Source organism: Oncorhynchus mykiss, chromosome 15 (assembly GCF_057628025.1).
Source record: "Oncorhynchus mykiss isolate SJ-2025 chromosome 15, ASM5762802v1, whole genome shotgun sequence".
In the NCBI taxonomy this organism is placed as follows: domain Eukaryota; kingdom Metazoa; phylum Chordata; class Actinopteri; order Salmoniformes; family Salmonidae; genus Oncorhynchus; species Oncorhynchus mykiss.
This window is the reverse complement of record NC_143036.1, coordinates 29,186,204-29,404,031: the sequence shown is the minus strand read 5'-3', so window position 1 is coordinate 29,404,031 and position 217,828 is coordinate 29,186,204. Positions and strand designations below refer to the sequence as shown.

The window sequence follows — 217,828 nt, the reverse complement described above, 5'->3', positions numbered from 1 at the left end:
TGCCACACCCTGCTGCACACAACAAGCTTCCATTCCCACTGTCAAAGAGGTGATTTAATGCCACTGTTACTATTTTTGGCACTTAATAAGCATTTACTATATTAATGTGTTTAAGTAACCTTCCGAGATGGAAAAACATGTTTAGGTGAAATGAATGTTTCTTTTACAACGTACACTTCTCAAAAGGCACCGGATTGGTGAAACGATACAGTAAGCACAGAAGACCAGATCCACAGGAAAACTCACCAAAAAAAACAGGCTTCTTGCCAACAGTTGTGGCAAATATTTGGCAAGCTCATATTTTCACATGCAAAGTAGTTGAGGCAAACTTCTCCAAATACATTATGAATATTCAACTTAGATCATGTTTTTTGTTACTTTGTGTATTAACAACATGTTGTATCTACATCGACCAAATCACATTTAACTTTAATGGTAGCGTGAAGCCAAGAGCAGAGAATGAACCAGACCAGGAATCAGCAGCTTGGAAAAAAACAGAAATAATTTAATTGGAAAACATAACAATACAGGAAAACTAAAAACAACAAACACTCAAACTCACGCAGGGGAATCATACAGGGAACATAATTAATGAAATAACAAAGGGAACAGACAACACACCTCGCTTAAAGGGGAAACAATGAAATGATAAGAAACACCTGAGTAACAGGTGGGATTCTCTGCCTCTAACCCTATTACAGGGGCTGAGTCACTGGCTTACTGGGGCTCTTTCATACCGTCCCTGGGAGGGGTGCGTCACCTGAGTGGGTTGAGTCACTGATGTGATCATCCTGTCTGGGTTGGCACCCATGCCCGCTCCTCGGGACCGTAGCTCTCCCAGTCCAACAGGTACTGCAGGGTCCTTAGGACGTGGTGAGCCTCCAACAAACGCCCGACAGTGTAGGCCGGGCGGCCATCCACAAGTCGAGGGGCGGAGGAGTAAGTGTGGGGGGAGAGATGGGACTGGTCCTTAACCACATGAGATGGGAGACATGGAAGGATGGACAGACCCTCATGAACCTGGAAAGCTGGAGACGATAGGTAACCGGGTTGATGAGACTCAGGATCTTAAAGGGTCCTAGGTAGCGAGGAGCGAGCTCCCGCAAATTCACCTTTAACAGGATACTCTGCCCAGACGAGGAACCTGCTCCAGTTGCTGGCCTGGGTGAAGACGAAGCAGCGGAGGAACTTCTCTAGCTCCTGGTTGGCCTTCTCAGTTTTCCCATTCGACTGTGGGTGGAACCCTGAGGAGAAACTCAACGATGCACCCAACAGGGAGCAGAAGGCCTTCCAATACCGATCAACGACCACCAGACCCTTGAGATGGAGGTAGCCTGGTGATAAAGTTTACCAACAGATGAGACCAGGGCCGACTTGGGATAGGCAGAGGTTGGAGCAGCCCGACCGGTCACTGACGGAAGACCTGCATTGGGCACAGATGGAACAGGCTGTAACCAAGGAAATCACATCCTCAATCATGCTGGACCACCATAATTTACACCTCAGGATCTCCAGTGTCCAATTAACTTCTGGATGCCCAGTTAATTTAGAGGAGTGTCCCCATTGTAGTACTCGGGACCGGGGTGATCGCGGAACATAAGGTCTGTTAGTGGGTCCCCCGCCGGGGTTCTCGGGTCTGTGCTTGTCAGACCATGGTCTCAATACTCCATATCACAGGGGCCACAATGCGTGAGCTGGGGATGATGGGCTAGGTGTTGGTGGGACAGGGCGTCTGCTTTCTTATGTTCTTATGGTCCGTCCAGATCACGAAAGGATGAGGTGCCACCTCCAACCAGTGTCTCCACCCATCACGGGCCCACTCAACTGCCAAGTGTTCCTGGATGCCTACATCATGGTTGCGTTCTGCTTGAGAGAACTGCTTGGAGAGAAAGACGCATGGGTGCAGTTTTTTGTCCTCCTCTGGTGGAATAACCGTTTATGTGCAGCACTCAGAATGGACGGACAAGCGCACAACTTTTCTGTTGCTGATGAAAATCGCAGAAATGTGGGAAAGAAACGTAAAGAATGGAAAGACAGGCAAAGGAAGATCTTACGGGATGTGGGAAAGCCCTATACAAATCGTAAGGGTCAAGAAAAAAAACTGGGAAAAGCTGTCCAAAAGCGGTATGTGGAACTAGCTAGCTATAGAGTACAGTAACTAACATGTATGTTCTGGGTTGTCTCATTTGTAACTATAGAGAAAACATATTTACCAAAGTTCATTGGCTACTAATTTATACATTATCGTTACAAATATTATTGCTAGATTATAGAAGAAATATAGATAGCTACTTTTTCTCCATCCACCGGATGATTCGACATGGCTACAGTAGCTAGCTAGTTATATGTAACGTTACACTGTATCCTGCAGGGATTGCACACCGAAGGTCCATTGAGGTTACAAGCTGCATGTTGAAGTGGGTAAAGACAAAATTCACACCACTCACGAAACCAGAGGTGCGCAAGTTGATCATCTTCAGTGACAGATGCTGTGGGCAGAATAACAACTGGTGGATGCTCAATCTGATGTCGATGCTCGTCTCTATGGGTTACTTTACCCAAGTTGAGCAGAAGTTCATGGTCTCTGGTCATTCTTTTCTTCCTTGTGATCGATCTTTTGCCACCATCGAGAAGAGGCGCAAGGTGTTAGTCCTTCATACACCTGATGATGTTTCATAGTTGATACTTGAAGCACAACCAGCAAAACCATTCAAGGTGATGAGCATGCAATGTGAACACTTCAGGCACCTCCTGGACTCTGTCCTCAAGCGACCAGCTCGACTACAGATCACATCAGTGAGGTGGTTAAAAGTCCCAGGTATTGCACAGAGAATAGTTTACTAACATCCCATCAACATGCAACATGTTGTTCTGTCACGATCGTCGTATTGAGGAGACCAAGGCGCAGCGTGATATGAATACATCTTCTATTTATTAATGAAGACCAACACTAAACAAACTATACAAAATAACAAGACGACCGTGACCACTATAGAAACTGAGTGCTAACATGCAACATCACATAGACAATAACCCTCGAACCACAATACAAAACAGGCTACCTAAATGTGGTTCCCAATCAGAGACAATGACAAACACCTGCCTCTGATTGAGAACCATATCAGGCCAAAACACATAGAAACAGACTAACTGGACATGCAACATAGATTGCCCACTCATATCACACCCTGACCAAACAAAACATAGAAACAAACAACTCAAATAATGGTCAGAGTGTGACATGTTCTAACAATAAAATATCCTAATGCTTGACTGTGGAAGTTGTTTATTGATGTCAGGAACTTAAAATGTTTCTGTTCTAATTTCAGTTGAGGATCCTTGGAATCTGTACGCCAAACAGAGCCACAGTCTATTTGAGGGATGGAAGTCGTGGCTGATCTCCAAACCAAAAGGAGGAGCTACACCTCAGCCTCCCTATTTTGCAAGCCACTACCCTAGAGCATATGAGAGTCCTCTGCCCATCAAAAAAAACAAGTACCAAGATCTGATGACCATGCTCAACTACTTGCCAGCTGCTGCACGCTCTTTTTATAAATCACTGCAGAGTGAATAATTTGTTGTTAAACCAAGCTACATAATTAACCATTTTTTCTGTGAGTTTATGATCCCCTGAACCTGTATAGTATGTTGAATCTGAATACATTTCAGAAGACATGTCACCCCTGTTGTAGGAAATTAAATGTATAGTAGGTGTTTTCTATGTGAATCAATTTGTGTATGATTTGAACCAGCACAATATATTGAATGAATGTCATTTTAAGATGTTGTTCCTAGTGTAGAAAATGTTATGTACAATGTGTTCTGTTGAGAATTATTTTGTGTGTGATCATTTGGACCTTTTTTAATCTGAATGAATTAAAAACAAATTAGTCATCACATACAGTATGTGAGTGTTCATTTGATCTTAATTCCCTTTTTTTTATTCATTACAATATACAGTATGTCTCTCTGTGACCACATTTAGCATGAACTCTAAGCAGTTAATACTTATTTACTGCTGTCACCTCAGTGCAGAAGGACATTTCTTGCCTTTAGCATGGGTTTAACGCAATTCAAAACTGAATTGCTTATCATAGTGTTAAACGCAAAGAGAATGGTTTTCTGAACGTTTTGTAATTATTGACCTTCGGGACCTGCATAATGGACATGCATATTGGCACATCACATTGATCCCTATTTGATATTTACAAGTTGTGCTTGTTTTGATTGAATTAATTTAATTGTATTCTATTTTGGTAGTTCTATGGTATGTTCACATTGAGGGCTTCATTTTAAATGAGACTAAGATTTCATGACTCAACTTTTAAGAAAAGTCATCAGTGCTAAAATTGATAGACCACCTTTAACTGAACCTCCATGCAAATGAGTTAACTACATATTGCATTTAAGTTATTTACATGAAGGGCATCTGTACTTGAAAGTACTTAAAACATCATATCAGGTGTTAAAAAAGGACATCTGACAAGAGTCATGCAAAATGTCACATATACTGTTCTTCCACAAACTGAAACCATCACTGGAGATATACTGTTCTTCCACAAACTGAAACCATCACTGGAGATATACTGTCCTTCCACAAACTGAAACCATCACTGGAGATATACTGTCCTTCCACAAACTGAAACCATCACTGGAGATATACTGTCCTTCCACAAACTGAAACCATCACTGGAGATATACTGTCCTTCCACAAACTGAAACCATCACTGGAGATATACTGTCCTTCCACAAACTGAAACCATCACTGGAGATATACTGTCCTTCCACAAACTGAAACCATCACTGGAGATATACTGTCCTTCCACAAACTGAAACCATCACTGGAGATATACTGTCCTTCCACAAACTGAAACCATCACTGGAGATATACTGTCCTTCCACATTTGGGCATGGTGATATGGGTATGGTGAATTATTTGTCAACCATGAAACACCTAATGTGGTACACACAATTAATAATATACAAATAACAGATTTTCTTAAAATGGAAACATTTTCACGTATATGGTTCTTCGTCTGTAGGATTCAATTACTGAAAACATTTTCTATTTTGACGTCTTGAAAGGTAGACTCGGGGTTGGTTTGGCTTTGGAAAAACAAGGTCTGCTGTTACAAAGTTGCCTTGATGTTGCTCTGCTTCTCACTTAAACAGGCATTCTACATATTTTTTTCAGAATTCTATATCATTTTTAGCATATAAAAACAATGCTGCTAGCAGAAACTTGGTCTTAGACCTACTAAATCCACCTTTAAATGTGTGGGCAACTGTTCCTAGAGAGCCACAGTATACAATATTTTTCTCCAGCCAAGCCTCAACACAATTGATTCAAAGCAATCAACAAATAAAAACACCAGACACCTGGAGACCGTGTCAGCGTGCATTGCGCCCTGCCCGCCACAGGAGTCGCTTGTGCACGATTGGACAAAAACATCCCTGTTGGCCAAACCCTCCCCTAACCCGGACGACGCTGGGCCAATTGTGCACCGACCCATCACGGCTGGCTGCAACAGAGCCTGGACTCGAATCAGGATCTCTAGTGACACAGCTAGCACGGCAATGCAGTGTCTTTAGACCAGTGCACCACTCTGGAGTCCTGAAACAAAGAATTCGTAACAAAGATGTTTTTTCTACTAACAATAGAAAATGAACAGCTGTACAGAAAGACTCATGTGAAGGCCAAATTACAGAGAAACATATTGATTCATTTAAAGCCTTTAAGTCTGGGAAAACTCCAGGGCTGGAATCCCAGTTGAGGTATACCAAACCTTTTTTGATGTACTTAGAAGACCGTTATTAGCATGTTTTAACCACTCCAAACCAAATCTATAATATTAGTAAGAATGTGTCACCTCATGGTCAAAATATATTATGGTTAGACTCAAATATACTAATTGATAAAAATAAAAAAAACATTTATATATAAAAAAATATAAAAAAACATTTTTTTTAAATATTTTTTTTTTAAAGAATCATAAATAGGACTGGTGCAGTTATGTCACACTTGCAGCTAACCCACACTAATTGCAGCATTACCGCAGAAATTGAAGAGGAAAGTGGAAGAGGGAGAAAGTAAGGAACTTGTCTGTCGGCCCTGCATTAAAGACCATAATTGGTTGAAGAAAGTTGTGATAAATAAAAAAGTATACCAGTTTCATTTAAGGACCAAAAATGTGTCAGCTGTGCCATATAGATTTTTGATGTTCCGATTCCATGGCACATGGTTAATGAACTGATGCACAAAACTACGCTGGATTCAAAACATCACAGCACTAAAATATATGGCATCTAGAAATCCAAACTGGATGATGTTCAGAGATCAATGGCAGGGGTTGAGTGGAGCTGAATTGAGGGACCAAAAAAAACAACATAACTAATGTAAAATATACTGTGTCGGTAAAATGTATATAGTATGTATAAGCTGGAAGTAGAAGCCTAAGTGTTGTTGCCCATTAGTTTACTCCAATTAGGGGAGGGGTGGTAGGGTTAGGGGACAATAATAAAGGAAAATAGATTTATAAACATATATATATTTACAAAAAAATATATATGGGGGATTGGAAATGATGCAGACAATTACAGGACATTGATGGAAGCCACAATCTATCTGCAATATTAAAGTTGATCTACCCTCTGTGTATCATAAAGCTGAATTCATCTACCCTCTGTATCATAAACACTGTGTATCATAAAGCTGAATTAATCTACCCTCTGTATCATAAACACTGTGTATCATAAAGCTGAATTCATCTACCCTCTGTATCATAAGCACTGTGTATCATAAAGCTGAATTCATCTACCCTCTGTATCATAAGCACTGTGTATCATAAAGCTGAATTAATCTACCCTCTGTATCATAAACACTGTGTATCATAAAGCTGAATGAATCTACCCTCTGTATCATAAACACTGTGTATCATAAAGCTGAATTCATCTACCCTCTGTATCATAAACACTGTGTATCATAAAGCTGAATTCATCTACCCTCTGTATCATAAACACTGTGTATCATAAAGCTGAATTAATCTACCCTCTGTATCATAAACACTGTGTATCATAAAGCTGAATTAATCTACCCTCTGTATCATAAACACTGTGTATCATAAAGCTGAATTCATCTACCCTCTGTATCATAAACACTGTGTATCATAAAACTGAATTAATCTACCCTCTGTATCATAAACACTGTGTATCATAAAGCTGAATTAATCTACCCTCTGTATCATAAGCACTGTGTATCATAAAGCTGAATTAATCTACCCTCTGTATCATAAACACTGTGTATCATAAAGCTGAATTAATCTACCCTCTGTATCATAAACACTGTGTATCATAAAGCTGAATTAATCTACCCTCTGTATCATAAACACTGTGTATCATAAAGCTGAATTAATCTACCCTCTGTATCATAAACACTGTGTATCATAAAGCTGAATTCATCTACCCTCTGTATCATAAACACTGTGTATCATAAAGCTGAATTCATCTACCCTCTGTATCATAAACACTGTGTATTATAAAGCTGAATTAATCTACCCTCTGTATCATAAGCACTGTGTATCATAAAGCTGAATTAATCTACCCTCTGTATCATAAACACTGTGTATCATAAAGCTGAATTAATCTACCCTCTGTATCATAAACACTGTGTATCATAAAGCTGAATTAATCTACCCTCTGTATCATAAACACTGTGTATCATAAAGCTGAATTAATCTACCCTCTGTATCATAAACACTGTGTATCATAAAGCTGAATTAATCTACCTTCTGTATCATAAACACTTTGTATCATAAAGCTGAATTCATCTACCCTCTGTATCATAAACACTGTGTATCATAAAGCTGAATTAATCTACCCTCTGTATCATAAACACTTTGTATCATAAAGCTGAATTCATCTACCCTCTGTATCATAAACACTTTGTATCATAAAGCTTACTTTTTGTTTCACACATGAAGTGTTCCAAAAACAAATATGATATTTGCTCAAAAACCACATTTTCAAAATGTGCAATATTATATGTGAAGTATCATGTGATTATCTACATGTGAAACTATGTAGCCGGTCTGTAAGAGCCCATTTGTACAGCATTTGCACTCACGGGGGCAACAATTGTTGCTGCTTACAAATCACGCCTCAAAATATGTTCATGAGCCAGAAACAACAATAGCATGAGACTAGTGGTCAAAAGGATTTTGGCGCTCCAAAGATACGGTACGGTATTCTGTGGGGTGGAATTCGAATTCGAATTCGAAATACTGCAATTCTTTCCCCGACCACAACATTTTCCCACAATGTACTATAATTGACAGCATGCTGCCCTAAAACAAGTATTTTATTGTTGATGATACCCCCAAAATTAATTTTTAAATGACAGTTTCCATTTAAGTGTACATCTCAAAACCATGTATGCAAGAAACCTTGACCTGGTGCACACATATTTCTCTTTCCTCAGTTTGATTGAAGGCCTCAATCTGTCTTTTTGCCTTGTGACTGATTCCTTCTAGAAAGAAAGAAAGAAGCCACGACACAGCTAGCTATTAGTTTAAAGCAATGAAAGATATAATTATTACAAAGGTTGAATGTATAGGCTACATTTATGAGAATAATACATGCAGCTTATCAAGCTCGAAGACGATACACTCATTTACCACTCAATAAATTGTTATGAGTGAGTGCACCACAAGTATCTTTTCAGGGTGTTGATGCACCCTCTTCCCAACGCAGCCTCTTCCAACACAACGGTCAGAGATGGGCAGTATTTCTGTTACATGTATTTGAAATATATACAGTGGGGCAAAAAACTATTTAGTCAGCCACCAATTGTGCAAGTTCTCCCACTTAAAAAGATGAGAGGCCTGTAATTTTCATCATAGGTACATTTCAACTATGACAGACACAATGAGAAAAAAAAATCCAGAAAATCACATTGTAGGATTTGTAATGCATCTATTTGCACATTATGGTGGAAAATAAGTATTTGGTCAATAACAAAAGTTTCTCAATACTTTGTTATATACCCTTTGTTGGCAATGACAGAGGTCAAACGTTTTCTGTAAGTCTTCACAAGGTTTTCACACACTTTTGCTGGTATTTTGGCCGATTCCTCCATCCAGATCTCCTCTAGAGCAGTGATGTTTTGGGGCTGTTATTGGGCAACACGAACTTTCAACTCTGGAGACTGGCTAGGCCACTCCAGGACCTTGAAATGCTTCTTACGAAGCCACTCCTTCGTTGCCCGGGCGGTGTGTTTGGGATCATTGTCATGCTGAAAGATCCAGCCACATTTCATCTTCAATGCCCTTGGTGATGGAAGGAGGTTTTCACTCAAAATCTCACGATACATGGCCCCATTCATTCTTTCCTTTACACGGATCAGTCGTCCTGGTCCCTTTGCAGAAAAACAGCCCCAAAGCATGATGTTTCTACCCCCATGCTTCACAGTAGGTATGGTGTTCTTTGGATGCAACTCAGCATTCTTTGTCCTCCAAACACGACGAGTTGAGTTTTTACCAAAAAGTTATATTTTGGTTTCATCTGACCATATGACATTCTCCCAAACTTCTTCTGGATCATCCAAATGCTCTCTAGCAAACTTCAGACGGGCCTGGACATGTACTGACTAAAGCAGGGGGACACGTCTGGCACTGCAGGATTTGAGTCCATGGCGGCGTAGTGTGTTACTGATGGTAGGCTTTGTTACTTTGGTCCCAGCTCTCTGCAGGTCATTCACTAGGTACCCCCGTGTGGTTCTGGGATTTTTGCTCACCGTTCTTGTGATCATTTTGACCCCACGGGGTGAGATCTTGCGTGGAGCCCCAGATCGAGGGAGATTATCAGTGGTCTTGTATGTCTTCCATTTCCAAATAATTGCTCCCACAGTTGATTTCTTCAAACCAAGCTGCTTACCTATTGCAGATTCAGTCTTCCCAGCCTGGTGCAGGTCTACAATTTTGTTTCTGGTGTCCTTTGACAGCTCTTTGGTCTTGGCCATAGTGGAGTTTGGAGTGTGACTGTTTGAGGTTGTGGACAGGTGTCTTTTATACTGATAACAAGTTCAAACAGGTGCCATTAATACAGGTAACAAGTGGAGGACAGAGTAGCCTCTCAAAGAAGAAGTTACAGGTCTGTGAGAGCCAGAAATCTTGCTTGTTTGTAGGTGACCAAATACTTATTTTCCATCATAATTTGCAAATTAATTAATTAAAAATCCTACAATGTGATTTTCTGGATTTTTTTTTCTTATCATTTTGTCTGTCATAGTTGAAGTGTACCTCTCTCATCTTTTTAAGTGGGAGAACTTGCACAATTGGTGGCTGACTAAATACTTTTTTGCACCACTTTATATTGTATTACACTGGGCTGAACTACACTCAATGTTTTTTGTAACAAGGCACTTTTGAGAGCTGTAATTTGCATTTTCACCATTTTGTGGCCCCCTTTCACCCTGCATTGGTATCAGAAGTCTGATGGCACTATGGTGTGATATGGGAGTCTGCTTAATTAACTAAATATAAATGTATATGTAAAAATTGGCATTTGCAAAACATGCTGAGTATTATTCTAATGAGCTCTGTCGCAAAACAAGGTTTTGTCTAGAAGGATAACACGTTTTTCTAAATTAGCAGGTTTAGGGAATATGGTGTAATTGCAGACTGATGTGGGTGTTCCTTGATATTAGGAAATGCCCATTGATACCTGCCATTGGTCAGTTCCGGTGTGATGAGACTGATGGTTTTTCGAGACAGAAAATGTGTTTTCCTAGCAGGTTAGGTAAATTCAAGTCAAATCAAATTGTATTTGTCACATGCGCCGAACACAACACCTTACAGTGAAATGCTTCCTTACAAGCCCTTAACCTACAATGCAGTTTTAAGAAAAGAAGTGTTAAGTAAAAAATTGATAAATAAAAAATTTAAGAAACACTAAAATAACAGTAGCGAGGCTATATACAGAGGGTACCGGTACAGAGTCAATGTGCGGGAGCACAGGTTAGTCAAGGTAATTGAGATAATATGTAGATGTAGGTAGAGTTAAAGTGACTATGCATAGATAATAAACAGAGTTGCAGCAGCGTAAAAGAGAGGGGGACAAAGCAAATAGTCTGGGAGGCCATTTGATTAGCTGTTCAGGAGTCTTATGGCTTGGGGGGTAGTAGCTGTTAAGAAGCCTGTTGGACCTAGACTTGACGCTCCGGTAGCACTTGCCGTGCGGTAGCAGAGAGAACAGTCTTTGACTAGTGTGGCTGGAGTCTGACACCGCCTGGTATAGAGGTCATGGATAGCAGGAAGCTTGGCCCCGGTGATGTACTGGGCCGTACTCACTACCCTCTGTAGTGCCTGGCGGTCGGAGGCCGAGCAGTTTCCATACCCGGCAGTGATGCAACCAGTCAGCTCTCGATGGTGCATCTGTAAAACATTTTGAGGATCTGAGAACCCATGCCAAAGATTTTTTGTCTTCTGAGGCGGAATAGCTTTTGTCTTGCCCGCTTCACTACTGTCTTGGTGTGCTTGGACCATGTTAGTTTGTTGGTGATGTGGACATCAAGGAACTTGAAACTCTCAACCTGCTCCACTACAGCCCCATCAATGAGAATGCGGGGGGGGGTCAGTCGTCCTTTTCCTGTAGTCCACAATCATGTCCTTTGTCTTGATCACGTTGAGGGAGAGGTTGTTGTCCTTGCACCACACGGTCAGGTCTCTGACCTCCTCCCTATAGGCTGTCTCATCGTTGTTGATGATCAGGCCTACCACTGTTGTGTCATCGGCAAATTTAATGATGGTGTTGGAGTCGTGCCTGGCCATGCAGTCATGAGTGAACAGGGAGTACAGGAGGGGACTGTGCCTAATAACCTTAGTGTTCTTGGGCACAGGGACTATGGTGGTCTCCTTGAAACATGTTGGTATTCCAGACTCAGTCTGGGACAGGTTGAAAATGTCAGTGAAGACACTTTCCAGTTGGTCAGCGCATGCTCGGGGTATATGTCCTGGTAATACGTCTGGCCCTGCGGCCTTGTGAATGTTGACCTGTTTAAAGGTCTTACTCACATCGGCTACGGAGAGTGTGATCACACAGTCGTCCAGAACCGCTGATGCTCTCATACATTCTTCAGTGTTGCTTGCCTTGAAGCGAGCATAGAAGTAATTTAGTTTGTCTGGTAGCCTTGTGTCACTGGGCAGCTCGCAGCTGTGCTTCCCTTTGTAGTCTGTAATAGTTTGCAAGCCCTGCCACATTCGGCGAGCGTCGGAGCCGGTGTAGTACGATTCAATCTTAGTCCTGTATTGACACGTTGCCTGTTTGATGGTTCGTCGGAGGGCATAGCGGGATACCTTATAAGCTTCCGGGTTAGAGTCCCGCTCCTTGAAAACGTCAGCTCTACCATCACATATCACAGTTATAGCAAGTAAAAGGTTTTTGTAACCGTTACTGAGAATGTTGTTGCTGTTCAGGCCGGCTACTTGCAAATGTATTTTAGTATTTTAAAATACAAGCATTGTGAAGTTTATATTGATAGAATGATATTTATTGTATTTTGTAATTCAATTTTGTAATTGTGTTTGGTCATTTTTGCCCATCCCATCCCTGTAAGGGAAGGGTCAAAGTGATGTTTTACTTTAATGTCAAGTCAGTTCATATTGTTGCTACCTTAGCTGTTGTGCTGGCTAACATGCTACTGAACAGTGACACTAGCATAATGACATGCATATTAATGATATTAGCTAAAATACAGAAATGTATTCACCAAAAAATATGTGCTTAGGCAAATCATTATCAATTGTGCAAAATATGATATCTAATGTTGGCTAGCTAAGTGCTAGCCACTAACTAACTGGCTTGCTAGCCAGTCAGTGCTGCTGACAGATTGAAACTAATCCATCAACAAAATGTTTTCCACTCTATTCCATAACACATGATATTGCTAAGCAGGCATCAATTATTCAACAAAATGTTTATTAGGATGTTAGACACTCACCGAACAACTTCAGTAGGTAGCTACATTGGTTGGTTTACATTTTCTAACCGATTTTTCTTCACCCCCTGACTAGTCGTCAATGGTTACTGGTCTTGGAACTCATGTGTTCACCAGAAACGGTAAACTGGTAAACTGTTTGCCACTAGTGGCAATACATGTTGTCGCCACAGATTCAAATAGAATCTTGAGAGAATTGTTTGCCAGAAAAAGTTTACTAGTGGCAATAAATATTATTGTCGTAGATTCACCACTAGAGGCAAGCATTTGCAAACTTCTGGCAACATTTTGTGGCACACTATTTAGTTTGCAGCAAATTTGCCATAGATTTGCGGGAAGTTTATGGCACAGGGGGTGACAGTTGGTCATGAAGATGTGTGTGTTTTCAGAGGACAATAATGAGCTGTGTGTCATATAAGGGAACATTTTCATCAGACAGGACATTTGAAAGATACAGTAGGAGGCAGTTTGCACCAAAAGTGTTTGGTGTGTGTTTTATCACACTGCCCACATCATACTCACTGTATGCCGAAAAAAGGCCCTTGAGGTAGATGATACGTGACGAGAGCAGACAAGAGAAATGTGTAAACAATGCCCAGAAGCTTGTATTTTTGGAATTGAAGTGATTTAGTGGCCAACTGTTTTGGGAAATTACACTGTAAAGATGTCAGATCAGCCAAGTGAATAAGGCCACGGTAGCCCCAAATGAAATAACTTTTGCTGACTTAGTGGCATGGAAGGGAGAAGGATGGGAGAGGGATGGGGGAGAAGGATGGGGGAGGGATGGGGGGAGAAATGGGCAGGCTCTTCTCCTCTACCACACAGACTGCTGATGTTGTGGATTGGTGGGACAATAACCACTCAGGAGGAATTGTGAGGGCACCGCGGGGATGGATGGTTCTCCAGAAAAGAGGGGACAGAAGAAGGGAGGATATCCTGCTTCCTGCCAGGGGAAGTGAGGGGAGGCCAGAGTGTGCAGACCCATTGTGGAAAGCCCAACGTGGAGCCCTGTCACCCTGCACCATCATAGGCTGAACGAGGCTGGGGAGGGCCTGAAAAAAAAACACAATCATGCACCATCATGTACTAACATACAGAGAAATACATGAACAGAATGTAAACACACATGTAAATGTAGTCATACACAGTCCATGCTCATGTGAAATCATGTCCTGAAACAGATTTCTTTCTCTTTTTCTTTATTATTTTTTACCCCCCAAAAAATGTGTTTCATTTGTACAAACTCACGCTTTGTTTTTGTGGATAATATCATAACCTAGCAAAGAAAATACATCTGGGATGTATAACAACATTGATGTATATTCTTACACATTCACTGCACTTAGTAATAGAATAGAAAAATCATATATTCTCTGTTATAAAATCTGTAAGAAGTGACATGACAGGTTTTTTACATTCTCAAAGTGCCATAGTTCAGGTTGGGGGCAAGGGGAATTGGAGGGTAAAACAATCCCACTTGGAACAAGGAGGAAATAAGATAACACTGAGACATCACATAGTCATCTGACAGTTAATGTCCTCCCTCCCCTTTACGGGAACACATTACCGAAGAGTTCCCTTTTAACTTGAAAAAAGCACCACAATGTCGTCCTGTCCCTCCTTTCATCAAAATCATCATTATGAAATGGATCCATCTGTCTTGGCTGTGGTGCACACAGTAATGCTCTCCAATTCTTCTCATGTTCTCCATAACATCCTATTGTCATCGCTGTGTGAGCCTGTTCTTGTTTTTGTCTTCCTTTGGTTTGGTGACTCATTTGTCTCTGTCATAAAGTCTATCACAGTCCATAGTTTTTTCTCATACGTGGCCGGCAGCTCACATCAGAACATCCTCTCGGTGTTGAAGACCCTCAGCTTGGTCATGAAGTTGAAGTAGATGAAGGCCAGACAAACAAGCAAGTTCTTCATCAGGTAGAGGAGTGGCGTTACAAAGCCGAAGAAGGCAATGAGGCCGATACGCACAAACAGGAAAGGCAGATCCTGCAGGGCCACGCCTAGCAACGACAGCAGGGGACTGTGGGGCATGACTACCAGCCGCAGGCACGACAGGTAGCTGAAGATGTAGATAGGGAACACCCAGCCCGAGTAGTAGACCGTCGGGTGCCCTGCCACCCTCACCATCTCCACCGTGTCCATCCAGAACAGAAAGCTGTCCACAAACACTTCGGCTCGGGCATCGCTGGCACACAAGAAGCGCAACGCGCCTGTGTAGGCATTTGGTGAGACGCTGTGGTCTGCGGACATGCTGGCCGAGCGTGCAGAGCATGCCGAGCGCGAGCTCAGGCCTGACATGCTGAACTGTCTGCCTTGTATCTGGTTACCTGGCATCCCCTGGAGTGTCCAATTGGCCTCTGTTTGAGACCCCACCCCGTTCTGGTCCTGCCCATTTGGACTACCAGGTTGCCCTGGTTGTGTAGGGTGCCTGGGCACACCTGGCATTACGGGTGCCGCAGGGTTTTCTGGGTTTACCGGTGTCACTGGGGTTACGTTCGTGAGGAGAGTGGAAGGGATCTCAGCATCTCGGGCCAATTCGTTAGCTGGATGGAAAGACAACAGCACATGGGTATGTTAGCCATGTCATAACAACCCAGATCAGAACATCTCATTATGGCACAGAACCATGGAGCACACCACGTCATTTCAACGTGGAGATTTGGGTAATATTTGGTTGAGACGTTGATAGATAAGATTACAACCTACATTCACTCCCTCAAGAAAACAGCCAAAAGTTTGTTGAATACCAAATGTGTTAACACTATGCTTTCAACCGTCTAAAAGCACAGGCAAATGTTTATGGAAAAACCGTGTCTGATTTTTGGTTAAGTTGTCACTGAAATGTTTTATCACTGCACTTTCAACCATTTTTTCAACAATGTTCAAATGGGAATACGTCAGATATTTTGTTTATTTATAAAAATAAAAAAAACATGAATGTGTTACCACTGCGCTTTATCTTATCGCACAACCAAATGACCTGGATTGCAGTACTTTAAAAGTACTTTAAACTATGCATAGTGCAAGTGATCAATGCTCTTTGAAATTCTTTATTGTAGCAATTGTGAAGATTTCCACAGAACTGCGACCTTTGCATGCTATCTTGATTATGCACCCTTTCTATGATTACATAGGAGGACATTATAGTTACAGTAACTTCAAAATGTGGCCGTGGATGTGTTACTCTTTAGGCCATTTACTGTATTAGAAAAGTAATTGTGTTTGGTTGACAATGCAACCAAATATCAACATTTAAAAGGAGATGTATCTACTTCTTGGATAGTTTCGTCTGAGCCACTGGCTTAATCCTCTTCTTTAACTTTCATTTTTTGGTAGAGTTGCAGACGTGAATCCAACATATAATTTGTTAACACGTAAACAGGCTATCGACTCTATTGCAAAAGTGATATTGAATTGTGTTTTGTTTGTCAACACAACCAAATGTCAACATTTGAAGGAGATGTGTCTTCTGCTTGGGTAGTTCTTTGCCACTGACTTAATAAATTATATGTTGGATTCGGTCTCCATCTCAACCAAAAATCTGAGTTAAAGAATAGGATAAAAATCCAATCACAACTTTGCTGAGAGAGATGGGTTTATTTGCAGAGCAATTTAGTTGAGAGATTCCTGTTGACATATCAGTGCAGCGTAATGTAAAGTGTGACCTAGGTTATTCAGACTTTTTTTCATGAAGACCACATATTCTCAACCATTTGAGAGCTTTTCACACAGCCTCATCATTATTAGACTCACAATCTAACACTTGATTTTCTCTCTCTATATATATATATTTATTTTTTTAAACTAATCTCACTTCTGATGAAGTCTCAGTCTCACTGTGATTAGTAGATTCCCAAATGACCTCACGATTGGCCAATTCCTTATTTCTTTCCTCTGAATTGGCATGATTGTGAAACAGGGACATCCTTTTTTCTAGTAATTATCTTTTGAGTAAGCAAAATTAGTCAGAAATGTTGTTGTAGCTTAGCTATGAATGTGTGCTTGAGAGAAATGCCTCCCTTCAGAGTGTTGTTCTGATACTCTCACTCTGAAAGTTTATACTTTATATTAATAGTGAAAATATGAAAATATATTTTGACTCAAACTTTTTTATACATAGAAAATTGCCTGCTATTTACTCTATTGCAAAAGTGATATAGTATTGTGTTTGATTGTCTATGCAACAACAGCTCAACATTAGAAGGTTATGTACACTACATTACCAAAAGTATGTGGACACCTACTCGTCGAACATCTCCTTCTGAAATCATGAGCATTAATATGGAGTTGTTCCCCCTTTTGCTGCCTAACAGCCTCCACTATTCTGGGAAGGCTTTCCACTAGATGTTGCAACACTGCTGGGATTTGCTTCCATTCAGCCATGAAAGCATTAGTGAGGTCGGGCACTGATGTTGGGCAATCAAGTCTGGCTTGCAGTCGGTGTTCCAATTAATCTCAAAGGTGTTTGATGGGGTTGAGGTCAGGGCTCTGTGCAGGTCAGTCAAGTTCTTCCACACTGATCTCAACAAACCATTTCTGTATGGACCTTGCTTTTTGCACAAATTTGTCATTATATGTTGTACTGTTAAGATTTCCCTTTACTAGAACTAAGGGACCTAAACCAAAACATTAAAACATTGAATTGGCACTATGCATTGGGGCATCCGCCAAACCCATCCGCCTGGGAGATTCATCACTCCAGAGAACGCATTTCCACTGCTCCAGAGTCCAATGGCGGTGAGCTTTACACCACTCCAGCCAACTCTTGGAATTGTGCATGGTGATCTTAGGCTTGTGTGTTGCTTGTTCATGGAACCCCATTTCATGAAACTCCCAACGAACAGTTATTGTGCTGACATTGCTTCCAGAGGCAGTTTGGAACTTGGTAGTGAATGTTGCAACCAAGGACAGGCGATTTTTACGTGCTACGCGCTTCAGCACTCGGAGGTCTCCGAGCCGCTGTTGCGCCTAAACATTTCCACTTTACACCTTTCAGCAATGGGTGTGGGTGAAATAGCCAAATCCACTCATTTGAAGGGGTGTTCACATACTTTTGTATATACTGTATAGTGTATGTTCTGTTTGGATAGATCCATCTGTGCCACTGAGTTAGACTGTCTTTAATTCCAATTTGTCTATAAATTAATCAGTTATATGTTGGATCTCAACCAAAAATCTGAAAGAATGTCACGCCCTGATCTGTTTCACCTGTTCCTGTGATTGTCTCCACCCCCTCCAGGTGTCGCTTATTTTCCCCAGTGTATTTATACCTGTGTTTCCTGTCTCTCTGTACCAGTTCACCTTGTCTGTTTCAAGTCAACCAGTGTGTTTTTACCCGTGCTTTTGATATTCCCTCTTTTGCTAGTCCTCCCGGTTTTGACCCTTGCCTGTTTTCTGGACTCTGTTCCCGCCTGCCGTGACCTCGAGCCTGCCTGCCACTCTGTACCTCCTGGACTCTGATCTGGTTTTGACCTTTTGCCTGTCCATGACTATTCTCTTGCCTACCCCTTTTGGAACTAATAAATATCAATCACTCAAACCATCTGGGTCTGGCCCTGAGCCCTTATAAAGAAATAATACGACTAAACAGTACTAAATCAAATCAAACTTTAAATGCACTTTAAATCATTTTTATTTGATTTAGTCCTATTCCTCACTTAAATTTGTTTGAGATGGAGATGTGAATCCAACATATTAATAACTCACGTGTAGATTACATTTGAAATCAACCAAAGCATGAAACTCTATATTTAGTTGAATCCTGGGTTGAATTGAAACGATACCTGTTCTATATAGGCCTAAACAGTATAATTCATGATATACAGTATGATTAATAATGTATGGTTTCCTTTAATTTCATGTCATCAAACTTACTCTTTGAAATCACTTCAATAGCAACAGTGAATCTATAAACATTTTAAGTGGAGAATTCTCAATAGTCATTCTCACGATAGCACATTTGTCGTAGCCAGTGTCAAATAGCTACGCTGGGCTTGGTTGAAACCCTGGATCGGAGACCAAAGGGTAGCTATAGATCAATTCTCCAGTAGGAGGTGCTGCCCAGCCTATTGCTTTTTTTCTGATTGTGGATATAAATAACATTGAAGATCTGACGTTGTTTCAAAAGGTACAAATTCAACGTTATTTTATTATACAAGATGTGTGTGTCTATGTTGAAAATTGGTTAGCATTACATAATCCTGGGGTTGAAATTTCAACTTCAAAAAAGTTGGACTTTTTGCAAATCCAATGTGCTTTAAAAACATAGATTCCACATCACAATACATTGACAAATGACATTAGAACAACGTTGATTTAACCAACAAAGTAGAACACAGCACAAATACAGGGATTTTCTGGGCTATGTAGGCACTATATTTGACCAATAGCTTTTCTGATCAGTGGAAAAGGACGAACGTTTTGGATCTGGCCCTTTCTTCAAATAAAGGGATTCCAAGAAAATGACAGCCACCCTTAGAACAACGTCATGGTTTTTGCCAATTCGGCACTGTTACCAATAATCAGTTGGTGGGTCATACATAGCATTTCCTGTTCATTTCCTGAGATAGAGAACATATCCCCTGATAGTGTGAGTATTGTTGTCGTCATGAAATTACACTACTGTTGGTCCCGCTGCATGTGCCAAGAGGTTGTGCTCAGTGAATCATGTATTGTTTGGTTGAGTAGATGCAACAGCTGCTCAGCCTGGCCTCAGATCCATACAAAGCATACTACACGTATTTGTGTACATCTACAAGACGTATGATATGTACTAATGGTCTAGTAACTTTAGACAGAAACGAAAGTAGGGAGGTTGGTCGGGAGGATGGACAAGCGTCTAGCAATCCAAAGGTTGCGTATTCCACTCACGTCAGGGACAACTGTAGCTTTTAGCTAATCCTTCTCCTAACCCTTTTCCTAAACTTAACCTAGTTCTCCTAAACTTTTACATAGAGTATCCTAACCTTTGTCATTAGTTCTCCTAACCACCAATGTAAATTCTCCCAGTAATTCTAATTTGTTGTTACAACGCAACAAGCAACATGGTCTCAGCGAAAGACGCATAATACTATGTCATCCAATTCATATGCTACTGTACAACCGAGCAAGAAGTATTATACTATACATCCTCTAATTTGTATGATGTTGTAAGACTGCTATTCTATTCACAAAGTAAAGTAATATACACTATATATACAAAGTATGTGGACGTCCCTTCAAATTAGTGGATTGGGCTATTTCAGCCACACACGGTTCTGATAGGTGTATAAAATCGAGCAAACAGCCATGCAATCTCCATAGACAATCATTGACAGTAGAATGGCCTTACTGAAGAGCTCAGTGACTTTCAACATCGCACCGTCATGCGACAAGTCAGTTCGTCAAATTTCTGCCATGCAAGAGATGCCTCGGTCAACTTCAAGTGCTGTTATTGTGAAGTGAAAATGTCTAGGAGCAACAACAACTCAGCCGTGAAGTGGTAGGCCACACAAGCTCACAAAACGGGACCGCAGAGTGCTGAAGCACTTAACTCGTAAAAAGGCATCTTTCCTCAGTTGCAACACTCACTAGCAAGTTTAAAACTGCCTCTGGGCCTCCCGAATGGCTCAGCAGTCTAAAGCACTGGATCGCAGTGCTAGCTGTGCCACTAGAGATTCTGGGTTCGAGTCCAGGCTCTGTCCTAGCTTGCCGCGACTGGGAGACCAGGAGGCGGCGCACAATTGGCCCAATGTCATCTGGGTTAGGGAAGGGTTTGGCCGGCAGGGATGTCCTTGTCCCATCGCGCACTAGCGACTCCTGTGACGGGCCGGGCACAGTGCACGCTGACACAATGTTTCCTCCTTGGTGCAGCTGGCTTCCGGGTTAAGTGGGCATTGCGGCTGGGTTGGGTTGTGTTTTGGAGGACGCACGACTCTCGACCTTCGCCTCTCCCGAGTCCGTACGGGAGTTGTAGCGATGGGACAAGACTGTAACTACCGATTGGATACCACAAAATTGGGGTGAAAAAGGGGTAAAAAAAACTAGCACAAGTACTGGAAATGCGTTCTCTGAAGTGATGAATCACCCTTCACCATCAGTCCAACAGACAAATCTGAGTTTGGCAGATGCCAGGTGAACCCTACCTTCCCCAATGCATAGTACCAACTGTAAAGTTTGGTGGAGGAGGAATAATGTTCTGCGGCTGTTTTTAGGCCCCTTAGTTCCGGTGAAGGGAATTCTCAATGCTATAGCATACAATTACATTCTAGACAATTATGTGCTTCAAACTTTGTGGCAACAGTTTGGGGAAAGCCCTTTCCTGTTTCAGCATGACAATGCCCCTGTGCACAAAGCGAGGTCCATTCAGAAAAGGTTTCTCGAGATCGGTGTGGAAGAACTTGACTGGCCTGCACAGAGCCCTGATCTCAAATCCATCAAACATATTTGGAATGAATTGGAATGCAGAGACATGCCTAATCGCCCAACATCAGTGCCGGATGTTCACTAATGCACTTGTGGCTGAATGAAAGCAAGTTCCCGCAGCAGTTTTCCAACATCTAGTGGAAAGCCTTCCCAGAAGAGTGGAGGCTGTTATAGCAGCAAAAGGAGGACTAACTTCATATTAATGCAGATGATTTTGGAATGAGATGTTCAAACGAGCAGGTGTCCATATACTTTTGGTCATGTAGTGTATCTTTCTAAATGGAGGGAACTCATTTACATACCAAATCCAACAAATTGCCCTTAGACCAGGTTGAGTAGCTAGCCAATGTTCAATTAAAGTGTGTGTTTAACACAGAGCGTTGTATTCTCACCGTGTCCAGTGAGTCGACTGTGGCGGATCCTCTCCACAATATCGATGCAGATGAGAGAGAAGAGCACCAACGACACGGGGAGCTCTGCAAACGTATCCTGTCTTATACTGTTATTGATCTGCACCTGAGAGAAAACAATGATCAAAACCAATCAGTGATTCAAATCAGACTACAATGCTAGCCCCGATTGTGATCTAATGAAACCGTCATGTGCCAGTCAGGTACCAGCTTGACGTCCCCTCCAAACCTTCTCCAAACACTACATACAACCCTATGAGTGCTGTACATTGAGTGTACAAAACATTAGGAACGCCTGCTCTTTCCAGGACATAGACTGACCAGGTGAAAACTATGATCCCTTATTACTGTCACCTGTTAAATCTACTTCAGTCAGTGTAGATGAAGGGGCTGAGGTTAAAGAACGATTTTTGAGCCTTGAGACGATTGAGGCATGGATTGTGTATGTGTGCCATTCAGAGGGTGAATGGGCAAGACAAAATATTTAAGTGCCTTTGAAGGGGGTATGGTAGTAGGTGCCAGGCGTACTGGTTTGAGTATGTCAAGAACTGCAATGCTGATTGGGTTTTTCACGCTCAACAGTTTCCCGTGTGTATCAACAACAGTCCACCACCCAAAGGACATCCAGCCAACATGACTCAATTATGGGAAGCATTGGAGTCAACATGGGCCAGCATCCCTGTGGAACGTGCCCTGATGAATTGAGGCTGTTCTGAGGTGGGGGGGGGGGGGGGGGGGAAGAGTGTGCAACTTAATATTAGGAAGGTGTTCCTAATGTTTTGTACACTCAGTGTATACCCTCTGTGACACTTGGTTAGTGAGCTAATCACTTAGCACTGGTATGTACTCTACAGGACACGGAACAAAAGAGACTGGGCTGAATTTATGGCTCCTCTTATGTAAAAGAGAGCAGATAAACCAAGGACCTGAGTCACCCATGGACCTTTTGTAACCTTTAAAAAGTGCTTAATAGACAGCTAATCGGAGGTGGGCACATCACAGACAGGAAGTGGGAAAGTGCCAGACAGACAGCCAATGTGACCAGGATGGCTGGGGCAGGATGAGGAACTCAGCTGCTTATCAGTTGCTCCTTGGTCATAGGTCTGTAGATTGCTCCCCTGAGAACCCAACTGTTCCTCTGCTCTCATTACCTTTACCCCCTCCTCTCTCATAAGACCCCCGCTATGACACTGCACTTCAAGGAACTTTCATAATGCTGTGGTGGTGCCATAATGGTAGAATAGGTAGACTACAGTCGGCATTCTGTGTAGTAGGGTTTGATGTGCATGGAACCATCTAGACAAGGGATGGGCAACTTTATGGGGGTGGGGGCCCACAAAAAAAACTGAATTCATCATGAGGGGCCGCAGTGGCTCTTCGGTCTGCCCAGTGGCTACTGGGCCCCCCTGTGAGCAAAACATTTTAGCGGCACATCTTAAAAAGTTAATTTCCTGCAATTATGCACATTTTGTCATGGGGCAGAGAGAAAATGTTGCCGTTTTAAAGCAAGTTTGCTGCAATTCTACACATTTTGCCATGGGGCGGAAAGAAGATTTTGCAATTTTATAACTAATTTCATGCAATTCTACACATTTTGCCAGAAGGTGGAAGCAAATGTTTGCCAATTTGAATATGATAACTGATGATCAATGGGCCCCATCCCGGTAGATAATTCAACCATGCTTTCTAAAAGTTTAGATAGCTAGCCACTAGACTAATTTACCAATAAATAAATAAAAATAGCTGACATGGGCTAATTGAGTGACTGCTGATGCACAACCAAATTTCGAAATTGCACGTTGTGTATTCTATTGTTCTAACTGGTCCGCGGGCCTACAAAATGGGGGTGGGGTGGGGGGGAGGGGGGGGGGGGGTGCCAGTTACCCATCCCTGATCTAAACATACAGTAGAATGACATAGAAGTGGAGTAGTACAATCCAGACATTGACGTCTACTTGTTTTCATCATTCCTCGACTCCAATCAGGGACGGATTTAGACCTGGTACATCAGGTGAGTGGACTCTCGGGCTGCTCGATGGCATTAATCTATTAATCAGCTACTGGGGGGAGGAGGAACTGAAAACTAGCAGTACTGCAGACCTCAAGGCCTGGGAGTGAATACCTCTGACTTAGAAGGTAACCAACAGGTCGAGTGTCAATGGTCAAACATAGACACACTGAGATGAGAATTGACAAATGATGGATACTACTGGGGTCACATGGTTTACCTCTGAGCTGGCGATGAGAAAGGCAAAGCAGGGTAATGTGGAAAGGATCATATAGACCAGGGCCACCGGCCTCCTGAGAGAGAGAGAGAGAGAGAGAGAGAGAGAGAGAGAGATAAAAGGAGATAGATAAGAGAGGGATAGTTTGAGTTATAGGCTAGAGGTTTTCAAAAATTAAAATATTGATGCATTTGGAAATGTACGTATACTGCAAAAACAATTGCAAGCCCGTCGAGAATCGGACACAGCACAGCTACCGGTCAGGTTCACGCCACAAAGACCCGACAGCCATTACTACACCCCAAGGCTCTGTTCCAGAAAACACTGTGCTGTTATAACACAGCTACAGCTCCTAGCTCCTAGCTTAGACAGTGGATTCCCAACTAGGCCACAGACCAGACAGGCCAGACAGACACTCACCACTTCTTCCTCCCGACAAGAAACTTCTTATTCGTGAACACCATGTACTTCATGGGCACCCAGACAAGCAGGGCAGCAGAGGTGACATAGGCGATGGAGGAGGCCACGGTGAGCCAGTAGGCGGTGCTTGCGTCGCCGGGTGGCTGCGCCATGCTCTTGACCCGCGCTACAATGAGGGCGAACCTCTGCATGACGATGAAGAGCGGCACGCACAGGCCTGCGAACTGCAGCACCTCGCACAGGGCGAACTTCAGCGTCCTCCCCGAGGCCATGCTGTGGCAGCCCCTGTGCTGGGGGCACTGAAAAAAAAGAGGGAGGGAGGGAGAGAGGGGGCTGTTGTCGCAGTGAAGCGACCCCTGTCCCTCTGAGGGCTGGTTAGGCCTTGGCCCGCTGCATTGTCTGTGTCCACTAGCATTTTCCACACGCTACAACCCCAGCTCACTGCTCTGCCGTTTGCTTACACTGCACTAGGCATTGTGTACCTATATCAGCGCCAGCGGGACGGTGTGATGCGGCTGCCCCTCTAACCTCTTTATGGAGGTTACAAAACAAATTGTCTCGCTCTCTCTGGCCCTTCAAGGATATTATTTTTCAGAAAGAGGCTGAAGCCTTGGAAGAGATGTGAAACCAAAAGGAAAAGGTCTATGGAGCAGAATCATGTGGAATAATATAATGATAACACCATACATGTCCAGTCCCATGTTAAATTAGCAGAGAGAAAGAGAGCTCTTCATGCTTTGGCTGTCCTGTGCTTTGCATGTTTATTCATGCCATGACTACACATTCCCATCTTGTGGTACTCTGCAGCACTCTGCCAGCAGTGTGACACAACATAGTGTTGGGCTGCAACCAAAAGCCATAAAAACATCAATCTCAAGAAGTGTGTTCTCTGATACTGTAAAAGAGATGTAGAGATGATGTATCCCCTTCCAGGCCAGACCGAAGTGAGTGTAGGGGAGACAGGAAGAGAACAAGCACAAGGGATGGAGGGAGTAATAGAGAGCGGGGAAGAAGAAAGAGGTGTAAGAGAGGAAAAGAGAGGTAGAGAGTCAACTTTGAAGACAAGCTCGATCAAGTGTTACTGAAGAGAAATGGAATTATGTTAGTCTTGAATTATTTGATCTTATTTGTACTGACATGTATGTGATCAGTTACACAGTACATACACACAAAAAGTAGGCCACACGGCGTTGTGCCGTGAGGTGTTGCTTTATATGTTTTTTTGAAACCAGGTTTTCTGTTCACTTACGCTATATAAGATGGAAGGGAGTTCCATGCACTCATTTGTTCTGGACCTGGGGACTGTGAATTCCGATTAGTAAATGACAAATAAAATCATAATAAAGAGTAACTCTATCTGACTGATATACAAGAAGCTATGAGAAAGATAATCCGACGGGCACTCTGTAGTCGTGAACCTAACCATGCAAGTTTACCTACAATAATGAGATGTATTTATGCGCACTGACTCCCTGCCTCCAGGGTCCTCCCCCACATATAGTCTGCTCTGGGCAGACGTTGGGATTACCGTCTAACACAAACATCGTGCTTGGATCAAATGACAAATATGACTAGGCTCCCAATTGCATCTACAAGCATCAGGTTACTCTCCAGTGACCCTTTACCGGTGGTGAGGTATTCGCTTGTTGTGTGACGACACACTGCTCGAAGCATGCCACAACATACCTCCTGCCAATTCAGTACTGCTAAAATACAAATACACTGTATAAATCAATAGTTAATAACCTCTCTGGTTGTATTCTGCTGAGCTTACATGCTGGCAATCAAGTTCTGATGTTAATGAGTCGTTCCACCAATTCGGTGCCTTTTGGGAAGTGTACTTGGTCCCTACAAAATGTGATTTCATCTCATTTTTACATTCTGTCATAAAGAACACATGTTCAAGTCCATAAAAATATATATTTTCCCACCTCAAGAGGGTAGCCCTTTCCTGCAATCAAATGACCTAGTGGCCTCATGGGTAGAATTTTATAAATATTTTGGATAATTTCATAATTAATAAACATTATTTATTTAAAAAACAATGAAAATCTTGTGTTTCTATGTCAAACAGTTTTGTTATATTTCAGTCTGTGATGTATATAAAGTGTACTATTGGGATGCGAACTCAAAATGTAAACTATACAGAGTATCTGACATGGTACAGGTGTCTTCTTTTATAAAGCCCATAACCCTGTGTGAGGTTTATACTTTTGTTTCAAAGTATATTTGTTTAATACTACCAAGAAACACTCTGTGTGACCCTGATTTAGCCCGCAGTAAAATGTTGAATAAAAACATGCAGTTTGGATTAAGATATAATTTAGATATAATGGAGGCTTTAAGTGAGAGGTTTAATGCCTTAATATTCATTAGTTTTTACCCTCCAAACTCATGTTCGCTATATAAATAAGCCTGTTTAACATTATCTGGTTTGCTATTTCAAAATAAACAATATGTTATTTTTTCACATTACTTTAAAAAAGATTCTCATGGAGCCGGTAGAGCCATTAACAGATAAGTAAACTGCGATATCACTAGGGAATAAATCAGAGTAATTTTTCCATAGATGGACAGGTAGATTTCTGAAGATTTTCCGTCCCTGTCCACGGTTTCAAGATCCTATTTATTTTGCTAAGTTTACTATGAAAGTTAATAGTTTCAAGAGCGTTAGTCTTTTCCGGGATGTGTACACCAAGCACATCAACTTCCCCATCCACCCATTTAATCAGGAGACCACATGGCAATTTAAAGTTTGTATCTTTTGCATACCCAATCTGTAATATATAGTACACTTATCATAGTTGGGTTTTAGTCCAGAGAAACTGGAAAAATTATCCAGGTCCTCAATAAGGCCCTTCAAGGTTGAATATTTAGGACTCAAGAGAAACTTATATCATCGGAGTATATTGATACTTTTGTCAACCATTCATTTTTATCCCCTCAATGTTGTCATTGGATCTGATTTTTACCTGTAACATTTCAATGGCCATAATAAATAGGTATGGTGACAGAGGGCAACCTTGTTTTACACCTCTATCTTTTGGTAACAGGGTTGACACGCAAGGTTTCCCACCAAAAAAACACCGGTACATTTCTGAAACAAGTAGACCCAGTTCACCTGCTTTTACACTATGATTTGACTATTAGTTCAATGTTTCTTTTGTAAAAAAATTATGTTTTTAAAAGGAATAGTTTCACCAAGGAAATGAGACCTTAAAATGAGGGACAGACGTAAATTAATCCCTAATCAGATTAAACAAATAACAATCTTCAGAAATGACTTTGTTAAAGCAACAAAATAACTAGGGCTTTTCAATGATGGTGAAAACTTGGAGAAATGTTGGGGTTAAGTGGGTTAAAATCTTCCTCGAAATCACAGAGGGTGCACTGAGGGACCTGTCAAAATGTAACATTTTGGCAATTTAGCAAGTTTTTATTCATACATAAAATATGATTTATTCAATTCTCCATATGGTCTACATAAAATGGCATTTAATTTAAGAATCCACCCCTTTTTTTTAAATGTTGCCTAAAATAACATACCCAAATCTAACTGTCTGTAACTCAGGACCTGAAGCAAGAATATGCATATTCTTGATACCATTTGAAATGAAACACTTTGAAATGTGTGGAAATGTGAAATGAATGTTGGAGAATATAACACATTAGTGTCACGATCGTCGTAAGAAGCGGACCAAAGCGCAGCGTGGTGTGAATGCATAATTTAATAGATGACAACAAAAAACACAAAGTAAACTGTATAAAACCAAATAAACAAATAACGACCGTGAAGCTATCCTAAGAACCTAAATATGGCTCCCAATCAGAGACAATGACTGACACCCGCCTCTGATTGAGAACCATATCAGGCCAAACACAGAAACAGACAAACTAGACATCCAACATAGAATGCCCACTCAGATCACACCCTGACCAAACAAAACGTATAAACATACAAAGCAAACTATGGTCAGGGTGTGACAATTAGATCATCTTTGAAACGCAAGAGAAAGGTGATAATGTATTATTCCAGCCCAGTTGCAATTTAGATTTTGGCCACTAGATGGCAGCAGTGTATGTGCAGCGTTTTAGACTGATCCAATGATCCATTGCATTTCGGTTCAAAATGTGGATCAAGACTGCCCAAATGTGCATAATTTGTTTATTAATAACTTTTCAAGTTCATAACTGTGCACTCTCCTCAAACAAGAGCATGGTATTATTTCACTGTAATAACTACTGTAAATTGGACAGTGCAGTTGGATTAACAAGAATTTAAACTTTCTGCCATTATCAGATATGGCTTTGTCCTGGGAAATGTTCTTGTCACTTACAACATCATGCTAATCGCATTAGCCTACGTTAGCTCAACCATCCCGCAGGGGACCCACCGATCCTGTAGAAGTTTTAAGCTGCAATAGGTAACTTTTTCGGACACTGGACCAAATACACATAAAAATGTCATACTCTAACTTCCACTATTCATGCAAGGCCCTCCCCCGCCCTCCTTTCGGCAAATCGGACCACGATTCCATTTTGCTCCTATAGGCAGAAACTCAAACAGGATGTACCCGTGACAAGTAGCCCCACAAGGGTGCGTGCCCAGCCCCCTCCTGTACTTCCTGTTCACCCATGACTGCGTGGCCATGCACGCCTCCAACTCAATCATCAAGTTGGCAGATGACACAACAGTAGTAGGCTTGATCACCACCAACGACGAGACAGTCTATAGGAAGGAGGTAAGGGCACTCAGAGTGTGGTGTCAGGAAAACAACCTCTCACTCAACATCAACAAAACAAAGGAGATGATCGTGGACTTCAGGAAACAGCAGAGGGAGCACCCCCCTATCTACATCGACGGGACAACAGTGGAGAAGGTGGAAAGCTTTAAGTTCCTAGGTGTACACATCACTGACAAACTGAAATGGTCCACCCACACAGACAGTGTTGTGAAGAAGGCGCAACAGTTCATAATTTTTATGAATATTTATTTGAATTGCGTGCCCTCCAGTTTCACCGGAAGTTGTCCCGCTAGCCTATCCCAGAGAGAAAAATCTTTAAAGATTCATACGGGCACAAAAGGCACTCTTTTTGTGGAACGACCCTGATGACTATCAGTTTCAGAGAGTTGATGATAGCCTACCCTCCTCATCTGGCCAGATACCTTCTTTAAGCATAAGGACATACTTGGCAAGAGAGTACTCCAACAATGGGAGGATGTCTGTGATTCAATCACTGAGTTGTGAATGATGCCCACGATCTCCATGTCATTCACACACAGAGAGTAGTAAAGAAAGGATAGTGATATGAACACACACACAAACTCATGAGCACACACACACACACACACTGTGTGTGTCATTGTTGAATCCAACATTGAGACAGAAATTTGAGCACTTGTTGCTGGATCAGGATTATGTGGCCTGCACTATATTTGCTGCCGTCTTTAGTTTACACAAATTTCTACTGGGCACTACGAGTGGAGCTAATTTTACATCCTGCAGTGATGCACTTTCTCAGGCTGTGTCTCCACTACTGAGTGCTCTAGTCCAACACTACTCCTTTAACCCAGTCCAACAGTACTCCTTTAACCCAGTCCAACACTGTCCCTTTAACCCATTCCAACACTGTCCCTTTAACCCAGTTCAACACTGTCCCTTTAACCCAGTTCAACACTGTCCCTTTAACCCATTCCAACACTGTCCCTTTAACCCAGTCCAACACTGCACCTTTAACCCAGGCCAACACTGAGTCTTTTACCCGTGACAACACTGCACCTTTTACTGCAGTGGGCTAAATCAGGATCACACAGAGTGTTTCTTGGTAGTTTTACACAAATCTACAAAAGTATACACCTCAAACACATGGTTATGGTCTTATAAAAAAGAAGACACCTGTAGATATAGAGTTGAAATGTATTCAATTTTGAGTTTGCATCCCAATATTACACTTTTTAGACATCACATATTACTGAAATATAAGAACACCACTAAAACACCAGATTTTCAGTTGTAATTTAAAAAAAACATGTTTATTCATTATGAAATTATGAAAAATATTCATAACATTCGACCCATGAAGCCACTAGAGGGCGATTTTGTCCTTTGACTGCAGGGAATTAACCCAAATACATTTAAAAACTCCACAGTTAAAGCTTTAGGGTTTTGAATGCAACCCTGATCATACCAAGAGAGAATCTCAATTCCAAAACCTTACATCCTCTCTCCTCGCCTCCTCAAAACCCATTGGATGAATAGGCCAGAGGTCATGCCCCTCGAACCTTCAACCTTCTCCTCCAATGGGTTTTGAGAAGGAGGCGAGGATAAAGGAGAGAGGACGTGAGGAGAATGCAATTGAGATTCTCCCCAAATCTACTTCTAGCCCCTGAAGGCAGAGGGCAGTACCCTACTGTAAATCTGAAAGAGATCAGAGATTGGGAAGAGATCTGAAAGAAAATTCAACATAAAGTGGAGATCATTTGGATTAGTGATGTTGAAGGACATTTTTTTTTTTTAAGTTCAACGCCCCAATTGCCTATCTATTTATCCACACTTAAAACAAGTTGGAGCTATTTAAATTGATTTGTATTTATAGATTTGAGAAGGACAAAATTAATGGCACAGAGGATTAGGATGACATCAAACTTCTTGTTATCAATGTAGGCCTAAACTGTTCATCAGGCTACAAAACGAGTTTTATTTTTAATAATAAATGTATGTAATTACCATTTCAAACGTGTAGTCAAGAACTAATCAACAGTTACAGTTACATTAAATTGTTCTAATGAAGGCCTACTGGTAGTGTCACTATGGGTCAAATGTTTGATTGAATGACTCATCGACAGTGGGACTTTCCTTAGGGACTTGCCACCACACGCACTTGTGAAGCAATAGTCCCGCGAGAGGGGTGTCGTGGATACATGGATGCATGACCCTGCTGCTCCCAGTCCCAGTCGCGCTTGCGCAGCGTTTCTGACTTTCCCACTCTGTCCCCCGTACCATGGCGTCCACGGAGGAGGACGGCTCGGTTGAAGAGAAGGAAAACAACAACAAGAAGAGGACGAAAAGTGCCATCGCTGTCGCATGGCTTACATTTTACAACATCGCCATGACGGCCGGGTATGTCAATTATTCTGCCCTATCGCTGATTATAAAGTAGCCACTCCCTTAAAACTTCGTTATGCACCAGAGCGCTGTGAGCAAGCGCGTATGGCTGTTTATAGGTCCGCGGTGTCTCTGACAGCGCAAGTGCCCATTCTGTTGCCGAATTTAGTGACAGACAGCGCCCATGAAGTTTGAACAGTGAGCAAAATAAATGTAAAGGACTTGATAGGGAGGGTGTCCAAGTAGACAATTCTCAAGTAATCAATATGTGGATCTTTTTTATGAAAATAACGGCGGTACAAGTGCGGCCCCCGGCGCGGGTTCAGCCTTTCCAAATACGGTCGATTACACTGTGTCAACGTCACGCCCAGCACTACCTCGACAGTTGCAGTGATAAGTATAGACAGCGCGCTGACACTGGAGCTTCGGTTTGGGCGAGTGAAATGCCCAATAAGCAGATTTTAATAACTGTAAGTTTATGCGCTACAGAGCGCGCTGTGTGCGATGACGCAATTATTTCACTGTGTTCGTATAGTCCTTGTAATGAACACACAAAACGAACTTAATTTAATAGTTGTCAAGTTTTCGATGATTTATTAAGCTGTTGATAGTGTCTTAAGTTCATTTTCATTGGTCTGGGTCACTTGAACTGAGAATGGCACTTTTTGGAGATATGCGTAAAATGCGCATTTATGGAGCTGTTGGAGCCATGTTTTCTCAACTTACACTCATTGTACTGTAGCTCCCATTCATCCATCCTCTGCTACTCACATAATGGGTATTTTAGTATTACATGAAGGTTTGAAAACTAGGTTCATTTACCTAGTTCAAGAGACATGCACATTGAGGTAGTTATAAGCCCCTGTATATGATAAGAGTAAACATATACCAATGCTGATTCAAACAGTCAAAGAGCTGTCAAAGAGCTGTTAAAATTGTGACTATTGGAATCAATGTACATTTGTCCCTTCTCTTGCACTAACCTACACCTATATTATCCAATCATCTTTATATGATAGTAACTGTTAGTAACAGAACCCTTATGCAAGTCCTAAACTATATCAATGTAATTAGCATCAAATAAACCCTAATTAATTATTGTGCTGAGACAGAGATCATATATTTGCAATACAATAGTAATGTACTCTCGGGTAATAACCTGAAGTGGTTGTATTCAGTAGGTCCTAAATTATGTTGATTTTTTCAAACAGATTGTGTCTTCAAACAGATAATACACTTGTTGCACAGCTTGAGCACCTGACCCATTGACCTAGCACCTGAGCACAAACACTGAACAGTAGCCACTAGGCTACAGCAGTAGCTACAAACGTATCAGATCAATCTGGTTTAACAGACGCACATCCCTTTTATAACAGGCGGTGGCAGTAGTGTATGTCTCACTAATCCCTGACAAAGTTTGATTTAACTTCAAGGTACACTCTGAAACGTCACATAAACGGTGGAGATTTACTTGACACCTCGTCGGATTTAGATGATGTCGTGTAATGTCCTAGGACTAAACCTATGAGCCCGTTTACTCATGAATACCGAATCAAGGTGTGATTGTAGAAAATTCCCACTCACTCTCCACCAATTACCAGTCACACACATTTACAGGTTCCTGCAGATACCCTCCTCTCACCTTGTGTTCTTACACAAGCTGTTTTTCAGTGATCTAAATAAGGGACGTCAAAATGTGACAAAAAATGGTAAATTCTTATGTCGTAAACGATTGTTGGACATCTTCACTCGTTCATTATGACGGTCTAGGTCTGCCGATTTAAGAACGACTACGTGCTTATTAGGCTGCGATAAAGTTCAGTCAGTGTCAGAATTAGTTTGTCTTTATCGTGTGACGTTAGTGTGACAGTGTTACAAGCCGATCTCGGTGACTGACCAATAGGAACACGGCCGGCATTGAGTATGCACACAATACGATTATTGTGAATAGTCAGATTAATATAATATTTTGATTTAAACATTTAGATGCCGTGAAAGAATAACGATTTCCCAAATAAACTTGTTTAGCCTACATGTCACATCTGAAATCAGGCTACTGATGGGATTTTTATAAATGCAAACAAAATAAACGTTCTACCACAGCGGCCATGTTATTTTGGGGAAGCTTATTTGCTTCCGAGTTCGGACATATAAAGTTTGTATGTGAAAACTATTTCTAAAATGCATATATTTTTCTGAACTCTTCTCGTGCAGATACTGAGGCTTGTGCTGCTGGTGCTGGCGCATGCGCAAGCCAATTCTTTATTATATATATATATATTTTTTTACCTTTTATTTAACTAGGCAAGTCAGTTAAGAACAAATTATTATTGCCAAACCCTAACATGCTGACCAGACCGGACACGTCGCGTGCGCTAGTGTCGCAAAATACATTTAGAAATCCATGTTATTCAATTATTGCACCCACACTGCTCACGCCAACGAGTGTCTGCGTTACCAAAGGCTAAAATAGAAGTCATTCCTATTTCTGACGCAGAAATAGCATGAAGTCCTGCCTCTCCCATCTCCTCATTGGTTTATAGAAGCACGTACCCACGTGCCATCTCCTCATTGGTTATACCCACGTGGGTGATTAAAAGACAAACTTTGTTGCCGGTTGTCATGGTAATACAATGAAAGTTTAGATGATAAACCATATAAATTCAAAGATGAAAAAGCCTGGAAGGAGGAGACATGACTAGAAATGATTCGGTTGGCCGTTTTATGTGTGGATTAATTGTCGGAGTAGAGGTCCTTGTGCATTTCAGGTAAAATAACAACTCAATGTTTATATCCCAGGACAAATTAGCTAGCAACAGCAAGCTAGCTAAATAGGACAAATTAGTTAGCAAGTGCAAGCTAACTAGCTAAATTGCCATACATGTTTAATGCATTTTGACCTATCCCCAAATTAATGTCATTGGTTCAGAGTTTGTTTTGATATTTTAACCTGTGTGTCGTGATCGCGTTTGGTTTAGGGGGACAAAATACATTTTTGCACGATAGCGCACGCGCGAAGCCGGTTTGGATTCCGTGTAACCTGGAATTGTAGAATGTCGCAGAATGTGACGACAGAAATTAAGCGAATTGTGCAATCTGGCCTGGTTGATATCAAGATTTTAATTTGGTAACCTCGCACAGTGTGACGGATAATCGTAAAAGACTGGATCCAACGTGCAGTCTGCAAAGACCTTTAGTGGAATAATGGATACAGTTGAGGAAGTGATGGAATTTGGCCTCCATCATTGCTAATACTGTGTGTTTGTGATCCTATAACATTTTTGTTGTTGTGAAGTTACCTATTTTAGAGGAAAAGAACAACTGTATGCCGAGACCCTTAGACACCTTCAGAAACATACCTTCAGAGAGATCCATCGCACAGCTGACCTAGTAGACTAGTGAATGTAAAGGGAGCACAGTCTGTTTCCTCTGTAGAGCTCAACAAGGGACTGTATTTATCAAGCGTCTCAGAGTAGGAGTGTTGATTTAGGATTAGTTTTGCCCTTTAGATCCCAATAATAAAGATTACATGGACAGGGAGGACCTGATCCTAGATCAGAACTCCTACTCTGAGACAAATGATACATACAGCCCCTGGTCTTCTGTGTAAGTTCTGTACAAGAACTCTCACACCTCTGTTTACCCTGATCGTTACCCATGACTAAAGCTATGGATAATTAGCTTTAAATGGTCCTCAAAATGGACCCGCAATTACATTGAACAAAAATATGAAATGCAACAATTTCAAAGATTTGACTGAATTACAGTTCATACTGTATAAGAAAAGCAGTCAATTGAAATACATTCATTGGGACCTAATCTATGAATTTCACATGAATGAAAATACAGATATGCACAGATACCTTCAAAAAAAGGTAGGAGGGTGGATCAGAAAACCAGTCAGTATCTAGTGTGACCACCATTTGTCTCATGCAGCGCTTCACATCTCCTTCGCATAGAGTTGATCAGGCTGTTGATTGTGGCCTGTGGAATGTTGTCCCACTCCTCTTCAATGGCTGTGCGAAGAGGCTGGATATTGGCGGGAACTGGAACACGCTGTCATACATGTCGATCCAAAGTATCCCAAACATGCTCAATGGGTGACATAACTGGCAAGTATGCATGCCATGGAAGAACTGGGACATTTTCAGTACAGATCCTTACAACATGGGGCCGTGCATTATCCTGCTGAAACATTAGGTGATGGCAGCGGATTAATGGCAGTACAATGGGCCTCAGGATCTCGTCGTCACGGTATCTCACAGCATTCAAATTGCCATCGATAAAATGCAATTGTGTTCGTTGTCCGTAGCTTATGCCTGCCCATACCATAACCCTACTGTCACAATTGACCACACAACGCCATACTGCCCAGTACAGTTGACACTGGGACTAATCCGCGAAGAGCACACTTTTCCAGCATGCCAGTGGCTATTTCAAAGGTGAGCATTTGTCCACTCAAGTCAGTTACGACGCCAAACTGCAGACAGGTCAGGACCCTGGTGAGCTTCCCTGAGACAGTTTCTGACAGTTTGTGCAGAAATTAATCGGTTGTGCAAACCCACAGTTTCATCTCAGACGATCCCGCAGGTGAAGAAGCCGGATGTGGAGGTCCTGGGCTGGCTTGGTTACATGTGGTCTGCGGTTGTGAGGCCAGTTGGACGTTCTGCCAAATTCTCTAAAACGACATTGCAGGCTGCTTATGGTAGAGAAATTAACATTTCATTCTCTGGCAACAGCTCTAGTGGATATTCCTGCAGTCAGCATGCCAATTGCATGCTCCCTCAACTTAAGACATCTGTGGCATTGTGTTGTGTGACAAAAATGCACATTTTAGACAGGCCTTTTATTGTTCGCAGCACAAGGTGCACCTGTGTAGTGATCAGCTAATTTTACATGCCACACCTGTTAGGTGGATGGATTATCTTGGCAAAACAAACAATATCACAAACAGGAATATAAACATATTTGTGCACAAAATTTGAGAGAAACAAGCTTTTTGTTTGTGTGGAACATTTTTGCAATCTTTCATTTCAGCTCAAGAAACATGGGACCAACACTTTACATGTTGCGTTTATATTTTTGCTCAGTATACAGTGGGGCAAAAAAGTATTTAGTCAGCCACCAATTGTGCAAGTTCTCCCACTTAAAAAGATGAGAGAGTCTGTAATTTTCATCATAGGTACACTTCAACTATGACAGACATAATGAGAAGGAAAAAAATCCAGAAAATCACATTGTAAGATTTTTAATGAATTTATTTGCAAATTATGGTGGAAAATATTTGGTCAATAACAAAAGTTTATCTCAATACTTTGTTATATACCCTTTGTTGGCAATGACAGAGGTCAAACGTTTTCTGTAAGTCTTCACAAGGTTTTCACACACTGTTGCTGGTATTTTGGCTCATTCCTCCATGCAGATCTCCTCTAGAGCAGTGATGTTTTGGGGCTGATGCTGGGCAACACGGACTTTCAACTCCCTCCAAAGATTTTCTATGGGGTTGAGATCTGGAGACTGGCTAGGCCACTCCAGGACCTTGAAATGCTTCTTACGAAGCCACTCCTTCGTTGCCCGGGGGTGTGTTTGGGATCATTGTCAAGCTGAAAGACCCAGCCAAGTTTCATCTTCAATGCCCTTGCTGATGGAAGGAGGTTTTCACTCAAAATCTCACGATACATGGCCCCATTCATTCTTTCCTTTACACGGATCAGTCGTCCTGGTCCCTTTGCAGAAAAACAGGCCCAAAGCATGATGTTTCCATCCCCATGCTTCACAGTAGGTATGGTGTTCTTTGGATGCAACTCAGCATTCTTTGTTCTCCAAACACGACGAGTTGAGTTTTTACCAAAAAGTTATATTTTGGTTTCATCTGACCATATGACATTCTCCCAAACTTCTTCTGGATCATCCAAATGCTCTCTAGCTAACTTCAGACGGGCCTGGACATGTACTGGCTTAAGCAGGGGGACACGTCTGGCACTGCAGGATTTGAGTCCGTGGCGACGTAGTGTGTTACTGATGGTAGGCTTTGGTCCCAGCTCTCTGCAGGTCATTCACTAGGTCCCCCCGTGTGGTTCTGTGATTTTTGCTCACCGTTCTTGTGATCATTTTGACCCCACGGGGTGAGATCTTGCGTGGAGCCCCAAATCGAGGGAGATTACCAGTGGTCTTGTATGTCTTCAATTTCCTAATAATTGCTCCCACAGTTGATTTCTTCAAACCAAGCTGCTTATTGCAGATTCAGTCTTCCCAGCCTGGTGCAGGTCTACAATTTAGTTTCTGGTGTCCTTTGACATCTCTTTGGTCTTGGCCATAGTGGAGTTTGGAGTGTGACTGTTTGAGGTTGTGGACAGGTCTTTTATACTGATAACAAGTTCAAAGAGGTGCCATTAATACAGGTAACGAGTGGAGGACAGAGGAGCCTCTTAAAGAAGACGTTACAGGTCTGTGAGAGACAGAAATCTTGCTTGTAGGTGACCAAATACTTATTTTCCACCATAATTTGCAAATAAAGTCATAAAAAATCCTACAATGTGATTTTCTGCATTTTTTTTCTCATTGTGTCTGTCATAGTTGAAGTGTACCTATGATGAAAATTACAGGCCTCTCTCATCTTTTTAAGTGGGAGAACTTGCACAATTGGTGGCTGACTAAATACTTTTTTGCCCCACTGTAAATACTAAAATATGTATTTTGATTCAAATATAATTTTACAGAAAGGTCACAAGGTTGGTCTTATTGGTCTTATTACTGTGACAGCAAAAACGTACATATTTGTGTTGTATCCTGATTGTAATAGACCAATAAAGATCGCATTGTATTTAGTATAGTGCTCTACATATTAAACATACTTTATTGTAGATATAAATGGTGTCTGCACCAGATTGTACAGTGATTTCCTTGAAAAATTTTCATTCATTATTCACATATACAGTACCAGCCAAAAGTTTGGACACACCATCTCATTCCAGGCTTTTTATTTATTTGTACTAATTTCTACATTGTAGAATAATAGTGAAGACATCAAAACTATGAAATAACACATATGGACTCATGTAGTAACCAACAAAGGTGTTTTTCCAATCTGTGTTTACATTCTGTCTGGCTTATAGCTGTGCTGTAATGACTGATGTACAGTATAAATAGATTATTGTGAAGTACCAGGCTAGAGATAAAGTCTTGTTCACATTGGCAATTTGAAGTGACTAAAATATATATATATATATATATATATAATATCCAATTAATCCAATTAATCCAATTAAAATCTGTTATTTTTCCTGCAGTCTGAACAGCCAAAAAACACATGCAATCAGATATTTCAAGCCACATTTCAAACCACCTTCGTGATTCCTGACCATGCGACTCGTCTAAACGGTCAAATCTGATTTATTTGCCCTCAAGTGGTTTGAAATGTTTGACAAGAACATGTGGTAGCTAACTAGCTAAATGTGCTCGAACGCGAAACAGCTACTAAGTGACTGCTGTGGCTAGCCAAAAAGGACTCATTTTTTAAAGCCTCAAAGGATATGATCCAACTTTCAAGTGTTCTTACACTATGATTTTTGAACATTCAAAGCAACTGGGACACGTCCATGGCAGGCATTGTTGTCACCTTAGCTTGCTACATAACTTCTGAGGGATAAAAAGTATGAGCACCACCACCAATCAGCCTACACCACTGTGCGCACACACCCATTGTTACTATGACAACTAGCATAGCCAGGATGACTGTTGTCTGAACACACACAAATCTGATTTGATCACTTGTAACTTGATGTTTGGACAGTCAGAATTTGAAAAACAATACTGATTTGAGTATTAAGGCCTGCAGTGTGTACAAGGCCTTAGATGTCGTGTAGAAGGGAGTTGGCCCTCGCTGTTTCCCCAACTGACGCTGTGTTTGCGTCCCAAATCGCACCTTATTCACTACATAGTGCATTACTTTTGACTAGAGCCCTGGTCAGAAGTAGTGGTCTATGTGAGGAATATGGTGCAATTTGGGATGAATCGTTGGTGATGAGGCATACAAGTTTTGCTGGTGTCAATGCTACTTCCTGACAATAGTACTGGAAAACTACATAGCTCAACACTCACACACAAGTAGGTTAGGTCATAAAAGTTGAGACCGAAAAAGCTAAAAACCCTAACCTTAACTATGGAAACAAAGTGATTGAACCAATAACTTTTGAGATCTAACTATAAAGTGGTACACTACATCAGTGAACATGTCATTCCAAAGTCATGGGCATTAATATGCTGTAACAGCCTCCACTCTTCTGGGAAGGCTTTCCACTAGATGTTGGAACGTTGCTGCCGGGACTTGTTTCCATTCTGCCACAAGAGCATTAGTGAGATCGAGCACGGATGTTGGGCGAGTAGGTCTGGCTCGCAGTCGGCATTCCAGGTCAGTCAAGTTCTTCCACACCGACCTTGACAAACAATTTCTGTATGGACCTCGCTTTGCGCATGGGGTCATTGTCATACTAAAACAGGAAATGGTATTTCCCCAAACTGTTGACGCAAAGTTGGAAGCACAGAATTGTCTAGAATGTCATTGTATGCTGTAGCATTAAGATTTCCCTTCACTACCATGAAAACAGCCCCAGACCATTATTCCTCCTCCACCAAGCTTTACAGTTGGCACTATGCATTAGGGCAGGTAGCGTTCTCCTGGCATCCGCCAAACCCAGATTCATCTGTCGGACTGCCAGATGGTAAAACATGATTCATCACTCCAGAGAGTGCATTTCCACAGCTTCAGAATCCAATGGTGGCGAACTTTACACCACTCCAACCAACGCTTGGCATTGCACATGGTGATCTTAGGCTTGTGTGAGGCTGCTCGGCCATATAAACCCATTTTATGAAGCTCCCGACGAACAGTTCTTGTGCTGACATTTCTTCCAGAGGCAGTTTGGACCGCGGTAGTGAGTGTTGCAACCGAGGACAGAATTTTTTTTTAGGCACTTCAGCTCTCACTGGTCCCGTTCTGTGAGCTTGTGTGGCCTACTACTTCACGGCTGAGCCGTTGTTTCTCCTAGACGTTTCCACTTCACAATAACAGCACTTACAGTTGACCGGGGCAGCTTTAGCAGGGAAGAAATGTGACAAACTGACTTGTTGAAAAGGTAACATCCTATGATGGTGCCACATTGAATGTCACTGAGCTCTTTAGTAAGGACATTCTACTACCAATGTTTGTCTATGGAGATTGCATGGCTGTGTGCTCGATTTTATATACCAACTTTTGTATATATGTAAAAGTATAACCTTAGTCCGTCCCCTCGCCCATACCCGGGCTCGAACCAGGGACCCTCTGCACACAGACAACAGTCACCCACGAAGCATCGTTACCCATCGCTACACAAAAGCCGCGGCCCTTGCAGAGCAAGGGGAACCACTACTTCAAGGTCTCAAAGCGAGTGACGTCACCGATTGAAACGCTATTAGCGTGCACCACCGCTAACTAGCTAGCCATTTCATATCCGTTACATATATAGTGTATCTATTAAGTAATCTTTGTCCTTCTCATGTACACTTACTACTTTAATGAATGAATAAATACAGTTTTTCAGATGTTGTAAATATTGTCTCTTTTCCAGGTGGCTGGTTTTGGCTATAGCAATGATGCGCTTCTACATCCAGAAAGGCACACACAAGGGTCTGTACAAAAGTATAGCAAGGACACTCAAGTTTTTCCAGACCATTGCGCTAGTTGAGGTGAGTTTCTGAAATGTCATCATAGTTCACTAGTAGCCACACTCACACAAACACACACTCGTCTCAAAGTATTCCATGAAAACAGATGATAAAGCAGTTAAACGTTGAAATCATTGGCAAGATCCTTCTAATGTGAGCTTGAAATACTCTGAAGCTGAGCTTTGATACTGAGATCCTTGGTTAATACTAAGAAGTGAGAAGAAAGAATTCACCTGATTCGGTTTTTAAAATTATTTTGTTTGGTAATGTGATAAAGAGTCATGGAGTTCTAAAAGTGCAGTGGGCCGGATTTGAATCCTTGCTGGCAGTGGTATATCATACATGTACTTCAGAGGCAGCGGCTTAGACCGCTAGACCACCCAAGGCCACGAGTCACTGATTCTTATTTGTTGTCTTTCAGGTGGTGCATTGTGCAATCGGTATGTATGGTCTTGAATAACAACCATACAATGTGAATATAACCGGATCTCCTACTTCTGACGTTAATGTTGATTTCCATGGTTCTCGTCGTATAGGAATCGTGAGGACCTCTGTAATTGTGACTGGGGTTCAAGTATGTTCACGAATCTTCATGGTGTGGTTCATCACCAACAGCATCAAACAGGTGACTATCTCATTTATCACCAAAGAGGTGTCTTACCATCTACAGTAAGGGGCCTTGGAGTTGGGGTGAGGTGAAGTTTCCCAGAGACTCTGATCTTGGATCAGTTTAGCATTGTCCCCAATAATGGTTAAGTTTAGGATTGGGGGACGGGAAGCTGATCCTAGATCTGCACCTAGGGGACCCCCCCCCGGTGGTCAACATGGACCCCCTTAAGTGTTAACTATCTTCTTCCTCCTTGTTTTGTCCCATTCTTTGTTGGAAGATCCAGAACGAAGAAAGTGTAATCCTCTTCTTGGCCGTTTGGACGTTTACAGAGATTACCAGATATTCCTTCTATACATTCAATCTGCTCAACCACCTGCCATACTTCATCAAATGGGCCAGGTGGAGATGGGGATGGGAGGGCTGGGTTTTGGGTAGCTCTGGTCCAGGGCGTTTATGTGCACCTTGCTGATGACGAGCGTTCTCAGCATCAGCAAGTCGCATGCAAACGCCCTGGACCAGCACTAGGGTTTCCGGTGCTGTCGCAGTTCTTGGAATGTTGGTCTGGTTTGATTGGTGTTTGCCGTGGCATGCTTCCCACTACAGACAGACTGGTTTCACATCAGTATTGTGATGTCACAGGGAATACAGTAGTAGCCTGGGGAAGGTATCTCCTGGCTCATAACCATACAGCATGTGATCAGCATGAGTGTGTTGTTTATTGATTAGCACCTTGTTAGCCATTCTCTATGGACGTTGGTTGACCTAATCGCTAATACTTAGTACTCTGGCATTATCACTTTGATTTATGCGCTAGGAGACGGTTATCGATGGATTACATGGGAGGTGATCAGGCATTGATAAGCATACAGATCAGAGATTGGAGAAAAAGTGGTCACACTATCAGTGCAGGGATTCAGATTTATTCCGGGGCCATATGTATCAACTATCAATCTATGCTCATTAAGGATCAGTTTTCACAATGCGTAAGATTTTTTTCTTTAAGCAATGGCTTTTTTCTGGCCACTCTTCCGTAAAGCCCAGCACTGTGGAGCGTATGGCTTAAAGTGGTCCTATGGACAGATACTACAATCTCCGCTGTGGAGCTTTGCAGCTCCTTCAAGGTTCTTTGGTCTCTTTGTTGCCTCTCTGATTAATGCCCTCCTTGCCTGGTCCATGAGTTTTGGTGGGCGGCCCTCTCTTGGCAGGTTTGTTGTGGTGCCATATTCTTTCCATATTATTATAATGGATTTAATGGTGCTCCGTGGGATGTTCAAAGTTTTGAATATTTTTTTATAACCCAACCCTGATCTGTAATTCTCCATAACTTTGTCCCTGACCTGTTTGGAGAGCTCCTTGGTCTTCATGGTGCCACTTGCTTGGTGGTACCCCTTGCTTAGTGGTGTTGCAGACTATGGGGCCTTTCAGAACAGGTGTGTGTATATATACGGAGATCATGTGACAGATCATCTGACACTTAGATTGCACACAGGTGGACTTTATTTATTTATTTAATTTTTTTGATTTTTTTTAAACAAGGTTTTCTTTTCATTTCACTTCACCAATTTGCACTATTTCATGTATGTCCCATTACATGAAATCCACATAAAAATCAATTTCAATTACAGGTTGTAATGCAACAAAATAGCAAAAACGCCAATGGGGATAAATACTTTTGCAAGGCACATGGACAGCGGGGAGCTGATCCTATATCAGCACTCCTACTCTGAGACGCTTGATACTTTGGGGTCCTGGTCAAGAGAAGAGTGACATTATCCTCAATATCATGAAGGGGCAGGGTGTAATGTATTTAAGTGATAATGCCCAAGAAGCTGGTGTTTGGAGGATATATTGGCACGGGTGTTGTTAGGCCCAAGATGAAGTCGAGTGCCGGCAAACTGTGCCAATATATCCTCCAAACACCGGCTTTGTGGGCATGATCACTTTTCATTAATTCATTATTTTCATTCAACTTTATTCGGATTAATTTATTTATACTATTTAATCCTTCCACAAAATAAAGTCCCAACTCAAATCTAGAGTTGCTACCCAAGCTGGCCGGCGTCTAGGTTGCCAGAGACGCGATCCAGACGTGCAGTCTTTTATTTCTATTTCTATGGATGCAACCCAGTCGTTCTTTCTAAATGTCCCATTGCCATGTTGGCTGACATCATTTTTATATCCCTTGCTTGTTAGCTAGCCAACTACGGCTAACAAAGTCACATCAACAGTGCAGCCAGAATAACAGCAAAGTAGCTGCATTTGTTTGTTTAAGCTGTTTTCTCTTGACATTTTATTTGGTTACATCCATGACAAAGGGCAATGATGTGCGATTTTGAATGGCATAGAATACTTGCCCTCGTCACTGTTCAGAGGAGTTAGGCAACTACACCGCTAACACAATCACTTCAAACTGAAGCTGGAACGATGGCAAACTAGCTGCGTTTCGTTTAATGTGACCTGTTTGTCTATTGACATTTCTTCATATATATCCATAAAAATTATGATTCATGATTTCGACTGGCTGAGAAAATATATCTCGTCCTGACCTGTTAATCCTCAATGGGACAGTGGAGATCGAATTTCAATATTGAAATGATGTTGCAAATGTCGGAGAGACAGACAGCCAGTGTTGCCAACTCCTCAGTAAGGAAAGTAGCTATTGGTTGTCCTAAAAGTTGATAAATGACGTCATTACCTAATTTGCATAATTGGACATGTGCATGTAATTGTGATGGACGCTGTAGGAGAGAGGAATAATGTCGTGGGAGAGACAAGAAGTGAGTGAAAAACACCCTAAATATGTTAAGAACTACAAAGGAACTTTATTCTGTTGATTCTTGTTTTTTTAATGTCACAACAGGTCTCTTGGGCTTGGGACTGGCAAAAGTGACCCAAAAGAGACACTCTGGCAGAGTTACTTAGTTTTTTATTTTATTCAATTTTTTCGTTTTTTAGTTTAGTTCTTAATTTGGTTTGGTTTTTAACCTTATGGTCCACTTAGGAGCCTACAATAAGTCACAGTAAAACAGGAACATTTTTAACCATAACATTTTTTACATTTTTTGGTATACAATCTTAATGGACCAAAAAGAGACCATAGAAAAACTGTCAATGTCAATGTGAGAAAATTATGGTAACTAGTCTGGCCCTAATTCAGGTAAAAAAAAATATTTGAATGTAAGCCAGGGCGGTATCAGCCAGCGGAGAGGAGAACATCTCCTGCTCTGACTGCAGCTGGGAGGGACTGCTGCGCGAGGACTGGACCGCCTGTGAGTGCTTTGGGACAGGGGTGGGGCCCACCGCAGCACCCGCTGCTCATTGAGAAGAACAATACGTGCTTTCACGTCAGAGTCTCCAAAAGTCTCCAACAACACCAGAAAAAGTCGCTAGATTTGTCGCTAGTCGCTGAATACTCGCTAAATACAGCGTCAAAGTCGCTAAGTTGGCAACACTGCAGGCAGCAAGGTTTATTCAAATCTCTGTTGTGGAAAACCAAATGTTAGAGGCAAGGGCAAGGGGAGATAATGTCTAGAGGCTTTTTTACAGTGGGAGATCAAGTTTCTAAATTGCCTTTCTGGGCTGATGAGACAGTGGATTGCTCAATGAGATGGAACAGTAAATACACATTTCAACGTCATAGCTTTAGCCGGTGGTAATTTGTGGAATAGACACCGGTTGGAATACGGTTTTAACCAATCGGCATCAAGGATTAGGCCCAACCAATGTATAACTCCTCATATTCAACTCCTCCAACTGTAAGTCAAAGTGTTATTGTCTTTCCAGGTGTGAATGACATAAGGATGTTGTAATCTTTTGTCTCATACTTTCAACATTAATTCACGCCTCTTTGATGTCGGCTCACAGCTTATGTGGCCAGTAGCACCACTAGTTTTGAGTCTCACATACACTTCACCAGACCTGGGTTCAAATGCTATGTCAAATAAATTAAAATACTTTATCTGTGATTTAGCTTGAGGTTTAAAAGCTTCATGTAAGCTTCATCAACTTGTGTAAAAACCCTGAAGAAGGCCAAAAACCGAAACGCTTTGGTTCTACTTTTAACACTAAAAAAGCTTTTTTATTTAATTCCATTGTCCTCCGAGAGTTGCTGAATCTTCTCTATACTTCAGTTTGCCCCTCAATTCATTCACCTTGGTTGGAAAGCGATAGTGATCCCTTACCACTTGATTAAGCTTGCTTGCCAGCACATCTGACTCTTGAAGCAGTCTAGCGAAAATGCTCCCATAATTTGAATGATTTCAAATATACTGAACAAAAAGCGCTCGCCCACACGACGCCATACACATGGTCTGCGGTTGTGAAGTTGGTTAGATGTACTGCCAAATTCTCTAAAACAATGTTTTATAGCAGCCGCTCTGGTGGACATTCCTGGAGTCAGCATGACAATTGCACGCTCCCTCAAAACATGAGACATCTGTGGCATTGTGTTATGTGTCAAAACGGCACATTTTAGAGTAGCCTTTTATTGTCCCCAGCACAAGGTGCACCTGTGTAATGACCATGCTGTTTATTCGGCTTTTTGATATGCCACACCTATCAGGTGGATGGATTATCTTGGCAAAGGAGAAATGCTCACTTACAGGGATGTAAAAAGAATTTTTGCACAGGGGTTGAGAGAAATAATATTTTTGTGCGGCTGGAACATTTCTGAGATCTTTTATTTCAGCTCATGAAACATGGGACCAACACTTTACATGTTGCGTTTATATTTTTGTTACGTGTAGTATTTGAACCCAGATCTGCGCTTCACAGTCTGACATACAGAAACAACTACACACAAAAAATGTTGGGTTATTTGGTAAGGGTGATGGTTCTATGTGGAACATAATGACGTAACGTAACCCTTTTAAGCCCTTCAAAGGTTCTTTACAGTGCACAAAAGGATTCTTTGCTCTTTTAGTGATAATTCAAATGTAGCGGAGGCAGCTCACAGCTCTTTTTGTGCTACCGTGAGTGAGAGTTTCATACCAGTTTTGATCTAATGTAATGTGTTGTGTTATGTAATTAAATATTATATATCACTATGGCTAGTGACAGAGTTTTGTGAACGACTCATGTATGGCCTTGTGTCAATTAAGAATGGTTGACTAAATCAGTCAGTGGATGTCAATTATTTTCTCATGGACCCCCCCCCACCGGCTGTTCCAAAGGTAGCTTTCTTGATTCAACTTGTCAGTTAACAAAATAATAACACATGGAATTTTAAGATTGAAAGGTTATTTTGTATGAACATTCTCCTACAAAGAGCCATTAAAAAAGGATTATATTGTATATAGCCCCAAAAAGGGTTGTTACCATAGTGGAACCCTTTTTTTTAGTTGCTATATAGAAGCTTTTTTCATGTTTCATGTTTATATAGAACCTTAGGGTTATTTATAGCACCTTACAGGTTCCATTTAAAACCTTATGAGTATTTATTGAATCTCCCCCCCCAAAAAAACATTTTTTGGATTTTTATATATATAGCACTAAAGACGATTCCGCAATGGAAGCCAAAAAAACCCAATCTGGTACTATTTTAATGTGTGTACTTTAACACATGGTACCAGCTGATGGTGACAGGGGGTCAGGTGTCTGTGTTAGACCCCAGTCCAACAGCTAAGCAGTGCTGTAGTAAAAATGCCAATTTCTCATGTCTGTCATTATACACAACACTCATAAAAACCTCTATTTACTGCCGCTGTCAGCAGACTGGTGACATAACGTGGGCCTATCAGGAGCAGTAGTGATGTGTAACTGTCAGCCTCGCATATCTGAGGGCCCTCATATGAAATGTGAGCACTGGTGAGGAATGCCGACTACACACGTGGGGAGCAATCCGACCGACCCATAGTTCTGGGATCCTATTGCTAAGAGCACGCTTCTTTCCGTTCAAAATATGAATGTCTAAAAATCCGACTCGAGACAGACACCGTTTATTGGCTGTGTAGTGGCTATGAATTGGGGGGACACTGAGACACCTGCTTTTTGAGTGACTTCAGCAAGTCAGGTCTTGTTCCTGTGACCGCAGTATGGTTCATTCGATATTTTTCATTTACATGTGCGACAGGTCTCTTGGGTTTGCAGGTTTGCTTCCCTTGTCTTGATCAGTTAGTATAGCCCCCGTTCTCCCCCTCTCTTGTCCTCCTCCCTTTCCCCATTCCCCTCCGAGTGTTCTAAGGGGTTCATTTACACAGGGAGGGGAGCAGCCAGGCCCACACAGGGAGGGGGGGGGGGGGGGGGGGCTCATATTCAGCTGCTCCTGTTTTTAAGACCATCTGTTTTGGGCATGGAATGCTCGCCCAACATTTCTCTCACATCCTCCGAAGACACTCCCCAGTGCCGCCGCCACGATCTTGAGTAAATTCAGGGTTCTTACGCACCGCCGTCTCCACATATATAGATCCCTCTCCATTGATAACCGACTGGTTTGTTTGCCCCTACATTTTTGTGCCCTTTGCCCCTACATTTTTGTGCCCTTTTGGAATTGAATACAGTGGTGTTATAAAAATAAATATTTCTGGGTTGATTATTAACCAATGCAGACGTTTTTATCTCAATATCATTCATTTCTGGGTAACAAGTACCGTACTGTGATGTGTTTTCAGTTAAAATGGTCAAAAATAGCTTCTTGGCAAAGAGTCATTTCACAAGCAACAATTTTGTTAGGACTGTCTGGGAGTGGCCTGGTGAGGAGGGGAAAACAGAACACTAGCTGTTATTGGCAGAGAGGTTTGGAACTCTCTTTCTTATTGGCCTAACTAATTTGCCGCCTGGTGACAATTCCATCCCTCCAAAACAAACAGAAATTTCAGGCAGTCTTTTCAAACAGCTCTTAGACCAAAATGTATTCACAGTATTATTCCAACCTCATGGTGTGGAAATCACGTTTTCAACTGCACTGGGACTTTAAACATCTCCATTGAAAGTGTTTTTAAGTCCGGGACTAGGCTTAATCTGTGTCCAGGAAACAGCGCCACAGTGTTTTAATACCGGTATTTTCTCATGATGTGCAGAATTTTTAAATAAGTGTTCATGATGTGCAGAAATACAATAATGTTAAAACAATTTGAAAATCATTAATGGAGCTGATCCTTTGGGGACATTCCAAATTACACACTATTCCTAGAGACATATATGGGCCCTGAGTAATGCACTATATAGGGAATAGGGAGCCATTTGGGACACCTCCATAGTAACTATGACATTGCATAAAGATACACTGTAACATATTGCTGTAAATTTACAGAAAAACTTTAACAATTAGCTACTATAATTCTATAGTACAGTACTGTAATGAGCAATACATTATGGGAGCTAAATAGCATTATACTACACTATTGTAAAATTACAACACAACTTTACAGTAAAGTACTGTATTATTATATTTACAGCAGCAAACTGTAAATTGTGGAAAAATGTTGTGGGCGGCAAAAATAATCTCCGGCTCATTAACATATTTTGAGGCGTGCATTGTTGCACTAATTATTAAGAATGCGGTACCCCACGGAATACAGTACCATACCATATTTTTGGGGTATTTGTCCTGTAAATCTACAGTAACTTACTGGCTATTGTGCTGCCAGTAATTTACTGTTATTCAGTATGAGAATACACTACCATACTGTATTTTTGAAATCTAAAAACCTTTGCCTGTAAATCTACAGTAATTACTGGCTACTGTGCTACCAGTAACTTACTGTAATTCACCCCCACATAACACAGTACAATACTGTAATTTTGGAGTGCTAAAAACCTTTAGTGAGTGCATGGTTTTGTTGTGGCTCATTAACACATTGAAGTGTGCCTTGTAAGAAGCCATACTTGTTGCACCCGTCAGTGAGAATGCTGTACCAATTTAAGTGGTATGTGGTAGTACTTCCCTAACAATTAATGTATATAGGGGACAGGTCAGAGTGAAAGTAAGTCTCAAACCTTTAATGGGTGAGTGTTTAGCCATATCCTTTTGACCTGTAGTCCCTACCAGTTTAGAAGCCTTTGTTAAATCAGGCCTTTGCAAGTGATATGAGACACCAAATATTTATTGGTATGCTGTAATATGTAATTACATATTCACTGTTAGCAATTGCTGTAATTGTCTTAAAATACAATTGTCTAATAAAAAGCATGAACTGGCACACTCCCAGAGAAAATAATTTAGTATAGAGGCTGACGAACGGTGATATATATATATATACTACCGTTCAAGTGTTTGGGGTCACTTAGAAATGTCCTTGTTTTTGAAAGAAAAGCACTTTTTTTGTCCATTTAAAATAACTTTAAATTGATCAGAAGACATTGTTAATGTTGTAAATGACTATTGTTGCTGGAAACTGCAGATTTTTTTGAATATCTACATAGGTGTACGTTATCAGCAACCATCACTCCTGTGTTCCAATGGCACGTTTTGTTAGCTAATCCAAGTTTATCATTTTAAAAGGTGAATTGATCATTAGAAAACCCTTTTGCAATTATGTTAGCACAGCTGAAAAATGTTGTCCTGATTAAAGAAGCAATAAAACTGTCCTTCTTTAGACTAGTTGAGTATCTGGAGCATCAGCATTTGTGGGTTCGATTACAGGCTCAAAATGGCCAGAAACAAAGACCTTTCTTCTGAAACTCGTCAGTCTACTCGAGTTCTGAGAAATGAAGGCTATTCCATGCAAGAAATTGCCAAGAAACTGAAGATCTCGTACAATGCTGTGTACTACTCCCTTCACAGAATAGCACAAACTGTCTCTAACCAGAATAGAAAGAGGAGTGGGAGGCCCCGGTGCACAACTGAGCAAGAGGACAAGTACATTAGAGTGTCTAGTTTGAGAAACAGATGCCTTACAAGTCCTCAACTGGCAGCTTCATTAAATAGTACCCGCAAAACACCAGTCTCAACGTCAACAGTGAAGAGGCGACTCCGGGATGCTGGCCTTGTTCAGAGGCAGAACGCACAGTTTTTATCTTGTCAGCCCGGGGATTCAATCTGAGCAACCTTTCGGTTACTGGCCCAACGCTCTTATCTACTAGGCTACCTGCCGCCCCCACTCTTATCCAGAGCGACTTACAGTCAGTGTATTAAACTAAGGTAAACAAGAATATACCACAGTCATAGTAAGTAAAAAATGTATATTACCATTACTGAGAATGTTGTAGTTAAACAGGCTACTTGCAAGTATATATATTTGTATTAGAAAATACAAAATACATGTATTCTAATGAAACTTTAACAAAATAGGCTGCATGAATTGTAGTTCAGGCCAGTGAATATTTATATTTTTTTACATACATACATTTTTTTTTAATACAAATTACAAAATGGGTATTGAAAGTATTGAAATACCTATATCAAATACATGTAACAGAAATACTGCCCGACATTGGCACAAGCTACCTGCACTGTACATTTGCAACAGTTGATTAACCACTGTGCTTCCATTAATGCACTGTAAATTCTAGAAATACAGCATGTTGCTGTAGTCAGGTGTTCCAGTAATATGCTGTAAATGTGGTTACAGTAAATGTAATGTAAGTCTATAGTAATTTACTGGCTTCTGTGCTACCAGTAATTTACTGTAAGTTTACAGTAACCTACTGGCTACTTTGCTGCCAGTCATTTATTGTAAAAAATTACAATAAATGTTTTATAGTGTAAGGTGACAAATAGCCTACAGCGAGTGAGACAGTACCGTGTCTAATGTTGTTCTGGTGTCGGTGTGTTAAGACAAGTGGTTCCCAACCAGGGATACTAGAACCCCTGGGGAGAAGACTTATGAAACTCATGAGAGCATAGGCCAAATGTACACGAGAGTGTACTTCAGGGGTACACCGAGCAGAGCAAAATTCAATTGGTGGTACAGTGACCCGAAAAAGGTTGGGAACCACTGTGTTTAGATAATAAAAACATGTCAGCTGTCACTTTGGTAATCAGCCAATTAGTGGCCTAATTCTTCATTTTGCAGTGCAGTAATCCAACAGTGTGAATTTCTGTTTTTTTAGTTGTTCTTTGCTGCACGGCCCCTGAGCTGAATAGTGTGCATGTGTGTGCATGCCTCTATGTTCGTTAATAATGACTCTCCTCTCCCTGTCAGATACAACATGTTTATCATCATGTACCCTCTCGGAGTGGCCGGAGAACTCCTGACCATTTACACTGCTCTGCCATATGTTCGCAAAACCGGAATGTTGTCCGTGAGGCTCCCCAACAAGTATAACGTCTCCTTTGACTACTACTACTTCCTCGTTATCGTCATGCTCTCCTATATCCCATGTAAGCAGCCTACGTACAACGTGTTTGTGTGTTCAGCCGATAGGTGGACGTCAGTTACTCATGGGTCTTCACTGTCTCTTGTTTTGACCAGCAGAATTGTTGTTCATTTGGAATTGTTTCGGGATGTTTTGAATAATTAGTAGGGCCTAGTGTTTGATCTAACAAAAATTAGGTTCAAGTGCATTTCTGTCTTTTATGGCTAGTTGCATACTAGATCTAGACCCAATACTCACCTCTATCCCAGCCCTGAGAACTTCCCTGAAGGCTCTTTGTTAAAATATTGATCTGGACTGGATAAGTGTTTAGATTGGTGGGTAAATAGCTCTCGCTCTCTTCTCTCCTCTCCCCTCGTCTCTCTCTCTCTCTCTCCTAGTGTTCCCACAGCTCTACTTCCACATGCTCCGTCAGAGGAGAAAGGTGCTTCTTGGGGAGATCATAGTAGAGAAGGATGAGTAGAACCGCCTCACAGTCCAGCAGCTGGCGTTCGTTTTGGGACAGCGAGTCAGCACAGCTCCCCTGCCGCCACATCCATTCACCTTTGGTACCGCGCTCCACCGCACTCCACATGCAACAAAATGGACCGGGAGAGTCGGACGAATACTAACATCGCCGGAATAGCCATGTTATAATCGCGGAAAAAGAATGAAACATCACAGTCACCACAATAACCCAACTGGACTAAATACAGTGCTGCAAGAGAAATCATAACCCAACAGGAATAACAGTCATCAGAATCGTCACTGAATCAGTCATCACCAAATTCATCAATCAACGAGAGGAATCATTACAGAACTGGAATAGTCATCATTGTGGAACGAATGAATAAATATCATCTCTAGCCCGGAATCATTATCATCGCAAAACTGGAACGTACTGCTGCCACTGTGTCTTCACTGTCCAGGTTTAGATATCTAGATCCCCAGAAAGAGAACGCACTGAATCCATCAGCCAGTGTGGCCACAGCATACTGCACTGAAACCTGATAGCATAATACTGCACTGATTACTTTCTACACCTGCTAAAAAAACAAAATACTGAAAGGCGCCTGCTGTCCATTGAGTCAACCACACAGCAGACACATACTGCACCCACCTTCAGTGCAAGATAGTAGAAGTTCAAGGGAACCAGGGAATGGTGATATGGAAGGCTGGAGGAGGAGAGATGATAGTTGAGTCCCCTGAGCAGTTTTTTTTTTTTCAATCGGCTATTTATTTTTGTAGAAATTTATAAGCGTTTTCCACCACAGTGATTTTATACGTAAATAGCGTGTGGCAACAATGACTAGACAGAAGCTTAAAAAAATAGAAACAATTATGCATAGACGTATTATACCTCGACAATAAACAGACATTTGGGCAATATGCTGCTTCCTTGGTTTATGTGTGTTGTACTTTATTTGTAAACAATGTGAAACAGCAACATTAGTAGGCTATTTTATGCACAGATCGGATCATTTGAAGAATGACTTAATTTATTCACATATCACCTGGTTGGCAATATTATATGGTTTGTAAGGCAGTAATACACTTGTATTGAATGTTATTAGTACGTTCGGTGTAGCTGAGACTGCTCAAACTTCTTAACTTGTTTTCCTAATGTTCTCTCCATGTTGCTTTAATGTTTACCAAGAGCTCAGTCAAATGTATTTACAAGTGTGCATCTTAAACAAAGGTTACAACTTTACAGAAAAGCTCTTTGTTTTTTAAAAGTTCAAGCCAACTTAGAAGACAGAAGATAAGAGAGGAATGATTTCTGAGCTCTCACAGTCTTCAGTTAGTCACTGTTTTGTTCTTTATGCTTAAAAATCTGTGTTCGGGATCCCATTGTCCTGGTTGGTATTGTACTGGTAGTTAGCGTTAGATTCCCTCTACTAAAAGGTGCTACTGTGTCAGATCGTTTCAAACTTCTGTGCAGCTGAAGGAGAAACTGGAATAGGGATGGAGGTAGGAACGGAAAAACAGAATGTGAAATGTTTTGGGGAAAAGATGTACCACTTGAAGTGTTTCTCTAATTATATGCACTGTGATATCGAGCCCCGTGCTACAGTGTACTGAATGAATTGACATAATGCTATGAATCAGGGTTAGACAAGAAAGAAAGAAAGAAACAATAAAACTCAATGTTCAAAAATCACTGGACAATTATTATTTTTTCCAGCCACAAATGTACAGTACATGTGAAGATGCAGTACAGTATCTTATAAGTACTGTAAGTACAAAAACGTGGATCCAAGGATGGAATCAACTTCCTAGCACCCTAAAGGCAAATGAGACCTCTGGCAAGATCTCCAGCAGGAGAGACGTGCTGTGTTCTCGCCTGACTATATTACACTGCCAGAACTCGCAGCACCTGGATAGGTGTTCAACCGCCACGTCATATGATATAGCTTTACAGATTCCGCGACATGTAGAAATGTAAAGGTAATTTCCAATTAAGCCGACGTATGCAGTGTTTACCGTGAATGCGGTCTCTGCTAATGCAGTTGCCTTTAAATTTCAATCATGCTGAAAAGCTGAACATCCGCGATGCGGTTTGAATAGAGCCCTAAGTATACTTAACAAAAATATAAACGCAACATGTAAAGTGTTGGTCCCATGTTTCATGAGCTGAAATAAAAGATCCCAGACATTTTTCATACACACAAAAAGCTTATTTCTCTCAAATTGTGTACACAAATATGTTTACATCCCTGTTAGTGAGCATTTCTCCAAGATAATCCATCCACCTGGCAAGTGTGGCATATCAAAAAGCTGATTGAACAGCATGATCATTACACAGGGGCACCTTATGCTGGGAACAATAAAAGACCACTTTAAAATGTGCAGTTTAGTCACACAAGACGATGCCACAGATGTCTCAAGTTTTGAGAGAGTGGGTAATTGGCATGCTGACTACAGGAATGTCCACCAGAGCTGCTGCCAGATAATATAATGTTAATTTCTCCACTATAAACTGCCTCCAATGTCGTTTTAGAGAATTTGTCAGTACGTCCAATCGGCCTCACAACCACAGACCATCCCAGGACCTCCACATGTGGCTTCTTCACCTGCGGGATCGTCGGGGACGGGACGACGGGGTGGGGACGACGTGGTGGGGAAGACGGGGTGGGGGTGGGTTGCTGAGGCATATTTCTGTCTGTAACAAAGGCCTTTTGTGGGGAAAAACTATGCCCTCCCAGGCCCACCCACCTCCCGCTTTGGGCTGGATGAATCAATGTGTAGTTCCTACATGTATAATCTATGATAAGAATTACTGTCTTGCCTCAATTAGCCACAAAATATCTAGTTTGAATGCAACTGTTTTTCTAGAAGCTGTTCTCCCTACATTTTCCCCCACATGGGCCAGCCCCCTAGCAATTTCAGTTCTATGAGCCAATGAACTTCAGTCCCTCGCCATTTGAGTGACAGCTAGCAAGATGCACACATAGTACAGCGAGTGAGAGCAATGATGTGGCGTTCATATCTGCAAGTGTGACATGGTACGCAATTTATTTGGCTCGGAATTGTTTTGGCTCATGAGCATTACTTTCAGAATTACTGGCTAAAAAGTGACTATCAAAACCAGGGAACATGAATTCCATTTGTGCAGAAAAATGTACTTTAAATTAGATATTGTTAGGTATGAGCAAGAGGCAGCGTTCCAGGCTGACTACATTGCCGATGCCACACAACGCCTGGAAAGGTGTTTATCAAAACAGCTGCCCACATCATATGGTATAGTAATCTGATGCCCGGCAGCACTGTCGATTATTAGTCCCTCGCTCCCTCCAGGATTCTGCGATTTCACATCTTTTTGAAACGTCAACAATTCCCCGCATACTTGCAAATTTGACAAATCACTGCACTATTTCCTCATAAAACAGTAAAATAATTGCAATATTATCACATAAAACTAAAACCGACCCATCATCGCAGCACATAAATTGGACTCAATTTCAACCAATCACCCACCGTACATTTACCGCACAAAATATGGTTCAATCAAGCCACATCTCAACAACCTTTTTCCCTCGTCCCCGCATTTTAGTGACACATTGGTCGGACAAACTCATTGCATATTGGCATGCAAAATGTCAGAATTGCCGCAGCAAAATCAAGCATTTTTGCCCGCAGATATCCCTGCGATATCCCAGAGGGACAGGATGATGTGGCGTGCAACCATTAGTTGATGCAATTCAATGTCTGCATTGATACCAGCCTGGAACATGACCATAGTCACTTGTTATATTGTGGAAAGTACAAACTCATACACCATACAGGCCCCATACGCAAATATACAGTACCATACATATAGAAATACTAACATGTAAACTTGTGCAGTCTTGACTTCATAACCAAGCAGACTTTCTGACTGTTATTATGTGTAAATACTTCATTTATTTAGCTGAATGTGTATAATAACATACTTATATATAGCTAGACAGTTCTTGATGTTTGAGAAGGGACATATCGGCGACATTTCTTTGGTTTATTTTGCGCATCATTTTGCACCTCACATAATTATGGAGGAACTAGACGATCAACTGTGAAAGACACTGTGGTGAGTCCCATTGGCGCCGTAAAATAATGGTCTACATTGAAAAACCGCAATATGAAAATATACATTCAGATAATCAGTTATAAATGGACTTAACGTCACACAAAAAACAGCATTTAAAAACAATTAAATGAGACAAATCTATATGAGTCAATTACTTTGGTGATTATTAAAAAAATAAAAAAAAACGATTGATCTTCCCCTCAACACTTGATTGTCATGTTGCTGGAATGCAAATTCTGGAAGTAGTGGTCTGGATTCACTTTGGAGGAGAGCTGAATCTGGCTATCAGTGGGGGAAATCTCAGTGAATGCAGCCACAGTCTCGATTCAGGCTTGTGAAGCTTGTCCCTCGTATCTCTCCACATAGCATGTCCATGCATAGGGTGTCAGATGGCTAGTGTCACTTGTGGGCGGGGCCTAATGATGCTCATCATACCGCCTCTGACTCAACCATGCCTCCTCTGTTTCTTCTCCTTCCACAGCGGGTGCTATAATCCTGGAGTTTTTGCTGCAGAAAACGACATTGCTTGTAGATTACCAAACGCATTTTTGCAAACAAAACATCTATGACTAGAAAAAGAACAACAAATATACATCTAGAAAACTTGACGGACAAGACAAACAGACACACAAAGAGACAGAGGGATACTGTAGATGGATACTCACGGATACTCGATGGCTTTCTCGCAGATGTAGCTGATGAGATCTTCACAGAAGAAATCATTCCACAATCCCTCGTGGATGAGGCCAGCGCAGTCCTCTCCTCTCTCGTGCCCATGGCTCCAGTTGTCTGGCTGTCCTGGCTTCCACTGCCTACAGTCACACAGCAGAGGGCACTCACACACTGAAACCTAACTTGAGACACATGCATGTAACTGCGTCTTCCCCTTTAGTCTTGCATTGATATAATGGGATTATCTCGGCTGTGAAAGACTAGCATCGGCCTTGACACTGAGGTACTATACATACGAGAAGGCAGGTTCGGTTCCATCCAGCCAGCGCCATGCATTCTCCTCCTCCCTGTCTGTCAGACCCATCCAGAAGTAGCCCTTTCCAGAGGTCTGCTTTTGCAGCCATTTCTGAGAGAAAACAAGGAAACATGATGTCAGAAATGTCACTCATTTTATGACTGTTTGAACAGTTGTGCTTTTGATTTTGAAAGGCCTCTATGAGGATGACTCTTCTTACCTGTTCATCGTTATCGTTAATGATCACCATTGACGCAGTCTGGGCATCACAGCTTTTCTTTGCATCGTCAAAGTTGTGCAGCTCTTTGGAGAAGTGATAGCATTTGTCTCTGAAGCCAACCCACTCTTGAGGACAACCTGCAGTGAACGGTTATTGTTATACTATCACAATGAACTAATGTCCTGTCTATCATAGATGGTGTTGACAGAGTGATACAGACATATCGATGGTGTATAAAAACAAATGTGTATCACCTGGGGCCGACACAGTAGGAGCGGGGGCCTCACTCTGCATCGAGAAAGGGACCAAAGGCACCGCTGCTGCTGCTGCAGATCGGGCAGTGAGTCCTGGCAGTCCAGGTGGCCCTGGGGCCCCTATGGGCCCCACTGGTCCCCTGGGTCCCTGTGCCCCAGCCGGCCCCACCTGTCCTCGGTCTCCCGACGGACCTTGTGGCCCCTGAGGACCGGCCTGTCCATCTCTCCCAGGGAGCCCAGCAGTGCCTGGCTCACCATTCGCCCCCGGGGGTCCTGCCCTGCCCCCTGACCCTCGGGAGCCCTTTGAACCTGGGTTCCCCCGTGAGCCTGGCTGACCTTTGAACCCTTGTATTCCTGGTGGTCCTGGAAATCCCTTCTCTCCACGGAGCCCCTGCACCCCAGGCCCACCCGTATCCCCTTTCTCCCCTTTCTGACCGGGCTGACCGGCTCCTCCCTGGGGTCCTTTGTCTCCACGCGGGCCTCTTGGACCAGGTGGACCTGAAACAAGAAACAATAAAAAAATATAGAAACCTGCGTCTGATCAACTGTTCAAAGTGTAGTAGAGGAGTGTGAGTGTCACTTTACCCTGCTTTCATGTACATACTGTATCTACCTCAAATCCTCGTACCTCTGCACATTGATCTAGTACTGGAACTCCCCGTATATAGCTCCATTCTGTGTCATTTATTTTACTCCTCTTGTGTTACTAAACTCAGCAAAAAAAGAAACGTCCCTTTTTCAGGACCCTGTCTTTCAAAGATAATTAAGTAAAAATCAAAATAACTTCACAGATCTTCATTGTAAAGGGTTTAAATACTGTTTCCCATGCTTGTTCAATGAACCATAAACAATTAATGAACATGCACCTGTGGAACGGTCGTTAAGACGCTAACAGCTTACAGACGGTAGGCAAGTAAGGTCACAGTTATGAAAACTTAGGACACTAAAGAGGCCTTTCTACTGACTCTGAAAAACACCAAAAGAAAGATGCCCAGGGTCCCTGCTCATCTGCGTCAACGTGCCTAAGGCATGCTGCAAGGAGGCATGAGGACTGCAGATGTGACCATGGCAATAAATTGCAATGTCCGTACTGTGAGACGCCTAAGAAAGCGCTACAGGGTGACAGGGCGGACAGCTGATCATCCTCGCAGTGGCAGACCACATGTAACAACACCTGCAAAGGATCGGTATATCTGAACATCACACCTGCGGGACAGGTACAGGATGGCAACTACAACATTTCCCAGAGTTACACCAGGAACGCACAATCCATCAGTGCTCAGACTGTTCGCAATAGGCTGAGAGAGGCTGGACTGAGGGCTTGTAGGCCTGTTGTAAGGCAGGACCTCACCAGACATCACCGGCAACAACGACGCCTATGGGCACAAACCCACCGTCTCTGGACCAGACAGGACTGGCAAAAAGTGCTCTTCACTGATGAGTTGCTGTTTTGTCTCACCAGGGGTGATAGTCGGATTTGTGTTTATCGTAAAAGGAATGAGCATTACACCGAGGCCTGTACTCTGGAGCGGGATCGATTTGGAGGTGGAGGGTCTGTCATGGTCTGGGACGGTGTGTCACAGCATCATCTGACTGAGCTTGTTGTCATTGCAGGCAATCTCAATGCTGTGGGTTACAGGGAAGACATCCTCCTCCCTCGTGGTACCCTTCCTGCAGGCTCATCCTGACATGACCCTCCAGCATGACAATGCCACCAGCCATACTGCTCGTTATGTGCGTGATTTCCTGCAAGACAGGAATGTCAGTGTTCTGCCATGGCCAGCGAAGAGCCCGGATCTCAATCCCATTTAGCATGTCTGGGACCTGTTGGATTGGAGGGTGAGGGCTAGGGCCATTCCCTCCAGAAATGTCCAGGAACTTGCAGGTGCCTTGGTGGAAGAGTGGGGTAATATCTCACAGCAAGAACTGGCAAATCTGGTGCAGTCCATGAGGAGGAGATGCACTGCAGTACTTAATGCAGCTGGTGGCCACACCAGATACTGACTGTTACTTTTGATTTTGACCTCTTTGTTCAGGGACACATTATTCAATTTCTGTTAGTCATACAGTGCCTTGCGAAAGTATTCGGCCCCCTTGAACTTTGCTACCTTTTGCCACATCAAATCAAATCAAATTTTATTTGTCACATACACATGGTTAGCAGATGTTAATGCGAGTGTAGCGAAATGCTTGTAATTTCAGGCTTCAAACATAAAGATATAAAACTGTATTTTTTTGTGAAGAATCAACAACAAGTGGGACACAATCATGAAGTGGAACGACATTTATTGGATATTTCAAACTTTTTTAACAAATCAAAAACTGAAAAATTGGGCGTGCAAAATTATTCAGCCCCCTTAAGTTAATACTTTGTAGCGCCACCTTTTGCTGCGATTACAGCCGTAAGTCGCTTGGGGTGTGTCTCTATCAGTTTTGCACATCGAGAGACTGACATTTTTTCCCATTCCTCCTTGCAAAACAGCTCGAGCTCAGTGAGGTTGGATGGAGAGCATTTGTGAACAGCAGTTTTCAGTTCTTTCCACAGATTCTCGATTGGATTCAGGTCTGGACTTTGACTTGGCCATTTTAACACCTGGATATGTTTATTTTTGAACCATTCCATTGTAGATTTTGCTTTATGTTTTGGATCATTGTCTTGTTGGAAGACAAATCTCCGTCCCAGTCTCAGGTCTTTTGCAGACTCCATCAGGTTTTCTTCCAGAATGGTCCTGTATTTGGCTCCATCCATCTTCCCATCAATTTTAACCATCTTCCCTGTCCCTGCTGAAGAAAAGCAGGCCCAAACCATGATGCTGCCACCACCATGTTTGACAGTGGGTATGGTGTGTTCAGGGTGATGAGCTGTGTTGCTTTTACGCCAAACATAACGTTTTGCATTGTTGCCAAAAAGTTCCATTTTGGTTTCATCTGACCAGAGCACCTTCTTCCACATGTTTGGTGTGTCTCCCAGGTGGCTTGTGGCAAACTTTAAACAACACTTTTTATGGATATCTTTAAGAAATGGCTTTCTTCTTGCCACTCTTCCATAAAGGCCAGATTTGTGCAATATACGACTGATTGTTGTCCTATGGACAGAGTCTCCCACCTCAGCTGTAGATCTCTGCAGTTCATCCAGAGTGATCATGGGCCTCTTGGCTGCATCTCTGATCAGTCTTCTCCTTGTATGAGCTGAACGTTTAGAGGGACGGCCAGGTCTTGGTAGATTTGCAGTGGTCTGATACTCCTTCCATTTCAATATTATCGCTTGCACAGTGCTCCTTGGGATGTTTAAAGCTTGGGAAATCTTTTTGTATCCAAATCCGGCTTTAAACTTCTTCACAACAGTATCTCGGACCTGCCTGGTGTGTTCCTTGTTCTTCATGATGCTCTCTGCGCTTTTGACGGACCTCTGAGACTATCACAGTGCAGGTGCATTTATACGGAGACTTGATTACACACAGGTGGATTGTATTTATCATCATTAGTCATTTAGGTCAACATTGGATCATTCAGAGATCCTCACTGAACTTCTGGAGAGAGTTTGCTGCACTGAAAGTAAAGGGGCTGAATAATTTTGCACGCCCAATTTTTCAGTTTTTGATTTGTTAAAAAACGTTTGAAATATCCAATAAATGTCGTTCCACTTCATGATTGTGTCCCACTTGTTGTTGATTCTTCACAAAAAAATACAGTTTTATATCTTTATGTTTGAAGCCTGAAATGTGGCAAAAGGTCGCAAAGTTCAAGGGGGCCGAATACTTTCGCAAGGCACTGTATGTCTGTGGAACTTGTTCAGTTTATGTCTCAGTTGTTAAATCTGGTTATGTTCATACAAATAAACGCAGTTGACAGTGAGAGGACGTTTCTTTTTTTGCTGAGTTTATTTTATTTTTAAAGGGCTACAAAGCAAGCATTGCACGGTAAAGTCTACACCAGTTGTATAAGACACATGTAAATGTGATTTCATTTGATTTACCCTGTAGGATGGTGAAGTTGGTGATGAGCTGTGAGTGTTTGCTGTCTACCAGCTTCATCTCCTCCATGATGATGGAGAGGCTGGTGACCTCCTTGTCCAGGCGGGCCACCAGGTCGTCCTGCTGCGACCTCAGTGTGGTGGCGTCCGACCTCACGTCCGACACAGTGGCATTCAAGTCGGACAGGTAGTCGGAGTGGCGCCCCACTGTCTCAGCGCAGGTGCGCAGCTCGTTGAGGTTCAGGTTGATGGCGCCCAGGAGTTGGGTAGTAAAGCTGATGTTGCCTGTCACACGGTCGATGCTCCCCTCTGACTCGTCCAGGCGTATCTCCAGCTGGTCGAACTTAGAGGAGGTGAGGTTGTCGTGGTCGCGCTGCTGGTCCATGATCTCCCTAAGAGTCTGGTCGTGGTTCTCTGCCAGGCTGGAGGTGTTCTGGAGCTGTCCAGACAGCGAGGCAAGCTGAGATCCCACGTCCTCCAGGCTGTCGTTGTTGGACTTGGCCAGGGCAGAGGCGTTGGAGGCCAGCACCTGGAGGTTCTGCACCTTCTCCTTCAGCCAATCAGCGTCCGACTTCGTCTGCCTGGCCGTCTGCTCCAGGCTCTGGAAGTCGTTTCGGATCTTCTGGATGGCCTGGCTGGTGTCGTCCACAGATCTCTGCAAAGCCGAGATCAGGCCCCTCTGTTGGGCCTGGGTGAGGTTAAGATTCCCGATGCTCAGCAGGGCCTGGCTCTGCTGCCGAACCTGCTCCTGGAGCTCAGTTTGCAGCCGAGCCGTGTCCTCCTGAAGACCCTCCATGGTGCCACCGTAGGCCCGCAGGGTGCCATTGACCGACCTCAGCGTGGCCGTGTTGGCCTCCAGCAGACCCTGTATGGAGCCCTGGCTGCCCTGCATGTCCAGGCCAGAATCCTGCAGACGACCCAGGGCCGCCCGGTTACTGCTGCTCCTCTCTGCCACCTCAGACAGCTGCCGCTGCAGAGCCCGGATGTTGTTCTTAAAGGCCTGGATCTCTGTGGTAGTGTTCTCTGACTTCTCCCCAGTCTGGTCATCTGGGGACATGGTGTGAAATAAATGATTACATAATGGTTGGTGTGGTTACTCTTCAATCAAAGATTAAACAGACTTAAATGAAAGACTTCAGTAAAAACAGTAACTCTTAACTGTTATTGTTCAACACAATGCACATGCTTAAGTTACAAAGGATTATGCATGGTCAACTTGCTATAGGTAGTGGGGAAACTCACCTAGCTTTTTCAAGTCTGTTTCCACAGCAATGATCTTCCCCCCATAGCTCTCGATACCTTCGGACACATTGTCAACCTTTTGCACGACTGCAACACAAACAACACAACACAGTTCAGGGTTAGCGCTTCAGCACAGTGGTGGGCTCCATACAATATTACGAGTCTGAGAAGGATGGGCAGAATACCCTGCAATCACAGACACCATGTATAAAAGGGATCAGAAAGAATGATTATGAAACCTCACTCAGACACAATATATAAGATGTCTATATGTCTGGTGGGTATGTAATAATGGTCGCCTCAGCAATCACAAGCTTTAGGATTAGGAAATGGTCATGTAATACACAATAATGTCTCAATGACTGGGTGTGTCCATGAAGACTGAGCATGAGACACTGAAGACACTGGCAGATGAGCGCAGAGTGGGTGGGTGGTCAGAGGGAGTAGGGTCTGGAGAGGAGGGGGGATAGGACAGAGACACTGGAGGGACCCTGGGGGACAGGAAGCAACCTGAGGGGGGTCCTCAGTAAACAGGGGGATCAAAGGGTACCCTAAGGAGACAGACGCTGTGTCAGGGAGGGTCTTTACTCCCCCACAGGCGGCAGGACCCTTCATTTCCTCTGGAATGTGTCTGAGATTCCATGGAATCACCCCACCACCACCACCACCACTTCCACAGGCTAGGGAGCCATCTCTAACCAGCTAACTGGAGACCACAGGGGTTACAACTAAGGGAGCACGATATATCGGTACGCATATCAGAATCGGCCGATATTAGCTAAAATGACAACATCGGCATCTAGTTTAATGCCAATGTGCAAAACTATTTCTAACTAGATCTATTTTGAAGTTTCAAAGGAAGATAACAAAAAGGCCATCTGCAACATTTGTGCTGCTATTATTTCCCGAGGAAGGAAGAGAGTGAAATCTTTCAATACCACAAACCTAATTACTCACTTGAAAGTGCATCACCCCCAGACGTTCAGCGACTACTTAAAACAAAATCTGAAAAAAACTAAGCGCACACAACTAAACAAGTTCAAGTCGAGCAGTCATATGAGAGTAAGAACATTTCAGCGAGACAACTCAAAGGCGAAATCCATTAACACCAATATAATGGAATTCATTGCTCTGGACAATTAATCCAATTAATCTCTCTCATGGATGATGCTGGCTTTCGTCCGACTGGTCGAGCACCTCAAGAACCGATAAACACTAACAAGTAGATGCTATTTTTCAGATGTTGCCCTACCGGAGTTACACAGTATTGTTGAAATGCACATCCATGAGCTACTTGCTATGGGCGTCAATGCTATTAGCTTCGCGACTGACATTTGGACCAGTGATGTCAGCCCCATGAGCATGCTGAGTCTGACAGCACAGTGGGTCGACGAAGATTTCATACTGAGGAAAGCCGTATTGCATGCTCAAGAATGTGCTGGTTCTCATACTGATTCTGCCATTTCAGAACATGTTTGAAACTTGGAAACATGAACACACTCCTAGCTCCATTGGAAACAACTGACTTGAGAAATAAGCTCATCAACTGCGTCTGCAGCAGACGTGATACCCTCTGTCAAGGCATTGAAACTCCTGCTCAACAAAACTGCTGACACAGACCGTATGGTTAAAACTTGCAAAAGTACTCTACTAGAGGCTGTGAACAAGCGATTCAGTGGCATTCTCTCTGAGCCTCTTTACTGTGTCGCCACCCTGCTCGATGCTAGGTACAAGGACCTAGGTACAAGGATCAAACTGAGGAATAGACAGATAAAGAGGAGGCAATCAATAAAGTGAGTCCAAGTGAGTCCAATGAAGCGCTGATGCGTGTAACAATGGTGACAGGTGTGCGTAATGATGAGCAGCCTGGCGCCCTCGAGCGCCAGAGAGGGGGAACGGGAGCAGGCATGACAGAGCTGAAACTTCACTGCTTGACATGTATGATGAAATCCTGGTTTAGAATGAAAAGACTGAACAAGTTATTAAAAGAGCACAGCAAGTAAGTGAAAGAAATAGGTTTTGATTTTGTTTTACTGTGTGTGTGTGTGTGTGTGTGTGTGTGTGTGTGTGTGTGTGTGTGTGTGTGTGTGTGTGTGTGTGTGTGTGTGTGTGTGTGTGTGTGTGTGTTTCAACGATTTAACTGTTCTAGAATACTTAAAAGGCCGCAAAATGTCATAATCGGTTATCGGTATCAGGTTTTTTGGCAATGAAAATATTGAATATCGGCCAAAAATGTCATATAGGTGCATCCATAGTTACAACCAGTGAAAACTATACCCTAGCTGTTATTTCTATCCTCCACTTAAGAAAACAGGTAAAGACCAACTAACTAATCAAGCTCAAAGACCCCACCGAGCTCAACCCTTAAATGGATATCATCATTCACTTTATTCTAGACCACCAAGGGTCGAATCATCATAAAGATCATAAAGACACAAGAGGAGAAGATGCACGAGCACCTCAATTCCTCCTTCTGACTGAGAGCACAGGAGGACATGGATAGATAGATCCCACTGTTCTGACTGAGTGTGTTTATCTGGGCAAGCTGTACAGATGTAGCATCTTCATTTGAGCCAGTTTGCTACAGCAGGAAATGAATCCAGCAGCAACAGGAAATGTGAATGATTATGTGGATTATAATTAATGGACATTTTTATAGGGGTTGATCAATTTTTCTTAAAGGAAAATCAAGTCTGAAATGTCAAAGTGTAAATTACAAACATCGGGAGACTTTTTAAACCTCAAATGCGCTCTTTGGAAATGGGGATGGATACAAAAGTGATGGAGTATGCACTGCAGGTAGGCATATGTGAATAGTGCAAAAGCATGTCAGCAAAAGCCTCATGAGTATACCATTTAGAAAACATTTGATGGATAGGTTGCTTGGCAAATGCGTGTCAGGATTAGAAAGAATCCGGACACATTGCTGTTGAACCAGCGTTCATTATAATAATGTAAGGGTAGGCTACAAGGGCTTGTTCTTTAATAAAAACTCAAATGGAAAACAGGCAATTGTTACAGGAAAATAACAAATGTTTCTAAATATGAAGATAACTCATATAAGACAGGTAAATTACTAATCATGGCGCTATGGTTTGAAAATAGAAGAGTACCGGCTTTAACAGGTCGAAATTGCAAACAAGTTTGTGTTTGACAATTGTGCTGGCTTAACACCAGCCCAAAATAGAGCCCTATAAATGTAACATTTCCTGCATGGCACTTTTCCAATCATAAGAGGTTACATTTTTTAAATGACTACAGTAAGTGCCTATTAAGTGCCAAATAAAGTAGCATGGTTGACCATAACAGGGTTGTCGATTTCATCTTAAATCGGCCATAAATCAGGGGAAATGGAAGCTTGTTTTTCAAACATTTCTAGCCTGTCGATCTATGGGTAACAGGGTTGACGCGTTACGCTCAACGCGCTCAGTTGTCCAACACAAAACACCACAAAATGGCCAAAAAGAGTAGAACCAGCTCACCTGCTTTTACACTATGGTTTGACTAATAGATGTTCAATGTTTCTTTTGCAAAAAAAAATATTTGAAAAGGAATAGTTCCACCATATTAAAACGACAGTTCAGTTGACAGAACAGCCCACTGGCCACAGACGTCAGTTCAACGTGTATTCCACATTGGTTCAACGTCATTTCATTGAGACAACATAGATTCAACCAGTGTGTGCCAAGTGGGAGGGTCGACCTTAAAATGAGGGACAGGTTTTTGTTTTACTTTAAAATGAATCACTAATCACATGAAGTAAATAATCCATGTTCAGAAATAACTAGGGCTTTACACGGAGGGTAAAAACTTTGAGAACTGTTGGGGTTAAGTGGGTTAAGATCTTCCTGGAAATCACAGAGGGTGCACAGAGGGGCATGTCAAAATGCTAATTTATTATATTTTCCACGTGGTTTATATTAAAGGGCACTTAATTGAATATAACCAGCTTTTAAAATTCTATATTAGTGCACAATTTCTACTTAAAATATCAAAGGGAAGCAAAAGGCACTCATTTCACGGAACATCCCAATTAAGGAAGAAGTAAAGTGATGATAGAACATCTAACTAACAACGACAGAGAGGATGGAAGGCAACAGCTTGGAAATGAGAGATGAGAGACAGAAAAACAACAATGTGTCATTCTTCAAACCCGCCAAGGATGAGTGTACTTTTCTCATTGTCAACAAATGCCTTGCGGAAATAGAAACCCAGAAGTTCATGCATGCTTTTAATGACTTGCATGTGTTCGTCTGTAATTGTGCTAAGCTAAAATGGGAGTAGACTGAATCAATTGATTCATGCCATATTCACATGCATGCATAACATGGAATTCAGCCCAAAAGTAGCCTATAATTACATTTTCCCATTTAGATGGAATTTATTTCAGGTGTGTCTTATCAAGAGTGCTGTGGTGTTAGAAGCACTCCTACCTGATAGTGTTGACTGGGGCCCATATTCACAAAGCGTCTCAGAGTAGGAGTGCTGATCTAGGATCAGGTCCCACCCCCTTCTTATTCATTAAGATTTAAGGCAAAGATCATCCTAGATCAGCACTCGTACTCTGAGTCTCTTTCTGGATATGGGTCTGGTATGGGTGGTGTCATAGACATGTAGTAGTGTTTGTGAAACTCAGAAGTAATTGCTTTCGCATGTTTCGGAAAGTGTTTACTACCTAAACTCTCTGAATGTATAATCCTCCCAGGATCCCACTCTTTCCATTGCAGGAAACAAGAGATCAAAACAACATTCCCAACCATTCCTAGAAATGTCTCCAGAATTGAAACATAGAAAAGTCATAAAATTATGATGGAAAATGGCTTCATACAGAGTAGACATCCTAATATTTTGGGAAAATCAAGTCGCCTGCATATGGAATATCAAATGCCACTCGGGATTTAGCCTTCTCAACCTGGTGGACGGATGTACACTACGGGTCAAAGGTTTGGACACACCTACTCATTCAAGGGTTTTTCTTTATTTTTACTATTTTCTAAATTGTAGAATTATAGTGAAGACATCAAAACTATGAAATAACACATATGAAATCATGTAGTAACCAAAAAAGTTGTAAAAGATGGCGCCGGAGAAGATGGCTGCTGTTTTACGGACTCCTAACCAATTGTGCTATTGTGTGTGTTTTTTTAACGTTATTTGTAACTTATTTTGTACATAATGTTTCTGCCACCGTCTCTTATGACCGAAAAAAGCTTCTGGATATCAGGACAGCGATTACTCACCTCGTACTGGACAAAGCCTTTTTCTTTGACGCGAAGGATTTACTTCAGACACCCAACAAGGCCCAAATCCCCATCATTCGCATGAAGAAGATACAGAAATATTGTGGACGTAGGTCTGGGTGCCTCGTAAGGATAATAAAAAAGTAAAAAGTAATCCCCCTTGGATAATAAAATGGATGAGATCTGATAAGATGATCCTACCATCGGGACATTAAAAACTGTAATATCTTATGTTTCACCGAGTCGTGACTGGACATGGATAACTTACAACATACGACATGGATAACATACAACTGTCTGGGTGTTTCGGTCCATCGGCAAGATAGAACAGCTGCCTCCAGTAAGACAAGGGGTGGCGGTCTGTGTCTATTTCTCTCAAGGTTTTGCTCACCTGAGGTAGAGTATCACATGATAAGCTATAGACCAAGAGAGTTTTCATCTATATTTTTCGTAGCTGTCTATTTACCACCACGAACCGGCGCTGGCACTAAGACAGCACTCAACGAGCTGTATAAAGCCATAAGCAAACAAGATAATGCTCATTCAGAGGCGGCGCTCCTAGTGGCAGGGGACTTTAATGCAGGGAAACTTAAATCCGTTTTACCTCATTTCTACCGGCATGTTACATGTGCAACCAGAGGGAAAAAAACTCTAGACCACCTTTACACTACACACAGAGACACTTACAAAGATCTTCCTCACCCTCCATTTGGCAAATCTGACTATAACTCAATCGTCCTGATTCCTGCTGACAAGCAAAAACGAAAGCACGAAGTACCAGTTACTCGCTTAATGAGGAAGTGGTCAGATGACGCAGATGTTAAGCTACAGGACTGTTCTGCTAGCATAGACTGGAATCTGTTCCGGGATTCTTACAATGGCATTGAGGAGTACACCACATCAGTCACTGGCTTCATCAAAAAGTGCATTGATGGCGTCGTCCCCACAGTGACCACACGTACATACTCCAACCAGAAGTCATGGATTACAGGCAACTTCAGCACTGAGCTAAAGGGTAGAGCTGCCGCTTTCAAGGAGTGGGACTCTAACCTGAACGCTTATAAGAAATCCCGCTATGCCCTCCGACGAACTATCAAACAGTCAAAGCGTCAATACAGGACTAAAATTGAATAGTACTACACCGGCTTCACGCTCATCGGATGTGGCAGGGCTGGCCAACTATTACGGACTACAAAGGGAAGCACAGCCGTGAGCTGCCCAGTGACACGAGCCTACCAGACGAGCTAAATAACTTATATGCTCGCTTCGAGGCAAGCAACACTGAAGCATGATTGAGAGCATCAGCTCTTCCAGAAGACTGTGTGATCACGCTCTCCATAGCCAATGTGAGTAAGACCTTTAAACAGGTCAACATTCACAAGGCCGCAGGGCCAAACAAATTACCAGGACGTGTACTCTGAGCATGCGCTGACACACTGGCAAGTATCTTCACTGACATTTTCAACCTGTCCCTGACCGAATCTGTAATACCAACATGTTTCAAGCAGACCACCATAGTCCCTGTGCCCAAGAACACCAATTTAACCTGCATATATTACTACTGACCCGTAGCACTCACGTCTGTAGCCATGAAGTGCTTTGAAAGGCTGGTCATGGCTCACATCAACACCATTATTCCAGAAACCCTAGACCCACTTCAATTTACATTCTGCCCCAACAAATCCACAAATGATGCAATCTCTATTGCACTCAAAACTGCCCTTTCCCACCTGGACAAAAGGAACACCTATGTGAGAATGCTATTCATTGACAACAGTTCAGCATTCAACACCATGGTGCCCTCAAAGTTCACCTCTGAGCTAAGGACCCTGGGACTAAACACCTCCCTTTTCAACTGGATCCTGGACTTCCTGATGGGCCGGCCCCAGATGGTAAGGGTAGGTAACAACACATCTGCCACGATGATCCTCAACATGGGGGCCCCTCAGGAGGGGGTGCTCAGTCCCCTCCTGTACTCCCTGTTCACCCATGACTGCATGGCCAAGTACGACTCCAACAGTATGACTCCAACACCATCATTAAGTTTGCCGACGACACAACAGCCTGATCACCGACAAAGAGACTGGCAGTGTGGTGCCAGGATAAGAACCTCTCCCTCAACGTGATCAAGACAAAATAGATGATGGTGGACTACAGGAAAAGGAGGGCCGAGCACACCCCCCTTCTCATCAACAAGGCTGTAGTGGAGCAGGTCGAGAGCTTCAAGTTCCTTGGTGTCCACATCACCAACAAACTATGTTCCAAACACACCAAGACAGTCGTGAAGAGGGCACAACAATGCCTATTCTCTATCAGGAGACTGAAAAGATTTAGAATCGGTCCTCAGATCCTCAAAAAGTTCTACAGCTGCACTGGTTGCATCACCGCCTGGTATGGCAACTGCTCGGCCTCCGACCGCAAGGCAGTACAGAAGGTTGTGCGTACGGCCCAGTACATCACTGGGGCCAAGCTTCTTGCCATTCAGGACCTCCATACCAGGCGGTGTCAGAGGAATTTTGTGGAATTTCTTTCCTTCTTAATGCGTTTGAGCCAATCAGTTGTGTTGTGACAAGGTAAGGGTGGTATACAGACGATAGCCCTATTTGTTAAAAGACCAGGTCCATATTATGGCAAGAACAGCTCAAATAAGCAAAGAGAAACGACAGTCCAACATTCCTTTAAGACATGAAGGTAAGTCAATTTGGAAAATTTCAAAAGCTTTGAATGTGCAGTCACAAAAACCATCAAGCACCTATGATGAAACATGAGGACCACCACAGGAAAGAAAGACCCAGAGTTTCCTTTGCTGCCGTGGATAAGTTCATCAGAGTTACCAGCCTCAGAAATTGCAGCCCAAATAAATACTTCACAGAGTTCAAGTAACAGACACCTTTTAACATCATCTGTTCAGAGAAGACTGCGTGAATCAGGCCTTCATGGTCGAATTGCTGCAAAGAAACAACTACTAATGGACACCAATAATATGAAGAGACTTGCTTGGGCCAAGAAACACAAGCAATTGACAATAGACTGGTGGACATTTGTCTTCTGGTCTGATGAGTCCAAATTTGAGATTTTTGGTTCCAACCGCCGTGTCTTTGTGAGACGCTGAGTAGGGGAACGGATGATCTCCGCATGTGTAGTTCCCAACGTGAAGTACGGAGGAGGTATGATGATGTGGGGGTCCGTTGCTGGTGACACAGTCTGTGATTTATTTAGAATTCAAGGCACCCTTAAACAACTTCTTTGGGATGGGTGTCCCGTCCACGGAAGGTTAAGCTAACGTAGGCTACTTCGATTAGCATGGAAAAGTTATTAAAAAACAAATTAGGCACATTTGAGCAGTCTTGATACCACATTTTGAACAGAAATGCAATGGTTCATTGGATCAGTCTAAACCTTTGCACATACACTGCTGCCATCTAGTGGGCATAATTGCATCTGGGCTGGAATAATACATTATGGCCTTTCTCTTGCATTTCAAAGATGATGGTACAACAAAATTTCAAAAGAACGGTTGTTTTTTTCTTTGTATTATTTTTTACCAGATCTATTGTGTTATATTTTCCTACATTCTTTCACATTTCCACAAACTTCAAAGAGTTCCCTTTCAAATGGTACCAAGAATACGCATATCCTTGCTTCAAAATTTAAAAAAAGGAGTGGATCCTTAAGAGGTTTTAATGGCTACCACAGTATTTTGCAGCGATACACCATCCCATCTTGTTTGTGCTGAGTGGGACTATCATTATTTTTTCATCAGGACAATGACCCAACACACCTTAAGGCTGTGTAAGGGCTATTTGACCAAGGAGAGTCATGGAGTACTGCATCAGATGACCTGGCCTCCACGATCACCCGACCTCAACCCAATTGAGATGGTTTGGGATAAGTTAGACCACAGAGTGAAGAAAAAGCAGCCAACAAGTACTCAGCATATGTGGGAACTCCTTCAAGACTATCGCAAAAGTATTTCAGGTGAAGCTGGTTGAGAGAATGCCAAGAGTGTGCAAACCTGTCATCAAGGCAAAGGCTAGCTACTTTGAAGAATCTCAAATCTCAAATATATTTTGATTTGTTTAACACTTTTTTGGTTACTACATGATTCCATATGTGTTATTTCATAGTGTTGATGTCTTCACTATTATTCTATAATGTAGAAAATAGTCAAATAAAGAAAATCCCTTGAATGAGTAGGTGTGTCCAAACTTTAGACTGGTACTGTATGTTTCACATTTTCGCCTTCATAGATGACTAACCACCCAAAATACTTTTGAAATACAAAAACAACTATGACAGTTTTGAGAAAGCCATATGATCTATAAAAACTCCCTGTCTATTGAAAGAGTAGTTTTACCTCAGATTGGATAGGTATGGCCAGTCTGAATGAAATGTTACATTGCAAACTAAATGAGACACATTTCCAGACACCATACACTACTGTACCACACAGAGCTCGAAAGACACACTCACATTAAACCATGCATTTACTGTACATTGTTTCTCTGCATAACACACACACACAAACACACACAGACACACACACACCAACACTCACATACACACACACACACACACACACACTGTATAATATCTGGTCAAGAGCTATGCCCTACTATGGCATGTGTAGTAGGCCAGCTGTGCTGCAGCTGTGGTTTCTGGGTGTCATCCCTTCCTCACACACAACACACACACACCCACACACTGAGCAGGCACTGAGTATGCACGCACAAAAGCATGCACACACACACACACACACGTGTGCATACACACATACACACAACCTGACAACTCCGCTTATTTTGGCTAAAGCTTTGATTATAGCCCAGAATGTAGTGGCAGATCCCATGCACACAGCCTGAGCACAGAGAGAAACAGAGGAAAAGAAAGAAAGGGAAAAATAAATGAATGCTGCAAGAGTGCTGAGTGAGGACAACGAGTGGGGAGACTCCCCCTACACCCTCTAATTCCCCTCTCTGTGTCCTCTCCTTCCTCATATTCATATTTTTCTGATCCCTACCTCATCCAAACTGGGTTGTGTCTCAAATGCCACCCTATTCCCTATATAGTGCACTACTTTTGACCAGAGCCCCCTGGTCAAAAGTAGTGGACTATATAGGGAATAGGCTGCCATTTGGGATGCAGCCCTAGTCTTGCCTGCAAGGAAAGCCTATATCATGGAGGTTCTATATCTCAGTGGAGACCACATACACACCATAAAGAGATAAAGAGACAAAGCGAGGACATTGCTATGGGTGAGAGTAGAGAGCACAGGGTGAGAGATATGCTGTATTCTACAGTACAGAATACAGATGTGAGGTGAATAGAGCATTGGGATCTCACTCCACATAACCATCTGGACCTGACTGCATGTTTAGGCTGTGGAGCTGTGGTTCCCTGGACAGCCCAGTACTACAGCTCCGCCAGTAAAAACCCAATTTCAGTGGGTTCTGCTAGAGTGGCACCGAGTTCACCGCTCATCTGGTCTAAATTAGGGATGCATTCAAATGTGCAGCGGGGAGCAAGGATGAGGATTGACTGCTGACTGACTGAACCCAATTGTGAGTGTAAAGGACATTACTTTTAATGCAGTTGAGAATCCCCCAATAACCACGAGAGATGTAAACCAGTGTCATTTTGAGATGTTGTAAATAGGGAGGAAAAAAAACATGTGTACACATATGGGAATGGTTTAGTGCAATTATCACAGGAACAGTCTTAAGTTTGGCCTTCGGACCGTTGCGGGACAGTTTTCCCAAAGCTGGAAAAATCAGAACGCAGGAAGTGGAGCTAAGCAAAGCCGCGGGTTGGTTCCCGGAGGTGTGATTGGGGGTGTTGGTTAAATAAACAGAGACAGGGTGAATGGGGGGACGTGTGCAGGGGTGCAGGAAGGGTGCAAGGGGGAGGACAGACAACTGCACTGAGGTTTCGTGGAAAAGCAAAAAAAAGGGGGCAGGCTGCGGGTGGCAGACTGTGTGTAAATGTTACTTTGGAGAGAAAAGGGCTTGTTTTAGTTTCAGAGAGTGTGATGATCTCGCAGAGTGGGATCTCTCAGAGTTTCCATGACTCTTCCACTTACCTTAATGAATAACAATGAAACATTGTCCGACAGCATCTATGTCATGTTTGGGCAGACCGAATGGGGTCACTGGGGGGGATGTTAGGCACACAAACACACAACACACACACAGCCTGGTCCCCCCCACACACACACTCTCCAATGTAATCTTATTTCCTGGCAGGATATGAACAAGGACCCCACGCACAGTTTGGACAATCACTTTCTCAACAAACCAAACGACTTCAGTGAAATATGTCAAGTAGCAACATGCAGGTTTGTTTGAACGATGCTAGCCACCACGGTTGGACAATGACATACACTTTCTATTCTATGTCTCAAAAGTAGCATGCCCTTTTGACAGACACACCAGCATGAAAATATGTCTCTCCCTACCTCTTTAAGGTTGACACCTTATTCCCTATGGGTCCTGGTCAAAAGTTGTGCACTACATAGGGAATATGGTGCCATTTGGGACGCAGACATGCATGCACTTTGACTGACAGATAGATGTGTGTCTCCGCTTACCTTTATACCCGAGGACAGCCACAGCGATGGTGAGTAGAGTGCACAGCACGTAGAGTAGTGCTATGGAGGTCTTTAACGCCCACTCATTCTTACACTTAGTGCACTGGGTCCCCTCCTGGATCCCTACACAAGGGAGAGAAATGCAGATTAATAAACAGTTGGGAAAATAGTTAGCATATATCCTTTCCTTCCTACATCAATATTCACAATGTAACCATACGAAGTGAAAGGATGTTATGGTTATCATACCAAAACATTTATTACATTGTATGAAGGACCTGGGTCTCTGTGCATTGCCTGTGGCAGGGTTATTCAACTCTTACCCTACGAGGTCCAGAGCCTGCTGGTTTTCTGTTCTACCTGATAATTAATTGCACCCACTTAAATCAGTCCCTGATTAGAGGGGAACAATGAAAAAACATAGTGAAACTGGTTTCGAAGTCCAGAGTTGAGTTTGAGGGGCCTAGGGGATAGGGTGCCATTGTCATAAGTAGTGGACTATATAGGTAACAGGATGCCATTTGGAACACATGTGATCAGGTGTCTATTGTGGCTCAGATGGCTGCCGAGTCAGGCTATGTGGAGACAGCAGCGAGCGAGGTCAGAGTGGGGCCTAGCTGGCCCTATGTGGGCTGGGAATCTGGGGTCTATCCAGGTTCTGGGTCTGAATCTCCAGATCAACACATCTGGACAAACAGCCTGGAGGCCACATTAAAGGGCCCACTGGTCCCCCGAGGGCCCGGTTGGTGAGGGGGTGAGGGACACCAAACAAACACATAAGATGAAGAGATATGATACCAACCTCCTCTGATTCAAACCATGGACCTTCAAGTGGGGAAAGTCACAGAGCCACGCAAGCATTCTCCTACATTCTCTTGGAATATTTCTTTCCAAGGATATCTTTCCTGACAGATGAGTGCCGAGATCCGCAGTGCTGACGGGAACACAGCTGTATTTCATTTGAATTCAGGAAGTGGGGGAAAATGAAAGGTCTGCTTTCCATGTACCTGAAATAAAACTCCTTTGCATGTTCAGCGCAAGGAAAGCCACTTCCAAGACATGGACATTTCCATGGTAACACAAAGGCAGCCTGTGCCAATGCAATCTTTGTGTTAACACTTCTTGGCCTATGCTTAATATATGCCTATTGAGCTTCCTGTTTTGTTTAAAGTGATTATGATAAAGAATTATATCCTAATAATTTCCATTAAAAGCATTGGTGTAGAAATTGTGATTTCCATTGTAGCCTAGTCTTAAAAATAAAGGTTCCAGTTGGAACTAAATAAGAACCTTAAATAGGATGGCTCTTTGAGGAAGAGCACACGCCCTATTATTTTATGCAAATAAGGTGTTTAGCCTTATTTACATATTTCCCAGGGTGTCTTTCAAGTGAATTTTTAGAGTACCACCCATGACTATGTTTTCTAGTAACAGAGACATGGTTGTTTCTTTCATTCATTTTTATCCGTGTCACATTTGCCAAGTGAGATCCTAATTGAATGACTCAATGTTTAAAGACAATTTATATTTCATAAGGCCTTATTTTGAGGGTCTAGTTAAACCCTAACAAGGTCACCTGAAACTCATGGTTTACAGGCCACAGCAGGCCTGTAAAGTAATGTGTTATTCTTATTAGAAACCAGACAGAGTAGGGATAACCAGCATTCTGAATTTGTTTTCACCTGCAACCTATATTCAGAATGACTGCTAGGGTTGGGAGGACTAAGATACTGTATGATACTACCTAAAGCAGAGGTATTCAACTCTTACCCTACAAGATCCAGAGCCTGCTGGTTTTCTGTTCTACCTGATAATTAATTGCACACAGCTGCTGTCCCAGGTCTAAATCAGTCCCTGATTAAAGGGGGACAGTAAAAATAATATTCATAATGCAGTGGAACTGGCTTCAAGGCCCAGAGTTGAGTTTGAAGGACCTAAAGCATCTAAACTGGAACAACTATTTCAGTAACGGGTGCAATAAGTCAAAGTAACAGATTTGATTAGTTTAGAAAAATGTATGTTATTTATATTTGAGTAGCATAAGATTAGTTAATCAATCAAAAACATAGGTATTGAAACAAACAATTCTAAAAATCAATGCATGCTGTGAACTATGATAATGATGGGGGTGGTTTTGCTTCACCTATGGTTATTAACACCAACAACCAACAACTAGAAATGTTACACTAGTTAACACTGCCCAATGTGCTCTGTGCTATGAAAGGGACACATCTGCAGCCTTCCATACATTTCAAGAACCTTTTAGAACTTTGAAGAACCATATATGCCATGCGAAGAACCCCACTCTTAACTAAAAAGGTTATTCTTTATCGGGCAAGAGTTCTCCAAGGAACCTTAAGAGCTGAGGAAGAACCATTTAAGAATCTTAATTTTCTTTAGTGCACTGGAACCATTTGGTGCCCGAGCACTTGAGTCACCATCCATACAGTTGAAAAGAGGTATAGCTAGCAAGGGATAGCTTTAGCCAATTAGAAAAAAAAACTGGAGTGATCAGGTCGTCATTGTAAATAAGAAATCCTTTTTTAATTGATTGTAAATAGTTTGTCAGGTTGCTCGGGTGCTATAGAGCCGCAGTGGGACTTGAAGATGCATTGTGTCCACACAGCCAAGTCAGAGTGAACATTTTCTTTACCTGAATGAGTGTTGAGGCACGGACAAAGCAAACGCAAACACAGTTCCACACTCCAAGCTTTCACTAGCTCCTAGCCAACCTTGAGTCATTCGTGTTGACTCAACTCCCTGGCGGTCCGAGCAAGCAGCAGTCCACTAACTTCACTTTAGCTCACCAAGGCTAATTATGCACTCCCCATCACCCCTAACAACCCCATGGAGCACTTCAGCAGTCGGCACACTGCTCGATGACACAACATGTTAAGACAACACAACTGGAGAGCTGTTCTTTTCATTACTGTTACTCTTTAACAGAAGTCACTACAGCGCATTCGGAAAGTGTTCAGGCCCCTTGTCTTTTTTCACATTTAGTTACCTTACAGCCTTATTCTAAACTGGATCTATTTTATTTTTCCTCATCAATCTACACACAATGACAAAGCAAAAATAGGGTTTTTAGACATTTTATGTTGTCCTTCTGGAAGATTCTCCCATCTCCACAGAGGAACTCCGGAGCTCCTTCAGAGTGACCATTGGGTTCTTGGTCACCTCCCCGACCTTTCTCCCCCAATTGCTCAGTTTGGCTGGGCGGCCAGCTCTAGGAAGAGTCTTGGTGCTTCCAGACTTCTTCCATTTAAGAATGATGGAGGCCACTGTGTTCTTGGGGACCTGCAGATATTTTTTGGAGTACTTCCCCAGAGCTGTGCCTCTACACAATCCTGTCTCGGCGCTCTACGGACAATTCCTTCAACCTTATGGCTTGGTTTTTTTTCTCTGACATGCACTGTCAACTGTAGGACCTTATATAGACAGGTGTGTGTTGTTCCAAATCATGTCCAATCAATTGAATTTACCACTGCTGGACTCCAATCAAGTTGTAGAAACATCTCAAGGATGATCAATGGAAACAGGAAGTACCTGAGCTCAATTTTGAGTCTCACAGCAAAGTGTCTGAATACTTGTAAAAAATAAGATATCTGTTTTTATTTTTAATAAATATGCTAAAATGTCTTTGTCATTATGGGGTATTGTGTGTAGATTGAGGAGGAAAAAGGTCCATTTCATCAATTTTAGAATACGGCTGTATCATAACAAATGTGGAAAAATGAAAAGGGTCTGAATGCTTTCTGAATGCACTGTAATTACGGTAATCAAGAGGAAGTCAAAGAAGGAGAGTAGAGATGGACAAAGAGCGATAGCAGTTGGGAAGCAGCAAGAAAGAAGAGAGAGGACAAAGACAGAGAGGGAAATAAAGAGAATGAGACAGAAATGAGAGAGAGAGAGAGAGAGAGCGAGAGAGAGAGAGAGAAAGAGAGAGAGAGAGAGAGAGATATGAATGATAGCACCTGTACACCTTGCTATCCTGACATCACATGTTTCCCTTTGGAGCTGAGGTACCTTGTCCAGCTCTCAGTGAGTCACGAATGGCACCCTCACATGGTTTATGATGCCCCCATCTATAACTGGCCCCTCGGTGGCCCCCTTAAAGTCTCTTAACAAGGACTAGCGCTTACCAAGAATATCTCTTACAATCACTGTGCAAGTTCTGTGTGTGCAGTCAGTTACACAGAATCACGTCAGACAGGTCCAATAGCAGCTGACAAATGTCTTGGTCAGTGACAAAGATCCGCTTCAATCTGTGGTTTGCCTCTATGCATAGATCGTTGTAGATCATAGCAATGGTCGTTGAGTATGTAGCCGCCAGGGCTAAACAAAATGGATATCAGAGCTTCCGAACATTTATAACGACTGACGTGTGTTTGGAGTACAAACCCAATGCCGGCTTCCACTGCTAAACAAGCACATGAGAACACCACTTCAAAGTCATCAAAAAGCCTAGCGCCAGAAACAGCAGTGCTATCTAAATATGTTGACAGAGTTCTTATACATCTATTGCTCTGAAAGTAAATCAAAACACTAGAAAATGAATTTCTACAATACACAGACAAGGCGTTCCAACTTTTTCGTCATTAGACAATGTGGACAGGATCAACCGAGCTGCCAGGATTAGCTGTCCAAGTATACAACATGGAGGACAGCTGTCAAAACACAAACATGGCCGCCACAACAACAAAGCAACCTGCAACCCCCTCCATTTTCCAGCTCATTCCATCCCTACTCTTTCCAATCGATGGTCAGGTTTAGAGAGAAGGGGGCTGGAGGTATCAGATGAAGCAGCTGTGTTCTGTTGGGCTCTTGTGTTTTTCTGCACCCCAGTGAGATCCCAGTGACAGTCTCAGTCCAAGGTCGTGATCCAAAGGTCATGGCTTGGTTGTTTGTCGCCCAGTGGGTGACTTCCTGGATGGGCCCTTCAGTCTGACAACAGACACAGGCTATGTCCTAAATGGCACCTTATTCCCTTTGGTCAAAAGTAGTGCACTCTATAGGGAATAAAGTGCCATTTGCCCTGGTCAAAATTAGTGCACTATATAGGGAATAGGATGCTTTTTGGGACACCGTATAGATGCTGGACTCCTGACTGAGTCACATCAAAGTTAGGTCAATAAACATTGTCACTCACTGGGAAAGCATCGTTATGTTCATGCCGTAGGCACCTGGGATAAAAGGCCCACAGATTCCCTTGTTGAATGTTAGAAGACTAGTAATCATCTGACAGATGTACAATGGACAATTCAAACAAAATGTGAAACATAAACTTTCTGTTCTCATATCAGATCACCAAACCAAATCCACAAAACAGACGGCAACATAGAGTAGAGAACCACTGATAGCTGATGCCATTTAAACATTGAGTTTTGAATTTACCAGAGATGAAGAGGCAAAGCGAGAGGTTTTACTCCGGCCGAAATCTGTCAACGAAAGATGAGCCCACGAAGTGACTGTAGGCTACAGTGACTATACACATTTTTTGAGGAAGGATCTGAGAGAAATTAGAGCAGACTCCAGAGAAATGGAGAAGAATGAATGCGGCGCTTCCTTCTTCACAGTTTAACAACAATGCGTTGTCTATCTGTGGAGTTTCATGGTTCCTTCAGACTGGCTGCTACTCATTGAATTGGACAGTGGGTCGTCATCACTTCCCACAGCTGCACGGTCAAACCTAGGTTAGCCTTGCCGACCACGACCACAAAACAACCAACATCCAGGATACTGAGACCATACTGAGACCACAGACTGACAAAAACACTTTTATTGCTCACAGCAAAACACAATGCTGCTCCAAACACTAAGAACGTTTTCCATAACAAGTAAAGAACACCAATCTCTTTTCCAAACTAAGTGCTGCTTGGGATGAACAGTGTAGGCTATTGTTCCTCTAATATTATTGAGTTCTGACATCCTGACAATGTCTACCTTGTTCACATCGGAGTATGCTGTCATGTCCCAGAGCTTTGCCTTTGACTAACGTTTGGTCAACGTATCCTCACCAAGCCTCATCAACTTGTTCTCTTCTACAAATCGACCATTAAAGGGTCACTCTGGGATTAGAAAAACATAAAACTGCTCGAGTGGCCAATGGCTTGTGTCATTCATTTCACAGTCCGAAAACGGATGTACCAATCCCGGATTGCCCTTTAAACTCTTGGCCAGAATGTCAAACGGGACATTAGAAGACAGGGTTCATTTACAGTAAATATGAGGAGAAAGCTATATTAACCGATGAGGAGCGGAGGTCAGTAAGAGGAGGTCAGGCTAAGAGGGATCTGGAACTGTGCCCTGCCTAACACACACTCAAACCCTTTCCAGAAATCAGCACAAAATCAGCTCCAGGAGGGCAATCATCGCATTGCTATGTGAAAGTGAACTTCTGGCATCACGGATGGTTGAGATGGTTGAGAAATAGACTAGTTAGATAGACTCCTGGTGAGAGCACATAAAGACAATGGACAGTCATGGAGAACCTTGTTGTGCCAAAAGACCAAAACGGTGTCTTTCGAAAAAGCAGGACAATACGGTTGGAATGGTACATTTGTTTTGTAAATCATGCTAAATTCTGGACTTTTCCTGCAGCCCATCTGTGGCTCTTTACTCCAAATAGAAATGAGAAGTTTAATAAGATCGTTTGATATACTGTAAACCAAGCCAAGAGCTCTTTTTACAATTTGGAGGGGGAGGAAGGCTCAATGACTGACTCATACGCAGCGCTGACTTCTTCAATGGCATAAAGTAGTACAAAGTACGAGACAAAGTGTGTGTGTGTGTGTGTGTGTGTGTGTGTGTGTGTGTGTGTGTGTGTGTGTGTGTGTGTGTGTGTGTGTGTACGTGTGTGCGTGTGTGCGTGTGTGCATGTGTGTGTGTGTGTGTGTGCGTGTACGTGTACGTGTGTGCGTGTGTGTGTGTGTGCTCATGCCTATGTCTCTGTGTGAATGAATATGCATGAATAAACACATTAGGAAAGTTGAGAAATACACCTAAGGCTGTGGCGGTCATAACATTTTGTCAGACGGTAATTGTCAAGCAAATAACTGCCTGTCTCACGGTAATTGTCACTTAATTAACATAAACACATTCAGCATCTCCTGGTTTCCACACAAGCCACTGATGCAGACCTTTGGAAAATCTTAATTTTAAAAAGTCTAATAAATCCATTTAATTAAAACATTTTTTTTTTACTTAACTTTTATTTAACTAGGCACGCCTGTTAAATAACAAATTCTTATTTACAATGATGGCCTTCCCCGGCCAAACCCGGACTACGCTGGGCGCCGTATTGTGCGCCGTAATATAGCCTACACCTTCACAATAAATCCATAATTTATTTTAGACAGGTCTGAAGAAACACAATATGAAGAAAATGTAGTCTATTTCAGATGAACAGAATAGCATACTCTGAGTTGTCCTTATGCTAGGCCCTGATCTGGGCTACACTATTTCATTTAGCAGACACAATTTGGATAGAATTCCGTGGCATTATTTTATATTATTTTATAGTATGAAGAATACAATTGAACATACTTTCTCCAAGCGATTTGAGGGAGTGCGCAAATGCGACTATTCGGTGTTGAGCAGTTAACAAAGAAACAGGTCCTCCTGTATACTTAATTTAGAGTTATTTATGCAACTTATTTGTGATACAAATGTTGGGATATATGTTTTGATTGTTAATACATTCTAAGGCTGTATGATGTGAATCTAATTATGATTTGAAAAAAGTCTCATGGCTGCACACACTTCATCAGTCTCTCATTCACAATTTGACAAGCACTTAATAATGACTCTGTCACACCAGCCTTCGCTTTGGCTCCCCATCCTGTCCAGCTCAGGTGTTCAGCGTCGCCGGCCTTCTAGCTGCTGCCGAACCTACTGCTGGCAAACGTCCTTCACTCATCAACTCCGGACTTGTCTCGTCATCATTACACACACCTGGTTCCAATCCCCACTCTATCACTGTATATATACTCCCTCTGACATTTGTCTTTGTCGGTCATTGAAAATGTTACTCTCTCAGATTCTAAATTATTATTAGCCAAAGCTTGTCACGTGATCGGGTCCTTCTCAAAGTCTACTAATGAAGACATACACATCGGGGACGCAACTGCAAGCGTCCTTTCAAATTCCAAGGCGCATATTGAAGATGTTGGAAGAACTGTCCACATTTACATTTTTTCATCCAACAAGATAGTCAGCCAACAAGATGAGTAGCCCTAACGAACAGCAAAAGCACCAGCCTGTCAATCTACTATCCCCCATAGTACAAAAGGTGGCCTATTCTATTCTGCGCAAGAAATTAATATTCCAAGCATAGTCAAGTGAAAGGTGAATATTGTCACCCATCAGACTATTCTTGATTTAATCTTGTCTTTACACATACTAAATAATATATGTGTGACATTTGTTTTGATTTAGAATGGACCAATATCATGCACCTGTTTCAAAACTTGGGAGGGGGAAAAAATACATGTCATCTATGCACTTAAATAGATAATGGAGGATGCTTTTCCCATGGTTCGTTTTCATGCCAGCCAGGTAGGCTATACTCCTGTTGTAAAGATAAGCAATGTGTTCGAAATTAGGAAAGTTGAGAAATAAATATAGTAGATCCTCATCTTTTTAAATATGGGATCCTCCTCTTTTTAATAGAGGCCATTTACACTAGATAATTCCCATTAAAACTCTTGTGTTCTCACGCAATTGCTCACGGGCTCTCATGAAGTGTTTGATTAGAATTTCGATGACATTTGCAATGATGTCAGAGTGATTAGAGGGACAATAGAGTGCACCAATGTTAAATCCTGTCATTAAATGACAATGCATAATGCCAATGTATTTGTGTGTGACTGACTAGGAGGTATCACTGTGGTTGGTACAGCAGAGATCCAGCTCTGCTTCCCATTACCAGGATTCTGCTCTGTGGGGAGGGGGAGGTCAGCCACCGTGGCTTAGGGCTTGGTTCAACTTTACGCACAGGCTCCAAACTGGGCCTCCAAGCTAAATAAGCTAAATGTGCTCAAACAACCATTCAGTCCAGCTCTGGTCCTGGCAGTACAGATTGCCTAATAACTGACTGTTTAACAGCTTGGATTGAATCGAATCCAAAAACATGTCCCCTGTGTTCACTTAGTTTGTACCTGTGAATGACGTAATACATAGCGAGTGGAGAAACCAAGCGGGCCAGAGGGCTCTAAGTTCATGCAATCGTTCTTGGGGGCCCCAGGAAACTGACACCATCTCTGCTGCATGTGTGGCCTGATTTAGACTCCATCTCTTGTATTACATGTGATGGAAACCATACGCCTCCACCACACGAGACAGGCGGGGGGGATGCGAGCGGTTATGAGTGAAGAGGGATGGAGGGAGGGTGGCAAGAGGAAAGGGGGATGCTGAGATTGAGATACAGAGGATGAGGGAGAGAAATGTGGAGAGGGGGGACAGAGAGGAACAGAGAGAGAGGGGGAGGATACAGAGAAACAGAGAGAGAAGAAGAGGACGAGAGAAACATGGACAGACATAGAGAAAGCAGAGCAGATGTAGTAGTGACAGTAGAGAACACAGACAGTAACTCCTGTCACGCTACAGTAAAGTGTGACAAGCCAGGCAGGAAGTGTTTGACACCATGACAGAGATCTTAGGAGAGTCTGAGACAGGGATCTGCCACGTCCCCATAGATGGAACCAGTGATCCTCCTACCAACCCACAAAGTCATTCTATCACATATCTACTGGTCTCAACTGGTCACCTACTGGTCTCTATACTCTTAGAAAAAAGGTTATTTGCAGAGGGATAGGGTTCTACCAAGAACAGTTTTGATCAGAGGAACCACTTTTAGATGATTTTTTATTTAACCAGGCAAGTCAGTTAAGAACAAATTCTTAATTACAATGACAGCCTACCCAGACAACGCTGGGCCAATTGTGCGCCACCCTATGGGACTCCCAATCACAGCCGGTTGTGATACAGCCTGGAATCAAACCAGGGTCTGTAGTGACACCTCTAGCACTAGAGATGCAGTGCCTTAGACCACTGCACCACTCAGGAGGATAAAGTGTTTTTGTAAGGCAAAGAGTTCTACCTAGAACCTTTAACATCCTAAGAACCGCTTTTCTTTTGCAGGCAAGAAAGATTCTTTGCAAAGCAAGAAGTGTTCAACATATACCAAATATCATATTTCCCAGCATGCTCTATTGCAGGATGTTTTTCAGAATTGTTTGTTCTAATATCTGTGTTTTTGATTGATTGATACATTTTATGCTGCGCAGAGATAAATAGCATACATTTTTCTAAACTAATCCAATTTGTTAGGAGTTGGACTTATGGCACCCGTTACTGAGATATTGTTCCAGTTTAGATAATTGAGTTTGTCTCAATATTCAATCTTCCCTGCCTTGGCAGTAATTCTGAATGTAGGTTGTGGGTGATTAAAAAAATATCCACTTGTTGGCTCGCTTAACTCTGGTTTGATTCCAATAGGAATTAAACACCACTTTGCAAGTCAACATAATGTGACTTGCAGGTCTGATGTGGCCTGTAAACCAGGAGTTTCCTAACAGCATTGTGTTTAGGTTTATACAATGGGTGGGTCTAATCCTGAATGCTGATTTTTTTTAAACTGCATTCCAGCCAGTGTCTATTCCACAAGTTATCACCGGCTAAATCTTTGATGTTCCATCTGACAGGTTAATCCACTGTCTCATCAGCCCAGCCAGGCAATTTATGAACTTGATCTCCACTATAAAAAGCATCTAGACATTACCTCACATTTCTTTTAGACTAGCATTTCATTTTCAACAGCAGAGATTTGTATAAACCATGCTGTCTTTCTCTCTGACATTTGCAACATTGTTTCAATATTCAAATTCGATCTCCAGCTGTTATCAACGGGTCGGGAGTCGGGACCAGACAGACAGGCAGGCAGCACTTCTCCTCTGAACAACAGCATCCTGACAAGAGAGCAAATTTTAACGAGGCAAAATTGCATCTCATTAGTTCATTGTTATGGATGTGTTCAAATAAATTTCACTAGAAAACAGCTTAAACAATTGCAAATATTGCTACTGTTGTTATTCTGGCTGCACTGTTTGACATGACACAAGTTAGCCATAGTTGGCTAGCTAGCAAGCAAGAGATAAGCCAGTATGGCAATGGAACATTTAGAATGAATGACCGAGTAGAGTCCATAGATACAGAACAAAAAGACTGAACGACTGCCCGAAACGATAGAACGAATGACCAGCCAGCTTGGATAGCAACCCTAGATTTGTGTCGGGACTATATCTAGTGGAAGGATGAAATAGTATGAATAAATTCATTAAAAAAAACGTTTTTAATGAAAATATGTAAATCATTATTTGAATATGTTGGTAACCAGCTGTATAAAAGTGATAATTTCCTCGATGCCGACTTTGTCTGGGGCCTAACAACACCCGTGCCAACATATCCTCCAAACACTGTCTTCTCTGGCATTATCACTTAAATAACTAGGCCCTCAAAGAAAGATATTTTGATATATGTAATGTATTGTCATAAATAATTACATTTTAAAGGCTAATAAGGCTGGTGGAATCATTCATAGAGGGTTCTAGGAAGAACCCTCCAAAGATACTGTTCTCTACTGGTGTCTAATACCTACTGGTCTCTACTGGTCTATAACTGGCCTTTACTGGTCACCTAAGAGAATCCTCAATAGTAGAACACTACCATGTAAAACACACTGCTCACAATCATTCAAATTCTTTCAAATTCCCATAATGCATGCTTATATTTCCCCATGGTATTTCCCTGGTTCTGTACTCATAAAGGGAGCCGGGTACATGTATTTTACATGGTGTAACAACCTCTCTAAATCTCCCAGACACCCCCTCTGATCTATTGAGTAATGTCAGACAGATAAAAGGAGTGTATTGCGCTTGAGATAAAGATAAATGGTGCCTCTACAGTGGATATGAAGGTGGCCAAATTCCTCACTCTTCTTCAGGTAAATAAATAAACACCTCCAGAATTGTTCTCAAATGAGTTGCGGTTCAACTTTAAGGCATGCAGGCAAAGAGGCGGACAGGCAGGCACGGATGCAGGCAGGGAGTCAGGCAGGGAGGCAGATAGGGAGGGAGGCAGGCAGGGAGTCAGGCAGGGAGGCAGATAGGGAGGGAGGCAGGCAGGGAGTCAGGCAGGGAGGCAGATAGGGAGGGAGGCAGGGAGGAAGGAAGGCAGGGAGGGAGGGAGACAGATAGGGAGGGAGGCAGGGAGGCAGATAGAGAGGGAGGCAGGGAAGAAGGAAGGCAGGGAGGGAGGTAGGCAGGGAGGCAGATAGGGAGGGAGGCAGGGAAGAAGGAAGGCAGGGAGGGAGGCAGGCAGGGAGGCAGATAGGTAGGGAGGCAGGGAAGAAGGAAGGCAGGGAGGGAGACAGGCAGGGAGGCAGATAGGGAGGGAGGCAGGGAGGCAGATAGGTAGGGAGGCAGGGAGGCAGATAGGGAGGGAGGCAGGGAGGCAGATAGGGAGGGAGGCAGGGAGGAAGGCAGCAGTATATGCTGTGTTCCTGCTTAGCCAACTAGCTCCCCACCCCAACCCCGATCAGAGGCCCTCCCTGTGTCTGTACAGACTCAGCTTTTTGCAGCAGTTCCACAAACAGGCCATCTTTCCAGAAAACTACATCAACAATGGTGTGGAGTGAGGGGGTGGAAAGGCCCCTTTTAGTGTGGTGATTTGAGGCCCAAGAAATGACTTGGGTTTTGGTTACAAAGCAAAACAAGGATTTTAAGCTGCAGCTAACCCCCCCCCCCCCCCCTTCAAGCAGTCTGTCAGTGTGTGTGTGTGTGTGTGTGTGTGTGTGTGTGTGTGTGTGTGTGTGTGTGTGTGTGTGTGTGTGTGTGTGTGTGTGTGTGTGTGTGTGTGTGTGTGTGTGTGTGTGTGTGTGTGTGTGTGTGTGTGTGTGTGTGTAGCCTATTTGCGTGTGGTCCAAAGGTTGCTGACCACCATCAGTGACAGGAGTTTAATATAATACTTTCCAAAAAAGGAAAATAAATAACAGTAACTGGAAGTGTTGATGTGTGAGTGTTGATGACTATAACAATACATAGCCAGATACAACATCAACTGAAGCACAGAACATGCATTTCAACAGAAAAGAAGTCAAGAAGCCCTTGGCTTAGCCTACAAAAAACTGTGGAGGTCTAAAAAATGTACAGTACCAGTCAAAAGTTTGGACACACCTACTCATTCAGGGTTTTTCTTTATTTGTACTATTTTGTACATTGTAGAATAATAGTGAAGACATCAAAACTATGAAATAACACATATGGAATCATGTAGAAACCAAAAAAGTGTTAAACAAATCAAAATATATTTTATATATGAGATTCTTCAAAGTAGACACCATTGCCTTGATGACAGCTTGGCACACTCTTGGCATTCTCTCAACCAGCTTCACCTGGAATGCTTTTCCATCAGTCTTGAAGGAGTTCCCACATATGCTGAGCACTGTTGGTTGCTTTTCCTTCACTCTGTGGTCCAACTCATCACAAACCACCTCAATTGGGTTGAGATCGGGTGATTGTGGAGGCCAGGTCATCTGATGCAGTACTACATCACTCTCCTTTCTGGTCAAATAGCCCTTACACAGCCTGGATGTGTGTTGGGTCATTGTCCTGTTGAAAAACAAATGATAGTCCAACTAAGCACAAACCAGATGGGATGGCATACTGCTGCAGAATGCTGTGTGCCTTGAACTCTAATTAATAATAATAATAATAAGTGTGCCTTGAATTCTAAATAATAAATAAATCACTGATAGTGTCAACGGCAAAGCACCCCCACACCATCACACCTCCTCCTCAATGCTTCACAGTGGGAACCACACATGCAGAGATCATCCGTTCTCCTACTCTGCGTCTCACAAAGACACAGCGGTTGGAACTAAAAATCTCAAATTTGGACTCCACCGGTCTAATGTTGATTGCTTGTGTTTCTTGGCCCAAAACAAGTATTTTCTTCTTATTGATGTCCTTTAATAGTGGTTAACTTTGCAGCAATTCCACCATCAAGGCCTGATTCACGCAGTCTCCTCTGAACAGTTGATGTTGAGATGTGTCTGTTACTTGAACTCTGTGAAGCATTTATTTAGGCTGCAATCTGAGGTGCAGTTAACTCTAATGAACTTATCCTCCGCAGCAGAGGTAACTCTGGGTCTTCCTTTCTTGTGGCGGTCCTCATCAGAGCCAGTGTCATCACAGCGCTTGATGGTTTTTGCGACTGCACTTGAAGAAACTTTCAAAGTTCTTGAAATGTTCCACATTGACTGACCTTCATGTCTTAAAGTAATGATGGACTGTCATTTCTGTTTGCTTATTTGAGCTGTTCTTGTCATAATATGGACTCGGTCTTTTACCAAATAGGGCTATCTTCTGTATACCACCCATACCTTTTCTTTTACCAAGTAGGGCTATCTTCTGTATACCAACCCTACCTTGTCACAACACAACTGATTGGCTCAAACGCATTAAGGAAAGAAATTCTACAAATGAACTTTTAACAAGACACACCTGTTAATTGAAATGCATTTCAGGTGACTACCTCATGAAGCTGGTTGAGAGAATGCCAAGAGTGTGCAAAGCTGTCATCAAGGAAAAGGGTGTCTACTTTGAAGAATCTCCAATATAAAATATATTTAGATTTTTTTAACACTTTTATGGTTAGTACATGATTCCATGTGTTATTTCATGGTTTTGATGTCTTCACTACTATTCTACAATGTAGAAAACAGTAAAAAATAAAATAAAAATAAAAACCTTGAATGAGTAGGTGTGTCCAAATGTTTGACTGGTACAGTATATTTTTAAATATAATATGTGCACACTCAACTCAAAAGGTCTAGAGAAAAAGCTCCATCAGAGAAAGTTAGAATCAGTTATTTACGAAAGGTCAGCATTTTCAACAGTAATGCAGTATTTTGGCAGAGATGTGTCTCTCTTTCCCCTTTCTTTCATAACCATCCCGCTGAGTTCCAGAACCTTCCATGCAATTTCTCTATGCTCTGCTTAGTGTTTTTGTAATGTTTGGATCTGGGCCTATGTAGCCGCCCCTTTAAAAATCGACTCATCTCATTGGTCTCCGTCCCCCTGGGTCTCATCTCCTACTGGATCATTCAGGTGGCAATCAAAATTAACCCAGATGCCACAAAGACCCCCAGTGACGATAGAGCCAAGGGAGAATGTCAAACAGAAACAAACAAGTTACATTTAACTATTTGGGGGAAAGGAAAGAAAACAAACAAGAGGTAATTTATCCTCTGATGCAAACAGCTGGAAAAATAAACCATGAGCTGGTATTTGAGGCATGACATTTTCTGACTGGTTCCTTTTGTTGCCATTGCTAGACCATCTGTAATGGCTACACTGGGAATAGCATCTTCCAGTGATTTCTTTCTTTCTTTCGCTCTCTCTCTCTGTCTCTCTCTATTAATCCCTTTCTCTTTCTCTCCCTCCTCCTCTCCTAACTTCCTAACCGGGGTAGTATCCAGAGCCCTTGTTAGCCTGAGCATTGCGCTCCGTGTCCAAAAGTTTGCGTTTAATTTCTAATACACCATAAACAAAATGCCGGTGGATGTGAAGCCTACTTTATTGACAGTGGTGGGAAAAGTACCCAATTGTTATATTTGAGTAAAGGTAAAAATACCTTAATAGAAAAGGACTCAAGTAAAAGTGAAAGTCATCCAGTAAAATCCTACTTGAGTAAAAGTCTAAAAACATTTGGTTTAAAATATACATAAGTTTCAAAAGTAAATGTAATTGCTAAAATGTACCTAAGTATCAAAAGTAAAAGTTTAAATCATTTCAAATTCCTCATATTAATTAAACCAGACGGCACAATTTTAAAGTTTTTATTTATTTACGGAGAGCCAGGGGCACACTCCAACACTCAGACATATTTACAAACGAAGCATTTATGTTTAGTGAGTTCACCAGAGTAGGGATGACCAGGGATGTTCTCTTGATAAGTGCGTTTTCCTGTCCTGCTAAGCATTCAAAATGTAATGGATTACTTTTCCATGTCAGGGAAAATGTATGGAGTAAAAAGGAATAGGAATGTAGTGAAGTAAAACAAAATAAATTATATAAATAATAAAGTACAGATATCCCAAAAAACGACTTAAGTAGTACTTTAAAGTATTTTTACTTAAGTACTTTACACCACTGTTTATTGAGCAGTGCAAATGAACTCCCCCCTGTGCAACATGACAACACTCGCATGTCCAGACTGAGTTCATTCCTCATAAAGAGGAGATGTATACTACTCTCTCCCCGCACACCTCATGTAGCCTAGCCCATAGGCCTATAAGTTTCAATAAGGTTTGTATCACAACAAAAGTGGCCAAATAACTTCTTAAAACGAAGCACATTAATCTGCTTCACAAGAGGTGTAGAGCCTAACTGGCATACATAAGCAGCGAGTGAGTTTCAAGTTTGGGGAAGATAATTTTCACCATAAAAATGCACCTTTATAATAAAAGCATTACATGCATAATTGCATTTGCGGTCACTTTTGATAATGGTGTTTTCCGCTAATGGAACATTGGCACTTATAGCCTACTGCCATGTGTGCATTGCTGCGCGTATAATGTGAAGAAATAGCCTAATAGTTAATCAACATTTGAAGTTAAATGTTCTGATCTGTTGCGTCAGCAAAATTGCATAAAAACATTTTTATGATTATATTCATCTGGGATCTATCGCATCCCACAACTGTCCCAGACTATGTTTGGAATATTTATTTCTCGCACAGCATAGGTCTACTTTTGTACTATTGTGGATAGTAGATTGACATAGGCTAGTGCTTTTGCTGTTCATTTTTTTTTTACCCCCAATTGTTAGTAGTTACAGTCTTGTCTCATTGCAACAACTCCCACACAGACTCAGGAGACGCGAAGATCGAGAGCCATGCGTCCTCTGAAACACAACCCAACCAAGCCGCACTGCTTCTTAACACAGCACACATCCAACCCAGAAGCCAGCCACACCAATGTGCCGGAGGAAACACCATACACCTAGCAACCTGGTCAGCGTGCACTGCGCCCAGCCCACTACAGGAGTCACTAGTGTGCAATGAGACAAGGATATCCCTGCCGGCCAAACCCTCCCTAACCCAGACGACACAAGGCCAATTGAGCCTGGGCTCAAACCCAGAGTCTCTGGTGGCACAGCTAGTACTGCGATGCAGTGTCTTAGGCCACTGCGCCACCAGGGAGGCCACTCTTTTGCTGTTTGTTAGCCCTACTCATATTGTTAGCTGATGACATGTAAATGTGAACAGTTCTTCCAATATCTTCAATATGCACCTCGGAATTTGATAAGGATGTGCGCAGTTGCGTCCCTGATGTGTCTGTCTTCACTTGTAGCCTGTGAGAAAGACCCAATCACGTGATGGCGCAAGCAGCATTCAGCGAGAAGGGCACACCGGCCACTGGCCGCAAAAGGCATGGATTTTTTTAGGGTGCATTACGGCCACACAAAGGGGATGCCGCCTTGAATTTTTTGGGCTTGTCAAATTGTGAATGTGTGACTGATGAAGTGTGTACAGCCTGCCCCAAAAAACTAAGCAAGCTAATGCCTTTAAGCTACTTTTTTCAAGTCATAATTTCAAATCATCTTTAGAGTCGCATCATGCAGGTTTACAATGTATTCAAAATCAAAACATATAGCCCAATGTTTGTAGAACAACTAAAGTTACATTAATACCTCGGCAGGTAGCCTAGTGGTTAGAGCGTTGGGCCAGTAACCGAAAGGTTGCTAGATTGAATCCCCGAGCTGACAAGGTAAAGATCTGTAGTTCTGCCCCTGAACAAGGCAGTTAACCTTGTTCAGGCTGTCATTGTAAATAAGAATTTGTTCTAAACTGACTTGCTTAGTAAAATGAAACTCTAAATTAAGCATAAAGGAATACATATTTCTTTGTTAACTGCTCAACACAGAATAGCTATTTTATTTATATTTTTCAATTGTATTCTTCATACTATAAAATAATGCCACGGAATGAATTCTAAGCAAATCTTGTCTGCTAAATTAACTAGTGTAGCCCACAACCATTCGGCATAGCCAGATTAGGACCTAACATAAGGACAACTCAGAGTATGCTATTCTGTTCTTCTGAAATAGACTACATTTTCTTCATATCATAATAAATAATGGATTTATTGTGAAGGTGTAGGCTATATTACATGGATTTATTAGACTTTTTAAAATGTAGCTGTTCCAAAGGTCAGCATCAGTGGCTTGTTGGCTATGTGTGGAAGCCAGAAGATACTAAATGTGTTTATGTTAATTAACGGTCAATTACAGTGAGACCGATAGTTATTTGTTGACAATCACCGGCTGACGAAATTTCGTGACCGCCACAGCCCTACCTGCAACCTAAAAAATATGTTCACATTTAAACGTTAAAAAAACCTTCTGTTTTACCGGTCAGGAAACGTGTGGCTTCGTTCCCACAACCAATGTGAAACCAAAAAAAGACGTTCCCACAACTTCCAAGGAACAACATGTGCTAGCTAGGTATCTATCATGGAGCAAGCTCAACTGTGTTCCACCATGGCTGCACCCTATTCCCTATTTAGTGTACTACTGTACTTTTGACCAGGACCATTTAGGACACATACCCGTGACAACTGATAACAGTATCTTACAGTGCCCCAGTCAAACCCAAGACCCATTACGTGTTTGGTTATGTTATAAGGTGATAAAGTGTGTGAGTGTTTGATTTTAAGACAGGTATGTGCGTGACCCATTGATTGCATGGTGTGTATAACTGAGTTTGTGTGCGTGAGTGTTAAACGCAGTGGTACAGAGAGATGGGTGGAGAATAAACTCCTAACACAGCTCCTCTGCCAGAAGTGATTTAACTTCAGAAGGAGCCATGAGGTTCTACTCAAATCACTCCAGTCACACACACGCACGTGTGCGCACGCACACAGTGAGTGACTACACTGTTGGGGCTAAAAGCTTGTTACACTCCGACCAAAACAGCTCCGACAATGTAATGTCATCATTTACAGGCACTGTGTACTGTACAGTTGATGTATTTGTTCTGTAAGACCAAAAACACAGCAGGTCTGCTTCAGTGTTGCAGATGTGGAGTCCAGATAAAACCATGAGGAACCATGAGGCCATAAAAGTGTTGAACAGATTCTTGGGCTAGTTCACAGGAAGCAGGTTGAGAGAGTCACAATGGGCCAACTCTTTTACTGCCTAGGCTAACACACATCAGCCAAACTCATCACTGTCTTGGTCACATCGCTCAGTAACGCTCAGAAACAGGACCATATGGAGAGCTGACCTAACATACCTCTTTCCCACATGAAAAAATACTACTATAATATACTACAGTACGTACTATACAATTCTGTAGAAAACTGTAGTATACTTTAGAATAGTATACTACACATTGTAATATCCCTTGATACTACGGTATACTATAGATCGCAAAAGCACTACAGTAAATACTAGAGTAATGTCTGCAAAAATACTACAGTAAATACTGAAGGGGTTAGGGTCCCAAAGACCCTCCCAGTTATTGATTAAGGGGACTATAAGATTTATATGTTTTGCTCCAGGCCTTATAATAGATACGGTTACTATGTGTCTAAAAACTCTCCCACTATACGTTGCACAAGCAATCTCTATTGGCCTTTGTGGTCAAGCCCTAGCTGTTACAAGAGTGTGCTTGCAGGCTAGGTCTGAGTCAGACCGAAACTAGATAAAAAGAAGAAACCACTGTCTGGTTTTGACATTTTGATCTTGTGTGACAGTGGACAATGCTAATGAATTCAGAGAAGCTACTGTACTAGGTTGCCTTATAAGGTAACCTCAGCATATTGCTGCATACATACATTGACGTAGGTGATCATACCACTAGGGAGTGACCACATGTATAAAATCAGCTGCGCCCTCGGGTGGGGTTGCAGAATTTACTCTGAGACATACATGCTGTGTTTCCATTGTCAACTTCTGTCTGCAATTGCATTAATAAAGGTTTGATTGATTTGCTTAAAGATATTGTCTGACTGCTGATTTCACCAATAAGCCAATGATGTCCGCAAAAACACTACAGTCAGCAAAAACACTGCTGTAATTACTATAGTACAGTATATACTACAGTATTTAATTTACATATACCCTGCCCATTCCCATCCCCCATATTCCAATTTGTGCCACTCGTAAGTGAGAAACCTACATGCCAAGTACAGACCATACATTGTATTCCTTTCATGTTATAGAAAAGAGCACAAGTGCTGAACTGCCTGTTCAGTCCTCAGTCCTCAGTCCTACCTACAGGTTATGGAAAATAGATAATAAAACACTATAGAAAATACTACAGTATACTACAGTCCGCAAAAACACTACAGTAAATACTATAGTACTCAGATATAGAGTATTCAGTCACTGTAGTCATGTCCTCACAGCTGAGCCAATTAGAGAAGACTTCCTGCTTCTGGAAGTCTCCCAAATGGCACCCTATTCCCTTTATAGTGCGCTACTTTCGACCAGGGGCTGAGCCTGGTCAAAAGTAGTGTATTATATAGGGAATAAGGTGCTATTTGAGACACAGGCAGAGGCATGCATGCCAATGGGACCCCATGTTCTGTTACGTTACTCTACCCCCTCACTCACCTCACTATGGTGTTGGTCGTGGTTTGGTTTTCATTGTTTCTGGTCAATCTGGAAGAAGCCACTCTCTGATTTGGGGGTTTTAGGTTAGGTTGTAATAAGTAACTCTGCCATTCAGAGGAATAATAGCTTTTACAGAGCCTTATGTTAAGATGGTTTGCATAGGATTGCCTAGTGAAACTAAAAACCAGTGTGGACTTGTTTTTGTTGGATCTATAGCTTCTCAAGTGGTTCATGTCATTCTTAGTAAAATGTCTCTTCGTGACTCACTTGAGGACTGGTGAGCATTTTAGGATGCGTAAGGACTGGGTTGGTCAAGTCTTCCACTCTAACTTTCATAGTAAATCAAGAGGTGCTGCCATTTTGGTTGATAAATCTACTCCCTTTGTAGCTTCTGAGGTTATTGCTGATCCTAAGGGACGATACGTCATAGTAACCGGTAAACTGTTTTCTACCCCTCTTGTTTTGGCTAGTGTTTATGCTCCCAATTGGGATGACACAAGTTTAATTTATTCCTTTTTGTCTGCTATACCCAATTTAGATTCTCATTTGTTGATTTTAGGGGGGGATTTCAACTGTAAAATGTCCCCAGTTCTTGTCTGGGGACAAAAGTCCTCACGAACAACTACAGGCCCATCTAAATGTGCCCTACTTATTCAATCCTTTCTTCAGAAATATGCTATGTGTGAGGCCTGGCGTTTCCTACATCCTACAGATAGACAGTATTCCTTTTATTCTCATGTTCATCAAACATACTCCCGGATTGATTACTTCTTTTTGGACAAAAAAACTTCTGCCTAATCGTCGGCGGTGTACTTACAAGAGTATTGTTATTTCTGACCATTCACCATTAGTGCTTGAACTAGAGTTTCCACAGCGACCTCCTATGTGTTATCAATGGCGCCTCAACCCCATTTTACTCTCAGATAAGGAGTTCTTCTGAAATCACCTTATTCCTAGAAACTAATTCAACACCAGGTACAGTATGTCCTGCTCTACCATATGGGAGTCTCTCAAAGCATACCTACGTGGCCAAATTATTTCTTATACAGCCAACCAAAACAGAGTTCGCTCTCAGCGACTTCGGGACCTGAGCGAGTCCATAGCCACATTGGATGAGAAGTATGCTACGGATCCTTCCTCTGATTTGCATAAAGAGCGCCAACTCCTCCAATCTGAATTTGATGAGCTTTCTACATGGCAAGCTGAACAGTTACTCTTGCGAGCTCGATGCAAAGTGTATGAACAAGGCGACAAGGCCAGTAAACTCCTTGCACATCAGATCCGTAAATCTGAGGCCTCACGTTTAATCCCACAGATAAGGACCCCCGTCTGGTGCCACCAGTTATACATAAAGAGCAATTCAAACAATTTTACTCTGCTCTATACACCTCTGAATCCCCTCAAGACCCTTTGCTGATTGATTCCTTCTTTAATGGCTTGAATATGCCTTCAATTGATACAGACTCCCATGACTGTCTAGAAGAAGAATTTACACCTGAGGAGATTGCAACAGCAGTGTCCGCAATGAAAAGTGGTAAATCACTGGGTCCGTTTACAGGACGTTTTCTGGTCTGCTTTGCCCATTCTTGTCTCAACTATTTGCAGAGTGCCTTAATACCTCAAAGCTACCGCCTAGTCTTTATCAGGCTTCAATTTCATTACTATTAAAGAAAAACAAAGACCCCCTGGAATGTGGATCCTATCACCCAATCTCGCTTTTAAACTGTGATTACAAAATCCTAGCCAAGCTTTTAGCCATCCGTATGGAAGGCTCGCTGCACCAAGTAATACACTCTGACCAGACTGGCTTTGTGATAAATAGGCATTTGTTTTTCAATATTAGGCGCCTTATGAATATACTGTACTCCCCAGCGTCGGAGGACCTGGAAGTGGTGGTCTCACTAGATGCGGAAAAAGCGTTTGACCGTGTTGAGTTTGATTACCTAACAGCTGCCCTTTATAGATTTGGCTTTGGCCCCAAATTCATTGCGTGGATAAAGATTCTTTATTTTTCCCCATGGCTTCGGTACGGACTAACAACTTGTCCTCTGACTATTTTCCCTTGCACCGCGGATCCAGACAGGCTTGTCCACTCTCCCCCTTGTTGTTTGCTTTGGCAATCGAGCCTCTCGCCATTACACTACGCTCTAATGATGCCATTCAAGGTATAATCAGGACGGGCTTAGAGCAGAAAGTCTCTCTATATGCTGACGACCTCCTTTTGTTTATCTCTAACCCTGATACCTCATTGCCACGTGCCTTATCTGTTCTTAAAAAGTTTGGATCAATCTCAGGGTACAAGCTGAATCTAGGCAAGAGTGAGCTTTTTCCTGTAAACAAGGCTGCCTCAAAGTGCTCTTTTACAAGTTCTCAGTTTAGGATTGTCCGGGATCAATTCACCTAATTGGGAGTTAAAGTGACAAGGAAATATTCAAATTTGTTTCAGGAAAACTTTGTTGCTCTAGCAGACAGTTTGAAACAATCTTTTACTTTTCGGAATTCACTACCTCTTTCTCTTATCAGAAGGATTAATGTCATTAAAATGAGTGTGTTGCCCAAATTTTTATATTTATTTCAATGTTTACCCAATTTTAGTCCAAAATCTTTTTTTATTTCACTGGATCAAACATTCATGCATTTTATTTGGGATGGAAAGGTACCACGGATTGGTAGAAAACATTTACAGAAGCCTAAGTCATTGGGGGGTTTAGCTTTACCAAATTTTCAGACATACTATTGGGCTGCAAATTTCAGAGCCCTTCTGTACTGGCTGCAGACTGATCCTACTGGCCCCTAGACCACTCTGGGTCCAGATGGAGTCTGAATCGTGTAAACCTGCTGCACTTTCCTCTGTGCTGTGCTTGTCTCTCCCAGTGTCCCTTGGCAAAAGGTGTGTCAACCCAATTGTAAAGCAGTCCCTTAAAATTTGGAATCAGTTCCGTTTAGCCTTCAGCCTCCGAGGCTTTTCTCTATCAGGCCCAATCAATCAGAACATTTTATTTCCTTTCAATGATGGGACTTTTGGCATCTGGCACTCACTAGGCCTCTCCTCACTAGCCCAATTATTATTTGACGATACATTTGCCTCTTTTGCTCAGCTGCAGGAAAAGTTCAACCTCCCCAATCCCACTTTTTCCGCTATCTCCAGACTAGGAACTTTGTCAGAGCTAACACACCTGCATTTCCCCATAGGCCTGCGAATACAGCTATAGAGAGCATCTTGGAGCTGAACAAGCTTCATAGGGGCGCAATTTCAGATGTATATGCAATCATTCATGACTTACAGAACCCTTCTTTTGTGCCTTTAAAGACTCGATGGGAAAAGGATTTGGGGGAGGAACTTGGGGAAGACACCTGGGAGTCTGTGCAGCACAGGGTACATTCTTCCTCTTTTAGCACTAGACACAGCCTCATTCAATTCAAGGTGGTTCACCGTATCCACTGGTCGTGGGCCAAACTTGGAAGAATATTCTCTGATTTTGATCCTACCTGTGTCAGATGTAAAGTAGAACCAGACACACCATTGCATATGTTTTGGTGCTGTCATAAACTGTCAGGTTTCTGGGAATTAATATTTAAATGTTTCTCTGATATATATGACACTGTTATAGATCCGTCTCCCCTTACAGCCCTTTTTGGAGTACTGCCCATAGGTACCCCCCTGTCAAGAATCCAGTCGGACACTGTTGCTTATACAACTCTTTTAGATAGACGGCTAATACTACAGAACTGGAAGATGGCAGCTCCCCCATCTTATAAATATTGGGTGAGAGATGTGTTGTGCTCTCTGAAACTAGAAAAAATTCAATTCAATTCACGGGGGAACCCCAAACTTTTTATTTTTGATCCAGTGGATGGTCGGTCTGTGGCCATGACTGTCTGTGAGTGGTTGCATTTCTCCACCCCTATCCCTTGACTGTTTACAGCAACAATGGTGAGGTGTTTGCACTGACCCTGTACTATAGATTGCCCTTTAACCTTTGTAGCCTTCTGCCTGGTGTGTTTAAATTGTCTAAAGTATGGTATCTTTGATTATTTATTATTTGTATTTTTTCTGTTGAGTATATTATTTATATTGCTTTGTCTTGTCTTGCATGTCTCTCTGTGTGTGTGTAAAACTTAATAAACAGAGTAAAAAAGAAAATTGTCTCTTCGTTACAGTCAGTACACAAAGCAGAGAGAAGTTGTGTGTCAGTCTCAAAGTTAAAGTAAGGAAGGAAGATTCACTCAATGGAACGTTAGTGGTATTAAACTGTTACTAAAGAGACAAAAAAACTATCCATTTGAAGGCCAGCTTTCAGTTGGACAAAAACTACAAGTGAAAGATAAAAAATAAAAAATAAAAGTGAGATTAGGATAACTTCTGTGAGTTGAAAGCAGGAGCACAATTCCACATGGACACATTTGAATGAGAGAAAACCACATGGACGATGATATTTAACCAAAATATATGTTTTCCTTCCAAAATCTTAGAAACGTCCAACATCAACAGATCAACATGCAAAAGAAAACAGGCGCAGCCATGAAAGTCATGGGCTGCATTCTGAGGGCTGTAACAATAGAAGCCATCTCCTGTCTGCGTTGGTGCATCGTGGGTGATGGAGTTTGATGGAGTTCTCTCTGGGTGGCCTACCACATCTATGGCTGGATGTGGGGGAGTGGCCTGTCAGTCGCCATGACAGTGAGCCATCGGCTGCAGCTAGTTGGACTGGAAGGGACACACGCCAGACTAGAGAGTGGCACGCTCTCCGCCGGAAAACCTTGGTTTAGCCTATTAGAGATGAGGGAACCAGTGCAGACATCTGACTGTCAGACATCTGGGCTTGCGATTCATGCCAAGTAAATACCACTTACTGGAACACACGCTAATCAACAACAGACAAAATTGTGTTCAAATTAGATCACTTACTATGGAGTAGTCTGGTAGTTTAGTATTCGTGAGGACAAGTTGAAGGATGAGCTGAAGAGAACACTCCTCACTCTAAACTCTCTGAACAAATATTTTCAGTGATAAAAACAATGTCCAAGCCTTATGTATACAGGTCAGGGCACTGACCTTTTAGGATAACATTTTTGGAGAAATAAGTAACAGAAGTGACCTCCCAAGTCTGTGAAGTTGAGAGCTCAACAAGGCGAGTTCAACAAGGCCTCTGTTTGCAGCGAACATGTTGCGCCAGAGTAACAATTTCAGTTGAGCGACTTTAATGAACATTCCAAAATGTTACGGTGAAACAGCAAACAGCTACTTTTTGTAACGTTTACTGTGGCTTTTTTAGAGAATAGTTCAACTGAAAACGATTTGGCTATTCCTACTAAATATAGAAAGTTTACATGGCCACTTGATTGTATTTAGCGGCAGTTTGGACACGCACATTCGCCACACACTATCTTCTCAGACTGTTAGCTAACGTTAGCGAACGGTCGTGGCTAACACAAAACAAATGGAACATGTTAGCTTTTCTTTTGTCAACATGATTATTTTACCTTTATTTAACTAGGCAAGTCAGTTAAGAACACATTCTTATTTACAACGTCGGCCTAACAGCTAACGCTAACAAACTATTTCCCTTGTTGAATGCACCTCTGTTCTACATGTATAAGTGGTATTTTTCAGCCAATGACAGAGCTGAAGAGGCCTGGCCGGATGTTTAGAGATCTTACTAAGATGAGGACACAATACTATAAAAGAAGTGATTTTGGAAAAATGCCAACTCACTAGGCAACTCACGTAAAAAAAAAAATTGGCTCATGCCGACTGTCATTCTGAAAATTGTGTTTCCTAGTGTCATTGTCGTAAACCCACCCCTTTGCATTTGCAGTGGCGGAATATGCAGAGCAAGCAAAAACAGGTATACTGGGTTTAGAAAAAGGAAATATAACTGCAAAATTCTCTCCGTCTCAGTCTTGGCCACGTCTGAGAATGTGATAGTCATTATGGGTTTGACTGGGATTTGGACCAGAATATACATCATCTTCTCCACTTCAGCTGTTTTTCTAAACCAGGAAGCAGTAAGTTGATCTTGGCATCTGGCTGAGTCAATTTCTTTCTTTCATTAATGTTTCAAACTTCCCAAAACAGATTTAGGATTTGTATTGGTAGTTTCTACTAAACCAGTAGAAATTACAATCCCCAAATTCATCATCGCGCACGCACACACACACACACACACACACGCACGCGCGCACCCGCACACACACACACACACACACACGCACGCACGCGCGCACCCGCACACACACACACACAGCATTACATAATTTTAAAGACAGAGTATGTAGGCTTCCAGTATAGTAGGCAGTAGTACAAAGGACTGCCTGCTTGCCAAGTGTAATAGGCTTCTATACTGAACAAAAACATGCAACAATTTCAAATATTTTACTGAGTTACAGTTCATATAAGGAAATCAGCCAACTGAAATTAATTCATTAGGACCTAATCTATGGATTTCACCTGACTGGGAATACAGATATGCATCTGTTGGTCAGAGATACCTTAAAAAATTAGGGGTATGGATCAGAAAACCAGTCAGTATCTGGTGTAACCACCATTTGCCTCATGCAGTGCAACACATCTCCTTCGCATACAGTCGACCAGGCTGTTGATTATCGCCTGTGGAATGTTGTCCCACTCCTCTTCAATGACTGTGCAAAGTTGCTGGATATGGGCGAGAACACGCTGTTGTACACATCAATACAGAGCATCCCAAACATGCTCAATGGGTGACATGTCTGGTGAGTATGCAGGCCATGGAAGGACATTTTCAGCTTCCAGGAATTGTGTACAGATCCTTGCGACATGGGGCCGTGCATTATCATGCTGAAACATGAGGTGATGGTGGCGGATAAATGGCACGACAGTGGGCCTCAGGAACTCGTCACGGTTTCTATGTGCATTCAAATTGCCATCGATAAAATGCAATTGTGTTCATTGTCCATAGCTTATGCCTGCCCATACCATAATCTCACCACCACCATGGGGCACTCTGTTCACAACATTGAGATCAACAAACCGCTCGCCCACACAATGCCATCCATGTGGTCTGCGGTTGTGAGGCCGGTTGGACGTACTGCCAAATTCTCTAAAATGATGTTCGAGGCGGCTTATGGTAGAGAAATTACCATTAAATTCTCTGGCAACAGCTCTGGTGGACATTCCTGCAGTCAGCATGCCAATTGCACGCTGCCTCAAAACTTGAGACATCTGTGGCATTGTGTTGTGTGTGGCCTTTTATTGTCCCTGGGATCTTTCATTTCAGCTCATGAAACATGGGACCAACACTTCACATGTTGCCTTTATATTTTTGTTGAGTGTACTTGTTATTTTAAAATACATTTTGGGATATACAGATCCCCTGCGTGGAAAACTTCTAAAATGGTTCTCAAAAGGAGGTAATATTGAACCTAATTCAAAAAGAAGAAAATTGATGTACATGGGTCAGTCCAAGGACACGATGGGGATATTATGGTGTGTGTTCTTGCATTTGTGCGTGTGTGTCTGTGTGCGTGCATGTGTGCATGTGCCTGTGTCTCCCTGTGTGTGTCTGTGTGCGTGTGTTCGTCAGTGCGTGCATGAATGTGTGTGTCTGTGTGTCTCTGTGTGTGTATTTGTGTATTTGTGTGTGTGTGTGTGTGTGCGTGTGTGCGTGTGTATGGGGAAGCTGCTTTTCCTCACAGACAGGTGAGCCAGAGTCACTGACACTCTGGATTACCAAATTCAATTTAAATCAGGTTTAAGCATCAGCTTAATGTGTTACTCTGGCAAAAACATCACTGTTCTCCCTGAATTTCAAATCTTTACTTCGACGCCTCAATTAACACCACCTACTCCTTAATTCTGCTGAAGGAGCAGAATCTTTTATAAGCTTATTCTAATGCTTTTGGTGGCCATTTTGGTTGTACAGGAGACAAAGAGTGCCAAATCTATGAAAACCTTTCAACCTTGTTTTTGCCAAAATTGATAGTCTCTGGACCCAAGAAATCTGTTTTTCTACTCACTGTTGTCTTCTACCTAAAATATTTTGATCGCTGTTTTGGTATGAAGGCTCTGTCCCAAGTGGCACACTATTCCGTGTGTAGTGCACGACTTTTGACCACGGCACATAGGGCTGTGGTCAAAAGAAGTGCACTATATAGGGAATAGGGAACCCTTTCAGATGCAGCCTCTGATTTGGTGATGAGCCCATGAGTGGAGGTCTCTCTGGAAAGAAAAGATTCATGTCCTTTATGATATTAGGCCATTTCTCACTTGGCACTCGTGCCTGGTTCTGATCGTTCTGGGAGATTCCAAATCGATAGGAGCAAGTTATGACTGTCTGGAGAGCATGTCTGTCTGAGGGAGAATGTGAACGCGTGAGAAAGAAAGCCAAAGTATGTCATGAAAAATAATAAAAAAGATGATAAAGACATTATAAACATAAGTCGCTTTAATGCTACTTCGCCATTGAAGGGAAATCGTCAGCACATCTCTGTCCATATCAATGTAGCTACACATCACAGCTTAAGCATTAGAAATGTAAGAACGGTGTATAAGAGTTTGCAACATGTGACTGGACAAATGATCTGCAGGTCATTGCTTCATATCAACATAAACACCATGTTCGGCTGAATTTCCCCAAGTAGGGAAGAACACTCACTCCTTCACACACATGCACACACACAAGTACACACACACAAATACACACACAAATACACACACGCACACACACACACACACACACACACACACACACACACACACACACACACACACACACACACACACACACACACACACACACACACACACACACACACACACACGCACACACACACACAGTGTAAGTGTGTAACTAGATATTGGACATTCTTATCTCCCCACAAAGAGCTCCCTTTTCCCTTCCTGCTCCTGTCTTTCATCAGCCCTGTTTTCCTTCAACTTGTCTTCACTCTTCATTTTCACTCCCTTCCTCTCTCCCGGGTTGAGCCCCCCACTCCCTCTCAACACCTCTTGTTCTTCTTGCTCATACTCCCCATCAATGTTATCTCTCTCCCCATCCCTCTGTCATTCCCCCCATGCTTCTTTCTCTCTCCCATCCCTCTGTCTCTCTACGGGTGTAGGATTCTCCTTTACCAGAGCAGATACGTCCTTGTATATATTCTGACAGTGGCTCCATGAGGGCCTCAGCCTCAGCTTCTTACTCGTATTGGTTTATTCTCTCAGTGTGACCAGTCTGTTCCCTGGACAGAGAAAGGAATACGTAGGACAACCTTGAATATTTTTGCACTGAGCCGGAGATGTGGAATTAAGAACTTGTCCTGTTCTCTTTAACGACTGGTTTTACATTTTATGCTTCAGTCTTTCAGCTAGAGATTTATGGTTTTCCACCCCCCTCCGCTAACTAAACATTCCCTCTGTTTCTCTTTCTCTCTCCTTCCTTCTCTCTTTCTTACTCATTCTTCATCCACTGGCACTCTCTCTCCTCTTTCTCTTTTTTTTCTCTCCTTCTTTCTTCTGTTCTCTCATTCTCTTCTCTCTGGCCTGCAGGAAGGTTTTACAAGGTTGAGCCTCAGGTTTGTAGCCGTGTCCCTGGGTGACTTCCATAAGTACTTTCCCTTCCCATCTCTCCCTGCTTTCACCACGACTTAGCAGGAGGTGCACCGGTGGATGACCGTACGTACACAGTCACGTGGTCACCCGGTCAGGTCAGGTTAAGTGTGTAGTTTTGGCCTCTCAGGTCAAACCTGTGTCTTAGTTTTCTGGTTTCAGAGACTCAGTCTGACTATGCAAAATGTATGCATTGTGAAGCGGTTGGTTCAAAACGTCTTTTAAGATGTGTGTAATTACTAGTAGGGTTTGACCACGAGCTAACCAATCGAAACATTGGCCTGGCTCTCGTTCATCTCTTTCGCTCTATTGGTTCTCGCTATGTCAAAGAGTTATCCTCATCATTGTTTTTACTTCATTCTAGAAGAGTATTGCCCCCCCCCCCCCCCCCCCCCGCCTCCATGCTGCTCCTACTCTCTGTTATTATCTATACATAGCCACTTTAATAACTCTACCTACATTTCCTCAACACCGGTCGCCCCGCACATTGACACATTGACTCTGTGCCGGTACCCCCTGTATATAGACCCGCTATTGTTATTTACTGCTGCTCTTTATTTGTTATTCTTATCTCTTACTTTTTTTGTTGTGGTATTTTCTTAAAACTGCATGGTTGGTTAGGGCTTGTAAGTAAGAATTTCACTGCCAGGTCTACTACACCTGTTGTATTCGACGCATGTGACAAATACAATTTGATTGGATTTGATTTGACATTCACTGAGAATTTAAAATATTCCTCATAGGAAAAGTGTCAATGAGGGCATAGCCATGGAATATTTCACTTAGGCAATGAGCGTAAATGTAATTAAGCCATCTCCAAACTGTCTGAACACAACCAAAGGACAATCAAAATGTATTATGGGCCAAAAGCATGCACATTAAAAGAGAGGGAAAAACAGAGACGAAGAGAGATGTGAACATGTTGAAAGAGTAACAACCTAAGAGTCTGGGGGACTCCCTCTGCCCCCTATGGCACAAATGAACCCCTTGAAGGCAGAGGGCGTGGCAAGAACATTTATGGCATTCCTTCAACAATAAAGGGTCATCAAAACCAACCATAGGCTTTCAACAGAGAGAGCAATATGGGGACAGGGGAGTTATACTGCAACGCCACAACTTCTGATGTGAAAAGGGCTTTAGAAATACATTTGATTGATTGATTGATTGAACTTCAGTAAGAGACGAAAACCACATAAAAGTGCATTCCACCCCTTCATAGTGCTGCCTAACACTGCATAGCACCGGCAGATTGATGACGCAGCTTAATCCATAGGGGTCAGTGGGAAAGATTCAGTGGCACGCTACGCCTCATTCCACGTCAATATCCTTCGCTATTGACTAACTCATTTTCCCACTACACCAAGCATTGGGCAGGGACACTCGTGAGATGGTGAGGATAGGAAGAGGGGGAGTCAGAGAAGGGGTGAGGTTGGGTAGGGGAGGGTTGCGTGTGGTGCGTCCCGTTGGAGTGAAACCACCAGTACGGCTGGTGTACTGCTGCTGCTGACACAGCTGGGCCCGGGCACTGACTCCAGCACCACCGCCGCACCGCACTCCTGGAATGTACCAGGCTGTGCCGACGGGGAGTGAAACCATAACAAGTGCAGGAAACTGATCAGCACACTCTGGATTTCACGCCGTCCGCAGGACGCCTGGCGAGGACTCCAGAAACCCAGATGTGTGGTAGAAGAAGAAGTCTTCATCCCAAATGGCACCCTATTTCCTTCACGGTGCACTAGGGGATAGGGTGACATTTGGGACTTGTTTCAAGAGAAACCCTCAAACCTAGACCTCAGACCTCAAGCCCCAGATCCCAGGAGTCCACCCACCGGGACAGCTGCTTACAATAATTACTTATCTCCGTGTTCTTCTCTGGCTGTTCCCAGCCTTTACTTTCCTGTACCTGGAAACTCACACATGAAAGCCCACCAATAAAAAGTCACACTGAGCTGACTCATCCACATCAGTAGCTGGCAGCAGAAGATCTGAAGGTATTGATGCCCAGGTTGGTGATTGAAGTCCAAGATGGCCCATGACAAATCCTCCTTTATCCACAGATTTAAAAGGAGATGTGGGGGTTCGGCCCGAAAAGCTAATGGCCTTCCTATGTCAACCACCCACAGAAAAATAAATATATCTGAAACCTTGAGGACTAGGGAGGCAATCTTGAGCTGGCTTCAATTTGGCAGAGGAGAGACTGATGGGAATACCATATGAATTCACTCAGCCCATGCGTGTGTGTGAGAGGGAGAAGTGGAAAAGACAGACGGCAAAAGGAGAAACAGTAAAAAATAATATCTGTTGAATATGTATCTTTGCATAAACCCAAGGTCATATCCGCTCAGCTTCTTCGAACACTCAGAGAAAAAAAGAGAAAGACAGTTCAATGGTTATCTGGGTGACTCCGCACATATGTCAGTACTTGTGTCAAGACTCCACCAAAAGCACATATACACATTTCAACATGTGGTCACAAAATGTTAGTGGGACATGTGTGTTGATATTACACCTTCTAGCTTTTTATATGACGATCCCAAGGTCTTTGTGCTGGAAAGAATGCCCGAGCTAAGCTTGAGTTCACTCCGCTCGCTCTCACTCTGAAATTCAGCCATCTTGTCCTGAGAGAGTTTGGATATGCTGAGAAAAGGTGGAAAAGGGTGGTTGGCTCAATGCTCTGCGAATACCTGTACCTGCCTTACGGATCAGCCTGCATTTCACGAGAACACTGGGACTACTACTGCCAGCTGTAGTCCCAAAATGACTGGAATTCCCCAAAAGAGGTTAAACGGAAGGACATACTCGAGGAGGAAGTCTGATAAACAACTTGAGAGAGACAAGGTAAACAAAAGGGACAAAAAAACTTTCACAATCATCCCTTTCACTTTCAGTGAGACATCGTATTGTAAAATCACCCCCGTCCCAGACTATACCATTTGAGGACAATGTCCTTAGTATAACACCAGGACAACACCAGTGCCACAGTGGAAGAGGTATTTTTGGGAGGCCAGGACATACCACACAATATATACAAAAGTAAGTGGGCACCCCTTCAAATTAGTGGATTTGGCTATTTCAGCTATGCCCGTTGCTGACAGGTGTATAAATTAGAGCACTCAGCCATAGACAAACATTGGCAGTAGAATGGCCTTACTGAAGAGTTCAGAGACTTTCAACGTGGCACTGTCATAGGATGTCACCTTTGTAAAGTGGAAACACCTAGGAGCAACAACGGCTCAGCCGCGAAGTGGTAGGCCACGCAAGCTTACAGAACGGGACCGCGAGTTCCATATAGAAATGGTTTGTCGAGATTGGGGTGGAAGAACTTGACTGGCCTGCACAGAGCCCTGACCTTAACCCCATCGAACATCTTTAGGATTAATTGGAACGCCAACTGCGAGCGAGGCCTAATCGTCCAACATCAGTGCCCGACCTCACTAATACTCTTGTGGCTGAAAGGAAGCAAGGCCCCGCAACAATGTTCCAACATCTACTGTAAACCCTTCCCAAAAGAGTGGAGGCTGGTATAGTAGCAAAGGGGGGACCAACTCCATATTTAAGGTAATGTTCGACGAGAACACATAGTTGGAATCACCAAAGTCTATGTCTTTAGGCCAAACTCCGGGGTAAAGTCATACAATGTTGGTTGAGAGTCTCCTCTATGCAGTTTAGAAGACACCCCTCTCCATCGAACCTGGTGACTTCAGGGGTTTAATACTCAAGCTAGGCATTGAGAAATATAAATGGTTCATTTACACTATAGTTTAAAAGTTACAAGCACTGCACTTAATGATCATCATGCAAATAGTTATTTTGTACAATAACAGCTTCAGAGTGAGGAGACGGGCCTATAAGAGCATGGTAGGCCAGGCCAACAGCTGCCATTGCCTGTGTCCCAAATAGAAACCCTATTCCCTATATAGTGCACTACTTTTAGCATAGTCCTCCCAGGGCCAAGAGCAGAATCCCCTCCCTGGTTGGGTTGCACAGAGTTCAGCAGCTACTCTCCTCAGCCTGGCTCTTCTCTGCTCCTACGAGGCCTTACACATGTCCAGAGTTCATTTAAATAAATGTAAAAGCGAAACTGGCCTTTGCTATTTGGCCTCGTTCCCTGAGAGCTCTTGTCTAGTCCGGATGCGTCCAAATTGGCACCCTTTAATCTTCCATAGGGCTCTGGCCAAGAGTAGTGCACTACATAGGGAATAGGGTGCCATTTTGGACATATCCAATGAGTGGAGGGCTGGCGTCTCTCGATGCAGCCCGCTCACACAAACACAAACAGGATGCTTCCTCTCAGGTGACACCATGATGAGAGAGATTGTGTTTTAGCACAGTTTGAGTTTGTCTCCACTGGTGCCGGGATAAACATGGGGGACCATTCCTCCCTCTATCGCTTCATCACTCCATCCTCCCTGATGGACCTGAGTCACACTATGTGTGGATGACTAATTCTGGACTGAAGCATCATCCTCCAGACTTTTTGGATCAACAGAACAATGGCAGAGTACTCTCTCTCTCGCTCTCTCTCTCTCTCTCTCTCTCTCTCTCTCTCTCTCTCTCTGTCCCTCAATTAAGTTCAATTCAAGGGGCTTTATTAGCATTGTAAACATATGTTTACATTGCCAAAGCAAGTGAAATAGATACTAAACAAAAGTGAAATAAACAATAAAACATTAACGGTAAACATTACAAACATTCCAAAAGAATAAAGACATTTCAAATGTCATACTATGTCTACATACAGTGTTGTAACAATATGCAAATAGTTAAAGTAAAAAAGGGAAAATAAATAAGCATAAATATGAGTTGTATTTACAATGGTGTTTGTTCTTCACTGGTTGACCTTTTCTTGTGGCAACAGGTCACAAATCTTGCTGCTGTGATTGCACACTGTGTCACGCCCTGATCTGTTTCACCTGTTCCTGTGATTGTCTCCACCCCCTCCAGGTGTCGCTTATTTTCCCCAGTGTATTTATCCCTGTGTTTCCTGGCTCTCTGTGCCAGTTTGTCTTGTATGTTAATCAAGTCAACCGGTGTGTCACTAAGTCTGTACATAGTCAAAGCTTTCCTAAAGTTTGGTTCAGGTACAGTGGTCAGGTATTCTGCCACTGTACTCTCTGTTAAACAGCTTGGAAAATTCCAGAAAATTATGTCATGGCTTTAGAAGCTTCTGATAGGCTAATTGACATAATTTGAGTCAACTGGAAGTGTACCTGTGGATGTATTTCAAGGCCTACATTCAAACTCAGTGCCTCTTTCCTTGACATCATGGGAAAGTCCAAAGAAATCAGCCAAGACTTCAGAAAAACAATTGTAGACCTCCACAAGTCTGGCTCATCCTTGGGATCAATTTCCAAATGCCTGAAGGTACCACGTTCATCTGTACAAACAATAGTACGCAAGCATAAACACTATAGGACCACGCAGCCGTCATACCGCTCAGGAAGGAGACATGTTCTATCTCCTAGAGATGAACGTACTTTGGTGTGAAAAGTGCAAATCAATCCCAGAACAACAGCAAAGGACCTTGTGAAGATGCTGGAGGAAACAGGTAAAAAGTATCTATATCCACAGTAAAATTAGTCCTATATCGACATAACCGTAAAGACCGCTCAACAACGAAGATTCCACTGCTCCATAACCACCATAAAAAAGCCAGACTAGGGTTTGTAACTGCACATAGGGACAAAGATCGTACTTTTTTGGAGAAGTCCTCTGGTCTGATGAAACAAAAATAGAACTATTTGGCCATAATGACCATTGTTATGTTTGGAGGGAAAGGGGAGGCTTGCAAGCCGAAGAACACCATCCCAACCGTGAAGCACGATGGTGGCAGCATCATGTTGTGGGGGTGCTTTGCTGCAGGAGGGACTGGTGCACTTCACAAAATAGATGGCATCATGAGCCAGGAAAAGTGTGGATATATCGAAGCAACGTCTCAAGACATCAGTCAGGAATTTAAAGCTTGGTCGCAAATGGGTCTTTCAAATGGACAATGACCCCAAGCAAACTTCCAAAGTTGTTGCAAAATGGCTTAAGGACAACAAAGTCAAGGTATTGGAGTGGCCATCACAAAGCCCTGACCTCAAACCCATAGAAAATTTGTTGGCAGAACTGAAACTGTGTGTGAACAAGGAGGCCTAGAAACCTGACTTAGTTACACCAGCTCTGTCAGGAGAAATGGGCCAAAATTCACCCAACTTATTGTGGGACGCTTGTGGAAGGCTACTAAGGTTTGACCCAAGTTAAACAATGTAATGGCAATGCTACCAAATACTAATTGAGTGTATATAAACTTCTGACCCACTGGGAATGTGATCAAAGAAATTAAAGCTGAAATAAATAATTATTTCTACTATTATTCTGACATTTCACATTAAAATAAAGTGGTGATCCTAACTGACCTAAGACAGGGAATTTTTACTTGGATTAAATGTCAGGAATTGTGAAAAACTGAGTTTAAATGTATTTGGCTAAGGCGTATGTAAACTTCTGACTTCAACTGTATATGTTGAAAAATGTGGGGCTTAAGCTGCATCCCTGTCTCACCACTGTGGAAAGAAATGTGTGTTTTTTGCCAATTTTAACCGCACACTTGTTTCTTTACATGGATTTTATAATGTTGTGTGTTTTTTCCCAACACCATTTTCCATCCATTTGTATAGTAGACTCTCATGCCAAATTTAATTTCTGAAATCAAAGCACGAGAAGACTTTGCCTTTGTTTTGGTTTGTTTGTTGGTCAATTAGGATGTGCATGGTGAATATGATAATTTGGTAAAAAGCCAATTTGACATTTGCTCAGTACATTGTTTTCAGTGAAGAAATGTACAAGTCTGCTGTTAATGATAATGCAGAGGATTTTCCCAAGGTTGCTGTTGACGCATATCAAACGGGAGTTACTGGAGTCAAACGTGTCTCCACTTTTGTGCATTGGGGTTATCAGTCCTTGGTTCTGAATATTGGGGAAGATGCCAGAGCTGAGGATGATGTTAAAGAGCTTAAGTATAGCCAATTGGAATTTGTGATCTGTATATTTTATCATTTCATGTAGGATACCACAGGCCTTTTTGGGTTGGAGGGTTTGTATTTTGTCCTGTAGTTCATTCAATGTAATTGGAGAATACAGTAGGTTCTAGTAGTCTTTAAAAGCTGATTCTAAGATTTGTAATTGATAATGTATATGTATGTTTTTGTTTTTTGTTCTTTGTTATAGAGCCAAAAAGATTGGAGAAGTGGTTTATCCACACATCTTTGTTTTGGATAGATAACTCTTCATGTTGTTTGTTTAGTGTGTTCCAATCTTCCCAGAAGTGGTTAGATTCTATGAACTCTTCAATTACATTGAGCTGATTTCTGACGTGCTGTTGCTTCTTTTTCCGTACTGTATTTCTGTATTGTTTTAGTGATTCACCATAGTGAAGGTGTAGACTCAGGTTTTCTGGGTATCTATGTTTTTGGTTAGAATGGTTTCTCAATTTCTTTCTTATATTTTTCATTCTTCATCAAACCATTTGTCATTGTTTTTCATTTTCTTAGATTGTCTACTTGATTTTTTTTTATTTGATAGGGAAGCTGAAAGGTCAAATATACTGTTTACACTTTCTAACGGCAAGTTTACATCTTCACTATTAGAGTGAAATATTTTGTCCAGGAAGTCAACTAAAAGGGATTGAATTTGTTTTTGGTAGATTTCTACACTACATTCCTTCCATCTATAGCATTTCCTCGATGTCTCATGATTGAGGATTGCTCTGTTCAGTTAGACTCTCTCTCCCTCGAGGGGTGTTTCTGTCTCCCTCTTCTCTCTTTTACTCTGTATGTATGTATGTTTGAGAGTGTGAGTGTGCACGGTGTGTGTCTATCAGTGACTGAGTGTATGTGTATTTATGAAGTTGTGACATCCTGACCCAAGCAGGCTGTGATTGCTGCTTTTGGACCAGTGGCGAGGTTGGATCGCACACGCTGTCAGCCAGAATGAGCTGTTGTGTTTAACCCTGCGCGGTCCAGACAGGAACGCATCACTGACCCCCTGACCCAAAGGCAGTGGGGAGACAGACTGCCTTGTGTCTGTCCCTATTCCCTATATGATGCATTCCTTTTCACCATAGCCCTATGGGTAGTGCACTTCATAGGGAATGAGTTGTCATGTGAGACGCATGCAAAGTATCACACGATGGTGATAAGGGAGATTGATATTTCTCTCAGTGGGGAATTGAGTAAAGACAGTAAGGAGAGTTGTGATCTACTCACCGAACCTCTTGTATCCAAAAGACTGTACTTCCTCCTCGTCTGCAAAATCGTCTGTGGGCATGACAACAGAGACATGTGTGTTACCATGAGGTCTGAGAGAGAAATCACACATGGCAACGAATGGACCGTGTAGCCTATACTCCATTGGTTCCAGAACAAAAACACCATATAGATCAAGAAGATGGTACAGTCACATCACACACTGAAATCAACTGTGTGGGGTGACTACATTTACCACAATGGAAATACGTTTTGACTTTTTTTGTGTCATCCTCAATGATTTTAAATGCGTTAGGATGTGGTTGTATTGTGTATTGAATGATCAACTAAATATATCTCTCTATAAACCTTCATATACACTGCATTATTGCATCCCAAATGGCACCCTACTTACTGTATAGGGTCCTATACAACTATAGTATATGGGCCCTGGTCAAAAAACATTTGACACTGAATATATCAACTCCCCAGAGGAATGTATACCCCACCCCACCTCAGCAAAGGTCAGGACAGAATGTTCTCCCCGGAATTGTTCTGTTACCATGGTTCTCTCTGGTTGAGAGACCTTGTGATATAACCTTAGCATTTTCAGCCTTAACTATCACAGCAAAAATGGCAAGATCCTGGAGGGACTGTGATATGTACACACGTTAGCACTCCACGTTTCACAGGAATCCAGTGTGTGATAAAAGTACAACTGACACAGACTGTTTATAATATGATACTTCCGGCATGTCTGAAGAATTATGCAGCACCGGGGATGTGTCCACAATGGCACCCTTTCCCCTGTCGTGCACTACTTTTAACCAGGGCTTACATGGCTGTAGTCAAATGTAGTGCACTATAAAGGGAATAGGGTGCCATTTGAGATGTAACCCTAGGTAACCAAATGGATGCAGGACACCAACAGGCATTTGCTGCAGCCCAGGACACTACACAAATGTCTTTCTCTCTGGGGGCGAATGTATAGGCCTTACTCAGCACATAGCTTTATCATCGTGGTATGTTATAGAGGCTATAACTCCCCATCAAGAGCCTCTTTCTATGTGGAAAGGAGACAGGAGGACTCAGGCCTGTAAAAAGCCACAAGCTGCGGTTTCTCTGGGTTGTTGACTTTAAACCCTAATTACACTTTGCCACACTACACTGCACTCCACTTACACTAGAAGCCAGCACAGGGAGGCTGCAGAAAGATAAGAACATCACTGACAATGGCTAGCAGATGTAGGAGAGGGAGAGATGCAGTTTTGACTGGGGGCAGTGTGAGGGGGAGGGGAGAAGGAGGTTGAGGAGGGCGGTAGTACACAACATAGAGAATAGGGCGCCATTTGGGATGCAACCTGTGTGACAGAGAGGTCCAAAATGGACATATGAGATGTTCTACACTAAGACATTTCCTGTATTTTGTTTTACAATAAATTACTGGCAGCACAGTAGCTAGTAGGTTACTGTAAATGTACAGTAAATTACTAGCAGCACAGAAACCAGTAAATTACTGTAGATTTATATGACCTTTACTGAAACACAAATTTACAGCATATTACTGGACCACCTGACTACAGCAACATGCTGTATTTCTCAAATTTACGGTGCATTACTGTTGCAGATTTACAGCCCAGGCAGCTAGTTCCAACGATCTGCAGTATTTCTGTTACATGTATTCAATATAGGTATTTCCATATTTTCAATACCTATATTGAATACTTGTATTTTCTAATACAAAAAAAAAACTTACAAGGTGCTCGCTTAACGACAACATTTTCGGTAATGGTAACATCATCTTTTTACTTGCCATGATTGTGATATGTTCTTGTTGATCTTCCTTAGTTCAATGCACTGACTGTAAGTCACTCTGGATAAGAGTGTCTGCTAAATGACGTTGATGAAATAAAAAACCTAGCACAATAATAGCAAGTAAAAAGTTACTGAGAATGTTGTTGTAGTTAAGGATACATTGGTCTTCATTTGTAACAAGGTACCTTTTGATGTATCTTTGCCCATCTCTGGCTAGTGCAAAGACTGTTACTGTAATATTCACAGTAACTTGAAGTTACTGTAATGTCCGAGCAACTGTAATATCCGAGCAACGATACAGTACAATACTTAAAAATGTACCTACTATTGTCACGCCCTGACCTTAGAGAGACTTTTTTATGCCTCTTTTTGGTTTGGTCAGGGTGTGATTTGGGTGGGCATTTTCTGCCCTTTATTTCTATGATTTGTGTTTCTATGTGTTGGCAGGGACAGCTGTCTATCGTCGTCTCTGATTGGGAATCATACTTAGGTAGCCCTTTTTCCCCCCTCCTTTCAGTGTGGGTAGTTAACTTTGTTTGTGGCACTTAGCCCTGTTAAGCTTCACGGTTGTTTCTTTCGTTTTTGTTGTTTTGTTGGCGACATTTTAAAATACAAATCACCACCACGCTGCACCTTGGTCTACTTCCAACGACACCCGTGACAACTATACTGTATGAAAGTAAATGCTACTGTAATCGTAATATTGGTATTTTACTGTAATTACACGGGACTGGTGCAAACAGGTTGACTGCTAGGCATTTGTATAGTACAGAATATTTATGAATATTTGGTGTTTTATATCGCTTGCAAAGACTTCCAAAGTGGCTGTGACTACAGCGCCAAGCAGACCAAAAGGACTTGGCAAAAAACTCAACCAGTAAAGGTTTAAGACTTGTTGCCACTCTGATCTGTCCCCTTTACACATGAAATGATTAGGGAACTTCAACCACATATCAGTTCAATTGCTACAGCATTCTCACTAACGGATGCACCAAATACCGTAGAGCCACTTACAAGTCACGCCAAAATATGTTGAGCTATCGATTCTTTCCCCTTCCACAACATTTATCCCAAAACGTTGCCATAATTTAAAGAATGCTGCAAAAAATATACAACAACACAACAATACAGTACTTTATGGTTAAAGCTGCAATATGTAACTTTTTTTGGGGTGACCTGACCGAATTCAAATAAAAATGTGAGTTATAGATATGTAATTTGCATTAAAAGCAAGTCTAAGAAGTGGTAGATCTGTTCTATGTGCACTATTTCTTTGCTTCCCGTTCTTAAGTTACTTTCGGTTTAATACCCCAGCTTCAAACAGCTGAAAATACAATATTTTTAGTTATTAAAAATATATCCCACAGCGGTTTAGATGGTACAACGATTCTCCACGCTATACTTGTTTTGTCACATAAATTGAAATTAACCAAATTTTAGCAACAAAGAAATGGCGGAGCAATTTTAGCATATTGCACAAATGTAGCCCCCATAATGCATTGCTCTTTACAGTACTGTACTGTAATATAGATTTACAGTAGGTCTATGTACATCTTTCGCTGGAAACTTACAGCAATTGTTACAGTGATATTGTTCCCTGATCACTTTTGAATTTGAGAGACACATCTATCTGAGTACTACCATCTATGGTGTTACGTTTTTATTTCGCACAGGTAAGATAACAAAACGGTGTTTCGCAGGGGAGTTAACATAACTATATAATGGAATACATCGATTTATAAGGAGAAAATGACAGATCCGTGTAAAACACAAAAAAATAATCAAATACGCAATACACTACCATGCATAAAATGTGGTTCAAATGTCACTTGAGTAATATTACTGCAGCCTAAACCAAAGATATCACTGCTATCATACATGTAGGGCATATCACCAACGACCAAATTATCAAACAAAGACAGCCACTCTCTCATTGTCCAACTATAGAGAATGATGCGACTGGCGGAGAAAGGCCAAGTCATTTCCCAACGCAGCTGAACTCCACACCACAGGCTCTTAATCTCATCCAGATGTGCAACACACAGCCCAACGCACAAATAAGCACGCACGCACACATATACAGAAAACCGTGAATTCATCGAAATCATAGTTTAGCTACGACTTCAAACTTCTCAAAACTCAATTTTAAGATGAACATAACTGTGCATAACACATACTGTACCTTTCATGGCGTTATATAAATCTGTTAGGAGTGTAGAAGAGATGAGAGTCTCTATGTCACTTTTAGCGCATCTCAAAGTTCCGTCCAACCGGGCAGAGTTGAATCAGTTGCTTTGAGAACAGAAAACTAAACGTGTACACAAAAAGTTCAGCTCCCCCAACTGCAAAATGTAATGATTGCGCACGAACCGCTCCGTTAGGCTATTTGTTCATCCCGAACATCCCGTTAGAATGTCATCGTTCCGTTATTTGCATACATAGTTGAATAAAATATGTAGCTTGCGTTGGAGAGAAATTTAAAAGTTCACGTATTCGTAATATTTTGTGTAGCTCTGTAAAATGCACCCGTGGCAATAGTGTTAGGTTGTTGATGTCTTCTTTCCAGTACGCTGCGCCTGCCACAATCACAAACCCACAAAAATGTCAAAGCCAAAGGAAGTCCCGCGTCTGGAGCCCCGTTCTAGCAGCAAACCACGTGTGTTCTACATCTGTCCGATTCCCCCCCACTCCTCGCACTTCTTAAAGGGGAAAAGGTGAGGATGCCTTTCAGCGCGAACTCTGGGACCCTTGTGGAGCTGCTAGCAGGAGATGAGATTAGATTACTGGCTTGATGGCGATCGCGTCCTCTGGGTGAAAAATCTGGTACTCATTAAAGACCATTTCAAAGGGGTTGCGGAGGGGGCTCAACCAACATCACTGGACCAACCTGGGACATTAGACAGTGCACTGCATTTTTTTGTGTGCATTCTTTCTCACTTCAAGTAGTATTTATAGGATATTAGACAAAACAGTTGGAATGTTCAATATCCATCCACTCTTTTATAAAGTTGTAAGTTTGCACTACCACCAATAACTATTATCACCCTTGAGAGAAGTTACTACTCTCACAGCTGGGAATGTTGCTAGGAATGCCAGACCATTTTATTCAGCCTAATGGGAACCCAAACACATACCTTACCCTCTTTGGTTTGTGGCCCCTGAAATGTCATTGCCCTGCAGATGCAGCTCGCTGATCAAATACACAGGGTCTTCTCAGGCTAATTAGGACATCAAGGCAATTAGTATATTTTATCTTATCTTAAAGCCACATGTTTTACTGAGTGTCAATGGGATACGAGTACACACGGCGTTTCTGTTTCGTCTAAAACGGCCCAAAGTAATATAGAGTCACCTACGTTTGGCGCTTATGTCCACATTGAACAAAGCATTAATTGTGTACGTGTGTGTGCGCGTGCTTATGTGCGTGTGTGTGTGGGGGGGTGTTTGTGTGCGGGTGCATGCATGTGTTTTGCGGCACACTCCCTTGGTGTTCGCACTCAAGCTGATCCTCTGGCACGCGTTCAGTCACAATCTGATTCTACAAACAGATCGATTTCAGGGAAAAACTGAAAATCCCCCAAGCTTTAAAGAGCAGCCACAGATCACCTCGTAAAGCTTCCGGTGCATTCCAAATGGCACAATATCCTGTTTGACAAGGGCCCATAGCGCATTATATAGGGAATATGGTGCCATTTGGGACTCAGTTTTCTTATTTATGGATAAGAGCCCATAACCAAGCCTAACCCAGGCTCAGTGTTAAGGGCTTGGGTTATGACACAGTCCGGAGGGTATCGGCTTCTAGACCAGTCTGAAATAATTTGAGGGGTCATCCAGTGTTTTCCATAGGGCTGCAAAACTGTTTTTTTAATTTATTTTTTTTACGTTTTTTTTTTTTTTTACTGTTGGCTATAATTGGAGCAGCAGGTTGGTATTAGTGCCCAGGTAGAGATCAGGGCTTGCTGATAGAAAGCAGTTGAGTGGCAGGTAGTCTATATACCAGACTCCTGCTGGGCCTCATTTAGAGGTTGGGACCTCATTTGCTGTGTCAGGGCTCTGTGCAGTACAGAGGGTTCATATTAACCAGGCAAGAAATACAGTGCCTTCAGTAAGTATTCACACCCCTTAACTTTTTCCACATTTTGTTGTCTTACAGCCTGAATTTAAAATGTATTCAAATTTGATTTTGTGTCACTGGCCAACACACAATATCCCATAATGTCAAAGTGGAATTATGTTTTTTGAAATGTTTCAGAATTAATTAAAATTGAAAACTTAAATGTCTTGAGTCAATAAGTATTCAACCCCTTTGTTATGGCAAGCCCTCATAAGTTCAGGAGTAAAAATGTGCTTAAGAAGTCACTAAAAAAGTTGCATGGACTCTGTCTACAATGATGTTTACATGATTTTGAATGACTACCTCATCTATGTATCCCACACATCTGTAAGGTCCCTCAGTTGAGCAGTGAATTTAAAAAACAGATTCAACCACAAAGACCAGGGAGGTTTTCAAATGCCTCGCAAAGAAGGGCACCTATTGGTAGATTGGTATAAAAAAAAAGCAGACATTGAATATCCCTTTGAGCATGGTGAAGTTATTAATTACACTTTGGATGGTGTATCAATACACCCAGTCACTACAAAGATACAATAATAATATTCCAAAATATGCATTCTGTTTGCTATTTGGCACTAAAGTAAAACTTTATGTCCGGAATACAAAGAATGATGTTTGGGGCAAATTCAACACAACACATCACTGATTGCCACTCTTCATACTTTCAAGCATGCTGGTGGCTGCATCATGTTATGGGTATGCTTGTCATCAACAAGGTCTAGGGTATTTTTTAGGATAAAAAGGAACGCAATAGAGCTAAGCACAGGCAAAATTCTTGAGGCAAACCTGGTTCAGTCTGCTTTCCAACAGACACTGAGACAAATTCACCTTTCAGCAAGACAATAACATAAAACATAAGGCCAAATATACACTGGAATTGCTTACCAACATGACATTGAATGTTCCTGAGTAGCCTAGTTACAGTTCTGACTTAAATCGTCTTGAAAATCTATGGCAAGACTTGAAAACGTACATACCCCAATCAGAAGCCATGGGTAGAGCTGCCGCTATCAAGGAGTGGGACTTTAACCCGGACGCTTATAAGAAATCCCGCTATGCCCTCCGACAAACCATCAAGCAGTCAAAGTGTCATTACAGCACTAAGATTGAATCTTACTACACCGGATCCGACGTTTGCCGGATGTGGCAGGGTTTACAAACTATTACGGACTACAAAGGGAAGCACAGCCGTGTGCTGCCCAGTGACACAAGCCTACCAAATGAGCTAAATAACTTCTATGATCGCTTCGAGGCAAGCAACACTGAAGCATGCATGAGAGTATCAGCTGTTCCAGACGAATGTGTGATCATGCTCTCCATAGCCAATGTGAGTAAGACCTTTAAACAGGTCAACATTCACAAGGCTGCAGGGCCAGATGGACCAGCAGGACGTGTACTCAGAGCATGCGCTGACCAACTGACAAATGTCTTCCCTGGCATTTACAAACTTTCCCTGCCCGAGTCTGTAATACCAACATGTTTCAAGCAGACCACCATAATCCACGTGCCCAAGAACACCAAGGTAACCTGCCTAAATGACTACCGACCCGTAGCACTCACATCTGTAGGCACAGATGACGCAATCTCTATTATACTCCACACTGCCCTTTCCCACCTGGACAAAAGGAACACCTACATGAGAATGCTATTCATTGACTACAACTTAGTGTTCAACACCATGTGGCCTCAAAGTCCATCACTAAGCTAAGGACCCTGGGACTAAACACCTCCCTCTGCAACTGGATCCTGGACTTCCTGACGGGCCGCCCCCAGGTGGTAAGGGTAGGTAACAACCCATCTGCCACGCTGATCTTTAACACAGGGGACTCTCAGGGGTGCGTGCTTAGTCCCCTCCTGTACTCCCTGTTCACCCATGACTGCATTGCGAAGCACGACTCCATCATTAAGTTTGCCGACGAAACAACAGTGGTAGGCCTGATCACCAACAATGATGAGACAGCCTATAGGGAGGAGGTCAGAGTCCTGGCAGTGTGGTCTCTCCCTCCCTCAACGTGATCAAGACTAAGGAGATGATTGTGGACTACAGGAAAAGGAGTACCGGGCATGCCCCCATTCTCATCGACGGGGCTGTAGTGGAGCAGGTTGAAAGCTTCAATTTCATTGGTGTCCACACCACCAACAAACTATCATGGTCCAAACACACCAAGACAGTTGTGAAGAGGGCTCAACAACACCTATTCCCCCTCAGGAGACTGAAAATATTTGGCATGTGTCCTCAGATCCTCAAAAAGTTTGACAGCTGCACCATCGAGAGCATTCTAACTGGTTGCATTACCGCCTGGTATGGCAACTGCTTGGCCCCAACTTGACACAGCTTGAAGAATTTTGTGCAAATATTGTACAATCCAGGTGTGCAAAGCTCTTAGATACTTACCCAGAGAGACTCACAGCTGTGATTGCTGCCAAAGGTGATTCTAACATGTATTGACTCAGGGGTGTGAATACTTATGTCAATGAGATAATTCTGTATTTAATTTACAATAAATTTGCCAAAAATTACCAAAACATGTTTTCACTTTGTCATTATGGAGTTTTGTGTGTATATGGGTGAATTTAATTCATTTTAAATTCAGGCTTTAACACAACAAAATGTGGAATATGTCAATACAAATGTGTTCCACATTTACCAACCTGCTACCATACAGTTTAGATATTGACTAGTCCTGGTCCAGGGCGTAAGTCACATTTCTACATTAAGTCAGTCAAGGAACGTGCACCAAGGCCCTGGACCAGAGCTCGATATTAATATAATCAGGATGACGTAAAAATGGTCAGAAAGTGAAAAGGAAACAACATTCCCACAGACCAATTCACACACACACACACACACACACATACACACACACACACACACACACACACACACACACACACACACACACACACACACACACACACACACACACACACACACACACACACACACAGAGAGAGCACAGTCATTTTTCAGTCATGCAAAAACGAAAGCGGTGTTGCATGCATGGTGGATATTACGGGGCCCAAGGGAAAGGAGGTCTTCGTGCCATGGGGTTCGGTTTAGAGTTTGGGTCTTTCTGGCATGGAGCCACAGTGAGGCCCTGGGTTGTGTATGTGTGATGGCCATGGCAAACAGATTCGATTCAGAGTAGAGCCAACACTCAAACTTCGGTGCCAATGTCCGCCATGGGTCGGCCTTCTCTCTCTGCCGTGTGAATATGGGCGATTCGTGGAAATAGTTTCACTGAGACACGTAGCCTGTGGAGAAAAGGCTCTGAAGTCCTATGGAAAAGATAAGCAGATTGTTGTTTTTTTTTGTTTTGTTATGTATGCACTGAAACGGTAATCTCCAGTCAGCTGTGCAGGTGAGGTGTGGATGACGGCAGGCTTAATGGTCGATATTGCAAATAGGCTAATTGGATCTAAGATGACTGCTGTCTACAGTCATATAAATAGAACAAAATCCTTGGGTTAATGCGAACACATCACGCTCGACCGCACGGCGCTACCAAGTCTGCTGCTTCTGTTTTCTCTCATCTCTCAAGGTAAACGTACGTTTGTGCCATTCATCCTATAGCATGCTCCCATCACGTGTTGTAGCTTTGCTTTCTGATTGGTTTCTGGTATGTATTGAGTAAGTAATTAGGCATGTATGTAGGCTACTATGGATGCTGGTATGCAGGATCTCTGTTCGTATTGGCAATAACTGATGACTGATATTCTGGTATGAGAAAGGTATGGTGTGTTTTGTGATGTGTTTGGCTGTTGCAGTCTTTTCTATGGATGATATTTTTATTATACTGAAATAGAGATTATTGTCAGTAGGAGGAAAACTCTTTTATGTAGTATTGAGTGGCTATCAGGGTTGGAGTCAATTCCAATTTAATTCCAGCCAATTTAGAAAGTAAACCAAATGTTCCTTGTTGAAAAGCATAGAAGAGAATTGGAATTTCAGCGTACTTCCTGAATTGATTGGAAGGGAAACAGAATTGACCCCAACCCTGGTTGCTATTCAGTTTACCATGTTGTTTTCCAGCCACTATTCAGTTACTTCATTTGCATTTCAGTGGAGAGAGACAGATGATTTATTTTGTAAAGTTGAACATACATATTTTAAGTATAACCCATCTCTAACATTTGAACAATAAGCATAAATAGTCTATTGAGCTATTGATTATTCCCATCCGTTGCCCTTCATGGCTTCGAAATCATTGGCATCTTTTCACCAATCCTTTGAATGCTTAAGATATTTGCACCCCCTGGTGGCAGACAACGGGATCCCTACGTCATGTCAGGTGTCTATTCAAATCCTCTTGTCTGTGAAGATCAGGCAAGATCCAGAACTGTCGATGAATCAATGACTTCCAGGAAGGTTCCGTGAGAAAAAGTCATCTCAAAGTCCACAGCCGGCAGAGCCACGATCATCCGGAGGCCCCATTGTGACATGCCTACGGGGCCAGTCAAGAGAGCACGTTTTTTCTGTATCGCTCTGACGTCAAGTCCTAATATTTAACCAATTGGTTGTGTTTCAGAGCTGCAGCCTGTGAGAGTACGCCAGTGAAGATGAGAGCACTGCTGATTCTCACCCTCTACATTTCATCTCTTGGGGTCCTGCACTGTGGCCCCGACCCCTCTCCCACAGAACTGAGTGAGGATGTTCTCCAGGGTGAGTTTCGAAATGTACTATACCACATGCAACGTTCTTCACCTTTATCTAACATGTGACGCTCAGCAAAGCCTTTTATCCAAATTGACTTACAGTAGTGCATGCAAACATTTTCATATTCCTTGAACCCACAACCCTGGCATTGGAAGGACCATACTTTACCAGGACTATCGGTGACACATAATGGCAATCAAAATCAAATCAAAATCAAATCAAATCAAATGTTATTTGTCACGTGCCGAATCCAACAGGGGTAAACCTTGAAATGCTTACTTACAAGCACTTAACCAACAATGCCGTTCAAAAAACAGAGTATTTAATCAAATAAACAAAAGTAAATATTAACACAATAAAATAACAATAACGAGGCTATATACAGGGGGTACCGGTACCGAGTCAATGTGCAGGTTAGTCGAGGTAATTTGTGCACGTAGGTAGGGGTAAAGTGACTATGCATAGATAATAAACAGTGAGTAGCAGCAGTGTAAAAACAAAGGGGGTGTCAATGTAAATAGTCTAGTGGCCATTTGATCAATTGTTCAGCAGTCTTATGGCTTGGGGGTAGAAGCTGTTAAGGAGCCTTTTGGACCTAGACTTGGCGCTCTGGTACCGCTTGCCGTGAGGTAGCAGGGAGAACAGTCTATGACTTGGGTGACTGGAGTTTGGGCCTTCTTCTGTCACCGACTAGTATATAGGTCCTGGATGTTAGGTATCTTGGACCTAGTGATGTACTGGGCTGTACGCACTACCCTCTGAAGCGCCTTATGGTCAGATACCGAGCAGTTGCTATACCAAGTGGTGATGCAACCGGTCAGGATGCTCTCGATGGTGCAGCTGTAGAACTTTTTAAGGATCTGGGGACCCATGCCAAATCTTTTCAGTCTGCTAAGGGGGAATAGGAGTTGTCGTGCCCTCTTCACAACTTTCTTGGTGTGTTTGGACCATGATAGTTTGTTGGTGATGTGGATACCAAGGAACTTGTATTTCTCGACCCGTTCCACTACAGCCCTGTCGATGTGAATGGGGGCTTGTTCGGCCCTCCTTTTCCTGTAGTCCACGATCATCTCCTTTGTGTTGCTCACGTTGAGAGAGAGGTTGTTGTCCTGGCACCATACTGCCAGGTCTCTGACCTCCTCCCTATAGGCTGTCTCATCGTTGTCGGTGATCAGGCCTACCACCATTGTGTCGTCAGCAAACTTAATGATGGTGTTGGAGTCGTGCTTGCCGCAGTCGTGGGTGAACAGGGAGTACAGGAGGGGACTAAGCACGCACCTCTGAGGGGCCTGTGAGTTGAGGATCAGCGTGGCAGATGTGTTGTGGTCTACCCTTACCACCTGGGGGGCGGCCTGACAGGAAGTTTTTGTCCAGGTGGGAAAGAGGCAGTGTGGAGTGCGATTGAGATTGCGTCGTCTGTGGATCTGTTGGGGCGTTATGCAAATTGGAGTGGGTCTAGGGTTTCTGGGATGATGGTGTTGGTGTGAGCCATGACCAGCCTTTCAAAGCACTTCATGGCTACCTACGTGAGTGTTACGGGGCTGTAGTCGTTTAGGCAGGTTACCTTCGCTTCCTTGGGCACAAGGATTATGGTGGTCTGCTTGAAACATGTAGGTATAAGAGACTCGGTCAGGGAGAGGTTGAAAATGTCCGTGAATACACTTGCCAGTTGGTCCGCGCATGCTCTGAGTAAATGTCCCGGTAATCTGTCTGGCCTATATCCAGATGTTTTCTCTGTTGGTTCTGGGTCCAGGGCTGTCGAGGGATGGTGAGCGTTATGTTGACGAGGAGATGAAGAGAGCCTTGTTTGGGGTGAAACGGATGAAGGAGGTGATGGAGAAGAACCAAGAGAAGCATGAACACCTCATGAAGACCCTCAAAGAAAGTAGCGACAAGAGGAAGGTAAGCCATTTCACAGACAAAGCCGTGCACATAAAATCATCATACAGTAACATATACAGTGCATTCGGAAAGTATTCATAGCCCTGGATCAAATTGGTTTTTCCCCCTTCATCATTCCGCACACAATACCCCCAAAATGACAAAGTAAAAATAGGTCTGTAGAACTTTTGTCATATCCAATTGGTAGTTACAGTCTTATCCCATCGCTGCAACTCCCGTGCGGACTCGGGAGAGGCGAAGATCGAGAGCCGTGCGTCCCTCGAAACAACCCCGTCAAGCCGCACTGTTCCTTGACACCACGCACGCTTAACCCGGAGGCCAGCCGCACCAATGGGTCAGAGGAAACAAAGATGAATGGAGCAAAGTACAGAGAGAATGGGTGAAACTCATTCTTGCATCGTTATACCCAAGAAGACTTGAGGCTGTTATCGCTGCCAAAGGTTCTTCAACAAAGTACTGAGTAAAGGGTCTGAATACTTATGTAAATGTGATATTTCAGGGCCTCCCGAGTGGCACAGTGGTCTAAAAGGCACTGCATCGCAGTGCTAACTGCGTTACTACAGATCCCGCTGAAGTTTTGGTACCCTTCCCCAGATCTGTGCCTCGACACAATTCTGTCTCGGAGTTCTAAGGACAATTTCCTCTACATCATGGCTTGGTTTTGGCTCTGACATGCACTGTCAACTGTGGGACCTTATATAGACAGGTGTGTGCCTTTCCAATGTCCAATCAAATGAATTTTCGACAGGTGGACTCCAATCAAGTTCCAAACTTCTTCCATTTAAGAATGATGGAGGCCACTGTGTTCTTGGGGACCTTAAATGCTGCAGATCTGACTTCCTCATACACAGAAACCCATCACACATTTTCTGCCTCATAAAAAAAGGGTCATACAGAGACCACAAAGCAGACACTGAGTTGTGGATGTGGACTTAAGGAGGGCGTAGAGTACAATAAAAAAAAAACTGTTTTTGCATTGTCATTATGGGGTATTGTGTGTAGATTGATGAAGGGAATTTAAAAAAAAATCCATTTTAGAAGAAGGCCCTAACTTTACAACATGTGGAAAAAGTCAAGGGGTCTGAATACTTTCCGAAGGCAATGTGCAAGGTACCATGATAATAACAAATCACAGATTATTATCTGCATATGATTTAGGCAGTGAAAGATAGCACTTGGTTGAACACACCACAGCATTTAAGGCACGAGACAATTTGCGTTGATGTAACTCTATTAAGCATATGTACAAATATGTAAGTTATGCTCTTCCCCGAGGATAAGAATGTCCTCCAAATGAATAAATAACGTCATATCTGATTATATCATCAATAAAATAAACCCCACTGTAAAAAATTCATCCACGGTGAGAGATTGGAGTCCAAAAAAGCATTCATCATCCTGAATCTAACGGGCTGTGTCCCAAATGGCACCCTATTCCCTATGTATTGCATAGGGTTTAGGGTTCCATTTGGGATGCAAACAGGCTCACCATCTTCTACATGCCGTACACTGACACCAACGCTCTGACTTCCCCACACACAGACACCCATCGCATAGTTCCTGCCTCATAAAAAAAAGCTCATACAAAGCAGACAGTGAGTTGTGGATGTGGACCTAAGGAGGGCGTAGAGTACAGCCCAGTCAGGATTAATGGGCTGACTGTAGATTTATGTCTGTGTTCTGCATTCGTTCAGAAGGGAGGGTACTGTGAGCCAGGGCCTAGGAGGACCGCTGAGCTGAAGGGGCCTCAGAACCACATCCTCCTCTTTCTCTCTTCATTGACCACACATTCACCCTACACACTGACAGAGATTAGTACAGAGGTAACCAGGAAGAAATTGAGAGGTTACAAGGACCATTAGGCATGGTTATATTAAAATGCAGCACAGTACTTTTTCATAGTTATGATCATTGAAATGTGCTTCCATTAAGTCAGTCCAGTTGATCTTGCCTGTTAATACCTCTAAAGAACACCCCAGTTTGCTATTGAATTTACAATTTTGGCTGCATTTTAGTTCCCAATATGGTCTATTCCATATTGGAGGGGGGAAATGCAAAACGAACCCAAGATCTGCATCTAAGGGCAACTACAACTTACTCTTTATTTTACTGAAGGGGGCAGTGCAACTGGCCACAGAGGCGGAGCTAAAGCTTCAGAAGGCGGAGGAGCAGTGCCATGATTCGCTAAAGACATCATTTATGGAGTGTCGACCCTGCCTGGAAGACACGTGCAAGACATTTTACACCTCCACCTGCCGGAGAGGCTTCTCCTCCTTCTCTTTCAAAGTAAGGCCTTTATATCTGCCTTCAAGGCCCCTTACACATCCACGGCTGCATTGACCCATGTCTTATCAAGTAGGCCCAAGATTGGTACAAATTCAGCTCCATTTAGGTATTTGGTTCTCTTCTGCTCACAGGTGGAAGAGTTCTTCAGGAAGTTATCCTCTCAACTGGAAACTCCAGACCAGGTTGTCAATCAGAACCAAGATAACCTGAACCAGACCCAGAACTCGGACGATCCAGATCTGGAGCTGGTGCGGCTGAATGCCTCCTTCAGTCAGATGCAAGGGAAAATGAGCTCCCTGCACAACCGGAGCACAGAGCTGGTCAACAACATGCACAAAGAGTTTGGCCATGGCTTCTGGGTGGCCTTCACCACTAAGCTGAAGCCCAAGCCCCTCTCCCCCACACAGGAGTCCCCTAGTGGGGTCTTCTTCATGGGCATGGGCCGCCTGGGCAGCATGGGCCTAGATGATGTGCTGGAGGAAGTATATGACTTTGGCCGGGCGGTAGTGGAAGACTTCAGCGATGCAATGACAGATGTCTTGGACGAGATGCAGGAGGCTGTAGATGAGGAGTCTTGGCAGCAGAGAGGTATCCAATGATAATAGCCATTCGATACACATTCAGACTACTGGCAAATTTGATCATTATCAGATTTGTCAGGAAATACAGTATCTATTTCATATACCATTATATAATGTAGAGATTTCAAGATCTAAGTACTATAGTCAACGATTGTATAGTATGAAGATGCCTAGAAACTGCTCCTCCAATATAAATCCCAGATTGCGCTTGTAGGCGATGTCATGGCAACGTTGGCTAGCTAAGCTCATGCGCATAAACACGTCATCGTGTCTAACTGTCATTCTCGCACCGAACTGCTCATGTGCAGGCCGTCAAATCAGAGGCATCCCTTTCATGAGGTTGGAGTAATAACATGTTCAGCTACGTAAGACATTGACTCGAATCTAGTTTGTGCCTTTAGATTTAGAGAAAAAATAACAACCAATACTTTCTCCCATTGACTTCCCAAACCCCAAACCCCTGATTGGTCTGTCGAGTCTGCTTCGCAAAGTGTTCCCAAAATAATTTCAATGTTGGGCCTCTGGGTTTAGAAACTCTGTGCTATAGTTATCACATTGTGGTGTCTCTCTAATTTGATACAGCTCTGATGATGTTTTCCTGTGTGCTGTACCCCTTTCCAAAAACACAGAGTCCTTCCCTAGCTGGAGCTGGGTCCCAGTTCCATTCCCAGACATGTATCTCTGTAGACAGCTCCGCAGGCAGGTAGCAGAGTGCTGGCAGCTGCAGAGACTGTGCGAGTCCTGTCAGGACACTTTGGTGAAAGGTAAATATTGATGATCATTATTGAACTCTCATTGAATTAAAAGGTTGCCTGTCCTATTGGAACACATGGTTTAAATTACACATTGCGCCCCTTGGGGATTCCCATGAAATGGTGTTCTACGGTCTAGCTTCTAGACTGTTAACTTAAGTGTTTGACCATGCCGTTGTGTAACAGAGTTGGTCTCAATTTGCAAATCACTAGCTTTTCTAGTGTAATTAGCTAAGACAGGGACAGGTAAGGAAGCTTTACTGTTACGCAAGCACAGTGTTATAGGGGGGAATGGGGTAAGTTGAGCAAAATTGGTAAATTGAACTACCCTTGTTTCTAGGAAACCATATGCAGTGGGGCAAAAAAGTATTTAGTCAGCCACCAATTGTGCAAGTTCTCCCACTTAAAAAGATGAGAGAGGCCTGTAATTTTCATCATAGGTACAATTCAACTATGACAGACAAAATGAGAAGAAAAAAATCCAGAAAATCACATTGTAGGATTTTTAATGCATTTATTTGCAAATTATGGTGGAAAATAAGCATTTGGTCAATAACAAAAGTTTCTCAATACTTTGTTATATACCCTTTGTTGGCAATGACAGAGGTCAAACGTTTTCTGTAAGTCTTCACAAGGTTTTCACACACTGTTGCTGGTATTTTGGCCCATTCCTCCATGCAGATCTCCTCTAGAGCAGTGATGTTTTGGGGCTGTTGCTGGGCAACACGGACTTTCAACTCCTTCCAAAGATTTTCTATGGGGTTGAGATCTGGAGACTGGCTAGGCCACTCCAGGACTTTGAAATGCTTCTTACGAAGCCACTCCTTCGTTGCCCGGGCGGTGTGTTTGGGATCATTGTCATACTGAAAGACCCAGCCACGTTTCATCTTCAATGCCCTTAATGATGGAAGGAGGTTTTCACTCAAAATCTCACGATACATGGCCCCATTCATTCTTTCCTTTACACAGATCAGTCGTCCTTGTCACTTTGCAGAAAAACAGCCAAAGCATGATGTTTCCACCCCCATGCTTCACAGTAGGTATGGTGTTATTTGGATGCAACTCAGTATTCTTTGTCCTCCAAACACGACGAGTTGAGTTTTTACCAAAAAGTTATATTTTGGTTTCATCTGACCATATGACATTCTCCCAATCTTATTCTGGATCATCCAAATGCTCTCTAGCAAACTTCAGATGGGCCTGGACATGTACTGGCTTAAGCAGGGGGACACGTCTGGCACTGCAGGATTTGAGTCCCTGGCGGCGTAGTGTGTTACTGATGGTAGGCTTTGTTACTTTGGTCCCAGCTCTCTGCAGGTCATTCACTAGGTCCCCCCGTGTGGTTCTGGGATTTTTGCTCACCGTCCTTTTGATCATTTTGACCCCACGGGGTGAGATCTTGCGTGGAGCCCCAGATCGAGGGAGATTGGTGAGATCAGTGGTCTTGTATGTCTTCCATTTCCTAATAATTGCACCCAAAGTTGATGTCTTCAAACCAAGCTGCTTACCTATTGCAGATTCACTCTTCCCAGCCTGGTGCAGGTCTACAATTTTGTTTCTGGTGTCCTTTGACAGCCCTTTGGTCTTGGCCATAGTGGAGTTTGGAGTGTGGCTGTTTGAGGTTGTGGACAGGTGTCTTTTATACTGATAACAAGTTCAAACAGGTGCCATTAATACAGGTAACGAGTGGAGGACAGAGGAGCCTCTTAAAGAAGAAGTTACAGGTCTGTGAGAGCCAGAAATCTTGCTTGTTTGTAGGTGACCAAATACTTATTTTCCACCATAATTTGCAAATAAATTCATAAAAAATCCTACAATGTGATTTTCTGGATTTTTTTCCCTAAGTTTGTCTGTCATAGTTGAAGTGTACCTATGATGACAATTACAGGCCTCTCTTATCTTTTTAAATGGGAGAACTTGCACAATTGGTGGCTGACTAAATACTTTTTTGCCCCACTGTACAAAATGTCTAATTTCACCAAATATTTAGGAAGAGGTTGTCAATTCATGGAATTTGTGAAGGAAGAAACCACATGGAAAAGGTTGTAACAAATTAGGTCCAAAAACCGATTTTCACCAAGTCAAATTAATATATTGTGTTAGAGGTTTCATGATGCTTGTATCTAAACCAAAGTAGATAATTTAAAGGTTGTTCTCTAGATCAGTTGTGGTCTCTATAAACTTAAATATGAGGTACCTAAACCTAGCATGAAATTGCTTCCTTGTAACTGTGTGGGCTAATATAGTCAAAATGTTTGCCTTACGGTAAATTGAGCCAATGGCAAGTTGAGCAAATTGAAGTGTTTTCTTCTCAGTTGTAATGCAAGGCATTATCGCTGGGATATGAGATAACAACAGGGCCTGGCCTATGTTAAAAGTGTTTTAAAAAAAAGTGAAATCTGTGTTAACAGCTGCTTAAAATGATTAACAGACAAAAACGTGATTGTGTTGAATTGTGTTTGGGAAAGAAAGATAGACATGGTTTTAAAAGGTAGTGGTAATATTACATTTAGTACAGAAACGTGTAGGCGGCTTAACTTACCCTGTCCAGCAGTAATGTTTACATACATTCTGATTATTTCCAGGGATACACAACATCCTGACATACATGTAGACATCTTCGTTATAAAGAATACTATATTTCCCTTGACAGAGTTGATGCTGAATGTAAGAAATTACTACATTTCTCCCCACTCTCCCCTTATCTGTATCATGTTCCCCCAGAGTGTCCCAGTGTTAGGGAACTCCACTCTGCGCTGGAGGAGACCTACCGGCTGCTCAACACGTCTCGTCTGCAGTATGAGGAGATGCTGCAGGTGGTCCAGAAACACACGGATGACACACGCACCTGGCTCAGCGCCATGGAGGCCAAATATGGCTGGGTGACGCAGCTCACCAATGGCACCCTGGGTCCTCAGTACGTCTTCGGTGTGAGCGCGGTAAGTTCACAGTACACACGTATAATGGTTGTCCCTTTGTACCTCTGATGGTGATGATGATGTTGTTGATGATGATTTCAGCCCTTTAGAAAAAAAAAAAAGAATATTATTTTCATGATTACTGTGTTGTAATATGTTTCCAGGTGGTTCTACAGGTGAGGGATAATGGGTTTAAAGGTGACACCAGAGTGGTGTTGAACATCCTGAACTCTCCTTCATTAACCCTCTCCGTCCCAGCAGAGCTAGAGGTGCAGGACTCTGCCTTCATTCAGTATGTGGCCCAAGAGGCCCTGGCCCACTACAAACAGTCAAAGGTAAGTATAAAGTCTGCAGCTAGGCAAAACTACATGCCATGATCACAGTACCCAGACAATTACTTATAATTTAAATGTATCATACAGTATGCTATAGGCCCAAGCTAGTTATACATGACAAAAGTAATGGGTTGTATCCTGCATTGTTTCTGATCCTTTCACAGATATGAAGTAATCTGAGGATTTTGCAAGCTGTGCTATTCATAAGCCTCAATTTACCATTGTGTGTCTACCAGTTCCTTGGAATGAAGCATTATGTTTAAGGTTGTATGCAACATTTGGTCGAGCTACGAGCTATACTCTATACACTAAGTGATGGAATAAAAAAATGTAAGAAACATGTGTTTGATCAACTTTTACATTTTACTGATGATTAAACTGTGACTGTGAACATTTCCATGGATATTTTTATTTATTTATGTTCATACATCACTCGTTTCTGATCACTCGTCTCTATATTCGCGGCATATAGAGAGGCGGGGATTACCTTTTGCGCCTTTTTTCCCCAATCTCCCATTGGTCCAGTTGTAAAACCAAGAATCACGCTTGCACTCGTCTTTTACTTGATTGGAGGAATATCTTCTATGTAGGTGTGTCTTCGAGGGAAAACCAAAATAAACCAGGAAATGTTCAATTTAACACAGGAGTAGAAGAAATCAACCACTGCTTCAACTGCATGAATTGTGTCAGTATTTTTTGTTGTTGTTAAACCAACCAACCAACAAAATGCCTGCTACTTCTGATATACACACAGCGGAACCTTGTAATAACGAAGAGCCTAAGAAGGCAGATAGTCAGGTGGGACAAAGTTCGTTCTCTCTCTTCTGTGATGAACGCGGGTATCTGAACCAATGTGAATACATTTTGCAACATGGACATCGAAAGGGAGACCGAACAGGAACGGGGGTCATCTCTGTTTTCGGTTCACAAACGAGATACAGTCTCCGGGGTAAGTCGATTTAACTAATGTTAAGTATGTGTGGGAAGTTGTGCGTAGACGGTTAATGCGCGATTAAAACATATGTAATTTTCCCGCCATGGCGGGAATTGCACAACCTAAGTTGAACGTTGCCTTCTTAACTAGCTTTGCATGGGACCTCTGTTCAAATGACTTGCTTTTTTTTTTTTTTCGTTTATCATTCCAGATCAGTTTCCTTTGCTGACGACGAAAAGGGTTTTCTGGAAAGGAATTCTCGAAGAACTACTGTGGTTTATCAAAGTAAGAAGGAAGCCATGTCCCCCGAAATAATGCATCAGTGACCACGTTTACATGCACACCAATATCCAGAAATTATTCGGAATACTCAAGTATTCTGTTTTTTGAGTTGGCTAATATTAACGTCATATCCCCTTAACAATGACCGGAATACAAGCTTTCCCGGGTTATGTAAAACTAGGAGAAAATGCCTAGGATATGGTGCTTTTTAGACGGGGAAACTCATGTAAACATCTTATTCGGTTTACTGTTTTACGCGGTCTGCGCAGGCTCCGGTTGCATAAATCGTGCCATCGTCACACAACACCCTAGACTGCGAACACCCGTGACTCAAACGTCATCGCACAACACCATAGACTGTTGGCAGTCTGGTGACGTTTCCATCTGATTGTCAAAACAAATCACTTCAAAAAGTAGGCTAGCTGTGCAGTTAGATCCACCATTAATAATGCAATTATTCCATACGGGACCTTAATGCATACTGGCTATTTTCACCCCAAATAATTAACTACATTTGTTAGGCCATTTGTTTGTCAACTATAGTTAAATACACGCAGCTTCTATTCTGTCGTAACTTGTTGCCTTGTAAGACCAGTCCTCACCAAAACAATGTCATGCATCGATGCATTAATCTAGTTGACACAGGTGAAGTTGTCTATTTCGTTTAGGAACCGGGAGAAAACACCAACAACTCAAACCGTGGAAAGATTGGACCTGTGTAAAATGTCCAATGCCGTCAGTTTGATCGGTTTTAAAGAAACACGTTTCTGATAAGACTTCAGTTCGTCTGGGACGCATGTTTTATGTGGTTGAAATACAGTCTGTGTGCATAAGTGTCGAAGATAACACTTGAGATGCTGAACAATATTATTTCTTCACTCCTGTTGCTGAGCAAATGATTATTTGTTGTATCCATTATTCTGCAAGAGTAAATATTATATTTCCCTACATGTGAAAGGTTATAGGCCTACAGCCAGTGTCCGTCCACACTTCAGTTTTCTGTTCCATTTTACCCATATGAAGTTCAATTAGGAATATTCTGTTTATTCACGGATACAGGGATACTCGTGAACGGGATATCACATGTGCATGTAAACAGATATTCCTGAATCAGATCTTAAGCGCGATATGAGCTGCTATCTGGAATACTGTATGCATGTAAACGTGGTCACTGTTATAATGCATTGAATTGAATGTTTCCACTAGATGGCGCGCCATACCAATACATCGGGCAGAGACCTTGACGGATCTTGTTCTGTGTGTTTGCTGTAGGGCTCAACAAATGCCAAGGAGCTCGCAGAGAAAGGGGTGAAGATCTGGGATGCAAATGGATCGAGACAGTTCCTGGACAAAATGGGGTTTACAGACCGGGAGGAGGGAGACTTGGGACCCGTGTACGGTTTCCAGTGGAGGCACTATGGTGCAGAATACAGCGACATGCACAAAGGTCCATCACCCTGACATGGTGTTGTAGGATTATGTTGTGTTTCAATCCAACCAATTTGAACTGTAGTGCTTAATTCTCTTGCCTAATACTTCACTTTGTAGATTACACAGGACAAGGTGTGGACCAACTACAGATGGTTATTGACACTATCAAGACTAATCCAGAAGACAGGAGAATCATAATGTGTGCATGGAACCCCAAGGGTATTTGACTAAAATATTCCATTCTGATTTTGCACAGACATTTGCAGTAATGATTTCAATGTGTATTCCACACTTAACAGTCAGTGTTGGTTTGTATCGCTCACACCCACTCCTGTGCTGTTCTCAGACCTGCCCCACATGGCGCTGCCCCCCTGCCATGCCCTGTGCCAGTTCTATGTCATTGACGGGGAGCTGTCGTGCCAGCTGTACCAGCGCTCGGGGGACATGGGCTTGGGAGTGCCCTTCAACATCGCCAGCTACGCCCTCCTCACCTACATGATCGCTCACATCACAGGACTCAAGGTGGGGCAGACACTGGTTTAAATATCCTACTCTCAACACCTCCCTTCCTTTGACTAAAAGCAAAGAGGATATTTTAATAAGGGGTGTAGTAAATTTAAGAGATTTCTTGCCTTTTTTTCCCCCTTTAGCCTGGGGACTTTGTGCACACTCTGGGAGATGCTCACATCTACAGCAACCACGTCGAACCCCTCAAAGTGCAGGTAGGTTCATGACCCGATACAGCAACACGGGCAACTTTGACATTGAGATATACACTGCAGTGACAGGTGTGTAATGCTACAGCCAATGAGATGTGTATGCATACAGTACCAGTTAAGTTTGGCCACACCTACTCATTCAAGGGTTCTTCTTTATTTTTTACAATGTAATAATATTGTCCATTTTGATGTTGTCCGTCAACGGATGACTCCCATTTTAAGAACCATTGTCTCGATCTATAGTTTTTGGACACAATGTCTGGCCGCAGCCTAAACGTGATGACCCTTCCCTTACAGCTCCAGAGAGAGATTCGGCCCTTCCCCAAGCTGAAGCTCCTCCGGACGGTTGAGAAAATAGATGACTTCCGTGCAGAAGACTTTGAGATTGTTGACTACAATCCCCACCCCACCATCAAAATGCAGATGGCAGTTTAAATGGGCTTCAATTAACTAATATATGGGGGGGTTGTCCTTTTTAATTGATTTAAATATTCAGGTACAGTCTACCTGTTGCCTTTTTTTTTTGTGTGTATTTTGTTTGTCATGTGATTTATTTTTTTTTGTAAATAAAGAATTTATACATTTAGTTGACTTGTTAGTTGGCACAGAGCTTGGAAACATGTTCTAATTATTAAACAACAATTTATTGAGACCGAACATTAGAGTACAGATCTAGGATCAGCTTACACTCCCCCAGTCATAACCTTAACAATTCGTGAGGGGAAATTAATAACAGACCAAAGATCCACTTCTAGGGCCACTTCACCCTACTCCACATTCCTCACGGGTCCAGGAGCTTCTTCCACATTTCTGAAGGGTATCAGTGTCTGCACTGATGAGTCCCAACATCTCACTGGAGTAGCCTGGATCCTGATGGAACAATGACCAACAGAAATGATGGTCATTATGATTAAAACATACCTTGGGAGGCATGTAGTGGGTGTTCTGAATCACATGACTTAAAGTGCTCATCCTGAGAAAGACTGGAACAGAATTAATTTCAGCTCCTGACCCCAGGTCAAATATTAGTTATAATCACATGGATTTAAAGTAATTATGGGGGTCATGGTTATATTGAATGTTTTGTCATTGTGGCTGGAATATTACCCTAAGTGACAAGAGTGAAAGGAAGCCTCTACATAATACAAATATTCCAAATTATGCATCGTGTTTGCAGTAAGGGACTAAAGTAAAACTGCAAAACATTTGGCAAATAAATTCACTTTGTCCTGAATACAAAGTATTATGTTTGGGGCAAATACAACACATCACTAAGTACCACTTCATATTTTCAATCATGGTGGTGGCTTCCTGTTATGGGTATGCTTGTCATCTGCAAGGACTAGGGAGTTTTTTTAGGATACAAATAAATGCCATAAGCACAGGAAAAATCCTAGAGGAATACCTGGTCTGCTTTCCAACAGACACTGGGAGACAAATTCACCTTTCAGCAGGACAATAACCTAGAACACAAGGCCAAATATACTCTGAAGTTGCTTACCAAGACGATATTGAATGTTACTGAGTGACCTAGTTACAAAATCTATGGCAAGACTTGAAAATGGCTGTCTAGCAACAACCAACTTGACAGAGCTTGAATTATGTTCAATAATTAATTGTACAATCTAGGTGTGCAAAGCTTAGACATACCCAGAAAGACTCACAGATGTAATCACTGCCAAAGGTTATTCTAACATGTACTGACTCAGGGTTGTAAATTAAATATTTGATTTTCAAAACCTTCACAAAAAAAATCTAAAAACATGTTTTCACTTTGTCATTACGGGGTATTGTGTGTAGATGGGTGAGAGAGAGAAATCGATTTAATCCATTTTGAATTCAGGCTGTAACAACAAAATGTGGAATAAGTCAAGGGGTGTGAATACTTTCTGAAGGCTCTGTATCTATGTCAGTCTGTGTCTCTCTGTGTATGTTCCTATAGTTGTGCACTGCATTGAGGTTTACTGCATCCAATGGCGTAACAGATTAGATTTACAAGTGTGTTGTTGGGTCCAATCATCTGCTGTATGAGACTTCACTGGCAAATGTCATTCTCTAGGTCAGCCCCCACAGTCTTGCACTAAATGATGGATGGACCAAGTTCAAAGTGATGGTGGGGGCTGACCTTGAGTCTCATACGGCAGATGATTGGACCCAACAACACACAGGTAAATTGAATCTGTTATGCCATTGGATGCAGTAAACATCATAATGCAGTTGATTGGACCAATTCATCCTGCAGCCAAGTGTCTTCTCTGTTTAAGACGATTGATGCCAACCAGAGTTTGGACGTAGGTGACCTGGGGGACCAGGCTGGCTGAGTACAAACCCATGTGGATCAAAGAGCCCACCTCCCCCGACAACATCCTGGGACATGCTGCCATCTCCAAGGTGGTAAGGGGAAGTGAGAAGGATCTGATGCCTGGGCTCTTTCTGAATGTGTCTTTCTGTGATTCCTCACATCCTATTTCCTCACTTCCTTCTCAACTATGTTGGAGAAGGTCCAAGGTATTTTCCCCCCGGACCTTCTTCAAAAACCTTTAAAAAAAAAAAGTTTTAATGTTTGCAAATATATTAAAAAACTAAAACAGAAATACCTTATTTACATAAGTATTCAAACCCTTTGCTATGAGACTTGAGGAACGACAATGGTGTTGATCCATCCTCAGTCTTTTCATATCACAACCATTAAACTCTGTTTTAAAGTCAAATCAAATCTTATTTGTCACGTGCCGAATACAACAGGTTACCATGCACCGAATACAACCTTACCGTATAACGTTTACTTATAAGCCCTCGGCCTCTTGGTGAAATCCGTGAGCACTTTCCTTCCTCTACGGCAACTGAGTTAGGAAGGACGTCTATATCGTTGTAGTGACTGGGTGTATTGATACACTATCCCAAGTGTAATTATTAACTTCACCATGCTCAAAAGGATATTCAATGTTATATTATATCAATGATATTCAATTAACCCATTTACCAATAGGTGCCTTCTTTGCAAGGCATTGGAAAACCTCCCTGGTCTTTGTGGTTGATTCTGTGTTTGAAATTCCCTGCTTGACTGATGGACCTCACAGATAATGTGTGGAGTACAGAGATGAGGTGATCATTCAATAGAGTGAGTCCATGCAACTTATGTGACATGTTAAGCACATGTTTTTCTCCTGAACTTATTTAGGCTTGCCATAACAAAGGCTTTGAATACTTATTGACTCAATACATTTCAGCTTTTCAATTATTCATTTGTAAACATTTCTAAAAACATAATTCCACTATGACATTATGGGGTGTGTGTAGGCCAGTCATGCAAAATCACAATTTAATGTATTTTAAATTACACAACCAAATTTTGGGAAAAGTGAATACTTTGTGTATTAAAGTAGTCAAAAGTTTAGAATTTGGTTCCATATTCCTAGCACGCAATGACAACATCAAGCTTCCGACTCTACATATCAGTTGGATGTTTTGCAGCTCTGATTCTACCGATAGCTACGCTATTGAGGAAAAATGTACTTTCTATGCCTGTGATATGTGGTTGTCCCACCTAAGCATTTTAAGAGGAATGCACTAACTAAGTCGCTCTGGATAACAGTGTCTGCTAAATTACTGAAATGTTAAAAATGTAACACTGCATTCAGGACCGCCGCTGTGGCCAACTGAATTAATCATTTCTCTCGTCCAATCCGGCACAAAATGGGGAAAAGTGCTGCACACACCTTTCAGTGAAGGGCGGCAGGTGACCTAGCGGAGAGAGCGTTGCGCCAGTAACTGAACGGTTGCTAGATCAAATCCCCAAGCTGACAAGGTAAAAATCTGTCGTTCTGCCCCTGAACAAGGCCGTTAACTCATCATTGTAAATAAGAATTTGTTCTTAACCGACTTGCCTAGTGGAGTGGCTGTGTGTAGGCCTGCTCACCCATCACATCTGCCCACTGCTGGCGAGAAGGTAAAATACACAGAAATAACTCAATCTCCTCTAGATTTCCCCACAACTAGGGTTGACAGGGTTTCCACAGCACACACCACCGCAGTTTGAAGGGACAAAAGTGAAAGTTAGTGATTCATTTGAAAACAGTAGATAGTATTATCCTCAGACTAGCAGGTAGGTTGACATTGGGACAACTAGCATTAAATCTGTGAAATAATATGGTCAGCTTGCATTTGTTCTAGTTGTGCCTATTAATACAAAGCCAGCCTGTATTGTCTTGACGCTGTGGATAACATGTATTTGTTGGTTACAGAAAGCCAACCAATTATAATACTCCAAATGTATTTAAATTGTGTAGTTTGTGGATCAAGAATCTGACCAATTTCTGTGCCCCTGCCCACAGTAAATCTCAACCCATATCCTCGCATTCCTTGATCAGTTTCGATGACAACATAGGCGACAGAGTAGTCCAGGTTGGTGATGAAAGAAGCAAATGTATTATTGCATTGTGTAATAGTTAGAACTACTGGTGGTACCTTATGTATAACATTTTACGTGAAGCAAGCGCAGCAGCAATTAACTTTTGTCTGCAACTTCTGCAAGAAATCAGTTATTACATTGATGCACGTACCATTGCGCCTGAACAATGATGCTCAAAATACGTTTGAAAATCTGACATCACTGACTGTCAATTTGATATTTGTAAAATTCAAATAAAAAAAAGCTAACAGGGAAGTAGCCCCTTCTGTACTATCGCAATTTCAACAGGGAGTCCCGCCCACTGCGACTGGTTGAAATGCCTCTGCACCTAGCAATAATGTTATTGTCACATGACTTCATGCATAGTGGCTGCAATGTAACTGACAAAAATCAATTCATGCCAAGAATATGAATCATTCTGACAGCTCGAGATTCATAAAATGTTGTGCCTGTTGTCCGTATTAAACTAATGAATCTCACGAATTCAATACAGAATAACATACAAATTAGAATCAGAAATGTTTTATTTTCCAACTGTACAAATTCCACAGATTAGTATCTAAACCATAATTATTTATCTTTCACCCAACGTCTTTGCTGTCCTTTTTATAAAATCAGGATTTTGTACAAAGCCCTTCTTTAAAACCCCAGTTGACCAATCTATGTTCTGCCCATCTGTGTAAGTATGCATAATCAAATGTAACACTTAACTGATGAGTTTAAAGAAAAGAGTCAAATGACCCCTGTGGATGCGACATGACGCATTAAAATGACCTTCCTCCATTTTGCGGTCTTAAAATATGACTAACCGTTCACTGGTTCTGACTAATGTATTAAAGGTAGACTCGGCGATATGATGTAGGTGCACAAAATAAACAGCATAGTGGGTCAAATTCCGCAACTACTAAGAGCTTTGAAGCGCGAGGCTAAACTCCCACACTGTTTTGGTCCCGTACCTTCCACGCTCTTACAGCGTGAAGGGAACCCTTGCGCAAGCACCGTCTGTGACTAAGGGAGCAAAGGCTTGCATCTCGCTCGTCGCAATATCTGCGGTGCTGCTCGTGGCAACGTCATTTCGCTGAGTCTACCTTTAAAAACAAAAATGTCTGAATAAAAACGTATCCTCTTTGTATCTAGGCTGAAACTGTTGACTGAATGAAATCCGTTCACACTATAAAATCACATGTAGTCAAAATAAAACAGTGTTCAGGTGCTTTGGCAATATTTTCCCATAAAGGTGAAATGGTTTCCTTTTCGAGCATCTTTAGGTCTGAAAATGGAACATGTGATGAGTCTAGTAAATGACTTAACCATGTAAGTGAAAGAAAAGGCCAAGTTCTTTTTAACATAATTGTGTACAAGTTATTGCTGGCATGTAACTGCCAAATCAGGTGGTTGCATCCATAAATTCTAATTCTGGTCCTAGAACACATTTAGTCTATACTAGCTCCATTCAATATTGCCTCCTGTTGCGTAGTGCTATGACATGTGCAGAGACAATCTGCAATGGCATGTAGCTTAGTGATCTACAGGGCTGTCGGCATTGCCAGGTGAGAGCTGAATATTCTCCTCTCTCACAGTGATACATTGCTCCGGGGTAAAGTTTCCCTTAGATAGAGATCTAGGATCAGCTTCCACTCCTGTAATCCTCACCTAAAGAATTATGTAGGGAAAATGCTAAACTGTCTCCAGATCAGAGTACAAGGGAAACAAGGTTTAGTCATATGCTGTAGTGATCTTTAAAGAGGTAATATAACTTGGCATGGCAACAGTTTGTCTTGGACACATAACAGGATGGACTTAGTGTTGTAGAAATGTCCTGTATGTTAATGAAGGACTTGAGGGCTTCACATGAACCTAGAACCATTTCCATGATATGAATAATTCTTAGTTTATATAGAATAAAATCAACTAATAGAAATAAAATAGAAAATGAGCAGACAAGACGGACCCGCGCAACTGTCCCTGATCCGTGCCACTCAAGTCGATCATTCAGAAAAACATGTAGAAAGAAAAGCATTTTCCAGTTGAACACAGAACTGAATTCTCATTTGAAATATTCCCACAGTACTTGCCTTCGAGTTTACACAGGCAGCCCAACTCTAATCTTATTTTCACTAATTGATTTTTTACCCAATCAGATCAGCTCTGAAAAATATTTAAAAAGATCTGAATCGATTGGTCAAAAGACAAATTAGTGGAAAAATGAGCAGAATTGGGCTGCCTATGTGTAAACGCAGCCTTACAGTACATCCTTCTCTCTTGTCCTCCATTTCAAAGAGCTATCATTCTGAGAGCCTCTACCTGATGGGCTTTCGTGCCATTTTCATGGTTCAACAAATTTGTTAAAACAACTACACAGTTGAATGATTGGTCACTTTGAAAATGAACATGATCATTGAGGACAAAATAAAGGATACAAAATAAAATAGTAAATTCATACAAACTAAGACTATATGTAGTACCTGAAATTAAAAATAAACAGAACGTAAAAAAAAAAAAAAAGTACTTTTTTTTTTTATCATCAGCGATAGCAGTGGTTTTGTGCAACTTGATAACCAAGCTTCCAGTTGGCTTTTCTGAAGCACATTATTCATAGAATTACATCTCCATGCGTCTGTATCCAAGTCTGCTCCTCCTGGGTGGAGAGATACATTGCACGGTGAAGTGGTCCAGGGCTGCGCTGCGGCCAGGCCTGACTATAGGTTATCCCCAGGCTGGTATTGTGGCTCCGTGGCTGTGAAGTAGTCCTCCAGGAAGGACTGGATGTACTCGAAGGTGGGCCTCTCGTCAGGGTCCTTCTTCCAGCACAGCTTCATCATCTCGTGGAGGGACTCTGGGCAGCCCTGGGGGCAGGGCATACGGTACCCCCGCTCCACCTGCTCCAGGACCTCCCTGTTCACCATGCCTGGGTGGAGAGAGAATAAGACAGCGAGAGAAAGAGAAACACAGAAGGAGGGGGAGGGGGGGTCAGTCTATTTAGTGCCCATTACATTAACAGTGCAGTAAACCATGTGAGTTAAGTCACAATAAAAATCAAGATTATCCACAACAAAACAAGGTCTGTGATCTATTTCCATTGTCACAGTCACGAGATGGCAGTGCATTGTGAAATCACCCAATAGCTCCATTCGACTATTACACCCCCCCCCCCCCCCCCCCCGAAAAGCATAAATAAAAAAGGGGTCTGAAGGTTAGTGTGTGTGTGTGTCAGCGTTTCACAGCACCCGTCAGCCTCTCTCTCTCCCCTGAGCCCGATCAGTCTGGGACAGATGGTTATAAACAAGAGTGGTGTTCAATCTCCAGATCAGACCCTACCAGATGGTTCTCTCTAACCTCAGTCAGTGTTTATCCCGTGGAGACAAAAACAGCCATCATGACAGTGTCACCCCCAGCCCACTTCCTAGGACAGTATTTTTTTTTTTTTTTTTTTTTTTTTTTTTTTTTTTTTTTACCTTTATTTAACCAGGCAAGTCAGTTAAGAACAAATTCTTATTTTCAATGACGGCCTGGGAACAGTGGGTTAACTGCCTGTTCAGGGGCAGAACGACAGATTTGTACCTTGTCAGCTCGGGGGTTTGAACTCGCAACCTTCCGGTTACTAGTCCAACACTCTAACCACTAGGCTACCCCACTAGTCTAGGCTACAAAGACTTCCTTGTTTACATTGTGCTGCCACGACTCCTCCTGGTTACACAAGACACCTACTTCCCTAGCGTTGGAGATCACACAATTGACTAATCCTAACCAGATAGACAGCCTCCAGACCGCCATTGTTGTTATGGGATTTGCATTCTAAAAGGCATTGTAATCCCTACATAGTGCTCACTCCATGTGAGCCCAAGTTAAAAGAAGTATATAGAACAGGGGTATTCAACTCTTACCCTACAAGGTCCGAAGCCTGCTCGTTTTCTGCAAAACCTGATAATTAATTGCACCCACCTGGTGTCCCGGGTCTATGTTAGTCCCTGATTGGAGGGGAACAATGAAAGAACACAGTGGAACTGGTTTGGAGGTCCAGAGTTGAGTTTGAGGGATATAGGGGGCCCATGTGGGACACAAACATTGTTTTGTCTGTTCTCACCTGGGTAGGGCACCCTGCCCTTGGTGACCAGTTCAGTGAGTAAGATGCCGAAGGACCAGCCGTCTGACTTGATGGTGAAGCGGCCGTACAGGGCAGCCTCAGGAGCCGTCCACTTGATGGGGAACTTGGCACCTACAAACCAGGAGCAGGAGGGGAAGAGATGGGCAGAGACAAAGAAGAGAGGGGAGAGAGAGGGAGAGAGAACATTAACTTCCACTAGGGGTCATTAGGGAGCCTAGAGTCATAATAGAACCACAGAATAGAACCACTGAGAATAGAACCAGAGAATTTACCCATATCAAAGTTCATGCTTCAGTCTGCCATGACAATTACACTATTGACCTCGAACAAAACAATTCAACATTTTTCTTTAACCTATCATACTTGCTTTTTAAAAATGGTTTAAGTCAGATCTAATTGCAAAGGAAACTGATTGAACTAAGATACAACATTGTCAATAAAGACAGATTCTTGTATGTGAACTGCAGGGTAAAAACAAAGTCACATTCCATAAAGTTTAAGACTCGTGTTGAGTGGGAAAAACAGTGGTATTGTCAGGGACGCCTGTTTCTCTGCTCAAACCATTGGTCTTAAATGGTTAAGCAGCAGGCAACTTGAGAATCAGAGTTTACTCACCGCAACTAATCAGAGTAAATATGAGCATCTGCTTTCCGCTATTAGCTTAACTTACCATGGTAGGAAACAACAGGGTTTAATCTACGCCAGTGACCTCACACTTCCACCCCCCCCATATACATCTCAAACGACTGTGACATTAAACCCTGTGTCCCCGTAATCTCTCCTTTTTCCTGAAGTGTGCACCCGTTGACTACTTCCCCTAAATGTAAAAGCATTGTAGTGGTGTAGGCATGGGGTAGAGGAAGGTTCCATACATTAATAATAACACAATAATATACAAGTCATTTCAAATCCATGACGGGAAGTGAACAAGTAAGGAACACTTCGGGAGAAAGGAGAGATTATTGGGACGCAACCAGAGAGTTCTAAGCCCTCTGTCTGTCTGTCTCGGGGCCTAGCGGTTAACAACGCTAGGCCAGTAACCAAAAGGTTGCTGGTTCGAATCCCCGAGCCGGCAAAGGTGGAAAAATCTGCTGTTCTGTCCTTGAGCAAGGCAGTTCACCCCAAACAACAACTGTTCCCCGGGGACCGATGACGTGGATGTCGATTGAGGCAGCACCCTGCACCCCTCTGATTCAGAGAGGGGTTGTGTTAAATGCGGAAGACACATTTCAGGTTGAATGCATTCAGTTGTGCAACTGGCTAGGTATCCTCTTTCCACCCATACACACCTGCAACAACTGGGATTCTAAGTCCCTCTGTCTCAGTGCTCTACTAACCTTGCCTAGCAGTGTACTCGTTGTCCTCGATCAGCCTAGCCAGACCGAAGTCGGCGATCTTGCACACCAGGTTGTCCCCGACCAGGATGTTAGCGGCGCGCAGGTCCCTGTGGATGTAGTTCATCCTCTCGATGAAAGCCATACCGTCAGCGATCTGAGAAAACAAGCAGATTAATTTAACACGCCGTTTGATCACAGAGGCTCGGGTTAATAATTGATGTGATCCACTCGGAGAGCAGAGCCGTCGGTCTTGTGTAAGTCCCAAATGGCACCCTATTCCCTATTTAGTCAACTCCCTTTGACCAGGGCTCTTTTGGGATACAGCCTTACAAACAGGAGGGAGAATGCTGGTGATGGATGCGAAAGAGTGCACTAAATTGGTTTTCTTGTACAGCAGTGTACTACGGGGATTAAAAACAGCTCAAACCTATCCTTAGGAGGAAACACAGAGGGGCGAGACACTTGGAAACATACATGGCAGCTACTAGCTACATATGCAGAAATGTCAATGTTTACTGAGAGGTTGACTTTGGACTTACCTGTGCTGCCATATCCACCAGCAAGGGAAGCTTGAGGAATTTACCGTCTCCCTCCTTTAGGAAGTCCAGCAAACTTCCTACAAAAACAACATCAGCAAAACATGACAGTTACAGTACCAGAGAGACTGCAGCTAAATGTTGCAACAGTGAAATACCACCATAGAAATAGTGAGACTGAAGACTTCTTAAAATACACCTTTAATATTCATAATCCTTCCCTTGGTATTGATGAAGCTAGCAGCTTGTGTCTATGTTCGGTACACGGCTCCTAATGACATCTAGTGCGTGCCCCAAATGGCACCCTATTCCCTATATAGTGCACTACTTTTGACCAGAGCCCTATGGGACCCTGGTGGAAAAAGTAGCAGACTATATAGGGAATAGGGTGCCATTTGGGGCGTAGGCGGCGCCATTTCCTCCGTGTGAGAGAGGGACATTGTTCTTTTAATTGACCCCTGAACCAAGATTAGAATCAAGGGGATACCAACGGAATAAACACACACGTTCCTCTGGTGCATTTATACATATATACACAGGGGTCACTGAGTCCATTTAAAAAGGGATGAGTCATCAGCGTTCAATCACTAATAAAAAAAGAAACAGGGTGACGCATTGCAGCTGAGAAAGATGAAAGCTTGCCACAAAACTGCTGCAGTTTTCAATTAAATATCTCTGCTTCGGGCCTTATAAAACCCCACATGGGATTCCCAAGGACTTTCAAACTGTAGGGTACGTTAATTAAAAACGGCCATACATTTTAAATGGGGTCCTTTAAGGAAATTGTCCGGGATACATGCCGATAGGACGACGTGTGTGTTGTGGCGTGATATCTAGAAGTTCGAATTTCGAAACATCTCATCAATTCGGCGCCTGAACAACCTTCGGCGTCGTGCAACAACTGACATCAAAATCTCTGGCATGTGGCCAACGTTCACTACGTTTAATAAAATACCAAGTTCTCCAACTCCATCACACACAAGTATAACAAGGTCCAGCTGAGCCAGCCAGCTAATCACCTCCCCCAGGCATGTGTGTGTATGGGACCCTTCTGGAGAGAAACTCCAGCTATAATGTTTTAATTACACATCTAATCAGCCGTGAGGAATCTATGTCAACATCACGCTGCCAGCCACATACGTCACCGCATCTGGACTGGAGAAGGAGAGGCTGTGTTTATCTGTGTCTGTAGAGGAAAGTATTCAGACCCCTTGACTTGTCCCACATTTTGTTACGTTACAGCCAATTTCTAAAATGTATTACATTTTGCCCCCCCATCAATCTACACACAATACACCCATTATGACAAAGCAAAAACTGTTTTTTTTATGTTTGCAAGCAAAAAGACAAAAAGAACTGAAACATCAAATTTACATAAGTATTCAGACCCTTTACTCAGTACTTTGTTGAAGCGCCTTTGGCAGCGATTACAGTCTTGAGTCTTCTTGGGCATGATGCTACAAGCTTGGTACACCTGTATTTGGGGAGTTTCGCCCCTTCTACTCTGCAATCCCTCTCAAGCTCTGTCAGGTTGGATGGGGAGCGTCGCCGCACAGCTATTTTCAGTTTTCTCCAGAGATGTTTTATCGGGTTCAAGTCCGGTCTCTGGCTGGGCCACTCAAAGACATTCAGAGACTTGTCCCGAAGCCACTCCTGCGTTGTCTTGGCTGTGCGCTTAGGGTCATTGTCCCGTTGGAAGGTGAATCTTTGCCCCAGTCTGAGGCCCTGAGCGCTCTGGAGCAGGTTTTCATCAAGGATCTCTCTTTACTGTGCTCCATTCATCTTTCCCTGGATCCTGACTAGACTTTTACTGAGGAGTGGCTTCTGTCTGGCCACTACCATAAATGCCTAATTGGTGGAGAGCTGCAGAGATGGTTGTCCTTCTGGAAGGTTCTCCCATCTCCACAGGGGAACTCTGGAGCTCTGTCAGGGTGACCTGACCAAGGCCCTTCTCCCCAGATTGCTCAGTTTGCCCGGGCGGCCAGCTCTAGGAAGAGGTTCCAATCTTCTTTCATTTAAAAATGATGTAAAGCCACTGTGTTCTTGGGGACCTTCAATGCTGCAGAAATGTTTTGGTACCCTTCCCCAGATCTGTGCCTCGACACAATCCTATCTTGGAGCTTTACGGACAATTCCTTTAACCTCATGGCTTGGTTTTTGCTCTGACATGCACTGTCAACTGTGGGACCTTATATAGACAGGCGTGTGCCTTTCCAAATCATGTCCAATCAATTGAATTTACCACATGTGGACTCCAATCAAGTTGTAGAAACATCTCAAGGATGATTAATGGAAACAGGATGCATCTGAGCTCAATTTTGAGTCTCATAGCAAAGGGTCTGAATACTTAATAAGGTTTCTGTTTTTTATTTGTAATATATTTGCAAAAAAATGTTTACAACTATTTTCGCTTTGTCAATCTACTACACACAATACCCCATAACGACAATGCAAAAACAGGTTTTTATATTTCTCTGATATTTCATTTTTCTAAATGTATTTTTTAAATACATTTCCCAACATTTAAAAAAAAACATGTTTTTGCTTTCTCATTATGGGGTATTGTGTGTAGATTGATAAGAAACACCCCCACTAATTTAAAACATTTTAGAATAAGCTGTAATGTAACAAAATGTGGAAAAAGTCAACGGGTCTGAATACTTTCCAAATGCACTGTATCCACACACACACACACACACACACACACACACACACACCTTTGGCCATGTACTCAGTGACGATGTAGATGGGTTCCTCAGACACCACGGCGTAGAGGGGCACCAACTTGTCGTGTCTCAGCTTCTTCATGATCTGGGCCTCCTGGAGGAAGGCCTCGGGGGACATGGTGCCTGGCTTCAGGGTCTTAATGGCCACCTTGGTGGTGCCGTTCCACGTGCCTGAATAGAATTACAGAATTAGAATGAGCCGGGTCATGCTGCTGCTTACTGAAGAAGCAAGACAATGGTGTAAAAACAGGAGTAAACAAATAGTAGTGTTCAGCACAGTACACATTCTGGCACCATATTCCCTATACAGCCCGGTCAAAAGTAGTGCACTACATAGAGAAGATGCAGCCCCCCCGACATAATACAGTACGGGTGTATTTGGGTACATGAACACATGTAGTTATGAGCTGTGGCTGGATGGACTTGTGTCTCGCTCTGAAAGAGAATGCTACTTCCTCCGGAGATAAAGATAAACGGAGGAAGCATCTGAAGGAAGTGAAAGATTCCCTGGCCTGGGATAAAAATAGTGTAATATATTTCCTGTCTGTTCAGACCATCCAGATTGTGTGTGTGTGTGGGCGCGCATATTTGTTCTTTGTGTGTGTGTGTGTGCGTCTGTCTGTGTCTAAACAGTATTTGGTCTTACCCATCCAGACCTCTCCGAAGCATCCCTGGCCCAGTTTGAGCTCCAGGCGTAGGGACTCCCGGGGGATCTCCCAGGCATCCTTGGCAAGTCCCTGGGTCTGGGGCTTCACCGTGGGGCACACCGTGGTCAGCCGGTAGCACAGACCGTCTGCATGCTCTGCGTGGGGGGCACAAGCAATCATGTAGGGATTCTTATGAATCCCAGCAGTAAAGTACGAGGGAAACCCAGCGAGGCTTAAAAAGGGGAAATTTCACACAACACTTCAAGTATGCCCGTCAGACATGCGATACGGCTGAATTTAGACATGCCTATAATAACAGAGCTAAATATGAATGAGAATCGGATGATTTAACACGACTGGGACCTCTTGCTTTTATAGTGCACCAGAGCAAGTTTCTCTTTGCCCCAAATGCCACCCTATTCCCTATTCCCTATATGGTGCAATGTTTTTTTTTTTATGTAGGGAGCAGGGTGCCATTTGTGACGGAGACGTAAAGTGGGCTCTCCCAGAGAGTTTTAACCGCTCTCCTTCTGCTGAAAGGAAGGCATTTTAGGGAAGGTCTTTATTAAATATTCAATCTGTGAGCCATTCATCTAGCTGGGGAAAATCACAGGGTCAATTACAGGTAAGCCTGCTACTACAGAAGCACAGATGTGAGAGAGAGACCGCAGTGAATGAGTGTGGCTTTATCATCAGAAACTGCACTTGGAGAAGGGGAGGAAGCTGTGAATAAGACAGTTACTGCGGAGCTACACTGGGGGTTGTTGGGAAAAACAGGTTTTAACTGCGACATTTTGCCAGCGCGAACAGAACGTGAGCCACTTTATCAAGTGTTCTCTTGCGTGAGCTACCCGTCAAACTCTTGAAAATAGAACCAGAGTGTCATTTTACGCTGAGCCGTGTTGCTTAGGCCCAGGTTTCATAGAAATGAAGAGGAGCATCTCACGCTCAGCAAGGTTACGTTTCCAGTGTAGCAGGCCTGTTAAAGAGTGAGTTTGAGAGAGAAAGTGAGTGTTGGAGAGTTCGAGAGACCATAAATAAAAGGAGGTAGAAGACATACCTGTGTAGTGTTTGACCAGTTTCTGCAGCGTGTCAAACTGGGCGCGCGTGGTGATGTAGTAACCCCCGTTGTCAAGTTTGCGGATCTTGTAGTGTTTCACATTGTCGCCTTTGGCATCATCCCAGTCTCGTATGGACAGGGAGTAAGCACCTGGAGACAATGACCAGATTCTTCGTCCATCCAACCAACAGTATTAAGACCTAGGCTTTATTCATGGAAATGTGAGTGTCACTGGCTATTTCTCAAATGACTCCATATTCCCCATTATAGTGCACGACTTTGTCTTAGGGTACCATATGACTTCAGGGCCAGTATTCACAAAGTGGGTCAGAGTGCTGACCTACGATCAGTTCCCACTTGTCCATGTAGTCTTATTCAGTGTGATCTCAAAGGCTAAACTGATCCTTAAAAATCAGCAGTCATACTCTGAGATGCTTGGAACATACCGGACCCCAGTCAACACAAAAGTAGTGCACTACATTGAGAAATGGCGTGTAACTAGAGACGCAGCCCGTGCACGTTCGCACGTCAATCGTCTTCACCTTTAGTAGTTTCACTCTCTCGCACAAGGAAGGTGCCTCGGTTGTTGCCTTGATTCAACAGCAGCCTCTCAGCATCTTTACGTCCCATTTTACCAAAGTACCACCTGAGGAAGGACACAGAAATAGAACGAGTAGAGCCTTTGTAAAATGTTGCAGTACAGCAGTTTCCCAAATCTGTCCTTGAGAATCCCCAGCCGCTCCAAGGATTTGAAGAGCATTTTATGTGTTCCAGAACTAGCACACCATTCTATTTCTATGGAAGGACCCACATTTACAGCAACACCAGCTTATGTTACTATGAACTTTACTTGAATCAATACTAGCAAACTTCAAATACACAACGAGAGGAAATAAAGCATTGACTCCATCAGGGTCAATCTAACAAACGGGATAACATTCAATTTCCTTGCTAAACGATCAACCTCTAGGCTCATATAGGAGATTGTGGCTGAAACCCCCTGTGGCCATATGTATGAAGTGCAGGGCTCTACACAGAGTACATGTGCTCCTAAATTGAAAAATGTAGGAACACAAAGAAATGTAAGAGCACAATGAAAGTATTTTAGGAAGAGTATTGATAAGAAATGATTAAAAATGTTGATAAATAAAAAAAGTATTAAAAAGCACAATGCCTCAAATATTTAGTTACTGAGGGTAGACAAATGTTCAGCTGCCCCTTTAACGGCAGGTTGGCGTGGTAACAGGGCACTCGCATGGCATGCAGGCTCGCATGTCTGTGAGGTCTCTTCACTAGCAGTTGAGCAAGTTCAAACTAAAAACAACCTAGCGTGTGAACAAAACGACGTAGCCTAAATAGCCAAGAAACACAAGGACAAGGTCGCACTTCAGTAGTCTCCGATGCCAGTGCGCACTCACAGTGCTCCGACTGGGAAAAATTGTTTTGAGATGTCACCCAACTTGGAATTCAAACTCGGAAACTCGGCTCTCTTTCTAGCGCTCCGACTTTCTGACCTGGAGATCGTTGACGTCATGAATTTACCTAGTATTTTTCCAAGTTCACAGTTGTCTTGAATGCATCATAAGTCAGTCGCGTGAACTACCCCTTGTTATAACATCTTTGGTCTGACAGACGAGACAACCAGAATGCATTGTATGATGTCAACAAACATGGCGCCACACATAGCCAGTAAATAGCTTAGCATTCGCTCATCACAACCAGTACAACATTCAAAAAAGTATTTTACACGCATCATATGTGTCCATTACAATCTATGCAAGAATCGGAATGCATGATTTGTCACCAGTACTTGAAAACGTGAATAAAATAGTAAATAGATTATGACACATACATACATACTAGGAGGTCGACCGATTAATCGGAATGGCCGATTTCAAGTTTTCATAACAATCGGAAATCGGTATTTTTGGACACAGATTTTTTAAAAAATATACACCTTTATTTAATCTTTATTTAACTAGGCAAGTCAGTTAAGAACACATTCTTATTTTCAATGACGGCATAGGAACGGTGGGCTAACTGCCTCGTGAACGACAGATTTTCACCTTGTCAGCTCGGGGGATCCAATCTTACAGTTAACTAGTCCAACACAATAACAACCTGCCTCTCTCTCGTTGCACTCCACAAGGAGACTTGCCTGTTACGCGAATGCAGTAGGCCAGGGTAAGTTGCTAGCTAGCATGAAACTTATCTTATAAAAAAAACAATCAATCATAATCACTTGTTAACTACACATGGTTGATGATATTATCTAGCGTGTCCTGCGTTGCATATAATCTGACTGAGCATACAAGTATCTAAGTATCTGACTGAGTGGTGGTAGGCAGAAGCAGGCGTGTAAACATTAATTCAAACAGCACTTTTGTGCGTTTTGCCAGCAGCTCTTCGTTGTGCGTCAAGCATTACGCTCATTATGACTTCAAGCCTATCAACTCCCGAGATGAGGCTGGTGTAACCGAAGTGAAATGGCTAGCTAGTTATCGCGCGCTAATAGCGTTTCCAACTTCACTCGCTCTGAGCCCTGGGGTGGTTGTTTCTCTTGCTCTGCATGGGTAACGCTGCTTCGATGGTGGCTGTTGTTGTTGTGTTGCTGGTTCGAGGCCAGGGAGGAGTGAGGAGAGGGACAGAAGCTAAACTGTTACACTGGCAATACTAAAGTGCCTATAAGAACCTATAAGAACATCCAATAGTCAAAGGTTCATGAAATACAAATGATAGAGGGAAATAGTCTTATAATTCCAATAATAACTACAACTTAAAACTTCAATATTGAAGACTCATGTTAAAAGGAACCACCAGCTATGTTCTCATGTTCTGAGCAAGAAACATTAGCTTTCTTACAAAGCACATATTGCACTTTTACTTTCTTCTCCAACACTTTGTTTTTGCATTATTTAAACCAAATTGAACATGTTTCATTATTTTTTTGAAGCTAAATTGAATTTGATGTTATATTAAGTTAAAATAAGTGTTCATTCAGTATTGTTGTAATTGTCATTATTACAAATAAATAAATAAATAAAATTGGTCGATTAATAGGTATCGGCTTTTTTGGTCGGTCGAACACACACACACACACACACACACAGTGGAGCAAAAAAGTATTTAGACAGCCACCAATTGTGCAAGTTCTCCAAAGTCCAATTTGTAAGGAAAAATAACCATGAAGGCAATGCAAACGCCAGACAGAAAATGTTTGTGCAAGGCCTGTTCTGACTAGTGATGCGCAATGTCTTCATACTTGATCTCGGGAAACACTAGGGAAGTGCTTGGGCACTAGTTGAAGAGAAGATTAGCCGGCTCAGTAAAGCTTCAAACATAAGTGATCCGCAACAGTGAAATGGGCTACTTCTTATGTGAATTAACGAGGCGGCGGAACACACCCCAATTAAAACAGTTTGAGAAAATAATTTGAAATTGACAAGTTGAAACATAGCCTATAGATAATTAGCAGGCAGCGTGCCTTGGTTTGAGGGCAGCGCGGATAACTGTTCTGTTGTGTAACAATCACATTTTGGAACAGTGAGAGCATAGACATCATGAGCAAAAAAACAAACAAAAAAAAAAACTCACGCAGGGGCGACGGTTAGAGATATTTGGAACTCACGCTTTAAAAAAGGTCAACACTCTTGAATACCACATGATTCCATGTGTGTTTTCATCGTTTTGATGTCTTCACTATTATTCTACAATGTAGAAAATAGTGAAAATAAAGAAAATGAATAGGTGTCCAAGCTTTAGACCGGGACTGTATATATTTGCAAATATCACTGTCATCTTTGAAAACACCAGTGACCGTGTAAATAAATCCAACACTAATTTGCACCTCTACCTGACAGCCTCCTGCTGAATTGCAGGAGTCCTTCTAGCAGTCCTTGTGACTGCTAGAAGGCTCCTATTTTACACTGAGACAGCGCAACGGAGATAGGTTGACGGCGAAATCTGTAGCACGTCACTTGACAAGCACTCAATGATCTAGGAATCTCTTTGTTTATTATGGTATAGCGTGATGTTGGCAGAATTCAATATAATTCCAACACAAGAAACCACCAAAAATGTAGCCCCTTCGCTGATTTCAACTGCCCCCTTAGTCACTTTATCCTGGCGCCAGATCTGACAGGATTTGTAGTTCTTTGAGTATTTAGCTACCATATATAGCTAGTTTTGATTCCAATTGACCTTTCACTAAGCCCCACCCCATAATTGTGGGCAACCAATCGCAGCGCTCCAACGGACACATTTTTAAGGCTGCCCCAGCACCTTTTGGTTGATTTAGCAACTTTCCTGTTTGTGTGCCCACTCTTGGATCACTATGGATGAGATAACCTGGACAGGTGGAACCTGATCTTAGATCAGCACTCCTACTCCCGAGACACTTGATACATATGGACCCAGGAGAACAGGAGAAGCTCTGAGATCTTCTAGTGAACGTGCCTCCAGCGAGAGCTGTGTGGTGTAATGGTCACGCTGCAGTTATTAGGCTAGCTCTATTTGCTGTTGTAGCCGTGGATAGTCTTAAAATAAGGTTATGAGTGACAAGGGTCTTACTCTTCAGCCTGGATCGAGTCAGCTGGTGCCACATAGTTACTGGGGATGTAACCCTTCTTCCCTGTGTTGATGGAGCGCGCCTCCCACCAGTCCCCTTCTCTGTAAGGGGGGACAGACAGAGAGAGATACAGACAGACAGAGAGAATTATAAAGAATCATCCAGATAGATATATCACTACTATGTCTGTACAACGATAGTCTGGTTATGAAAGGGACTTGTATGCTTGTTTTATCTGTGTCTTGGCAGTGAGCTTGTACATGCTGTCTTTTATGCATGGATTCTATTGCTATATTATTAAGGCATGCAGCAAAGTATTACATTTGAATTGAACAAAGTCAACCAAGGCTACATTTTAGAGCAGAAAGTTATATATGACCTATATGACCTCAAATGAAAGTCTCCAAAAAAACAGGATCGGGGGGGGGGGACAAATCTAACCCATTTAGGAAGAACACTGTACAGAACTGGTAGTGTTCTTAAAGATATTCTGTCATCGTTACACCACTACTCTACGGGAATAAGCCCCTGATCATGATGAATGATGTTCTCAGAGGGAGCATGCGTCCCAAATGGCATTCCATTCCCTATATAGTGTGCTACTTTTGACCAGGGCCCATGGGGACTCACGTGTTGTTGATGATCTGGAAGCGGTCCCCTTTTTTGAACGACAGGTCGTCTGAGGTTCTGGCTTCATAGTCGTACAAGGCCACAAAGAACGTAACCCCACCTGAATACAGACACAGAAAACATTAAATAAAACATTTAAGTTAAATGCACAAGTGAAATTCATGACAGTATGTCCATTTAAGAGGCTGAAATTGTTTTCGTTGACTAACTCGCAGAGATAAGGAGGAGAACCAGTTAGAATATGAAGGAATTCAGAGCTACTAATAGCCTATTAAAAGATACAAAGACTTCCTATAAATACCTGCTGACCTTTGTGCCAAGATTGACAGAAACAATGTTGCTGAATGTTCACAGTACCAAACTCTGCGGCAAAGCTGTGCAGGCCCATTGAAATGACAGGAGACCAAGGGACCAATGGAAGATGAGTCAGAGAATATAGACCTGTAGTGGCGGTTCTGTTTCCATAGCGGCCGTGACTGACTGGTGTCTGTGGTGTGAATGTTCGTGAGGGGAGAGTAGCATCTGTGTTCTCTAGCCTGCACACCCCCTAACAATTTTTCACTGTCGGTAATTCTACTCTATAGAAATTGCCAGTGTATAGATTAGAAATAAATGTAATGTTGGTCCGGTAACGGACCGGCCATAGGGCAGTTTGGGCGAATGCCAGATGGGTCGGTCTATCTTAAGCCCAGTGGGCTGGTCTTTGGTGTGTGATTGAAAAAAAATGATCATTATGGCTAATGATGGGGGCCTCAAGAGAGAGAAAAAAAAATAAAAATGGGGAGATGTGTTAGAAATGCCCAGGCCAATTTCTTCTCCTGGTCCATCCCTGTGTAGGGCTTACTAATGGCAGTGGGATGGGTACGGTTCTGACAGGGAGTCTAAATCAGTCGGGGAGCGGATTTAATGGTCCGGCATGGTAGTCGTTTGCTTAGAGTCGTAAAGGAAATGATTACGTCAGCTCGGTGCAAAGCGAACATCGTTACAAGACATGAATAATAACATATCACAGGTCAATCTCATCTCGCAGTTACGTAATGTCAATAAATACACTGTAAACCATTCTGCTTAGTGGGCAGAGAATAGACACGGCAGATTGTGTGGATAATAGGGCTGTGACCATTACAGTACCATGAAACAGAGCAGGCCAACTCTTTGGTCCTTTAAAAACCTACATACCTGCTGTATGTAAAAAAACATATATATATATTTTTTAAAGTGTGCTATAGCTTGGGAAATAAATACATGTGACTGGATGACAACATCATGATGTTGGTTTCCAACATTAGGGCAGTTTTCCTAAAGAAGTTAAATCCCTTCGTGTTTTGTTTCCTTGCCACGATTCTAACAAGTATCGCGATACTGCTATCATCCTGGCCCTGGCGGATAAATATCTATACGTTCGTCCCAAATGGCAGCCTATTACCTATATAGTGCCCTTAGGGCTCTGCTCAAAAGTAGTGCACTACATAGGGGCAGTGTTTCCCCAACTCCGGTCCTCAAGCACTCCCAACAGTACATATTTTTGTTGCGGCCCCAGACAAGCACACCTGCTTGAAATCAGGTGTTTTTGGGAAACACTGACATAGGATGTGTCCCAAATGGCACCCACTTCCCTGACACCCCTCAGGGGGAGCTCATATTCATCATACCCATTGCTGAACAACCAAGCTGCCAAAACCAATCCCATTATCTGGTCCAGGAACTCAATACCGTGCCCTGTAACTCCCCCCCCTACACACACGAGCAGATAATCCAACAAAGAGGGGGATTACAAACCTAATCCAACCCAAACAGGAGAGCTCAATCTCATCTCACTGCTCTTTGGGCCTTATCAGATTGATTAGTCTCCCTGCCACCTTTAAAAATCAATCGTTGTTGATTTGTTGCGAATGACACCTATGGACAACGTGATTGAAGGACATCTTAAGGCATCCGCGTGCTTCCGAGCCAAAACAGTGGAACGGTATTGAGTTCCTGGGCCAGATGATGGGATTGGTTTTGGCAGCTTGGTTGTTCAGCAGTGGGTACGATGAATATGAGCTCCCCATGGGGGGTGTCATAGGATGTGTCCCAAACGGCAGTTTGGTAGAGTTGGTGCATATATTATATGACGACATTTTGTGATGTTTTTGGTAATTTTTTAATTCAGTGAGGGTTTTGTCTGTTCAAGCACACAAATTCTTTCCTGGAGGCAAGCCGAAGTCTATGCCCCTTCATCAGTGATTGGTCAACAGTAGGGAATCTTCATTAAAGTCAAGAAGAACTCATTTTCATGCACATTTGTTCATTGAAAAATACTGCACCAAACAGCTTAGTTAGATGTAAAAGATCTTTGGCAAAAACATCAAAATGAATGACAGATTTCTTGAGTTATCGTAGAGTCATTCTGACTACTTTGAGGAAGTGTATACTGGCTATGGCATCTCAAAATGGACAAACAGCCAAACTGAAGCATGCTGACGCCTTAAGAAGGAAATGGTGAGAGACCACTGGATTTGAATAATCTGAAACGCAATGGCAGGTGGACTTTGGAGTGACTCCAGATATTGGAGTTGTCAGATCAGCAGCTATTCTGTTGTGGGGAATAAGCATATGGGTCCTTGTGAAGGAACTATAGAAGAAGTTTCAAATGGCAAACTTTAGAGTACTTATATAGTATCGATGTGGTAAAGAGGACAATGGGACTAGACCAAAACAATGGAAATGCCAAGAAAATTTACAGACATTTAGGCTATTGTTTATGTGTCTATTTCACACTATGTTGAGGTAAAAATCAGAGTATAATGCTTGTATGGATGTCAACCCCAATACAGATGTTGAATGTGTGCCAATCCGGAATCTTTCTTTTATCCCCCACCTTCTGCTTTATTGTAGTTACGCTAGAAAGGCATACAGGTGCGTAAGGAAATGCACACAAACGCATCGCACAAATCATCCATTGATGTCAACGTGTGATTTGCGCAAACATTTTTATGTAGGCTATGCTTGAAGATTTCAAGTTAGGATCGTGTGGATAATATAGGCAAGTCTCACCTGAGACGGCACCAGGGAACGTGCCGGGTAGAGCGCCGGAGAAGGAGGTGGAAGCCCCTCCGAAGGGGGTCATGATGGAGGAAGCTCCTCCGAAGGGGGTGATGGCGTGGGGATTGAAACCTGCAGCGGGCCCCGTGGAGGACGGTTGGTTCTGCTGCAGCTGGGTGGGGTCGGGCCCATAGTGGCCCACGTGGGGGCCGATGACATCTGAGACCGGAGCGTTATCCGGGCGGTACTTCATGGTAGGCCCCTTGTCCTCTTTACTCTTGATGCAGCCCATGGTCAAGTCTGGAGAGAAACAAAGTTAAGAGCTTAGTTTCAGGACAGGACTGAAACAAATCCACAGGACAGTACAGGACTGAATATTCACTCCTGTGTCAGACACCGTTGGCATAGATGTGATACACACACACACCCCCCCCCCCCAACTCCACACACTCAGTCTAAGCTTAAGATAACAACATACATACTGGTTAGAAGGATTCCATTAATGAGACGTCGACTACTACTGTAGCCACAACCTAGAGAATTGTACGTCTATAAACATTTACATTTGTAAAAATAATAATAATAATAAAAATAAATTGTTGTCAAACTATATGATGTACTTTTATTTTATGGCTAAAGCCATGAGTACATGTGCTGTATATCTTGGACAAAAATCCTAAATCTCTCAAAAATCCTAAATCTGATCTGAAATGATTTGGTTGTAGAGCGTCACTCGCAGTCATAATCAAAAAAAAAAGTGAGTGACCTGGCTCAATCATACACATGACAGAACTAGTCTAGGGTATCCTATGCAAAGTACATACATCATGTTATACTGATTGACGGTCTAAACATTTTATAAGTGGGTTTAGAGCTGTTGTGTTTATCTGTATGACTTTAGGAGATAACATGTTCATTACATGAATATCCAACTGACAGCAGATGAAAAGCCATGCTGATGCAAATAGTAAGAATTCTGGGAAACGCATGTTTTACATTTGCTGCTTTTTTTGTGGGTCAACCCTTCACAATAATGGTTGCAACACATGGTCAGCAGCCATTTAAAAACAAAGTACATTAGGCTATGTCCCAATTCTCCACACTTCTCCCGAAGTGTGCACTTGCACACTCCCCGTCATGGATTTAAAGGCATAGGATTGGTGCAAGCATTGGCAGGAGAGAGAGTTTCCACCTTGCCTCAACCCATGCAAGGAAGTGTGCAAGTAGACTACATACTTCGGGAGAAGTCTTAAAATCACCAACTCTTAGGTCAAACCATTGTCCCGAAAAAGCAAGACTTTTATACTGGCGTGTTCACCATCTGCATTGTTCTCATTCTTCCCTCTCAACAGAATTGGCCAGTGTTACCCGAGGTATTCCCTTTGTGAAGAGAAGGCCACGTAAATATGCTCCAGTCAGGGGATGTTTTGACTGATCTGGAAACAGCTGCCCTAGACTGAGAGGGTTACAGCCATGACTCGCAATCGTTTTCTTCACCAGGGGGGTGGGCTAGACCTACGAAATTGTGAACCTTCTTCGAAATCTCAAGCTCGGCTTGCTTGCAAACTACGAATGGCTGTCAAGGGAACTAGGGGCTGGCAAACAAGGTGTGATGAATTCATAACTTTGGAGGAGAATTTCAATTTACACTTGAGCTGACTAAAATCAGTTTGAACCGACCATCTGAGGGACCTGTCAGTTAGCAACGTCCCGGATACTTATACGGACACATTCCCCCCCCAAAATGTCCTGCTCATTCCCTCCTGACCACAGCAATATTCAAACTGAGCTTTCTGGAAAACCTGGGAATTTTGGGGAAAGTTAACAGAATGTTGCATCCCTATGACTGTGAAACACTGGTCTAGTAGACAGAAACAGAGAAAAGGGGAATGGCAGAAGTTCACTGAGTTTTCTCAGCTGCCGAGCTGCCAAGTAAAACAACAAAAAACGGGGGCAAACCGCAAGTGGACTTCACAAGAAATCAGGGCATTTTGCTCAAATAAAAATTGTACACGGAATACATTTCATGCTATGGTTCGAATGGCGTGTTGATAGATCTCTATAAAAGTGATTTAAGAGTGGTCAGTCGTAGGTAATAGGCCTACATTAAGTCAAAATGAGATTTAAAAAGAAATGAAAAGGAAGATACGGTTCATTTAAATCTAATCTCAGATGTTCAGATCGGAGGCCAAGACATTCTTGTCAGCCACATGAATATGGAACCAGCCCTCACTTTAAGGGAGTCTAACCCACTCTCCCCTTTAACTTGAGATGGTATGCTGGTCTCCTTGGAGGGTAAGAGAGGTTGGGTTGGTTGACTGCGGGGTTTGAAGTTCACCATCAGAATGAAGTGGCCCAGAGACTCAGGGTCAGCGCTCAACTTGCCACACCATAAAAACACAGTTCCAGGCCTACATCCTGGTCATATAGCTGCAGCCTGCATCCCAGCTTTTACGACATCTCAATAAAACACAGACCATCTGTTCTAGGATTTATTTGTCTCTCAACAAAACACAGTTAACCATTCGCCAACTCTGCCCTTACGTCACATTTGGTCATATAGTCATACACTGAGTATACAAAACATTAAGAACACCTGCTCTTTCCATGACATAGACTGAGCAGGTGAAAGCTATGATCCCTTATCGAGGTCACTTGTTAAATCTCCTTTCAAAATCAGTGTAGATGAAGGGGAGGAGATGGCTTAAAAATCCTTAATTAACCTTTGAGACAATTGAGACATGGATTGCGTACGTGTGCCATTCAGAGTGTGAACAGGGAAGACAAAATATTTAAGTGCCTCTGAACGGGGTATGGTTGTAGGCACCAGGCACACCGGTTTGTGTCAAGAACTGCAACGCTGCTGGGTTTTTCACGCTCAACAGTTTCCCGTGTGCATCAACAATAGTCCACCACCCAAAAGGTCATCCAGCCAAATTGACAACTGTGGGAAGCATTGGAGTCAACACGGGCCAGCATCTCTGTGGAACGCTTTGGACATCATGTGGAGTCCATGCCCTGGCTAACTGAAGCTGTTCAGAGGGCACAACTCAATATTAGGAAAGTAATCTACTCAGTGTATAATGACCTCTGTCTCTCCGAGGAAACAGACTGGATTGGTTTCGGGCTGGCAGTGACACAGATATGTAAAGTTGGAGAGGCAGTGTATATTCAGTAGCACCCGACTGTGTGTGTACACACACACACACACACACATACACGTTCCTCTGGTGCATTTATATAAACAGATAGCAGAGGAGGGAAACATGATCTTATGATCCAAGCATTCACACCAGTGCCGTTTTAAAAGCCCCTTCACTAACCCGCCATGGCCTAAGCATAACACTTATCCTATCCTAAGTAAATGGGGAGACTGAAGCAGGTTCATATTGCCATGAATAGGCCAAGTACAGTATTACAAGTGATTGTTTTTCATCTCGTGTCATTCTTTCACCCACACACTAATCCCTATAGCCCTGCCTCTTACACAAATGCCGATAAGCGAAGCAAAACTCCATTGCATGGCAAAGCGGGAGGGAGAGACATTTGCTATGAATGTAGAGATAAAATGACATTAGTATTTGTGTGTGTATCAAAGAGAGACAGGCTGGGAATGGGACATTGTGCCAAATCCTCTCACATGGGTGACTGTCAGCACAGAGAAGAGCAAGCTGAGAAAAGCCACACAGAGAGCGAGCGAGAGGAGCCAGAGAACGAGCGAGAGGAGCAAGGAGCCAGAGAACGAGCGGAGCCAGAGAGCGAGCATGCGAGAGAGGAGCCAGAGTGAGAGAAAAGCCAGAGCAAGAGCGTGAAGCCAGAGCGAGAGAGAAGCCAGAGCAAGAGCGCGAAGCCAGAGCGAGAGAGAAGCCAGAGCAAGAGAGCGTGAGAGAGGAGCCAGGGTGAGAGATCGTGAGAGAGCGAGAGAGAGAAGCCAGAGCGAGAGAGAGAAGCCAGAGCGAGAGAGAGAAGCCAGAGCGAGAAGCCAGAGCGAGAAGCCAGAGCGAGAGAGCGAAGCCAGAGCGAGAGAGAAGCCAGAGCAAAAGAGCAAATGCAGAGCGAGAGAGCGAAGCCAGAGCGAGAGAGAGCGAAGCCAGAGCGAGAGAGAGCGAAGCCAGAGCGAGAGAGAGCGAAGCCAGAGCGAGAGAGAGCGAAGCCAGAGCGAGAGAGAGCGAAGCCAGAGCGAGAGAGAGAGCGAAGCCAGAGCGAGAGAGAGCGAAGCCAGAGCGAGAGAGAGAGCGAAGCCAGAGCGAGAGAGAGCGAAGCCAGAGCGAGAGAGAGCGAAGCCAGAGCGAGAGAGAGCGAAGCCAGAGCGAGAGAGAGCGAAGCCAGAGCGAGAGAGAGCGAAGCCAGAGCGAGAGAGCGAAGCCAGAGCGAGAGAGCGAAGCCAGAGCGAGAGAGAGCGAAGCCAGAGCGAGAGAGAGCGAAGCCAGAGCCAGAGCGAGAGAGAGCGAAGCCAGAGCGCGAGAGAGCGAAGCCAGAGCGAGAGAGAGCGAAGCCAGAGCGAGAGAGAGCGAAGCCAGAGCGAGAGAGAGCGAAGCCAGAGCGAGAGAGAGCGAAGCCAGAGCGAGAGAGAGCGAAGCCAGGGCTCCTGGGTGGCGCAGTGGTTCAGGGCGCTGTACTGCAGCGCCAGCTGTGCCATCAGAGTCCCTGGGTTGGCGCCCAGGCTCTGTCGTAACCGGCCGCGACCGGGAGGTCCGTGGGGCGACGCACAATTGGCCTAGCGTCGTCCGAGTTAGGGAGGAATTGGTCGGTAGGGATCTCCTTGTCTCATCGCGCACCAGCGACTCCTGTGGCGGGCCGGGCGCAGTGCGCGCTAGCCAAGGTTGCCAGGTGCACGGTGTAGCCTTCGACACATTGATGCGGCTGGCTTCCGGGTTGGATGCGCGCTGTGTTAAGAAGCAGTACGGCTGGTTGGGTTGTGTATCGGAGGACGCATGACATTCAACCTTCGTCTCTCCCGAGCCCGTACGTGAGTTGTAGCAATGAGACAAGATAGTAGCTACAACAACAATTGGAAACCACGAAATTGGGGAGAAAAAGGGGTAAAATGTAAAAATTTAAAAAATGAGTGAGCGAAGCCAGAGCGAGAGAGCAAAGCCAGAGCGAGAGAGCGAAGCCAGAGCGAGAGAGCGAAGCCAGAGCGAGAGAGCGAAGCCAGAGCGAAGCCAGAGCGAAGCCAGCCAGAGCGAGAGAGCATGAGAGTGAAGCCAGAGCGAGAGTGAAGCCAGGGTGAGAGAGTGAAGCCAGAGCGAGAGCGTGAAGCCAGAGCGAGAGCGTGAAGCCAGAGCGAGAGCGTGAAGCCAGAGCGTGAAGCCAGAGCGTGAAGCCAGAGCGAGAGCATGAAGCCAGAGCGAGAGCGTGAAGCCAGAGCGAGAGCGTGAAGCCAGAGCGAGAGCGTGAAGCCAGAGCGAGAGCGTGAAGCCAGAGCGAGAGCGTGAAGCCAGAGCGAGAGAGAAGCCAGAGCAAGAGCATGAAGCCAGAGCAAGAGCATGAAGCCAGAGCAAGAGCATGAAGCCAGAGCGAGAGCGTGAAGCCAGAGCGAGAGCGTGAAGCCAGAGCATGAAGCCAGAGCGTGAAGCCAGAGCGAGAGAGTGAAGCCAGAGCGAGAGCATGAAGCCAGAGCGAGAGAGAAGACAGAGCGAGAGCGTGAAGCCAGAGCGAGAGCGTGAAGCCAGAGCGTGAAGCCAGAGCGTGAAGCCAGAGCGTGAAGCCAGAGCGAGAGCGTGAAGCCAGAGCGAGAGCGTGAAGCCAGAGCGAGAGCGTGAAGCCAGAGCGAGAGCGTGAAGCCAGAGCGAGAGCGTGAAGCCAGAGCGAGAGCGTGAAGCCAGAGCGAGAGCGTGAAGCCAGAGCGAGAGCGTGAAGCCAGAGCGAGAAGCCAGAGCGAGAGAGAAGCCAGAGCAAGAGCATGAAGCCAGAGCAAGAGCATGAAGCCAGAGCGAGAGCGTGAAGCCAGAGCGAGAGCGTGAAGCCAGAGCGAGAGCGTGAAGCCAGAGCGTGAAGCCAGAGCGAGAGCGTGAAGCCAGAGCATGAAGCCAGAGCGTGAAGCCAGAGCGAGAGAGTGAAGCCAGAGCGAGAGCATGAAGCCAGAGCGAGAGAGAAGACAGAGCGAGAGCGTGAAGCCAGAGCGAGAGCGCGTGAGAGGAGCCAGAGCGAGAGAGCGTGAGAGAGCGAGAGAAGCCAGAGCAAGAGAGCAAAGCCAGAGCAAGAGAGCAAAGCCAGAGCGAGAAAGCCAGAGCGAGAGAGCAAAGCCAGAGCGAGAGAGGGTGGAAATGCACACCATAGGTGTTGTCTTATTAGGGAGAAACTCAGACTTCTCAGGAGTTGTTTCATTACAGTCCGTTAGATGATGCTGAAATAGAAGTGTCCTTTCGAAACTAGGTCAAAGTTTGTGCATAGTTCCGTCTGTCTAAATCAAAAGCATTTGTGATTTGAGACAGCGAAAGAGTCAGGAATAAAAAGACAGCTAAAGACAGCTACGCTATGTAGCAGGCGGAGGAAAAACCTACACATTTTGTCCTCAAAAGTATAGACCTGCTTTGCATAGGGATCTTGTGGCACTGACTTTACCCTAGTATATTTGGAATGCTATAGCTGGTGTAGGGTGAAGTTGCCCCTATACACTGAACTTGGGTCAGTTTTTCATTTCCCCCCACTAAGGATTGGGGAGGGGAAGCTGATCCTAGATCTGTAGAGCTGCACTGTATGCCCTTCATACATTCCAGAGGGACATGAAGTTACACCTCCACCTGAGGCTCCTTGACCTCTGATCCTTGACCTCCACACCCCTGGTGTGCCCACCTTACCTAGGGCTCAGGCCTCACAGAACACATAAGATTAAAGGGCCCAAGTGGGACCCTTCAGTGTGATCCCAAAGGTCAGCCCAGATTGGTGGGTCAGGGCTGGAGAGGAGGTAACATAGCTAGGGGCGATTATTTAAAGCTGTATAGATTTAAATCAGTTGGTAGTCTGCACTGTGTTATTCAGTTCACTTTACTCCAGTTATCTTTGGATGCATACCAATAAAGATTATAGTCACGCAATGAAAGTTTCAATTGTAGAGGATTAAAAAAAAAAATTGCCACCCCAAATCCACATCAAAACAGGAGAATACGCTTCCATAGTCAGTTTGCACAAAGGGATTTGATGTGCTTTCTCTAAATCTGAGAATCTGAATATTTCTGTAGAGATAATGTCAAACAGTATCAAAAACTGCATTCAATCAGAATGAGATGTCTTCTCTTATTCTGCTGAACATGGCAAAACTGAACTATAGTAAACGGTTCTGTGTATTGTATCCTACACCCTGGCCCATTTCTCTCCTGACCGTTGGAGAGAACTGGGAATTCCACAGAAAGGCCCTGGGCTGAAACAGCCTGGATGGAGAGTGGAGTTCTGGCTTTGGGGGGACGTTTCCCCTAGGTACAGATCTAGGATCAGCTTCCCCTCCCCAAATCATAACCTTAACCATAGTGGGGAAAACTGACCCAAGATCAGCATCTAGGCAACTTCACCCTACTCTGGAGTCTGCATCAGACTTCCGCTCGACAAGTTGATCACATTGGGGTGAATCCTAACTTCCACGTCATCAATGCATGACTACAAAGTGAATATTTTACTTAGGATTCAGTCCATCATGCTGAAAATGGCATGATAGAGGTAGAGTAGAGCTGTTTGAGGACTGGCCTGATAAAACAGATCTGAGTCCAGATCTAGGACTGGGTTTTTGCCAACTCAATTGCTGTCATTGTTTGGCATGACAACTCAAGAGAGCAGAAACAGACTGGCACCCCGGCTAGAGCTCATAGCAAAGAGGGACATCAAATCCCCTGTACTGAAATGGAGGGAGTGCTGGGATGATCAGTGAGAAATTAACAGATCCCTCTGGCCCGGACGTCCTTCCGCCAGGCCTTTGTGTTCCAGACCACCTGCTGTAGCTTTCACTGAGAGGAATGCAGGCAGGCAGAAACACGCACACACAAAAAAAACGCAAGCACATATGATAGCCTACACACCAGCGCCCTTGCACACACACAAAGACATGTGCACGCTACGGAAACTCATCGATGAATACACACTCAGTACAGCCAAGAGACCTCTATTTGCTCCTCCTACGAGGGAGATAGACATGGAGACAAGGAGTGGGAAAGAAAACAGGCTAAAACTGGTTAGCTGATGGATATCAGTCAACCCTGTGGTTCTGGAACTGCTGAGACATGGTTTTTGTTACCAAACAGGGTAACTTAGACATAAAACTGATGCCTGACATAAATTAAAGCTGCAGGTGAAATAACATGCAGACGCGGCTAAATATCAGTTAGTAACAGAGACATCGATTGACACTTTGTTACGCAAGGAGAACTATCCCTACGTTTTGATGCTGGGAGTTTCCACAGCAACTAGGGGTCTGTGAGTAGCCCCACCCTCGACGTGGACAGCTGTTAGCAGCTGACACCAAGACTGCAGACAGGGAAGGCTTTACCATGCTTACAACTGCCAACAGATGCCATTGGAGGAAGACAAAGTAAGGGTTACACTGCCCATGGGAAAGTGCAGTTGTACAATATCAAAGAGTATATGCCTATTGCTACTGTAGTTTCAATAAATATTAAAAGGAAGGAAGTTGGAACATCACTTTGCTTTGATACCATAGTCTATCAGCATGAATACAGAATTAGGCCTAATGTAGTCTCTCACAAGTGTGGCATGTGAGACTAGGCCTTACATGAATTCTAAAGCAAGAAGCAGTATAAAATGTTGCTGTGATGATTAAGGATGTGTTACTCTGTTCAAACACCACCGAGCCTACTGTTGGCAAGACATCTCTCCACCTCTGGAGCTGTACCAGGCTGCCAGCCTCACAGAATACCTGGCTACGCGTCTGCCAACACATGGGTCAGCTGATGCTTACTCATAGCCATGTCTCAGGCTCGACAGTAGACACAGGACTCATTCTAAGGCTGGCCCTGGAGGACAACCTAAAGGCAGGAGTTCACACGAGTGTGTAGGAGCTATTTTAGTAGCGGGAGGTGACCACAGTAAGTCAGAGAGAGGCGGTTTAAACTATCAACGCCTACTTCTCACTCAGGGGTTGCCCTGAGTGCCAATGTGTGATGTGGTAACTTCAGTGACCTCACCATTACTAAGCATTCCTTCACACACTGTCTGCGCTCTGTCACACCAATGTACACAACTGTGGTACTGCAGTAGGGCTAATAAGATGAAGCTATATCCTATGCTACATACTTCAAAAATAGGCTCCCTGGTGTGAGTTCACTCAATTTCAATGGTTCCACACTTGAAAATGATCTCTCTGTTATGCTTAGACAAAACAGACAGACACTACCATGGAATCACCAAGGACAAGGGTCATATCTTTCAGTGTACACAGTAGCAAAACATAGTGGAATGAAAATGATGGCATCTTTTATTGAAGTTCAGGTAGTCCCTCCCAATTTCAGTCCGTTTCCCCACCCGCTGGTGCCTAGTACATACGGCCCAGTTCTGCCATTGCCCACCTTTTACCAACAGCTCACAGAAGGTCTTCCACATACTCCTCAACTCTTCAATATGCAGTATCTGTCCCAGATCCAAGTGAGATTCTGGCTTCAAGGCACAGGCGTAGGGCATGAATTGTCCACATTCCCACTGACTGTCTAGAGCCCTCAAACTCAACTCTGGACCTAGAAATCAGTTCCACTGCATTTTTTCATTGTTCCCCTCTAAATCAGGGACTGATTTAGACCTGGGACACCAGGTGGGTGCAATTATTTATCAGGTAGAACAGAAAAACAGCAGGCTCCGGACCTCATAGGGTAAGAAAGAGTTGAATACCCCTGGTCTAGAGAATGAGAGCCAGCCATGTATCTCCAGTCATGACCTACTGTATAAGAGGGAGACGTTCTCATTCTTCAATCACAGTGGCTTAGAATTTTTCTGAAGGCATATGTTATTATTGTGAGGTTACACTCCTGTTTCTTCGTAGCCTAAATACCTGGTCATTTCTATACCATTACATTAAGTGCAACCGATATCACATAGAGCAACACAAGTACCAACTCCAGTGAATACTAGTGGACATTAAGCTGACAAACTAATGTTGGTACAAAACATGACCCCACTCGGCTTAATGCATCCAAGATCAGCCATGGTTGGTTCATCGCTTTCTTTGTACATATTCCTTTTGTCCAGTGTGATGGTGTTGTCTGTAAACCGCCCCAACAGGTCACACTGCCCTATCCCATCTGGACAAAAGGAATACCAATGTAAGTATGCCTTTCATTGACTACAACTCAGCATTCAACACCATAGTACCCTCCAAGCTCATCATCAAGCTGGAGGTCCTTGGTCCCAACCCTGCCCTGTGCAATTGAGTCCTGGACTTTGACGGGCCGCCACCCCAAGGTGGTGAAGGTAGGAAACAACATCTCCACTTCGCTGACCCTCAACACTGGGACCCCACAAGAGTGCTTGCTCAGCCCCCTCCTGTGTGACCATGCACGCCTCCAATGCAATCATCAAGTTTGCAGACGACACAACAGTAGTGGGCTTGATTACCAACAACGGCGAGACAGCCTACAGGGAGGTGGTGAGGGCACTTGGAGTGTGGTGTCAGGAAAACAACCTCTCACTCAACATAAAAAAAAGGAGATGATTGTGGACTTCAGGAAACAGCAGAGGGAGCACCCCCACTATCCACATCAAAGGGACAACAGTGGACAAGGTGGAAAGTTAAGTTCCTAGGCGTATACATCACAGACAAACTGAAAGGGTCCACCCACACAGACATTTCTTCAACCTCAGGAGGATGAAGAAACGTGGCTTGTCATCTAAAACCCTCAAACTTTTACAGATGCACAATCGAGAGCATCCTGTCGGGCTGTATCGTAGCCTGGTACGGCAACTGCACCGCCCTCAACCGCAAGGCTCTCCATAGGGTGGTGCACAACGCATCACCGGGGGCAAACTACCGGCACAGTAAAAAAGTTGGTGTAAAAATTACAGTGTTGACTTATATTAACCCAGGATTAGTATTTTCAACATTATGAGGAGTCAATGAACTCGTGTCGGAATTAAATCGGAGTGTAAAATTATGCAGTCATTGCAGTGTTAATTCAACTCAATTCAGTGGAATGAAAATGTGACACTACCTGTAGAGTAACTTTAACACTATGTAGACTGGGAACAAATGTTTTCTAAAACAGTGTTGAATTCAACTCTATCAGAGTTAAACTAACAATTATTTTTACATTGTGCCCTCTATGACAGCTAGAGCAGCCGATGTCACAGGAAGGCCAAAAAGATCATCAAGGACATCAACCACCTGAGCCACTGCCTGTTCACACAGCTACCATCCAGAAGGCGAGGTCAGTACAGGTACATCAAAGCTGGGACCGAGAGACTGAAAAACAGCTTCTATCTCAAGGCCGTCAGACTGCTAAACAGCAATCACTAACTCAGAGGCTGCTGCCTACACTGGCCACTTTAATAAATGGATCACTAGTCACTTTATACAATGCCACTCAAAATAATGTCACTTTAATAATGTTTACATATCTTACATTACTCATATCATATCACATGAAAATACTGTATTTTATACCATCTGTTGCACCTTGTCTATGCCACTCAGCCATCGCTCATCTATATATTTATATGTACATTTTCTCATTCATCCCTTTAGATGTGTGTATTAGGTTGTTGCCGGGGAATTGTTAAGATTACTTGTTAGATATTACTGCACTGTTGGAACTAGAAGCACAAGCATTTCGCTACACTCGCATTAACATCTGCTAGCCATGTGTATGTGACAAATAAAATGTGATTTTGATTTATGTTCTAGCTAGGGGGTCACACTTGGGGCTTGTCTAGGTTGCTCTGAAATCCCGAGGCCAACCGTAGACATTACAATGCGCAAAGGCCTTGGAACTTTTAGACACAGTGGTTTAGTCCCAGCAACACTAGTCAGTCCGTAGTTCTCTCCTGTTAACTGACACCACTCCAAAACATCGGATGTGTCCTTGGATGTGGAAGTGTTATTATTAACAAACTCAAGCATATGCCTCAGAAATTTTGTAACGTGGTGTGGTTGGTACATTTTTACGAGGTTGGTACTCTAGCCCCTTCTACCAAAATAACCTATGCATTCAGGGATTACTACTGTAGGCCTATAAGTAAATATAATTTGAGGTCATTTATTTTACGATCAGTACTGGCAATCATGGGCTACGTGTAGCCTGCAGATGCACATTCTTCAGCTAACCACAATCACATTCCATAACACACAGTTAAGTTGCTTTATCTCAATTAACTAGTAGCGACTATCAGGAATATGATGTGTTACAATTGACCAAGGCCATGTGGTGAGAGTCCAGACAATGCTAGTGTTGCTACTTCAGCTAGCTGTTCCATGTGTTCCGTATTGGAACAGCCGTCTTGCGTTATCGGACACTACCCTGGAGCAAACTGGACTGGCTTGATTGTCCAACAAGAAACAATTGTTTGTCAGTGTTTGAGAAATTAATTATTTCACTTAACATCTTATATATAACGTCTTATATATAAGACGTTAAATAAAATGCTGTCTTTGGGGACGTTAAAGCCGTAACCTACATTTAAAACTTCAATTAGTCTACAGGCTCACATCAGAGAGAGTGAACTACAGTAGGTCTATGTTGGTCTCAAAACATATTTGAACTCAACACTTTATACGAATTTAATGTATCTTTAATAATAGGCTATATTTACCGCAATTCTTCGGGTCAGAACAAATATATGCAGACAATGCTCTGGAAAATCGATCCTACCAGAGGACTGGTGGGGCCCATCATTGGGTTATTGGATTGTCAACTTATTTTTCTCATTTAAAAAAGCTTACCTTTTAAGAAATTCACGCTGTTGTGTCGCTTGTTTGTATTTCCAATTTATTTCTGGGTTCGACGAAAAATCAGCTAGTATTCCAACATGGAAATCACAGTCGCCCCCATCCCGCCTCCCTCCAACACAGGTCTTTCTCAATCGTTTTTGTGCTCGGTGAATGAAATAACAATGAAGTTAAATCAAAGCAAAACGAAGGATGAAGAAATTAAACGATTAGAGGGGTTGACACAGACAGAACGCCTTAATGAATAAAACCCCAGCTAAATGTATCCAGCGACATGACAAAATAAGTCCCCAAAAGTAGGCTAACCCAGTTCCTGTAGCTACACTTCCTACCTCTAAACTTGCATCAACCCCCACTACAACATGGCCGACGCGATTCCAGTAAATGACGCCGCAGTTGGAGATATCAATCCTGCAGACCGGTGTCGAGATCGTTAGACGATCATCACAGACACAAGTGACTATAGCAACAAAAAATAAATCTATAAACAAAACCTTGAAAGGTTGAAGTAATTTTGGGAACCAAAAATGCGTCTGTATGCCGTGTGTGTGGCTTTAAAGGGATTTGTGTATTAAAGAAGAATATAATTCTCTCTCCAAAACTGGTCTTCTATCGCCATCTACTGGCAGTATCGCCTAATATTGGGTTACTGTATTAGTGGTCGAGTGTGGAAGTGGTTACATCTTTTGCTACAGGGGCCAAGGGCCAATCTTCTCAAAATCCACCGGGCGCCCCACTGACTCTTCTTGTCTGCTGCTGTTGAGGCACTGAGGCCTAATACATCATTTAATTAAATCCAAGTATTAGTATTTAGTATTTTATTAAGATCCCTATTAGCTGCAGCCAAGGCAGCCACTAGTCTTCCTGGGATCCAAACAGGAACAAAACAACACATCACAACAAAACATCATCTACATCATCAATAAAACAATACATCACAACAAAACATCATCTACATCATCAATAAAACAATACATCACAACAAAACATCATCTACATCATCAATAAAACAATACATCACACCAGACATTGTGCACTATGCATATTTACACGGCTAAACCAGTACACATTTACAAGATAAAATGTACAATATTCCAAAAATACAATACTAAAATATAAGAAATGTGCTCACTGATGAAGTCTTTGAAGTCCAGCTTTCTAGCTAACTGACTTTCAACGGACAGCATGGCAAGACTGCAAAGCCTGTCCTGGGACATAATGGACCTCAAATCGTTTTTTTATCAGTTTTAGCTTACTGAAAGCTCTCTCACCACCAGCGACAGTCAAAGGCAGTGTGCAAAATATACGTAAAGCAATCCACACTTCTCCAAAAACGCTTTGCAGCTGCATCTTACACATTGCATTCAGGAGACCAAGTTAGGGGGGAAAGTGGCAGCATGAACAGCATGTACAGGAGTAAGATCTCTGGAATACTTCATCATCAGTGGTTGGCACACAAAAGGGACTTTATCCTCACTAATCTGCCCCACTTTCAGAACAGTAGAATATTATTCTACAATTTTTACAGTGGTGTGGAACCTAGTGTCCAAGTCACTTATGATGTTGGCCATAGCAGTAAAAAAAAACACTGTGTTCCGAAACACCTTTGCTGCACTGTCCTGAGCTGTCTCTTCTTGAGAGGTCTCATCGTGGATTCTCTTCCCTTTCCTCTTTTGGCTGTGTTCCTTGCTAAATTGAGGTACAACATCCATTTGTGTAGCAATCAGTGTTGCCCTAGACAGGAGAGACTCCCATCCATCTCTAAGAGCCTGCATATCTTCTTTTAAGGCTCTGATATTGCCTGCCTTTGTCTCAAGTGATATTTTTCCTGACTGGAGAATTACATTCCTGTCCTCAATGCATTGCAGTACCTGCAATTATGTCAACTGACATGTCATTCAACACAATGCTGCTCACCTCCTTCTTCAGTTGGGAGTAGGGCTGGTTCAGGGTATGGGGATGGGGAGACAGGGCTGGTTCAGGGGTATGGGGATGGGGAGACAGGGCTGATTCAGGGCTATGGGGATGGGGAGACAGGGCTGGTTAAGGGGTATGGGGATGGGGAGACAGGGCTGGTTTAAGGGTATGGGGATGGGGAGACAAGGCTGGTTCAGGGGTATGGGGATGGGGAGACAGGGCTGGTTCAGGGGTATGGGGATGGGGAGACAGGGCTGGTTCAGGGGTATGGGGATGGGGAGACAGGGCTGGTTCAGAGGTATGGGGTTGAAGAGACAGGGCTGGTTCAGGGGTATGGGGATGGAGAGACAGGGCTGGTTCAGGGGTATGGGGATGGGGAGACAGGGCTGGTTCAGGGGTATGGGGATGGGGAGACAGGGCTGGTTCAGGGCTATGGGGATGGGGAGACAGGGCTGGTTCAGGGGTATGGGGATGGGGAGACAGGGCTGGTTAAGGGGTATGGGGATGGGGAGACAGGGCTGGTTCAGGGGTATGGGGATGGGGAGACAGGGCTGGTTCAGAGGTATGGGGTTGAAGAGACAGGGCTGGTTCAGGGGTATGGGGATGGAGAGACAGGGCTGGTTCAGGGGTATGGGGATGGGGAGACAGGGCTGGTTCAGGGGTATGGGGATGGGGAGACAGGGCTGGTTCAGGGCTATGGGGATGGGGAGACAGGGCTGGTTCAGGGGTATGGGGATGGGGAGACAGGGCTGGTTCAGGGGTATGGGGATGGGGAGACAGGGCTGGTTCAGGGGTATGGGGATGGGGAGACAGGGCTGCTGAGCCTGAAGCTGCATCTGTTGGACCTGGCACCAGACGGGGCAGGGACAACTGATTCAGCCTCCAGTATTTATGCTGCAGTAGTTTATGTGTCGGGGGTCTAGGGTCAGTCTGTTATATCTGGAGTATTTCTCCTGTCTTATCCAGTGTCCTGTGTGAATTTAAGTATGCTCTCTCTAATTCTCTCTTTCTTTCTCTCTCTCGGAGGACCTGAGCCCTAGGACCATGCCTCAGGACTACCAGGTATGATGACTCCTTGTTGTCCCCAGTCCACCTGGCCGTGCTGCTGCTCCAGTTTCAACTATTCTGCTTGCGGCTATGGAACGCTGACCTGTTCACTGTGATTACTATTATTTGACCATGCTGGTCATTTATGAACATTTGAAAATATTGCCCATGTTCTGTTATAATCTCCACCTGGCACAGCCAGAAGAGGACTGGCCACCCCTCATAGCCTGGTTCCTCTCTAGGTTTCTTCCTAGGTTTTGGCCTTTCTAGGGAGTTTTTCCTAGCCACCGTGCTTCTACACCTGCATTGCTTGCCATTTGTGGTTTTAGGCTGGGTTTCTGTACAGCACTTTGATATATCAGCTTATGTAAGAAGGGCTATATAAATACATTTGATTTGATTTAGCATGAATAGCTTGCTAAAAGTTTGCCTGCATTGATTAAATGTCTGCTAAAAGAGGAGCGAAATGTAAACACTCAGAATTTTCTATGAAGATATTAAGTAACTAATGTTAGGGTAGACAAATTAGCCTATTTTACTAGGACTAAACTAACAGGTTAATTTCCACCACTCACGACTACACCCACCTTCCTTTGTGAAAAAGTGGGTGACATACTTTCGCCCTTTTATTTCTCCTGTCTTTCTTTTTGTTTTTGAAAGCCAGATTTTTCTTTAGGAAGCTGAGACATGATGCTCCCCCGGCACTCTTCGCTCGCAATTCACTGCTAGCAAGTACAGTTCGCGCCTGGTTTGTGGGCAAGACCGAACCATTTCATGTAAATAGACGGGGGTTGGGCAATACATAAGCTCTCTGGAAGGAAACCGTTAATTTTATTAGTACATTGTAAATAAAATATTATGTTAATGATGATAGGTTAATAATTTATTCCTGAAAAAAATGTACCTAATGTTCTAATAATTTTTGTCAGTCACAGGCCCTTTGAATTGTCGGAACTTTCCCCCTCATACAACGCACCTGACACCAAGCAGTTAAGTCTCCTCAACTTGCTCAATTGCCATATTACATTGCAAGATTTAGATGAGGTTTAGGGTTTAGAGAATGATTTGTCCCAAATACAATGTATTTAGTTTTTGATATATTTATTCTAAAACTTATTCTAAAACTGACTGCAGCTCTTTGTTAAGGGTTGCAGTGATTTTACTTGCTGTGGTAACTGACATGTATAATGTTGAATCATCAGAGTACATAGACACACAGGCTATACTCAGGGCTAGTGGTAGATCATTAGTAAAAAATAAAACAGTAAAGGACCAAGACAGCTGCCCTGAGGTATACCGCACTCTACTTGGCTTACATTAGAGAGGCTTCTATTAAATGCCATTTTTAAATGTGTGAACATCAGACTTCAAAAGTAGCAGACTCTTTGGTAACACTTTAAATTACAATGGCATACTCATGTACACTGAGTGTACAAAACATTAGGAACACCTTCCGAGTATTGAGTTTCACCCCCCTTTTGCCCTCAGAACAGCCTCTTTTTGTTGGGGTATGGACTCTATATGGTGTCAAAAGCATTCCATAGGGATGCTGGACCATGTTGACTCCAATGCTTCCCACAGTTGTGTTAAGTTTGCTGGATGTCGTTTGGGTGGTGGACCATTCTTGATATCTTGACATTCTTCAATGTCTGCTTTTTAACATTTTGACCTCTACCAATAGGTGGCCTTCTTTGCGAGGCATTGGCAAACCAACCTGTTCGTTGTAGTTTAATCTGTGTTTGAAATTCACTGCTTGACTGAGGAACCTTACTGATAATATTATGTGTGGGATACAGAGATGAGGTAGTCATTCAAAAATCATGTTAAACACTGTTATTGCTAACAGAGTGAGTCCATGCAACTTATTATGTGACTTGTTAAGCACATTTTTACTGATGAACTTTTTTAGGCTTGTGCCATAACAAAGGGGTTGAATACTTATTATTTAAAAAATTATGTTTTTATGTTACAATGTTGGATGTTTATGGGTCGTTCCACGAATAGAGTATATTTCACATCCCTTTGATATTTTAAACCCCTAAAGTCGATGTCTGAACCCCTGTGGAAATCTAATTAGCATAAAATAAAAATCCCCATAAAAATCTGTCAGTTTAAGCTAGAGCAATCTTTTTTTTTTTCATCAACCCACTGCATCCAACTATGGGTAGCTGCGGCCCAATATGACAACCGGAGTATGGGCGAGTGGGTGTGTTGAAAGGAGTGGGTGTATGGAAAGCGAATCAGCTAATTGGGCAGATTTGTTGACAGTTAAGATTGTTTTGTGTGGCTGATTGGGCTGTACAACCGGTGTTATATCGACTTGCCTGTGGACCCGAGGTGCTCCCTCCTGGGCAGCTGCACGGCCGTGTTGCCGGCAGTAACTAATTTGGCCATTTTTTTTTTCAAGTAGGATAGCAGCCTACACAATAAAAAACTAATATTGATAACCATATAGATTACATACAGTCTACTATATTGATACATACAGTCTACTCAATGGGGAGGCCATGAACGGAAACAACACTGAGACACAGTGCCCATCGCTCCCACTTGCCAAGGACTGCTGTCCGGCAACACGTGGGAAGCAGATACCTGGACAATATAAAATGCATACAATACGCATACAATACACGCATACAATACATTAAGCAACAGTACACCCATCAGCAATACACTCTTAGAAAAAAGGGTTCCAAAATGGTTCTTCAGCTGTCCAACACTTTTTGGTTCCAGGTAAAACCCTTATTGGTTCCACATATAACCCAGGGTTATACCCGGAACCAAATAGGGTTCTTCAAAGGGTTTTCCTATGGGGATAGCCAAATAATCCTTTTAGGTTCTAAAAGTGTACTTTTAATAAAAAATAAACAATATTCAGTTTGTTTATTTACAAAAATGTGTGTTAAACTAACTCAAACTAACTCAAACTCATCCTCTGGCTTAAACTGAATTTCAAACGTAAGAGAAAAAAACTACTCAATCAAAACCTTCTAACCTATTGCACAGCACTTTCGACACACCCACTCCTTTCCACACGCCCACTACATTGCTTTTGACACACCCACTCTTTTCCACGTACACGCTACTTTACCTTTCAACACACCCACTCGCACATACTTTGATCGCCATTTCAGGATGCAGCTACCCCCTTCTCACCGCATTTATGTCGCACTTCCGCATCTGCAGAGAAAGGTGAGAGCTAGAGCGGTGTTTGTCAGACCATGAGACATCCCAAAAAGCATTATACTCACAAAATCGTCTGTGGCATCAGCAATGGTGTGACCCCTCTTTGGAAATATGAGACTTTCACGAACACTTGATTCGCTCTGCCCTTTTGCTCTAGAATGCCCACAGGCTCATTTGAAGGTCCCTCGGTACCAGTTGAATCTTTCTTATACAGTGGGGCAAAAAAGTATTTAGTCAGCCACCAATTGTGCAAGTTCTCCCACTTAAAAAGATGAGAGAAGCCTGTAATTTTCATCATAGGTACACTTCAACTATGACAGACAAAATGAGGAAAAAAAATCCAGAAAATCACATTGTAGGATTTTTAATTTATTTATTTGCAAATTATCTCAATACTTTGTTATATACCCTTTGTTGGCAATGACAGAGGTCAAACGTTTTCTGTAAGTCTTCACAAGGTTTTCACACACTGTTGCTGGTATTTTGGCCCATTCCTCCATGCAGATCTCCTCTAGAGCAGTGATGTTTGGGGGCTGTTGCTGGGCAACACAGACTTTCAACTCCCTCCAAAGATTTTCTATGGCGTTGATATCTGGAGACTGGCTAGGCCACTCCAGGACCTTGAAATGCTTCTTACGAAGCCACTCCTTCGTTGCCCGGGCGGTGTGTTTGGGATCATTGTCATGCTGAAAGACCCAGCCACGTTTCATCTGGAATAAAATTCATTCTTCTTGCTGATGGAAGGAGGTTTTCACTCAAAATCTCATGATACGTGGCCCCATTCATTCTTTCCTTTACACGGATCAGTCGTCCTGGTCCCTTTGCAGAAAAACAGCCCCAAAGCATGATGTTTCCACCTCCATGCTTCACAGTAGGTATGGTGTTCTTTGGATGCAACTCAGCATTCTTTGTCCTCCAAACACGACGAGTTGAGTTTTTACCAGAAAGTTCTATTTTGTTTTCATCTAACCATATGACATTCTCCCAATCTTCTTCTGGATCATCCAAATGCTCTCAAGGAAACTTCAGACAGGCCTGGACATGTACTGGCTTAAGCGGTGGGTCCCGTCAGGCACTGCAGGAATTGACTCCCTGGCAGCGTAGTGTGTTACTGATGGTAGGCTTTGTTACTTTGGTCCCAGCTCTCTGCAGGTCATTCACTAGGTCCCCCCGTGTGGTTCTGGGATTTTTGCTCCCCGTTCTTGTGATCATTTTGACCCCACGGGGTGAGATCTTGCGTGGAGCCCCAGATCGAGGGAGTTTATCAGTGGTCTTGTATGTCTTCCATTTCCAAATAATTGCTCCCACAGTTGATTTCTTCAAACCAAGCTGCTTACCTATTGCAGATTCAGTCTTCCCAGCCTGGTGCAGGTCTACAATTTTGTTTCTGGTGTCCTTTGACAGCTCTTTGGTCTTGGCCATAGTGGAGTTTGAAGTGTAACTGTTTGAGGTTGTGGACAGGTGTCTTTTATACTGATAACACGTTCAAACAGGTGCCATTAATACAGGTAACGAGTGGAGGACAGAGGAGCCTCTTAAAGAAGAAGTTACAGGTCTGTGAGAGCCAGAAATCTTGCTTGTTTGTAGGTGACCAAATACTTATTTTCCACCATAATTTGCAAATAAATTCATTAAAAATTCTACAATGTGATTTTCTGGATTTTTTTTTCTAATTTTGTCTGTCATAGTTGAAGTGTACCTATGATGAAAATGACAGGCCTCTCTCATCTTTTTAAGTGGGAGAACTTGCACAATTGGTGGCTGACTAAATACTTTTTTGCCCCACTGTATCTCTCTGACTTTTTTTTGGGGACGATCTATTGTTCCATGTAGTGAATCTGTTATTCATTGCATTTGTATGGGCTAATAGCAGCAAGAAAATACATTTTTATATATTGTTTTGATACTTCAAATGGGTCTTAAAATTCAAATCAAATAGCAAAATTATCATTGGTATGACCTTCTTAAAACAATTCCATATACCTAAGTAGACCCTAAATATGATGGAACACCATCTAAATACCATGGCTTCCTACTCCAGTGCTCCCTCTACCGAGCCCCACCCAGAGCTCCAAGGTTGCTACGTTTATTTCTCTGCTGAATGGGCAGGCATTGGAGTAGACTACGGCCGTCTGGGAGAGAGGAGGAGCTGGATTCAGAGGGGGTTCATGGCTCTGTTCAGAGGTACCTTTGATCATCCACTGGAGGGCAGAGAGAGGGGTGAGCACCTATTCCAACTATGGCAGGATGACCAGGCCACTGCCGAGTACGCGCTCACCTTCTGGACTGTAGCAGCATCCAACTGATGGAATGAGCCGGCGCTCCATACTCTATTCAGACTGCTTGAGGAGGTCCAGACGGAACTGGCATGTCGAGATGACAACCGTGATGGCCATCCATCTGGATAACCTACTTCGGGAGAGCCGGTACCCTCATCGCTTCTCTCCCTCCCTCAGTGACCACACTGTATCAGAGCCTGAACCCATGGAGGTAGGGGGTCACACGCCTCCCCATGGCTGAACGACGTAGACAGAGACAACTGGGGCTCTGTTCCTATTGTGGTCAAGGAGGGCTTCAGCAGTGTCCAGTACGTCCCAATGTGGGATCCACGAGAGCAGAGGGACGGTCATGTGATCTTCAACCTCCTGGGACAGGTGTGAGTATCCCATAATTTTCTTGCAAACCCTTTTTAGTGTCGATCACACTTGCTGGCTGTCCCTCATGTACTGTTTCTACAATGCTAGTCGATTCTGGTGCCGCAGGGAACTTTTTTGACCAGACCCTTGCCTCTCTTAAAATCAACTCATACCCACTCTCCGGTCCAAGCCCTTGATAATCGACCAGTAGGCTCTGGAACCATTACACACATCACCACACCACACCCCTCACCATGGAGTCCTTTCATCAGGAGAATATTATCTCAATCACTAGAATATTCTCTCCATCACTAGTGCACCAGCTCACAAGATCCTCCTCAGCCTCCCATGGCTCCAACGCCATAACCCCATCATCTCATGGTCGAGGATAAGAATCATGGACAGGTCACCTGAATGCCAGAGGACCTGCTTTCTAGTTCCATTGAGTCATATCCCCTGTGGTCTGGGAAGTAGATGTGGACGTTCGCCAGGCTCTGGAGAGGGAACCGGCACCCACTACCTGTCGTCCTGAGCGCATCTATGTTCCCACGGATAAGGGAGCAGCTGTTGACCTGGGCACACACAGCTGTCATCGCTGGACATCATTGGATCACCCCTACAATTCAATCTCTCCAAGAAGTATTGGTGGCCCACCTTGCCGCAGAATGTTATTCGTTACGTCAACTCCTGTTCTGTGTGTGCCCAGACTAAGCACCCCTCACCCCACACCCCCTGGCACACTCCAGCAGAGAAGGTCCTTCCCGTGCCTCAGCTTCCCTGGTCTCATCTGTCCATTGACTTTGTTACCGATCTCCCCTCTGACTGTTTCACCACCACCCTGGTGGTTGTAGACAGATTTTCAAAATAATGTATTCCTCTCTCTGGTCTCCCCACAGCTCTCCATGTTGCTAAGGCACTGTTCTAGCAAATCTTCCGACACTGTGGCCTTCCGGAGGACATCGGCTTTGACTGGGGGCCCCCCAATTCACGTCACGGGTATGGAGGGCTTTCATGGAGAAACTGGGGGTCACGGTCAGCCTCATTTCTGGGTACCGGCCTCAGTCCAACGGGCAGGTAGAGAGAATGAACCAGGAGCTGGGGATGTTCCTGAGGAGTTACTGATAGGACTGGCAGGGGTTGTGTGCCTGATTCCTTCCTTGGGCAGAATATTACCAGAATTCATCACGTCACTCCTCCACTGGGCTTACTCCCTTCCAGTGTGTCCTGGGTTATCAGCCGGCCCTGGCTCTGTGGACTGAGCCAGACCGAAGCCCCTGCAGTGGACAAATGTTTTCGGTGGGCAGGGGAGGTTTAGAGTGAAGCTCATGTGAGGCTCCAGCATTCCGTTCGTCATCAGAAGGAGCAGGCGGATCACCACCGCAGTGAGGTGCCCGTGTTCCATCCTGGTGATCACATCTGGCTCTTTACCAGGAACCTCCCACTTCGCCTGCCCTGCAAGAAGCTGAGCCCACGGTTTGTAGGGCCATTCAAAGTTCTCCAGAGGGTCAACGTGGTGACGTATAGGTTACAGCTTCCTAGTGACTACCGTATTGTCCCTTTTTGTCTCCCTTCTCAGGCCGGTGGTCCCCTGGCTGATGCCGTCCACTACGACCCCCCTCATCCCCCCGGACATCAGGTCCCGCCTATGCCGTAAGATCCCTACTGGACTCCCGACGTCGTGGGGGTCGGCTCGAGTACCTGGTGGACTGGGAGGGGTACGGCCCAGAGGAGCGGTGTTGGGTTCCGGTGGAGGACTTTCTGGATTCCAACATCCTCTGTGATTTCCATCATCGCTGCCGGCCATCTCCTCATCCTTGGGGCAGTCCCTCTACACTCCCTTAGGTTCATTCCACAGGCAGTATAGACTGTTTCATGTCTGTACGCTGCTCGTGTTTCTTGTATTGTTCCGTTTATTAAACTCACCACCTGCACTTGCTTCCCGAATCCCAGCGTCCACGTTACAAAATAGTCGGTAAATGTCCCTCATCATGTTTGTCCGACTTTTTTTTACCAATTTAACCCAAACATTTCTTCAAGTTTTCACCATTATTGTAAAGCCCTGGTTATGTTCTTGCTATGACAAAGTCCTTTCTGAAGATTATTATTGAACGTCATTAGTGTTTCATTTACATCTGTCCCTCAGTTGAAGGTCAGTCCTGTTACATGAAATGAACTCGTGTTTAATCTCAAAGTCTAAGCCTTTAAATCATAGGGAATAAGGTTTTTAAGTGTCTGTCCTATATCTAGGAAATACTGTATATTCAATTGTATGGGTTGCCTTCAGATGAGTCCAGTGACACTTGTGGGGGATCATAGAGAAATGCCACTGTGTTCATGAGTCCCCCCTTTCCATAGTGGTCATAAATGTTTGTACGCTTCAGACGTTTTCGCGAGAAGACCTTTATTTTCGGGGGGGGGGATATGGTCTGACAAACTCCGCTCTAGCTCTGCCACCTTTCACAGCAGATGCGGAAGGTCGACATAGGAGGATGTGGTGGATTTGTATTTATTTTCTTAAAGCTGTGACTGACGCACGGGTGTGTCAATACTCTTAAAGATTTGAATATGGTGAAACTATTCCTTTAAATATTTTTTCCAAAGGAACATATAACAGTCAAATCAGTGTAAAAGCAGGTGAGCTGATACTAGAACACGTCAACCCTGTTACCATAGCAGGGTTTGGGTCAATTCGAACAATGGGAGTCATTTCAGAACAAACTAATTCCAATTCATTAACTGCAAAAATGTCGTATTTTCAGTGAATTAAAAAAACAAACATTTATTTAGCCAGGGCATGATGCTCTTTTGCAGATTAGCCCTGCATGAACATGTCAAAAAACAATTCCACCATATCTATAGACAGTGTGTACAAAACATTAAGAACACCTTCCTAATTTTGTGAACAGCCTCAATTTGTCAGGACTCTACAAGGTGTTGAAAGCGTTCTTCTCCATTCTTCCCATAGTTGTGTTAAGTTGGCTGGATGTCCTCTGGGTGGTTGACCATTCTTGATACACACGGGAAACTGTTGAGTGTGAAAAATCGAGCAGCATTGCAGTTGTTGACACAAACCGGTGCACCTACTACCATACCCTGTTCAAAGACACCTAAATATTTTGTCTTGCCCATTCACCGTCTGAATGGCAAACACACACAATCCATGTCTCAATTGTCTCAAGGTTTAAAAATCCTCCTTTAACCTGTCTCCTAACCTTCATCTACACTGATTGAAGTGGATTTAACAGGTGACATCAATAAAGGATCATAGCTTTTGTCTGGATTCACCTGGTCAGTCTATCATGGAAAGAGCACTCAGCGTACACATCAATTACACAATAGATTAAATAAACTGACAAGTAGAAGCTATTTATTTCTGAATTTTGAATTCAAATCACTTCCTGAATTGACTGCTTTCATTTCGGATTGACCCCCCCCCCCCCCCCCCATAGGCTAGAAATGTTTTAACAATTAAAAATGTTTGTGAAGCTTGCAATTAATTGCCCCTCTCTGTTGCACACAGCAAAGTTCCATTCTCCCTTGTCACAAGGGGATTTATAGCTGATTTAAGAGGAAAACACTGTTATGGTCAACCCTGCTACTTTAATGACCTTTTATTCGCTCTTACTATAGTAATTTTTTACATTTCACCCCTTGAGATGTGAAAACATGTTTTTTATGAACATGAACAGAATATTCAAATTAGGTGAAACAATTAATAAACGTTTTCTTACCAAGTTACACAATAAAAAATGTACTCTATTCGTGGAACGACCAATATGGCAATGAACAATTAATTGCAATAATGCTTTAAAATTGCTCCGAAATGTCTTCATCATTGGTGTTTTTGCTTTGGCTTTAATCTAATCATTTTTATCATTGATGCGTGTTCTGTTGGGATATTTTGATTAAAACAGATCAAGCTACTATATTCTATCAGTGAAAAATGTATTCAAGCTTTATTTAGTAATTTCAAGAATGGAAGATCAAGATACATTTCTTAATCAAAATCTAATTAAAACCCCCTGCTGTAAGAAACTCATTACACACACACACACACAGACACACACAGACACACAGACACACAGACACACACACACACACACACACAAACACACACAGACACACACACACACACACACAGACACACAGACACACACACACACACACAGACACACACACAGACACACAGACACACAGACACACAGACACACACACACACACACACACACACACACAACACACTAGTGAGATACATATTTGCCCACTGCATAATAAAATATTGTACCTGTTAACCCTGTATAATTAAGACACTAGTATTGTCAACAGAAGTGGTTATTATTATTATTACAGTGAGTCAGATATGCCTTTTTAGTGACCCTTGTTTATCACTCAATACGATAAGAGGTGCCCTATTGCCTGGTTTAAATGATCCTACTCCTGGATGTGGGTCGTATAGTCATTAAAAGATTGAGATTTAGCAGAAATAATGTTTGTGTATCTACTCAGGCAAACAGTGGACATGATGATCAAGGGGGGTATTGTGCAGGTCCAATGATGAGTTCCGTGCCTCATATAAACTCCTTCTGTCCTTTGTGTATAGTGTGATATTGGCTACAGATGTTATGAAGGCTGTATAAACTCTGATCCTATCAGAAAGCACGAGTAAATCTGCGTCCCTCTGTGAAAATGTATGAGTCAGTTACACATCAAATAAAGCCTGGAAAGAGCTGAGCAGGGGGCTCCGTACCAAATAGCACCCTATTCCTTACATTGTACTACTGGTCAAAAGTAGTCCACTATGAAAGGAATAGGTGATATTTGTGACACACCCTTGATATCTTTTCGTGAGGGGTTTGTCCTTGTATAAACACAATACTACATTTGTTCTAAACAAAAGAAAGAACATTTATTCAAACTCATCTGAGTTTTCTAGATTGTGGTCAGGCCTTGTCCTCTAATAACAGTTGACTTCATGTTTTTGGTAGCAGTAAAAGCTTATGGTTACAACAGCCAGCTGCAACCTCAATTAGCCCTCTCAGCTGGGAATGGCTCTAATGTTCATTAGCTTCACTTAACGATTTGTGGATATTCCCAAACAAACATTTACATTTACATTTGAGTCATTTAACAGACACTCTATCCAGAGTGACTTACAGTAAACCTTTGTCAACAAAGTGAGAACGGGTTGGTTTCAGAGTGGCCACATATTATGACAGGAAGTAGCCAAAGCACTTTGTGTAAACCCTTAATGGCATGTCTCAGAAATGATGGGATATAAATAACCTCATCAATCTTCCTGACAGGCATTCACATCCTTTTTTTATCCCTGCACTTCTGAAATGATGATGGGTTATTGATTGTGTTCTTGTTATTAGATTCCACCCCTCCTAAAATTGGATGATATTTCTGGGAATTATATCTTTCTGATAAAAAAGGTATTCAGCTGCCAGGTGATCAGAAACGGTATCTTTAGTATTAGTTTATGATAGATTTTTTGTGACTTGTGTTTATGTTGTACAAGCCTCATATAGCATTTGAATCTGTCATGTGTGAATTTTGCTGTTATATATATATATATATATATATATATATATATATCTTTATCTACATTTCCCTCTGGGAACAATAAAGTTACTATATTATATTTAACTGAAGTATATTTATGTTCCCTTCATGTGGTTCAAAATAGTCTACATACATTGAATTAGCATGGATACTTATATTTCATTGTTAACATTGTATTCATAGGGCAAACGGTCAAGAATAGTTATTAGACATGAAAATAATATCTACTGAAAATGTATAGTCTGTCTATAATATCCACAGTATTTAAAGGTCCAATGCAGCCCTTTAATTTTTTAAAATCAATATCAAATCATTTCTGGGTAACAATGAAGTACCTTACTGTGATTGTTTTCATTAAAATGGTCAAAAAGAAACAAAAATAGCTTCTTTGCAAAAAGCAGTTTCTCAAGCAAGAATTTTGCTAGGACTGTCTGGGAGTGGAGTGGGGAGGGGAAAACTGAAATCTAGCTGTTGACAGAGAGGTTTGGAACTCTTTTTCTTAGTTGTCTATTAGGCTAACTAATTTACTGCCTGGTGATGTCAGTCTGAAATTTCAGGCAGTCTTTTCAAACGGTTTTTACACTAAAAGGGCTTTATCATTATTTTCACAATTTCCCAGTATTATGGGAATATATATAAAACACGGGAAAATCACGGGCCTTTATTGTTGGCAAACTTCATGACCGACCTTTCTCATCATGACGCACTTACTCCACATCACCACTTGGGAGCGGTGCTCGCTCAGCGGTGCTTGGAGCGGCCACTTTATGTAAGCGACGTTTTTCTGAGCAACTTTTCGTTTCATCCCTGGAATGAAAAATACAAAAAGTACACGAGTATCTGCAAGCGGTACTTAAATGTTCGCCACATACGTCAGAGTGAGGGTCTGAATCATTCACTAAAGATTCCACACATGATCCTGACATGGGCGTGGAATAGACAGACAGGCAATGGTCAATCATGAATGATGAAAACATGCGGAACTTTGGGATTTTGTATAAAACAAAGTCTGTTGCTTCTCCATGATAATTTCCACTGATTGCTATTTCTCATCATAAAATTCCATTCAGCACCTATAGATACAATTGAAAAACTGGATATAACATTTGATATAATTTTCAATAGAATATTATTTGTGAATCTGTGTCGAAGATCCCTATTACAACAATGTACATGTTGTATTTTTTAGACATCTTGTGGGATCTTTGTTTTATAAACAAATAAATGCTAAAAATCCAAATATTCTCATATGATAAATAAACGTCATAGGCCTCTATGGCTTGTTAAGTAACCCAAATATATATTAAGTAACCCTATAATATATATATATATATATATATAATATATATATATATATATATATTTATTTATTTATTTTAAACTTTATTAAACTAGGCAAGTCAGTTGCGAACAAATTCTTATTTACAATGACGGCCTACCCCGGCCAAACCCCAACCCGGACGACGCTAGGCCAATTGTACGCCGCCCTATGGGGCAAACAATCACTGCCGGTTGTGGTACAGCCTGGAATTGAACCAGGGTCTGTAGTGACGCCTCTAGCACTGAGATGCAGTACCTTTAGACCACTGTGCCACTCGGGAGCACCGCTGCGCCACTCGTTCGAGCGTGGGCATAACAGAGAAAAGCCTATGGTGTATAATGCGTTGAAGGCACGGAGGCTATATCAAGTCCTAAAACATTTAGAATAACATTAAATAGAGAGTGAGAATGTACATATTGTTTTCCTGTTTCAAATCAACTTTTTGTGTGCAACAAGCACCCCAAGCCTTCACATTTTCTTGTTAAAACGCGCCCATTCAACCATTGCCAGTTCCAGGGTTGCCTCGTTTCAGCACCTGAGTACTGGACATCTCCCGCTCTGTTGCCTACCTATCATGGGCCAATGGAGATGCACGCCCTTGACCTTGATCATTTTCACCATATATGGCTATAATTGAAGGGTGGATCAGGTTGGTTTTAAGTTTGACGGGGGCGATTTGATTTTAGTCATTTGATTGAGGTATTGAAATGAACCACGCACATTGACCTCACTTGGCATACCGCCTATCTATGTCACGCTGACAAATATTAGCATTCATTCATTGTCCCACAATTACGTGATTGAACTAAACATGCATATGCACTTTATGACTCCGGCCATCTCATTGACGGGAAAGGAAAAGTACTACATTATTACATTCGGGGAGGATGGGGGCGATGACGTAGATAGTATCCCCTAACGTGACTAGTGAAAAAGGCATGCCATTCGATTCAAGAATAAAAAAGCCGAGGGAAGCAAGTCTTCAGAACAAAAAGTTTCCTCTGTGAAGACAAATGTTTGGCCTCTTTCTCCCGGGGTTGTGTGCATACAGAGATCCGAGAATCGCGTTTTATGTGTGACCGCACGGAGGGTTGGACAAATTGAAGGAGCAACAGGAGGCGGCAGAGACGCTTTCCAGAAGAATCAAGGGGAGAGAGAGAGGGAAGGAGAGAAAGGGAGAGAGAGAGAGACTATCTCACTCTCCCAGTCGTAGTTGCAACCGGATCGCATACAGCGTCTATTTCGACACTGCAATAGGTACGTGATGCTTTCCGAACTTTTACGCACACAAATCGAGAATACAGCAACAGGCTTGGGTACTTTAGAATGTTTGGAGGTAATGTTTAACACTTTAGAATGTTTGGGTCAACACATTTTAGGTACTTTAAGGCACTGTTGAATGGATGGGGAGTTTTTGATAATTTTTGTAAGCTTATTACATTATTCTCCCAAATTTAAGAATAACCTGTCCATTCTTATAATATGCATTCATTTCGTTTTTCCTCAGTCTGACTGTGGAAATGTTAGATAGCCTTCGCACATGTAACGTTGTGATATTTCTTTTCCACAGCAGGACAATGTCTAGTAAAGCGACTTTAGCCTTACTCATCTATGGAATCATAATGCACTACAGTGTCTACTGCTCACCTCTCGGGCTTAACTATCCTAACCTTAGGTAAGGTACCTGTTCACCCCTCCTTCAACTGAGCATCTCTGCATGTAAAGGATTTGTAAACTGAACATTGGCAAACGCATTGTTTCTGCTGCTGAGCGCCGAGGGACGAGCACAGCAGTTTGTTTATCAGTTATACCTGCAACCACATAGGTATATAGACCTATGCCATTTAATGCTACACACATTTTTTTTTCGTTCAATCAATGTGTGTATAATTTTTATTTCGTTTATAGCTAAATTAATACGTAATATTTTTGACATTTTCAGAGCATCTTATTAATTTGGGTATAAAATTAATGCCATAGCCTACATTGGAAGATACTGGTAAATGTGTTTTATTTTCAGTGTCAATATGCCGCAATGTTTTGTTATGAGGGGCTTTAGAGCACTTGGAATCATATCACTGGAACAGGGCATATTAGCAGCTATTGGTAGATCAAGCGTCTGATACAGAACTGTAGCTCTGCGTGCAGACGCGTCCCATGGGAATGACAGAGAGGCGTAATTTTCTGAGGAATGAGGCAAACGAAGGAGCCACTAATTCACAGAATAACAAAATCGATTTTTTGTGATTCTCTTAACTAAGAAGTCATAACCTGCATCATTTTATTTTAGAACGACAACTCTACATTTTCTTTTTGAGATCAGGTCATGGTGTTATTTCATTCACAATGGCAAATATTTTAAATTAAACGTTTTTCTCTTCCTATTTCCGATGGGGTGGGGTTTGGTTGCCTTTTAAGGGCTATAGCCCATGTTTCGACTAAATATGTTCTGTAAAGTGATGTAGCCAAAATTAGGATTGGCCGATAGCAATTACAATTATTTAGAATTTAAGCAGATACGTGTTGGCTATTGTATCAAACATGTATATATAAAATATAGGCTACAATCTAAAAAATACATTACTCATTTATTTCAGTGTTTATTTTCAGAATTGGTTTAGTCATGATAATGCACGATCAAAAAGCATATAATATTCAAATGCATTTCCGATTTCAGACTTGAAAATGAGGTTTATGACGAGGATGGGAATTCGTTACCGGCCTTGGCTTTTGACAGTGATCAAATTGCTATAAGAAGTCCCCCGTCTGTGGCTGACGATTTGTACACTTTATACTACCCACCGGAGAAAAGGTGACTATCATTATATCACTATTCTCAACCTATTGTTTAATGTTGTTGACGTTCTTGCTAGACATTTCATTATTTGGGCTCGTATTTCTGTTCTTCTATGTTATATGTTGTGTGTTAGTAAATGTACTGTACTGTCAATAATCACATTTTGTTGTAGAACCTTTTTTTTTGTGTGTGTGTGGGGGGGGGGGGGGGTGGCTCGGTGGTACTGGTACCCTGGTATTCCAACGAAACTGATCGGAAAGCTTTTGTAGTATAATGTAGTATAATGTATTCTATTTACTGAGCAAAATTAAACATAACGAAACACCTTTAATCTGAACTGGCCATTTCCAAAGTCATAAAAGTAACTATTCACTATTTAAGCTCACATTTTTGGAAAACAGCTCATATGACGAGTTGGATTTGGCATAGGCTACATTAATGTTGCCACTTAACGCTGGGTGTGTGTTGAGTGTGGTCATTTATTGTTTGGCGTTTTATCATCCCAGAACGGAAAGGCATGCAGACGGAATGTTTAATAAAGCCTACAGGAAAGCGCTGGGTCAGTTATCAGCAAGAAAATATCTTCATTCTCTGATGGCAAAGCGTGTAGGGTAAGGACATCTTCTTGGTTGTCGTCTCTTATTTTGTGATCTAAGTTATTTTTTGGTGTTCGTTTTTCTTTTAACTCTGATATTCATTCTGTTTCGTTTAATTTTCCCTTGTGTCTATGTGTGTGGTCTTCCCACCTGAATTTGACGCCTTGACGCGCAGAGTAGGTTGACTTGATAAAATCTTCAAGAGTGCAAATCCGGGTGCGGCATTAGATCGAATCGGTGAATCTCAGTGCTGATATTGTCTCTTTAAGGAGCAAAGCACATGATACACGTGGCTGAATACATTTACTTTTCATTATGAATAATTAATGTGGTGGATTAGTCCCAAGGGTTGAAGATAAATATAGGCTTCAATTATTCCCTACAATATCCTCAACCAGCCAGCCTAACCATGATGATATCGAAATAAAAATATATTTCGGAGGGTTGATTTAAAAGCGTAAGTTTAAATCAGAACTGTGCAGCGCATCCTATGGGCTACAGTCCTCCGAGGCAGGGTATACGTCTCCTAACAGAGAGAACTCTTCTACTCTTCCCCTTTCTAGTGGAGGGAGCACCATGGAAGACGACACAGAGCCTCTGTCAAAGCGACATTCGGATGGGATCTTCACAGATAGCTACAGCCGCTACCGAAAGCAAATGGCAGTCAAGAAATACCTGGCGGCAGTCCTTGGGAAAAGGTATAGACAGAGATATAGAAACAAAGGACGCCGGCTAGCGTATTTGTAGCGTTGCTAACCCAAACTACCATGTGTGTACAGCCCAGATCAAGTCATTTTGAGATAACTGAACAATCAATCAGTGGATCGCTCTTGTGTTCTTTAAACATGTATTTATGTATGAAGTAAAGCCATTAAAATGAATATTTTGATAATAATATTGTTTTTCTTTTGTACTTTAGCACTTGAGAACGCACAGATCTACTTTATGGACCAATCTTTTTGTTCAACCTAAATATAGCCTATATTTATTTATTTTTTAGACCTACTTATAAAATAAGATTAAATTATGAGCAAATGATCAATATGCTCTTTACCCTGTCTTTTAAACATTTAAATATATGAATGTGAGGAAAATAAATCGTTTAAAAGACAATTCATGTATTGAATGTACATTTTTGGCAACTGAAATTAAGAGATTAGTGTCTTTATTTGCAACAGCCCTGAAGACTTAGGTTTTCACCATATTCTACAAGACATAGACTTTGATGCCCTCCCGGATGGGGATGAGTTTGAGGCTATTTTGGGAGACTGGCTGAAACAGTTCTCTCCCGAATTTCCGGTGAGTTCCAGGCTCTTTCCCGAGGCCTTGTCTTGAGGGATGTCTCCTGTCTCTCCCTCTTTTTCTCACCGTAACCTAAACCTGTGATCTTACACTCCAAATACTTGATACAACCCAATCGCCTCCTTTCCTCAATTGTGCTCCTGTCTCTCTAGAGATACTGTATCTACTATATTCACACCTATATAATGCATGTCAAGCATGCATGTACAGAATATGTAAGAACGTGAATATAGATGCATAGATATGTTATACACATATACCGTGTGTCGATATACTGTACATATTTTTTAAAATTCCCCATAAATATCCTATCATAGGCTGTAGGATAACAATGTGATGTCAAACAGTATTATAAAGAAATGAATGATTTAAGACCAAAACAGACATGACCCAACTGGCTTTAGAAGCCTTACATATGGTGGTAATCCAGCCACTAAAGTGAAATACTTGTTAGAATGACCCTTTGACCCCTATATGACCCCGATATATAAGATGAGGACCAGAGTGCTTTTGAGCTTTTTCTTTTCTTCCGGTTGTTCTTCTTCAGTGTTAACGAAAATAAGCTTACACTTTTGAACTTTGTGCAAAGTATCTATCTTGTGTTCCTCTCTAGTGCTATCCATGTGTTTGAAAAGATCTTGAAAACCTGGAATGCTGTTAAAGGTTTTCCATATGTCTCTTCTCACCACATAAGAAGTATCATGAACATAGAATAACCTAGAATGTTAGCAGACTCAAAAGAAAGAAAGAAAAAAATTCAGACCGTTTCGACTAACATGATACTTTTTATATGGCTTCATTTAATTTCACAAATGTTGTTATTTTTCATGAGGAACATAGCAGAGGTAATCTGAAGACGTATGTGTTGCACCTTCCTGGTTGCTCTACTGTGCTTCCCCTCTATTGTCATGTGAACCAATGTAAAGCTAGACTGCATGATTAAAGTAATTGCACTAGCCACAAAATCTGTGCAAACTATTGCAATTGGCTGGTTTTGTTTGCTCACTGATTGACGTATCTACATATCTGTGTTTCTGGATGTTGTTTTGTTTTTGTTCTTCCCCAACATTACTGCACAACGTGTGTGATTGAACGTCTGACCCCTGTCCTCTGTCGAGGAAACTCGGATGAATGTACTGCAGAGGAGAAGCTCTTAGAAAGAGTCTTGTCATGTTGTCCTTTTAGTCTCTTCTCAATGGGACTTGAGGCAAGATTTTGTTACATTCCAAATGTAATATATGCCAAAAACAATTCTTGAATGACCGTTGTTTTGAATGACCTATCCTGGTAGCCCAAGCGCAGCACAGTAAAACTTCTACCTAATCAACAGTTAGATAAAGCCTTAAACATAATGAACCGTGCCTGTACTATTGTGAACACCACCAATCCCAAACTAGCTCCTCAGTTTACTTGCCTCTTTGCAGTTGATGTAAATGATCACAAGAAGAGTAGCAGAGAACCTGTTGAGTGCTAGATAGACCTAAGTATGAGAGGAGTGGGAAGAAGAGAGAGGAAGGAGGATAGTTGGTGCGAGAGAGGAGAACAAAGAGAAAGAGGGACACAGAGAAAGAGGGAGAGCCCATGACCAATCATTTTGAGAGAGCAAAACAGTGGTCTTTGGCTTTAAAAGGGAGTTACCAGGCAAAGGTTTCCACACTTCATTAGAAGAACCTAGCCTCTCTTCTCACTTGTACCCATCAGTGACATATAGACAATGGTTACTCAGACAGAACAAGCCACACTTCTTCTAACTAGAAGCATGATTGGGTTAGCGACTTCTGTAATAGCCATCCCGGGTTTTGGCAGCATAAAAGAAATTGCTAATAAGATCATGAAAAATGTTGCTTCTGAATCCCCACAGTATACTTCCCCTTCCTGGTCCCAACACCTCATTAGCCCACTTGTCTAAAAAGCAAGGAGATCTAACTCCAATAATGCAACAGGCAGATTCTACAGACACTGTAGGTTAGGTTTGAGCTTTGTAACACTGAGCAGTAGGACAAAGTTCTTCGATCTGTGCCTGTGTGTATGAAATCAATCTTTCTTTAATTCTGCATTCCCCTCCAGGCTTTGTGACGCAGGATGCAGCTTGCGGCTGTGGTGCCTTGCTCCGACTTTAAAATCGCCACGAATCACAGATGGCTATTTAGTAGCCCTACAATGCTGCACATCATCAGCTTACATTTCACCCTTTGGTTGTTGTTTTTGTGTTGCGCAGACATTTGATTGGATCTTTAGTGCCATTCGATGTAGTCTCCGAGCACTCTTGCTCGCGATCATTTCTTTTGGGGTTTTTTTTTCATTTTTTTTTAGAGCACATAGATAATTGTGATAGATAGTTGCAAACATCATGATTGCCCTCTCTCCATAATGTGTATCATTTTGAAAGCGCCAACAGCCTTACTAAACGTGAAGATTAAACTTAAAACATATATTTATTGTGTAGAAAATTGATATTAGAGAGTACTATTGTAATGAAGAAGAAAAAATGGCGAACCCGCAAGGGTCAAGTCTATAAATGTTTAAAAAAAAGGTGTTGTAAGATTTGTATGAATAAATTTTTGTAAACAACACAATTTGTCTAATCTTTGAAACACATAACACTAGAAGTAGTTTTCCTGAGCACATACGAGAGAATGCTAGTACAGATAACTCTGCAGTACCATTTCTATTGTTGATTGTTAATTGTATCACAGAATTAAATAGGGGTCTAAATAATTCTCTTAAACAATAAACAAACAAAAACAACAACAAATGGATATAGAAGGAACTAAGTGTCCAGAACTACATTCTTCTAAAAGCACCAGTGTGAAACATGTCCATGTTCTGCTGCCAGAAGTATAAAACAATTTCCCTTGCTGAGTGTGGATGCCTTACTAAACAAATAAACAAATTACTGTGAATAGTACATCTACAATAAGATACCACTACCCATAGGAATCATGGGTATGAGGATGAAAAAGCCAGACTGCTGCCTCTGCTCTGGTTTCCGAGAATCAGAGAACACTAAATTGCTGTTTGGTGTGAATTCTGTGAAACCCTGACACTTCATTTGCCCGTGTGTCCATACCCCCATATCCCCAGACTCCCTTGGGATGGCACCAGACATGGGAGGGATCACCCGACCAGTACCACCCACCGCTGTCCTGCTATACCCAGCATCCGACTACGACGTCACGGACGAAGATCTCAGACCATGGTGGCATCTCTAAAAAGCCTATAGTATATACCATACCTCCCATTCTCAATAACACATTCTTTACTCTCGTAGCAAAGGAAAAGGAACATTGCCACTACCTCCCTCTTCAACCAAGGTGCACAAATTGAGGAGCAAACTGAAGTAAAAGAGAACATTTTGCATCCTTACAAACATAGCAAAACACCAAGTTAACTCAACATGCTAAACAGTCAACCAAAAAGTTATATCCAATACACACATGAAAATGTATGCAAACACATGGCATACTACATAGCCAATCCAACAAGTGTCTGTAGCTACTGAGGTGTCTCGAAGCTGGAAACTCCATCCAAAGCAGTCAATATTACCGTACACAACACTAATCAAGAACGTCATGTTGCTCCATATCTTAGTGTGAGGTTATGGATGAATCAGACACACACTATATATAAAAAAAAGTATGTGGACACCCTTTAAAATGAGTGGAATTGACTATTTCAGCCACACCAGTCGCTGACAAGTATGTAAAATCGAGCACAGATGATTCTGTGTTTCCAACTTTGTGGCAACAGATTGGGGAAGGCCCTTTCCTGTTTCAGCATGACAATGCCCCTGTGCACAAAGCGAGGTCCATACAGAAATAGTTTGCAGAGATCGGTGTGGAGGAACTAAACTGGTCTGCACAGAGCCCTGACCTGAACACCTTTGGGATGAATTGGAACGCCAACTGGGAGCCAGGCCTAATTGCCTAACATCAGTGCCCGACGTAACTAATGCTGTTGTGGCTGAATGGAAGCAAGTTCCCGCAGCAATGTTCCAACATCTAGTGGAAAGCCTTCATAGTAGAGCGGAGGCTGTTATAGCAGCAAAGGGAGGACCAACTCTGTATTAATGCCCATGATTTTGAAAAAAGTATGTCCACATACTTTTGGTCATGTAGAATATTTACTTAACTGTAAATATGTATTTTAGACACGACTCACTTCACACACAAGTTAAAGCTAGAATCGTTAGGGCTCTCATGACTGAAATTTAAAGGCAGTGTTCCCGCCTTAGCGGAGACTGCATTCACGGTAAACGCTGTAGATGTCGGCTCAATAGGTCATTACCTTTAAACAGCAATAAAGATTGAATTGAGCCCTTTGATTTTACATCAAGTTTTGGACTTTTAAATTTGTAATGTAATTTTGATTCTTGAAGAATATAACTTATAAATGCCTCATGAGCTCAGCTGAACTGCCGTACCCCATCAGAACCCAAAATATAAGCTTGTTTGACTACAATGTTTGTAAACGTTGTGAGTGTAAACAAACATGCTATAGCCTTTAAACACTTACAACTATACATGTTATTTCATTGATGGCAGCCATAGCTCTGTCTATGAATCTAAGAGTGGTTACATTTCTTCAGCCCCATCCCTTAGCTTCTTATCAAAACAGGGGCAGGGAGATGCTTTGTTATTGTTTAAATTAAGGATTATAGCTTTATACCCAGGCAGGCAGGCTCTTAACAGGCTGCTTGTGGGTTGCAGCTTTGTCAAGGGTCCAGTCCCACAATAGCTACAAGAACACCCAGTGCCTCAGTCCCCATAGTAACAAAGCAGAAGACAACAGAAGACAGACCTTCACGTCCATCTTAGAAGTGAAAATGAGCACCACATGATTTGCGTGGAATGAACACGATATGTATGAAAAGAGTTGTCACAGGAATCAAGTGCTGTAAAAAAAGCACGTAATATGCTGTTTGGACTTATTTTGGTTGATTGCCTTTTTTAGTTTTGTTGCCACACCTGTGTTCTGGGTGAGTTTCGTCTATATGTTTGACTTAGTGCTCAGTGGAGTGGCATTACAATGCCTGAGTGTGTTCCACTGAGGTGGTGATGCTAATCAGAGTTGGGTCCTGTGTCAGGCCACTGTCTCTGTGCCCTCTGGGGCACCCTGGGTCTGCCCCAGAAGGGGGTGGAGGTGTGAGGTGGTGCCCCTGCTGGGTCGTGCCTCTCAGAGGTACCTGGAATGCCACCAGGAACCCCCCCAGCTGGACGGCAGCGGAACTTTTTAATGCCTGTCGCGCCGGATTGGAGCTAATGACCTCAAACTGAGCCCCCCACATTTTATGTGGCCACCGCAGGGACAGCCAGGGACCTTTCACAGACATCACAGACTCTGCTTACGACCAACCAACCCAGCCCTGCTCCACCTGCCATTTCTCCCCCACAAGGGTTCAATTAAAATGTCATCAGAAGTCGATGGGAGATTGAGGAGTCGCGGTTACAGACCGTCTGCAGGGCAAACTGTACAGTAAGGATGTCAGGTTGAGGTTGTCGCCAAAGCCTCATAAAGCCTGGTGTGTCTTCCCCCTTTCACCCTACGTGCATAATAACCCCCTCCCTCCCAGCCCCGGACCTCAGTGGAGCGCGGAGATAGGATGATCAATGGGAGTGATCTGATTCCTCTAGCCCGGTGCCAGACCCCCTCTTAACCCTGCTAACCCAATCAGCCTGTGTTGCCAGGCAACGGGCCACAGTAGGATGCACTAGGGATGCGGTGGAGATGGGCGGGGCAGTGGTGGCCTTCATAGACATCTGAAGATCCTACTAGATATATTTCACTCAAATGGCTTTTGTCGGTGGACTCGGCGCTGGCCGCGCTGTGTTTTACCAGCTCTGATGGCAGCAGGGAGGGGCTATTGATGAATGGGTTCTCAGAGGCAGAGAGAGGTAGTGCCAGATCCTAACAACACACACACGCACACACACACACACACACACACGCACACACACACACACACACACACCCAGACACACCCAGACACACCCAGACACACCACAGAGCCTCAGTGTCATGTCCTAGTAGCACAATCACACAAAGACACACACAGCTTCACACAACTACAGTATGCAGACAACCACAGCCATACACTGCTTCATAAAATGAGACAAAAGCATCAAACCACACACAAACAAAGGCTCAGACAGGCATAAGATACAGAGATACAGTTACCTTTCTATACCGCCAGCCTGATGTACAGCCGAAGTGTTTCATATCCTTGTAGTTTACTGAAAAATCCATGAGAATAAGGATGTGTAGATCAAACTTTTATTATGGCATGGAGTTTGAGAATGTATTTATTGTTGTTCTCATTTGTCTTTTTTATTTTACCTGGTGGAGCGTACAGTAACATGGTTAAATGGTTCAACAGTGACAGGCATATCACTCTTTTATTCCTAGCCTCCATGTCTCTCCCTCCCCCCCACTGTGTTTCTCTCTCCCCCGTCTCTTTGCCTAGCTACCGCTCCCTCTCGCTTGCCCTTTCATATTTAATATTCCTGCTTCCAGCTCTGTAATAGATATATCTAACTGACTCACTTATTGATCTCCAATCAATGTCTGGGTGTGGCCAGAAAACCTGCCTCCAATTACTGAATCCTGTCACAGATTGAGATAGAAAGCTGAAAAGAGATAGAAAGATACAAAGAGATAGGGATAGAAAGATACAAAGAGATAGAGACAGAAAGATACAAAGAGATAGCGATAGAAAGATACAAAGAGATAGGGACAGAAAGATACAAAGAGATAGCGACAGAAAGATACAAAGAGATAGGGATAGAAAGATACAAAGAGATTGAGATAGAAAGATACAAAGAGATAGAGATACCACAGCCAGAGCTAGAGAGCGAGATGAGAGAGAGTGAGATGGGGGTTGAGATCAACAAAGGTCTTTCCTCGCTCTCTACTGCTGTGTTGTTACAGTATTGTTGTCATCATGCACTCTGCCTAGCCCCTCTACCCCACCCGCCCCGCCCCCTGCTCCACACATCTCCGCCCCACCCGAGGAACCCCATGGCCATGTGGAGGCCGGCTGAGTGACAGCTTTCTGGAGGGGAATCCACATGCCACAGCCCTTTCATCAGCACCTCCCTCTGGGTGCTGCCAGTCTGACTGCTCAACAATGCAGCATGGATGGAAACGTGTTTGGGGAACGTAGAGCTGTGTTTGGCTTACATGAGGTGTTTGTGTTTGCGATGTGTGAGGAGTGGGGGTTGTGTGTGTGAGTAGGGCGTTTTCTTGTATGTGTGTGTGTGTGTGGGGGGGGGGGACATCAGCAATAAGCAAAAATGGACTTAGTCATCAAGCTAGGTAAGATATCATTGTTAATGTTTGAGTGATTGATTGATTAACTACCAAACTAGAACAAAGGTAATTAAATAATGACTATTGTGTCACATCTTAACCTCTTAATAAAAGCAAAGTACAAAGATATAACTTTTGATGGTTTTTATAAAGACTTTCTCTATATAAAACATCACCCAATTCAGAGAATATTTCAAGTTTTTGCCATTTACCCAGAAAGTAATCTGTGGGGCCAGGAGAGACAGACAATCATTAATCAGAATTTCTTCAAAAACCACTGCCAATTTGAGCGAACTGTGGCCAAAATAATCCCAAAACAATGTGAGTGATGGGAGAAAGCTCCCCATGTTCAAACGTTGTGGCCAAATAACCTCTAAGTAACTTCAAACCACATTTTTGAGTTGATTTGGTCATGCAATTTTGAACATGGTGAGCTTGTCTATTGTTTTTCGGTAACGTTAGCTTAAAGTTAAACAATATATAATTTCATACGGTGAGCCTATGTGCTCACCGTAGTCAGTTAAGAACAAATTCTTATTTTCAATGACAGCCTAGGAACAGTGGGTTAACTGCCTGTTCAGGGGCAGAACAACAGATTTGTACCTTGTCAGCTCGGGGACATGAACTTGCAACCTTCCGGTTACTAGTCCAACACTCTAACCACTAGGCTACCCTGCCGCCCCATAATCCTTTATCTGAACGAGGAGTTCTTGGCTTATTCATGTGATTTAGGCTGCATTTTGTGACGACCTTGGTCTTTCGGGCTTGACAAGAACCTTTATTAGGGCTCTGGTCTACTTTTTAGCGATGGTGAAAGCCAGAGGCAGACATGGCCGACGTTTACAATGCTCAAGTCCAATGCATTCTTCTGAATACTTCGTTTTTTTTCTGTATTACATTAAATCAAATCAAATCAAATCACTACTGCCCTATTACCAAATGCTTGTTTTAAGATAGCGATAACATGGACCATGGCACCATTTTATTGTCTATTATAGGACACTTGGGGGTATCTGAAACAACTGTATAAAAAATAATTTAATTAAACTTTTGGATCTGCCTTATAAATAACACAAAGATAAGTCAAATCAGGTTAATGCCAATTCTCAGTCTGAATGAAATGTGCTTTGAAGTGGTTACAACACATCAGACAGGTATTTGGAAGTTCAGAAAGCAGATGGAAGATCACCAGGATAATAGTGTATTTCAGTCATTCTGATCGGTTTAGTCACAGTCGTTTCTACTGAGTCCTGTGCGACTTGTGAACAGTTGTAAACAGAAGACACATATGTGTTCCTGAGAGCCTTAGCGTTCAGGGATGGGGTCTTATTTGGCTAATAGCCCAAATCGTTCAAACGCTAGAGCTAAGTTCCTAGCAAGAAAACAAATTCAACATGCCTCTCTGGATTTAGAAACCACTGGGGGGGATGCAATTTCAGAATGTGTGTGGGGGGGGGATGACTCCCCGTTCCCGTCCCTAGTGAAAGATGTGCCCCTGCAAGTATGCTTCTGTGCGTGCTTCCTTGCATGTCTGTGTTCTTGGGTGCTGATTGGCTGCTGCGATCTCAGTCATTTCCAGAGACACAGTTGGCCTTGTTAGTAGTCTTGAGTGAGGAGAAGTGGGTGAGATATCTTGCCAGGGGTCTGCGTGGTGAAGCTTGAGGTGAAGGAGAGGTTTTGGTAAATGTATTATTTTCAAAAAGGTCTCTGTAAAAGAAAGGGTTCAATACGGAGCCGTGCCACTTGAAGTATTGAAACATCACTTTTACATTCATATCTCTGTCTGTCTCTCTCCAACTGCCTTGACTCAATATTTATATTTTTCTCGAGATATCCTGCCTTGTCTTGTCTCTCTATCAATCAGCCAACATCTGACTTTACCACCTAACCCTGAAATTAGAGCAGTGGGTCATCATGTCTCTACTGGGTCCACGGTCAGATCATTATATTACATATTAATATCTTATTATAATATTGTCATTATATCTCTGATTCTCTCTCTCTCTCTCTCTGTCAATTACATGTACATTTTAGTCATTTAGTAGAGGCTGTTGTCCTGAGCGACTTACAATAGTGAGTGCATATTTTTTTTTTATAGAGAGAGCAGTGATATGACCCAATTAACATTATCCTCGCTGGTTCGTCATGGCAGTCAGGGTTCATAGGTTAGGGGTAAGGGAACAGGTTCCTGGATTGGGACTGAACCGTGTACTCATTACCCAGCTGTCAGCTGCCCCCACATGTCACCTCCTCGCATCATTAGAGACCATGTCCTCTCCAACAAGTCTCACAGACACGCACGTACACACATAACCAAGCGCACAAAAAAAACATGCACACACGAATGCTTGCACACGCACGCACGCACGCACACACGCACACACACCAACAAAAACATTTGCCACCAAGAAGCAATGGAGAGAAGCCCTTCACCTCCACAAGTAGACATTTTGGTCAGTGTGTTCATAGAAACACACATATATCAAGTCATCCACAGAGTTGTTTGTGTGGGCAACATTCCCAGTCCTGAGCATAACAGCACATGGTCCATGCCACAGATATCTGAGGTAGCAATTTACTGGTGTGCAAAAGTTGGGGGGAAAATAAGCGGATAAAGGAGAGAAGGCATACCGGAAATCACTTTATTTTATAAGCCATACAGTTGTGCTGAGGGAAGCTTACTTTTTAAATAAGAGCTCTGCGTGACTTTATTCAATCAAGAAAAAGAAGCCGTTTCTAGTCTAGTCGTTCGTCATCTCTTCCCTCACATCAATCCACAATGTGTTGGAGTTGACTGATGCGGACCCCAGTGAATAAAGCAGCCACTAGTTACAGATGCAATTGATGTGGGTTCACCTGTCTTTGCTCGGTTCTGAACAGAAGTACAGATCAGGTGTAAATAACAAGGCAGCTCGCTCAAGATTGAATTCGAAAATTTGGCATCTGTCCATGTACTAAGGACATCGGAAAATGCCTTCAAAACCATCCATTAGGGGCAACAGTGAACACTATTACCGTCAAGTAGGCTTGGGTTTTTCTAGAGTGTTGTGGACGGGGTAGTATAAGGGCATAATCCAATGTCTCCGGATCAGAAGGTTAACCCTATCCCAAGATCATCAGATTGCGTGTACAATCCCAGTGGTAGACATTCATTTTAAATGCTTTTGTTTTAACCCTATCCCAAACCTTAACCTTTAACTTAACCATTCGGGAATAATCCAATCACTCCGGATCCGAAGGTATCCAAAACCTTAACCCTTAAATGAAACATCTTGGAGAAACAGAACTATGCAGAGCAGTAGGAGTCAACCCAAGGTGTCAAAAACACTTTTAAATATGACGTTTAAAGACACGTGGCTAAATGTCAGCATCTGAAGTCAAATTGGTAAAACTGTGAGATCTTGTTGGTAAATAAATCATGGACGAATTTAGTTCTCAATCTCAGGGCAAAATCCAGCCATCTCATTATTTATGAACTAACGTCAGAGAGTGATGTGAGTGAGCAATTCCTTTCCCGGTGAGATACTTCTCTATCCCCACAGCGATTCTTCCTAAACTCTGTAATTTCTCATTTCAGAAGTACACCTTTATCCTGAGAAATGGTCCTTTCCTTGGGCTGTCAATTAAGAGAACCAAGCCTTTTTCCCCTCAAGGTTTCCTTTATACCTGATGTAAAGTAATATACTCCTCTGTAGTATGTACAATATATTCTAGACAGCCCCTATTCAATCCAAAACTACAGGTACACTCAACCTCTTGATTGTACTGGGAGATGGTAGCTGTGTGAGTCACCTTGGTTATGCAGAAATTGCCCTGGTTTGTCTGTCTGTCTGCTGTCTATCTGTCCGTTTGTCTGTCTCTCAGCTACTGGTACAGAATAAGTCCATGGAAACTGTGCTTTCAGAAAGTATTCACAGCCCTGGACTTGTTCCACATTTTGCTGTGTTACAGCCTGAATTTAAAATGGATTACATCGATATTCTCTGGCACTGGCCTACACACACAATACCCCATAATGTCAAAGTGGAATTTAGAAATGTTTACAAATTAATTACAAATGGAAAGCTGAAATGTCTTGAGTAAATTAGTATTCAACCCGTTTGTTATGGCGAGCCTAAATAAGTTCAGTAGTAAAGATGTGCTTAACATGTCACATAATAAGTTGCATGGACTCACTCTGTGTGCAATAACATTGCTTAACATTCTTTTTGAGTGACCACCTCATCTCTATGCCCCTCACATAAAATGATCTGTAAGGTCCCTCAGTTGAGCAGTACATTTCAAACACAGATTCAACCACAAAGACCAGGGAGGTTTTCCAATGCCTCGCAAAGAAGGGCACCTATTGGTAGATGGTTTAAAAAAGAAAAAAAATTAGACATTGAACATCCCTGTAATGGACGTCGTTGGTGGAAGAAGGTGAGTACCAATGTGCAGCGTGGTACGTGTTCATCTTTTTAATAAAATAAACTGAACACTGAATAACAAAACAACAGAGAAACAACCGGAACAGTTCTGTCTGGTGTAGACACACAAAGACTGAAAACAACCACCCACCAAACACAATCGAAAACAGGCTACCTAAATATGGTTCTCAATCAGGGACAACGATTGACTGCTGCCTCTGATTGAGAACCATACCAGGCCGAACATAGAAATAGAAAATCATAGAAAAATTCACATAGACAACCCACCCAACTCACCCACCCTACTAAAACAAAAGACAAAACAAAGGAACTAAGGTCAGAACGTGACAATCCCTTCGAGTATGGTGAAGTATATAACTATACTTTGGATGGTGTATCAATACACCCAGTCACTACAAAGATACAGGTGTCCTTCCTAACTCCGTTTCCGAAGAGGAAGGAAACCCGCTCAGGGATTTCAACATGAGGCCAATGGTGACTTTAAAACAGTTATAGAGTTCAATGGCTGTGATAGGAGAAAACTGAGGATGGATCAACAACATTGTAGTTACTCCACAATACTAACCTACATGAAAAAGTGAAAAGAACTCAGCTTGTACATAACACAAATATTCAAAAACATGCATCCTGTTTGCAATTAGGAACTAAAGTAAAACTGAAATAACAAATGGCAAAGAAATTAACTTTGTCCTGAATATAAAGCATTATGTTTTGAGCAAATCCAACAGAACACATCAGTGAGTACCACTCTTCATATTTTCAAGCATGGAGGTGGCTGTATCATGTTATGTGTATGCTTGTCATCAGCAAGGACTAGGGAGTTTTTGAGGATGATAATAAATGAAATAAAGCTAAGCACAGGCACAATCCTACAGGAAAACCTGGTTCAGTCTGCTTTCCAACAGACACTGGGACAAAAATTCACCTTTCAGCAGGAAAATTACCTAAAACACAAGGGTAAATATACACTGGAGTTGCTTACCAAGATGACTTAGAAAGTTCCTGAGTGGCCTAGTTACAGTTTTAACTTAAAAGGGGTTGAAAATCTATGGCAAGACTTGAAAATGGCTGTAGCAATGATCAACAACCAACTTGCTTGAAGAATTTTCAAAAGAATAATGTGAAAATATGATGGGTGAGAATTTTTACAATATTTAATCCATTTTGAATTCAGGTTGTAAAACAAAAAAAATGTGGAATAAGTCAAGGGGTATGAATACTTTCTGAAGGCACTCTATTTTAGACACTCCCACTGTGAGCACAGAGAGATTTGAGTTGAGGTGCCTCTCTACCCAAGAGAGCGCACTGTGAATTAAACCACTCGTCTCTCTGGGGAGGGGAGAGTAGCCACAGCAATGGGGGCTATCACCGAGGCGATGACCCCCGGCGACTGTGAGACCTTTTCATCCGGTGTCAGTCATCCCGGGATGCGTTCTAAATTAACCCTGGTCCAAAGTAGAGCACTATAAAGGTTATAGGGTGCCATTTGGGACACAGGCTGGTTTTATTTTTGTATTTATTTAACCTTGATTTAACTAGGCAAGTCAGCTAATTTACAACGACGTCCTTCCCCAGACGACGCCGGGCCAATTGTGCGCCGCCCTATGGGGCTCCCAATCACGGCAAGTTGTGATACAGCCTGGAATCGAACCAGGGTCTGTGTTGTGGCCTTTAGCACTGAGCTGCAGTGCCTTAGACCGCTGCGCCACTTGGGAGAAAGAGCAGACTCACCTTCAGTTTATCTCTTTTCACACTCTTCCCTCACTCTGAGAGACGTAAAGAACGGGAGAAGCTCTTTCATCTGTAGGTGGCTATTCCCAGGGCTTCTTTTTTTCTCACCCTTTCTCGATCTCTCCAGTCTACTGTTCCTTGCAGAACACATTACCTCACTCTTCAAAAAAGAGAAGGGAGCCATCACAAGCATAGAACCACTGCATAACAAGAGTTGAGGAGACATTATGATCGCTGCGAACACAAGGCAGGGTAAGAATCTACTTCCTTATTTGTTTTGGACTGACGTCACAGGGAACTCTTGGGTAAGAGATTGCCTCTGAAAAAAGAGAGATAATGTGTCACAAATGGCACCATTTTACATATACACAACATGTCAAAAGTTTGGACACACCTACTCATTCAAGGGTTTTTCTTTATTTTGAATATTTTCTACATTGTAGAATAATAGTGAAAACATCACAACTATGAAATAACTCATATGGAATCATGTGGTAATCAAAAAAGTGTTAAACAAATTTTATATTTGAGATTCTCCAAAGTAGCCACCCTTTGCCTTGATGACAGCTTTGCACACTCTTGGCATTCTCTCAACCATATTCATGAGGTAATCACCTGGAATGCATTTCAATTAACATATGTGCCTTTATTATAAGTTAATTTGGGGTATTTCTTTCCTTCTTAACCTCTCTGCGCACGGAACCCGGTAGCGGGCAGAAATTCCACAACATAGGTGATCGCTACATAAATAGTCATATTAAACATTCATGAAAATACAAGTGTCTCACATGTATCGAAAGCCTAGAATCTTGCTAATCCAACTGCGTTGTCAGATTTAAAAAAGGATTTACTGCGAAAGAATAGAGCCCCATAAAAAACAACCAGCACAGGCGTAACAAAATCACTGCATTAAAATAAATTGTTTCCCTTTGACGATCTTCGTCTGTTTGCAATCCCAAGGCTCATTATTACACAATGAATGATCTTTTTCCTTGATAAAATCAGTTTTATAGCCTAACACGAAACATTTTGTGAACCGCTTGTGTCGTGAATTCCGTCTCATTCCATTTTCGACGACACATGCGAGGTAAATACCCACACAAAACGTGACTTTTCCAATTGTCACGATCGTCCTCCTCTTCATCTGAAGAGGAGAGGCAAAAAGGATCAGAGGACCAATATGCGGCGTGGTAAGTGTCCATGGTAGATCTTTAATAAAGAAAGACTGAACACTATACAAAAGAGTAACAAAAACAATAAACCAAATTCGACCGTGAAGCTACAAAATGAGACCTGTGCTGACACAAGCCACTAACATAGACAATCACCCACAAACAAACAGTGCAACCCAGGCTACCTAAGTATGATTCTCAATCAAAGACAACTAATGACACCTGCCTCTGATTGAGAACCATACTAGGCCGAAACATAGAAATGCCCCAAAACATAGAAAAACAAACATAGACTGCCCACCCAACTCACGCCCTGACCATACTAAATAAATACAAAACAAAGGAAATAGGTCAGAACGTGACACCAATCATGTTTGGTTTCATTGCAATCAACTGGTTTGTTTTATAACACAACCAAACCTGATGGGCCATTTTGTGGGATGTATTGACTGAAAGAAACCGATTTGAAGACAACAAGTAATGATATCACTGTGCACCAATGATATGACCACTGTTTCGTTGATTGACTGTATTTTAACCCAATGACCACTGATCGTCTTGAAATCTAGCTGGGTAGATAGCCAATGAGCTGAGGTAAACGGCAATATGCAATGGTTATGTGTTGGAAGACCAACCCATGTAATAAACTCCGGTGTAAAGAGAGTCATTCGCTATTGAAGTTTCATACCGGAAGGAGCAACGCATATTACGCGTTTGTTGTTGTTTTGGTAAACTCTCAGATTCAGCTGTTTATATATCAATCAGTATGGCGACTAAGTCAGAGAAAGCTAAATCTAAGTCTAGATATACAGATGTACACACAATTTTAGAATACATTGATTGGGAAAGTGAGACAGAGATTGTTGTAGGACAATTCATTTAGCAATTCCCAAGTGGGGGAATATTTTTTGAACGGAGAGGACATTGTTTTGGACTGGTAAGTTCTTCTCATGCTAATGCCCTTGTTTGAAATTAATAATATAAAATATTATTTGTGATCTTTTAAAATTTTTAGAAGCAATTTATGAAAATGTAATGTAATGAAATGTGAGATGCGTGTGTCTGCCGCCCCACCACAACCCACATGAAATAGCCTATTTGAGGCTGTTGAGGGAGGGCAGGCCCACAACAATGGCTAAAGTTAAATGGAGACAGTAGATACAGCTGGTCTGTTGTAATATAATAAAGACAGTAGATCTAGCTGGTCTGTCATAATATAATAGAGACAGTAAATCTAGCTGAAATGTCACAATATAAAAGAGACAGTAGATCTAGCAGGTCTATAATAATATATTCAACCTTATGTTCCCTGTACTCTATATACGTATATATCCATTTATTATACCTGTTGATACAGGGCTCATATGTGAAACTATTCAAACTGAACATTTTCTTTCACAGTGACACTGACTCCGAATGGGAGTCCCCAGTGCCAAGGTGTCAATCCCCCACTGAAGCTGGTTCATCCAGCTCCTGCCACAAGTGGTGTTCATCTGCCCAAATGTATTTCTACAGGCTGTGGATGTGCCTCAGGGCCAAAAGGACACAGCATGGAGGCGTCGCTGTGTTCTTTGCTAAATTAAGTCCCCCATCACCTGCGCCACATGCTTGGTGACCCTCTGCTTTACAGCAGAAAGAGACTGCTATGACACCTGGCATCAGCAGCACAATATTGTGTAGAGCTTTGGCAAAGTGGGTGGGGTTATATCCTTCCTGTTTGGCCCTGTCCGGGGGTCGAATCGGATGGGGCCACAGTGTCTCCTGACCCTCCTGTCTCAGCCTCCAGTATTTATGCTGCAGTAGTTTATGTGTCGGGGGGCTAGGGTCAGTTTGTTATATCTGGAGTACTTCTTCTGTCTTATCCGGTGTCCTGTGTGAATTTAAGTATGCTCTCTCTAATTCTCTCATTCTCTCTCTCGGAGGACCTGAGCCCTAGGAGCATGCGTCAGGACTACCTGGCATGATGACTCCTTGCTGTCTCCAGTCCACCTGGCCTTGTTGCTTTTCCAGTTTCAACTGTTCTGCCTGCGGCTATGGAACCCTAAACTGTTCATATTTACTCTTGAGGTGCTGTCCTGTTGCATCCTCTACAACTACTGTGATTATTATTATTTGAACCTGCTGGTCATCTATGAACGTTTGAAAATCTCGGCCATGTTCTGTTATAATCTCCACCCCGCATAGCCAGAAGAGGACTGGCCACCCCTCATAGCCTGGTTCCTCTCTAGGTTTCTTCCTAGGTTTTGGCCTTTCTAGGGAGTTTTTCCTAGCCACCGTGCTTCTACATCTGCATTGCTTGCTGTTTGGGGTTTTAGGCTGGGTTTCTGTACAGCACTTTGAGATATTAGCTGATGTACGAAGGGCTATATAAATACATTTGATTTAATAGAGGACTGAGGGTCTTACAAATATTGAAAGTGTGTAAATAGTTACCCATGTTATTTTGTAAATGTATATATTTTTTTCTTCATATTTTTTTCTTCATTTTTTGGGGGGGTGTGTTAGAATACCATTTTGGCATTTTGTATTTAGTTATTTGTTTCAAAATGTATACCTTCACCAATTTGGCCACTTGGGTACATTTGGGATACTTGTGTGGGACACCTGGGTGACTTCATGATAAATGTCATGTAGCACACTCATTTTAGAAGTTATCATTCTGAAACTTTGCACAAGTACTGTTGCCCTCTTATATGTTTCACTGAAATTGTCCCCATCATCCTCTCTGAATGTTTGTTTTATCTTGTTCATTTTAAAGATCATCATACAACAATAAAAATACAAAACATATGTTTTTTTCATTGTATTATCTAAACCAGATCTATTGTGTTATATTCTCCTACATTCAATTCATATTTACACAAACTTCAGAGTGTTTTCTTTCAAATGATACCAAGAATATGCATATCCTTGCTTCTGGGCCAGAGCTACAGGCAGTTAGATTTGGGTATGTCTTCAGGCGGAAATTGAAAAAAAGTAGGGGGGTAGCTCTAAGAGGTTTTAATGCATTTGAGCCAATCAGTTGTGTTGTGACAAGGTAGGGGTGGTATCCAGAAGATAGCCCTATTTGGTAAAAGACCAAGTCCATATTATGGCAGGAATAGCTCAAATAAGCAGAGAAACAGCAGTCCATCATTACTTTAAGACATGAAAGTCAGGCAATGTGGAAAATTTGAAGAACTTCAAGCGCTATGATGAAACTGAGGACCGCGACAGAAAAGGTTAACGGCACCTCAGATTGCAGCCCAAATAAACGCTTCACGGAGTTCAAGTAACAGACACATCTCAACATCAACTGTTAATCGGAGACTGCGTGAATCAGGCCTTCACGGTCAAATTGCTGCAAAGAAACCACTACAAAAGGACACCAATAATAATAAGAGACTTGTTTGGGCCAAGAAACACGAGCAATGGACATTAGACCAGTGGAAATCTGTCCTTTCGTCTGATGAGTCCAAATTTGAGATTTTTGCTTCCAACCGCCGTGTCTTTGTGTGAACGGAGGATCTCCGCGTGTGGTTCCCACCATGAAGCATGGAGGAGGAGGTGTGATGGTGTGGGGGTGCTTTGCTGGTGACACTGTCTGTGATTTATTTAGAATTTAAGGCACACTTAACCAGCATGGCTAGCACAGCATTCTGCAGCGATACGCCATCCCATCTGGTTTGCGCTTAGTGGGACTATCAGTTGTTTTTCAACAGGACAATGACCCAAAACACACCTCCAGGCTGTGTGAGATCTATTTGACCATGAAGGAGAGTGATGGAGTGCTGCATCAGATTACCTAGCCTCAACAATCACCCGACCTCAACCCAATTGAGATGGTTTGGGATGAGTTGGACCACAGAGTGAAGGAAAAGCAGCCAACAAGTGATCAGCATATGTGGGAACTCCTTCAAGACTGTTGGAAAAGCATTCCAGGTGAAGCTGGTTGAGAGAATGCCAAGAGTGTGCAAAGCTGTCATCAAAGCAAAGGGTGGCTACTTTGAAGAATCTCAAATATAAAATATATTTTGATTTGTTTAACACTTATTTTGGTTACTACATGATTCCATATGTGTTATTTCATAGTGTTGAGGTCCACTATTATTCTACAATGTAGAAAATAGTAAAAATAAATAAAAACCCTTGAATGAGTAGGTGTGTCCAAACTTTTGACTGGTGATGTACATAGTGCACTGCTTTTGACCAGAGCCCTAAAAAGTGCACTTCATAGGGTGCCATTTGGGACACAGAAAAGAGACGATTCCCTTTATGAGGTTGCTTCCCCCAGGAAGAGACAGGTAGATTTGTGACTCGTGGAAAGACTACAATAACAGGGTCCAACCCTTTTTTGGGTCATTGTGTCTATTTTAACTATTCAACCCTGATTTCACACTATTGTCTTTGTCCTACAGAAAAAAAAGGAATGAAAAGTGCACATCTAGACACAGCTCCTGAGTGACGTGACCAACCATATATTCTCTGGTGGAATGTGACTTCTCACTCATTACAACATAATGAGATTTTATGCTGTACAATGAATTCGAGCGGATGTGGGAGGAGAAGCAGGCATTTGATTGGTACATGAGAGCTATGCCAATAACCCGGATTATGAGGACATGTGCTCACTAAAACGTGACCCCCGAAAAATGAATGAATACAGGGCTTTGGCACTCTAGTATGAAGAGGATGTTAGAGCAGAATGCACAGACAAGACACAGATGCAATGGAACAATGGAGATGTTTGTTTTCATGGAGTTGAAGTGAGATGGTTGCTGTCTTTCTAAGATTTCTGAGATGGACAGCGTCGCTGCCTGCTTCAATTGTGCTGAATAGCCTCTCGCAGACTTTTTGTATTGAATCTCCATCAGATCCTTTTACGCTGGTGACCACAGCATGGATTTGAAGCATGTATTTCTCCTCCTTGTCTTGCCTTTCTGGACAGACCCACAGAACTATTATATTAATTATATTTCTATGGTTCAAACACAGGTAGGATGCCACATGACGAGTGAGAAAGTGAGAGGAAAATGACTTTTTGGGGTGGGTACTTCTACTTGTACTATTTCAAGTACAAGTGTGTATTATATGTATGTGTGAATTGGAAATGTGTTTTTTGCATGTACCAACTTCCCGAGACACCCTCAGAGAGTGGGGTCACGGCCAGGGTCAGCCATTATCAACTTAGTTGGCTATCTGAGCGGGTTGAGCCGGAGAATGAATGGACATGTCAGCACAGAGTATAAAATTAACATATATCCTATTTCACAATTGTGTCTTGATGCACTTTCTGAGACCTAGTAACAGTCTTCGTGTGAAAGAATGAAATTATGGTCAGTTTGAAATGTTCAATGTACTTGATGGTAGAACAGCCAAAGCAACCACACAGCATCCCATTTTCAAGGTTTATTTGAAGTGAATGTCTGTTTGCCATGTCTCAAGCGGTATCTTAAGATATGAGTAACCATCTCTGCATAAAAGGTTGAGATGAAGGTCAATTTGAATTGGAACTCTTAAGTCTTTCCATGCCCATACTCAAGAATATACAGTCCCGTATGGCTCACTTGCAACTCCAGGCTTGTGGGTTTGATTCTCATGGAGGACCAGTAAGGAAAAAAGTCTGAAAATGAATGCAATCACTACTGTAATCCGCTCTGGATAAGAGTGTCTGTTAAATGCCCCACAAAAATTAAATAATAATAATTTGATTTGAGTGTTTGTACGAAGTGGTGTATTTAGGGAAAGGGATTTTGGTTGAATGCATTCAGCTGTGCAACTGACTAGGTAGGTATCCCCTTTCCTCCCCCACCAAGTGAGAGGATGCAGGTCTGTAGGAGAACTCTGCACTGGGGCTCTGATTAAAGCGTAGAGGAACCACAGGGTGTTGTGTTCAGAATCCACTAGGGGGGGACGGGAGTGACTGAAAACCTCCCCCCACTGTCTGGCCCAGAATGACCTCTGAGGGTAGGTATGGCCCGCTCCCCTGCCTCTGCATGGGCATAATGTGTGTGTGTGTGTGCATGAACAAGGGGAGAGGGAGAGAGAGAGAGAGAGAGAGAGAGAGAGAGAGAGAGAGAGAGAGAGACAGAGAGAGACAGAGAGAGAGAGAGACAAAGAGAGGTTGAAAAACAGAGAGAGAGAAACAGAGAGATATAATGATAATAATATTATATACTATGATAATATAATATAATGATCTGACCCCAGACCCAGTAGAGGCATGATGACCCACTGCTCTAATTTCAATGTGTTCACATGGTACTGTTCTGAGAACAGTGTTAGGTGGCTGACTGATAGAGAGACAAGATAAGGCAGGATATTTGAATTCTCTTGTACATGTCAATGACTAAAACCACTGGCAAAATAGGAAAGAGAAAGGATGATAGAGTAAAGAGAGAGAGAGAGAGAGAAAGAGAGAGAGAGAGAGAGAGAGAGCAGACCTAACTCACTCCATTAAATTCATCAAAACAGGACAATTTTACATTTGGCTAGAAATTCAAAAGGAAATTATCTTAACAGAGAAAAATGTCCTCCTGTGTGCTACCTATATGCCCCCACTAGAATCCCTATACTTTAATGAAGACAGATTCTCCATCCTGGAGGGGGAAATCAATCATTTCCAGCCCCAGGATATGTACTAGTCTGTGGCAACCTAAATGCCAGAACTGGACAAGAACCTGACACCCTCAGCACACAGGGGGACAAACACCTGCCTGGAGGTGACAGCATTCCCTCCCCCATATGCCCCCCTAGGCACAACTATGACAACATAACCAACAAAAACAGGTCACAACTCTCTGTAGCTCTGTCGCACGCTGGTTATGTACATAGTCAATGGTAGGCTTCGAGGGGACTCCTATGGTAGGTACACCTATAGCTCATCTCTTGTGCAGTAGTACTGTAGACTACTTTATCACTGACCTCAACTCAGGGTCTCTCAGAGCGTTCACAGTCAGCCCACTGACACCACTATCAGACCACAGCAAAATCACAGTCGACTTGAACAGAGCAATACTCAATCATGAGCCATTAAAGCCAAAGGAACTGAGTAATATTAAGAAATGCTATAGATGGAAGGAAACCTACCAAAAAAACAATTAGGCAACAACAAGTTCAATCCCTTTTAGACAACTTCCTGGACAGGGATGCAGCTTAAGCCCCACCTTCTTCAAAATATATATCAACTAATTGGCGAGGGCACTAGAAATGTCTGCAGCACTCGGCCTCACCCTACTAAAACCTGACGTCAAATGTCTACTGATGATCTTGTTCTTCTATCACCAACCAAGGAGGGCTTACAACAGCACCTAGATCTTCTGCACAGATTCCACCAGACTTGGGCCCTGACAGTAAATCTCAGTAAGACCAAAATAATGGTGTTCCAAAAAAGGTCCAGTCGCCAGGACCACAAATACAAATTCCATCTAGACACTGTTGCCCTAGAGCACACAAAAACCTATACATACCTTGTCCAAAACATCAGCGCCACAGTTAACTTCAACAAAGCTGTGAACGATCTGAGAGACAAAGCAAGAAGGGCATTCTATGCCAATTTTATGTTCCTGGCTCTCAAGAGAAGACAGGCTATGTGCACACTGTCCACAAAATGAGGTGGAAACTGAGCTGCACTTCCTAACCTCTTGCCCAATGTATGACCATATTAGAGACAAATATTTCCCTCCAGATTACACAGATCCACAAAGAATTCGAAAAACAATCCAGATTTTGATAAACTCCCATATCTACTGGGTGAAAATACCACAGTGTGCCATCACAGCAGCAATAGTTGTGACCTGTTGCCACAAGAAAAGGTCAACCAGTGAAGAACAAACACCATTGTAAATACAACACATATTTATGCTTATTTATTTTCCCTTTTTTACTTTAACTATTTGCATATTGTTACAACACTGTATGTAGACATAGTATGACATTTGAAATGTCTTTATTATTTTGGAACTTCTGTGAGTGTAATGTTTACTGTTCATTTTTATTGTTTATTTCACTTTTGTATATTATCTACTTCACTTGCTTTGGCAATGTTAAGATATGTTTCGCTTGACAATAAAGCCCCTTGGATTTAATTGAATTGAGAGAGAGAGACAGAGAGAGACAGAGAGACAGAGAGAGACAGAGAGAGACAGAAAGAGACAGAGAGAGATGGAGAGAGAGATGGGATGGTCATAATTTGACCCACAGAGCTAGAAAAGAGGATAAATGCTGAGTGAGTGTACCACAAAGGGGAGAGAAAGGGTTAGAGAGGGTGACAGAGTAAGGACACGTCCCATATGCCACCCTATTCCATACACAGTGTACTACTTTTGACCAGAACCCCATGGACCCTGGTCAATAGATGTGAACTATGTAGAGAATAGGGTTCCATTTGGGACACAGGCGGCGAGAGAGAGGTGTGAGAGAGAGAGCCATGGCACCAGGAGGAAACTCATTATTCATTCACACGTGTAAATCTCAACAGAGTGTGTTCAGCAGGCGGGGTCGAGGAGACTCATTTACAGACGGTGGAGGGAACTCTGTCTTTTTGTCTGTCCGCCACCCCATAAGGGCACACGGTGTGAACTTTCTGTGTGTGTGTGTGTGTGTGTGTGGTGAATGTGTTTGTCTGTGTGTGTGTGTGTGTGTGGTGAATGTGTTTGTCTGTGTGTGCACGTGTGTGGCGCATGCGTGCACGCGTGTGTCTGTGTGAGCATGGGCATACATCTATGTGTATGGGTCTGTGTGTGTGCGCATGTGCATGTGTACACATGCGCGTGTGTGTGTGTGTGTGTGTATTTTCTGACAAGCAGAGAGTGTGATGCCAGAGCTGTCAGTCATCGGGGGGGACTGTAAGACGTTCTTTCAGTGGAACATCTGCTCATGCAGTCGAGCTGTGAAGCTGTCGCGGCTCTAGCTAGCCTAGTGGTCATGGTGTCAAACCTCAACCCAGCTGAAAACTGTACATCCAACACGGTTATGCAATACAGGATGAGGAGGGTTATAACAAGGTTCTGAGATAATTGCAACATAAGTAACATGCTGTAACAAATAAGCGTCCAGGCGTTGATGTTTCAAATCAAATTAGGATCTTGGGGCTGTATGTATTAATCGTCTCAGGGTAGGAGTGCTGATCCAGGATCTGTTTTGCCCTTAAAATGACACCTTTGTCAGACTTCCACACGATGTGTGACTGAGAGAGGAGGTAGGAGGTAACTGAAACGCATCATCCTGTGGGGGCATTAGAACACAAACCTTGTGGTACTTTGTCATGACCCCACCCTGCGTTGTCAGGTGATGTCAGGCGATGTTTACTCTGACGCCCACTCCTTCCAAGACCAGGCCATTCTCGCGGGAGAGACACCATTGATTGATTCTCTATTACACAGTAAAGATGATCTCATTTAAAGCCCAACTCTCAAAGTAAATTTGACATCATGTATCTGATTCATCCTGCCTGACTCAGTGGGGTCAAAACATGACTCAAAATGAGTTGCATCATCTGTCAGACGTTCATAAGGATCCATTTGTTATAAAAATATCAGAATGGATGAAAGGGAAAGGCATCAATGCATTATTGTATGAACTGCACGATGGCAAATCGAATAAAAACAAATTCTATCTAATATATCATCATGTTTGGCCAGCCTCTGGGGTAGACCAATAATACTTTTCATAGAAAAGAAAAGAAGGTAGTCGAGCATCAACCTGAACAGGAGCACTGGTCTTTGAGTTGTAATGGGTGTGCACTCTTTGTAAATGGTTTACCTTTGTGTATCACATCGTAATCCACGCTGCAACTGTCTTTGATAAATGAAGGTTAAAAGCTGCAGGAGCAAATTTGCTCTGGGACTCCAGAGTCTCTGAGAAAAAAGCAGAGCAGCAAAGAGAGGAGATTCAGGTATACCTCTGCATGCAGATACCATCTCTGTGTTCACACAGGCAGCCCATTTCTGATCTTTTTTTTTACACTAATTGGTCTTTTGACCAATCAGATCAGCTCTGAAAACAATCTGATGTGATTGGATTTCACATGACTGGGAATACAGATATGCATCTGCTGGTCACAGATACAGTCATTTAATCTCATAAAATGTGGGACCAATACTTCATATGCGGAATTTATAGTTTTGTTCAGTGTGTTATATATCAACAATGACCATGAAAAGCAATCAACAGAATGAACAGAATAATGCCTATGGCCATTGCACAAGCACAACCAATGGGACATGAGTCCATATTGGGCCTGTCCAATGAGGGTCGGCCTTGGGGGTTCCTTTGATCACAAGGCCAGCTGAGGCCCTGTTGTCAATCTGATGGGGAAGAGGGGCGAGACAGGAGCACAGACACGCGTCCCCCCAGGGATCCGCTCTCGACCTTTCTCCCTCTCCTCATTATCCTCTCCTTGGGTGGAAGGGAGGGGCGTGGTGGGGGGGATGGGAGGCACGGGGGAGGGCTAACCCAATACCCCCCCCCCCCCACACCCCCTAGGGAGGCAACGAACAGATGGGACCCCTCTCCCTCCACACAAATCACCTC

At 42.7% G+C, this 217,828-nt stretch overlaps 7 protein-coding genes across 14 annotated transcripts; 4 read left to right on the top strand and 3 right to left on the bottom strand.

Moving 5' to 3' along the window:
• Positions 1–14,173: 14,173 nt before the first annotated feature.
• LOC110490831 (transmembrane protein 236) lies at positions 14,174–24,736 on the bottom strand. Its single transcript, XM_021564278.3, has 4 exons — positions 24,465–24,736; positions 24,048–24,120; positions 21,802–21,925; positions 14,174–15,549 (listed from the first exon to the last, which is right to left on the bottom strand). The coding sequence occupies exons 1-4, from the start codon at positions 24,734–24,736 to the stop codon at positions 14,834–14,836; spliced, it is 1,185 nt and encodes a 394-aa protein (XP_021419953.2). The 3' UTR covers positions 14,174–14,833.
• A 6,716-nt stretch (positions 24,737–31,452) lies between these two features.
• Positions 31,453–54,276, top strand: LOC110489947 (very-long-chain (3R)-3-hydroxyacyl-CoA dehydratase 1). 3 transcript variants are annotated; one of them, XM_021562977.3, is made up of 7 exons: positions 31,453–31,585; positions 41,179–41,296; positions 41,697–41,715; positions 41,812–41,900; positions 42,163–42,284; positions 51,968–52,146; positions 52,520–54,276. In XM_021562977.3, exons 1-7 carry the CDS (start codon positions 31,467–31,469, stop codon positions 52,600–52,602), a joined length of 729 nt encoding a protein of 242 aa, XP_021418652.2. In that variant the 5' UTR covers positions 31,453–31,466; the 3' UTR covers positions 52,603–54,276. The 3 variants fall into 3 exon arrangements, 2 of the variants coding, with proteins under 2 accessions (XP_021418652.2, XP_090055948.1); XR_016486636.1 differs by lacking the exon at positions 42,163–42,284; XM_090199822.1 differs by lacking the exons at positions 41,179–41,296; positions 41,697–41,715; positions 41,812–41,900; positions 42,163–42,284.
• A 2,226-nt stretch (positions 54,277–56,502) lies between these two features.
• On the bottom strand, positions 56,503–118,568 carry LOC100136716 (collectin sub-family member 12). Of its 2 annotated transcripts, XM_021562976.3 has the most exons (10): positions 117,660–118,568; positions 113,684–113,734; positions 75,168–75,290; positions 63,342–63,428; positions 62,103–63,146; positions 58,127–58,624; positions 57,873–58,009; positions 57,654–57,763; positions 57,351–57,497; positions 56,503–57,192 (listed from the first exon to the last, which is right to left on the bottom strand). In XM_021562976.3, the coding sequence occupies exons 1-10, from the start codon at positions 117,664–117,666 to the stop codon at positions 57,102–57,104; spliced, it is 2,295 nt and encodes a 764-aa protein (XP_021418651.1). In that variant the 5' UTR covers positions 117,667–118,568; the 3' UTR covers positions 56,503–57,101. The 2 variants fall into 2 exon arrangements, with proteins under 2 accessions (XP_021418651.1, XP_036800130.1); XM_036944235.2 differs by lacking the exon at positions 117,660–118,568 and having other exon boundaries at positions 113,684–113,744.
• A 3,985-nt stretch (positions 118,569–122,553) lies between these two features.
• On the top strand, positions 122,554–133,408 carry LOC110489945 (clusterin-like protein 1). Its single transcript, XM_021562974.3, has 9 exons — positions 122,554–123,133; positions 124,121–124,254; positions 126,002–126,150; positions 128,266–128,436; positions 128,568–129,024; positions 129,647–129,781; positions 132,494–132,708; positions 132,852–133,022; positions 133,187–133,408. Exons 1-9 carry the CDS (start codon positions 123,063–123,065, stop codon positions 133,190–133,192), a joined length of 1,509 nt encoding a protein of 502 aa, XP_021418649.3. The 5' UTR covers positions 122,554–123,062; the 3' UTR covers positions 133,193–133,408.
• On the top strand, positions 133,401–136,974 carry tyms (thymidylate synthetase). Its single transcript, XM_021562975.3, has 7 exons — positions 133,401–133,971; positions 134,168–134,241; positions 135,511–135,685; positions 135,787–135,888; positions 136,016–136,191; positions 136,320–136,391; positions 136,686–136,974. Exons 1-7 carry the CDS (start codon positions 133,749–133,751, stop codon positions 136,821–136,823), a joined length of 960 nt encoding a protein of 319 aa, XP_021418650.1. The 5' UTR covers positions 133,401–133,748; the 3' UTR covers positions 136,824–136,974.
• A 4,331-nt stretch (positions 136,975–141,305) lies between these two features.
• Positions 141,306–172,894, bottom strand: LOC110489944 (tyrosine-protein kinase yes). Its single transcript, XM_036944234.2, has 12 exons — positions 172,306–172,894; positions 159,444–159,731; positions 156,408–156,507; positions 155,780–155,878; positions 151,753–151,856; positions 151,211–151,360; positions 150,150–150,305; positions 149,495–149,674; positions 146,781–146,857; positions 146,242–146,395; positions 144,884–145,015; positions 141,306–143,707 (listed from the first exon to the last, which is right to left on the bottom strand). Exons 2-12 carry the CDS (start codon positions 159,721–159,723, stop codon positions 143,499–143,501), a joined length of 1,641 nt encoding a protein of 546 aa, XP_036800129.2. The 5' UTR covers positions 159,724–159,731; positions 172,306–172,894; the 3' UTR covers positions 141,306–143,498.
• Positions 172,895–188,926: 16,032 nt separating this feature from the next.
• Positions 188,927–195,251, top strand: adcyap1a (adenylate cyclase activating polypeptide 1a). 5 transcript variants are annotated; one of them, XM_021562969.3, is made up of 7 exons: positions 188,927–189,240; positions 189,554–189,658; positions 190,661–190,795; positions 191,287–191,391; positions 191,940–192,074; positions 192,555–192,675; positions 194,746–195,251. In XM_021562969.3, the coding sequence occupies exons 2-7, from the start codon at positions 189,561–189,563 to the stop codon at positions 194,752–194,754; spliced, it is 603 nt and encodes a 200-aa protein (XP_021418644.1). In that variant the 5' UTR covers positions 188,927–189,240; positions 189,554–189,560; the 3' UTR covers positions 194,755–195,251. The 5 variants fall into 5 exon arrangements, with proteins under 5 accessions (XP_021418644.1, XP_021418645.1, XP_021418641.1 ...); XM_090199821.1 differs by having other exon boundaries at positions 189,223–189,319; XM_021562970.3 differs by lacking the exon at positions 191,287–191,391.
• The last annotated feature ends 22,577 nt before the right edge of the window (positions 195,252–217,828 follow it).

Coding starts and splice junctions, on each gene's coding strand:
- LOC100136716 (XM_036944235.2), bottom strand. CDS start 113,744: ATGCCCACAGACGATTTTGCAGACGAGGAGGAAGTACAGTCTTTTGGA. Junction 63,429..75,167: donor GGCTGTCCTCGGGTATAAAG/GTAAGCGGAGAC, acceptor TTTGTGTTGCAG/TCGTGCAAAAGGTTGACAAT. Junction 58,010..58,126: donor TCCTACTGTGTCGGCCCCAG/GTGATACACATT, acceptor CGTTCACTGCAG/GTTGTCCTCAAGAGTGGGTT.
- LOC110490831 (XM_021564278.3), bottom strand. CDS start 24,736: ATGGCCTCGGGGAGGACGCTGAAGTTCGCCCTGTGCGAGGTGCTGCAG. Junction 21,926..24,047: donor TTCTCATCGCCAGCTCAGAG/GTAAACCATGTG, acceptor GTTTTCTCTCAG/GTGCAGATCAATAACAGTAT. Junction 15,550..21,801: donor CAGTCGACTCACTGGACACG/GTGAGAATACAA, acceptor CTTTCCATCCAG/CTAACGAATTGGCCCGAGAT.
- LOC110489945 (XM_021562974.3), top strand. CDS start 123,063: ATGCGAACACATCACGCTCGACCGCACGGCGCTACCAAGTCTGCTGCT. Junction 128,437..128,567: donor TCTCCTCCTTCTCTTTCAAA/GTAAGGCCTTTA, acceptor TTCTGCTCACAG/GTGGAAGAGTTCTTCAGGAA. Junction 129,025..129,646: donor GGAGTCTTGGCAGCAGAGAG/GTATCCAATGAT, acceptor CCAAAAACACAG/AGTCCTTCCCTAGCTGGAGC.
- LOC110489944 (XM_036944234.2), bottom strand. CDS start 159,723: ATGGGCTGCATCAAGAGTAAAGAGGACAAGGGGCCTACCATGAAGTAC. Junction 156,508..159,443: donor GTTCCCTGGTGCCGTCTCAG/GTGAGACTTGCC, acceptor GTCTGTATTCAG/GTGGGGTTACGTTCTTTGTG. Junction 146,396..146,780: donor TGGTGGATATGGCAGCACAG/GTAAGTCCAAAG, acceptor TTGTTTTCTCAG/ATCGCTGACGGTATGGCTTT.
- adcyap1a (XM_021562966.3), top strand. CDS start 189,561: ATGTCTAGTAAAGCGACTTTAGCCTTACTCATCTATGGAATCATAATG. Junction 190,796..191,286: donor TACTACCCACCGGAGAAAAG/GTGACTATCATT, acceptor TTATCATCCCAG/AACGGAAAGGCATGCAGACG. Junction 191,392..191,939: donor CTGATGGCAAAGCGTGTAGG/GTAAGGACATCT, acceptor TCCCCTTTCTAG/TGGAGGGAGCACCATGGAAG.
- tyms (XM_021562975.3), top strand. CDS start 133,749: ATGCCTGCTACTTCTGATATACACACAGCGGAACCTTGTAATAACGAA. Junction 135,889..136,015: donor GTGTGCATGGAACCCCAAGG/GTATTTGACTAA, acceptor TGCTGTTCTCAG/ACCTGCCCCACATGGCGCTG. Junction 136,392..136,685: donor TCGAACCCCTCAAAGTGCAG/GTAGGTTCATGA, acceptor CTTCCCTTACAG/CTCCAGAGAGAGATTCGGCC.
- LOC110489947 (XM_021562977.3), top strand. CDS start 31,467: ATGGCGTCCACGGAGGAGGACGGCTCGGTTGAAGAGAAGGAAAACAAC. Junction 42,285..51,967: donor TACTTCATCAAATGGGCCAG/GTGGAGATGGGG, acceptor TCTCCCTGTCAG/ATACAACATGTTTATCATCA. Junction 52,147..52,519: donor CATGCTCTCCTATATCCCAT/GTAAGCAGCCTA, acceptor TCTCTCTCCTAG/TGTTCCCACAGCTCTACTTC.